Genomic DNA, 281,709 nt, shown 5'->3' with positions numbered 1-281,709 from the left:
AGCAGTGGGGCATTTTCCCATTCACAAAATGCTCATAGGATGACAAGGGCATTGTTCCACAATACACAAGGGCAACTTGTTAAACAGCAACAATGCAGGTTATGTGAAATGAAAAAGTTGTGTGAATGAATGAATGAATGAATGAATGAATGAATATATCATGATCCATAATCAATCAAATTATTCAATTATGCTAAAGATGCTTCATGATGTTTCAAGTCCCTTAAACTGCATTAGATGGCTCTCACCCCCAGATCCATTCACTCCATGCAATGCTATTTGAGTCCATATTAGTCTGACATTAAGCTCTGAACGCAGGTCAGCATGGCAAAAGCTCAGTTTGCCTTCCCACCACTTATCCACACCCTTTGTCTAGCCCCAAATCCACGGATTACATCCTTCAAAGAGATGCTTCCACAGCCACCTCCAGAAGAACCAGGTCATTGCTGACATCATTACCGCTGTTGTCTTCATGTGTGCAAAGAAGGTGCCAAGAATGAGAAATGAAACTCCCCACTGAGCTACTTCTTACTGCTTTAAGGACAAGGGCGTTACGATGGCCAGCCAATGTGCTAATGGTACATTACCAAATTCAGTGACATTCCACAAACATCATTAGCTCCTCAACCCCCTGATGATGGAACACTATTAAAGGATTTTAAACCAGAAATGCTAAGCAAATAGAGGCTAGTAACGATTATGCAAGTGTAGTAATGTAAATTGGCTAGTTGTCATTGTCTTTACTGGCTAAAGGAACCTGTTCCTTCAAAGAGATGCTTTTAAAAGAGGTAATGCATAAAAGATCTAATGTATTTTCATGTAATCTGAAAGCAGCCATTGTAGAACAGCAAGATAATAACAGTAGAATAAGTGCTTATAGCCTCTAGTTTGTATAGGTCAAGAACACATAACTATTAACTGTAGGCTCTTGTCTTGTCCAGGCAATGCTGTCATTTGTGAAGAAGGCTTTGTGCTGACTAACTAACCACAACCAAAATGAAGGGAATCACTAGAGAATGATGCTGACACTCCCACTCCCTTGTCTAACTTCCTTGTTAATGATGGGAAGTGCTTAAGCCTGGGAATTTCTAAACCAGCCTGATCCTGACAGCTCTTCCCCTCTGCATAAACCCCCACAATCCCCACCGTGTGCCTGCTCCATAATTAAAAGCAGTGCATGGAGCAGAGTGCCATTCTGTCTCTCTAACTCCTGTTCCTGAGTGTCTAGGCTGGCTGAGAGCCCCCCCCGTGACACCCATGCGTTCGTCCCAAACACGAGCACAGTTAGCTGCCACTCGGCACCCGGCTGGTGCCTGATTTAGCCTGGCACAAAAAGACACATTGTCAAACACATTTACAAGATGGCACATGGGTATGATTATTGGAGGCCTGCCAAGATAAGAGTCTGAAGTGGTGTGCCGGTTTGAGGGGCACTTTAGATGCAGGTTTAAGAAAGGAGTAATAAGAAGCAATGACCACCCTCAGGTTTAACTGAGCAATCGGCGAGTTTGTGATTGACCCAGGCAATGCCAGTCTCCTGGTGCAAGGGCTGAGCTCATTCTGCGCAAATTGTGAATTGGGAGTTGTGGTTAGCTATAATTTTGTAAAGTTACAGCTTCAGGCATTCCAGACACAGGTGGCAGTTCAAGGAGGAGGTGCAGTGTGTCAGCCCACTCAGGAAGCCCATTCCTCACAGCTTTCAGGCTAGTCATTTGAAGTGCTTTTGGAAAGCTCTGGTTTCATTCTATAAAATTTCTTCACATGCATTCAGCAACAAACAAAAGCTCCTCTTTTCTTCTTGTTCCCCTCAGAAAGCCCTGCTGATAGCCCTGATACATACTTACAACAACAATAGAAGAAGAAGAATGTGCATCCCAGAAGATGCTAGATAGACCTAGAGCTCTTTAATGTTCAGTCATAATGATATATTTCTTCAAAATCCCACCCATTATTAGTCTGCTAAACCTGACAGATAAGGACAAATACTAATGTTTAAAATAAACAACAGGCCCCTCTTTCAATTTTTATTTCATTGTTTTATTGTTTCTGCTGGAAAATAACTGACAATCAAACTAAGCATGTAAATAAATATATATTAGGAATTCAGCTCCATGCTGTAGGATCTCTATGAGATGGAGTGCATACCATATATGTGAAGGATTCTGTAAATTGATCTGATCCCACTATGAAGATGAACAATAATGCATGGGAAGCTATTTCTAATATGTAATTCTATTGAAAATATCAACAACAACAACAACAACAACAAAATCATCATTATCATTGTGATCATCATCATCTTCTTTTTCTTCCTCTGTCATTATCATCAGCAACAACAGCAAAAACATCTTTATTGCCAAGGTCATGTCATTTAACAACAGGACCACCCAGGACAGTACTCAAGGGGCGGGGTGGTTGCAAAGGGTAGGTTTAATTGGGTTTTGGAGGGAGTGCTAGGTAAGAGATGAGAGAGAGGTGGAAAACCAGCACATGCGGTGTTTGTCTTAGAAGACTAATCCAGTAAACACAATGCAACCAACATGTAAACACGTGCATAATCATGCACCATTGATTTAAAACCTCCCCAAAATGGTCTAATTCCTGTATGTTTGACCTGCTTCGTGTTTACACCCATCAGTGCCACGACTCATCCTCGATGGGTCGGACCTAGAAGTGGATAAACGCAATCAGAAGTAATGAGTCTCATATCGCACATCTATCCAGTGCTGTGGAGTGGATCAGTAGAGGCTGTAAACACCAGCCCTGGCTTCTGCAGCAGCAAATAAACAGGTCTGCCAAAACTACATCACCCCCCCACCCCCACACTCTTATTTCTACTCATATCAACACCCATCAATCTGAGAGCGCTCGATGGAGAAAAAGGAGAGGTCTGCTATTACTGCCAGGCAGACACTAGAAGAACGGGGGGGGGGAAGGAGCATACATTTATCCTAGCACTGCTCAAGGATTCTGTTGTTGTAGATGTTGATTTAGACACTCTTAAAGCCCCATGTCCCGTATCATGAAAAATATATGTGACAGGGAACAAATGGATAAATACACACACACACACACACACACACACACACTCAAGAACACACAGCGATATGTTCGCTCTAACCTTGTGGCATGTTAACCAGTAGCCCTACTGTCAGTGTCCTCTTTCCTCCAGAAGCCTTAAGCTTTGTTTGGTAAACTCTCATTACAAGGTCATTCCCGCAAAACAAAAGGGAATTCTAATTGCTTTCTTTTTGTCTTGGAATTAATTAGTCCTCCAAACCGACCTGTCTAGGCTGAATTGTCAAGCAGCTGGGGTGGCGATATTCCTAAAGTCTCACAGTTGCTCTTCAGGGCGTTTCATACGTCTCTCGTTCGTTTGCCCACTACATATTTGTCATGTCTCCTAAACAGATTGTTGCATATGCATTAATAGTTCAGATTTCAGAAGCCTCTTTATTTATTTTAAGCTAGGACTTCAACGAGGTTTAACACTGCCAAATTACTTTACTCCTTAGCAATGTGCATTTAGCAAAGCAATTATTTGTTAAGGAATTCCTTGGAGTGGCAGAGAAACCTCAGTAGCCTCTGTTATCCCTGATCCACTTTCTGTTTCTTCATAGTTGGTGAACACTTAACTCCCCTTGTTTACTGAAGCTTGTGTAAAAGCACCGATTTCAACCACCAAAGCGAAGCATGTATCTGACTGCTCTCATGGGGGCTTGGTTTAAAGAAAACTTTTAGAATAAAAAAATAATAATCTCAGGATTAGCAATCAAGGTTCAATTTCATGGTCAGTAAAGCAGAGGGAAGTGGAGAGGGAGTGTCACACATGGATAACAAGCCCCTCTAATCGCTGAATACTATAAGCAGTGTAAAGGTTAATGCAATTAAAGTGAGAAAGCGTCCTTCAACAATGAAGGTGCCTTTTCAAAAACAGCTAAATCCTTAATGGAGATTCCTTGGGAGTTAAACAACAGCAGCTGTTTATCTTGCACTTTTACTCATGCGCTACTCTCACTTTCTTTCTTTCCCTCCCAGCTGTGCATCCCTCTCTCCCCTTGACTGGAATCCCACAGCCATTCCGTGAAGCAGCCGAAAGTTAGGTCAGACACGGGCCCTTGTTCCGGCAAAGCCCGCTTTCTGGAATCGTCCACCCCGCCCACTTCACTCGCTAACCTTGCAGAGAGTGAGTAGCTCGGAATGGCACATGTGTACAGTATGCATCTGCCAGCCGTCTGCAGTGTCTTTGGACTCAGAACAATAGGCAGGGAAAGGGGGCGGAGGGGTGGGGGCTACGCAGGTCAGACAGGGTCGGCGGGAGAGGCCACAGGGGCGAAAGAGGGGATGCAAAATTACTGACATGTGGACTGCGTCCTACTGGCAAAGCTCCAGGGGGTATCAGAACATGTCAGAGAGATTAATGTCCTATGCAATGCACACCAAAATGATGAACACACACACACACACACACACACACACACACTAACATGCATTCACGCACACATGTAAACAATGTCTTCTTATGCAAAAGCTGTAGTAGAACTATCATGGCGAATGTTTGGGTCCATACGCTTAAGAAATACGTTTGTAATTGATCTGTTTAAAAGTTAAATACATGTCTAGATTTTGCACATTTTTTTCCAGAATGGCTGAATTTCTTTTTTTTTTTTTTTTTTCAAATGAAAAATGTGTCAAAGTGTCATTAGTGACAGTGCATGATTTATTATGCAAAAAATCAGGCTGCTTTCAACCAACTATTTCAGTATCAAAGTTTGATAGATGCAGGACTGATGCAGGGTTGATTAATATTTTCCAGCCAGATTTAGAATACAACTAATGTCACGTGTGAAGTTAATAAAGGAGTATTTAGCTGGCCACATTAATAACTTGACCAGTACTTGTCCATCCTACTGCAGAATATACATTCTCAGTTTGGAAACACATCATTAGCAGGGCTTTTCAACAAGCAATGTTAAAAATTCTGGCTAGTGGTTTTAGCAGATTACAACAATATCTGTTTTTGTTAACTGAAGTACTCCATGGCATTGAATGCATTAAGGTGGCTGACAAGAACCACAAATTGTTTGTGATTTGCTCTAGTCAAGGATTTGTGATATATTGGTGGTGATATTTTCTGCCTTCAATTTTACAGTTAGAACTCTAGATGAAAAAAAAAACAGTGAAAAACTATTTTTCCCCCCTTATTATAGCATCATCAGCATAAACAAGATGAAAACCATTAAACTTTGAAAGAGATGGTTTAAACATAAATGCATGCCTACCACTAATGTTGGAGAGGAGCATTCTTGGCTCCTGAATACTTTGATTCATTTTTTATTTGTGCTGGAGTATGACTGGAACTGCACTCGACACTGATGTAAATAAATTAACTTCATGAGCCAGAACATTGATTTGATTCCTGATGCTTTAGTTGAGAAACCAGATCAATGGCATGCTTTACAACTATAAGAGCAAGGCTATCACCCAGTTTCATGGCTGCAGAGGTGACTGCACCAGCGTACAGTTTCATACATCCATTGAGATCTGAAATGGTCTTGATAAGGCTTTTTTCTCCACTGCTCTCATATGTGCACTGATCCTGTGCACCTTGGCTGATAAACAAATAAACTTAATGCAATCAGCATATGAAAAAAAAAACACCTATCATCCCAAGACCAGGAGCAGCCAACTAAACGCTGTCTCACTCTGGAGCTTGTGCATGTCCCAGTTTTGGAAGGTATTTACTGTAGATATGATTGTAATTTCAGTAACTTCATATAAACTGGGTAACTATAAAAATAGTATCTATTAAACTTAGAAGTTTTCTACAATGTGTTTTAAACCACATGTTAATGTGCTAATTTGTGATTTGTTGATCTGCGAATCCATTATTTATTTATTTTGAACTATTTATAACCCTTAGTACCTATAACTCTGTGTTCCAGTTTCACACCTAATGTCAGATTTGTTTGGCCTAGTATAAAGTTGGATGTCACTAGTAATGCCCAGAGGATAGCTCAGTGTTGTAAGCCGGGCATGTTGCTGCTGTTCTTTTCATTGGTATCTGCAAATTTTCACCATTAATCCATGCGTTATCTGTGTTTACTGAAAGGTTGCTATGGTAACCTATGTGGACAAAGTATGTGGTTAAACAATATAATGGGTAGCAAATGACTCTGATTGTTTCATTCTGATGTGTATCGGATGTGTATCAGAATGTGCGCAGTAGATATTCTTCTAGCCAGCACACAACTCAGTTTTCATTCATAGTCAAACATGTTCATTGCTTCATAGGGGTGTGTCACATGCATTGATAGCCCTCCCTGCATGTGATCACTACTCCCATCCTTTTCATTTGCTGGTATTGATTGATGGGGCCATACATTTTAAAAGGCACCCCATTGATCCGTGCAGGAGAGTGTGCATACCTACAATTAATTTGTGGAAGAGAGTGGCTTTGTTCCTGGTGGATTTTACACTGATCACTATACATTCTAAAGGCCCATCAGTATTGGATTAGCTCGTTTTTTTGTTTTGTTGATTTGTGACAGGAGGTGATATGGGGTTATATAATCATTATTAGAAACATTTAGAATGGTTTATGCTTTGTTTTAATAGATAGACATTAATGGACTAACAGAATGGCAAAATCGAGTTAAACTTATATACAAATTGTGTTAGAAATTGTGTTGTGTATTTACCCAAAATACAAATGCACTTTCTCTGTAGCAGGAGCATAAAATGCTATGTCTTCCTATATGTCTCTATATGCAGTTACCCAGATCAAAATTACTCTGTCACTTTGGTGAGGAAATAGTTCAAGAGCATTCAGTTATCAACAAATATCCTGAAACAGAGATGGAGTTCACTGCTTGAAAGCTATTGATTTTTTTTTATGTCTTTTTTTCTTTTTTCTTTTTTCTTTGTTTCTGTGTGTTCAAGTTTCAAGTTCAAGTTTGGTTTATTTGTCACATACATAGTCATACACAGTACAACACGCAGTGAAATGTGTGTGTGTGTGTGTGTGTGTGTGTGTGTGTGTGTGTGTTTTGATAGAATATACTGAGTTGAGAACCAAAACATTTACTACAGGTTACAAGTAGTTTATGTTTCTGATTGTATGATACATAACGTGATAGGGAAATGGGGAAATGATGCTGTAGTATAGAGTGGCAGTAAATGTCTGAAGGTAATATCTAATAATACTTTTCATAATGCTACTTCGCACTGCCCATCAAACATGGGGACACATTTTTACAATTTGTTTTCACTGTTGCTTTTCAGTCAGACAAGAAAAAAAAAAAAAAAAAACTTGCCAAGGGTTGGCTAACACCAAAATAACTAAATGCTAATGCTTTTGGTAAATTTAGAACCCTTAGTGTGATGTTCATTACAGTGTTTAGGGTTTGTTTGTTGTTGTTTTTGTTTTTTTTTAGGTAAGAAAGATTTGCCTAAATAATGATTTGAGAGCATCATTTTCCTAAAGTATAGGTAAAAGTGTCATTATGGAAATGGTTTGCTCCGGCGGTGGCTGAAATACCTGAAGGTTGTGAGTGCTGATTAGTGCTGGCATTATAAGAATTATATAAAGTGACTGGGCTATGTCACTGTGCTCAAAGTAGACCCTTTGAGTTTTTCTTGACTTTCCCTGAATGATTTTACAAACATCTTACCAGTGTAACAGCCATATCAACTTATTGCAAACCCACAAACAAAACATGCACGTGTCAAAGCTATATTTAGTAGCAACATGACAAAGCATTTGACACGAAGTGCATTAGTGTACATGTAACTACCTTTTTTTTTTTAAGTGTCAAGCCAGAGTCATTACACACCAAATATAAAATTTTTGCGACATCTCCAACTGGCACTGATGTATGCTGCCAGTGTTGTTATGGCCTTTTAAACACAGCTGGGGCTGGCTGACTGGTTGCTGAAGGCTAGAGGTCCCTGGCCATCGAAAGCAGGGAAGGGGAGACTGGCTCTTGCTTTATGAGGACAGATAGGGTAATGAACAGGGCATGATGCGAAGAGGGCGTTTGATAAACTGGTCCGTCCAAATTATTGCATTGCTTGCAGAGTCTGGCCGAGAACTCTGGTCTCCCCCCGCTCCACCCTTTCCACTCCGTCTCCCTCCCTCTCCCCCACGAATCGATACTCACCTTTGCTGGGAAATATGACCATGGGAACAGACTACTAGAACAGTGTTCCCCAGCCCAGTCTTTGGGGACCCGTGTAAAGCCTGCATTTTTGTGAGATCTCAGTTCCCAGGATGGCTGTCCCAGATTGCTGGTGCTCCCGATTGCTTGGTCCAGGTGTGTTGGGAGCTGGGATAGAGTAAAAACCTGGACCCTTATGGGGCTCTCAAGGTCTGGGTTGGGAAACATTATGCAGGAATATCCATTCTGCAAGAGGCACCTCGGATAGCATATTATGCACAGCTTTAAAAGGAGACGGTGGTGTTCATTAAGTTTATGAACTGAACACTTTTGCTTTAGTTGAGATATGACATCTCTGATGGTGTGGAAGATAGTGTGCTTGTTAGAGGGTTGCACCCACCATTAACATACCTTAAGTCCTTAAAAATTCAATACCAAAAATACAATTTCCTAAGGAAATGAACCTATTCAATAATAGATGTCGGCCCAACAAAGTTAGAGCTGTTAGTGGGAAGAGGGAGTCAATAATCATCTCATTAGACATATGCAATAGTTTTAATGTGCTTGTCACTCAACATGTCTCTGGAATAATGAACCACTCAGCTCTTAAACTAAACAGAAAAACTGACTCGTGGATTTACACAGGGGAAAAAAGCCCTGAATTCACTCATTAGCTTATTATTTCACCAGTACTTTGACTGGCCCAGGTCATGACATCTCACACTTGAATTGTCGAGGAGAGATGGAACGCATGTTTCCTTTCTAATTGGGACTCACAAGCAAGATGTTCCTAAGCTGCTTGCAACAGCTGCTCCAGCGAGATAGCCAAAAAAAAAAAAAAAAAAAAAAAAAAGCCTGCGCAAGTTTCTACAAATGTGAATGTCTAAAGTTTCAAAGGAGGAGATATACGAGACCTTGAATAGGGTACATGCATCTCCAGTGAACGCTGATGCATTTTGGTAACTTTTTTTTCCCTCAACAATGGGGTTTGAAAGTGTGCCACACCACAATAAGGTAAAGCGTGGCAATATTTAGTCTCTCAGAGAAGATGTCAATTTCTCGCTGCTTCAAACAAGTTTTCATGAACAAACAGATGCTGAAGAGGGAGAGCTCACACAGTGAGCCAATGTGAGCCTGGGAGAGTTGAGAGCTTCAAACTAGGTCAGGGTGCATGCTGGGATAAAGAAGAGCGCCAAAGTCTGGAAGACAGAAGGGGGGGTTTAAAAAAAGGCACAGAGCACAGTGATGGCGTTAAAGTCTATCCCACGGGGGAGCTGGTGAACCATCGTCAGTGGGGACACCGGGGTGGGGGACACAGGGGCGGGGGACACTGGGGCGGGGGACACTGGGGCGTGGAACACAGGGGCGGGGGACACAGGGATGGGGGACACAGGGGCGGGGGACACAGGGGTGGGGGACACTGTGACAGGTGTATCTGGTAATGGAGCAAAGCCGCAAAAGCTCTCGTCCCGCTCCACTCTTCTTCCCTGGCTTTACCCTGCGCACCAGCGTCCACACAAAGGTGGGGGCACAAAGAAGACGGCCCTTCATCCTTCAGCTACTTAGTCCCCAACTCCCTGCCCCCAAGAAAAGCCTACTGCCCGTAGGGAGACACTCTCCTGGGACTCTGGGCCCCTATACGCAAAAGCCCAAAGCAGCCACCTGGCTCTCAGGCATCCTATAATACTGTACAAGGCAAGCATGTTTCAGCATTAGATGCAAATCAACACCAGCCACATCTCTACACTCCACAAATGCAAATTACATTTTAAGTTAAAACTTTTGTGCCAGCTGCAAAGTGTCTTTGGACTTGCAGCAGCCTGTAATCAACCGAAAACAGTGGCAGACTCTCACATAATAAAGAAAGAAGTTCGCCAGTTGAAATTGCTGTTTGCAGTCAGCCAAGAGAATCTGTTTTACATGCAAATGTTCTGTGTGCCTAAGCGTGGTTGGATGTGAGAAGTAATTATTAATAATGACCGAGATGAATATTCCGGGGCAGCAAGTGGGAAGTGACAAGTGAGATTGCAAAGAAGTGGAGGAGAACATTTTTCTACAAGCTTAAATACTTCATCACTTCGCTCACGTACCTCATTGAAGAGTCTGCACCATTCTGTGGAAATGCAGTCTTGACTCAGAATAAAAATTGACTCAGAGGATTACAGGGTTTACAAAATACATTTGTTGTACATTTGCCACGTATTTCTCAAGTCCTGACAAATCTCTAAAAGAAACAATTTTATTTATTAAACACAATTATCAAACCACTCAGTTTTGGTCAGATAGTCCGCCTTACTCAGTATCCAAATCTTGTTTTGAGGATTATCGAGAATTTTCATCCTCAGACTTCAGAAATAAAAATCAAAGTACCCTCTTCTGCTGGCCCATCACGTAAGTACAATGAGTTGCAGTGGCGTGACATCACCAAACTTCTTGCAAGTCCCTTACACACGATCCCTTCATTTTAATCCAGGCTCTCATAAACCTCGGCACATGCATACAAGAAGGTCCCCTTCCTAAGCGGTCACATCGAGAGATTTAAAAGGCACCCTCACGACTATGGATCCCTTAAACACTGTAAATTTGTGCTCTGCCTTCGAGAGAGAGCAGACCCTGTGCTGGAATGTATAATGGCTTATCGGTCGCCCCCAGCCCACTTTCAATCTGCAAATCTCCACTCCCTCACCCACGTCCCCCAAGGCTTCACATAAGCAGGCTTTGTGCTGCATTGCAACCTGCTCGGAGTAGATGTAGGAGGTTAGCGACCAGGTACACAGAGAGAGAGAGAGAGAGAGAGAGAAAGCGAGTGCGAGAATGACAGGAGGGGGAGGGGGTGGGGGTTGTGGAGAGACAGCAAGAGAGAGAGAATGTGGGAAAATGAAAGAGAGTGAGAGAAAGAGAGAGAGAGTGCGAGACAGAGAGAATAGAAATAAAGTGGCAAAGAGTCGCGAGATGGAGACGACAGGGAGATGGAGAAGTGCTTTCTTTTTCTGCGACAAATCAAATCAGTGTCTCTGGGGAGGCGAGGCGAGAAGTCAGGGCTTTGATCAGTGGCCAGAGTTTTGTTTCTATGTTTTGACATGACTGTCCCCCCCCAAGCCAGCAGTGTTTTGACAGGGGTAATTCTGTCAGGACTAAAGGGCTGCACTGATTTGAACAGAGAAGCACTCTGAAAGTATCTGATTGATTGGTTTCACTGAAGGACTGACTTTTCAATTTAGAGCTGAATATCTTTTGGTATATGTTTAAAAAGCAGCTGTTATCTTTACATGTTCAGCTGTTAACTACACAAATGGCCAATGGGGAAAATCATTGCTAAATTAAACCAGCACGACTTAACCTTCTACAAGCTGTTTTTCTAGATCAAATTAAATGTATCAGGTAGTGTGAATTTGCAAGTAAATGGAATACCAAAGGTTTGACTCATAACCCATTATGCATAACTTTCCAGTCAACTTGAAATGTTTTCGTGCAAAGTTTCCATTTACATTTTCCACTTTAACTGAAGAATGATCAAAAGATGGAATGTCAGAGAAACTACATATCCTAAAGGTACAGGAACATTTTTTCATTTCGCCAGGAAGACATCTACTACTGAGCCATGGCTAATCACATCCCTGACGCTGTGGCAAGCAGCAATACAAGGTAACCTGTGTGCTTTTGTTTTCCTCAATATCGTGAAAAACACTTTCTTCCCAACTTATGAAGTCCCATTACTCTCAACACAATGTAACTATAATGTCATACCTACCACCACAAGGTAAAGCTAATTTTTCTTAAGATTTCATATCTCAGTAAGGTTAGGTGTAATTTCATTGAAGGCAAAAAACATAAACATTTTTTAAAATCCCATGAACTGTATTACTGTATATAAGACAAAATACTTTATATTTCTCACATCTCCTACAGCATTAATTATACATATAATAATTGGTGAATAATTGGGTTTAAAAAAACAAAACAAACAAAGTTGTGATATAGTATACCAGTTTAATTTCATGACAGGGCTATTTTTATGACCCCAAATGCTAACATCAGCACAGGCATATTTCAAGTTTATCAGCAGAGTAAGTCATCAGAGCTCACACCACTGAAAGGGGGTAGAGAATGGCCAGCACTAAGTGCTCTCCTAGCTGGTGTAAAACCAAGGAGAAATTTGATTTGCCATTTATTACAGATATTAACCAAGTTCTCTGTAAATAATGTTTACGGCATGGTGGCTTTTAATGCTGGGGATCTGAAAGGATGTCCTCGATCACGTGCATGCTCGGAAAAAGGAAAGCTCACTTGCGCCTTTCCAAACTCCAAGGTCATTTTTGCCACCCAAACATCATCTCTGTCTGGGTCCACCAGGAGGCTGAGGCTTTGATTGGTAGCTGTTCAAGCCAATCATCTCTGTCTAATTTCCCCTTGTCATCCATATCCGAGCAGCAAAGGAAAGTGCGGTCGTTGACAGCGGCACCTGGGATGTGCTGACGTCTTCATTTCTCCCCATAGTGGAGTTATGTAAATGACACTGCTGCCAATATCAAAACGTGATTAAATTTATATACATGTATTTTGTAACAAAGAGGAAAAAAAGAGAACCTAGTGATTCTCATTTTCTCATTTCAAGTGAGCAGTGCAAGGCATTGAGGGGAGTGGCAGATCAGATAAAAGATAATCAAGGACAATTTTGAACGAAAACAGAAAGATGGGGGGTTGGGGCATGGTGGATAATATAATCCAATTAAGAGTCTCCCAAGAGGAGAGGCGGCCAAGGATGTTAAGGCTACAGAGCTGGTCATTAAGCATTAATGACGTTTCTGAAATCTGATTAGTTGTCCGAGAGGGCTGCTGCTTCCGGTGCTTTTCAATCTCCCAACTTCGAGGAGTCATCGGTCTCGCCGGAGCAGATCTATCAGGGGCTTTATGACAGAGACTCTATCATGTTCTTGAGCTGTGGAGAGGACACCTGCAGAATGTTATCAGAGCCCAGTAATCTGCTCCACTGCCTTTCAACCCTATAGAGGTCACAGTGATCATGCACAGATGGCGCAGAGCTTTTGCTGTTGTTATGGGGCTTTCTTTGTTGCTGAGGAACTTTTGCCGGCAGCTGCTGTCACAGTAGGGACCGAATGCTGTTCTCATGTAAGTGAGTGCATGTATTTGGTCATAGTTTCAGAACCTTCTTTGTTGATTTATAGCAGAGGTGGCAAGATGTCATTTTCTCTGAGGACCTCACAGAAAGCGCCGAGAGTTATTGCCGTGCGTGTCGAAGACAGTCGACTGATCACAAAGACAACTGGGGCCTGTAACAGATAAGGAGGAGACTGTTCATGTTTAATTCAGCTTCAGTAGTTTCACTCTTAAATTCAGGCAGAAGAGCAATCCATATTACGCCTTTCCACCATTTCCAGATGCTTTCGCTTCTCAAAGCTCAAAATAGTCATCTCGACTGCTAATGTTTTACCCATTTAATGTGTGGTAGGGGACATGAAGGGGTGTGGGTTCTATTAGCCAAGTTATGTATGAGTTCAGTATAGGACCCCTTGGTCATATTTACATTTTAATTGCATGCAAAAGGCTCATGTGCAAAAGTTTAATGAGATGGTAATAAGATGAGTAGGAGATGTGAGCAGAGAAATTCCACATAACCTTGGGTGGTATATCAAGAAAACACTGTTACCGCAAGGACTTCTTTGATTTTAATCTAAATTTCAAATAATGTCAATGACCATGTCTAGGGGGCTGACATTGATATTTCTGTTGAAAGTCATTCATACACAATAAAACACAATAAAATCTCTTTATGAAAGATATAGAAATCTGAAAGTGTCTGTAATTCTTTTTGAATTGTAAAGTAGAAATTCGAAACTGTCCTTTCGTGACAACTACACAACAGGACCACAAAGCACTTAAGCCAAAATGTATTAAAACAGAAGCCAGAGGTGAGACTGCAAAAATCAAACGCTGCAAATCATGGCAATATGGCGCTCTCCCAAACAGCTGGCGCGTTTACACCCTTAAGCTCAGCGGGCCTCAAGAGTTGACACTGCGCACAATTTGATCCAATTAAAGAAAAAACATTAATGGCATTAAGAGCCTTCAAGACTCTAAAAAGGAAGGCTGGTCAAGCCGGGCTAATTTGCTCCCGATTCTACATCGATGGCGTTTAGTAAGCTGCACCCTGACTGAAGGCGCCCTGACTGAAGGCTTTCGTTGGGAGGCGAGAGCGTGCGATGAAGCCTCCGCTGAAGGCAAGCTATTCTTGGACAGTGGAGTTAGCGCGGGCGAGAACGGGAGGCGAGGTGCAGATAACTGAGTGGCACACAGCTCAGATGGCCTGGACTATATATTTGATTAACTTGTAAGCATGATAACAGGGGCAAGTTTGTTGCCTGAAAACGATCATTAGTGAGCACTCGTGAATTGAAAGAGCACAGGCAGGTAACGTGTGCATTAAGTTAAGTGCTTTTTCTTCTTTTTCTTCTTTTTCTTCTTCTTCTTCTTCTTCTTCTTCTTCTTCTTCTTCTTCTTTTAAAAAACTAAACCTCTATTGATATATACCCTATTGGCAATGAGTAGATGTTCTCTCACTGCCACTGTATGCAAGGTCTCCAGAATATTTTTTAATTCCTAACTTTTTTGTACATTTATTCTTTACTGTGAAAGACTCTGTCCAAGTCTCCATTTGCAATTGGTTTTGGCACTGCTTCTCAAACTATAATTATAACTATAATTCTTCCGATTCATGCCCACATCAGTGTCTGCTTGTTGTCAAGTGACCCATGTAGTCCTGCATTTTTTTAAATACATGTAAGCAGGATAATTACATTGCAGTCATGGCAGTGATGTTCCCTCAGTACTTTGAATAACTGTATACTTTACAGTCTTTCACTGTGTTCAAATTGTTCAGCTTTGTGCATCACTTTAAAAGCTTATTTGGAAATATAAACAGTTGGGCTCAAAGTCAAAAGTTCATAAAAATTGACACAAGCCAAGTCATGGAAAAACTGCAAACAGTCCAGGTTAGTGTTTGTGACAGTTTTTTTTTTTTTATATACAAGGCAAGGCAGAACCAAATTGTGAAGATGAACAAAGATTTGTGTCCTAAGTCACTGTCTAGCCATAAAAGAGTCACTGGTTGAAGAACTGGGAGACAATGAAACATAACCAGAATACATATCAAAAACAGAATGGGAAAGAGCATGAAACACTGAGAGAATAGCATGAAACAAATCACTCGAAACCTACAACCCGAAACCAGAAATGACAATTATACATGAAAATCAAGAAAGCTGACATAGGGTGTACAACAACAAAACTCCAACAATGACAACAACAACGGGAGCACACTGTATAAATAAACATGTAAATCAAGAGAAATGACAAATCTGAGACCAGTACTGGGGAGAGACAAGAGACAAGGGTGGATAAAGAAACCAAAACAAAACCATGTGGTGACATCGCCATGGGATCCAGACAGAAAATGGAAAGAACATGGGAACCTTGTCACCCAAGAGGGAAACAGTGAAAGTACAACCTTCCACATAACATTTCTGCATAAAAATTCAGCAAATTGTATTGCAACATGTTATTAATATTTTCTGTATTTAGTGTACATTTTATATGGGTCTTCAAGATATAATAAGATGTTCCTTGAATGGCTCTTATTTCTAGTACTAATAGTGTAACAAAGCAATGGCTGCTTTTAGAGACAGTCTATGTTTTTACCCACTGAACCATTAATACTTTAGCTATTGATTTACCCCCCCCAAAAAAAGCACACACACACACACACACACACACACACACACACACACACACACACACACACTTTTCTGAGTCACAGAGGCATCTGTAGGAAGTTCCCTCACGCTAAGGGAACTTGCTGTAGCAAAGCAAAAGCACAGATCTGCAACCCAGTCAGGCCTCGAAGGTCCTGAAGTGTAGTTTCTGTTTGTGTGTGTGTGTGAGTAAACAACCTAAGTAAAGATTGAAATGTCTACTGAAAAGTAAAAGGTTCCTGAGGTCTCAAGTATGAGTATAAGGTTGCCAAGGAGTGGGAGAAAAGGCTCCCTTACCTTCCTATTATGAATCTTTTTTTTTTTTAAAGGTGATTTTAAAAGAAAAACAGTTTGATGTGTTGTGACATTCATATTGCAAGACTTAGCCCAAAACAAGGATCAGTCCATAGGTTGTGCCAATGAGAAGATCCAGAAAAAAATGGTTATTATCGCTGCCTTAACAAAATATTCCACCACACACTGGCAGTGTGAGTATAAAGCCTAAAAATAGCGTTCAGCATAGATGGGCTCTGTGGCGTTATAACTCTTGAAGATCCTGTTGCAGGACCCATGGTGAATATTTTTGCAACCATGGACATGGCAGCCGCCTCCCCCTGTGTACCGTACGCAGAGCCGGCTGATGTTAATTAAGGATAATCAGGGGTGAGGGTGGATATCTTGGTGGATGTGCTAGCAAAGACAGCAGAAAGTTTTCCCCACACCTCACTCCTCTCGGCCACCCGCTCCTGGCTTCACTCACTCCTGTCAAGTCGCTGTTGCGCCCGGAGCCTCCGTAAGCCACCAGCCGTTCCGCATGGCTGCGGGGCAAAGCAGCTGTCAACCTCTCCCTCTCTCCCCCTTTCTCTCTCCACTTCTCTCTCTGCCTCTCCCTCTCTCTTGACCTCACTCTACCCGGTCACATGCTTCCCTTCTTTAATCCTCAGCCTCCCTTTCCCCCTGGATCAAACGCAGTCCTTGGAAGTTTGATTGCGAGAGCAGGGGCTTACCCTGCTCCTTTATCAGTGTGCACATGCACGCAGCCTGTTTTTAGCTGCACGCGTAGTGACCTGAAGGGTACAAACCACCTCATCCTACCTGTCGCAAATACTCACTCCACATGCTGGCAGACAACCACATAGCTCCTGGCCCAAATGTTGTCCCAGTGCAAACTTTTGTTTGCCTCTTGCCGGATTAAATCCAGATTAGTGATCTAATAGCACTGATCTCTTCTAATTCTCATCAATCCTCTCATTTACAGCACTGAGAACAAAGTGCCCCCCCCCCCAAAAAAAACCTTCGATGAGCAATCGTCCATAATTCAAGTGTGGCCATTTAGCAGTTTAGCTCAGTCTCATCTCACTCTCGCCTTAAACCATTAGGTACTCCACTGCTGCTGCTCCTGACATGTTCTGCAATCAGCAAGGCATTCATTTGGAGTCCAAGAGCAAAGTTTCTCCTTTGCACACTCCTGCTAATTAATGTTTGCCTCAGGATGACAGAACCATGTTGCGTTGAAGAGCGAGACAGAGCATGAAGAGCGAGACAGAGAAATATAAGGTGAGAGACAGAGAGATCGCGGGAGAGAAAGAGAGAGTAAAAGTGTGAGCAAGAGAGGGAGACAGAGAGAGAGGGAGAGAAAGACGGAGACGGAGGAATAGAGGAAAGGATCCTGACAGTGAATGTGGAGTTCTTTTCTTCTTGTGGCAATCGGTGAGTCAGCAAGTGAACGGAGGTACTGGGGCGAGGGCAATTAGCAAGGAGGCTCTGGTGCCAGGGCCACCCTTTGAGAGGAGCAGAGGTCAGCAAAGCAGCCCTCCGGACCAGAGCCTGGTCCACAAGTGTCTCCTCTCCACGACAAATACGAAACTGTGCGCGGCCCTCCCGGACTGCAATTTGGAGCGTTCCATGGCTTGAGCTCACTCGTGTTCACTAACGGACATATGTGAGAGTGTGAGCTAAAGAAGGAACTCAGCTGACGGGAGCTAGGAGTGAGGGGGTGGCTCTGATGCGCTTAGCAGTGAGGCATGCTGGAGTTGCACAGGCAGGCAAATGCTCTGAATAGCTCAGGTGAAACTAATGTTGAACACCTTGCCTACACATTCCTCGAGGAATCCCTGCAATGGCCAGCTACAGCAAGCAAAGGAGAAAATGGCACGTAAGATGCCAATATAGCGCAGCCCTATTTTGTACTGCTGTTACAGTGCTGCAGTGTTGCTGACTCTTTTACAAATACGGCGATGCCAGACATGTTTACAGATTTATCAATTACTTGCCTGGCCCCTGCCACTTCGGCAGTTGCATGGGGCAACAGAATCCCGTTACTGTTCCTCCAATCCTGTTTTTTCTAAATGGAGTGAATGAACACTATCATTCAAACGCTTCTCAGTTCCCTTACAGGTTCACACCCCAGCTCCCCACTTCTCCGCAACCTCACCACCCTTTTGTGGATCCTGCCAACAAGCCTTGACCCAGCATTGTTTTCATTTTCTTGATTTCCAGCACTAGATGGCACCTCTAGGCTGTGTGAGCTATTGCTAGATTAATAAGGTTGAACCCTGAGATGACAAGGGCATTGATTAATATGGCAGGTCTTGCTATCACTGTGTTCCTTTGAGAAGATAATTTCTCTCTGCCAGGGAACAGGCAGATGCATTGGCAGAGGGGCAAATACATCAGTCTGCCTGTCTGATATCCGCTGCTGAACCACTACGTGGATGATGCGAGTTGGCAAAGGGAATGATTCGCAAATGTATCAGTTCTGTAGTGTATTTGTGTTTTTGTTTCTCAGCAGCCATGTCTGAAATTCCTGTCCCGTGCTCTTCGGGAAGCAGCAAGCTTTCAGCCTGTGCATGGAAGTCTCCAGGCCTTCAGGCTCTGGCCCACAGCGCGTCTTGAGTAATGACTCACATTCTGATTAATGGCAGGGCTAGCAATCTTCCATTGCAGGCCACTCAAACCTGCTCCTCCCCATCGCCCCCACCAAAGGACACATTCTCCATATCCACCCCCTTCCCTTTCCACATATTTTAGTACAAGCGCGGCATTACACGCGTGAAGGGACGGACATTCCGTTGGGACGGGGGAACTCACGTAATGACTCTGCCGACAGATTGCTGGGCAGCCTGCTCTGGGATTACAAGTGTTCCACAGACCCGGAGGGTGGCCCGCTCACTGCCGCAGCCTAGGGAAAATTGAAGAGAACGCCGAAGACATTGCTCTTCCCATCAGTGAACCTACATTACAGTGTAGGAATGAAGTGTCAGTGTCAGTCCTCGGTGCTGCACCTTTTTTGTGTGTTCCCCTGTTCTTACACCTTTGATTCATCTCACACAGGGCATGTTAATTAGCCGATTAGCTGAATCAGGGGTTTTACAACAAGAATAAATGCACAGAGCAGTGGAGTCCCCAGGACTGGAACTGAGTATTACTGCTTTATAATATCACACACTGCAGCTTTTTATCACATCAATTTGCTCATATTTTCTTGCTAAGGTTATATATTTCTTTAGAGATTGTATGTGTGTGTGTGTGTGTGTGTGTGTGTGTGTGTGTGTGTGTGTGTGTGTGTGTGTGTGTGTGTGCGCGCACATGTGTGCGTGTGTGTTTTGTGTCATCAGTAACTGGCATATCAAAGGGATGTGACCTTAAGACATTTTACACTGTTTTTCCTGGTGAAGGGAAGAATAATGAATTTGCAGGCCCAGAGAGAATAGCTTGGACAACTCAGAAAATTGGGTTATACAGTATATTCAAGTGCTAACAAACAAACAAACAAAAAGCATTTTTTGAGTTGCTGCAATAAGCCTGTCATGACAGAGAGTTTTTGTAAGCTTTATTTTACCAAGGTAGATTTACTGAGGTAGCCTGGGGTATAATGGAAGTACTCAGTAGGAAGAGAATTTAGAACTGAAGCCCTATTTAGTAGTTAAAACTGCTGCAGTACCTATCACCAAGTACAAATGTTAATATATGCTTGTGCATGTGCATGTGTGGGTGCGTGTTTGTGTGTGTAAGAGAGAGAATATGAAATTCTGTTATTTTTGCATTAAAAAGCCTTTTAAAGGCTTGCCAGTGAAATGTTCTACAGAGTAAATTGTGTAATTTTAATAAAAATCCTAATAGGCAACATTTTATTGAATGTTGAGGTTCCATTAGAGCTGTCTCCTCTCAGATCAGAGACTTACTGATTAGTGTTTTCGCAAGCATTCTTTCGAATCTTGACTATAGTCCTAAGACTATATTCTCTCATTTAAAGTTTACATTTTATATTTATATATATATATATATATATATATATATATATATATATATATATATATATATATATATATATATATATATATATATATATATATATATATATATATATATAAATATAAAATTTTAAATAAATGTAAAATTATATTTGATTGATTTCTTTATTTTTTGACAGGCTATGCTTTTATCAACTTTTAATTGCCCTGGTTGGTGTTGTTTCCAATCCAGACTCAGAGGTCTGAAAGCCAGTGCACTATGCTGAATGCTTCTGCTACTGTCAGGGTCACTGCCACCTTGGCCCACACTGAGCCAGGCTTCCATTAGTACCTGGTGAATATGAGATTAGCAACTTGGTGCGACACATATTGCATTATGGGCCTGCGTGGCATCATTCAGAGCACTGAGACGTGTGTTGGTCAGGTGACGTACTAATCGAGATTGCGCTAAACATCAATGCCCAAAATTCCCTACGGGGCCAGCTTGGCGCCAGTCGTCTTCTGACACTTTTAAATGATTTTCTGACACGTTTAACTGGACCAGTAGAGGTGATATATCCAACAGCAGTGGTTTTGGGAAACTGAAATGGCTTGTGAAAGAAATAACTTTCAGTAATTCGTATCGCTTGTCTTAAGCTCTGCTGCTACTATTTCAATTTCACTATATACCATCACTAACTTCATTTGTGTTTTTCTATCATTCACTCAATTCTATCATTCACTCAATTTTCTCATGAAGGGCCAGATTTCAGGTCACAGCAGGTACCCTGAAAATTAGACCAAAGTACAAGCCAGCAGCCAATTTGTTTTTCGGCCACATAACAAGCCCATTAGATGTTAGATGATGATCATCACGATGGACTGAGACCAGCAATAGTAGCAACATGTTCCTCACGTTCCCCTGCTTAAGTAGTCAAGCTCCCACACCTCTCCCCTAAGTAATGTTCCGCCGCTTAATGTAAAGCACCTTCATGGGTCATTTCTTTGTATAATAGCTTTTCATGAACATTATCGATTTGAGAAGAAAGAAAATGCTCTCAACTGTGCAATAGCTGTTTTAGGTTTGCACAGAAAAAGCAAGCAGAGACAACTATAGAACCAAGACTGGAAAATAAACATGCTCTTTTAAAGTTCTCTGGACCCTTTGTTATTGGTTATTTGCAGTTTGCAGGCTAAGCCAATACAGCACTGAGAACAGCATTTAGGGATTTTTATAAGATGTGGTGCTTCCTGAATTCAGAGTCACCAAAAAAGTTACATCAAAGAAGTACCCTTTTATTACATCCAGACAGTGCATTTTTAGGGGTGTAAACCCTCTTTGATTTGGATGATCAATCATTCGCAATCTGGAGCCTTGTTTGAACACTAGTTCAAAAACAAACTAGCCAGACCTTTCCAGTTTTGACTCTAAACAATCTCCCTCCCTCTCCACCTTTCCCCCATTTCTTCCCAGTCTTGCTTAACGTGATCCTTTCAAAAAATGAACTCAAACGTGATACACGTGTCAATTAAGGAAGAAGAAAGGCACAAACCGACCCCAGACAAAATACGGCCATGCTCAGCAGCAGGAGCGCAGTCGTCCCTTACGCACAATGTCATATCGCCCACAAATCTTTGTCTATGTCTGCCCCATTGTGGAAGCCTATCTCACTAACAGTCTCCTTTGCGCGGTAGTCTGTTACGCGCACTCTCATAAGGCCACATGGCTTATCGGTCTAGCTCCTCTATGTACGCCTCTGAATATCCCACCTCTCCTGCTGCCCATTGATACTGCAATCAATGTGATCAGTCAGCTACCACTGCTTCCATTACCCCTACATTGTCGAATATTAGATGTTCCACTGTTTATCAGTCCAATAATTAAATTATTTGGTTTAGTCTAATATTTTTCTGAGATAATTCATTTCGTATCATTGAATAATAGTCGCAGAGCATCAGCTAGTATCATAATCACAACACCACAGTAACAAGTAGGGTAAAATACAAAAATAAATTAAAAAATTGCCAATTGAATGTGTAAACAAAATCATACAAGCGGTTCAGATCTATTACAGTTATAACGTCAACTTTCTTGCGCTGAATGGAGGAGAAACACTCTTTATGTCGCTTGACTTTTAGAGACCTGGTGTGTAGCATGAGTCTGACATACAATAATTTACTCGGTGTAAAAATGCAATTTCACTTTCTCAAGATCGCAAGAATTGTCCAATGGAAAGATATGATCTTGTACAGAATTACATACATTTGGGAGATTTTTCATTTGTAAATCATTTTAGCCTTTAAGTAATGCGAAAAGGCTCAGTGATATGTTTCGACTACCACTGCAATGTTTTAAGACGAAACTTAAACTACACATTCTCTCTGGTATTTTAAACGCGCACAACAGTCCTTCGAAAGTGACAAGTAACCCGAGTCCCTGTCATTTACGCCGAACACCAAAACTGAAAAAAAAAATAAATAAAAAAAAATATATATATATATATTGGTTATGGACTGTAAGTAGTATTCGACACGAGAAAAAAAGCAGTGTTGCAGCTCATCCATCATTCACGTTGCAAGGCGGACGTCGCGATACAACAGTGCGGTTATTGTCTTTCTCAGGCATCTCACTTAATCTCTATGTCCATATGGTCTACAAAAGCTCTGCGTCTCGGAATAAAGCAAATGAGGCGCAGATGATTACCACAGCGCTTCCCCTGAGTTAAACCTTACATAGTCTATCAGAGAGAAACTAAAAATGTTTGGAATTTTCTTACAGGCACTAGTCTACCACGTAATAAAACCAATCTGGGGGCATTTTCGTATATAAAATAGTCAACAGAAGCAATGGAAACTTACAAGGACAGGCTTTCAAAATCACACAAGCCTCAAAAGCTAAAGGTTGCGCCAGACAATCAAAAGAAGACGTGCATATGTATGTTAATCTTGTTGCTACTGTTAATGTTTTTCATGTTATCCATTTCATGCTTACTTTTCTACCCCTTTCCCAGTGTATTTGTACATCTTAGTACATTTTAATAAAAGTACAACTGGGGGGACATAAAGGTAGAGCTACTAGTCGTTATTTCCTAGCTTACTTGGTGTAGCACATCTAACAAGAGAATAGCCGAAGAGAATTCGGCATATTGCATGCATTTTTCACGTTGTTCTTTGGACAACATCTAAAGCTCAATAAAGGAAAACGGAGGAGACAAGCATTCCGTATGCTACGTGGCATGCGATTAGGCATAGCACTACTGTTACATGATATCGGCTATTGCTAAGCGATTCCCCGAAGTGTTTCAGCACCGCCACAAAGGACAGCTCCACTGCATCCAAATAAGAATCTCACTTCAAGCTTCACTTAACGACTTACCTCCGATAGAGCAGAGATAGCTGTAAACAAGCAACAGGAGCTGCACGCGGCCCATCTCCGACCACAGACCTACAAGCCGCCACATCGTGATAAACTGAGTGTTTACCTCCTAAGAGCACGTCCGTGATTTTATATCACTATGCCTGTCCACATTTTCAGGTCTTGCAACGGACCAGCTGTTCGCGCATGACGTAATTTAGAGGGCTATTCCGAGAATGCTCCTCCTTTGCTTTGCTGTGATTTGAAGGCTTCCACTTTCCGCGTTCACTCATTGGAGGACAAGGCTATCAGTTACACGGGAGACGTGGAGGAGGCATTTCCCAGTGTTGTTAAATTAGTGTAGGTTTGTTGTAGCGGATAAATGAGCAGCGTGTCATCGCTAAAACTGCACTTTGTAGAACCTCTTGAAAGGTTTTTGTTTGTTTAGTACTTTGTTGCTTCGACATTTTAAACAAATATAAAGTTACTCTCTTAAATGATAGACTAATGTAGTGGACACATTAAAACATACACCTGCCTAACAAGCTGAACCTTTTCAGTATGAAAGTGATATTCTTAAAGTGGTGTCTATGTCCCAAAACTACATTTTAATGGCAATCACAGCAACGATTGTGACTGGAAAGTTTATTTAGCTACGGGAGATAAATGGTGCCACCCAGTGGCTGTGAGTAAAACAACCAATATTCCTACAGGTTTATCTCTTAATCGTCAGAAACTTGTTGACATATCCATATGCATTCTCCAGACACTTAGAAATAACTGTGGGTTTGAGGTGGCAAAAGTTTAGTTTACTTTTACCAACATCAGTGTCACTGCTGGTCCACCACCAAAAATCTTCAGGTAACCAAATAAAGGATAAAGGATGTTTAACATAAATTATGCAAAGAGTTATCAGTAGACTCTAACTGTATATCTACAAGGTGTTTCTAATAGCGTGGTGTTTTTAATAAAGAGTTTGGCATGTGCTCATTCTCAAGTGTATGCTGTTAATATACTTTTTTTTTTTCATTTGCCTTTACTGTAATATAGCCATATTAGCCATAGCCATAGTACTCCTCAGTATTTTGCACTGTGGAAGTATAAAATGTTTAAAACTCAAGCTATTCCCATTTATGCAAAGCCCAGTTTCCACTATGCAATCAACACAGCATCTGATATCTTGTAATGAATCTTATATTATAAGTTTATATCTTATATGGTAATTTATTAAAAGGAGAAAGCGTGAAAATAAATAAAGATGAAAACTACTGGAATAAAATGAACAATTTACAGGACTGTCAAATTATATTATTCCAGGATTTATTTTTATTAATAATAAAATGGTTCTTCCTGTAGGCCATAACACAGAGTTGCATCAAGTTTTGATCAGATTCCTATGTGAAATATCAGAGAGCATTTTATCATCTTCCAATACAACTTTAGCATAAATTCATTATTTATCTATAAGCTTATTAGCATTCTGTCTGTACCACCTTCAGGTAGCTGAGTTCAGGGAAGAGGAAAGATTTAGGAGTCATTTACAGTAAATAAATATAAAGGTGCACTGCACAGAAAAATGCATCTGCACTCAGATAAGTGCAGAACAGAAAAATAGTCCCATATGAGATATAAGGGATGAATATTTCCAGTTACAATATCAGCGACAAAAACTATCACAGTATCATTAAATGTACAAAAAAAGTAAAAAAATCACGGGTATTACATTCCTATATATGGGGCAGTAGTAGCTCAGTGGTTAAGGTAATTGGAAAGTTGCTGGTTCAAGCCCTACCACTGTTGGGCCCCTGAGCAAGGCCCTTAACCCTCAAGTTGTACTCAGTCATAATTGTCATAAAATTTGCTTTGGATAAATGTGTCAGCTATATGTTATACAACCTCTTGTTAAAAAGCACCTGCAATTTAAGTAAATCTGAAATTACTGTTTACATAAAAATATAATGCTAATATGGAAACATGAAATGCATAACAGCATACACAACAAACACACACTGCATATTGTGACTGCTTAGTCCTGGTGTGCACTTTACTGAGCCACTGTAGCTGTAATGTAAAAAAATCTGTAGCATGTGCTAATTACAGCAGTTACGCTCACAAGAGTGCTGAGTCTGAGCATGTGCAGATATACCAAAACATGCAGGTTCAGTTCATCACACACACTATATTCACACTCCTTTTTTACTTCATGTTCATTAATGTGTGTGGTCTTATAAAGCAAGTAAAGTACCATGCCTTCTGTTTCATGGATAAATGACATATCTGAACTTAGATTATTTGCCTACCGATAGCATTTACAGCACAGGTAAACAGGAAATCTTGCGCAATATCACATGTTGAGGAGAGTCAGCTACTGTATGAAAAATTAACCAAAGACACTTTGTGAGGCCAACAGACTTACTTAGTGACAATACTTTGCTTTACTACAGGCTTAATTTACAACAGGCTTACTCTATGATGATGCGCTAATCATGATGCTGACTCTAAAGATACAATAGCCTAGTACTTTACCAGTGACTGTGATAAAATATAAAACATGAATACTAAACAGTATGTATGTACGGCAACTTCAAATATTTTTGTTGGGTACCTAGTGCATTTTGTGGGGGTGCACAGGCTATTGTACAAAGATCCTCTAGGAGGAATAAGGGATGCACACCCAAAGGAGAGAGGCAGAGGGAAGGGTACTACATGTAGAACTTGGCATTTACCCTGAAGACCTGTAGAGTCTGTAAACTTTGCCAGTAGGTCTTCAAGAGTGTTTCAGCACTGTTCCAGACTGTGGAGCCCCATGCCATCTACTTCAAAAGTGTAGTCAGGAAAAAGCTGGGTGTGTTTTTTGCTGAGCTGCACACTCTGGGGAGGTGAGTGTAGGCCCAGCTATCCAGAAGAGGTGCAGCACACACTGGATCTGTAGGTATTCCTGAACACTACATCACCAGAGAGCCCACAATGCCACAAGCAAGCTGAGGTGATGCTATGACAACCACTCTGCTACGTCATCCACTGCAGTCAGAGGGGGATATGGCAGAGAGAAGCTCTGACAGAAAACCTTGTGGAAAAAGAAGAAAACGATATGACCACCCACCACAAGGATGAGGCAGGGGGTTATATAATAGTTGCCTCAGGACATGGCTCTCAGAAATGGTGCTTTGTAACCATTTCCAGTGCATCGCCAGCATGTTAGCACCATTGTGGGTGCCTCCCAACTACTGGATGTCTTAGTGCCTATTCTTCTTGTCACTCTCAATACATGCCATTCAGAATAGGTGCTATTCCATCATGGGCTTTGCTGTTGATTTTTACACAAAACAAAGCTGAAGTGTCATCTTCTGCACTATGAGTTGTCTGTGCGATTTGGGGCATATATCGAGAGTCACTCATTCTTTACCGTTTAGCACAAAAACTCAGCTGAATCGCAGCTGGCCCATCCGATAGGGCATTCCACTATGCCACTAATTGTTCGAGCATCTCCCATTAGCCTCAGACATCTCCCATGAGCCCCTGCTATTATATTTGCTTAGGCAGGCCGGTGTTATCACGTGTCTCTGCTGGGATGGTGGCACAGCTTGAAAGGGCCTTGGAGTGGCAGGTTCAGTCAGGTTTGCGGGCCTGGCCTCAGGGCAGTAGCTTATCTATCGGGCACCTTCACAGTGGTTGGCTGGGCTGTCTTATAAGCCTCACTGTCTAGCTGTCATGGTGTGTGTGGCTCTTCAGTTCTATGACAGGCTGGCTGTGAAATCTCAGTGCTGGCATTTCCCTGCTGTCATCAGCTCTTTTGTGGTGGTGTCCAAGGCTTTGCGCTGCCACTTTTGCAGCTTGTTGTTCTTGCTGGTGATCCTCTGCCTGGTGTGCCTGATTTTGCTGCGTTGTGGCAGAGATTAGTTATTCAACTTCTGACAACAGTGGTGTGAGCAGAGCTCACAAAGCAAAAGCAAAACGTGCTGAGTGATCTTAAACAACCCTGTCATGTGGACTACTGGGAAATATGAAAATGATCTATTAGACATACGCCAATGTCAGGGTCAGCTGCTATAATATATTTTTCACAAAAAAAAGATGCATAAAATGACAAACTGATAGTATTCTAGGCTGAACATAAAGGTCAAGTTGTAACAATTTTTATGACTCAAAGACTAGGACAAATGAATTCATATTTAGTCATATTTATGACTTTGGTTAAATGTTCAGTGTGAAATTAAAAGAAATACTATAACAATTATCACAGTCCACAAAACATCCAGCCCGAAGACGCTCACTACCACACACACACACACACACACACACGTGTGCCTCGTTTGCCTTTTGTTGCCCACAGAAATGGCCATCCAGTGCTATGCATGGTTTCTTCACTGCTGCACTAGATACCCCAAGAGTTACCATTGCTCTACTGCATCCCAGCACGTGAAGTTGTACTACAAGCACTTGTACCTTTTTTTGTTGTATTTCAGCCAGATTGCCGCTGTGCTTTGTGTTTGCTTTTTTCCATGGAGAATAAAGAATAAAGAAACTCCAAATCTGCATTTGTGTCTCGCTCCCTCCCTCCACCCATCACAACAATCATATCAATCATGTCATGTATAAAAGAGAAAGGACTCCAGGGATTGCAAGTGTGTTGTAGTTAAAAATGTGGGTGTAGTAAAAATTGTTGTGCAGCACCGAAGGTTTCCAGAGAAACGGGACTGTAGAAACTGTGATGTGGAAATTACATGCAACTGCAGATTATATGAAAACTGCATTTTTTTTATTACACAAAATAGTTTAAAGTCAACATGTGGATAAACAGAGAAACATAGGGCACGTAGGATCCACACACCAGCAAACAGGCAAAATGAAATTCAAAAACCAGATATCAATCAGGAACTGGCTCACACATCAGTGAAGTTTAAATATATAAAGCCCAAGTTAATTACTTCAAAATACTTCAAAACCCAGGTTAATTAAGAACAGGTGAAGGAGGAGGTGGGGCCAATGATCAGTAGCCCTCTGAAGAATGGAGGGAGGCACAAATAAAAACTTGAAAACTTGGGCATATAAAAAGAACAACTGGTAATTGCAGTTTAAAAGTGTACTACTTATTATCTTAAAAGGTGCTACATAACCTAAGCTTGATTTTTTACATGAAAGCTCTAATTAATATCCCTCGGGAACAACTGCATTTGGTCAACGGGCTGATAGCCTGGCGTCTTGCTGTAGCATCTGTCAGCCTGGTCACTCTGGGGGTGAACTGAGGACTTCTTTTTGAAACAATGTCCTCTGGAATTCTCAAGTAGATAAAGACATGGTAAAACAATGCTTCCACTACTTCAAAACACTGAATAGTTTGGCAAAAGGAAGTAGACTAAAAGCCTTTGAGAAAATGTTGTCCACAACCCCTAGAATGATGGTACTTTGTTCACAGATAGTTAAATCTGTAACAAATTCTGTAGATAGGTGTGACCATGGTCTCTGTAGAGTGGGAAGTGGCATCCTCCCTATTGGACTGCCCACTGAGTTTCTTCTATAGCCAGGCACCATATGTAAATCCTTCTGGCACTCTTTTTCTTTCTTCTGAATGGTCTTTAACTTTCTAGTCTTTCTAGAAAAACAGTTCTGGTCTTTCTGTCCAAGGGATGACATCAGGGGTGCCCATGGCATGTTTCTTGTAGCCTAGGGTGTCAACCTTGTCTACTGCAGCAGTATATTTATTACACAGCTGCTGTTTCTTATAGCTACACTCATATCTGCTAGAATATTGTCTGACGTTAACTTGCCACTAAATCAGGAGATCTTACAGCAATGGCTGACATTTACATGGCCACAGAGTGGCCACTATAAACTTTGTTATTCTTACTGTCTTTGTACATTACATTTTTTGTTGTTGTTTGTACCCCCTTTTTCTCCTGGAAACGTGTGGCTAGGGAGACAGGGAAGGAAGTTTTATGTCTTTTCTTTTCCTTTGTTTGCTAGGTAAGATATTCTTCTTCTGTTTTTTGAACTGCATTTTGGTTGTTTGTTTTGTTCTTTTCAGCTCCTGAAGCTCATTCCCTATACACTGTAAATAAACAGATGGTTAGTTCACAAACAGAATCACTCTATTGCTATGGGCCATCAGGAATGCAAGTTCTATAGATGTTTTAAAATCCAGAATAAAAACATTGTTTGGTCTGGCTGTTTTTTATTACTTGTATTAGTAATTAGTTTATTTGATCTTATGTTTCATGATTTATTTCATTTTATTATGTAAACTCTGCCTAATCTTTTTGATGTAAAGTAGGAGACCAAAAAGAGACCAAACTTTGTATATTTACAACAAGACAAGGAAACACAAAGAACACTGAGCAGGGCAAACACATGCATACACTCTTGCTTTTATCAACAAGTAAAATCCATTCGGGCTATACTAGCTTTTGAAATTAAATTTTTCTCTTTCTGTTATATGGACAAAAGTAATAATTAACCATATGTAATAATTAACATAGTGCTCTATGGACTCTTCACTCCATGCTCTGAGTAAAAATAAGATTAGGAATGACATATTTTACTCATATTGTGCATAACTGTATTATTTAAATGTCCACTGGGTGTCTCATTAAACCTATGTCAAATGAAAAACATCAGTAATGATTATGAGAACTGGAAAATATTTGAGAAATGTGTCCTTGTATTTTCTCAGTTGCTGAGTGTGTGTAAGAATCTGTGTGTGTGTGTGTGTGTGTGTGTGTGTGTGTGCTGAAGTGATTGGGATTTTTTTCTTTTTTTGCATAAAGGTTTTGCTCTGTGATTACATTTTGTCATACACATTCAAACATCAGTAAGTGCTTCTTGCATATTAAAAACTTAAAATTCATAAATGTATTAAAAGTTTAATCGTATCCATGGCACAAGCTGTCAGTAACCAACTGATAGTGCTATTAGTCAAACTGATACAATAGTCTCCAACAATGACACTTCTGAAAACAGAAAGAAAGAGTTCAAAGAAATATTACTTGAAACTTGTAACAATAACAATATGTCAATAACAATATTAATTCTCATAAGGAACATCTGTTTTTTTAATCTTGATGGTAAAGAAAAGGTGGGGCCTGAAGATGTGACCATCTTAAATCCTTTGCACTTCCTGTCTACCAGCCTCATATGTGAAACGTGATGAAGCCAAACATCTGAAAATGGAGTCGATGTGTTTGTTCTCCTTTTTCTTTTTTTGTCCAGGTATGGTGTGGTATTAATTTTCTCATGAGTTTTTTAATGTGTACAAATAAGAATGCCTTTTTGTCCTGTTTGTTTGCTGATAGTACTACATGGAGCTGTTGACTTGTGTAATGTTGTGCGGTAAGGAGGCGGACACGTGCTGAGAGGAGCGAGATTAAACGGGCAAACCCAAAATCAGAGTCGTTTATACAGTCCAGGGTCACAGAGCCAACATGGAGAGTACGAGGAAACATTACAAAACAAAAACACACGAAGGCAAACTAGGGAAGCCAGCTATAACTAAGCCAAAGGAACACTCAGGACTAGGAAACACAAAGGTTAAGATAAACACACAGACACGGAATACAGAGAAACAACCATCAAACAGTCAAACATTAATTCAAACAACGAAACAACGAACAGCCACGATCAAGGCACACAACAGGGTTTAAATACATGAACTCGAAACGAGGGACAGGTGTACGCAATCAATGTGAGAACAAAACGAAACTATGGAACGGAACTAAACACATGACAGGGAAAACACGGAACATGGAAGGGACTGATAGTGACAAGTTGCACATTATGTCTGTGTTATATTAGGTCTCATCGCTGCTGGTAAATGGTCAATAACCATACCCGTACACATTTTAATAGTAACAATTAGGTGTACTTGTCATGGTGAGGGACACACCAGCCAGAGGGACACAACCACTGACACACACACCTCATGCCCCTCCCATTCCCAATCCCCTGAATTCTGATCACCTGTGCCTGGTTCTGTTGTGCCTCCAGTACCACGCAGTGCTCTCACAGCTCCTGACCTGGGCCGAGCCTAACCCACCAATTCCGCGTCTTGAGTCACTCCGGCCAGCAATCGTCACTCTTTTTGTTTTCTTTTTCTAAGCTGTTTGGTCACCTTGATGTTGTTCTTATTTTTATTTATTTATTTTTTTTAGTTGTAATGATTAGTAAAGAAACTTCACAACCGCCATCATGTCTAGCTCCCCGCCTGCCACCGTCATAGTACCGCACATAAGTGAGCGCTTTCTTCCAACAGTACCCCAAGTATTGTAAAGAAACTACATACGAACACTTGCATCAGGGGAACAGTTGCAGTGCATCATCCTCTGTTGCATATAAGCCCAACACCAATTACACCTGCCAGATACATGGAGACAATGGGCTGCAGCATCAGGCAGTTAACTACCAGGCAGCCACGGAGCAAAAGGGTCAGGTCTCCTGGCCACTTTTCTTAACCTTTGTGACCATTTCTCTTTGTCATTATTCAAAGTTTCTGTGAGGCTTTCAGGAGGTTTCTTCATCATTTTGGTCATTTGGCAGTATGTCACATGAAAGGTAAGGAGCAGACATGCTGTTTTTTGTCAATCCACAAAACAAGAAATGACCGATTTCCTGCTTCCACTAATCTCCTTCTGTCAATTTTTTTTAAGTCTTTACAGCAAATCCTTTATGTTGCAGTTGTATAAACAGCAATTTATAATACATTTCTATTATGCAATGATTCAGGCTTAAAGAGATTGACCTTGGGTCAGATTTGTATTATATAACTGCCTACAAAAAGAATAAATAATTGAATAAGTGTATAAATTGCATCAAGATGTTTTAACAAGTGTTCATCTGTGTTCTGGGATATCTCAGACCTTGGAATCTGTGCAACACAGAATCTACAGTGCAAATGGCTGATGATAAAAAATAAAAATGATCTTCATTTTAAAATGTTTGTACATTTAAGCAAACCATCTCTGGGAGAAAAGTTCATGGATATCTTGTACAGGCTTATAAAATATTCAGAAGCAAATATAAAAGAAAAGCAAATTTTTCATTTTTTTCTAAAATGCATGTCTCAGTGTTCAGTGATATCTATTTAAAAAGACTAATATGTATATGATAGGGAGGAAGTACTAATTTTTTGAATTGGTATTGTATTCACATACAATATATGTATATGCAGTATCATGTCATTTTTATGTTTTTTGCATCCGTTTTATGCATTTTATTTTTTCCCCACAGAGATGATGTAAATGAACACTTCATATAATATAGATCAGCAATAATTTGGACCATAATAAGCCTTTTTTGTCTACATTTATTTTTAACATTGTACCAGTTAGGAGTTGAAAAAAATTACTAAGGTAAAAGTAATTGACTTTGTAAATATTTTTATGAAAATGCAGTAATCCACAAAAAAATGTGCCAATTTAAGAGTATAATATCTTTTATGGACATGTTTCTTGGATAATATGAGTATGTATGTGTGTGTGTATATATATATATACTGTAAGCCCAGAAAGGTTGTTGAAGGCCATGTTGACAAGGACTATGGCACAGAGGTGATGGCTTCCTTCTGAGGGTGGTCTCAGTTGCCACACTACTTCGAATGGGCCCTTTATTGTCAGAGGTGATCCAGAAGGATTCTAGCTATGAATGAAGCAATGATAATACCTTGCCAACCCCAAGGAAAGGACATACCCATTGGTAGGGTATATAAAGCTCATGATGGTCACAGTTTTTAGAGCAATTATCACACAGGCCTAGGAACAATTAGGAACAAGTTATTCCCAAATATATTTCCAATCTCTATATATTTTCCATAGGCTAGCTTGCTCATTATTTTCAAGCAGGTCTCTAAAGCTCAAAATAGATTATAAAGTCAGACAGTGTACTGAGATATTAGCTAGCATTAATATCTGTGATCATATATATGAAGCTTGTGTTGATGCCCTTTTCTGACTTTAACATTGCTTTATTTTTAATGTCAGGTAAATTTTTTCCGAGGTAAATCCACTTCCAAGACGTATATATTCATCAACTAAAGACCTTTCTGTAATGAAGGTACAGTGCATCCGGAAAGTATTCACAGCGCTTCACTTTTTCCACATTTTGTTATGTTACAGCCTTATTCCAAAATGGATTAAATTCATTTTTTTCCCCTCAAAATTCTACACACAATACCCCATAATAACAAAGTGAAAAATGTTTGTTTGGAATTGTTGCAAATTTTATTAAAAATACAAAAACAAAAAAATCAGTGTCTCTCATGAGACACTGGTTTCTATATGAATGCTTTCCATTATCCACTAAATCACTTTGCCCCATAAGGACTGCAGTGCTTCCTGGGCTCTAACGGGCCCTCCCACTCAGTGTCTCTCTTCCCAGTTGCTACCCCTCTTAAAGTTAGAACAGTCCTTATAGCAAGACCTCTCACACAAATAGCAATGTAAGGCTACATGAATAACTTCTACATAGTTATAGCATTGCCACCCGAATTGTTCCTGAATGAAGTTGTAACACTTTGCAAATGCAGGCAAGTCGATTCAACTGCCAGTAAATTGTTTACACAAAATAAATTTGGTGTTACCTGTGTTTCTAATACATATGTATCTAATAATGTTGGCTGTATTTGATTTGCAGATCTTTCCGCAGAGGTTGTTTAGTACTGAATCACTTTTCTCATTCAATTTGCAGCACCCCACAAGCTACAGATTGCCATCTGCTGAATTGTCCTTTTTGTTCTTGGCACAAAAGTGGCAATTCATCATAAAGATATACATATTTTTGATGTTTGTGTAATGTATTGTTATTTATAGGTACAATAACTAGGGATGCAATGACCTAGTGCTCCTTTGCAACACACTGTTATATAGTGATGATGTTAACACATGCCATTGTCTTGTCACGGAATGCTCCTCCCCCCACGAGTCAAGTCGTATGGCCCGCCACATGCAGGAGGATTCACATGTGTATTGTCGAGAAAGTCTGTGCGTCCTGCTCTGCGCCCTGCGGCACTCAGGCCGACAACATTACAGAATGACCAACCACCACAGGACACCCACTCCCTCAACACAAAATGGACTTCCTAGTGGAAGGTGCTCATGCATGTGCCAAACTGCTGCCGTGATCCCAGGAGATTGAGGAAAGAACCATTACTGACGTTCGTGGAAACTCAGGAGGTGGAGAGGAACACCCCCTGGAAATTTTTTGGGGGGGGCCTAGGGCTATCGAGCTGAGGTGATCCACGAGGACTGCGGTGAGGGCGGTAAGGTGGAGTCGACGAGGCCAAGGAGGGAAATGCCTGAGTTCTTCCGATTCTGCGGACTCACCAGGAGAACTGAAAGGGTCCGCCCAAAGTCCCGGAGGGGGAGTTCCTCTGGGGCGCTCCTAGAGCGGCAAGTGTAAGGAGGACCGTTAGGTGGAGTGGCATGCTTGGAACCGGGGCGGACATGCACCCCCAAGTGTCCATTGGGGTCAAGGACACGTTTCCAGAGCATGCGCAGTTAGCAGGCGCTGCAGCACAGCACTTTATGTGTTGGTTTAATGGCGCAATTGTTTGTGTGTACTCGCGCCTTTTGTGTGTTTATAGGTGCATCACGTCACGCGGAGCGTACCGGACTGACCCGAGAGAGGCAGGGACTCTGCCTTTCTCCCTCGTGCAGAGAGGTCTCCCTGGTAGGCGCATCCTAGCCTGCATTGTTTTGGGTGGGCACCAGGCATTGCCGTGAGGTGTCTGTGTGTGTGCACGGTGGTCTGGAGTTCGCTGTCCCAGAATGGGACCTCTCTTCGGTCAGAGAGGTCTCCCTGGCTGGCGGATCCTGGCCCGCCTTGGGTTAGGTGGGCACTGGGCATGGCCGTGCGGTGTCTGTATGTGTGCACGGCGGCCTGGGATTCGCTGTCCTAGAATAGGACGCTTCGGGAGTCACGCCCCTTGGGAGGGGGTACTGTTAAGGAATGCTCCTCCCCCCATAAGTCACGTGGTACGGCCTGCCACGTGCAGGGGGATTCACGTGTGTACTGTTTTGTAACCATGCCCCCTGGGATTGCACACACATGCACAGGGTTTAATGTTACGTGTTAGTTTGTCTATTTAAACCCCTGTCCGCGTGTGCACCCTTGTTGGTCATTTTCGCTATGTAGCATAAGTAGCTGTGTCGCTACTTATGTGTTAGTCAATCTATGTAAACATTGCTGTAGCCATAAAGTTAGTCTGTGTACTCACCATTAATATATGTGTTCTTTGTTCAATGTTAATGTGTAATCATGTTCACCGTAGATGTCTTGTGAGTGCCACCTATATTGTCTGCATTTATTGTTAATAAACGTGCCTCACCGTCAAGGAAGTCCAACACCCTGTGGGAAACGTCTATGTGTGAATGTCATGCACGCACAAAGCACAGTTTCATATCACAGTTGCCCCCTCTGTGCTCTGTTCTTCCTGTGGTTGCCACTCTGGTGTATTGCATTTGCATGTGTAGATATTTGTTTCATAGTCTATGCTCTGCCCTGTGTTTTCATGGGTTTGTGTTTTGTGTTCCTAATTCCGTGTTGATTTGTGTTTCTCTGTACTCTGTTTCCTGTGTGATTTCCAGTAAACCCACCTCATACTTACAGCCTGCTTCATCGTCATCTCTCCACAAATAATTGCCTAGTCTTTCTTAATCATATTTTCAGATACTGTTTTTGTCTACTGCCATTCTGTCCTTGGACTGTACTGACAATCAGGAATTACATTTAATGAACAACATTAAAAAGTGACATATTTTAGGTACATTGGTCCCACACCAATTGGTCATGTGATTTCTGTGTGTATATATATATATATATATATATACACACACACACACACACATATATATATACACACCATGTTACTGGATTATACTGTAAGTTTATATTTATGATTATTAAATGTGTCAAACTTTTCATGAAATATAAAAATATAAGGCATGTTAGCTCTCCTTAAAAAAGCATTATGGGAGTAGACAAATCAGAAACAATGCTTTAGATCATAAGAATCAAGCCATCTTAAAAAGGCATAGGCATCTATCTAGTTAAAGCAATGTATATGCATATTACAAGCAGATGATCTTGATCTTTTTTTGTTGTCCAGAGACCAAAAAATAGATAATGTTGTAGCATTGTGGGGAGGGGTTTTCAGAGGAAATAGATGTATACATTGTGGTAAACAGATGTGCTAAAACTCAGCAAATCACACCATGATTCTGCACTGGGGTGGACTACATCTCAACTGAGATGGCTAAAGACTATGTCAGGTGCTGATATCAGTTAAGAAAAAAAAAAACATCTCCAGTGAGCACAGGAACATGAAACTGGATGGAAAAAAAATGAGCTGGTCACACTCTTAAAGCCTCTATTTTAGTATTAGGTTTAGTGTGCTTCTAGACTTACCAGTCACACTACAGGCTGGGTCTGCCTAGTCAGCTCCTCCGCCATATGACTCAAGGATTCCAATTTTTGATGATGCTGGCTTAGAAACAGGAGAAACAGGCAGGGTAAAAGGACTGATGTAAATCCGATAAAAAAGCAAATCCAAAAATGGGCAGGCAAAAGACCATAGAAACAATATAACTTTACAATATCGCTCAGAAACACAAGGCAAGCAAACAAGACTATGCAAAGATTGAACGAAGTCCTAGGCATATATATACATGAAGACACAGCAGGTTAACAAGCCACAGGTGCCATCAATATTCAGGGGACTGGGAATGAACAGGGGTTTTCTGGGTAGCATAGTCTTTGTCAGATGGTGTCACTTTGTCAGGTGTGATAACATTAATATAAAAAAACATTCCACACAAAATGCACTACTAACAGAAACAGAACAACAGCATATTATTATTTCATATATAGCCTATATGAATCATTTGTCACACATACTCACATAATTACCACAGTGATTTTAAATTACAATACTAAACAACAGTAAGGAGTAAGAATAAGACATTCAGTATAACATTTAATACATAGCCAAAAATAAATAAATAAATTATATATATATATATATATATATATATATATATATATATATATATATATATATATATATATATATATATATATATATATATATGATATGTGTTATGACCCCAGGCGGGTCATTTCTGTTTGTATGTCTTCTGTATTTGAAGTTATGCGTCTCCTCGTTCCCGGATCATCTGTCTCTAGTCGTGCTCCGCGCCAGGTACTGACGGTCATCTCTGATTGTGGTGCCCTTTGCTGCGATGAACTGTCCCACTTCACAACATTATCCCAGCCAAGTAAGAGGACAGAGGGACGGAACTGCTTCGATTACGCTCGCTGATACTTTATGACATTGTGAATTCATGTGTTCATGGTTGTGAGTGTGCGAGAGTGTGGGTTTGTTACGAGTAAGATAGTTTGTTTGTTCTCATATGATTGTATACATCTTGGTGGTGTGTATTTCGTTTAAAAATCATATTTGGATTGGATCTTTGGTATTCTGATCCTGGCTTTGTCACACCGTTTATGACTGTGTCTTATGCCCCGATTTGGCTCTTGTTGAAAATAATTGTGTAGTACTTGTTTAACTATTCTGTTATTATATATTTGGCGTAGTTTGAGAAGTAGAGAGGTGATGCCGTTTTTCTGCTTTCTGTGATTTTGTTTTCTGTTTTGGCTCAGGGGTTTACAGCAGGTTCTTTTTGTTTATTTATATATTATATTTTTCTATTTCTCTTTTACCTTCGTTCCATGGCTTTATGTTTGTTGTTGATTGTTATCTTGGCAATGTCATCTACTGACGTACACATTTACATTTACGGCATTTAGTAGACGCTCTTATCCAGAGCAACTTAGAAAAGTGCTTTGTCATTTACTCATAGAATATATCCTAGTACAATACAGTAGGTTAAAGTCCAACATACCAATGAACTAGAATAATGTAGAATACAGGGATGAATGCTGATACTTAGAAGTACAAAATGCATAAGGTCTATCTTAAACAATGATAAGTGCAATAAACAATAAGTGCTAGTTTGTTAAACAACATAAACAACAGCCTACAATAAGTATTAATTTAGTCAGTCAATATGCGAGCAGTGTCAGTTGTCCTTTAAATATTCTGCAAATAGATCGGTCTGCGTTTGAAGCCTACAAGGGCCTCTGCTGTCCGGACAGCAAGTGGGAGTTCGTTCTACCATCTTGGAGCCAGGACAGAAAATAGCCTCGATGCTTGTCGTCCATGAGACCCGAAGCACGACCTCTACGAAATGAAGATCAAAATTTTCTTCATTGCTTCCTTTACCCCGTTTCTCCTTTCTCTGTTACGGTCTGGAGTCTAGATCGGGGCGTCATAAATGCAATGTAAACTGTCATGTCGTAGAGTGGACAAATAAAAAAATCGCGGGGAAAAAGATACAAAGTAAACCTCTCTTAGTAAAGCTGCAAGAGTATTAAGCTTATGTGCAACCTCTCGTGTGGAAGGAATATATTCAACATTGTAAAAATCAGACTTCCCAGTTTAAATGTGCGGAGGTGTCTGTATGTTTTTCTGTTAACTTCAAAGGTAAGTGTACATTTTCTCCATCATTTTTCTTAAATTATTTTAGTATAGAGTAAATGTATGTAATAAGGACCTAAGGTTTGTGCGTCAACAAAGGTAAAACTATCGGAAATTCGTTCAGATATGTACGCCCAGATGTTTCTGTGACATATTTGGGATATTTACATAACTCCATTCAACTCATTATCTTGGCTTGTTTCTTGAAATCTGGCCCAAATATTGGGAAAAATATATTTTTAATAACATCGTGTTAGGATAAAAAAGGCTAATATTCGCAATGTTTGATACTAAAGACATAACAAAAATTATGTCATATATGTCAGTAAAAAGTTAAACCAATGTTGCTGTGCTCAACAGCTGCTTTAAACAGAAATGACGATGTTGCTAAGTTTTGACTGAAGTATTAATGAACCCTGATTGTGTGACCTTAAGTGTTCGTTGTCTACAGTCTGCTAACCTCAGGTGTGAACTCATATAAAGCCACACAGCTGAAGATGGAGCTTGTTTATGTCCTTTTTTTCTTTTTTATATGCTCTGCAGGTATAGTGAGTGTTTTGCACAGACATATTATTTTCCCATTCTTTTATATGTTCTGATATGGTGATTTTACCTTATCTGCTTGCAGTACAGTTTGCAATACAAACAGATTCTGATGTGTATGTTATTGTGAATATTTTTTGTCAGGTTGCTTACCTGCCAGTAATTGGTATATGACTGTACCTGACATGGTTACAGGGAAATTGGGTAAAGATGTACTCCTGCCCTGCAACTTTACACCTCCAGCTCAAAAAGAACAGGAAAGTTTAACAGTTATTTGGCGAACCAAATTCCATTACACTGGACCAGTCATATTTAGCTGTCTAAGCAAGACAGACATGTCTGAAACTGGACAGAACTGCTCCAAATCACACGGACGTTACTCATTACTTGGCAACCCAAGAAGTAACAACATTTCTCTGAGGATCAAAGACGTCACATTCATGGATGAAAAAACGTATTTCTGTCGTATTCAGTTGAGTAAATCAGGCAGCTTTGAAACTCTAACAGGAACCAGACTAAACATACACGGTGAATATTATTCATATTTTGTACATTGCAAACATTATGCCAACTATGGTTATAAATATGATTAATCATGGATTGCTTCTTCCCCGCACAACAGTGGCTCCAGAGCTACTGTCCATTTATATACAAACGCGTGCATCAGGGGAACAGCTTGTGACATGTGATGTTAAGGGGTCACCTCCTCCAACCGTGATGTGGATCATGCCTGAGAACATAAGTGCACCCTCCGTATCGGTGCAGAGCACCTGTTGTAGTGCATCATCCTCTATTGCATATAAGCCCAACACCAACTACACCTGCCAGATACATGGAGAGAATGGGCTGCAACATCAGACAATTTACTTCCAGGCAGCCACGGAGCCAAAGGGTCAGGTCTCCTGGCCACTTTTCTTTACCTTTGTGACTCTTTCAGGGGTTTTCTGCATCGTTTCAGTCATTTTGGCAGTATTGTATATAAAAGGTAAGGAACAGGCCCATTCTCTGTTTAAAAAGTAACATGTAATCATGGAACTACAGTACTGCTGACTTCACTTTCTTTTTTTTGTCCATGCACTCTAATGTGCTGTAAACAGCTGGTGTTAGATGTTTTACTCTCTGTGTATACACTTACTTAACATTACTGTTTTTTGCAAGCAAATTCTTGAGATTGCACAATTTTAATTATAATTCATATTGTGTATCATATAATAATTTATGTTCAAAGGAGAATTATATGCATGAGATTCATATTTCATAAATTGTTATATGATTGTCCAACAAATGTGTGAAGTCTACTAAGTGGATGAATAAAACACCTTAACTTGTGTCAGGGCTTTTGGGGATTATGGAGACTACACAACACAGTAGGGCAAGAGACCTGTTTCAAAAGTAAGTGCCTTTTACAGGTCTTTGTTTTATTAAATCATTTACACCAGGATAACATTTACATGCATGAGAAAGGGATAGCCAATTTAGTCTCCTCTGCTCAACCTCTTTACATTGTAACATTACTTATTAGTCTAAATATTGTATATTGTAACATTACACATTGTGAAGTTGCTTGATTTGTAATACTCATTGTAAACAAAACTAAATACGTTTAACCAAAATATTTCATTTATATGATGAAAATTTTAGTTTCAAGCTCATGTACTTTAATTTTTCTTCACAGAAATGAAGTCATTTATGAGAATACGAACATTATTAGGAACTGCATCTGAACAGATATACATCACTCATCATCTGAAAGAGATCTCATTTCTCTGAGCTATTGTATCAATTCACTTTAAGATGATAGTAAATGTATCTTTCTTTGTAATACAGGGTGGATGGAACAATTTTTTTAAAGTATTTGAAGATTACAAATAAAAATAATGAGGTTATGCTTAAAATGTTGTTATACAGATTTTCTTTTTCAAATTAGATTTACATGTAATTTTGATATGCTTTTAAATTATTTGCTTTCATTTACATTTACGGCATTTAGCAGACGCACTTTTCCAGAGTGACTTACAAAAGTGCGTTGTCATTTACTCATAGAATATATCCTAGCACAATACAGTAGGTTAGAGTCCAACATACCAATGAACTAGAATACTGTAGAATACAGGGATCAATGCTGATACCTAGAAGTACAAAATACATAAGGTCTATCTTAAACAATGATAAGTGCTTTCAGTACATGCATGTTTTGATACCACTCACTGATACCAGTCAGTGTCAGATTTAAAGGAGTAAAGAACAATCTCCAGTCTCCAGTCTCATGCCCCCAACGTGGTCCCATTACTTCTCTCACCTCAGCCACTTCTGCATCTCAGATGTCAACAGGCTCTTCACAGTGACTTCATGCTAAAGTACTGCAACAGTCAAGGCACTATATTGTACTAAGAAACATATTAAGTGGTTAACATTTTAGCTGATAAAACATGATAGCACAAGTAAGAAATGTCTATATACATAAATGACTATGCACATTATATCAACAAGAGCTGCAAAGTGATTATTGCACAAATGGAGTAAATAGGAAATGGAATTGTCAGTAAAAATATTATTAACAATAGGAGTCACAATGACAATATTGGTCAGGCTAAAGAGTAGAAATAAAATGAACTTAGTAGCATGTCAAATAAAATAACAGTGAAGATGAGTGTATCATAATAGTATAAATGATAGTATGAACTGGACATGTAAGAGTATGGTGAATATTGGATAGTATGAACTGGACATGTAAAGATTATGGTGTAGCTCAGAACAGATCAGACTGCAGGAGATCAGCAGTGAGGAGTCTCTTTGTTGAGTCTTATTGCAGTGGGGAGAACTGCAATAACTGTGTAAAGGAGTGCTGACTTTTAGTAGTATCCATTTTTGGCCAGGGGAGGATGAGTGCCCCCTTTGAGTCTGGGTCCCTCTCAAGGTTTCTTCCGCATGCTCTAGGGAGTTTTTCCTTGCCACTGTCACCCTTGGCTTGCTCACTCGGAGCAGGAAGGAAACAATGTGAGATAAATAGATAAAATTGCTGAGAAACAGGACATTTGGACAGAGGTCTGTCATCTGTGCAAGCAGGTAGCAAAAGAGACCACTGCTATTGGGAAAACATAAACTTGTAAAATGAGAAATATAACCAGTAAACTGTTCATTTTGCAAGCTTGTGTTATCCAGGTTGCATGAACTGAGGATGCCAAAACAAAATCACATTATTCACATGTAGATTTATATTTCAAAGGAATTTTTTCACATGTCTGTGTGAGAATATTATTAAAATGAAATGTACATAATTACACACAAAACAGCTTTTCTCATAAGAGAAGTGAGAGGATAATCAGAAAATGAGAAGGGAACTGGAGTGAAACAAGAAGAACCAAAAGAAAGCATGAAAACAGATGCAGAACAGATAGAAGCAGCAAAAGAGAGAAAGAGTAAACTAGAGATGAAAGGAGTGACAGAACAGGAAGAAGGAGTGAGCCTTTTGAAACAGCATAATTCTTCCGATTCATGCCCACATCAGTGTCTGCTTGTTGTCAAGTGACCCATGTAGTTCTGCATTTTTTTAAATGCATGTATGCAGGATAATTACATTGCAGTCATGGCAGTGATGACCAGTACTGGGGAGAGACAAGAGACAAGGGTGGATAAAGAAACCAAAACAAAACCATGTGGTGACATCGCCATGGGATCCAGACAGAAAATGGAAAGAACATGGGAACCTTGTCACCCAAGAGGGAAACAGTGAAAGTACAACCTTCCGCATAACATTTCTGCATAAAAATTCAGCAAATTGTATTGCAACATGTTATTAATATTTTCTATATTTAGTGTACATTTTATATGGGTCTGCAAGATATAATAAGATGAAAGCATTGTTCCTTGAATGGCTCTTATTTCTAGTACTAATAGTGTAACAAAGCAATGGCTGCTTTTAGAGACAGTCTATGTTTTTACCCACTGAACCATTAATACTTTAGCTATTGATTTACCCCCCCAAAAAAAAGCACACACACACACACACACACACACACACACACACACACACACACACACACACACACACACACACTTTTCTGAGTCACAGAGGCATCTGTAGGAAGTTCCCTCACGCTAAGGGAACTTGCTGCAGCAAAGCAAAAACACAGATCTGCAACCCAGTCAGGCCTCGAAGGTCCTGAAGTGTAGTTTCTGTTTGTGTGTGTGTGTGTGTGAGTAAACAACTGTAAGTAAAGATTGAAAAGTAAAAGGTTCCTGAGGTCTCAAGTATGAGTATAAGGTTGCCAAGGAGTGGGAGGAAAGGCTCCCTTACCTTCCTATTATGAATTGGTTTTTTTTAAAAGGTGATTTTAAAAGAAAAACAGTTTGATGTGTTGTGACATTCATATTGCAAGACTTAGCCCAAAACAAGGATCAGTCCATAGGTTGTGCCAATGATAAGATCCAGAAAAAAATGGTTATTATCACTGCCTTAACAAAATATTCCACCACACACTGGCAGTGTGAGTATAAAGCCTAAAAATAGCGTTCAGCATAGATGGGCTCTGTGGTGTTATAACTCTTGAAGATCCTGTTGCAGGACCCATGGTGAATATTTTTGCAAGCATGGACATGGCAGCCGCACCCCCTGTGTACCGTACGCAGAGCCGGCTGATGTTAATTAAGGATAATCAGGGGTGAGGGTGGATATCTTGGTGGATGTGCTAGCAAAGACAGCAGAAAGTTTTCCCCACACCTCACTCCTCTCGGCCACCCGCTTCTGGCTTCACTCACTCCTGTCAAGTCGCTGTTGCGCCCGGAGCCTCCGTAAGCCACCAGCCGTTCCACATGGCTGCGGGGCAAAGCAGTTGTCAACCTCTCCCTCTCTCCCCCTTTCTCTCTCCACTTCTCTCTCTGCCTCTCCCTCTCTCTTGACCTTGCTCTACCCGGTCACATGCTTCCCTTCTTTAATGCTCAGCCTCCCTTTCCCCCTGGATCAAACGCAGTCCTTGGAAGTTTGATTGCGAGAGCAGGGGCTTACCCTGCTCCTTTATCAGTGTGCGCATGCACACAGCCTGTTTTTAGCTGCACGTGTAGTGACCTGAAGGGTACAAACCACCTCATCCTCCCTGTCGCAAATACTCACTCCACATGCTGGCAGACAACCACATAGCTCCTGGCCCAAATGTTGTCCCAGTGCAAACTGGGCTCTGGTGCCAGGGCCACCCTTCAAGAGGAGCAGAGGTCAGCAAAGCAGCCCTCCGGACCAGAGCCTGGTCCACAAGTGTCTCCTCTCCACAACAAATACGAAACTGTGCGCGCCCCTCCCGGACTGCAATTTGGAGCGTTCCATGGCTTGAGCTCACTCGTGTTCACTAACAGACGTATGTGAGAGTGTGAGCTAAAGAAGGAACTCAGCTGACGGGAGCTAGGAGTGAGGGGGTGGCTCTGATGCGCTTAGCAGTGAGGCATGCTGGAGTTGCACAGGCAGGCAAACGCTCTGAATAGCTCAGGTGGAACTAATGTTGAACACCTTGCCTACACGTTCCTTGAGGAATCCCTGCAATGGCCAGCTACAGCAAGCAAAGGAGAAAATGGCACGCAAGTTGCTGATATAGCGCAGCCCTATTTTGTACTGCTGTTACAGTGCTGCAGTGTTGCTGACTCTTTTACAAATACGGCGACGCCAGACATGTTTACAGATTTATCAATTACTTGCCTGGCCCCTGCCACTTCGGCAGTTGCATGGGGCAACAGAATCCTGTTACTGTTCCTCCAATCCTGTTTTTTCCTAAACGGAGTGAACGAACACTATCATTCAAACGCTTCTCAGTTCCCTTACAGGTTCACACCCCAGCTCCCCACTTCTCCGCAACCTCACCACCTTTTTGTGGATCCTGCCAACAAGCCTTGACCCAGCATTGTTTTTATTTTCTTGATTTCCAGCACTAGATGGCACCTCTAGGCTGTGTGAGCTATTGCTAGATTAATAAGGTTGAACCCTGAGATGACAAGGGCATTGATTAATATGGCAGGTCTTGCTATCACTGTGTTCCTTTGAGAAGATAATTTCTCTCTGCCAGGGAACAGGCAGATGCATTGGCAGAGGGGCAAATACATCAGTCTGCCTGTCTGATATCCGCTGCTGAACCACTACGTGGATGATGCGAGTTGGCAAAGGGAATGATTCGCAAATGTATCAGTTCTGTAGTGTACGTGTGTTTTTGTTTCTCAGCAGCCATGTCTTAAATTCCTGTCCCGTGCTCTTCGGGAAGCAGCAAGCTTTCAGCCTGTGCATGGAAGTCTCCAGGCCTTCAGGCTCTGGCCCACAGCGCGTCTTGAGTAATGACTCACATTCTGATTAATGGCAGGGCTAGCAATTTTCCATTGCAGGCCCCTCAAACCTGCTCCTTCCCATCGCCCCCACCAAAGGACACATTCTCCATATCCACCCCTTCCCTTTCCACATATTTTAGTACAAGCGCGGCATTACACGCGTGAAGGGACGGACATTCCGTTGGGACGGGGGAACTCACGTAATGACTTTGCCGACAGACTGCTGGGCAGCCTGCTCTGGGATTACGAGTGTTCCACAGACCCGGAGGGTGGCCCGCTCACTGCCGCAGCCTAGGGAAAATTGAAGAGAACGCCGAAGACATTGCTCTTCCCATCAGTGAACCTACATTACAGTGTAGGAATGAAGTGTCAGTGTCAGTCCTCGGTGCTGCACCTTTGTTATGTGTTCCCCTGTTCTTACACCTTTGATTCATCTCACACAGGGCATGTTAATTAGCCGATTAGCTGAATCAGGGGTTTTACAACAAGAATAAATGCACAGAGCAGTGGAGTCCCCAGGACTGGGACTGAGTATTACTGCTTTATAATATCACACACTGCAGCTTTTTATCACATCAATTTGCTCATATTTTCTTGCTAAGGTTATATATTTCCTTAGAGATTGTATGTGTGTGCGTGTGTGTGTGTGTGTGTGTGTGTGCGCGCACATGTGTGCGTGTGTGTTTTGTGTCATCAGTAACTGGCATATCAAAGGGATGTGACCTTAAGACATTTTACACTGTTTTTCCTGGTGAAGGGAAGAATAATGAATTTGCAGGCCCAGAGAGAATAGCTTGGACAACTCAGAAAATTGGGTTATACAGTATATTCAAGTGCTAACTTGCTAACTAACAAACAAACAAACAAAAAGCATTTTTTGAGTTGCTGCAATAAGCCTGTCATGACAGAGAGCTTTTGTAAGCTTTATTTTACCAAGGTAGATTTACTGAGGTAGCCTGGGGTATAATGGAAGTACTCAGTAGGAAGAGAATTTAGAACTGAAGCCCTATTCAGTAGTTAAAACTGCTGCAGTACCTATCACCAAGTACAAATGTTAATATATGCTTGTGCATGTGCATGTGTGGGTGCGTGTTTGTGTGTGTAAGAGAGAGAATATGAAATTCTGTTATTTTTACATTAAAAAGCCTTTTAAAGCCTTGCCAGTGAAATGTTCTACAGTGTAATTTTAATAAAAATCCTAATAGGCAACATTTTATTGAATGTTGAGGTTCCATCAGAGCTGTCTCCCCTCAGATCAGAGACTTACTGATTAGTGTTTTCACGAGCATTCTTTGGAATCTTGACTATAGTCTTAGTATATTCTCTCATTTAAAGTTTACATTTTATATATATATATATATAATTTTAAATAAATGTAAAATTATATTTGATTGATTTCTTTATTTTTTGACAGGCTATGCTTTTATCAACTTTTAATTGCCCTGGTTGGTGTTGTTTCCAATCCAGACTCAGAGGTCTGAAAGCCAGTGCACTATGCTGAATGCTTCTGCTACTGTCAGGGTCACTGCCACCTTGGCCCACACTGAGCCAGGCTTCCATTAGTACCTGCTGAATACAAGATTAGCAACTTGGTGCGACACATATTGCATTATAAGCCTGCGTGGCATCATTCAGAGCACTGAGACTCAGGTGACATACTAATCGAGATTGCGCTAAACATCAATGCCCAAAATTCCCTACGGGGCCAGCTTGGCGCCAGTCGTCTTCTGACACTTTTAAATGATTTTCTGACACGTTTAACTGGACCAGTAGAGGTGATATATCCAACAGCAGTGGTTTTGGGAAACTGAAATGGCTTGTGAAAGAAATAACTTTCTGTAATTCGTATCGCTTGTCTTAAGCTCTGCTGCCACTGTTTCAATTTCACTATATACCATCACTAACTTCATTTGTGTTTTTCTATCATTCACTCAATTCTATCATTCACTCAATTTTCTCATGAAGGGCCAGATTTCAGGTCACAGCAGGTACCCTGAAAATTAAACCAAAGTACAAGCCAGCAGCCAATTTGTTTTTTGGCCACATAACAAGCCAATTAGATGTTAGATGATGATCATCACGATGGACTGAGACCAGCAATAGTAGCAACATGTTCCTCATGTCCCCCTGCTTAAGTAGTCAAGCTCCCACACCTCTCCCCTAAGTAATGTTCCGCTGCTTAATGTAAAGCACCTTCATGGGTCATTTCTTTGTATAATAGCTTTTCATGAACATTATCGATTTGAGAAGAAAGAAAATGCTCTCAACTGTGCAATAGCTGTTTTAGGTTTGCACAGAAAAAGCAAGCAAAGACAACTATAGAACCAAGACTGGAAAATAAACATGCTCTTTTAAAGTTCTCTGGACCCTTTGTTATTGGTTATTTGCAGTTTGCAGGCTAAGCCAATATAGCACTGAGAACAGCATTTAGGGATTTTTAGAAGATGTGGTGCTTCCTGAATTCAGAGTCACCAAAAAAGTTACATCAAACAAGTACCCTTTTATTATATCCAGACAGTGCATTTTTAGGGGTGTAAACCCTCTTTGATTTGGATGATCAATCATTCGCAATCTGGAGCCTTGTTTGAACACTAGTTCAAAAACAAACTGGCCAGACCTTTCCAGTTTTGACTCTAAACAATCTCCCTCCCTCTCCACCTTTCCCCCATTTCTTCCCAGTCTTGCTTAACGTGATCCTTTCAAAAAATGAACTCAAACGTGATACACGTGTCAATTAAGGAAGAAGAAAGGCACAAACCAACCCCAGACAAAACACGGCCATGCTCAGCAGCAGGAGCGCAGTCGTCCCTTACGCACAATGTCATATCGCCCACAAATCTTTGTCTATGTCTGCCCCATTGTGGAAGCCTATCTCACTAACAGTCTCCTTTGCGCGGTAGTCTGTTACGCGCACTCTTATAAGGCCACATGGCTTATCGGTCTAGCTCCTCTATGTACGCCTCTGAATATCCCACCTCTCCTGCTGCCCATTGATACTGCAATCAATGTGATCAGTCAGCTACCACTGCTTCCATTACCCCTACATTGTCAAATATTAGATGTTCCACTGTTTATCAGTCCAATAATTAAATTATTTGGTTTAGTCTAATATTTGTTCTGAGATAATTCATTTCGTATCATTGAATAATAGTCGCAGAGCATCAGCTAGTATCATAATCACAACACCACAGTAACAAGTAGGGTAAAATACAAAAATAAATTAAAAAATTGCCAATTGAATGTGTAAACAAAATAATACAAGCGGTTCAGATCTATTACAGTTATAACGTCAACTTTCTTGCGCTGAATGGAGGAGAAACAGTCTTAATGTTGCTTGAATTTTAGAGACCTGGTGTGTAGCATAAGTCTGACATACAATAATCTCACTTAATCTCTATGTCCATATGGTCTACAAAAGCTCTGCGTCTCGGGATAAAGCAAATGAGGCGCAGATGATTAGCACAGCGCTTCCCCTGAGTTAAACCTTACATAGTCTATCAGAGAGAAACTAAAAATGTTTGGAATTTTCTTACAGGCACTAGTCTACCACGTAATAAAACCAATCTGGGTGCATTTTCGTATATAAAATAGTCATCAGAAGCAATGGAAACTTACAAGGACAGGCTTTCAAAATCACACAAGCCTCAAAAGCTAAAGGTTGCGCCAGACAATCAAAAGAAGACGTGCATATATATGTTAATCTTGTTGCTACTGTTAATGTTTTTCATGTTATCCATTTCATGCTTACTTGTCTACCCCTTTCCCAGTATATTTGTACATCTTAGTACATTTTAATAAAAGTACAACTGGGCGGACATAAAGGTAGCGCTACTAGTCGTTATTTCCTAGCTTACTTGGTGTAGCACATCTAACAAGAGAATAGCCGATAAGAATTCGGCATATTGCATGCATTTTTCACGTTGTTCTTTGGACAACATCTAAAGCTCAATAAAGGAAAACGGAGGAGACAAGCATTCCGTATGCTACGTGGCATGCGATTAGGCATAGCACTACTGTTACATGATATCGGCTATTGCTAAGCGATTCCCCGAAGTGTTTCATGATATCGGCTATTGCTAAGCGATTCCCCGAAGTGTTTCATGATATCGGCTATTGCTAAGCGATTCCCCGAAGTGTCCTTTGTGGCACCGCCACAAAGGACAGCTCCACTGCATCCAAATAAGAATCTCACTTCAAGCTTCACTTAACGACTTACCTCCGATAGAGCAGAGATAGCTGTAAACAAGCAACAGGAGCTGCACGCGGCCCATCTCCGACCACAGACCTACAAGCCGCCACATCGTGATAAACTGATTGTTTACCTCCTAAGAGCACGGCCGTGATTTTATATCACTATGCCTGTCCACATTTTCAGGTCTTGCAACGGACCAGCTGTTCGCGCATGACGTAATTTAGAGGGCTATTCCGAGAATGCTCCTCCTTTGCTTTGCTGTGATTTGAAGGCTTCCACTTTCCGCGTTCACTCATTGGAGGACAAGGCTATCAGTTACACGGGAGACGTGGTGGAAGCATTTTCCAGTGTTGTTAAATTAGTATAATATATAAATGGTGCTTTGTAACCATTTCCATTGCATCGCCAGCATGTTAGCACCATTGTGGGTGCCTCCCAACTACTGGATGTCTTAGTGCCTATTCTTCTTGTCACTCTCAATACATGCCATTCAGAATAGGTGCTATTCCATCATGGGCTTTGCTGTTGATTTTTACACAAAACAAAGCTGAAGTGTCATCTTCTGCACTATGAGTTGTCTGTGTGATTTGGGGCATATATCGAGAGTCACTCATTCTTTACCGTTTAGCACGAAAACTCAGCTGAATCGCAGCTGGCCCATCCGATAGGGCATTCCACTATGCCACTAATTGTTCGAGCATCTCCCATTAGCCTCAGACATCTCCCATGAGCCCCTGCTATTATACTTGCTTAGGCAGGCCGGTGTTATCACGTGTCTCTGCTGGGATGGTGGCACAGCTTGAAAGGGCCTTGGAGTGGCAGGTTCAGTCAGGTTTGCGGGCCTGGCCTCAGGGCAGTAGCTTATCTATCGGGCACCTTCACAGTGGTTGGCTGGGCTGTCTTATAAGCTTCACTGTCTAGCTGTCATGGTGTGTGTGGCTCTTCAGTTCTATGACAGGCTGGCTGTGAAATCTCAGTGCTGGCATTTCCCTGCTGTCATCAGCTCTTTCGTGGTGGTGTCCAGGGCTTTGCGCTGCCACTTTTGCAGCTTGTTGTTCTTGCTGGTGATCCTCTGCCTGGTGTGCCTGATTTTGCTGCGTTGTGGCAGAGATTAGTTATTCAACTTCTGACAACAGTGGTGTGAGCAGAGCTCACAAAGCAAAAGCAAAACGTGCTGAGTGATCTTAAACAACCCTGTCATGTGGACTACTGGGAAATATGAAAATGATCTATTAGACATACGCCAATGTCAGGGTCAGCTGCTATAATATATTTTTCACAAAAAAAAGATGCATAAAATGACAAACTGATAGTATTCTAGGCTGAACATAAAGGTCAAGTTGTAACAATTTTTATGACTCTTAAAGACTAGGACAAATTAATTCATATTTAGTCATATTTATGACTTTGGTTAAATGTTCAGTGTGAAATTAAAAGAAATACTATAACAATTATCACAGTCCACAAAACATCCAGCCCGAAGACACTCACTACCACACACACACACACACACACACACACACACACACACACACGTGTGCCTCGTTTTCCTTTTGTTGCCCACAGAAATGGCCATCCAGTGCTATGCATGGTTTCTTCACTGCTGCACTAGATACCCCAAGAGTTACCATTGCTCTACTGCATCCCAGCACGTGAAGTTGTACTACAAGCACTTGTACCTTTTTTTGTTGTATTTCAGCCAGATTGCCGCTGTGCTTTGTGTTTGCTTTTTTCCATGGAGAATAAAGAATAAAGAAACTCCAAATCTGCATTTGTGTCTCGCTCCCTCCCTCCACCCATCACAACAATCATATCAATCATGTCATGTATAAAAGAGAAAGGACTCCAGGGATTGCAAGTGTGTTGTAGTTAAAAATGTGGGTGTAGTAAAAATTGTTGTGCAGCACCGAAGGTTTCCAGAGAAACGGGACTGTAGAAACTGTGATGTGGAAATTACATGCAACTGCAGATTATATGAAAACTGCATTTTTTTTATTACACAAAATAGTTTAAAGTCAACATGTGGATAAACAGAGAAACATAGGGCACGTAGGATCCACACACCAGCAAACAGGCAAAATGAAATTCAAAAACCAGATATCAATCAGGAACTGGCTCACACATCAGTGAAGTTTAAATATATAAAGCCCAAGTTAATTACTTCAAAATACTTCAAAACCCAGGTTAATTAAGAACAGGTGAAGGAGGAGGTGGGGCCAATGATCAGTAGCCCTCTGAAGAATGGAGGGAGGCACAAATAAAAACTTGAAAACTTGGGCATATAAAAAGAAGAACTGGTAATTGCAGTTTAAAAGTGTACTACTTATTATCTTAAAAGGTGCTACATAACCTAAGCTTGATTTTTTACATGAAAGCTCTAATTAATATCCCTCGGGAACAACTGCATTTGGTCAACGGGCTGATAGCCTGGCGTCTTGCTGTAGCATCTGTCAGCCTGGTCACTCTGGGGATGAACTGAGGACTTCTTTTTGAAACAATGTCCTCTGGAATTCTCAAGTAGATAAAGACATGGTAAAACAATGCTTCCACTACTTCAAAACACTGAATAGTTTGGCAAAAGGAAGTAGACTAAAAGCCTTTGAGAAAATGTTGTCCACAACCCCTAGAATGATGGTACTTTGTTCACAGATAGTTAAATCTGTAACAAATTCTGTAGATAGGTGTGACCATGGTCTCTGTAGAGTGGGAAGTGGCATCCTCCCTATTGGACTGCCCACTGAGTTTCTTCTATAGCCAGGCACCATATGTAAATCCTTCTGGCACTCTTTTTCTTTCTTCTGAATGGTCTTTAACTTTCTAGTCTTTCTAGAAAAACAGTTCTGGTCTTTCTGTCCAAGGGATGACATCAGGGGTGCCCATGGCATGTTTCTTGTAGCCTAGGGTGTCAACCTTGTCTACTGCAGCAGTATATTTATTACACAGCTGCTGTTTCTTATAGCTACACTCATATCTGCTAGAATATTGTCTGACGTTAACTTGCCACTAAATCAGGAGATCTTACAGCAATGGCTGACATTTACATGGCCACAGAGTGGCCACTATAAACTTTGTTATTCTTACTGTCTTTGTACATTACATTTTTTGTTGTCAAGTTTTATGTCTTTTCTTTTCCTTTGTTTGCTAGGTAAGATATTCTTCTTCTGTTTTTTGAACTGCATTTTGGTTGTTTGTTTTGTTCTTTTCAGCTCCTGAAGCTCATTCCCTATACACTGTAAATAAACAGATGGTTAGTTCACAAACAGAATCACTCTATTGCTATGGGCCATCAGGAATGCAAGTTCTATAGATGTTTTAAAATCCAGAATAAAAACATTGTTTGGTCTGGCTGTTTTTATTACTTGTATTAGTAATTAGTTTATTTGATCTTATGTTTCATGATTTATTTCATTTTATTATGTAAACTCTGCCTAATCTTTTTGATGTAAAGTAGGAGACCAAAAAGAGACCAAACTTTGTATATTTACAACAAGACAAGGAAACACAAAGAACACTGAGCAGGGCAAACACATGCATACACTCTTGCTTTTATCAACAAGTAAAATCCATTCGGGCTATACTAGCTTTTGAAATTAAATTTTTCTCTTTCTGTTATATGGACAAAAGTAATAATTAACCATATGTAATAATTAACATAGTGCTCTATGGACTCTTCACTCCATGCTCTGAGTAAAAATAAGATTAGGAATGACATTTTACTCATATTGTGCATAACTGTATTATTTAAATGTCCACTGGGTGTCTCATTAAACCTATGTCAAATGAAAAACATCAGTAATGATTATGAGAACTGGAAAATATTTGAGAAATGTGTCCTTGTATTTTCTCAGTTGCTGAGTGTGTGTAAGAATCTGTGTGTGTGTGTGTGTGTGTGTGTGTGTGTGTGTGTGTGTGTGTGTGTGCTGAAGTGATTGGGATTTTTTTCTTTTTTTGCATAAAGGTTTTGCTCTGTGATTACATTTTGTCATACACATTCAAACATCAGTAAGTGCTTCTTGCATATTAAAAACTTAAAATTCATAAATGTATTAAAAGTTTAATCGTATCCATGGCACAAGCTGTCAGTAACCAACTGATAGTGCTATTAGTCAAACTGATACAATAGTCTCCAACAATGACACTTCTGAAAACAGAAAGAAAGAGTTCAAAGAAATATTACTTGAAACTTGTAACAATAACAATATGTCAATAACAATATTAATTCTCATAAGGAACATCTGTTTTTTTAATCTTGATGGTAAAGAAAAGGTGGGGCCTGAAGATGTGACCATCTTAAATCCTTTGCACTTCCTGTCTACCAACCTCATATGTGAAACGTGATGAAGCCACACATCTGAAAATGGAGTCGATGTGTTTGTTCTCCTTTTTCTTTTTTTGTCCAGGTATGGTGTGGTATTAACTTTCTCATGAGTTTTTTTAATGTGTACAAATAAGAATGCCTTTTTGTCCAGTTTGTTTGCTGATAGTACTACGTGGAGCTGTTGAGTTGTGTAATGTTGTGCGGTAAGGAGGCGGACACGTGCTGAGAGGAGCGAGATTAAACAGGGGCAAATCCAAAATCAGAGTCGTTTATACAGTCCAGGGTCACAGAGCCAACATGGAGAGTACGAGGAAACATTAGAAAACAAAAACACACGAAGGCAAACTAGGGAAGCCGGCTATAACTAAGCCAAAGGAACACTCAGGACTAGGAAACACAAAGGTTAAGATAAACACACAGACATGGAATACAGAGAAACAACCATCAAACAGTCAAACATTAATTCAAACAACGAAACAATGAACAGCCACGATCAAGGCACACAACAGGGTTTAAATACATGAACTCGAAACGAGGGACAGGTGTACGCAATCAATGTGAGAACAAAATGAAATTATGTAACGGAACTAAACACATGACAGGGAAAACACGGAACATGGAAGGGACTGATAGTGACAAGTTGCACATTATGTCTGTGTTATATTAGGTCTCATCGCTGCTGGTAAATGGTCAATAACCATACCCGTACACATTTTAATAGTAACAATTAGGTGTACTTGTCATGGTGAGGGACACACCAGCCAGAGGGACACAACCACTGACACACACACCTCATGCCCCTCCGATTCCCAATCCCCCGAATTCTGATCACCTGTGCACCTAATCGCCATCACCTGTGCCTGCTTCTGTTGTGCCTCCAGTACCACGCAGTGCTCTCACAGCTCCTGACCTGGGCCGAGCCTAACCCACCAATTCCGCGTCTTGAGTTACTCCGGCCAGCAATCGTCACTCTTTTTGTTTTCTTTTTCTAAGCTGTTTGGTCACCTTGATGTTGTGCTTTTTTTTTTTTTTTTTTGAGTTGTAATGATTAGTAAAGAAACTTCACAACCGCCATCATGTCTAGCTCCCCGCCTGCCACCGTCATAGTACCGCACATAAGTGAGCGCTTTCTTCCAACAGTACCCCAAGTATTGTAAAGAAACTACATACGAACACTTGCATCAGGGGAACAGTTGCAGTGCATCATCCTCTGTTGCATATAAGCCCAACACCAATTACACCTGCCAGATACATGGAGACAATGGGCTGCAGCATCAGGCAGTTAACTACCAGGCAGCCACGGAGCAAAAGGGTCAGGTCTCCTGGCCACTTTTCTTAACCTTTGTGACCATTTCTCTTTGACATTATTCAAAGTTTCTGTGAGGCTTTCAGGAGTTTTCTTCATCATTTTGGTCATTTGGCAGTATGTCACATGAAAGGTAAGGAGCAGACATGCTGTTTTTTGTCAATCCACAAAACAAGAAATGACCGATTTCCTGCTTCCACTAATCTCCTTCTGTCAATTTTTTTTAAGTCTTTACAGCAAATCCTTTATGTTGCAGTTGTATAAACGGCAATTTATAATACATTTCTATTATGCAATGATTCAGGCTTAAAGAGATTGACCTTGGGTCAGATTTGTATTATATAACTGCCTACAAAAAGAATAAATAATTGAATAAGTGTGTAAATTGCATCAAGATGTTTTAACAAGTGTTCATCTGTGTTCCGGGATATCTCAGACCTTGGAATCTATGCAACACAGAATCTACAATGGCTGATGATAAAAAATAAAAATGATCTTCATTTTAAAATGTTTGTACATTTAAGCAAACCATTTCTGGGAGAAAAGTTCATGGATATCTTGTACAGGCTTATAAAATATTCAGAGGCAAATATAAAAGAAAAGCAAATTTTTCATTTTTTTCTAAAATGCATGTCTCAGTGTTTGATGATATCTATTTAAAAGGACTAATATGTATATGATAGGGAAGAAGTACTAATTTTTTGAATTGGTATTGTATTCACATACAATATATGTATATGCAGTATCATGTCATTTTTATGTTTTTTGCATCTGTCTTATGCACTTTATTTTTTCCCCACAGAGATGATGTAAATGAACACTTCATACAATATAGATCAGCAATAATTTGGACCATAATAAGCCTTTTTGTCTACATTTATTTTTAACATTGTACCAGTTAGGAGTTGAAAAAAATTACTAAGGTAAAAGTAATTGACTTTGTTTAAAATATTTTATGAAAATGCGGTAATCCACAAAAAATGTGCCAATTTAAGAGTATAATATCTTTTATGGACATGTTTCTTGGATAATATGAGTATGTATGTGTGTGTGTATATATACATATATTTCTACTTCATGATACAGCAATTGCATATTTTATATATGAAAGCTCTCCCATGTGTTGTGTCTGGAACCCTTCTGGGAATCCTCATTTTGGCAGTATTTTATAAGACAGCTGATGAGCACACACTCACATGGATTGTGAGTTCAAGCCCCTTGTATGCATTTTATATACAATGGTGTGGAAGTGAGAAGAGCAAAGGAATGCTGTACAGGTGTGTTCTGAGCAGAGATCCTTCAGGTGTGTCCTGGGCTGGGGCGTGTCCGATCATGCCGCAGTCAAACGATTGGTGGCAGCGCTTTTTGCTCCCCTCCCACCTCTGGTCCTTTTGGCTTTTGTTGTGATTACTTGCTGATGCTCTGACTGTAGTGGTGCACAGCTGCAGTGGATTCCCTGGGGGATGCCTGGCACAGTTCCTTTGCTCAGAGTTCTTTCACTCCACTGTAAGCCCAGAAAGGTTGTTGAAGGCCATGTTGACAAGGACTATGGCACAGAGGTGATGGCTTCCTTCTGAGGGTGGTCTCAGTTGCCACATTACTTCGAATGGGCCCTTTATTGTCAGAGGTGATCCAGAAGGATGCTAGCTATGAATGAAGCAATGATAATACCTTGCCAACCCCAAGGAAAGGACATACCCATTGGTAGGGTATATAAAGCTCATGATGGTCACAGTTTTTAGAGCAATTATCACACAGGCCTAGGAACAATTAGGAACAAGTTATTCCCAAATATATTTCCAATCTCTATATATTTTCCATAGGCTAGCTTGCTCATTATTTTCAAGCAGGTCTCTAAAGCTCAAAATAGATTATAAAGTCAGACAGTGTACTGAGATATTAGCTAGCATTAATATCTGTGATCATATATATGAAGCTTGTGTTGATGCCCTTTTCTGACTTTAACATTGCTTTATTTTTAATGTCAGGTAAATTTTTTCCGAGGTAAATCCACTTCCAAGACGTATATATTCATCAACTAAAGACCTTTCTGTAATGAAGGTACAGTGCATCCGGAAAGTATTCACAGCGCTTCACTTTTTCCACATTTTGTTATGTTACAGCCTTATTCCAAAATGGATTAAATTCATTTTTTCCCCCTCGAAATTCTACACACAATACCCCATAATAACAAAGTGAAAAATGTTTGTTTGGAATTGTTGCAAATTTTATTAAAAATACAAAAACAAAAAAATCAGTGTTTCTCATGAGACACTGGTTTCTATATGAATGCTTTCCATTATCCACTAAATCACTTTGCCCCATAAGGACTGCAGTGCTTCCTGGGCTCTAACGGGCCCTCCCACTCAGTGTCTCTCTTCCCAGTTGCTACCCCTCTTAAAGTTAGAACAGTCCTTATAGCAAGACCTCTCACACAAATAGCAATGTAAGGCTACATGAATAACTTCTACATAGTTACAGCATTGCCACCCGAATTGTTCCTGAATGAAGTTGTAACACTTTGCAAATGCAGGCAAGTCGATTCAACTGCCAGTAAATTGTTTACACAAAATAAATTTGGTGTTACCTGTGTTTCTAATACATATGTATCTAATAATGTTGGCTGTATTTGATTTGCAGATCTTTCCGCAGAGGTTGTTTAGTACTGAATCACTTTTCTCATTCAATTTGCAGCACCCCACAAGCTACAGATTGCCATCTGCTGAATTGTCCTTTTTGTTCTTGGCACAAAGGTGGCAATTCATCATAAAGATATACATATTTTTGATGTTTGTGTAATGTATTGTTATTTATAGATAACAATAACTAGGGATGCAATGACCTAGTGCTCCTTTGCAACACACTGTTATATAGTGATGATGTTAACACATGCCATTGTCTTGTCACGGAATGCTCCTCCCCCCACGAGTCAAGTCGTATGGCCCGCCACATGCAGGAGGATTCACATGTGTATTGTCGAGAAAGTCTGTGCGTCCTGCTCTGCGCCCTGCGGCACTCAGGCCGACAACATTACAGAATGACCAACCACCACAGGACACCCACTCCCTCAACACAAAATGGACTTCCTAGTGGAAGGTGCTCATGCATGTGCCAAACTGCTGCCGTGATCCCAGGAGATTGAGGAAAGAACCATTACTGACGTTCGTGGAAACTCAGGAGGTGGAGAGGAACACCCCCTGGAAATTTTTGGGGGGGGCTTAGGGCTATCGAGCTGAGGTGATCCACGAGGACTGCGGTGAGGGCGGTAAGGTGGAGTCGACGAGGCCAAGGAGGGAAATGCCTGAGTTCTTCCGATTCTGCGGACTCACCAGGAGAACTGAAAGGGTCCGCCCAAAGTCCCGGAGGGGGAGTTCCTCTGGGGCGCTCCTAGAGCGGCAAGTGTAAGGAGGACCGTTAGGTGGAGTGGCATGCTTGGAACCGGGGCGGACATGCACCCCCAAGTGTCCATTGGGGTCAAGGACACGTTTCCAGAGCATGCGCAGTTAGCAGGCGCTGCAGCACAGCACTTTATGTGTTGGTTTAATGGCGCAATTGTTTGTGTGTACTCGCGCCTTTTGTGTGTTTATAGGTGCATCACGTCACGCGGAGCGTACCGGACTGACCCGAGAGAGACAGGGACTCTGCCTTTCTCCCTCGTGCAGAGAGGTCTCCCTGGTAGGCGCATCCTAGCCTGCATTGTTTTGGGTGGGCACCAGGCATTGCCGTGAGGTGTCTGTGTGTTTGCACGGCGGCCTGGGATTCGCTGTCCTAGAATAGGACGCTTCGGGAGTCACGCCCCTTGGGAGGGGGTACTGTTAAGGAATGCTCCTCCCCCATAAGTCACGTGGTACGGCCTGCCGCGTGCAGGGGGATTCACATGTGTACTGTTTTGTAACCATGCCCCCTGGGATTGCACACACGTGCACAGGGTTTAATGTTACGTGTTAGTTTGTCTATTTAAACCCCTGTCCGCGTGTGTACCCTTGTTGGTCATTTTTGCTATGTAGCATAAGTAGCTGTGTCGCTACTTATGTGTTAAAGTCAATCTATGTAAACATTGCTGTAGCCATAAAGTTAGTCTGTGTACTCACCATTAATATATGTGTTCTTTGTTCAATGTTAATGTGTAATCATGTTCACCGTAGATGTCTTGTGAGTGCCACCTATATTGTCTGCATTTATTGTTAATAAACGTGCCTCACCGTCGAGGAAGTCCAACACCCTGTGGGAAACGTCTATGTGTGAATGTCATGCACGCACAAAGCACAGTTTCATATCACAGTTGCCCCCTCTGTGCCCTGTTCTTCCTGTGGTTGCCAGTCTGGTGTATTGCATTTGCATGTGTAGATATTTGTTTCATAGTCTATGCTCTGCCCTGTGTTTTCATGGGTTTGTGTTTTGTGTTCCTAATTCCGTGTTGATTTGTGTTTCTCTGTACTCTGTTTCCTGTGTGATTTCCAGTAAACCCACCTCATACTTACAGCCTGCTTCATCGTCATCTCTCCACAAATAATTGCCTAGTCTTTCTTAATCATATTTTCAGATACTGTTTTTGTCTACTGCCATTCTGTCCTTGGACTGTACTGACAATCAGGAATTACATTTAATGAACAACATTAAAAAGTGACATATTTTAGGTACATTGGTCCCACACCAATTGGTCATGTGATTTCTGTGTGTGTGTGTGTGTGTGTGTGTGTGTGTGTGTGTACATACATACATATATATATATATATACACACCATGTTACTGGATTATACTGTAAGTTTATATTTATGAGTATTAAATGTTTTCATGAAATATAAAAATATAAGGCATGTTAGCTCTCCTTAAAAAAGCATTATGGGAGTAGACAAATCAGAAACAATGCTTTAGATCATAAGAATCAAGCCATCTTAAAAAGGCATAGGCATCTATCTAGTTAAAGCAATGTATATGCATATTACAAGCAGATGATCTTGATCTTTTTTTGTTGTCCAGAGACCAAAAAATAGATAATGTTGTAGCATTGTGGGGAGGGGTTTTCAGAGGAAATAGGTGTATACATTGTGGTAAACAGATGTGCTAAAACTCAGCAAATCACACCATGATTCTGCACTGGGGTGGACTACATCTCAACTGAGATGGCTAAAGACTATGTCAGGTGCTGATATCAGTTAAGAAAAAAAAAAAACATCTCCAGTGAGCACAGGAACATGAAACTGGATGGAAAAAAAATGAGCTGGTCACACTCTTAAAGCCTCTATTTTAGTATTAGGTTTAGTGTGCTTCTAGACTTACCAGTCACACTACAGGCTGGGTCTGCCTAGTCAGCTCCTCCGCCATATGACTCAAGGATTCCAATTTTTGATGATGCTGGCTTAGAAACAGGAGAAACAGGCAGGGTAAAAGGACTGATGTAAATCCGATAAAAAAGCAAATCCAAAAATGGGCAGGCAAAAGACCATAGAAACAATATAACTTTACAATATCGCTCAGAAACACAAGGCAAGCAAACAAGACTATGCAAAGATTGAACGAAGTCCTAGGCATATATATACATGAAGACACAGCAGGTTAACAAGCCACAGGTGCCATCAATATTCAGGGGACTGGGAATGAACAGGGGACTGGGAATGAATCGCGGGGAAAAAGATACAAAGTAAACCTCTCTTAGTAAAGCTGCAAGAGTATTAAGCTTATGTGCAACCTCTCGTGTGGAAGGAATATATTCAACATTGTAAAAATCAGACTTCCCAGTTTAAATGTGCGGAGGTGTCTGTATGTTTTTCTGTTAACTTCAAAGGTAAGTGTACATTTTCTCCATCATTTTTCTTAAATTATTTTAGTATAGAGTAAATGTATGTAATAAGGACCTAAGGTTTGTGCGTCAACAAAGGTAAAACTATCGGAAATTCGTTCAGATATGTACGCCCAGATGTTTCTGTGACATATTTGGGATATTTACATAACTCCATTCAACTCATTATCTTGGCTTGTTTCTTGAAATCTGGCCCAAATATTGGGAAAAATATATTTTTAATAACATCGTGTTAGGATAAAAAAGGCTAATATTTGCAATGTTTGATACTAAAGACATAACAAAAATTATGTCATATATGTCAGTAAAAAGTTAAACCAATGTTGCTGTGCTCAACAGCTGCTTTAAACAGAAATGACGATGTTGCTAAGTTTTGACTGAAGTATTAATGAACCCTGATTGTGTGACCTTAAGTGTTCGTTGTCTACAGTCTGCTAACCTCAGGTGTGAACTCATATAAAGCCACACAGCTGAAGATGGAGCTTGTTTATGTCCTTTTTTTCTTTTTTATATGCTCTGCAGGTATAGTGAGTGTTTTGCACAGACATATTATTTTCCCATTCTTTTATATGTTCTGATATGGTGATTTTACCTTATCTGCTTGCAGTACAGTTTGCAATACAAACAGATTCTGATGTGTATGTTATTGTGAATATTTTTTGTCAGGTTGCTTACCTGCCAGTAATTGGTACATGACTGTACCTGACATGGTTACAGGGAAATTGGGTAAAGATGTACTCCTGCCCTGCAACTTTACACCTCCAGCTCAAAAAGAACAGGAAAGTTTAACAGTTATTTGGCGAACCAAATTCCATTACACTGGACCAGTCATATTTAGCTGTCTAAGCAAGACAGACATGTCTGAAACTGGACAGAACTGCTCCAAATCACACGGACGTTACTCATTACTTGGCAACCCAAGAAGTAACAACATTTCTCTGAGGATCAAAGACGTCACATTCATGGATGAAAAAACGTATTTCTGTCGTATTCAGTTGAGTAAATCAGGCAGCTTTGAAACTCTAACAGGAACCAGACTAAACATACACGGTGAATATTATTCATATTTTGTACATTGCAAACATTATGCCAACTATGGTTATAAATATGATTAATCATGGATTGCTTCTTCCCCGCACAACAGTGGCTCCAGAGCTACTGTCCATTTATATACAAACGCGTGCATCAGGGGAACAGCTTGTGACATGTGATGTTAAGGGGTCACCTCCTCCAACCGTGATGTGGATCATGCCTGAGAACATAAGTGCACCCTCCGTATCGGTGCAGAGCACCTGTTGTAGTGCATCATCCTCTATTGCATATAAGCCCAACACCAACTACACCTGCCAGATACATGGAGAGAATGGGCTGCAACATCAGACAATTTACTTCCAGGCAGCCACGGAGCCAAAGGGTCAGGTCTCCTGGCCACTTTTCTTTACCTTTGTGACTCTTTCAGGGGTTTTCTGCATCGTTTCAGTCATTTTGGCAGTATTGTATATAAAAGGTAAGGAACAGGCCCATTCTCTGTTTAAAAAGTAACAACATGTAATCATGGAACTACAGTACTGCTGACTTCACTTTCTTTTTTTTGTCCATGCACTCTAATGTGCTGTAAACAGCTGGTGTTAGATGTTTTACTGTCTGTGTATACACTTACTTAACATTACTGTTTTTTGCAAGCAAATTCTTGAGATTGCACAAACAATTTTAATTATAATTCATATTGTGTATCATATAATAATTTATGTTCAAAGGAGAATTATATGCATGAGATTCATATTTCATAAATTGTTATATGATTGTCCAACAAATGTGTGAAGTCTACTAAGTGGATGAATAAAACACCTTAACTTGTGTCAGGGCTTTTGGGGATTATGGAGACTACACAACACAGTAGGGCAAGAGACCTGTTTCAAAAGTAAGTGCCTTTTACAGGTCTTTGTTTTATTAAATCATTTACACCAGGATAACATTTACATGCATGAGAAAGGGATAGCCAATTTAGTCTCCTCTGCTCAACCTCTTTACATTGTAACATTACTTATTAGTCTAAATATTGTATATTGTAACATTACACATTGTGAAGTTGCTTGATTTGTAATACTCATTGTAAACAAAACTAAATACGTTTAACCAAAATATTTCATTTATATGATGAAAATTTTAGTTTCAAGCTCATGTACTTTAATTTTTCTTCACAGAAATGAAGTCACTTATGAGAATACGAACATTATTAGGAACTGCATCTGAACAGATATACATCACTCATCATCTGAAAGAGATCTCATTTCTCTGAGCTATTGTATCAATTCACTTTAAGATGATAGTAAATGTATCTTTCTTTGTAATACAGGGTGGATGGAACAATTTTTTTAAAGTATTTGAAGATTACAAATAAAAATAATGAGGTTATGCTTAAAATGTTGTTATACAGATTTTCTTTTTCAAATTAGATTTACATGTAATTTTGATATGCTTTTAAATTATTTGCTTTCATTTACATTTACGGCATTTAGCAGACGCACTTTTCCAGAGTGACTTACAAAAGTGCGTTGTCATTTACTCATAGAATATATCCTAGCACAATACAGTAGGTTAGAGTCCAACATACCAATGAACTAGAATACTGTAGAATACAGGGATCAATGCTGATACCTAGAAGTACAAAATACATAAGGTCTATCTTAAACAATGATAAGTGCTTTCAGTACATGCATGTTTTGATACCACTCACTGATACCAGTCAGTGTCAGATTTAAAGGAGTAAAGAACAATCTCCAGTCTCCAGTCTCATGCCCCCAACGTGGTCCCATTACTTCTCTCACCTCAGCCACTTCTGCATCTCAGATGTCAACAGGCTCTTCACAGTGACTTCATGCTAAAGTACTGCAACAGTCAAGGCACTATATTGTACTAAGAAACATATTAAGTGGTTAACATTTTAGCTGATAAAACATGATAGCACAAGTAAGAAATGTCTATATACATAAATGACTATGCACATTATATCAACAAGAGCTGCAAAGTGATTATTGCACAAATGGAGTAAATAGGAAATGGAATTGTCAGTAAAAATATTATTAACAATAGGAGTCACAATGACAATATTGGTCAGGCTAAAGAGTAGAAATAAAATGAACTTAGTAGCATGTCAAATAAAATAACAGTGAAGATGAGTGTATCATAATAGTATAAATGATAGTATGAACTGGACATGTAAGAGTATGGTGAATATTGGATAGTATGAACTGGACATGTAAAGATTATGGTGTAGCTCAGAACAGATCAGACTGCAGGAGATCAGCAGTGAGGAGTCTCTTTGTTGAGTCTTATTGCAGTGGGGAGAACTGCAATAACTGTGTAAAGGAGTGCTGACATTTAGTAGTATCCATTTTTGGCCAGGGGAGGATGAGTGCCCCCTTTGAGTCTGGGTCCCTCTCAAGGTTTCTTCTGCATGCTCTAGGGAGTTTTTCCTTGCCACTGTCACCCTTGGCTTGCTCACTCGGAGCAGGAAGGAAACAATGTGAGATAAATAGATAAAATTGCTGAGAAACAGGACATTTGGACAGAGGTCTGTCATCTGTGCAAGCAGGTAGCAAAAGAGACCACTGCTATTGGGAAAACATAAACTTGTAAAATGAGAAATATAACCAGTAAACTGTTCATTTTGCAAGCTTGTGTTATCCAGGTTGCATGAACTGAGGATGCCAAAACAAAATCACATTATTCACATGTAGATTTATATTTCAAAGGAATTTTTTCACATGTCTGTGTGAGAATATTATTAAAATGAAATGTACATAATTACACACAAAACAGCTTTTCTCATAAGAGAAGTGAGAGGATAATCAGAAAATGAGAAGGGAACTGGAGTGAAACAAGAAGAACCAAAAGAAAGCATGAAAACAGATGCAGAACAGATAGAAGCAGCAAAAGAGAGAAAGAGTAAACTAGAGATGAAAGGAGTGACAGAACAGGAAGAAGGAGTGAGCCTTTTGAAACAGCATATGCACAGTTCAGCACCTCGTACTGAAGGGCAAACAAAGGTGTTGGGCTGTGACCCCTTCATATTGTGTGTGCCCTAGTACACAAGTAAGTCTAGAAATGCCCCTGGTGTAACATGTAATGGAATCTAAATGACTGCTTATTTGAAACTATTCACTTCTCCAGAGGATGTGCTGATGTTGCCATATCAGAACCAGCCCACCCACCCTAGACCCACTGGAGTAACTGATGCTCCACAACTACACCAAAGTGTCTACTTAGACCAACATAATGCAATAAAGCGTGGACTGGTTACTAGCTGGGCCACCCACTGGAGGATGGGTTCCCTCTTGAGTCTTGGTTCTGCCAAAGTTTCTTCCTAATTCCTGCCCCTGAAGTTTTTTATTTGCACTTTTGCCTTCAGCTTCCTCACTGGCTATCTGGACCCTAACATTTGTAAAGCTGCGTGTTGTATAAAAGCGCTACATAAATACATTTTGATTTGATTTCAAAATAAAGTATTTATGAATGTTATTAATTAAAATGGAGACAAAAGTCAAGCTTTGTACACAGAGGGATTTATGTTTTCCTAATAATGATAAGTAAAGATAATATGAAGCTGGCAGGGAGGGAGTGAGATGTGAGTGCAAGAAAGGAGGCTCTTCAATCTCCATAGCAGAATAAAATAACAATAAAAAAGACACAAATGAAAAGAACACACGCTGGCAGTAAGACATGAGGTGCAGAGACACTGAAGAGTGGTAGCACATTCGGAGCTCCATCTAGGCAAGCAATACTTGGCACTGGAGGAGAGTACCTGTGGGCTTAAACAGTGGAGAAAACAAAGGAGGCAAACAAGGCCCAGGTTCACTTGTTCTAATAATCAGATGATTGGGGTAGGTGCAGTGTGTGTGTGTGTGTGTGTGGCAGTGAGTGTGTCCCTTAGGCAGGGCGCCTGGTGAACCATTTCAGATAAATAGTTCTATCTTTGTGATTCCCTTTTTGCTGTCTTTAAAACAACGTTGCATAGCCTTTTTGCATAGCTTTCTTAATTTATACCATTTATTAAATAAATGCACAAAATAGAACAAAAAGCACTAACTTTGCAGTTTGTTCCTTGTCCACTAGGTAGCAACAAAGACTTAAAAAAACAATGTAAATACCAGCTTCTCAGTACAGCATAGTAATTGGAAAGGAACATTCAGGCTATAAAACAATGAAAATATATTTTAATCTGCTGGATAGTCAGTCACATTTTTGTAAGTGAAAATCACAAGAAGATATTGCAGATTTCATGGCTTGCATAGTTATACACACTTCAGGCCATGTTAAAGTAGCTTGTCAACAATAATAGCTTACACAGTGGGATCTTCTGATTTGGCATGACAGTAAGTGAGCAGTGCATTATGGCGGTAATAAGTAATTTGTGCCTGCACTGCGGTTTACTAGCCAAGATTAAGAGATCCAATATGATTATAGACCTTTTAAGTTTTTAAACATCAAAAACATCAGAATCCCACTTGTTTGGTATAAAAATCTATATTTTAAGTATAATTTAATATGAGATTATATTATACTTTTTGTTTTAATAAAATGATGGTTTGCAGTTGTGTAAATTGTCATGAAAAAGAAATATACTAGCACATTTGTGAATGTAATGTTCTGTAAGGGTACACTGAAATGTTTGTACTGAATAATATTATGACTACCGAGACACACTTGAACACCAGATAATCCCCACCAGCATGACACTACTGTATTTCACCTGCCTCAAAATCACTGGTAGATATCAACAGAGCTCATAGCCATTCTCAGAGGCTGAATTTGTTAGTAGATAAAAATTAGATTTGCATACTCAGGCCAGTAGGCTGCACCAAGGCATGACTGAAAATCTCCCATGCTCAGACCAGACTGTGTTCAGTCCCATGGATGTGCCATGTGACCGAGGTCAGTGCTAAGTGTGGGGTGCCTGAGTCTGCGTTTGAGGACCACCCACGCTAGCCACATGCTTTTTCAGCAATCACACAATCTCTCTCCCTTCCGCCCTCTCTGTCTCTCTCACTCTCAAATGTATGCACTCTCACTTACTCTCAACCTAGTTTCTGGTCATATTTTATTGTTTTGTCTAAAAATATTTTTGACTCTTGATTATCAACAATCAGTTTGATCAGCAAAAAAACAACAAAATAAACTAATAAAGCCAATAAACTTACAAGTCTGATGTGCTCATGCATTTTCATCCCTCACTGAAATGAATTATATTATATATATATGTGTGTGTGTGTGTGTGTGTGTGTGTGTGTGTGTGTGTGTGTGTGTATATACATGGAGTGATTGTTTATATATAATATAAATTAATACATTATATAAATATATAAATATTCTTACCAATGACACATAGATATGTCATTGTTGCAGTGTCCATTACCATTAAAATGATTTTCCACTGAAAATCCTTAATTCTGATGATCCAAAGGTATTCAGTAAAATAATCAGGTTTATAATCGATTGTAGTATTTAAAGTACAATTTTCACACTTAACTGAAAACATCTTTAAAAAGTTACCCACATGCCAGGATTTGTTGTATTCTGTGTATATTCCAGAGATGGGTGGAACTCGAAGAAGGAATAAAAACATTTGTACTTCTTTAATTTACATGTAGCAGTACCAAAACTGTAATCAGTGTTTCTCAGAAATGCTAAGGGTACAGGTCCAGTATATTGTTCAAAAAATGTTTCGCAACAAAGAGCAAAGAGGTTTGCATAGGCTCGTCCAGTTTTACTACCTAAACTGAATCCTCTAATTTGTGAGTAGTACTTAGAGTCATAGATGGCACAGTTTAGAGATAAAATAAGTTCCAATAGTCTTCAGAGAATATCTCTGGGATAGTTCTTCTCAGGTCTTGCATTAAGAAAATGTTTTAAAGCCCCTAAACCATCCATGAGGGATGACCATGTATAAACCTTTAATGTCCACTGACAAAAATGGGGAATTGGCAGATAATTTTTTTTTCTTTCAGGGATTCAAAGATTTGTTGTGAATAGTCTTTAACATATGTAGATAAGGACTGAAGAGACTTTTACATATGTATGTAAGGACTGAACAATTGTTGAACAATGTCTTCCAGAAACTTGGAAATAATTTTTGGGGGAAAGAACAAATAAATACAAGTGGATGGCCAGCATTGTTTTCCTTATTAACTTTAAACCTTTAATTTCAACTAGTGATATTTTGGTGTTTATCTTTTATACAACTCTTAATTTGTGATGTTTAGCCAATCATTTGCTTTTGAGTGACCACATATTCAGCTTTACACCTGTGTGCACTTGGGAATGCTTTCACTGAAAAGGATAAACATGTGCTCTTTGGAAACATGTGCTTGCAACCTTTACAGAATGCTTTGCAGAAATGTGGCCGATCTTTGCTAAACAGAGAAAAAGGTGCCAAAACTAATAAAACAGTTAAACTAACATTATTTGTGATGAATGAAGGTGATGATGTTTACATTTCTCAATATGTACCATAATTCTGTTTCCTTATATTCAGCAATGATGATGACGAAACCGCAGGACTAGTCAGAGGAAGAAGTTCATGCCCTAAAGTGACTCATGTGCTATGACCTAAGAATGAATTTCCTTTCAGCTTTGCAATAAGTGGCCGAGTTTGACATTTTGCAATCCCTCACACTGTTTACTAAAGTTGACAATGTAGATGTCCAAATACTCAGATGTTTTTACTGTGTATCTGAGCCGCCCCATTTTTGGTGTGGACAGAGGTCCTAGATGAAAAAAGACATGGAATTTTTTGTATTTATTTTCTATTGCATTTTTGTGGTTGTTCTGTGAACAGGTTGCATCATCTTGAAAAATGTAGATGCTAGTCTATATATTAAATTACTGTAATGATAAAACTGTAATACTCTAATAAAGTGGGAATGTGTTTTACTTACACCACACTCACCTTAATCCACACATATTGCTTACAGTTAATTAGATATTGGGAATTTATGGATATTTTCAAAGGATTCACAGTGGAGTTGCACATTTTGAATGACAGTGCTTATCATTTGGAAATAATCCATGTTTATTAAAGACAGCAGCAAATAAACTTGCAAGAAAATAGTCCAGGCATATTGTTCAGTAAATTCACTTCAGTGTCTATATGCAAAATTGCAGTTTTCTTATATAAGCAAATAAAACCAATAAGTCCCACTGATTCTATACTACATTCCATGCACTTTGAAAGCAAACACTATTCCATCACATTTTACTACAGCTGAAAATCCAGGTGGATCATATCTGAAGGGAGGGCCATTTTGTGGTGATATACCGAGAGAAGCCTTTAAACGTATAATTATGCTGGCCACCAGAAACAAGGACTGATAGACCCACTACCTTAGACTATAAATCAGGGCTATTATTACCAACTTGTCCCAAAAATAAAGCTCTGTCTGTAATCCTTACCCAAACAGCTCAATCCCCTAAAATAAGTGGGTGGCAGACGACGTTTCCTCTATCAAAAGCACCATGATTAGGTGTTTGGTTAGTCGGACATTGCTTATCATGAGCATGTTGTATAATATTCGTGCTAAAGGAGAACAGTGCTGGCAGCATTTTAATGGCTCATAAACATTTTGGGGTAGAAGGGACATTTTACACCTTGCAGTGAAATCTGAGGTTTAGTCTTCATTTTATGTGAACTGGATATGAATTGGGAATTATACACACACACACACACACACACACACACACACACACACACGGTGGAAAAAAGGGAGTAGGGGAGGGAAGCAGGAAGGGAGAGAGATTGTTTGTAATTTTTAGTTTTAGCTTTGTAAGTGCACAATGGGTGACCATGAGTAAGTATCTATGATCTGAATTATAAAAATAGTATAAAACCCTCAATTACAGTCTCATGTATGTACACTTTAAATGCATGGTATCATGTTTTAGTCTCCTTTCTTCTACTACCCACACCCTCACAAATGCTAACATTTGGGGGTCCCAAGTGCTAACATTTCAGAGGGTCTTTTTATATCTCTGCATGGGTCTGTGCCTTCACCCACTGCAGCATTAGTCTTGGCCTTGGTTGCGTCGTCTCCAAGTGCACTAACAAGTTCCATATGTGAGTCTTTAAGCTGCTGCTTTTGCTCCCCCAAAGTACAGAAATGTTTTGCTGGACTCGCAGAAAGGGACCGAACCCCATGCTACACTTCATTTAGCATTCAACAAGGCCATCTCTGTTATGTCCTGGGAAACAGGCCAAGCTTTCCCGCCTAATACACTATAACAGCTGCTGGCCGGTGTGAAAAAGGTACTTTGGTCACGTTCGGGTGGCATTGTTTCCGCAAGGCTCGCGCGCACCTCGACGCAAGCGCTTAGCATGCTTTGTGCTCGTTCTGAAAGAGCGGCTGCTCGCGCCAGGTCTCAGGCGTTTGCACTTCAAAGGAGAAATTCTGCTGTGGCTTCCCCCTATAACAGGAAGTAAAGTACAAAAAGGATGCCCAAGAATCCTCCCCTCAGAGAGGTGGAGAAGACCTCAGCTAACCCAGGGGCGAAATAAAAACAGTGAGGTGTTGGCATCTTCGTTGAGTCTTGATGGAAGGGGTTACCACATGAAGCCTGCCTTCGTGAACGAGGGAGAAGGGAGAGTGAACGTTGTCAGATTTTATCTGAAGATTCTGGTATGGGGAGCTGCAGTTGGGTTCTTTGGCACAGAGTGTATCATTAAATCCTTCCAGTTAAATGGGTTTAGTAATACAAGGTGAAACCTTATTACCTTGCTTGCACAACTGATTAAGAAACTCACCTTAAGAGACTGTCTGTATATATATGCAAAGGTGTAGCTCAGCAGCTAAGCTCATACCTGGATCAGAACCAGATACATGAAGTCTTTAGGCCTCAGTACATAGACAGGACTGATTAATGAGCAATTAATGAGCTGTTGTTGGCTTCTGACCAGGGCTATGTCTCTGCTTATATTGCTTGATCTGAGTGCAGCATTTGACACTATAGATCACAGCATTTTATTAGATAGACTCAAAAATTTTCTTGGGATTAGGCAAATGGCCCTTTCCTGGTTTAAATCTTATCTAGCTGGTCACTACTAGTTTGTTAGCATAAATGGAGATTTCTCAGCATACAACAAGGTTAGCTATGGTGTCCCACATGGATCTATTCTAGGGCCTATGCTTTTTTATTTATATATATACTACCTCTAGGTGACATTATATGTAAACACTGTGCTAGTTTCCACTGCTACGCTGATGATACTCAGCTATTTGTCTCAGCCAAACCAGAGAACATATATCAGCTTAGTATTATTGAGGAATGCATAAAGGACATCAGACACAGAATGTTAAGGAACTTTCTCTGACTTAATCCTGACAAAACAGAGGTGCTTCTATTAGGTCCAGAGACACCTAGATCCTCACTCTTTAATTACTCAATGAACCCCAATGGTCTCCCAATCACACCTTCTCTAACAGTTAAAGATCTTTGAGTAAAACATTCTTCTCTCTGTTCTCTCCAGGCTTGGTGTGACTGGCTCTGATTGGAGATGGTTTCAGTCCTATCTAGTGGGACAGTCCTGTCAGGTGACATGGAGAGGATCCACATCCAAACTATGTAGACTCTCCACTGGTGTTCCACAAGGCTCAGTATTAGGCCCCCTTCTCTTCTCTTTGTATACACGTCCTCTTGGTGATGTAATATCTTCTCATGGTTTCTCCTACCACTGCTATGCTAATGACAATTATTTATTTATTTTCCACCCTCTGATGCGCAGGTCTTGAGATGTATATCAGCATGCTTGACTGACATCACATCATGGATGACAGCCCACCACTTGAAGCTCAACCCCAGTAAAACCTAGCTTCTGTTGATCCCAGGTACTCCCAACCTTTACCATGACATCACCGTTTCCATTGAGAACTCCCTGGTATCACCATCCGAAGCTGCCCATAGCCTGGGCATAACTTTGGACAACCAGTTGTCATTCTCAACTCATGTTTCTAAACTAACCCGGTCTTGCAGATTCCTCCTTTATAACATATGAAGGATTCGGCCCTTTCTCTCGCAGCAAGCTACCCAGGTGGTTGTGCAGTCTCTTGTGATCTCAAAACTAGACTACTGCAAGTCGCTACTTGCTGGTTTTTCTCTAAGAGCCATCAAACCTCTACAACTTGCCCAGAATGCAGCAGCAAAACTGGTCTTCAATCTTCCAAAGTTCACACGTTACTCCACTGCTGCGCTCCCTTCATTGGCTCCCAGTAGCTGCATGCATAAGATTTAAAAACTTGATGCTTGCCTACAAAGCCAAAAATGGACCAGCCCCTTCATACATGAGGTCAATGGTCAAAGCCCGATCCAACCTCGAGTACTTTGAACGTCAAGTACGGTTTGGCTTGAAATACCTTGCTTCAGGTCTCATGGACGACAAGCATTGAGATTATTTTCTGTCCTGGCTCCAAGATGGTGGAATGAACTCCCACTTGCTGTCCAGACAGCAGAGTCCCTTGCAGTCTTCAAACGCAGACTGAAGACCCATCTATTTGCAGAATATTTAAAGGACAACTGACCATGCTCCCATATTGACTGACTAAATGAATACTTATTCTAGGGTATTGTTTATGTTGTTTAACAAATTCTAGCACTTATTGTTTATTGCACTTATCATTGTTTAAGATAGACCTTATGTATTTTGTACTTCTAGGTATCAGCATTGATTCTTGTATTCTACAGTATTCTAGTTCATTGGTATGTTGGACTCTAACCTACTGTACTAGGATATATTCTATGAGTAAATGACAAAGCACTTTTGTAAGTCACTCTGGATAAGAGCGTCTGCTGTCTAAATGAAAATGTCTAAATGAAAATGCAGATCCCAGTCTCTGATGTAAATAATATTTCTAGGAGAGCCTTTCTCCACCACAGGATCATTACAAAGATTAGGATTAGAAGATTAGGATAAGATTAGTCTATGCATTTTTCACATCAAGACTGAACTACTGTAATGCCTTATTATCTGGCTGTACCATTAAATGCCTAAATAAGCTCCAGCTGGTTCAAAATGCAGCAGAGTTCTTACTAGAACTAGAAAATTCGATCACATCACTCCTATCCTAGCTACTTTACATTGGCTCCCAGTAAAATTTTGAATCGATTATAAAATACTTCTAATGGCCCACAAAGCAATGAATGCTCTTGCCCCACAGTACCTTAGAAAACTCCTAGTGCATTATAACCCACCACGTCTGCTTAGATGAAGAGGTGCAGGCTCTTTACTTGTACCAAAAATAAGAAAATCTACCACAGGGGGCAGAGCCTTTTCCTATAAAGCTCCTACACGATGGAATAACCTTCCTGTAAATGTTTGAGACTCAGATACAGTCTCAATATTTAAGGCTAGACTGAAAACCTGTGCAGTCAGGCATTTTATTAAACACTTCCCATCTTAGGTAAAGGTGTAGAGATGGGGGTCCATGGGCATTGATTTATGGTAAACTGAGATGTTATGATGCTGTAACTGCACCTCTTTTTTGTCACTCAAGTTTGTTGACTGAGAGCAGTGAAGTGCTAATGTTCCAGGGTATTCTCATGCCTGTGGTTCCTTCTGGATCTCTTCTTTTAGCTATGTTGCCATAGCTACATCTGCCATAGAGTCCATCTTTGCACATTATAGTTCCCTAATTTAAACACCTTCATACCTGGACATGCCTAATAATCTATTCTCTCTTTTTGCCGAGGTACCTGCTACCCCGGATGTCATGATGTTACTGAGCTTCAACCCGTCTCAACTGCCATGGCTACTCCCACCACCCCCTGATGTTCCCCGCTATAGCCCATCACACCTCCACCCCAGCCAATTACTTCTCCATTGCTCTTGATGGACATTCTTGGGCGGCATTGATTTCAGACACGCGCACACCATCGAGACCAGACTAGGACTTCTAGAAAACTGGATTAGACATTAACTTCTTATTTTTTCATTTTATTATTAATATTATTATTATTTTTCTCTTACATTGTTACTATTGTGGTGACCATTGTCAGCCAGAGGAGGATGGGCCCCCCCTTTTGAGTCTTGGTTCTTCTCAAGGTTTCTTCCTCATGCTCTAGGGAGATGTCCTTGCCAACATTACCCTTGGCTTGCTCACCAGGGGCTTGGACTCTGGCATTTGTAAAGCTGCTGCTTTGTGACAACAGCTGTTGTAAACATTGCTATATATATATATATATATTCTCCCAGTTTGGGGGGGGGGGGGTGTCACAGTCCATAGACCTCTGATTACCATGGTGCCACCATTGTCTTTACCCTCCACATCTTTTCTAGCTCTTATTTCAGCCTTTGGTATTTCTCAAGCTTTTTGTGTTTCTTGTGCCTGATGGTGTTATCGATTCAGATTGCCACAACTGTCACTATGGCCCTCTTCTGCTGCTTATCCAACAATACTATTAGCCATTACCATCTTGCCTGTCTGTATCTGAAAGTGCCACAGCATAGTCATTTCCCACCTTTGCCCAACCTGCATCTGGGGTACTGCCTCTAGATCCCAGCCTCTATTGATCTCGTACTTAGAGCTTGTTCCTGTGTTCCCATGATTAGCGCCTCTTTGCTGTCTTTCAACCCAGCCTTTTCCAGCCATTGGCAGGATTTCTCCATATCAGCCACTTCACTAATTGTTGGTGGTACAAACCATACAGGGGTTTATCCTCCCATGATTTCCATCCTCCTTGGGTTTCTGCTGTCTAAGGTATTCACTAAGCACTTCATCACTTGGGGGCAGCACTTCAATCACTTGGGGCCATCATTCTGGTGTAGTCCTGGATTTTGGTTGTTTCATCCTGGTTAGTGGCTCTGCCACTCACTAGTCCTCGGCCCACTTCCTTCCTCTTAGTGTACACTCTCAGAGTGCTGGACTAAGGATGAAACCCTCCATGCATTGTGGGGAGTTTTCTTGTCTTGATGTGCTTGTCTTCTGTGTCCTCCTTAGGCCATCTTATTATGCCAATGCCAAGTGAGTTCTTCAGTGTGTAAACTCTAACTGTTAATAAGTACAAATAACTTTATGCTAATTACTATTTCTCACTGTAAGAAACACTTTGAAAAGTGTAAACAATAGGCTAATAGGCTAACCTAAGAAATGTTAGAGCACAAACAACATGAATGAAAGCTGAAGCACAAACATTACCAAGTAATTAACATTAACATTTAGTTTAAATACTGAACAACTCACTAAAGTATCCTTTACTTTGGTTTTTAAGTTTTTAATAAACTATTTATAATGATTTTAGGGGAGAAAAGTGGTTTTCTTTTACCAACACTACAGTGAATGAATGTCTGAGGCTGCTGAAATTGAAAACCACTACCAGGAATTAGCCACATCTCTACAAAAAGACTAATCAGTGAGCAAATTTCCAGGAGAGGAAGTAACTGTGAGAGCAACTCCCATTGAGAAATATTTTAATGTGTGCACATATGTGTGGTGTTCTGTGGACTCTTGTGCAATTCTTAGTATGAATGTTGAGTGTAGCTGTTTTTAAACATAGAGAAAGGAACATGATGTAAGCAACTAGTGATCATTTTTCTTGCTAATATCATTCACAGCAAAGGACTGCTGTGAATGTTCTACTCCAGTTCTACTCCAGCCCCCAAAACATCTGAGCCAAATAAAATGGAATGCAACAGAATAATTGAGAACTGGACTGGGATCTTCTGATATAAAGTCAGAATTTTTACTCAGAAAGTTTATTTTTATTATTTGCATTCTGTGAGAATTAGAATAAGCACTAATTTCATTCGCCAAAAACAACTAGTAATAGAAAATTACTATATTACAGGCTTGCAGAGCATCACCATGGACGATGTCCATGTCTGTTGATGTCGTTGAATCCCAGACAGCAGATTTGTGACCATAACTGTTGTATTTAAGATAACATTCATTTGTCCAGTTTTGATACCCTGAACTATGAAGGCTATGTATGGAAAAAAAAAGTGATTGCTGTATGTTTCACCCAATATGGATGTAAATGCATTCAAATAAACTCATAGTCACTGTGTATGTAGTGGTGGTTGCAAAATTGAATCCCTCTTATGAATTCCAGGAAAGGATAAAAGCTCACCACCACCCCCTTCAGCAAAAGCTGACATGGCCCTTTTCTCCAGCCTTTCCCAAAATGCCTTTGCATTCCTACCTTCCAAGAGGTTATATTGAGCAAGGCCACCCTTATTTTGTGCCTGTTCAGTGTAATTTGAGCTAAGGCATAGTAAATGAATAGAAATTCCTCTTTGCCACCTATACTGTAAATCAATTAAATGCCCCTAACTGATTCATTGAATATGAGAAACACAATGGCAGTACATACCTATCAATATGAAGACTGGAACATTTTCAGTCAATGATCTGATTTCAACAAAGCATTCCAATCTTATCTGATATTGTGATTCGTTTGCCAAATACACATTCCCTCATCCGAATGATCTTTTTAATTCAATTCAAATCAACTTTCTGGTCATTTTACCAATACAGGGCTGTACAGTATATCAAAACCCTATCTTGTTTTTATAACATATACCTGTAAAGTGATAGACTCTGTAGGTGGCCACAGGCTGCCATACATTTTACACTTAATTGTAGAGTGTAATCTGCCTTTTCAGGCAGCAATACTGTGCTCTGAATTCAGCTGAATAACTGTACTGGAGTTTTGCACCCTATGTACTTTGTCAACACTTACTGGCCTTTTCATGATTGACCTGATTTCAACTAAAGGCAGTTGCCAGCTGGCTGTTTTTCATAGTCATTAATAACATAAAGGCATACACAAATACTGCATATTTAAAGAAGTGTGAATAAATTCTAAAATGAACTATATGCATGCACAAAATAAACAGATATGACCTGCCCTTTTTAGAGATAGGTCATTCAAAGAGGCCATGGGAAACATTTTACAATTGGGCAGAGAACGAGACCATAGCAGTTTACATGTCCAGCTGCATTGTGCTTCATTAATAAACCTGCAAGTGGCTCAGTTTGGAAGAACACAAACACCCATGTGTCTTTGCCATCTTTTCAGTTGACTGTCAGTGACAGCTACTGCAACAGTTCTCATGATTGCTGTCTCCAATAACTGACCTTAAGGAAACAGCAGGAGGGAGGTAGGAGAAGATATACCCACTGCACAATGCCCCTCCACACACTCTGGCCCTCTGATGTTATCTTTTTCAACAAAAGACCACATCACTGACTGCCACACTCATTGCACCTTGAGAGAAAAATGATGACTCATGCTCTGCTAACACATTAGTAGGTCTGTTGTGATAAAACAGTACTAAGGCCCACTGTGAAGCAAAAGCCTCTGATGTCCTGTTCTATTCAACCCTAAACATTTGGTGTAATACCATTCAGCAACAAAGGCATATCAGTACTGAACCACTGGAGGCACAAAGAGCTGACTGAAGGTCTCAATCTCATAAATTAACCAGATTAAGACCCCATTGAATGTGGGCTTTATCGATGAATCCCTTCCCATTAAAGAGGTCCTTGTGAGTGGAGGTCGGGGGCAAAAGATGAGGTGACATCATCTGTCCACCGACCTCGGGGTGACTCAGAAGAACGGTTGGCCTTCCAAGAAGCTTGGGGTGACTTTGACAGAAGAAGACCTACAAAACACTAATGAATTGTCCACTGCTCTGACATTTTCTCTTTTTCTCTTAAGATCTTTTATAGAAATGCACTCAAATGAAAAATACCTTCAGATGTCTGGTGCAATGCTCCAGTCTGTGACTCAGTGCTGCTGTTTGAACAGTTGAAGAGTGAAACAAGTGCTAAGCAGTCAACTCTGTTACAAGTGCATCACCATGGCAACAAAGTTCCACATTAGTACAAATAAAGGGAGGGCTAAAGCTAGGGTTAGTAGTAGGTGGCTCTTATGTATGCAAAAATGTCTAATGGACCCAACCTCTGCCAAATCTCTCTCTCTTTTTTAAAGAAGATAATGAACTAAATATAACTTTTACTAGAACAGTGAGAAAATTAAAACAAAGAAAAGAAAACTTTTTGGAAAGGTTTTGGACATCCAAAACTCCATGCTGGATATTAATGATTCTGTACTCAGAAATAGGAGGACTACACTCCTTAACATCTAATCCCTATCTGAGGTTTCCTTCCATTTTTAAATGAGGGACTTTTTACTGACTAGATGTAATGTTTATAAAATAGGTCATGCCATTAACTGAGGGCCATACTGATGATGATGACCTGACATACCTATACCCATAAAACGCATTTAGATAAACAATTATCTTGCTATGGCTAATAGCAGATGTTCAAGGATATGTTCGCAAAAGAAAGAACTGCTTCTAGGTTTTGATTTATTTTTTGTAAGTTCTTTAAATGTCTGTGCATTTGTTGGAAATTTGATGCTTGTTAGTTGATGGCACTAATTTTAAGTGTCAGCAGAATGCACATACATGAGAACAGGAAGGAAAGCTATGTGTCATTCCATGGTTAGTGTGAAAGAAATGCACATCCTCTTTACCCCTTTTCTTTAAATTCATATGACACAGATCATTATGTGGCTGTCAACACAAATCACTGGAGAGAGAAAAATGTACAGAGGAAAAGCGAGAAAAAGTTCCTCAATTCTTTTGAGGTTTACCTAAGAATGCAGGCGTCATTTCTCCTCAGTCTTATACCACAGCCAAATTCTTTTTATATTCCAGCCTTCTTGCCTCCTCTTAAGATCAAGAGTCAAACATACTGCAGAATGCACAAAGGCTACCTTTCTTAAAAAACTCCATATTCCAAATCTATTACATAGCCTAGATGGCATCCATAACCACTCAGCAAAGTCTTACTTTTTGACCAAAATACATTTTGGTCTATAGCCAACCCCTACCCCCAACTCCCCACCAAAACAGGCACAGTAACCAAAAACAAGCATTTATATTCAGTGACATGCATGTTGTTCTACCATTCACTGTCAACAATGATGTCAGAGACTGGAAAACATTCCCAGCAGCTGCATATAAACTCAGGGAGCAAATCCCAGTGGCTGCCTTGCCACTGGCTTCTCTGACAAATCACACCTTAAAAATAAAGCCCATAAAACCACAGCTAAAGGTATTATCTTTATTTCAGTTCTTCAACTAAGAGCCTTAAAATGAAGTCTAATTAAAACAATGGTAAAGGGAATGGGTAGGAGAAATGTCCTCTCGGATTCCTACCCAAAAAGTCTTATCTGTACTGTCTGCTCTGAGTGTTCAGTCAACTGGAACAGCAAGATAGCAGAGTCCTTTTTACATGACACATCCCACTTATACAGAATAAGGGAGCAGACATTCTCACATTCCCATTCTCAGAAATATAAATGAACAACTCAATTTCAAATTCAAAGTGGGTAACATCTGTTACAAAACCTCTTTTTTTTTTGTTTGTTTGTTTTTTTTGGTTGGTTGGTTGATTTCTTTTCCTTTACTATTCACACCCTTAAAACTCTCTTTACCATATTTATAAGGACCTCTTGCATTTTTCTTTTTTTCTACCATATGCAGAAATCCTTTGCAATGTCCTCCTCCAGTTGGTCATCTATATAAACCCTTTGCAATGTCCATCTGTTTCAGAGCTGAAGATTGTCCTAGGACAATATCATTACATTTAATGGGCCCTTAATAATTATGTCACTAAATTTACCTTTGAAGGTTTTGTCCAGGTCAAATACTGAATGGTGAATTATAAAATTATTATTTTATTTAAAAAGTTTTTTATGATAATCAAGTTCATCAAAACATTAATAGGTTTCATAACATCTGACTGGAAACATTGTCATAATGTTGTGGCATGCCAGTATGAGGCCAAGATGTTACCGTAATTTGATATCCGGAGGTTAAAAAGTGCACAGATCATCAAAAAGTATGTGTCGTCTTTTAACGTCAAAGGCCACTAAATATCGAACAATGTTGTCAGATACCTTACATTTTGGAGGGTTTAAGCTATACAAGCCATTATTAAAACAACCTACTGTAGAAGATGGCCTTGGTTAAAAATCTTAAAAAAAAAAAAAAAAAAAAAAAACGGCTGGGGGAATTATAGTCTGCTGAGAGAGACAGTTCAGTTCTCTTGCGCAGCTCACAGCTCGGCGCGTCAGAGGGTTTTAACCATAGCGACCAATGAGGAGTGAGTACATATTTACAGTCTGGTCTGCAGAGGGTTAAAATCCTTGCTCAAGGCAGCACTTTGTGGGGGAGTTACCAAGTCTCAAGCTGCAGTAACATCACAGCACATTCCAAGGCAGTCCGAGGCTGCCAACATCTTATTAGAACCACATCTCGGGCCCGGGAGTAAGGCTGGGGCTATACGGGGGAAAGACTCGACTGTAGGTTATCCAAAATCGTCATCCGCTTTACCGGTTCTGACAAAGTACTAAGGAGTAGGTTATGCAAGGTTCAAGTCCAGCTGGTTAACTTGTCGGTAAGTGCGTTGCCTATAGCCGGTTTTTCGTACCTAAATACAGGTTACTTATTTTTTATATATTAAAAAAGAGACCTGAACGATTTTCATTTGGGTAAGTTTGATAAGACGGGAACATTACCTGGCACATTATTTCTTCAAAGTATTTCTATGCTATTCCCATTACATAAAATCTGCTATTATCCTAAATCCGTTATTTTTAATTATTTGAACACTGTGTATTGGTCTTCTTCTATAGCTGTTCTTTGTGTGGTCTTCATCATAACAGTAGCCCTTTAGATGCAACCTGTTGTTATTTTTATGCTATTAGCGATCCAACCTGAATGTGACATTAACCTACAGATAACCGATCGACCCCCGCCCCCTTGGGTTGGCTGTTTATCCTATATTGTCAAATGCGAAATGTCAGATATTTAGCCAGAACGCATGTGTGCGCTTTTCTGACACCTATGCCTCTGTGCGTTTGGGTTAAACGTAGCCTACGCAGTCTCACGACAAAACGAGCCGTTGTGGTTTACCTAATGACCGCAAATAGTCTTGGTTCCTTCGTATTTTAAGACGGGTGAGCTGTAATTTATATGGCTTGTTACGCGCCTGCAAAATTGAAGGTAGGCTTTGAACAAATGTACGCTCGCCTATGTTGGGTTTCGGCATTATTGCCATTTTGTCTCTTTCCCTTTACAACTGACTAATTCAAAGTGTCATGTTCTAATTTTGGTCAAGGATATTTTCAATTGTAGTGGGTTGCTCAGTACTTTGTATAGCCTGCTGATGTTTCGCTCACTTATTCTGTTCATAATTAAATGAACTACATTTTTAGCGAAATGAGTAGGGTTATTTGACAGCTTTCGTCAAAAGCCGGCTGGTTTCTGACCTAAATATACAAATGTTCTCATTTTTTCGAGCACATGCATAACAGACATGTATAACAGACATGCATAACTAACTAGGCATTAACAGAATAGTCAAAAATGTTAGTAAAGATAATAGATTGGGTTATTTACAGAAAAACTATCATTTCATTTATTAAATATAGACTTATTGGTAAAGTCAACACCAAGAACTGTTGGGGTTGTTAATTTTAGGAGAACATGTGTACAAACACTTTTCTTATGAAAGCAGGTATGATCTCAGTGTGAAGGAATGTATGTCTTTATAGACCTGGATCATTATGGCAGTCCAGGATGTAGAGAAGGCGAAAGAGAAATAGTAAAGAGAGATGACAGGGAGAGGGAATAGATGGAATGAAAATATGTTTTGGAGCTTAAATGCATGGCCAGCATACAACTATAACTGAACCATTTTCTTCTTTCCACGTTACCTCACCACCCCTCATGTTGCATCTAATAGAGGAAATGCCACTGTAAACTCTTTCCACTTCCTTTCATAAGGAAAGGGGCAGATACAGTTGATGGAACATGTAAGTGTTTTAAACAGAGCTGACTTTCAAACAGTTTGAAGTCATGTAAACATTACCAGAAATGTCATGAGAAAGTGTCGGTTTTGCTTCTGTGACTTCAGAATTGAACATGCACCTAGCGAGGTTAAACAGGAAAAGGCTGTGCCCATGGTCAAAACACCCATAAATACCCCAGCTGGGAACAGTAAATCATTATGTATTTAACTGTGTATTAAAAAGTGAATTATCATTTTAAAAAGTTCTTGAGTATGACTCAGAGCAAGACACTTGCTTTTCCCCCCTCTCTGTTGGTACAATGTGTGCAGTTTTATTGGAAGCAGATGTTGGCACTCGACTTCATTTCCCTCCTTGAGTCATTCCTTCACTCCTGGCTACTCTCAACCATTTCTTCTCTCCAGCTACCCACCAGCTATGTTGCTTTCTCCCTTCATTAAAGGAAAAGAGAGTTCAGCAAACAAGAGCCAGTACAGAGAAAGAGAAAGTCTCCGTTAAGAATATGGATTTTTCCAAGCTTCTTCTTGTTTGGCCTCTCTTTGTTGTCTTTCTGTCTGTGTGACTTTTTGCTGAAAGAAATTGACTACTATTTCATTGGCGACATATACAGGTCACCAGAGAGGCATGGAAGCTCTTTACGTGAAGTATGGTATTTCACTGTGGTGGCCACATGCAGGGCTAAATGACCTTTGCACTGGGTGTTTGTTTGGAGTCCCACTTTCCCCCTTGTGAAACAAGTATGAAATCTGGACAGTTGCTTAAAGCTCTGCATTGCTCTTTAGTAATAAAAAGCAAAGGAAGTTGATGCCAGATGTAGAACCACTTCTTTATCTTGACCTCCATTACAAAACAAACTGAAAGTTGGGATTTTCAACTACCAGGACAATCATAATGTAGACAAGGTGTCATTACACCAGAGACCTTGAACCTTGGGCTCATGTGATGGTGATTTGGATATGTTGATGTGGATTTGAAACCTGCATCAGTGGATGCCATGGTAATTTGACCTGTATTGTCTCAGCTCTCCATGATAACAGTGGTCAGTATGAGTGAATGTTTGACCTGAAATTTAAACTATAAGGCCAGTACTTCATGTACCTTATTTGTGAAGAAATCCTTAACTTACCTCTTGCTTTTGGGATTTGGTAAGAGTTTTTTTTTTCCTGCAAAGAGTGTATTTACATAACAGTGTATTCTTAATTATACCCAAAAACCAACAATGTAAATGAATTTGCAAAGCTAATTAGTGGGTCTGGGAGACTTGGGAAGACATCCCTGTTGGTGGGACTGTGTCAGCGCCAAGGTTCACAAACCATTATAACCCAAAGATCACTGTAACACTCCAGTTGAGCTACAGTACATTTGGGTGTTCTGTAAAATGCCTAAGTCAGCTTTTAATTTAAGTTCACTTGGATATTAAAGGCAAGAAGTCATTTTCATAAAAGGCCTTAAGACAGATCTTGGCATTGTTTAATATTTTAACCAGATGTTTTAACACCACCATAATACTTATGAGACATGTAAGACCACACAAGATGATGACTTAAGATTGTTTGGTTGAACTAAACAATACTTTTCTTCCACAATTTAAAGCCTCTTCTTACTGTGGGGAATTATGGGAATATTTGTGGATCCTAATCATTTCCCATGAGAGGGCACTGTTTGAATGAAAACAATGTAAATTCATGGTAATTATGTTAAACACCTGCTTTGGAAATATGTTAAAAGCCTATTATGCTTATTTTCAATTTTCTGGACAATAGCTTAAATCTCTTTAGACTTCATTGTAATATAAAGGTATATTTCTTGTTGCTTTACTGTTAGAGTATGAACTGAAGTGAATTCATAAATATCACAAGTCTATAGGCAATAAATACCTGGCATTTATAGAAGTGTTATATTTAGCTTAAATAGTTCTGGTATTTGTGTGTGTATATATATCTTGGCTTTTGAAAAATCGATTTTATATTACATCATTTATCAGTATTGTAACAGCATCGTACATTTTGCAGCTTCACAAAAGACATATATTCAAGGGCTCATGATCATTTCTTTGCATTGCAGTTCTTATTTATGCGCTTGTCTTGTTCTGGATCCTGAAAGGATAAACTCATTTTTCTGCAAACTCAGGGGTGATGACTGAACAGCAAACCCTCTGTCAAGGCTCTGTGTGTACCTTTGTTAATTTTATTTGATTATGTGTCTCTGACGATGGATTGTGTGTTTGCTGTGCAAATGAGAACAAGGCTGCCAAAACCTTCCCCAGTAGCATGAGGGTGTCATGGAAACCATTAGGAAGATGCACTGCATCTGTGACAGTGCTGCATCAGTTTTATGACTTAAGCTCTCATGCCTGTAGATTTGGCTCGGTTTTGGATAAAATGACTAATCTTTGATTGGAAATGAACCGGGAGTCCTGGCTCTCCATCAACATCACATATGTATACTTACTAACAAGAACTATTTCAACGCAGTGATTGATGACCTGGGGGAACATTAGTGGTTCACTCGGGAAGACGTGTCACTCAGAGTGCAGTAAAGGGGCTCAAAGGGGGCTCTATGCATTAGGTTTTGTAGCTCAATTAAAAAATAAAATAATTCAGTATGTGGAATAATATTGAATACAATATTTTACCAACATAATATGGTCTCTGTGAAGCTAGTCCAATATGAGATTGAAAATAAAATGGTGCAATTTGAAAAAGTTTTATTTATCCATTTTAAGTTATAGTGTATGCTAATGCAGCCAAAATGACTTTCTGTACTGAAATGCATATAGTTGTAGATACTGAGTATTATCTGTTCAATTTGTATTACAGAAAGGTTTAGATTTTAACTTTAACAGTGTTCGGAGGATCAAAGAAATGACTTCAAACATTTTGCAGCCTTTGCAGCGTTGCCCTGTTTCTTACTAAATCAACACCCTGGGAGATACTTTTTGTCCAGAGAGCCCAGAAATTCTTAGCATAGGAAGAGGTGGAGGTACCTTGGCTTGCAGCCATTTTTTGATATGCATATTTAAAGAGCGCCATGGTCTGTGTGAAGAAACAGCCATGAAGCCAGGCAGCCAGGGAAGAGGGGCGAATGTGTTTACTGTACACTCATTGTTCTTCCTCGCCGGAGGTACTCTCAGAGTTGCACCTCCTGTCCTGGCCCCCTTCTGCTCTGGAACAGCGTCCTGGCCGGCGAGTCAGCAGGGGGGAGAGAGAGAACACCGACGAGCTGGAGGTCTTGGCAGGGCAGAAACGGAGTGTAAATATTGATGTTGGTTTTAGGGTTTAGCTTTGGCCAGGAAGTTCTGTAGTCATCTGCGTTAGTGTATGTTGGGGGTGGGGATGGGGGGGAGTTTTAAAGGTACAGGATGCCTTGTAATGACTTCTAAAGAATTGCTTTAGGCACGGTTTCATAAAGTTGGGAAATGAGTTATGAGAGCCTGTCAACTATCTATTTAAACTAAGGCTGTCCACAGAAGAAGACAAGCTTTTAATTCATTAGAGTTCTCTAGACTAGAGATTGAATGGTTGGTTGTGTTTAGTATTTTAATAGTAGGAGTGCTGGCTCAGACGTTTTTGGGTTTTTTTTTAAACTAAATATCAAACTACACTTTGCTTTTAACATATTATAGTTAAAAATCTAATTAGAAATCAATTAGAACATTAGGACAGTCAGGGTATATTACATCTAAATGTAATGTCCAGGTTTGGTTCGTCAAATCTTTTCATTTATATATATCATTATGTGTTGAAGCAAAGCACTTTAAACAAACATCAAAAGTCCATGATGACCATTATAATGGGCTTAGCAGTTGTACTGTAGCCTCATACCTTAACCTTTTACCTAGCCTATTGCGGTGGCTGTTTAACGGACTGTGGGACAGTTTAGCAATAAAAACATTTTAAAAACGCAAATAGTTTTAGGTGCAAATGAAAAAGGAAAGTAAACCTTTATATGGATATTTAGATATTTATTTATTCCATGTTCCACATTCTCCCAGTCTCTGCGTGGGTTTCCTCACACAGTGCTGAAATATGTAGGTTATGTAAAAATTGTTCTGATATGAGTGTGTGTGTGAATGACTGTATGTCTGCATACCCAGTGATGGAATGGCACTCTGTCCTGGGTGTTGTCCTCTCTCAACTTCCTGTGCCTGATGCCGTCCCCCAGGAGGCTGTGGTTTCCGATTGAGAGTATGCTGTGTGCAATTGGCTGCCACTTCTCACTGGTATGTTAACTGGATGTAAAAGCTGTGTGTTAATTGTAAAAAATCCTTGAGTCCTGAGAAAGGTGCTATATAAGTTACTTCATTCATTCATTCATTCGTTCATTTGTTCATTTGTTCATTTAACCTTTGATATTATGACCTCTTACAATGGGGATTATAAAGTGCAGCATTGCTTGTGTGTTTTAGAACAGTTATGAATATCTGTAAAAACAACCAATTTCAAGCAAAGACTTCTGCAACCTGTAACCTTTATTCATTCTTAAGTAGCACAAGTTGTGTGTGTGTGTGTGTGTGTGTGTGTGTGTGTGTGTGTGTGTGTGTGTGTGTGTGTGTGTGTGCGTGTGTGTGTGTGGGTGGGTGGGTGGGTGTGTGTGCGCACGTGCATGCAATGTGTATGCGTGTGCATGCACATATGTAAGTGCTCACTCATGTTAGTGCTTTTCAGTTTGTGTCACAGCCTGTTACCAGCTGTCAGGTATGTTTTACTGTCTGACCAGGCATACATCGCTTTCTCCTCTTCCCTTCTGACAGCTTGAGAGGCTCAGTGGTATCAGATATATTGATTTCCCTCAGGACTGCTGCCTAGATTATGAGGAGGAATAAATCAGGCATAGACTATAAATATTCTGTGACTGTCTTCCTTGCCTGTCAGCATACCAGATTCCTCTCATCTCCTTCATCCTCTCTTATAGCTTTTTCTTAGCTTAGGAAAGGTCATTAATTAGTGATCAAGGATGGCCACTTTAGAGCATTTTATTTTGTCTGCCTACCATCAGATGATCACACTGGGTGAGCTCAAGGCAGCTGGCTTTTATATTTACTTTTAATAGAACCTTTTCTGTCCTCATGGGCTTGCAGCTCTGTTTACATCCTTTGCTATCTGAAAGGTGGGGTCATGAATCAGTCACAGGTCTCTGGGGTGAATCAGATTAGAGTAAACGAGGAAGTATTAATGTCAGGTGACAGGGAATGTGTTTCCAGTTGTTGGCCTAAAACTGTGGGATACCCTTGCTGACTGGGGAAAGGGAGAGAGTGTTTTGAGCTAAGAACATGCAACCTTTCCTGTCTTGGGGAATCCTGCTGAAAGTATGGATGTAAATTGACCTTACTAAGAGGTCTACTGGCCTTCCTCAAACACAATACAATGCCAAAGTGCCTTTGTGGTGTATTATGTGTTGATAAATAATTTGTGTGATTTAGAGGATTTGAATATCTTGTTTCCAAAGCACCATAAACAATTCATGCTCATTATGCATAATATGAAGTAATTTGTCACAGTGAAGAACTCTCTTGCTTTCAGTTTTTCTCTCACGCTCCATGATCAGTGAGTTTGAATTGTCAGATAGCTTTGCTGCACTGCATTTTGTTTTGACCAAGAGGAGCAGAGAGTGAAAGAGTGAAAGGTGAACATAGGTGTGGCATGCTGTGCTCTTGAGTAAATAGACAGGAGGTAAGGGTAAAGATGTCCCAGATATTTGTGTCTTATTCCTAGTTGACCTGTTATAGCGAAAACAAACTTGGAAAAATAGCCAGACTATGGTAAGAGATTAGCAGAGATGGAGACTGTATGGATCCCAAATGTAAGGCAAACTCTTACTTCCTGTAGCCACTTTTACACTGTGTAAGGAAGGAGAAGGATATCAAAACCCTACATATCTATTAAGCACACCCATGAAACGTGCTTTCATCAGAAATGTCACGTGATCATATAGCTATTTTGTGGATCCATAGTAAGAGGGGAAGAGAGAACACAAAGTTAGCTGTAATTGGTCATCGTTTTGAGAATTCAGAATCACTGCAGTGTGCACTCATTAAACAACTGTTAGGAAATGTGGGTCAGTGTTGCAGAAGATAAGATGACTGGGTTAAGGCCAGACTGGTGGGTGGGGTGTAATAAGCAAGGGAAGAGGTGTATTTATAGCTCAATGGTGAAGTCATATTACCTGAAGGCTTCAAAGTACAGCAAGTTTATTCACCCTCTGTTTCTCTTGATTAGGCAATGGGCCACGCAATACAGCTTGTATTAGAAATATGTTTAAAGCAGAAAAGATACCACTGCACTTCTAGAAAGTAAAGCCGAGTAGCAGTGAGAGCTAATTTGAAACCCATTAATGGTCAACAAAAGGACACTCATTATAATTTATATGTTACTATGTTTCAAGCAGTATGCCTGCTCCTAATTGGCAAAAATAGAAAAGATAAAAATGCAGTAATTGTAATTTTTTTTAATTGTACTTGCCAGATTCTTAGGTCCCTGCACTCTCCTAACCAAACTTCTCTCTCCTCTCCGCAGAACATGTCCTGCTGACCATGGTCCACTGCTGAGTGAAGCTGTGCTGAGCGCCCTGAAGAGTGGAAGCAGAGAGAGAGAGAGAGAGAGAGAGAGAGAGAGTTGCTTTTGATTGCCCCATCACGTGAGGCTGGCCTCCTGACATGTCTGCAGAGGTGGAGAGCGGTGTGCCTCCGGTCGAGCAGGCACCCACCAAGACGCCCTCCAGGAGAGAGAAGAAGAAGGGTACACCCCCACATTTCCCCTTCCCAGCATGCTGTACGGTTTAGCTAGCAAGCACGTGGGCTGAAGTGCAGGCTATCACAGATGGTTATGGTATTTTCAGCCTGGTTGTTTTCCTAACGCACCGTCAGTCACGGTAGGAAGGCTCATAGCCATGTACTGACATCTGGTTTATCTCAGCCCCTTTTTGTTTGTCTTTTTTATTATTTTTAATTTTTTGGGGGGTGGGGATGGTGATGTGGGCTTTCTCATAGGAGAGCAACTTGCTTGCAGAAAAGGTGGTCAATGGACAAGGTTCTTGGGCTGAAATTAGGTTTTATGATGTAACAAGAAAAGTTAGTATCTTAGATTGTCATTAGAGGGATTAGTAACAGTGTCTGTCAGGTCTATGCGCTGCATCTTGTTCCCGGAGGATGAATTGTACTGGGCACCGAGCCCAGTGTCCACGTCTCTGCACGGCTCAGCAAAAACAGGCTTATGCCACGGCAGACCTCCATATAATATAGCCACTGAAGTGCAGCTTAGGCTTCCGTTTGGGAGCGTGCTGTGTTTTGCCTCTTTTGTCCTCACCACTTCTTCAGATGAAGCACTGAATGGTTTGGTTTCTATCAGAAGCTCACAAAGCATTACCATTACTTCCATTACTCTGTCATTTATGCTATCATTTAATACCTGAAGCCTTAAGGTTATTGTTTTTCTAAATCCAGAATGAGACCCTTAAAAATTATATAGGTGTCAAGTTACATGATGTAGAAATCTGGTGTGCATGAGCTTTTGTCATTACTTCTGGGAAAATGGCTTTCATGTTAATAGCAGTTGCCATTTGTCTTTTATATAATTTCCAAGAGAAGTCTTTATTAGTAGCTCAATCCATAGGATATTACATATGTGTTAATATATTTTGATTTTAAATTTATATGTTCTTCATTTGGGGGGGGGGGTACACATGAAAGGGCACATTTGTAATGTTTAACAGATACCCCATTCAGATCTCTTTTTTTCCTTTGAGTGGAAAAAACAGAAATTCAAAGGATTGTGCTTTGACTGGGTTTAATTCTGTCCAAGTCACAGAATATGAATGCTCTAAGTATCCATGGTATTTTGAGGCAAGTGTGTTGCTTCAGGCTCATTATATGCTTAGGTTAGATTTCGCACAACATAACATCCAGAACTAGAATTCTTAGAGGCATTCAAACATTGCCAAGTTATTACATGAGTATTACACACTTGCCATTCAAATAAGTCCACCAGCTGGTCATGAAAGGCAGCTAATGAAGTAGATCTGGCTGGTGAAGATACTTGGTCCTGTGTACATTTGGGTCCTTGAGTGAATTTCCCCATCTAGTTCCATGACATTGCTCAGCGTCTTCTGAAGTAGGTCATAGTGGCTAACTGAACTAAAAGCCCCTGTGCAGCAGTCCACGGGCTTCCTTGACCCAATCGTTTTTTTGGATATATTTTGTTAAGCTAAGCCCAGTGCACAGTGGTATTGTTTGCCTTGCCTGGCTTGCTCATACCAGAAGAGTGCGCCAGTGATGGATTCCATTAGGGCTCTGTTTCTGTTTCCACAAGGCCTTCCAGCTGCGACTGCGAAAGGCTCTCCGCCGTGCCTGTTTATGATCCTTTTCCACAGGCATGAGCACAGCGGGACTGATTCTCCCAGTCCCACGCTGAGGAGCCTGGACTCTGATGTGCATCTGGGGCAGAGGGATGAATCGCACCATGATACATGCCCCAATGAAACACCAGCTGCAATGTTAATCACGTGAACTGCTGAAAAGAACTTTCAGCTAGATGACTGAAGTTAATGAAGTTCCGTTTTCGGGTTACCCCAGTTTGTTTCCACAGATGACAGTTTGAGATATGAAAACTGAGATATTGTGGTTTCAATGGTATCTGAGGATGTCTATGTTTTCCTTAGGCATTTCCTTAGGCATTTAGCTTTCCAAAATGTCTGCCTAATGGGTCAGTTTACCTCAGTGCCAGTATCACTTGCTTGTACTTTTAAGGATCTGTCACTTGCTAATATCAAAGCACACATTGTATGAGGAGCCTGAGAGGAAACTTCTAGCCTCAAAATAACGCTGTCTTGTACAAAAGTAGCTAAGTGGTCATAGATCCTGATGTAAATGATTTCCTAGAGACTAGGAAATCATCAATGCCTTTTATAACAAACATATTAAGCTTTTTAACAACATTTACCATTTTTTTCTACACAGAGTAGTAGCTATATATGGGAGTCTGTGGAAAGGGAGTCATTGTTCTGAGCTTGTTTTACACTGTTCAAGATCTTAAAAGAATTCTGACCTTAGACCATCATCCACAAACTGTCTTTGCATTAGATCAAGAGTAAGATTACATGTGTTGTTTATTATAATTGCCCCTTAACAAGGACTGAAGCCTTCCATCTTATTCCGCTGGCCAAGAACAAAGTCAACAAACCCTGTTGTGTCTGACTTATACAAATGGAGAGGAAGTGACTGAAAGAGGCCTGCACATTCACTGCCGTGATGTGTTAGTGGGGGTTGTCTTGCGCCCTGGCGCTAACAGGGGGAACCTCCAGCCCGTCAAGACCCCGCATGCCATGAATGCCAATATCGTCCCTAGCAGGCAGGACGGCGGTCTGGGCTCCTGCCCGGCCGTACCCGCTCTTTCTCTCCCGCGCCCCGCCCCTGACATCTAAGTGGGGCCAGCGGCCAAGCAGGGGGTGGGCCCTGCTGCCTGAGCTTCAGAGTAAGAGAGAGCGTGAGGTGCAACAGACCAGAAGAGGACAGAGGGCAGGGAAGTCAAAAACCTGAAAAATGCTAAAAGATAGTAGGGTCACCAAGAAGCAAAAACCAGTAAAAATGCTCTTGGTCTTAATATCTGTGTTTTGCTGGGCCTGGCAACATGGATTTTGTGTGTCCAAGCAAAACTGGAGCTGTGGGCCAGGGTGTTTTTAGTGACACTTGACATCATAGTGCAACATATGCTGTGATCTCTTAGATGTTCTCTGAACACTATCCTGTTAGTTTCTGGTCATCATCATAACATAGGTGCCTTTGTGATGCATACTCTGAATAACTGCCTTACTTGAGTACTTTCGACCACTTAAAGCAGTCAAATCTAAGGCAGCGAAATGAGGAGACCTTTTAGTGAATTACACACAATCACCTTAATGTTCTTAGTGTACTTGATGATGGGTTGTGATGATGTGGAAGAACCAGTACTGGCTTTGCAGTTGTTAAGTGTGTAGACTTGGCTAAAAGCTGCCTTTTCCCAGCAGTTTGTCCCTATGAAGTCACACATGGAAAAAAAAAAAATCTTTTTGCTTTACAAGTTCCAAAGTGATTCAAAATATTTTATAAAAATGTTTTTGTCCTTTGTAAAAGAATTATGGTTTATGTATATCAAGGAGCCATGTAAATATCAGTTCACAATATCTGTGAATCTTTCACCTGCTTTATGACAGTATTTTCCTCCCTTAATAAATGTATTATAAATGAAAAGAATCACATAGCTTTGATTTTTGCGCTTGTACTTCAGTTACTACAATTCAAGTACTACAATTCGCAATGTAGCACTACATTCTGAATGCTAGCCGAAGGCTACGGCTCATTATCGCATTGTTACACTGTAAGTAGAACTATCATTTGTGATACTCCAGTCAGTCCAGTCCTGTGGTGTGACCATGTTTTCCCAACATCACTATTCTTGTCACTGGTATAACTGGCAGTTCATTCAAGTCATCAATTTTCTCTGTTTCTAATGTACTTTAAAATTGTGTTAGATGTTTTCATCTTGTTCTTTTTAGATAAATGTGTACTCTTGTGTGTCTTTCTAACTTAGCTGCAGCCAGCCCGGAGAAAACGGATGAGTTACTGTTAGCCAGGTTCAGAGGTGATGGTGTTCGGTACAAAGCTAAGTTAATTGGTGTGGATGATGTGCCTGAGGCCAGAGGGGACAAAATGAGCCAAGATTCCATGATGAAACTGAAGGTAGGTTAAAGGGCAAACATATAAAGAGGTATTTCATTCACTTTCAGCTGAGTTTGACCCTGCAAAACAACAAAAAGCCCTTCTGATCAAAACCTATACATCCTCGCAAATTGGTACTTGTAGTTGAGTTGAAGGTTGTCACAGCAAACCTTACACATTTCAATTGGAATGTCTTTATAAGAAGACATGTCACCTTTATTGTTCCCTTAAAGCAAGGTTGGTTTTATTGACATAGCAAGGTTAGTTCTAAAGCTTCATACATCCTGCTTTTTGTGTGTCTGTTTTCAGGGGAAGGCGGCTGCCGCACGCTCTCAGGGCAAACACAAGCAGAGAGTGTGGGTGAACATCTCTCTCTCAGGAATCACCATTACGGACGAGAAGACAGGAGTGAGTCCCATCTTCCATCTACGGCCAATGCTCGTTGTCCCCAGTCATCCCATTTTTCTGAAGAGACATCTCTTATTTTAACTCCCTTTGTTGTGCATGATGTCTCCTCTCCAGGCAGTAGTGCTGGAACATGCAGTGAATAAAATCTCCTTTATCGCTCGTGACGTGACTGACAATCGAGCATTTGGCTATGTTTGTGGTGCAGAGGGCCAGCACCAGTTCTTCGCCATTAAAACTGCACAGCAGGTCTGTTGGATTCCTATTGGGTTTGTGCTGGATTGCTTTCTCTCTCTCTCTCTCTCTCTCTCTTTCTCTCTCTCTCTCTCTCTCTCTGTCTCTCTGTCTCTCCTTATCTTTCTCTGTTTATCTCTATTATACACATACCACACCCAAAATAGAATCACACATTTACACACTTTCACTCCCTTTTCTTTCCTAACACCCCCAAATGCACAAGTACCAATTCATTCACACCCCCTCCCACACACACACATGATTTCAGGAAGTCCACTGTTTAACAGCATGTGTTTCCTTTCAGGCAGAGCCTCTTGTCATTGACCTGAAAGATCTCTTCCAGCTCATCTTCAACATGAAGAAAAAAGAAGGAGAAGGCTCAAAGAAGGTATGGGATATCTCTGAAGGTAGAGATATAATGGAGTATTATTTTGTTCTATTTGGAAAATTTCTGTTATGACATTTAATACTGTTAGAATAAAATCAGTACTCTTGCTTTAGAAAGTTACTTAATTAAGAATGCCATCAAAATACATGAAGATTGTATTGAGGTATTCATATAAAGTCACACTACAGTCACACTATAAGTTTTTTTTTTTAATCCCAAATTTTGTATCCAGAGCATTTAGTGTTTGTTTTTTTTCCGTCCACTAAAAAGTATCATTCTAAATTAATTCTATACTTTTTCTGGCATAAGATTACACAAATAAATGGTCCTTTTTGGAGTCATTTACTAGATACAGTCATAGGTTAACATAATAAGATTGACTAGATCCATATTTCCAAATATTCCAAATAGCTCCAAAATTTAATTTTTTTTCAGTTTTCCTTAGTTTTAGCACCCACTCAATTTGTCATATGCTTTGTCTGGGTTCATCCTGGCCCTGATTGGTACACACATGAAAAGTCATTTACCTTGTTCCCATATACATTCAGCAGAGAAATCGTAGCCTGCTTTCAAGCTGGCTTTTCTGTAATTAACCTCTACTTTTATCTCTATTATCACAATCCAACATCTGTTCCATTCTGTCTGCTTTAGCTTTTTTGTAGTCTGTTATCTTTGCTGTCTTGCTGATCAGATTCTGTATCCTCTCCAGGAAGAATTAAGTAAAGCGGTAGAGGTAAGCATAGACATCTACCTTGTAGTCAAAAGTATTCATTATAAAAATATTTTAATGCATGATATCAGAATATCTGAAAGATGTCCCTCCCCCATCAGAATGGCAGTGAAGCCTCACACACTGGTGAAAGAAAAGTAAGTATTCTCTGTTTTGTCATCTCTTGGTTTAGACTCCATTAATGTTCTGTTCAATACCAAAACAGTGGTTTAATGTATGTATGATGAGCGTGACAGTGAGCAATCTCAGGTCTACTACAATTGCTCAACCAGCAGACTTACCCACACCAATTCTAACACCAAGATCTCTTACTAGGCCATCAGTCTCCATGTTATGTCCTAGCCATTAATTCCCCGGGGGTAAAGAAGTCACTAAGACATGCCAAGTATAACCATTCAGACTCCTGTCTCGTCCTCCTCTTATTCTGTCTTCATGAATTACCTCCACTCCAAGACCAATCCATCTGTTCTCAGTCTTGTGGCTGGCTTTGGCTACTTTGTATTAATTGTAGTCATTGGTTTCCTTTAGTGTTTTTGGCATGTAATGTCTCATTTTTCCCCTATTAAGCTATTTTTATTCCTTGTCTGTTTTCTCACAGGGTGTTGACCAGTTAGACTTGTTTGGAGACATGTCAACTCCACCAGACTTACACTCTACCACGGTGAGGGCAAATCTAAACAGCTTAATCCAACTCAACACATTTATTATACTTCAGTTTGACGTGAAAACAATAGTGGATTTTATGTGTATGTGTAATTATTTATCAATGATCCAATAATACAATTCTTCAATAGTTAGAAGAAAAGGCCCCCCATGAGTATTATTGAGATCAAGATCTCAACGTTTCATTTCTGGATGGAAAGCTTTTGCTATGTCCATTTGCTATGCCCTAACTCAAAATGTTCAAACACAAAACAATCTTTACTGGAGCAATGGCACATTAAATAAATGATGAACATGGTGCCTGTCAAGCATAACTGAGGCTTTTCAGACATAGGCTCAGCTCTCTTGTCCAGCTGTGGAGCTGGTCCTTGATGCTGAGTGCCTGGTCTACTCACAGAGTGTCTAATTGACCCAGCTTTACGGAAATGAGATCTTTGGGAATGGAAGAGCATGGCTGAAGCCAAGAAAAATTCCAGACGCGGTACCTCACACACGGCGCGGTTGTTGGGGGAGAGAGGACCTACACGGCAGTGGTGCATACAGCTGCATGAAACAGATTTTTGTCATTGTGACTTTAAGCACAAAAACTTCTAGAGTTGATTAGTCAAAATGTCTGGAGCTTTTTCATGTTTCAACAGGGAACAAAATGGATTGTGCTGTTGATATAGCTGAATAAGTCCCTTGACTATGAAAGCACTGAGCTGGAAATAAAATATAAAATAATAAAAAAAACATCAACTTGATATTTGTTATAATATTTTATGGCTTTTGTGAGTTTTCCTTACACATTTTATTGGGTTTTGATGTATTATCTGTTGTTTTCCATTAAATTGCAATAACTATGAGAGCTTAAATCCAGGTAATGCCATCATTAAAATGTCTGTTGTAACATGTATTCCACCATCAGAAGCATGCACTGTAAAAACATTTTGGGCAAAATGATTTTCTAGTCATGACCTTTCTTAAGGTTTGACAAAGGCATTCTCTCTAGTCAGTCATCGCATGTACACATGAGTGATTTTGAACCATGGCATTAATGTTATTCATCTCATTGCATGTTTTCATTGCATTGTTATGCCATCCTAGGAAAACAAAACAAATAACATAGTATGTCCATGTAACTAATGACTTCATTCTCTTCTCTCAGGAACCAGAAGACATCCTCCTGCTGGATCTGTCTACTGAGATAGACAGCAATCAGAACTGTGTGAAAGGCAACCCCTTCACCAGCCCATCTGTCTCCTCTGCCCTCAGAGCCCAGTCCAGCCTCTCGCCTGAGAACCCTTTCTCCTCACAGCTCAGTTTCTTCCCCACCCCAAGTCATGACCCCTTCAGCGATGACCCCTTCTCCAAAAGCAATAACCAAATAGCGTGCGACGGTGGCCCCACCTCAGCCAGCCACGGCTCCACCCACGTTCCCAATGGCGGTCCCAAGAATGGTGACTCTGACTATCTGGGCCAGCAGTTTGACCAGCTTTCCAACAGGACGGTGATACAGGCACTCAGTAATGGCCAGTGGCCACTAGATGGCAGGGCAGCAGAGGCAGCTGCCTGGACTCAAAACGGCATGCCAGCAAGGGAGCAGAATGGCCAAGATGGGAAATCGACACCAAACCCGTTCCTGGAGGCCCTGGAGAGGACCCAACCTATTCAGAATGGAGCGAGGCACGAGAACGAAGGCAAACCTGAGCCGGCCCCCAGTCAAGCCAAGGACTCGGTCCTTATAAGCCCACCTCCACTCAACACAAAAGCTGGCCGAGGAAGAAGGATTGTGAAGGTGAGGGTGGGACATGATACATTCTTTGTTGACAATAGTCTTCTTTTTACTTTTGGGATTATACACGGAATATGTATGCTGAAGAAGACTGTACAACAGAGAGGCTTTATTACATGTATAGAAGTGTTTGTGTGTCGGAGCATTAGTAAGCAGGCACTTTAGAAACCTAACAAACTTTAATGAAGTTCTGAACTTTTGAATGTCTTAACAGCTACAATTAAGGTCCATAACAGTTACAGTGGCCTCATGCAGTTCAAGAATATATTTAAATTGATAGGTTGTACATAATTGATAGGGTATACAGGGTAAACAGAATATGGTATACAGGGTAAACAGAATAGCTCATCATGCTGAACCTTCCATACTTCTCTTACATGGTGTTCTGATTTGACTTTTTTTTTTTTACTGCTTCGGTGAATGACAGACAACAGGTAAGAACTGATTCAGTGGTGCACTGAAAAGCTTCATGTTGTCTTACTAACTGCTACTTCAGTGGTTGGTGCTTTATACTAAACCCTTCCTGCAGAATCATAACAGTTGTCTCTCCACTTCTCAGTCTCCGACAAATGAAAAGCAACCTGCAGATCCATTCACTTCATCCAAACTGTCTGAGTCGCCCTCTCCTCCCCTGCCAGACAGCACCCCAGTCAACCCAGTCTATTTTTTCAGCAAGAACCCCACCAGCTCTTCAGACACCTTCACAAGCCTTGGTAACATTCTTGAAACCAGATATTAATCATTTGACCTTTATGTGAATTGTTTGACCTTTATGACGGTTTAGCACTTCAGAAATGACTTTAAAATGTCACAGTTTGCCATTCAGATGCAGCAGAGCATTACGTCTGAATACAAAATATGTATCCAGCACAAATGGCTATCATGTCTTGTGTCTGTAACATTTCAGGACATTCTAGCATGTCCACATCTACAGTCCGCTTTAGTTTTCAGGTTATTGTGTCGTCTACCATCAATAAATGGCATGTGTTGTCTCATCTTAACCTTTTGATCTTTTATCAAGGGGGGATGTCTCTTGGACCCTCATCTTCTTCCTCCGCTCTCGCTACAACTCCATGGAGCCAGCCCCTTTCCTCCATCTTCCCTGCTTCTAGCAGTGGCTCCCAGGCTTTCACGCCACCCCCAGCCTTCTCCACCTCACCAGTGTCCACCTGGGGAGGCACCCCTGGAGGTTTTGGGACCCCCACCACCCAACAGCTTCCATCTTGGGGGCAAACCAACACCCCTGTCTCTAATGGATCCTGGACGCAGCAGTCCACGGTGGGGAACCCCTTCCACACAAGTGTCTTTCCTCCAACTTCAAGTATGTTACCCGGGGAACAGCAGAGCTCCAGCCCTCCTCCACAGATCCCACCTCGTACAGCAGCTGTCAAAGAGCCCCCCAAAGTGGACACAAATGTCTTTGTGGACCTGGATCCCTTAGGGGAGAGAGAGATGAGAGATATCAAAGACATGTTCAAAGATTTCCAAATGGCTAAACCACCTAATGCTCTAGCTAAGCATGGTGAGAAGACAGATTTCGAGTGCAAAGTGGTTTTGGCGTATTCACGTGCATTGTGATTTGGCTTCTTCAGTCAGCCACTTTTGACTATTTGAGTAAATATGGCCACCTTGTTTATTGTGTTTCATGCCTTATGTTTACAGAGCCACTAAAAGTAGGTGGACAAAACTTATTTGATAACCCTTTTGGAGCTGGTCTTTTTGGAGCGCCAACACCTGCAACAGTAATTATTCTTTCCTTCATATATACTATGGTGTTATTAAAAGAATTAATAGATCCTTGCACAGGAAGTTGGTAAAATGCAATAATGAATTGTGATACAAGCATAAGTCAAAGAAGAGCAAGAGGCTTAGTTTTTCATAGTCTGTGTGCCTGCGTTGAATCTTACAGAGTATTCCTGCCATCAAGGCAGTGGGATCAGATCCCTTCAGAGACCCATTTGGAAACCCCTTTGCATGACAGCCATTCACAATGATGGATCCATAAAGTTCAGGTAAACTTAGGAAATGCAAGTATGAATTCAGAGAACCTTAAAAGAATGTTTCCCCCAAAAGTGTTCATATGGCCTGCGGATAGTTGGGGTGGTTTTATTTCCATAATGCTACCCATTCCTTACTTTTTCCATTTATTAGCGATATATAATTGGTAATTTTATGTGCTTGATATTCACAGAGGTTTGCATCGAGCCATATGAGTTCCCCGCAATGTGCAACCCATTCCGGTGCAGATCTTCATGCCCCACTGCCACTGCCATCTAGTAGGTAGAGTTCCTGAGGTCCTGAACTCCATTGAGCACTCCTCTTTCAATGAGTCCCAGCTACTCCGAAACACCGTAAAGGAGCACATGCCCAGAGCCTAAAGTCTGTGCCATTCTTGACTCCAATACTATAATATGCCTAAATAGTGTAAATGTACATTTAAGCTGTTGTGACTGACCATGGAAGTTGCTTAATATTATATGGCACTATAATAGTGGTTTTAGCGGCCACTGGCAAAAAAGCACAAGTCAATCAGAGGAAACAACTACGTTTTCATTGCACAGGTTAAAATAATCGAAGAAGACCTTGTCTATAAGTGACTGGGAATACAATAGCTTTGTATAGGTCACTGTTCTGTTCTTTATTGCAGTATTATTCTTTGTGTCTTTGGAGTTTTTTGTTTGTTTGTTTTTCTTTGCAAATGCTATGTCAGTTGCATTTATTATACATTGTACCTGATTGGTCACATGACATTTAATGACACTAATTAGTGATAGTGGAATGAAATGTTCTTGTACCTGTTGAACTAAATTGGAGGATTGTTTTCTTTTGTCTGTTTATTTGTTTATTTTCTTTTTTCTTTTCATTAAACCACATGAAATAAGTCAGAAGTCAGTCATAGACTTCTTTGTAGCCCAGTGGAGTAAATCAAAATTCCAAATTCAAATTGATATAATACTTGCTTATATGTTTTGATGATGGGCAGAGGATAAACAAACTATGTCACTCCTATGGAGATGATCGGATAAATGGGCAGGCTGTGTTTGGCACTCTGCTCCATACTGGTAAAACATAGGCATGTAAGCACACACACATACATACGCATGTACGCATGCGCGTACACACACATGCACACACACAATTCATCTCAGCAAGCCTGTCTTTGCTGTTCTTTTCTTTGAGCTTCATTGCTCTGTTCCGGTTGGGCAGGGCATACTATACTTAATACTTACATATTATACATACTTAGTACATACCACTAAGTACTAAGTTACTAGCTATATATATAAGTATTATCTAGCCTCTCTTTAAATTTTTTGTTTGTTTGTTTTGATGTATTTTTGTTCTAATATGTTCCTTTGTCTTGCATGGACACTGACAAGCCCAAATCATTCAGGTAGTACTTGACATAAGAACTGTGATGACATCTTGGTGCCATTTGGCTGCCCTTGTATTTAGAGATAAAGGTTGGACTCAAAGTCAAACTAACCCTTTTTTCATCATGTTACACTGTCTGAGAGACATATCAAGCAGATAAAATGCAGGAGAAATGTTCTCAGCACTGTGAGGTATAATAATTGAAACTTTAATAAACTGACTTGCTTTCACCTCAACAACTTTAAGGCTCGAAGGAAGAATGAAAGAATATCTCTGTGTACTGTACAGGAAGTTCAAGCAAATCATGTGATAATGAGCTATGTGTGTTTGGAATGTGTGTACTGTATTTCTGTGTACATATATAAATATATCTACTCTATTGTCCACTACGCCATTTATCTTGGATGTTGTATAACTGAAGTCCATTGAAATTGTAGTGAAATTGCAATAAACTGGAATTGTAGTTAGTGGCATGGGCTTTTAAAAGTGTCCTATTTATCTATAACATTTCATATTTGAGTATCTGTCATCTAGGTATGCATCAGACATGATTTGGCTCTTTGATGAAAGGGTCAGTGGCACATTTTGATATTTTGCATAGACACTCCTATTTTTTGCTGTTATTCACACTTTATCGAGAAGCCTATGGTATGGGAATGAATGCTCGTTTTATTATGTCCTGAAAACCAGGAGGAGATGCACCACTATCCTATCGAATAAAATGTCAGATACGTTTACTGAACTGACAGTTGCATTGATGTTGTTTGATTACAGTCTTTTTAATGTTATTAATTCAGAAGATCAGCTCTGTTGATGCTCATCATGCAATGAAAGTCAGTATTCAGGGTAGCAGAGAAAACAGAAGACATTTACTGAACACCATTAAAAGTATATGACAAAGCGGTTGTCTCAAGAACAACTGAAAACCTTAAGTCAGGGGTTTCCTCTTATCCCTAAACTTATCTATGAATGCGGCCTGTTCTAGACTGTGTGGGGAAAACACCACTGTCTCTTTAATTTTTTTTAACTAACGCAGCATCTCTGCACACCATTCTTTTCAACCCAAGGTCTGGGTGTGTTTTTTTAAAGACCAGACTTTAGTTTACGAGGTTAAAAGTCTTAACATAAACGAATATTGGCTACCAGCATTTAATTATTATTTTTACCTTATAATTTTTCAGCCGAATAAGTGGGCTACATGAAACAAGATACGTTCATGCAGAATTTAAAATGAATGTTGTTAAGAGTTACGACTTTATACCAAATAAAATAAAACTAGAACAAAGCCGTTAACTGACCTAATTATGTTTGCACTAGTTTATTCCCGTACCTTTAATGACATGACAGCATAATTTTTTAAGTAACGGGGCACATGTCTCATGTTGGCAGCCAATACACGTGCGTCAAATCAATTATTGCTGACTAGTTGCAAAGAGCTAATTATGGGAATTTTTTTTTTTTTTTTTTTTTTTTTGCCTGGACGAAAATGGCGCATCCTTGTACTACAATACCCAGAATTCCCGTCTGGGGTGCTTCACAGATGATTCTTTACACCAGCGTGGTTGTTAAAAGCGCAAACCGGCCGGTATGGTGATAGTGATAGCTAGCTAGCTAGCTTTACAGAAAAATGTGACTGCGCAAATATTATCCTTTGCTGTCTTCAATATTTCTGCATTTATATCAACAGTGCTGACAAGCGGTTTAACGCAAGTGAGTCTAGATGTCTATTAATTTACATTCTTCTTTACCTTCTTTATTACAATTTTATCAGTTATACAATTTCAGAAGAATGGTAATCACTGTGTAGTCTCCGCAGCAGCCAGTAACCCTGGCCGTATAACTGGCAAAATCAGTTCGTCATATTAACGCATGCAATTGGATTAGTTGTCTGATTAGTTCTGTTACTGGATGCAGCTTAGCGCAGCTTTTAATCTATTTTCGTTGTAGCTACCATCTCTCCTTTTTTGATTATTTTTCATTATAGCTATATTCTACCCTTCTCATGTTGCTAGTAAATTTGACAGGTTAGTACCACAGTCGGTCGTAGAGGTCACTGTGTTCCTACTCACGTGGGTAAAAAACTGCTACGGTTTGTTTGTTTTTTTTAAATATCACAGTGACTTGGTCCTCCCAGTATTATATTGGTATTGCATGTAATTGACTTGATGTCATCATCCTGTGTATCAACTAGCAATAGTTAACTCACTAGCACAAAAAGTGACATGACTGTGTTTTAGAGGTAAAAAACTTTATCTTTGCTGAGACTGTTTTATTTATTTCTGCAGAATTATGCGGCGAGCAAGAATCAACGTTAAGCCTAATTTCAGGCCTGGAAGTCGAAGTGGTTTGGCAGGAGAGCTGACCTCACAGGGTGCAGCAGATACTGACAGCACCCTGCCAACAGTCAAAGCTGAAAAACCAGCCATGCCTTCACCCTCTCCCCAGGTAAACCCACCTGTGGAAGAGACTCCCCAAGCTTTAGGTGTTAAAAATGATCCACAGTCACCTTTGGCCAAGTCCTCACCTAATCAGTAAGTATTTCCTCTCTGGCATTGACAGTTTTGCCTGTACTGTTGTTTTCAGTAATAGAGTTTATGGGGTTACTGTGATCCCACATTCTCCACTGGTGTTCCAGTTGTTGTTTAATAAAATGGGGAAACATTGAGCACTTGATTTAAAGTGTTTTCTTTGCGCTGAATGTAGGCATGGTGGAGCACCCTCTAGTGGCAGGAGCACTCCTGATGCAGTTCCTCAGAGAAGAATGAGGCTCTCAGCCACTCCAAAACTTTCCAGACCACGAGTCACTTCTGTACCTCGCCCGGCTGCCAGAACACCTAGCTTGGCAGTGCCAACATTGCCCAGTGATGGACCTGGGCTTGATTCTACTCATGAGACTACAGCTTTGGACTCAAGGAACTCTGACAATCTGTCCGACTCTGGGATACCTTACTCCACGTTGCCCACAAAAGTAGCCATGACGTTGTCCACATCATATCCACCGTTGTCCCCATGTGTGCCTTCCACATCTGGCCTCCAGAAGCCTTTCGTTCATGATGAGAAGTCAGTGGAGGACTCCCCACCGTCTCCTCCGCCGGGCCACCTGCCTCAGCAACCTCCACAGGAGCAAGGAGCCCATCAGTGCTCCACACAGGTGTCAGGTGTGCCCTCGGTGTATGCAAAGTCCACCTGTTTTGATATGCCAGGTTCTCCTAAGGAGACAGACAAGGAAAGGATCCTGAAGGCCCTCAAGCTGAAGGAACTCATGAAGATCGAAAAGAGGAGAGATATTGAGGTGAAAGTCAGTGTGATGTTTTGTCCTGTTTGTCATCAAAGACACTGGGCTTATTTCTTCATTTGGAAAGTTTCTAACAAAAAACTTTATACAAAACATATTTTGTTAACGCATTGATGAATTTTTCATTCACTTTGGAGACTGCTTTTTGTAGAAAAAAAGAAATGGTGCATTAATATAAGCAATTAGAGTATCTGTGCTCTAGTAGTCTGTGCTTTTGTTTATAGATTATTTTTTTCATGTGTAGAGGGCCAAGAAATCAGTTAGACAAAAGAGAGAATATGCAGCCCTGGACCACAGTAAGATGACCATGAGGGATCTAATCTACTACCTGCCCAATACAAGCCCAATGAAGTAGGTGTCATTTTAGTCTTCCTTTGACAACCAGGCCCAAAAAAAAAAGTATCTCAAAATGTGCTCCTTTTAAAGCATTCTATTTTTTTTTTTTTTCATTTTACAAGGACTGTTTATAAAAGAAATCTTTGTTTTGCATGATTTTGTGCATGAATAAATGCATGTGGTACATAAATCTACACTCTGGTCTGTCTGGACTCCTTAACAGGTCTTCCATGGTGCGTGAGGAGGACCAAGCCGAAGTTACTGTTCCACCGTTGCCAAAGTAATCTTAGCTCCGATTCTTCTTTTTCCAGTATTTATCCCCTTCTTTTGTAGTTTCTTTGATCTCCTCCCTTGTGCAGCAGCTATGTATTGCAGTGTAAAGGCCTTTAGATATGTTGCCCCACTCAAATTGAGTACTGGAGTGTAATGGTAATCACAGAATGTGCTATATGCAAGATGTGCTACTGTTTCAATCAAGACTTCTAGTCTCTGACAGTGTTCTCATACTGTCAGGAATGATCAGGTGAAAAAAAAAAAATCAGGTGAAGCATAAAGCCTAGTGGTTACCTTTCATTTTACAAGTGGGAAGCTTTAAAAATGTGCCCCCTTTAGAGTGGTTTAAAATGTAAAGTGGTTGAGAAGCGACAGCTTTTCTTGGAACTGATGATGCCACATTCCTGTTCATTGTGTAAGAATGTATTCATAAGCCAGTTCCTGGGCAAATGACCAATTTCTTGTCAGGGTGCCAGAGAAAACCCAGGAGACAGATGAGGAAGAGGCAGAGTCTGAAAATGAGGGAATGTTGATGCCAAAGGTCAGAGTGGCAGAGGATGGCTCAATCATTCTGGATGAAGACAGGTGGCGTTACTCCCACCTACAAGTGCATTTGTGGTGTTCCTGGATCAGGAATGGGTTGTTCTCAAGAGAAGCACACTCACCTATTTTGTGTTTGTTTTAGCTTGACAGTGCGAGTTCAGAGGACCTCTGATACCGTAGTGGTGGAGAGCTCAAATCCCCTCTTCGAACGAGGATCAACTACGTCTTACACAAGCTTCAGAAATTGGAACTACGTGAAAAGCTGGTCAGTTAGAGGTAACTGAGCTCCGATGCCCTTTGCCTTTTCATGGCATTTCTGTACTGTTTAAATTGTCACTGTTTTCTGATATTAAATATCATAAATTGCCTATGAATTCAATTCTGGTTCTGCTTATAGTTAAAAGAAATGTCTACATTTAATATGCGCATAGTTATTGGTCATGGAGAAATTTTTGGGTGTGTCTAGCTCAGTGGTTCAGGTACTTGACTAGTCATCAGAAGGTTGCCAGTTCAAGCCCCATCAATGCCAAGTTGCCACTGTTGGGCCCCTGAACAAGGCCCTGAACCCTCAGCTTCTCAAGTTGTGTTAAATCAGAATTGTAAGTTGCTTTGAATAAAAGCATTAACTAAATAATGTAAATGTTTCTTCCAGAGACAGACATGTTTTTTCTGGCCATCAGCATGGTGGGCACAGATTTCTCTCTGATTGCTCAGCTGTTACCACACCGTAGCCGTTCTGAGATTAAGGTGGTCCCTTTTTGTTTCTAATTCTATAATTTATATTGGTAACTAATCATGGTACAGTTAATGAATGATTGATATTTTGTCTTTTTTTTTTTTTTATCTTTATAATTAAGCCATCCAGAATAAAACAATGGTGTAATACCTTCATGATATATGGCATGATTTAATTTGTGCGCATTTAACTTGATTATAGAACAAATTTAAAAGAGAGGAGAGGGCAAGTGCATGGAGAATTGACAAAGCTTTCAGTGAGTTGTACTTTTTTCCATAAATGGAAGTAAAATTAAACTGGTTTTGATCATTTTCGTGGAATACAGTGTAATGCAGCAAAACAAGATTTTGAAATATTCAAAATTCTTCAATATGTAATTTTCACATAATGTGATCATTTTACATGAACATTTTACAGTGCTAACACTACACCTCTTGTTGCTGTCCTTCAAGGAAATAAGCGACCATATGACAAGGAGTTCTTTAGCTTTCTGCTGGAGAGGGTTTTGGCCAAAGATAAAGAAAAAGGAAAATCTATCAAATTAGTAATGACCCAATCCAGAAAAGCAGGGAAAACCAGAGGTAACAGTGCAAAGTTTTGGCATAAGTAATAATAAATATGCCATGTAAAAGCCCATTGGGCCAGAGACTCTAAAAGCTTTTAATGTTTTAGTTCTCAAAGTAACATGGGCTCCTTTTTTAACACCTTTCCAAATGATCCAGCAGGTAAAAAAGGAAAAAAATCTGTTTGTGAAGAAGAATGCCATGGTGATGAGGAAGATCAACACTTTGAGATGGAGGATGGTGGACAGGTCTATGCAGAAAAGGAGAATGAAAACCTCTCTAATGTTAATGAAACGGATACTGCCCCAGCTAAAAGGAAGCGAAAACGTCCAAGGCAAGTTAACGAAGCTAAGGATGCCGAGGACTTATCTGAGGAGCAAGTCCAAAGGAAAAAAAGGAAACGTAGCAAAACGACCCCAAAAGGTAACTTTTTAAATTACTATTTATCCGTGCATTTAAAATAGCAATATCAAAAGTCTGCCATGAAAGAATACAAAGTGAAAAATGTATATGAAATGCAGAAATCTATAAATTAATTATTTGTCGTTTCAGGGATTAGTTCACCACACGATGGTGAAGATGAGAGTGGCATTTTCAACATGGCGGATGACGCTGTGAATGCCAATAAGGAAGATGAGCTTGGGTCAAATGCTCCCACACGGAAAAAGAAGCACAAAACCTCAAGAAAAGGTGGCAAGGAGGGAGAGGTTGAAAAGCCAGCTGAAGGAAGAAAGGGCAGTTGGAGCAGAAAGTCACTCAAAGGTTCCAGTTAACATTTGATTTGAGTTGACATTTACTGATATTTAACACTTACTACCTCATTAACATTTGATGACATTTAGCATTTACTAACTAATATAACTCATGTTTGTTCTCCTGAGGAAGCTCAGGTGCCTGCCATAGCAGATGTTTTTAATGATTGCTCAACATAGTGTTCACTTTTGGGTCAGCTCGGAAAAAAAAGAAAGAGAGTAATGTGTATTAAAAGTGTTTTCCTTATGTATCATGAAATTCAGTTAGCGATGACCATGAGTCCGTTAACACTAATGAAAGTGGCATCACTGATGATCACTCTGTGGCCACTATGAAGACATGTAAACGTTCCAAAAAAGGTGACCTTAAAACAGGTGGATCTACCAAAGGGAAAAAGAGCACAAAGCGAGAGGTGCCGAAAGGTAATAACTTTTTGTTTCATCAGATATCATTAATTACCCTTTTGTTTTGAGCTCATTCAATTAATTATTTTCTCTTCAGGCACAATGAATGAGGAAACTGAAGAAAATGGAGAGGCTTCAACAATGGGGCCTTCAGAGGCTGATAAGTAATGGTTTTTAGCTTCCAAAAGGGTTTATCTGCACATCTAAGTGTTCTTTCTTATGCAATGAATCACTGCTTCTTATGCTGCAACTGGACAGGAATGGCGCGCTGGTCCCTGCTCATGCTGTGGATGTACCCCAACAAAAGTCTGTCAGGGTCGCTCAGAAGCCCAAGCCCTACCTGGGCAGAAGAGGACGCAAGAGAAGCATTGAACCTGAAACTACTAATGAGCCTGATGACATTCAAGTGAGTCAAATTGAGAACATTGATAACCACTGTAAAAGTAAATATTGATGAGATCTAGAGCAAGATCAAGTGCTGTTGTCGTGGCTTGATTTTCAATTTATGTAGTGCTGTGGAGGAGAATACCCCCATCATTAGCACTAGTTTTTTGGTCTTTATTAAGTTTTTTTTATTTATTTAGGTAGCGATTAGTCCTATGGAGAAGGGACAGCTCCAGAAAGAAGCAGAGAATGTGATGGAAAGGACTCCCCCAAGGTAAGTAATTTTAATTATATCCCTTTTTGTTTGTTTGCTTGCTGTTGTTTTCAACATTTTGACTGCTCTGTATGTTCTTCCTGTGCAAATATTACAGGGAAAAAAACCTACATAGCCCTTCTAAGCTCCATTCCATAAGTAAAGAATCAGAGCCTCCTGGGAATTCACCTGCTTCTCCATCTATTAGTGAGAGCTCCTCTAGCAAGCAGATGAAGATGCAAAGGTCAGATAGAGCAAAGCGCAATCTGACTTTTGGTGGGCAAAAGGGGAGGAGAAAAGGAATGATGGACCACGAGGAATCTGAGCATGATCCAGCCTCTGAGGATAAGGAGAGCCCCAAAAAGCAGATAGTCACTCAGGAATCAGAAGACTCCGACATGGATAACACCTTGGATGAGGTAAAATAAATCAGAGCACGATCAGCGTTGTCTGGTCCTGGAATTCATCTCAGCCGGCCTTGACTGACTGGATCTGATGTGTTGGATTATGGTTGAAAGTAAGCTCTGCAGGCAGCAGATTAGTAGATATAAGTACTGAAAGCTGTTTTAGTGTAGTAGCTGACTATCCTCTGTTCTCTTTCAGAAGCTTGGGGACTTCTCATACCTACATGCTTTAAACAGTAAGTTCAGCTCAGTATAAACGACTGTTCGTGTGGTCATTCTTGTACTGCTCCTAAAAATATTATTCTCACCTAAAGGTCCAATGTTCCAAAGAAGACCATTGGTGATGTTATCTCGTGAAGAAGTAGACATGTTCCTCAGTGATCAGGAGCAAACAGCTGCTAAACAACCATCGCCATTACCATCACCATCATCATCGCCACAGATGAGTCCTCTAGATTTATCACTCAACACAGAGCTCTCATTTCAACTCAGCAACCTTATGGAAGAGAATGTGGAAGTTGGTCAAGATGAGTGTGTGGTTGGAGGACCTCCAGACATTGATTCACAAAGTGCTGTTCTTGAGAGTCACTGGGAAGATCTGGAGATGATGGAGTCTGCATCGGTAAGCAGAGATGTTTGGGCTTCATTTGTACTGACCTAAAGGAATAACCATGAAAAACAGTGTTTTACTTATTTTCCATATTACACATTCTTTTGTTAGGGTCAGTCTGATCCATCAAGCACAAGACACTTTTCTACCACCTTAAATTCAGACAGTAAGATATGAAGCAATATTTTTATAGTTTGTTTTACATGTTGATGATTTGATCTTGGTATGCAAGTTCTTATATCTTTTCACAGTGAACGATAAGCCAGAGGTGAACAAGGTAGAAACTTTGTGCCCCTTGGAGAAGCCTGAACCACTGTTCCAGTCCAAGACAGATAAAGGTAAGACCATAAAATAATTAAAACTCCAAGCATCCAAATTTGTATTCTTGACCCAGAAGGGGGGAAAAAAAAGATTTGATTCTTACAGATGTCTCAACAGAAAATGATCTTCAGGCTTCTGCATCTTTGGCTTCCTTAGAGGATGTGGCTTCTGAGGATCTTGCCTGCACAAAACCTAATGCACATGGGTCCCATAAAAGAACTGCCATTATGTTGCTTGAGTCTTATGGCACTTCCTTGGCAACCCAAGATGCTACAGAGGTAAACAAGACATCTGTGCTTGCACTGGTGCAATCGTCGGTGCTGCCACAGGAGTCTTGCTCTGGAGTCTTGGAGGGATCTCGGGCGTCTGTAGTGGCAGCACCACAAACTTGGGACAGACCACAGGGGTCTGTATCGATAACCACAGAAATCAAAGAGAACATGCAAGAGTCTCTTTCAGAACCTGCTGAAGTCGTGGAAAGATCACAGGAGTCTGTAGTGACGGCACTAGAAGTTAAAGAGGGAACCCAGGGGTCTGTCATGACGACCCCAGAAATAAAGCTGAGATCAGAGGGGTCATTGGTGTCCACACCAGTGGTCAAAGAGGACTCTCAGGAAGATGTTGAAGTGGCAACACCAGACATTAATGAGAGATCACAAGTGTTGATACCAGAAATCAATAAGTACTCGCAAGGGTCACTGCGAGAACCTGCTGAAGTCTCCGAGAGATCACAGGAGACTGTTGTGCCAACACCAGAAATTATGGAAGGATTTCAGAGGTCTCAATTGATGAGCACTGAAATCAAAGAGGATTCAGAAAGGTCATTGCTAGAAACCTGTGAAGTCCTTGAAAGGTCACAGGAGTCTGTAGTAACAACACTAGAAATTAAGGAGGGCTCAGAGGATGCCTTTTTGGCAACCCCAGAAATTAAAGCATCTCAAGAGTCTCGTGGGTCTCTGCTGGAACCCTCTGAAGTCTCACCGATGTCTCAGGAGTTTGCATTGTTAAACCCAAAAATAAAGCAGATGCCAGAGGGGTTAGTCATGACTACAGCAATAATCAAGGCACACTCTCTAGAAGAAGAGGAACATGCTATTCAACCCAGGTATGTAATGAAAAATAAAAATGTGACTAGGAAATGTGTAAGCTATTTTTTGTCCTGACTATCTATTTCTCATCTTATTAGCAGCACAAAATTATCCTCTGGTACCTCCATTTCTTGTGAACATGGTGGCATCCTAAAGAGGAGAAGCAGGTTCCTGAAGCCTAAACCTAACTTGAATTTGGCATCCAGAGTCATGAACTGTTCTCCAAAACAAAAAAGCATAGAGCCTAACACAAGTAAGCTCCATGCAATAACATGTGCTGACCCATAAACTAACATTGCACTGCCTTGTATTAATGATCAGTGGTTGTGTTCTGTCTTGTTTATTCCAGCTGTCTCTTCTGAGAAGCTTTTACTTCAGAGTTCTGCTGTTGACCAGCTCTGTGACTTAGATTTTGCCAAGGAGAACATCTCCAAAAAGAAGGGGATATATCTGAGTTCTGTGCATCATGCAGAATCTAAACCATCAAAAGGTTCCCACGCATCAACTTATTACTCCATTCCAGCCTTAACTTCAAAGATTCCAGTCTGTCTGTTCTTCCCTGGAATATAAACTGTTGATTGGTATCTGGAGAATATATTTTGTTTGTTTGTTTTCTTTACCATATATTAAAATCAAGGCAAGGTTTGTTTGTTTTTTTTTCTTTTTCTCATCTTGCTTATACTGCCAGTTCCTAGTGGTGCATCTGTAACAGTACTGGAGCAGGAGCAGAAGATCACTACAGTAACTTTGAATGAAGTCAGTGCTCCAGTGCTACAGATGGCTTCTGACCAAACTAAAAGCAGTTGTGATGTGGTCATGTATGTATCCAGTTCTCATTAGTTGGTTTTTTTTAAAAAAAAGAAAGGAAGAAACTGCTAACATATTAGAAGTGAGTATTAATTTCAATCAACAATTTAAAAGCCAGAGACTTTCTATAAGATCTTTTAATTCCTCTATAGGACACCAAATTGCCAGTCTGTAGCAGATCTCCAGAAGACTGATACTTCACGTGTTTCGCCTCTTCCCTCACAAACGGGACAGATGACAGAAACATGTCACGTAAGTAAGATGCTAGAGAAGTACAGTGTTTCAATTTAGATCCAGTGAACATCACAAAATGCCATGAGGGATAGTTTCTGTTTAAATTTTTTAATTATTAATTATATTAATAATTATATTAATTAATTATTTTAAGGTTGCATGTGCCCCTGCAAAGGTCATCCATTCAGCTGGAGGTGAGCCTGTTTAACAAGACTAACGTTGCATTACGTTAGAGGCAAATTTAAAATGGTGACATCATAATTACTTCTTCTCTCCTGTCCAATTGCCACCATCTTCACACAGATGGCCAAAGTAATGAGGAACCCACCTTCATCTTGACACTCTATGAGATTCCTGTCACCCAAGCAGATTTGACCTTCGCTAGTAATGACTCTGCAATGACCTCTGACTTATACCCTGTTGAAGTCCCATCTCCACCAGTGTCTTCCGCTTTACCATCTACACCATACTGTCCTAGGTAACACTTGCTTCTATAGTAGTTTCAGATAGGATTAAGCATGTAAATTGTTACTTGTGTTATGTTAAACCAAAGCATATTTTATGGAATAATTTTATACAGGTTTCTTTGGCTTTTCTAGTATATTTCTGCCTATGAAAATCGAAGAGACTGAAAAAGAGTGTGTGGGCATATCACAAAATGAGTTATCTGACTCCTTGGGAATGCTCACTGAAGATATTGGAGAAAATGTCACATTGGGCCTGACAACCACATTGAAGAGAGGTGCTGAGTTCAGTGAAGAGACTCCAGAAACAGAAGGGAGCCTTTCCCCAGAGGTCATCAAAGTATGTCAGGTTGTTGTTGTTGTTGTTGTTGTTGTTGTTGTTGTTGTTTGTCATGTCCGTGCATAGGTTGTGCCTAATAAACATGTCTGAGTCTGATTAAATGCTTTGAAAGGAAAAGGAGTCAGCAGATACTCCCAGGCCACTGAATACTCACTCACAAGAAAAATCAAATATATCATCAATGTTGGAAGAAAAACCAGCACCCAGTAAGTAGAAAGCCTGAAGAAATTTCTTTAAATTTCCTTCAATGTACAGTTGTGTGCATATTGAAATACTGGTGATCTCAATTGGCATGTTGTAATGCTTAATTATCTCCATCCTCAACAATAGACATTTGTATTTTTAAATACATGATAAAAGTACACAATATTCAAACAAAACATGTGAGTTCATTGTAATAGACAAGTGACCAACAGTGCTTGACCCTCCTTGCCATCGTTCTGGTTTTTTATATTTAAACTGCTGGATCATGCTGTCATATTAAAGGATAAGGCACTTTCTCCCAAGCTCTTGGAAACCATCTCTAAAATATTTTGCCTGAACCCAGTTTTTTTTTCCTCAATTAAAACAGGCTTTGGATTTTAATGGGAATCCGGAAACATTGTTTCTATTAGAAGTTCTTTAAAATCGGGATTTGAGTTTTTAAGTACTTGACTTGACTTACAGTTACTAACACACAATTTGACTCCTGAATTTTAGAGCAGGTCATGAAGGTTGACTATCAAGGCATGCCACAAGCAACTCATCAAACCATAACACACCAAGCAAAAGACAAGTATAAAGAGGGTTCTGCAAAGCAAGAAGCAGAAGATATCAGGTCTGTTCCCGATTTAAAGCCCCAAAGTCCCTGTGCTGACAGTGTCCAGAACTTAAAGATCTTAAATCCAAGTATAAGTATCATATCACACTCATTACATCAATATGAGCTGTTACAATAACCCTTTGTCTTTTAGTGTTAAGTCTTCGCCCCAGGACACTGAAAAATGTGAAGGTATATCTCACGTTGTGTTGGCTGATGTCTTGATGCCGGTCTCGGAAGATTATGTAAGCAAGGAGAGTGCAATGCCTGAAGAAATTAACATTCACAGAGAAGGCTGCTCTTCAGCTGTTCATGCAAAGACACAAGAGATTCCTTCTGAAGAGCTAAAAAAGGTACATGTTCATAGATAAAAAAATGTTTGGTCACATTTGCATACTGTGTGTGTTTTGCAATTTACAGAAAGTTATTTTACAATGAACTACTGACTGCTATATACTGTTTGCTACAGGTAAAACATCCTACAGCTGTATCCAGTCCATTGTTTAGTATAATGGAGGATTCGAAGTACAAGCAGTCATTGTCAGAGGAGAAAAAGGCACCTGCCAAAAGGAAAGGTAGACAATCTAATTTTATGCTTTTGTACTGATTGAGAAATTATAAATTTTTATATATATATAAATTCAAAAAGTAAAAAATAAATGTATATAATTTATTTATTTTTTACTTTTTGAATTAATTTATTTACTTTTTTTTGTCTTCTGTTATGTTCCTCTTATGTTGTTATTATTCATTTTATGTTGGCATAATTTTCTCTGATTTCTGTCAGAAGGAAAGCTGGAACCTAAACTAATAAAAAGATCATGGGTTACAAATGACTCCATGAAAACTGATCAGCCTGTTACGGAGAAGAATCAGTCAAACATTTCACAGGCTGTTTTGCCATCACAGCAAACCATGGTACCTCAGGCAAAGGAAGATTGCAGTCTTATTTCAACAAGGCTTGAAACTGAAGGTGTCCCACGTATGCCCAAATTGGAGGATAAAACAAAAGGCAAAGAAAATTTAGTATCTGATCCCCCTCAAGGAGACGTCTTGCAGCAAAAACGCCAGATTACACAATGCTCTGTTAGCCTCTTGAAGAGGTAAAAGACCACTTGCAAGTAAATAACAAATTATTTGTTTTACATGTCTTCCGATTGTTACCAGGGTAATTTTGTATCTTTTAGTCCCAACCCGCAACACAAGGACTCTGAAGAGGATAAAGATTATGCAGGTGTTTCTCATGTGGTAAAACGCACTTCTGATGTGATGCAATATATCACTACTGAGGGGACAGCACCTGTAAGTTCACCTAAGAACAAAGGACTCCTCTAGAAAACCGAGAAAAGCTCTCTGCTGAATAAACCAAGCACCAATGTTTCATATGTATACAGGACAAAAAGATGACAGGCACGCCAAGCCCAGATGATGATTCTCATAAGAAGGCAATTGACACAATATTGGCTTCCCAAGAAATTAAAATGCTTGTTGGGAAAGGTGGGAAAATGGTGCTTTTGTCACTTGAAAAAAAGCATTTAAAATTTGACTGTGTAATTGTTAATTACATTTTTTTTTTTACTTTTTCAATATTTTGTATATGTTGCAAGCTGAAAGTGAAGCCCAAATGTCTTCTAAAAACATTTGCTTTAAGATGAATCCTCAGAAATGTCTCAGAGTGACATGGAGCCCATTCATTCAGAACTGGCCCCAATGATCTTGCCATCACCTTGGCAATCAAAAATACATGAAGTTGATAATGTGCCAAATGAGACTGCAACCAAGCTCCTATCAGAAGATTTTGCAATAAAAGAGGATATGAATTCAAGGTCAAAGGACAAAGAAAGGTAAGTAACAGTAGCTCATAAAGGAGATGATTTCCATCAGTGTAATGATGACCTCAAGGTAAAAGATAATCAAAAACCTAAAACTGTTTTAAGACCAATTACACAATTACTAAGGTTTGCTTAATTATTTTTGTCCTGAAGTTCTGGCTCTGTGGACTTAAATGAGGCTGAGGAAGAACGTGAGGGTGTTTCTCACATGGTTTTGGCTGATGTTTTTGTTCCTGTCTCGGAGGAGATGGGAGAAGATTTAAGTGAGGACTGGCAACTACCATTTGTGAGCAGTCCTACTAGAGAGGAGGTCAGTCATTCAAAGATGCAGGAGAATCATTTTAGAATTGAAGGCAAGGTATGGTTTTGTGTGACTTATTGTTCCCTTGGGAGTTAGTCCATAGTGTTTGTGTCTTAGTTTCTATTTCAGTTGCATGATCAAGACTAAACAAAATGTTTCCTACAGGTGGAAAAGGCTAAAGATTTATCCACAGCATTTGCTGAAACCATGAAGCAGAATTATTCATCCTCAAAGGAGAGTAAAGCACTTGCCAGAAGAACGGGTAGTCAAATATTTGGTTTCAGAGTTCCTTTTTTGTTTTTTTGTTTTTTTTGTAAATTAATTAATTAATTTTTTTATTTTCAGTCAGTGATGCTAGTTCTCTCTTGTTTCCACCACAAGGCAAGCAGCGGGTGAAGAGGGCAAGTGCTAAAAATTACCCCTCAAAAACAGCTGAGAATATCACGGAGCAGAGCCAGCCAATGTCACAAGCTGTCTCAGCAACATCCCATCCAACTGTGGTACCTCACAGCAATAAAGATTCTCATGATCCTTCCACAAAGCTGAAAAAAACAGATATTTTATATGTCCCTAAAGTAGAACCGGGTTCAATAGCCAAACAGAGGTCAAATTTGGCAGACGGAGAAGAGGAGTTGAGGAGAAAGCATGCTATCATGCCATGTACAGTTAGGCTATCAAAATGGTAAGAAAAAGAATTTTACATTTTACCAAGCCATTTTGTTTATTGTTAAACATCCCATGCAGATCATCATTTCTTTGTTGGTTGTCTGGTAGTCTTGATGCCCAGCTCCAGGAGCAAAGACCCCAGAAAGCAAAGGATGATCTTGAGAAAGGGTCAAATGAGTCTTTAAACAAAGTTCAAACAGCAACCACCTCATATAGTCCTAAAGTGGAATTAAGCTTGGAGGGCAAGGGTGATTCAGTGGTGACATCTCATAAAGGAGTGTGCTCACAAGGATACCCAGAAGCCAAGCTAAGCGCAAAGACTATATGGTAGGCTGTTTGCCATTCTGATTTCATTGTTATGTCTTGTTTTTTTTCTCTCTCAAGAACTACTTTGCAACTTGGTGGCTCTTCTTTGTTTCATTGCATAGTACTGACTCTCTGTTTGTGGACTTCGAAGAGACTGGGCCAGAGAAGAACTGTGTTGCTCATATGGTCTCTGAGGAGTTAAGAGAAAATGTAAGCAATGACTTACAGATATACATACAGATGAAAGCCACTTAGCTAGTGTTCCAAAGAGACTGGACAAGACACAGAAAAATAAGATATACATTTTGTCTTGTGTGATTTTTGTGCTAAATTAACTTTTCTTGTATTTTTTATGTAAACAATTATAGAATTTATGAATTAATTTTCTAAAGAAAATTAATTAACTTTTTTTTTAAAATAACTTTTCCTCATTGCTGCAGAAGTTAAAAAAGGCAGCAATTTCTAGCCCAGTCCAAACTGCATCAGAGGATTCAAGGGAGAGATCAATAATTGAAGAGGGAATATTAAAGGAGCCGCCAGTATTGGTAGGGAAAAACAGTCCTGCAAAAGTGAAAGGTAAAAAAAATATACAGTGGAATAAAACACTGTATGGCTTTGTTGGCATATGGCTTTATGTTGGTGCAATGCCTGGTTAAATTGTGATGTGGTATTTTCTTTGATTTCACTCTCAAGCAAATCTAAAGCTTCCATTTGCAAAACGACTGGACAAAAAAAATGAATCCTCCAACACCAATCCACCATTTTTAGAAAACAGGGATTTAAACCCAACCAGAACTGTTTCAAGAATGCGTCAGCTACCCATAACTGTTTGGGCAAAGAAAATGTCCATACAGCCAGCAGCAGAGCTGAAAGCAGAAGATCTCTCCAAGATGTCCAAAATGAAATCAAACTTTAAAGTCAAGGAAAGTTTGCCTTTGTTCTCAAATAAAAGTGAAGGTGTTGAAGTTGGGCACCAGAGCACCAACCTTACTTCATGGTAAGAAACCTTTTATTTTAACCACTATGTGAAAGGTAAAGGTTAATGGTAAACGATGTGACCATTTGTCATGACTTTACTGTTGTCAAGTTCCAAAGTGCAGCCCCGAGACTTGAAGGAGACTGAGCAGGCTCATGAAAGAGTTTCTCTCATTACTGAAGTGAGTAGAGTCTGTAATGAAACACATGAAGCCGGTTTAACAGCTCACTTATTTTGAAAAGTCTTCCAGTTTCCAAACAGTATTTTTATAGAGTTTTTCAGCATTAAAGAGATGGGTGATTGAGTACATCTCTTATAGATGGAAACAACAGGAGATATTCCCACAATGTCAGAAATTAACAAGGAGTCCAGTGAGGGACCATCAGGATCACATGTAAAGACATTACCTGCTAGACGTAGAGGTGAGGCAGAGGCAACTTTCTGATTATTATTATTATTATTTTATATATATATATATATATATATATATATATATATATATATATATATATATATATATATATATATATATATATATATATATATATATATATATATATATATATTATATATATAATTATTATTATTATTTTTTTTTAATCCTATTTAATATCCTTTAATAAAGGATTATAGGGAGTTAAGACACAACTAAGAAGCCTAAAATTGTCTAAAACTGCCTCACCAACAAAGTTGTGTAATCCCAGTTTGTCTTATTCGGTATAGGATAATGTTCTCTTTCAATCAATCTAGCAACCCAGTTTACATAATGCTTCCTCTGATTTCTCAAAAGCTAAGATACGAGTGAAGCCTACACTGTTCAAAAGGACCTGCACTAAAGATGAAGATACCTCCTCAAAAACTGGTCAAACACTCTCAACTCAGTTCACATCAAGACCCCAGCATGATCAGGCAGCCAAAATAAAGGAAGAGTCTGAACAAACAACTAACCAGCACACTCGACATTTGTCTGATATATCCCAAATTGAGAAAATAAACTCAGAGCCTATGGAAAGCTCTTCCCTGCTGAGTGATTCATGGTTGCCCAAGTCCCCAGCACTCTCACCAAGGGTCGTTCTCTCCCGTGTAGCAGTACAGATTGGGGAAACTGGTTCCTCCTCCTGCACCCCTGCTTCTTCTCCAGTCAAAGTCTCAACCAGCACATACCAACCCATGACTCCTCCACAGGTAGATATTAGGGTTGGTGCTGGTCATAGACACTTGTTCTATGCCAAAACATGAACTGCCTTGTACTGTAAAACACTGAAACTTTCAAATGTTCATCCATATTTTCTTTCTCCAAATCGTAGTGGATGCCGTCTTGTGTTGGTCCACCTCTACAAAGTAACTCTCCCACCTCTCCCGTTCCCAGTGAAAATACTGAAGATGAACCAGCCAGAGTTTCTCAGTTCTTCATCCATGACATCTTCACTGAAATTGTAGATGCAGATTGACTTCCTTTCATAACCAAAGTCTCTAGGCTGTGTTGTCATGGCTGCTGTATTAATTAGCTGCCCGTGATGGAGAGTAACCAGTACAAGCATGTTTATTCTAAGGGTCAGGTGTTCTATTCTTACTTAGAATTTGCAATGGTGCAATACAACTTTGGTGCTTGATTTATCTGTAATTTAGCTCTTAAGTTGCATGTAACTGATCAATTCTACCCGAGTATTACTGTTGCCTTATAGTATTAAAGCTATAGAGACCAAATTTTACCCAGAGCTGCACTAAGAAACTGTCTGTCTTCTATGGATTCAAATGCTTTAAAGTATAATGGCTATTTTGGGAATGATTGTTACTGAGCCGATTTTCCTTTTTTGTGTGTGTGTTTGTGTGTGCGCGCAATTTTCTGAACTTGGTGTTGATTTGACAAGTAATATATATTTTTATTTAAGGTGCATTCCTTGTTGCCTTTGTTTAATCATAAGTAATAAATAATCACTTACTCCTGTTTATTAAATTAAATAACTAGATGTTAGTCCTGATGCCTTATTCTTCTCTTATGAAGGTTTGTCGATGACCAACGCATTTTTGCTGCTGATTAGGCTTATTAGTAAGATGCTGATTACTAAGATTTATCATGTTTTTTTTTTTTATTTAAACAATTACATTTGCGTGCACTTTTAAAGAAACTTGTGTGCTAATTGTGTCTTTTAAACAAATCGGAATAATTTGACCTTGCTTGTTAAACACTAGATTTCCATGCTGTTATTAGAATAGAACCTTTAACTATAACTCATACCAATAACTATTTTTATTATAGATGTGCTCCTGTGGTGCAGTAGAGCGTGGATATGATACTCAACACTGAATAAGAGCGGTTTATATAGCTGTCAGTGTTCTGCTAAATGCTGTATTGATCAGTGGCCTTCTACAGTATTGAAGAGGGTTGTTCCTTTTTGCAGTTTTCATTCGCTGGAATCTGTGGAGGAGGGGCATCAATACGATTACCACGTCAAATGAGTAGCAACATTTTTTTTCTTTCTAAGCTGCTATTCTGATGCAATATTTATAGTAAAACCATGATTCTGCAAACTCTGCGACCGGCTGTGTTATTTATTCGTAGCAGGAGCGCATTAACGAGACTTTACCACGCGGATAAAGTTGCAACGCTAGGCTCCCAACCCGACGTACAGTCGCCGGTTTATCGGGTAGGCCAAGAACGAAAGCCGCAGGTTGTAGTTGAAACATTTGCCTGAAAACAGCAAGCCCGCAGTGAATGACATACACACTCTGATGCTAATGTGAATGATTTTGGAAATGTCGCTAACCAGCTAGCTAACTACCATTGTGAGGTTCTGAAAACAAGGCATAACCAAGTTGTAACTCATTATAGTTATAGCTAGCGTTAGCTAAGATAGTTAATTGCCTAGCATGTAGGTTAATATTCTCATTTTCATGCAAGTACTTTAGTGGTTAATATACGAGGGTGTGTTGTGTATGTGAACGCATACAGGTAGCTAGCTATCAAGGACCGCTCGCTAGCTGACTAACTTCAATTGTCACAACAGGAAAACTATGAACGTATGCAAGCACTAGTCAAGGAGCTGAAAAACAGAGCGGATAGGATAAAGCTCGGTAAGCAAATTACTACTTTTATTTTAACTTTTTCGATATAGCTGATGAACAATCACTGAATCCTTAGTATCTGAATAACCAGACCAATACGTTTAATTTGGCTCGCGTTTGTCGGTGACCTTAGCTATTAGCTACAATGTTAACATGTTTATACAATAATTGTATTTAAACAGGCGGAGGAGAGAAGGCGAGGACACTACACACATCCAGAGGGAAGCTTTTGCCTCGGGAACGTATTGATCGGCTATTAGATCCAGGGTAAACACTGGAAAATATCAGATCAACTTGCACACAAATATCTAAGCTTATTTGTTAATCTGTATTGCAATAAATAAATAAAATGCATTATGTCTCTGGTTGCAGCTCTCCCTTTTTGGAGTTCTCCCAGTTTGCTGCTTATGAACTGTATGGTAATGAAGAGGTTCCTGCTGGAGGCATCATAACTGGCATTGGCAGGGTGTCTGGGTGAGGATGAGTGACAGTATGTGTACATGTAGAACTCCTGTAATGCACATAATTTAATAGTTAAATAAGTCCAGCTCACCCTTTTGACTTTTATTTAACAATTTTTCCTGTATGTCCACCTATTACAGGGTGGAATGTGTCATCGTTGCAAACGATGCCACTGTCAAAGGGGGCACTTATTATCCTGCTACTGTAAAGAAGCACCTGCGTGCTCAAGAGATTGCACAGCAGAACCATTTGCCATGCATATACCTGGGTGAGTCAGATATGTATGTATATATAACCTTTTCATCAGTATGAAAGAAGTGTTTAGATCCTCACACCCTAATCATGTATTATGTTTTATCTCCAGTGGACTCTGGAGGGGCCAACCTGCCCAGGCAGGCTAATGTGTTCCCTGATAGAGATCACTTTGGTCGTATCTTCTTCAACCAGGCACGTCTGTCATCAGAGGGCATTGCACAGGTACTCCAAGCAAAAAATGCTAAAGCATTTGCTGTACTGTATCACACCTGAGCTGTTCTTGAAAAAGGTCTTCCTGTCACAGTTTACTTTAAAATCGTTTGGCTGATTGACACTTTCTGCATATATGATTTGTCTTCATAAAAAGATGCCAAACCGATTGGTCTCATGTGTTTCAGATCGCTGTAGTGATGGGCTCTTGTACAGCAGGGGGCGCCTATGTGCCTGCTATGGCTGATGAGAGTATAATTGTGCGCAAACAAGGGACCATTTTTCTTGGTGGACCCCCACTGGTATGTTGACGTATGGAGAGAAGAGTTTAAGAACCTTAGTCCTTTGTTTTTAGCTCCTCTGAAAAGGGTTAACCAAAATGCTTATCACTTTGAGGAACAGTATTATATGCTTATGGAATTGTAGAATGATTTAAATGCAGGTAAAGTCTCTGTTTGACTGAACTTTGCTGTGTGTGTGTGTGTGTGTGTGTGTGTGTGTGTGTAGGTAAAAGCTGCCACAGGTGAGGAGGTGTCTGCTGAAGACCTTGGTGGTGCTGACCTTCACTGCAGGTTGACATTATAAATATTTTTACCTCCATTCTTGTTAAATTATAATAGTAGTGTATATTTATTTCAAATTTATATTTGCCTTTTTAAATGTTAATTCCAGATAAACACACTTTCCCTACAGAAAGTCTGGGGTAACTGATCACTATGCTTTAGATGACGATCATGCTCTTCACCTGGCAAGAAAAGCTGTGCGGAATCTGAACTACACTAAGAAATTAAATGTAAGTGTGTTACCAGTGTGTGCTGTCGTGTTGTAGAATTTTCTGGCAATGGTCACCATTCTTTTATTTTCCATGTTTCCAGGTTACTGTGGAACCTCCAGAGGCCCCTTTGTTTCCAGGAGATGAGCTGTATGGCATTGTGGGAGACAACTTGAAAAGAACTTTTGACATAAAAGAGGTTTTGTATTTGGTTGTTTTAATTATTCAGTACATTCAAGTCTTATTTACCAATTGATCTTAAGGCAATGATTTAGTACATATAATTAATTGCAGGTAATTGCCCGTATTGTTGATGGTAGTAAGTTTGATGAATTCAAGGCTTTCTACGGGGACACACTGGTAACAGGTACATGACCTTGCATAACATGAAGGTCCACTATAAATTAGCCATTACATTTCAGTGGTGTTGCTCATACCAGTTTAGTTTTTTTACTCATTGTCTGTCTTTGCTTGTTTACAGGTTTCTCACGGATATTTGGCTACCCAGTCGGAATCATTGGCAATAATGGAGTCCTCTTTTCAGAATCAGCAAAGAAAGTGAGTGTTGTATTGCTTATTTGACAGGGGTTTCAATTTCTTTCTCAGCAAGCTATACAAGATTAGTATATTCACTTTAGCAACATGACTTGAGTATTAGAATTTTGACTCTTTAAAATGGTGTGTGGGTTTATCCCTCTCATTTTTCAGGGAACTCATTTTATTGAGCTGTGTTGTCAAAGAAACATCCCATTGATCTTCCTTCAAAACATCACAGGTAAGCAGACGCAAGCCTGCGGTTACTAGTCATGCTTCTGTTATACATCTGGTGTGTTTTAAAACAGATTTATATATGCTTAGCTGCCATGTGCTCTGACTCTCAGGGTTCATGGTGGGGAGAGAGTACGAGGCCGGGGGTATCGCTAAAGACGGGGCGAAGATGGTGACAGCTGTGGCCTGTGCCAATGTGCCCAAGATCACTGTAATCCTCGGAGGATCCTATGGGGCTGGGAACTATGGCATGTGTGGCAGGGCATACAGGTGCTTCATACTCACTCAAGAATTGTTGACTTGCTTATAGTCATCTTGTACAACAAAGCATAAAGCTCCTAACTCTTAGATTTGGAGAAAGAATTGTTGGATGAAATCTCCCAGTAACCTTGAAGTCTTTCTTCTTTTGTACATGGACAGTCCAGATTACCATATATTTAGTCATCTTTTTTTTGTTTTTTTTGCCTCTTTGGTAGTCCCCGATTCCTTTACATGTGGCCTAACTCGCGTATCTCTGTGATGGGAGGAGAACAAGCAGCAAATGTGCTGGCCACTATTACAAAAGACCAGAAGGCCAGGGAAGGGAAAGAGGTAAGGATCACCTCTGTCCATTTCCAACTGCAAGAAAGCGTTTGTTTTATACGAAGATGGTGCCCCAAGAGGCAGCCACAGTGTTTTGGTGTCTTGCGTGTTTGTTTACTTGTTATTCTTGCACTTGGCATCATAATTCAGCTTGCTCTCAGCCAGAACAAGCTCCTATACATCATTGGCTTGATATTGCACGTATACCCTCGTATACCCACAACAAAGTGAAGTGGGAGATGAGGCCGCGCACGCCAACTTCAGGGACGCGGCTTTGAGCCAGTACTACCCAGAATACTCCTCTCCTCTCAGCAAAAACATTGACAAACTAAGACTGCTGGTAAGAACAGAAATTCCACGACATCTGCTTTCTGCTCCATCGAGACGTGGTTAAGCAATACTACTCCCAACGCTGCGGTCAAGCTTCCCGGCTTTCCTCTGTACGGAACAGACCGCGACCCCGCTCTCATTCACAAAACCAAAGGCAGAAGAGTTTGTTTCTATATTAATCACAGATGGTGCAGTTCTAGCCTGAATGTGCTCTCTGGAACTGGAAACACATCAAATGCAAGCCACTCTATTCAACCTGCAAATTTAATTCTATAAAACTCATTGGGGTCTGTGTTCCTCCACTGGCACAAGCCAGCTCAGCTCAACAGCAACTGACTGACCAGATTATACAAATTGAACAAGGTCACTCTGACTCTCCTGTCATCATCGTGGGAGGCTTCATCCACACCAACCCGAGTGCCGAATTACCGAAATACAAACAAAAGGGCATGCACAAGTATGCACTGAACAAAACCATAAAGTCTGCCAAATACAAGGAAACAGCTGGAGCAGCAGTTCTCCTCAAATAACTGTTCCTCCACCTGGAAAGGACTTCACAGTTAACTACAAGCATAAAGCAGATGCCTTGCTCCCAAACCAGCTCAACTTTTTTTACTCAAGATTTAAATGACAAAGCACATCTCTTTCCTCCCCCAGTCTAACTTCAGTCTGCCTGCTATTCACTGTTTGCAGTCTCTTCACACTTCTCCCCCAACAGATCAATATGCTACAATACCTACAGCCCCTGCCCTATCACTGAACAGCAAGTCAGCTGTGTTCTCAAGAAGCAGTAGATCGGGAAAGCAGCTGGACCTTATGTGTCTCACCTACAACTCTCTGAACAACTTTCCCCCATCTTCACTGACGTCTCTAACCAAGTCACAAAAAACTGGAGATAATCACAAACTTCAAGAAGAAACCCACCTCTCTGCTGCCACTGGAAATCCACAGTTCCACAGTTAGCAGAGATGAGTCCTACAAATTCATGAGCACCATTCAGCAAGATCTCAAATAGGACAAACACAGCACTGCAGTGATGAAGCAGGGCTTGTACTTCCTGCATTAACTCAAGAGCTTTGGGCTGCCTGGTTCTGTTTTATACTGCCATAATCGAATCCGTCCTCACATCCTCCATCTCTGTCTGGTTCAGCTCTCAGACCCAGTGCAAACCGCAAGGAATGGTGCAAGGTGCAGAGAAAATCATTGGATGTCGGCTCCCTGCCCTCGAAGACCTACGCAGCTAGAACAAGGAAGAGGGCAGGGAAGATCATGGTGGACCCCTCACACCCTGGTCACTCGTTCTTCCAGTGGTTTCCATCACAGGGGTGACCAAGAGTAAGAGGCCTAAAGACTTGGACCAACTGCCACCTCCAAGGCGTTTTTCCCCAGGCCATCTACCTCCTAGACAAAGACTCCCCTCATGTCCCTCTGGTTTAAATGACTGATATGCCCTTTACTACATGCATCGTAGTGTACTCAATGATTCAATACACCATAACTCAATCCTTTTGATTAAGATCCACTTTTTCCTACTGGAGTCAGCAGACATATGCACTTTAATTCATTGCAGTATACACACACTACAAATATATTTTCATTCACATTTGTATTACTGCTGAATTCTCTTATCTGTACATACTGTATATATGTAACTGAGTACTTGGACTCCTCTGTATTCATCTTACACTGCACACACTTTGCTTGCTGCTGTTTGCACACGTTTATTTATTTTTTATCTTTTACATATAGTGTATATAACTTTTATGTATAGTCATGTGCATATAGGGTGAATATAGATTATTTTTACAAATAGTTTATGTAAACTTACTCTTTATCCTATTGTACTTAATATCCTACTGAATTGTCTCAACACCTGCACCAAGAGAAATTCCTTGTACATTTTGTACTTTAAAGATTAAACGTTAAAGATTCTGATTTAGATTTTTTTTAAGCTTTCTTTTTTTGCAACATTTCCTAATGCCATTGTTACTCTAGTTCACAGCAGAACAGGAAGCAGCTATGAAGGAGCCCATTATTAGACGGTTTGAGGAGGAGGGAAGCCCGTATTACTCCAGTGCCAGGTAACCGCTGAAATATAGAAGGCATCAGATACTGGAGCAGATGAAACTTATTTCTGTACCTAGTTATTTTCCTTTTTGTCACATCACTTGCTAAACGTCTTTTGAAGTCTTTCACAGTCTTCTGTTTTGAAATATGCTGTGCTAGTAGAAAATGCATTGCAAAATTGACCATAGTATATTGCTGTGCACCAAGAGAATCTGCTCAGAACTGATGGCTGATGCCATCTTTGTATGAAAGTTTTAATCATGCAGTGCTCTGTCACTTAATATTAAGCTTACATTCCCATTATTTGGAAATGTTTTCTATGTTGTTGGATCACACGTTCTCCTTAAACAGGTTATGGGATGATGGAATTATCGATCCTGCTGACACACGCCTTGTCCTGGGTCTCAGCCTGAGCGCTGCTCTCAACGCCCCTACCCAGAAGACTCAATTTGGGGTCTTCAGAATGTGATCCTACATAGTACCATTCTGCCAGTTCTTGGGAATTACATTTTTGGGGGGGGACAAGGGAGATGGATGGAATAGCAATCTCTTACCTTATAAAAAGTTACAAGTTTTGTCTTTGTACCTGTTTTGTCAAGCTGTGAAATGATTTAAAGTATTAGTTTCATAAGTGTTAGGTTTTTGAGCATTATGGAAATCAGTTTAAATGGTGAATCTGTTTTGATTAACCAACTGCACCATTTACACCATTAAAGAATGTCGACATGTTCTGTAGACAACATTCGCGTCCTTCAGTATAATTACATCAGAACACATTTCTTGATTTTATCTAAATAATTCAGGCTTTGACTTGGTAAAATGGGCTGTTCAGTAATTACATTTTTCTTTCCTGACACAGTAAGACTTTAATTTTGTCATACCTGGTATTTAAAATAGCTGCACTAATATAAGGAAAACCCTCTTTTTAATGTTTCTTGGATTAATTTAGTCTAGTATTGGACTAAAGTCATAGGTCTGCTAAGTGAGCTACTTTATCAGATTCTCTGTTTTAAGAATGGATCCTTGGATTTAGTTTAACTACCAAACTCAATGTTCCCAGACCTAAAAATAAAAGCAAGTAACACCTTGTGTTCTAAAACATTCTTTATTTAGTACAAAACATCGTGATTGATATTTATGGAAATTAGTGTGCTTTTCAGTATTTACACATCTGTTCAGATGGGGAAACTTTTATGCCTGTATTCCTATTTTGTGCACCGACACAAAATGATCATATCCAGAAAGGATGAGAAACCGCAAGTGTGTCGCATGAGAGCCATCAAGCTGCAGAAAACAAACAATTTAAATGTTTGCGTTTCACATTCAGTTTAGCTTTAGTGTAAAGGAAAGCAAAGAAAAAAAACTCACAGATACATCATTCGTTTGTAGACTGCTCTCTGTATGCTCAAACTCTGAAATAGAAAAAAAAACAACGTAACGCTAGCCAAGCAGTTTAGACTAAATGATTATGGTGCTCATGTATATGCGCATACCTTTTTCAGCTATGACTTCAAATTTATCAGCTTCTTCTACTGTGCTTTTCTCTATTCTTAGCTGTTTTACTGTAAGAACATTTAGGCTGTTAGTGATGACGTTAGCCATGTATATACATACAACGCGCTATTCTAAAGTATAGTAGCGCACTATAAAAGCTATAACAGACTTCCATTGCAAGAAGAAAAATGCGGTAAACGTCGTCAGAAAGTAGCGTTTTACTTACTATTAAAACTGTGCATGGAGATAAGCGATACTTTCATATTATCTGGAAATCGAATCATGAATTCCTGAGGAAACATGCCCGTGGACAGCCAGAACGTCTCCGTTTTTCTGTGGAGAAAGCACATAGGTTAGGATACTGCTGTTTGACACAAACAGACCAAATAACCATTATCTATCGCTAGCTAGCCAACAAGTTTCTGACGTCGTACACAAGCATACACATATTCCTAGCAGCTCTCACCCGTCAATGATGTTTTCTGGTGGGTGGTTTTCATCGCTAGACGTAGCCAACACAACCTGGGCGCCAAATGAGTTTAGTGCAGTATTTATCATTATGAATTAGCTAACCTAGTTAACTGTTACAAAATGAACTTAAACTGAATTTAAACTGATTACCTGACAAAACAAGTGCGTGCGTTGCCAAGCTCCCAGGCAATTTTGTCTCATATTTTGGACGTCATCGTTTTGAGACGTCATTGGCGCACACTGCGTTTGGGAAATATTTTTGTTCAAGTAGCGTGTTCGTGTGTTCAAATTTCATGGCAAATGGAACAGGTGATGTTATATTCTGTCGCGGAACTGGTCAGGTATGAAACTTAAAGTCTGGTTAGTGAATTAACAAGCTATATTAAGATAGCTGTCATACTTTAATAACAGCATTTTTAATTTCGTTTGAGTGGCTAAGATAGCTAAATATGCTAAATATCTTCTACAAACAGAAGGTTTTCTCACTACATTTAAATTAACGACTTTAGCATGAAGAAAAACAAGAAATATACGTATAAAATCTAAGTTATATCCCAAACTTATATGTCCGTATAGCTGGTTATGTTCTTGTATTGTCCAAGAGTATCTTAAGAAAGCAGTGAATGATCTAGCTAGCTTGCTAGCTAACCTAGTTAGCTAGGATTTAGTAGGAGTGTTGAGTCTTGATAGTACTATTATTGTATATTTTCTTTAGAGTGACGATTCAGACATATGGGATGATACTGCCTTGATAAAAGCATACGATAAAGCGGTTGCGTCGTTCAAGGTAACATTTTGCCTCTTCTGTCAGATACACCATGAATAAGATCGAGTACCTTTCCTCCTAGGGTTTTCTGCCATAATCTTTGCAATCCTCTGGAGTGTCTCTTCTTTCTTTTACAGAACGCTTTGAAAGGAGATGATGACATGGCCCCAGACAATAAAAAAGAGAAGCCTGGAAATAAACGAAAAAATAACAAAAAGAACAAAAGCAGAAAGAGGTGTAATGCGCCCCCTGACAGAGAGGTAGCTCTGACACCTGATGCATTCTAGTGCTGTGTCTTTGTCGTCTTAATCTTGCAGAGAGATGAACCCTTTAATCATGTCTCTTATAGTGGAATGTTGGAGATTCCTGTTATGCAGTTTGGTCAGAGGATGGAAACTTGTATGCTGCTACTATTTCCTCAATCAACCAGGAGAAGGGCACATGTGTTGTGTATTACACTGGCTATGGTAATGAAGAGGAACAGAATCTGAATGACCTTATAGATATTGAAGAATTGGATGAGGAATCTAAAAAAACAGCAGATGTATGTGATCCATTCGTTACATTTCATAGGTCTGTTTTTTAAAGCATTCACACCTGCATATGTTAAGTGTTGTCTGGACAAACTGTAGGTGAAAGAGGCTGAGTCTTCAACAGAAGAGAGTGATAAATCTTCTACTCCACACCAGTCTACTCAACAGAAACACAATCCTAAAGGCAAAGCTCCAGTGGGACCTCCCATGTGGGGGGCGGGATTGCCCCCTGCCCCCCCTCCTGGGCATCACTTTAGAATGGTGAGCAAATCCTGTTCTTACATCTTAACCTTTGTACACTCTTTTTGCACTTTTGTTGCAACACCCTAATGATTTTTATAGTCACCTTTGGGAATATTAGCGGTATTGAGATTGCACTTAATTTGGCAATAGTTTGGCAAAATATAAAATTCACACAATTTTCTGTTTACCCCAGATGTATAACCAAGATATGTTTGAATGTTTAATCTTATAGCTCCAGTACAAAAGTAATGTAGTTATCAAATAAGGAAAGGCAATTAACATATTTATATTTAAAGCATTTAGCTGACACTCTTATCCAAAGTGGCAATTTTGACTGAATACAGTTCAAGCAGTTGAGATGCTCAGGCATCCAAATTGGTGATGGTGGGGCTTGAACTGCTATTTCTGACTCTGTCCTTATAAGAATAGACAAAAGTACATCAGTTACATGTAGCACTAGGATTTTGTTGCAATATTTGCAACCTTCCATGTTGGACAAAAAAAATGTGTGTGTTCTGTTTTAACATGTTTTCTATAGTCTGACAGCAGAAGAGGAGACCCTGGACTTGCCTTCCCTGGCTGGCCCCCAATGATTCCCCCTGGCCCACCGGTGAGACATACTTTGTTCTACTATTCTCAGTGATTCCCCAAACATAATGTCAGACATGGTATGTGTTGCAACGTTGCTGCCACAAATAGTTAAGGGAGCTTGATCAGGTAAAGCATTAGGTTAACTAATCAAAGCTATTTACATCTGGCTCAGATGATCCCACCACCACCACCAATGAGTCCAGATATGCTGGGGGATGATGAGGCCTTAGGCAGTATGCTCATCTCTTGGTATATGAGTGGCTACCACACAGGATACTACCTAGTAAGCATTTCCTGTCATAGCACCCACTGCACTAACCAATGTCATGTAATTTCAGTATAAAAAAAAGAAAAAAAGTAGGGTCAATTGTGTCCCTCTGTAATTTTCCAACGCACTATATTACAGGGTTTGAAACAAGGGCGCAAAGAGACCGCAGCAAAAAGGTCTCATCACAAATGAAACAGTTTGTACGTTAGTCTGGTAAATATTTATTTATTTTTTAAATACTTAAAAAATAATATTTTGCAAGAAAGATATTAATAGTAAGCGTTGTGTTTTGTTTGTTTTTCACAGGTTAGAATCAGTTACAGCCAAAGTGTGGGAGAGACTGTATTTCTGCTTCAGAATGTATGGTCCATTTCATGTTTTGTATTCTTTGTACATAAATGAATTAAACACCAATATGTTTTTTTTCACCTGTTGTCTAATTGATCCTGTGAAAGTACTATGAATGTATCTGCAACACGTTTTGATTATGGCTGGTTTGGTGAAACATTTCCACATCAAAATTGGTGCCATCTTATTGATAATGGTTCTGTGCACCAAAGCAGACATAAATACAACTCTAATTATAATGTAATTTTTATCTTTTTAATATGTTTAATATGTTAGAAGGCAAGTAAATCTATCAGCAAAGTTATTCCAGTTGCTTAATTTGTATTTTGAGGGCAGTTGTTCTCAGAGGTGTGCAGGGTGCTCAGTTTCATGGCACAAGCATGCTAGTGATTGCAATGGAAAATAAGCACACACTGTACACCGCTATTACTCAAAATGTTTGTTTAAGTTATGTAAATGACTGATTTATATATGAATGCAAAAATGCAAGACAAGGTGATCATATTTTCCATGCAGTTATCAAAAATGCAAAAAGATAAACCAACAAGAAAATCATAAATCATGGCATTAGAAGCAACTAGAGACAAACACTGTAAACAGCCCAAAAAATGTTTTGCAAAACCTGATCATCTGTCTTTCTTTGAGTTGTGGGCCTTTGTATCTTCAAGTGCCAAATAATTTTTTATGTAATGGTTGTATGCCAATGTCTGCAACATAAGTGATGCTATTCTGTAAACCACTGTACTGTATCATCTTTACTGCACTAGATCAACTGAGACATAGCTACTTTTCTTATCTTGTACAGTATGCTAGATACAAATTGGAATCTCTCCTATCATTGTGTGGTGCAGTTACTGCCACTGTCAGTGTAGGCAATGCAGACAGAGCCACCAGGACTGATGGACGACAGGTTTTCCACCTTTTGGGCTCCACTGAAACCTGACGGAGAATTGGGCCTCTGCCTCCTTCACTAGCCAGTTAGTATGATCCACACGGTATTTTCTGTTATCAGCTTCTAACAACTGGCACTTTACCATAACAATAATAGACCCTTATCAAGAAACATTCTGACTCCAAGAACCAAAAGGAGGTAGTTGTATTATGCTGAACCAAAGTATGTCAAACATTTGTATATACAGATCATCAGAACTGTAGCTATACAATATTACTGTAAATTAAAGGAATATAATAAAGAAATAATCTTGAAGATAGTTCAAGAAATATATTAGAAAAAGTAATAAAAGGATGAAGGCAAAGAAAAACTTGTATGCATGCAAAACTTGCATCCCTAAACCTTTATCTGCTTCCAGACAAGAGATGATCTGCTTGATTTCAATTGTTGGAACTAAAACGAGATTGACAAAACAACATAGATAAAAGGGAAAGACTCTTAGAACAGAGTGGGAATTTGGTTCTGAGCCTAAATAGACCCTGAGAAGTACTGTTGATTTGCAGCCTTAGATTCTAACAATAGCGCTGAGGCGAACGCGCGCACTTCCGACAGGGGGCGTACATCTTAGCCCCTTGAAATGAAAAGGCTTCCATTGCCTCTTATCCCGCCTGTCTAATAGGGAATCTCATCACGCTTTACTGTAGATGCGAGCAGGAAGAGCAGAACACAACGTGGAGTCTGTTTGATGCTTAGACTGTCAGTAGCACATTAACTGTTTTCATTCTACAAGGAAAACAACTGGAACGAAACTGGGAAAGCTATTTTCTGTGATCTTCACAAACGCGACCAGAAGTTTACTTCTAGCATGTTTTGCCGAAATCAGACAGCGAGAGCCACAGTCGCTCGAGGTTCAGCGCTGGAAATGGAGATAAAACGTGGGAAGTTTAGACAAAGTATTTTCTTGGACACGCTACAGGTACGTTATAGCTCTATTAATGTCTGTATGTAGATTACGGAGGACCGTAATTTTGTTGCTCCTTTATTATTTAATGGACCTAAATAGTATCTTAACTCTATAAACGTCTGGTTTTGTATCATAGTCATTTAACCTCTCTTGTTGTCCGGTATATACATATACGTATATACAGGATCATTTTATTTCACTATATGTAAAAAGGTCATAAGAGAACAGCTTTAGCAAAACACTTCCTTACTACCTGGATAGACTGACTCCAGATATCCAAATTCAGCGTGGGCGTGGCCTAACTGTTATCTTGGAACATGTCCTATGTAAGTGTTTATTTCCATGACCACAAATTCTTGCAAAAACAGCATTAATGCGATACATAATTATGTCCAGCACCGTTTTACTGTGTTTACAATGTTGTTACAAGGTTGTTGTAAAAGGCTCGATTATATCCTATACAACAGCAACATATGCTTTTGAATTAAGGAAATAGGCTGAAAGGGAACTTTGTTTAACCCCTAATTATTTTTATATAGCCTGCTCTAGAAAGAGATGGAAAGTAGGCTGTTTCTCGATGGGTAGTATGAATCTGTTTCAAGTTTGCTGCTGTGTGAAGTTCAGAAGGGTAATAAAATATAATGCGTGTAAAGTTGTTTTTTGTTTTATGTCCAACTGTGACAAAGATAGAGTAATGTTTTGCTCCACCTTAATGAATGAGTTTAAATATCTCAAAAGATGTAGCAGAGCCTAATTTCCTGTGATTTTACAAACTGCCATGCCTGTAAAAAAAAAAAAAAGTCAGCGTGGAGTATAACTTTATTCATTAGCACACAATGAAATGTGAATTCACCTTCTTGCAGTCTCACACCTCATTCATTTCCTCATTTAACGTTTGTGTGTGTTCAGTCAAGCCATGGTTTACCTTGCTAACAGTATCCCACAGCTCTCCACAACACCTAATGGGCATTATACTCATTCTTTATTCTCTCCTACATCTTTACCTTTCAGTATACCAGCTGGGACTAAGTTTGCTGGGCCTTTGAAAAGGATCCTTTTACTCTGTGCTGGCAAAGCATGGCCTCGCAGTTCACAGTCCGGCTGACCTAATTGAACTTCACAATGCTGGTTTGTGTGCACCAAGCTCAGATTGCCATGGAAAAGTGATTAGGAAGCTGAGTGAAACAGTTCTATAGTCTTCGTAGTTAAAAGACGTGTAGCTTGTTGTGTATAAGACAGAGTGTTTATTTGCAGAATGTCAGGTAAGCTTGGAGTGCAATAGAGGAGTGCATAATGACAAAAACTTTAGTCTTGTCATAGTGTAGTACACTAGGGATTTCTATACTGATAAAATGTCATACTGTGGAAGTAACTAAGACAGTTTTGTTTCAGAAAACAAACTTCAAAAGCACACTGTAAGATTATAAAAAGGTTTGCTAGGTTCTACATTTCTATTTGTCTTAAATCTCAATCATCATATGCTAAGATTTCTATACTGTGAGTTACATTGCTTGTAAGCCTTGTTAGGTTGTGTGTGTGTGTCTTGTGCACAGTGGTGTGAAACAGTGAGAATAGATATTGCACTAGAACAGCCCTCATAACCCTGTGAATTTTGAGCAGTGTCTGTCAAACCTTATTAACGGCAGTCTCTTTCAAATCAGCATGCCATAGCCTACCCTTATGTATCTATGTGTGTGTGTTTCTGCATTCTGCATGCCTCTGTCTCCCCATGATCTTACTCCTTGGTCACCTCTATTATGCTGTCATGCCACCCAGCAAGGCTTCGGCATGTCGAGCAGTATCTACATTTCACTTCTTCACTTCTTTTCCTTTCCAATGCCACAATTTTTCAACCATATTACATAGGTATTTACTGTACAGTGAGCTTGAGCAATTCCCAGTTGGCTTTTGGTTTTACTAAGCAAAACCGCTGTGTCTGATGTGGAAGATATTTTTGTAGTCTGCCATATTTAGTATGCCTGTGCTGTGATAGTGGACTACATGATGGTAATACAGAGTACCATACCAACTCAAGCTATTTTGTCTGGGTAGATTTTTGGAGGCATTATTTTTCTTCCTCCGTTTAGTATGAGGTCAGTGAAACCATGCTGGCTGAAGACTTGTTCTGGACTACTGTGAAGGAAGTGGTTGGACCTAGGCAGCTGAGCAACAGACACACCCATTCATTCACACTCCCACAGCCTGCAGTTTTCAAACCAGTCCGCAGAATATAGGCATATGTATGGATGTAGACTGCACAGCTTTGTATATTTGCTTAAAACCCCATTAGCTACTGACAACGTTGCCAGTAAACCTTCCGTTAAAGTTTTATGTATTCTGACAACCCAACAGTTTAATGTTGGTGTTCTATAGACTTGTTTTGTTTGCACGGATAAGCACAGTAGCCGTGTTCTTTCCCATTTGTGTATGGCGTCCTTCTTTTCACTGATAGCTTCTCCAGTTTTGTGCATTAAGCTCTTTCCCACATTTCCTGATGCTTCTGCAGGGATGTTTGTTGCTGCTCTAGTGCTGAGACACGTGTTGTCTACAGTGGTCTCCACCACAGGAATGTGCCATATGGAAGTGCTTCATGTGGTCTGGCTGAAACTGTTGGAAGTTTTTTGTAAACTGTTGTTTTTGAGTACACTGGCTTTCTGGCTTAATATGAACAACTTGCTCTGTATGTTTTTTGAGTCCTGAATCTCAACACTTACAACACTGATCTGTAAACATAGTTGTCCCTGTGTATTGTGAAGTTATAGATTTGCTTAGATGGTAATAGTGACAGCATCACCAGCTTGAGGGAGTCGGCAGCAGCTAGGAATGCAAAAACTTTCCTTTTGGCCTGAGGGAGACCCTCCAGGCCCTGGAAAACAATGGGCAATCACTCAGTGCTGGGGCCCACACCATATTGGACGCTCTGGGATTTCAGCTGAAGGAACCCTGAGTCCCGGCAGAACATCTCAGAATACCAAAGACCTAAAGCGACTTATCTACACATGGTGTCTAAGACAGACTTGCTTTTTTTAAAGGTGCTCTTCGTATGCAAGGCACTGCTCAATGCCAGAGCAGTTGATCAGGAAAGAGGTGGACTGGCATTTGGTTTAGGAGGAAGCAAAAGTGTGAAGGTCTCAGCAAAAGCCATGGACCCAAGCTTTATGGAAATGAGGACAACATCCTGTGATTGTATAGCATATGAAACATTCCATTAAAGAGGTGCAGAAGATTTGTTAGCGCATCAAATATTTGGGTCCAATACCAAGGAAGATGCTGTGTCAGTGGGACTGTCTCTGTCAAAATATGCCTTCCGTTAAGCCAATGGAACTACACATCAAAGAATGACTTTGGCTTGTTGTTTGCCTCAGTGCTCAGTTATGGGAGACTATTAGAACCAGGCATGTGTACTGTTGTGACCTTGCCCCATTGATTTGCTGACAACAGTTTTAGCAGTGTCTTCCCTTTAGACATGAATACAGCCTCAGTTCTCCATATTTGCTGTTAGCTATTCATAATTGCAATGCAATGGCTATTAGACTCAACTCCTCTACAGCGCACCAAAGACATGGTGATGTGGAGCGCCACTGTCTTTTATCTGGCCAGTGCAAAATGGACATGCTGGTCACACAGTCATTGCTGTTACTCTTAATGTCAGTTTCTGTTCATAAGCTTTTTTAATGTCATTCATCACATTAAGATTAGCAGTTTGTGAGAATACTGTACTGAGACTACTATACTGTACTGATCTAGCCAGCTTTCTGAAGTAACAGACTTTTGGGATGATATGAAAAGTGTGATTTAATGTCTTTCTTTGCCAGAGTACAATCACTAATGTGTTCAGTTTCATATAGACTAATGCAAGGTCTGTTTAAGTGGTGTATTGTATCAAATTGATAAAGATACGGTTCTGCTAAGAAGTTAGCTCTAGATAATGACAAACTTACAGAAAAACTTGATTTAGTTCACTATAATGTTTCAAAGTAAGGTCTGAATAACTTTTCAAGATCAAATGCATTGTATCATCCTCTTGGCTACTACATTAATAAATCCCTCCTAAGACATAAAGGACTAAGACAGTGTCCTCTCATGCCAACACACACACACACACACACACACACACACACACACACACACACACACACACAATATTTAAGGGAGTGCCTCAATTCTAAATGCTAGTGTGGGTAACACAAGCCAGCAGGGGGTCGATGAGAATGGTTCTTCTAGTAACTCTCCCAGCGTTTTCTTTCATTGTTAGCCAGATTACCCTCTCTAGATGAAGCGCACCTTTAACAGTTAAGAGCCTCTGGAAACAAAACTGTCTTGACTGAAGAAGATTAATTTGCACTCACAAGCCACTGCCTGAAGCAGGAAATGACTCATTCAATACATAATGGCATGCTCTCATTTAATCTGCCCTATTTAGTATGACTCTTTTCACAATTAACTTAAAAATGGCTGAATTTGTTGTGAGTTTACCGAAGCCATGGTGTTAGTAGTGTGTTTAGTGATGCATACCTAGGGGTTACATTAACAACATTATTGCTAAAGGGTTTTTATTGCTAGCTAACCAATAGCTAATAGTACCAAGATTTCTGATTAAATATGAGTTAATATAAGTTAAACAATCCATGAGTGGTGAAAGCTGAGGGTTCAAATATAATGAAACCTTCATTCCTGACTTCACTCAGCCGCCGTATCCCTTTACAATACATTTTTTCACTTCATCTGCCTTTTAGTCATCTGTGTGTCATGCCACCAGACTTGGGACCTAGTGTCTGCCAAAGTATGCTATTATTCCCTCTATAACAACGGGATGCTTCTTTGACAGGAACTACGGCCACAACCGCCGTGCCCTGTTACGCCACGTCACTGCTGGACCCTGTCCAAACTATTACACATCTTGAATTCATAACGGTGGCGCAATTGCTATTATTCAGCCACATTTCTGTAAGCAAACCCTGCTTCGCTCTTGCGTGTTGCAATCTCTTTCGCAGATGCCGTGTACCTGACCAAGGACAAGTCAGGAAAAATCACTAGCGCTTACAGCCTGAACATTGTCTACTTCTGTTTTGTAACATTTAGACCATTCCGATACCCCACACAACATGGACTCTGGGTGCTAAAAACAGCTCTGACGTAAATCTCCCTATCTCCCCCTTCACTTGTCACACTTTAACGTATGCCCCAAACCACCGTGTAGTTAGCCTATTTTCCCTAATAAGACACTGCTTTTATTGGTACCGTTTCAGGGATTTTTTTTCTCTCACCTGTTGACCTGCTTGGTTAGTCAGCCGCTTGTGGTCTGCTGCGTTTGACCTAGCTGGGCCAACATTCTATTGACCTTGCACAGTGAGTGAGTGGCAACCTGTAATTATTCCATGTCATTTACTTCAGCGTAGTTACTAGAGTCGTGGCCACAGGGTACAGATTTGTGTGTTCACAGTTTAAAAGAATGCATGGCATTTGTTAACATTTCCCTTGAATGGTGGTCTTTTGTTTGTAGCCGCCTGCCCTGTCTATGTTTGAGGATCCCACTAAAAGAATTTTGCAGGATTTCTGACAGGTTGTTAATAACAGTGTGTCAGTTTCATTGTCTCAAGCATTTCATACACTTAGTCTCTCCATTTATTTAAAGGGCTGGATCAGCTTAGTTAGCCTAATTGGTTTTTGTTAAATAACAGCCACAGTTTTGAGGAAACAAGTGAAGAATTCCCCGTAATAAAACTAACTGACCAGTGTGTCTGTTTCTTGTAATATTTAATCTGGGGAGTATCTCCCCAGAGTTAGGTGTCTCTTATACACTCCAACGTGCCCTGGGCCTAGGTTATGTTTGCCATATTGACTTATGTGCTGACTACTGAGAGAACAGGCTAATAAATAAACACAAGTCAACACCGCAGACTGTCCTTATGTGATGCCTTTTCCTCACCTGTTTAGTTAAATATTTCCATCTCATGGTTGTTTTGGAGCCAGTTCTCAAAGAAAAAAAGTCCCCTATTTTAAAATGGTATCAGTAACAATGTAATGTCTCTGGGGCCATGCTTGATTTGAGTACACTAATCAAACCAATTCAAAACATTCATTATTGTTCTACGTTTTGGACACCTTTATGGGTGGAAAATATATTAATGGAATAGGTTGCACTATTAATATTTTACCACTCCATGCTATGTATGTGTATTATTAGAATCTCCCACTGTGGCTTTGCACTGTTCTTTAATCTGGCAGGGTAAGGCTTCTGGGCTTTCAGCCAGGATGATTACATCGCATGATGAAATTCACACCTCTCCCCTTCTCTTCTTCACACAAGGAGTTGGTTCTTCGCGTTCTTCGAGCCTAAAACACGGTCCTGATACAGTGCTGCTCATTTAAGTCACATAATTTGTCAGTCGATTATAAAGCAAATGCACATATGAAGTGTGAAGTGGGGAAATTGTGAATTGACCTAAATAATGTAGAGGAAGAACACAGCAAGTCTTGACTCAATGCCTGATTAAGGTATGCAGTGCATGTCCTCCTCTGGTTGGGTGAGAGAGGACTGTGAAAATGATGTCATTGCTTACTCTGTTGATGCGGTTGCCTAACAGTTTATTAATTTTGAGGTGAAACAACTGTGCTGTTTGTCTGTGTAACAGTATTAATAAAAACTCTAAAAAACATTAATATAGCTTATTGGTGTCATAAACCTGCTTTTTAATGTATTTTTTGCTGTCTTCTTCATTCTTTCTTTATATTTTTTATATCGCTAATTTCAGGATTTTTTTCCTACCCCCCAGACATATTCCTGACCCTGCGGTTACAGATGTTATTTTTGTCAGTGAACAAACGTCATTTTGTCATTGAACAACGTCAGTCAGTGAACAAAGCTGGTTGACATCATGCTGGTTTTACCCTTCAGCACTCCCCTCAGTGGAGTGCAGCGTTTCCATACGCGCCCGTCGTGAGTGCGGCTTCGCTCCTGGAGCAACTGCTGGAAAGAAAACATCACAGAAACGAGTCGTTAAAACACTGGCGCCATCACTGCTGTAGTTCTGGCGCTGCGTTCAGGGGCTTTATATGACTCGTTACTTTAAGTTATCGCGGTTTGTAGCTGATTTTATTATCTTACGCACTTAAAGCTTTATTCATGGTCTGTGCGCGTGTCCTCAACTCGCGCTTAAACTCAAGAGCGGATGCCACCATACCAGGCGATGTGTCCACAAGAGGGACCTGTTGCACTGTAAAGGGCTCTCAAACGTATGCCTAACCTGTAAGTAAGTATCGCGTGAAAAGTTGCTTGTTGACATTGTAAACTAAAGCTCTTTACTTATCACTCATTTACTGAAGTAGAGTATTTCCACTGGATCGTACTGGCTTGTGCAATCATAACCCTTTAGAGAACAAAAGAGCATTAATTCTGTGAAAGGATAAGGCTGTCGTTCAAATCAGTTAGACTTGTACAATATGGCGGCCACTTTAATAATCCCTAAAAGGGGGAGATATATGGGACGGAGATATGACACTACAACACACATAATTAAAACCATAACCTAACCAGCTAGTTAACAGAGCTGACCAAACTGATCTAGAAATCATTCATATAAATGAAGGTTTTACTCATCAAACATGGCTGCCTATTTGTAGTATTTAGGTTTGGCATAGTGTACAGAAGGCATGAAAATCATCTTTTCTCCCCTTTGAAAGGAAAATTTGCTGGACACTCAGAACTCTTGTCATTTTTCTTTTTGGTATTTTCACACCATTGCAAATGTCCTAATTGAATATCATTTAGAATGGAGACTTTCTGCGGTTAGCCGGAAGGTGAGGTACGAGGTGATCTGTTAAACTAGTGAAATACAAGTGTTCTCTTTGGCCTGTATGTGACCCAATGACATACCATACTAAAATCCTGCTGATCAATAGAAAGCAACCACCAGTTCACTCCAGAAGGATGACAAAAAAGGTGTCATTTCAGGCGTTTCACCGGACGAAGGACAGAAAAACTGGACTGCCTAACCTAATAACGGACATCTGGCTACCCTATTGTGAAACGAAACAGCCCATCTGTGTCTGTGCGAGAGCGCGAGAGGGGACGGGGAAGGTTTTAGCATACAGAGAAACGGATTCGTGGCGGTTGAGAGCTCGTGGGAGCGGCACCATCTCACACGTGCTGCAGCTGGCTGGGAGATGGATGGTCTCTGGAGGAGAGAGAGCCCAGCCATGTGGAGCCTGTTACCATGTCGCAGACACCAGGCCCAGCTACAGATGCTTAGAGGTCCCACATGGCAAAAAAATGATATGCTCACGGACCTTCAAATGTGTGGGAAATGTTTCCACCCCTAGATTTTTCACCAGGTTAGAGGAGATCAGCCTAAAATAGCATTCACTACGATGAGAGATATTGTCCAGCATCAGCTAATGGGTTAAAGTGAGGTTTGAGGAAGCGGCTGCTTGAGGAGTAGAGTACAGTGTGTTTGGTACATTGTTATAGAGTATACACCGCTTACGTTTTCTGCGTCATCCGTTTCTTGTATGTGTGTGTGTGTGTGTGTTTTGGGTCAGACATCTGCTGGCCATATATCACAGTGCACTCCTTTAAATCTTTCAACACAGATGAATTTTGAGTCATCAGCGGCAGAGTTTCGACACTTTTTTGATCCCTGTGCCCACAGGAGTGAACGCTGATGTCATAAGATGAAACAGGTGTCTGTGGTGCTCCAGCTATGCCTCTCTCTTTTTTACTCTGTCTCTCATACTCACTCTTTCACTTTTCCTGCACTTACCTAGCTTAGCTAGAGCCAGTCCTGAAAAAAATAATTCATTTTCTTTTCATGTGTGTGTGTGTGTGTGTGTGTGTGTGTGTGTGTGTGTGTGTGTGTGTGTGTGTGTGTGTGTGTGTGTGTGTGTGTGTGTGTGCGCGTGCTTTCTCTCCTCTGGCTGCATGTGGCTCAGGTTACAGATGGGGCTGGCCATGGTAGCAGTAGTGGCCCTTTGTAGTGGCTTGGGGGCGTGCCGAGCCAGGGTCTTGCCCCATCTGTTTTGTTGCACAGATGTGCCTTAGCGCAGCTGCAGTCCCAGGAGCACCAAGCCCAAACACTATGGCTAATGGCTACCTAAACACAAGGGTGGGCTAAACAATTTACCTTCCAGATTATCAGTGACGCGTTGGCTGTATATGTTTTGCGCGGGCGTGCAATTTAGGAGAACGTCTAAATCTCAGTCTCGAAGTTATTCATCCAGAAAATAAGCCCATGCAAGTAGAACATAGTGTGTTCTCCACCAGTCCCCCACAGTACTTCCAAGTGTACCCGGAGCTCGAAGTGTTATGGTCACATTATTCCTCCAGCGTGGCATTTCCTTACCCCACCCTTCAACATTCCTTTATTGTGCCACCTAAACTGCCCTGACTCCTCTCTGTTCCCTTCCTCCTGTTTGGGAAAAAGGAAGCCTTCCCCTATATGCTACCCCATATCCGTTCAGGAAAAAAGACCTGCCAAGTATTGTGAATTTTCCTCGCTCCTCCTTCTGCAGTGGTGGCTTTATGCACCCCTTAAGAGGTTTCCCTCAAGAATGTTGGTTCTCCTCTGCTTTTCGTACAGGTTGTTGCCCGTGCAAGTGTTTTTAGCTGCTTTACGGCTGCACCCTCCCCGTGTGACACAAACAGGCTGCCGTCTCGTTCTGCAGCATGAATCAGCATGGTAGAGAAGGAGATGATTAGCTCATGGGTGGGCAAATGGTATAGCAAAGGTGAGCTGAAATCGCAACAGCTCTGAATCACACCGAGGATATTTCTCACTTGTGTGTCATGTTCGGTTACATGCCTTGTCTGGTAGGACTCATAACCTGGCAGCTGGATGAGACAACACTGACTGTAGGGTTCACTTGGTCTGTCAGTGACGGGTGCAGATGTGATGCTGCAGAGCGTTGCACTGCAAAGGGGCGGCCTTCTTGCGTACCCTGCAATTTGGATAATAGCTGTTTTGCACCAATGTTCATCTGCTATGGTTATTTCCGAGACTGCATGGTGCTCCGTGCTTTTCTTGTTTGGATATAGCTTTGTAGTTAGGCCAGACAGCGTGCTGTAGGCTAAGTGGCACAATAGGTCACATGTTATTTAATCCTTTTAATCCTCACTGATGATATGCTTAAAGGATTAAATTATGCAGATGTTCTTTAGGTATATCATTTTCAGTTGTTTGTCTTTGATCATATATTAGATTTTGTTTTGATGCAGTCCTGTCTACATACATAGCCTATTACTAAAGGTTATGAAGTATGCTCAAACAAGGCTTTTATCCAGACTTTTCCCTAACAAATAGAAAGTGGGAGCAATTTTTTCATAGTGCTCACCATATACGTAAACTATTGTTTCGGGAACAGGATAACAGTCCACACAAGACCATGTATTTGTTGTGAACAACAATGGCTCTTGTAACTCTTGAGAACTGCCTCGTGTTTTTTTTTTTAAGAATGTCGACCCTGATTCACGGCCCCAGTGGTCTACTGGGTTCCACTCGCAAATACAGGACTCAGTCCCCAAATGTCTACTATATTTACACAAACAGTGAATACCGCTTGCACTGGGTCCTCCTTTTCTAACTTATTTTTCTTGCCATCTCCTGGAGGATCCTGGAGGATCCAGGAGGCTCATCAATCTCCTCTTAGTGCTCCCGGCTTGGCGTCCACATACCGCGTTAGCCATTTGAACGTCTGGTGCGGGGACAGGGAGAGGAAAGCAGAAATGATAGGTCTGGGTTAGGTCTTCTTTACTTCCAAAATTTGTAATTTATAGCCATTGTCTCTAATTTGGCTCACACTTTGCCTAACATATGAAAATTGGTCGGAGGTTGATGTCAGAGATGGACAGTTTGTCAGGAATACTGGAGTGCACGTGATTAGTGGCTGTTTGTGCAGACTATGTGAGGTATTTTTGAGGGAGCCAACTCGTATTTTAATGGTGTTTGAGCTGGCAGTCCTGTAGTCAGTACGCAAGATGACAGAGGTATCCTCTAGAGATCCCAGCACTATATCCAGCAGGTAATTGGACACATTGGGTCAGACTTTCATATTTGATAGAAATCCAACACAACACGTTTGGCTTTTTAATAAGTTAAGGCTGTGTGTTTTGAGGCATATGGCCTTTGGAAGGGGTTTTATGTTTTGATTCACAGTCTGCACGTTGCCATAGGAAGGCAGTCTGAAGGGCCGTAGGAAGGCGTTTTACGTTTTATTTTCGACCAGTGTTCAGTCCTACTATGCATGAAAGAGCGTCCCATTGCTGCAAAATTTCAGTTTATTTTCCTCGTGCACCCAGGTTGCTGTAGCCAACTTGTCTGAATTCTTACGTTTTAATGATTAAAGATTGATACATACTATATGGTGGTGCGTATTACTCCTCACCAAAGATGGGTATTGACGTTATCAAAAGAAAATTAATCGTTTACTGTCACAGATCAATACGTACGTATTAGCCTACTGTTTGTTTGTTTGTTTTTTTTAACATTCTGTTATTAAATGTCCCGACAAGTTGATCATTAGTCGACAGTCTGCTTGCATTGTGTGCACTGTGTCTGGAACAGATGGCTTCGTGTTCTCTAGTTAATGTTCATTTTAGAGTTGAGGCTTCGCACGTTCTTCCAACTGTAAGCACATAAAGGAGCCACCGATTCGCCCTCCCATTTGCTTCTTTTATCAATATATTTGCAAATAGATTTTTCTTTTGATGTAGGTTAAATGCCCATCTGATTCTAACTGTGTGGTATATGTTTGATATCTGTTTTTTACAACGGTGTGTAGGTTTTTCATATTTTTGATCTCTCTCTCTCTGTGTGTGTGTGTGTGTGTGTGTATGTCGCGCTGAATGAGCGCGAGTTCCGAGGCGTGTTAAAAACAGTTCACTTGCTTTGCGCTCCTGCAGAGACTAGGCATGCCCTTTTGTGACGAGGTCCTGCCACAACACAGACGACTCTCACATCAGGGCTGAAAGACACCAAGAAAAGAGTAACTTAAACCCATTCTTCTGGCTAAAATGTGTGGGTGTTGGGAAACTCTGTAACTTCCATATTAAATAGAACGTCAAGTATTTTTCAATCGAGGTTTTCTACTGTAAAACATCCTCGAGAGCGTACACGAGCGCTTGTCTCTGGCAGAGTGCGAGAAAGTTCGTGCTGTTTGGGAAATCGTTGGAGATTGCTGTATTTTCACGGAGAAATTGTTTTTAATCGAGGGGATCTTAGACATGGCTATTAATTCAGGATTACAACGCCCCTTACATACGTACTGAAGAGGAGGAGAAAGTAAAATTGGACAGAGTTCAGAATCATAAAGTTCATTCTTTCGCGGATAATGCCGATGGACAGACTCATAGACATGGAGGAGAAACTACGTATCTTGGAGGACCTGAACATGATATACATTCGTCAGATTGCCCTAAGCTTACAGGTAACGATAATCATTTCGAATTATGAATGTCGACACTTGTCACTGTCTATGTCATTTTGGCTATGACTTCAGGCTATAGTTTACAGTCAAAATCTGTGATATAAATACATTTACAACAACCGAACGATATTTATAATCCATATAATACGTAGTCGCTCCAATTATTGGGTGTGAGCTCAGTGGTCTGCCCTGGCAGATGTCTGATGCGGTGAATTTGGTGCTGCACGCTAGCACTTTAGCTCCACTACCCTAAGTTATGGGACTGTGAGAATTCACTTTGATAAGATGGTAAGGTTTGTACTGCTAAGACGTAAATAAAAGGGAGATCTTAGTGTTCTTGTTTTGTTTTTTTTTGTTTTTTTTAAAGCACTGTCGTCTGCAGCTGCATCCTAAAATATAGAAGTGACCTGGGTGTATGTGTATATACTGGTGTTTTAGGAATTGTGGGCATTGTTTTTTGGGTTTGAAGGGGGGTGGGGGGGGGGGGTTAAAGTGGATTTTTGGTTTGTTTTGACTGGGAATTTTGTTCTTTTGTAATACCATTCAAAATATATTTGATCAGCCTCACTTCACTATTAAGAAACATTTAGGAGCTTCTCAGTGTGTGGTGTGTAGTGTTGCAACCTTTGCAATGAACAGTATCTGTACAAATCTTCTGCCCATGTTCTCAAATGTAATAATATGCTAATAAAAGTTTGCTGGCAAGCAATGACTATAGCAATGGCCTGAATATTGGATTTACTGATTTAGAGTGGATGGATTTTAAATAAAAGTCCTTTGCTATTTTTTGGCATCTTCATCTACTTATAAAACATCATTGGCTTTCTGTTCTGCTGCTCTGGAGCTGCTGAGTTTTAACAGTATCGACTGTCTCCCTGAAAGCATGCATGATGGCCAGCTTTGGCTTTTCCTGCTCTGCTCCATTGGGTTTTTGCATGTGAGAATACCATTGGCCTCTCACCTTTTTTCACAGCCCACACAGAGCTCACACTTCACTGCATGCTGGTGTTGCCCCAGCCTGGACACCGCACCAAGCAGCCAGCTGGTCAGTCTGTTCATCTTGCTGTCTGCAAGCACCCACTATGTGACCCTACATCTGTCTAACACTGAAGTCATCTTTTCCCAATTAGAGAAAGGACTTTAGGATGACACCCTTTGGATCAGGCAGCATTCATACTGGTGCTGGGCCCGTATTAGGTGTTTATGACAGGCTTTCAGTTTTCCTTTTTGGGTCAGAGAAGATTACAGCTTGGAAATTCGCAGCTGGCCAGTCAACTTCAATCCAGTCTTATGTGGACATATGTAGGCTTTGTATGAAAAAAATAACCTATTTAATGTCGAGTCTGGAGGAAAAGAGAAGCGTTGACATGATGGTGACCATTGCTAATGACTGGTGCTTTCTTTAAACTGACAACCAATTCCGTTGTTTACCGCTCTGTTAGCAGGGTCTGAATAAATAAAGCCAGTTAACATTTCTCCAGATATTGTGCCAGAGACTCGAGGGTTGGACATAATCATCCCTGTCATCCACATGCTCTGCCTCCACACACTGGTGGTATGAAAAGGGACTCTTTGTGCAACCTTGAGACATGTAACCCACTGCAGCCTCAGAAGAATTTTTTGCTCATACTTTGGCAGCACTATGGCCAAATGGCTATGGCCAAACAAGAAGTTTACTATCATTGACTCAGTAACTCCTTTCAAAATTCAGTCAGATGGTTTTTATTGTAGTTGGAATCCATAATTAATGCATTTAATTTGAAATTTGTCTTGTTCCTGGGAGTCTGTCTCTTTGCCTTTGTCTTTCGAAAAGGCCGGCTCTTTTGGGTATTCTGACAAAGCAAAATGAAGGATGAAATTGCACAGCCACATATTGGGCAACAAGGTAATTTACTTCTCTGTGCTGTAGAGACAAGGAGGTATGTGTGATGTAGGAAAAGTTTATCTTACCGTCCCAGCTGATCCATTCAGGGTTGAACAAGTCTCCTTCAGAATGGAGACAATGCCTTCTTGGCTCTGCCACTCTTACTGTTCTCATTTTGCCTTTGCGATACCTTTGCCTTTCCAAGAGGACGTACCATGGTGTCAGTGGCCTTTTGTTGTTGGAACGCCATAATTCCCAGACTACCAAGATGGATAATGGCAACAGGAAATGGTTGATAAGAGCGACTGTCTCCTAGTTCTCGACTCATCTGATATCTTTTCTGGTTTCCTTTGCTATATATGACCAGTCTGCGCTGTCAGAGCTCAGTGATTGCTTTTCCAAGGAATGGCGGATTTCTCTGAGCGCCTTTCCTGTCTGAAGGAATGATGCAGTGTTAAAACTGCCTTCCAGGCTATGACTGACATTATATGTAAAGGCATCGTCATCTTCATTTATTTTTGTACCTAAAAGTTCAGTGAAGGATCTAAAGGGGTAGGTTTTTCTTTCACTGGTAGATATTACATTATGTAAATATGATGCCTATACACCATTTTGGGCTTTACCTTGTGACTGGTGCACTTCCTTGTTGGTTAAAGATAGTTTGTAGTCAGTGTTTTTGTTTTTGTGATAATTTTTAATAAATTGTAATCTTTTGAGGTAGAAATATGTTGTAATATTATTATTAATGGTTTGAGTGTGTATCTGAAGGTTTATTTTGTGTGGTTAAGGGTTCATACCCATGTCCACTGCTTTTCCTTATATTGTTACAGTAGATGGCCCCAGCAGGAACCCCACCAGCTGTTTTCATTCTGTCACCATTCAGTTTGGCACCTCTTAACCCCTTAATTTAGGCAAGACACCATGCATATATGTTGAATTTCACATTTATACCATAGTATGGCTTTCTATATAGATATAAAAATCTATTTGCAGTGTTAGTTGTAAAAGCTTGGAACTGTTAGATGACCACCATCTGCTTGTGCTTCAGGCTAATGTTTTTCACAGATTTGTCATATTTCATTTGCTATGCACTGGACTTGTTTACATGGACCAGTGGACACAGGAGTCTTTCTGTAACTTCAGGGAGTGTTTACCAAATCCACTTCCCCACCCACTCATGCACACACCCACACACACACACACCCCCACATATACACCATAGGTGGATGAGATAGTTGGTCCTGTGTGTGTGCAGCTCTGCAGTCTCCCAAAGCTCTGGCTCTCTTGGTCCAGGTGGTGCAGCTGCTGCTGCTGGTGAAGCCATACTGATGAAAGACCAGATGCTGCAAAGCTCGGCCATTCCTGGTGTGGCTTGGGGAGATTAAATGTGACCTGAACCCTTTGATGCAGAAGAACGAGCATGTAAAGAAAGACAGAAACAGATAAAACTACTGGTTCATGACTGGTTCATGTCTGTCCTTAAACTACATTGAGAACACAGTCTGAAATACCTGTAGGAAGAGGCATTTTATCTCCTCTGGGCTAGTTGACCCAGTTTATGATTGGTAAAGAAATCTAATAGGCTAAATGATGTCATATTGTTAGCAGTCATTGGTGCACAATTCTCTACACATCATGTAACAGTTTTTACAGCTAGAAAGGTTGGAATGTTGTCATTGGCCTGTGACACTGGCCTGAATTGTGATCTTTAGTGGGGTCGGATTCTGTCCATGAGAGACTGAAAGACCAGATATCTCATATACCATTACAGCCTTGACCCAAACTTGCATTATATACCGCCTTTATTTTCAGATGTTCTACTAATGTTGTCTAACATACTCTGTGGTAGGGGACTGGAAATTATGCAACTTTCTTTGGATTAATCATTACTTTGATCAAATTTATAATGCGAGGTCACATAAACAATCCACCCCAGAACCTTTAGCTAATGGTTGATGTGTTTTGTAGTGATTCATTCTACGCAAAGGCTACAAAAGAACCCCTGTATCTGTGTAAACAGTATTCAGTAAGATGTGTAAATACATCACTTAGGTATGACTTTACTTGTGTAACCCCTTGATATCATAAGGAATGCCATGTTATAGTTGAACAAACTCTTTACAATGTTCATTAGGCAATTTATTTAATCATTCGGTTTTAGCAGGAGGCTTTTTCCTACTTTGTTGGTTCTGCTGGGAGATTGTTTAAGTAGCTTTACTGTGGCTTTTATGTTCACCCCAGTATGCTAAGAGAACTCTGTGGTTATCATCCGGCACGTCGTCAGGGGAGCACCTTTGGTGGCAAATGCAGCACCTGTGCAGATAGTGAGTCAAACGCTTGTTTAATTGGGCTTTTCTCCTTCCTGCTTGACTGCCTGTTTACTGGGCTGCAGCGTGAACGTGACTGCGTCTCTGTGAATGGGTTTACTCTCCCTGAGCTTCTCACTTCTGCCTGGCACTTCTTGTTCCCTGCCGGCAGGGTGGGACACTGGGAGGAGTTTTAGGGACAGGCCATTTGTAAAAGGGGAGCATTGTGCTCGTTCACCCCCCCCCCCCACCCCCCACCAGTCTTCCCTGATACCCCCTCCTCCGCCGAGCCCCTGGCCTGGGCTCTGGCGTGGTCACAACTGAGCTGAAAGGACAGTCTGTGTGCAAGAACCAGCCAAATGCTTCTATTCGAGCCAGTTTCCTTTGAAAAACACCACCCAAGAGCCTGGGCAGCGGAGGAGAGTGCTAAGCTCCCAGGAGCAGCTGGGCCCGAGCTCCCTAACCCAGGCCAGGTATGACTCCAGTTCGTCTACCTTGGGCCTTTTCAGGCTTCATACATTTACATTTATGGCATTTAGCTGATGCTTTTATCTAAAACAACTTACAATTATGACTGAGTACAATTTGAGCAGCTGAGGGTGAAGGGCCTTGCTCAGGGCCCAACAGTGGCAGCAGTGTGGCTTGAACTGTCAACCTTCACTGAGATTCCACTACCACTGGTCTTCAGTGATCTTCAAGATCTTGCTATAAGATACAGCTACAAAATTTAATCTGCATTTAAAAATTTTGGTCCACCTCAAGTTCAAGTGTGCTTGTTGCTAAGTGGCAAGCAAATGGCACCCATTTTCATACTTAATGTATTACTGCACTTTTTGTGTCAACCTGTAAATATTGTAATTTGTGACACTGCTATATGGTTAACATGTTGTTACTGTACATCAGAGTGTCAATCCGCCACAGTGTTCATGGAAAACAAACGTGCTATGCTATATTAGTGTAAGGACAGTTGACTTGTGCATACTCATAGTTAGTTGCTGTAGTAGTCACATACTGTTTATGTAAGGTGTGAGTATATGACTTGACTGTAAATCTGGAGGAACTGTTTGGCTTTCATTCGATGCGAGGCCTAATGTATTCTGACAGCGGCAAGTCAGCCGCTATTTCTGCAGAGAAAAAGCCAAAGAAAAACAAATGCAGAAGGAACAATCGACTGCCTTCCCTTCACAGGGTCTTCCTGTCAGATAAAATTAGATTTTTTGGTCCTGCCGGCTCTGCAGCAAGCCGTAGCGGGGAGGGTCCATGCACTGACCCCGGCCTTCCCCGGCATCGCAGCTTGCTTGCTTGGCTGTGTAATTGAATCTCACCTTGCGGTGCTTGTCGCTGGGCGGAGGGGGCTGGGCGAGACAGCGGGAGGGGCATCCCTGGAGCAACCTGAGAGGTGACGGCGATGGCACTGCTAGTCCCTGGAACGTCCAGGAGATGCTTGCAAACACCTCAGAGGGAACAATTGTCCATCATTGATCAGCGCCTCCTGGCTTCTCCCCAGGGCGAGGGAGATCACTGAGGCGTGCCGTCCCTGACACAACTTCGTACTCCTCATTCGAAGAGTCATGAGCTTTTCTGAGTGAACTAATGCATTCATTTCATTTATCTGACTGTGTATTTCAGCTTTGTTGTCAACAATAAAGCACAAATAAGCCAGACATTTCATGACCTGCATCTGCTGGAACGTGCACCAGTAAAAGTAATGGTGCAATGGTCTTGTCATCTCTTTTTATCTCAACGAACCTAATCGCATTATGTCATGTTATTTTTAGCCTCTGTAGATAGATTACCCATCTGTTCATCAGGCTGCAATTTATGCGCCTATTGCAAAACCCGAAACCCCTCTGTTACCCAATACCTCACCTCCCTCCGGTGGCATAGCTGTTCGGTGTACTCTGGTGCTGGAACATCTGTCAGTACCTGCGAGATGGATATGCTGCAGCCCACGCCCCGTGTCTAGCGTTATCGCTAAATGGCTCTGTTAGGTTTATCGTCACCAAAAACCCCCCACCCCCGAGTGCAAACACATTTCCACTGTGCATGCTTAAGCTGTGTCAGCCTCCATCCCCATCGACCCTGCCATTGCTGCGCAGCCCCCCTCAACCCCCCACAGACCCCAGGACCAGCTCCCAAGAGGCGGCAAGACGCGCAGCCTGTTCCTGCTTCTACCTGGTGACATCACCAGGAACGGAACGGAACATCTCGGATGGGATGATGTCAGCCACCTCTTCTGCGGTCCATTTCAGTTTTATCATCAGGGTCAAAGGGCATTTGGGCAGGGGGTTTCCAGTTAAAGCTGGCTGGGTCCTGCTTTGGGACCGACATGCGGGCGGCGTACCAGATTGCAATGTTTGGAATCCTGTGTGCAGTCCCCCTGTTGAGGATGAGGTAGTGGAATTTTAAGAACGCACTTTGGACGGGCAAACGAACCCACTGTGGAACGACCGGACAGTTCAACAGATTATGTGGTGGCTATTAAACAGAAGAAACAGGAGCTTTCATATACACTTGAGGACAGCCACTCACTGTCCAGCACGGGGAGACTCTAAAAGGTTACAGCATCCTGCGTGTCAATAAAAGTCCAGCAGGGGCACCTGGAGTCCAGGCCAGGTTGTACTGTGAAATCCATTTTTCCCTGCCGACACCTTGAACCCAGACCTTTCAGGTTTATCGCCACATGGTAAATGTGATCCAGTCACAAATCACCGCTTTGATCAAAATCAGATCTAGCAATTCGACCAAGGTTTACTGCCAAGGCAAATGACAGGGCTCAGTAATCTCGTCATTGCAAGGAAATCTTTGGCTAATCCATCTTAATGTGCTGCTGGATAATGGAGCAGGGCAGCTCTCATTGGCTAAGGATGAGTAGGCAGAGAGCTGAGCTGTCGTTGACTTCAAAGATCCTCACTCTTCCTTTGACTAAAATATTTCGCAGATTGTCATTGCCAAATGTTCACTACTGTCATGGCATGTTATGCAAGGGAGATGTAGATGGCTCGTGTAGTCATATTTAATGTTGGTATACTACTATGAGTGTAGTGTTATCGTCTGTACTTGTTCATGAGTAATTGATATTAATCAGTACACAGGTTGTCAATAATTCCCAGTATAGATTTGGGTGGATTGTTTGTTCCTATAATGCAAAAATCCATTTTCACTAAAAGCTCTTACAGAGCCCAGTGATTGAACCACTGCATTATCAGCTGCTGGGATCTGTTATGTTTGCACTATTAGCTCAGAGACTTGGCTGGCCTATATTAATTTGCCTGTGTGTGTCTGTGTGTGCGTGTGTGTGTGCGTGTGTGTGTGCAAGCTTTGATTTATTACTGCAAACATGCTTTCTCTCAAGAAATTATTAGAAATTATTAGCTACCTTCTCATGCTGCAGTTTACCTCATGAATGACGTTCACTTGTTTGGAATCATGTAAATTTTAAATCCAATTCCAAATCAGTCCAGCTTAAATTAAATTCCAAAAGCTTGGTTTACATTCTTCTTCTGAAAGATGCTTTGTATTGTAAACCTTCTTTAATAATGTTTAATGCCTTAATGTTCAACAGCTAGTTTGTAAGTAATTTGTTTTAAAGGCTTAAATGCAATCATGGCTCATGACTCAGACCATACCCAGCTGATTAGTGGCAACCCTCCCCCCTTCATTTCCTGTCTGTCTCTCACAAGGAAAGAAAAATATGGCAGTTAAGTAATTGACCGAGATACTCACAGTTATACACATCAAACAATGCAGTGGTGAAGATTGTTCTGTGACACAAATACCCGACTCCCAAAGCTGACCTGGGGAGGCAGGGCTTCTGAGAGTGATGTATATGTTAAGGTAGGAACTGAGTTCCTGAGACTTACTTCGTTAAGACAGGAAATGGGATGTTGTTTGTGTGGAGAACGGCTTGTTTTGCATGCAGCGAAGATGTAAACAGCAAAAATAATAAGTACTGATGGAGATGGGAGGAGAAGTGACATAGACTAAATGCAAATGTACATCACTGGAAGAAATTGGACATATTAGTTCTTGGTTCAATCTGTGTGCCATAAATCTAAAAAAAGACAGGGCTGCTGAACCAAACCCTGTTTCAGTGTGCAAGTCTTGATTGCACTTGGCAATTCACTGAGGTTCTGATTGCTGCAGTACTTTGCAGCTCTTGGATTCAATGGAGCCTGGAGTTTTTGCCTGACTGCCCACGGGATATGTGTTCACAATATGAGATACACAATATGAGATAACCCTATTGCTCACACACACACACACACACACACACGTAGGGCCCACATGCCTACTCAAACCACTCCTCTGCATTGTCTCTTTTTCTCTTCCTTATGCTCTGACTCCTTGCTTTTTGCTTTTATTCTTGACACTCATTTAGTCTCTGTTTCAGTCTCTTTCTCCGTGCTTCTCTCTCTCTCACCTCAGTGCACTCCCTGTCCCTCTGTCCTCACGGTCCACAGGTATGTGCAACAGTTCAAGCAGCTGTTTGCTAACAGATAATGTCACTGGAGAATGGATTCTTAGAAACCCTATACTGTACCTTGGAGGGAATGGGCTGTTTGTAGTTAGCGGTGTATGTGTGTATGTGTGTATGTGTGAGAGATTCCCAGAAACCTCACTGTTGGATTTGCTCCTCTCCACTGTTTCATCTTCTGATGTCATCTCACCACTCATGTCCATTCATTTGTCGACCCTGTGTCAGCCTCTGCTGGAAATACCTCTGTTTATCATTCATGAGCTTTCACTTCTTCCCTTTCTCTTTACTGCTCTTCTCATCCTCTCCTACACACACTCTCTCACCACGCTCACTGCTTTTTCACCTCTGTTCCCTTTCTCTCATGCTTGCCTCCACCATGGTGATGTTTCCCAGCACACGCCCAACTCTGACACACCGGTGTCCGGAGCGAGGTGCGATCGTTCTGGCGATGGGTGCCACCCAGCTCACCCTCCTTCTTATAGAATAGCACCTTCTGTTGTCGCCACCTCTCTGGCCCGTTGTCCCACGTATGCTGACCTGCCGCCGCAGTTTTTCCTGCCGGCCCGAATGGCGCCCGGCCGTTCCTCCTGTGCGGCTCGCCAGGAGCGCCTTAATCCACAAGGCTGTTGGGTTCCTGGCAGTCTCCAGACTCCAGATGCTCCCTGATCAGGGGCCGGACAGGTGTCCCTGTGATTAACCCAGATCAGAGGCGACCCACGGGGCGCGCATGAGAAAGGGGGCTGACATCGGTGATATCAAAGATCTCCAGTAATCACCGGACATCTGTCAGACGTTATGAAGCGGCGTTTTCATGAGAACCCATCCCCTAAAGTAACGGGATAATAGTTAGTCTTTGATTATCTGTCCTTTTATTTGTTTTTTTAATCTGTTTTTAAGCATTGACTGCTTTTTTTCATTTTTATTTACTTGGACTAAAAAGGAAAATAATACCAACGCCTGCATTTATGTCACTTCTCTTAAGTTCCCATTAAACTATCGCTGAGTACATTCATACAAACGTAGTAGCAGGTTGTTTTACGCGGAAGGACATTAACTGAATCTAAAGTAATATGTAGAAAATCCTGTACAGATTCGGTGAAATGTCAGTTGCATTGTTTATTCTATGATCAGTAACATTAAATGAATGTTTCATGTTCGTTAATGGCAGGCGAGGAATGGCACTGACCGGCACACCAAATAAGAGATCGTTCACTCAGCAGCAGCACGTGTGTCCCGAGCACTCTCCTCTATTGTCAGCCCGGCGATGTGATATCGTAGCGGTACCGTGAGCAAAGGAGAGCGAGGAGCACCTCCGCTCGGGACAGCATTACAGCGAAACGGGTTGGAGCGCAAGCTCCGCAAACCTCGGCTCTGACGTTGTTCGAAAGATGACAGCGTGTCCGTTTGTCATTGCATATGGTTACACGTCAAATGACATTAAAACAACTTAGTGTTTACTTGTGGCACGGTACTACTCGGGACCCGAAATAGACCAGATCCCATGCATCCCAACACACGCCTCCTCGCCCGCTACGCTGGTTGGTTCGCCGCTTGATCTCGCCCCCCCCCCGGCGGTGGAGAGCGACTCGGAACGGCTAGCGATGACAGCTGCGATCTGCGGCTTGACTAAGTGACCCTTTCCCAATCCAGTCCTGACCGAGCCAGCATTGCGACACTGCCACCCCACTCGTGTATCCCCGACCGTTTCTCCGGCGTTTACCGTCGTTCGCACGTACCTTTCGGTGACTCAGGCTCGGAGTGAAGGAATTTCGGAGTTGTTTCAATGGAGACCGGGGGGGTGTGGAGCTGTGGGTAGTGTTGCGCAAGCCGAGGGATTTCGGAGTTTGTGTTTCCTCGGAGCGAGACCTCTACCAGCATGAATAACTCGGAGAATGAGCGAGTAAGTTGGACATCATTTAAACGCGTTTCATAATTCATTCACCTTAACGACGAAGTTAAAATAATTTGTTACTGTAATACTTATGTAGTTATGCTCTAGTCGTTTGACTGCATGTTAGGAAGCTGTGCAAAATGAATGCTGAATTTGTTTAGATTAAAACAGCGAGATTACGCTGGGTTGTTAGCGATGGGCTGTGGGCAGCGCAATGTTTAAGATCGGGTCATTGAGCATTCCGTCGCGCGCGTGCTGCATGGTTGCGTGCAGGTGCTTCTATACAGCAAGGACGGGCATCCACACGCACACGATGAGAGATGTGATGTGATTTGTATGCAGCCGATGAGAAGCAAAGGCCACCGTGTTGTGGCGCTTGTGTTATTAGGCTGTGTGGCGTTATTAGGCTGTGTAACTTGTCTGGAAAACAACACTTTAGCTTGAGGAACGGAATAAACACGTGCTCCTGTGTGTGTTGATTTTTGAAATTCCATTTGGTACCTGAGGTTCAAAATATTCCACAAACGTCTCACCTTGTTCATGTGTGTATAACAGAAGGCACTGCAGACAACGAGGTGGCCGTACATCCTGTCTAATCAATCCATTACTACTTTTTATCTAAGCTCCACTCTGTCCATTTCCAGAACAAATCATCATAGGCTGACTAATGTTGCTTAAAAGCATGTTTACTAATCAAATTATGCTGTAAGCAAATCATATTGATTATGAAATATTTCTCTGCCCTGTCTTGTATGCCATTGCAACATAGGACGGGAACATCCTTCCCATTTGCTTAACTGTCAATACAGACACTGTCAATATGCAGTGAAAAAATGTCATAGCGACACTGTTCATGCCGTTTTGACAGTGCTGGCATGAAAAAAAAATATTCTTACAGAAACACGTGTGCCCTTTCTTCTTTCTTTCTTTTGTAAAGGATTACCTTTTTTTTGTCAGGGGCATCACTAAAAAAGGCTGATGCATATAGCATACAAGTGACTGGGTAAATGCATCAGAACTCATGACTCGGAGAGATTTACAGTCTGTATCATACACTGCTTAGGTTTCACCCTTTAATAAATAAATGTACAGAAGCACTCACAACAGCCACAATACTGGGAACAGGAAGTTAGAACTAATACTTATATACCTATATAACTATATATAATAACTATATACTCTTAAGTCTTTTCTAAACCATAGTTAGTTTTTTTTTTCTCTTTTGGTTTGTTTGCAAACAGACAGTAGGTCCACATGCATGAGGCTGTTGGAGTCAGATTTGCAAAAACAAAAAGAAAAGACCAGAAGCCACCAGTACGGCCAGAGGGAGACTGCTCTTCAGCCTTTCAGTGTTTTCAAACTGTCTTCCAATCGATTTGACTGCCGCAGTTCGCCTTTCATCCTGGACGCAAGATAAATTAGTTCGATGGGCCGCTTATCCCAGACTGTTTGGCAGCTTCCGTGACGTGTGGCCTTGGTCCCAGGCCCGACGGCCGCCCTGCACTTGCAGAAGCGTTATCCGCTTCTGTTCCAGCTTCCTTCAGCGGAATCGATACCCACGTGGAGAGATCTGCATGAGGAGTGGAGGAAATGCAGCCTCTCTGCTCCTGAACACCTTTGCTGACTGCGGGTAATGCACAGTGTCTGCTTGCAAATGGCTGCACAGTGTTAATGCCCCATCTGACTTTGTGTTTAAGATTTTCAAAATAGAAAACTATTGGCCATGCACAAGAGGACAGCTTGTGCCTTGGTGTCTCATTGTCTAGACAGTGTGAATTGAGATGGCAGATGAAATGGCAGGCATTATCAGGACTGGAATTGTGCAGTGTGTCGTAGCGGGATTCTGCACAGCCCGGGAGTCAGGTCCCACCGGGCCGGTCCTGATTCGACTGGCCACATGGCTGCAGTCAGCAGGGGTGTCCCAGAACAGGCCTACAGCAGCACAGCAGCGCCATGTTCAAAAGAAACACACAAAACAAGATCTCACACTGCCCCCTCCCCACCAGCTGTGTGTCCCAATCACATGATTCGGCCTGCCCTGACTGCATGTCCGGAGACCTCTGCCTGGCCGGTCGAGCCTGTTTGCCAAGGAGCTTCCTTGTGTATTTCTAACCCAGATGGTACACTTTATCTCTGTGCAGTACGGATATGGCGAGCTGTAATGTGGAGCTAGCTCAGCAAGGGTGTGTGTGTGCGAAAGAGAGTTAGAGAGAGGTAGAGAGAGTCAGAGAGGTGGAGAGAGAGTCAGAGAGAGACAGAGTCAGAGAGGCAGAGAGTCTGAGAGAGGCAGAGAGCGGTTCTTTGTCGGAGACTCCAGGCCTGTCATTCTGTATCCTGAGACCGTCAAGATGGAGAACTGCCTTCATCAAGTGCCGCAAGATAATCAGCTCCTGCCTCACAGCAGCTGGCCATATGGAAGGGTGTGTGTGTGTGTTTGTGTATGTGGGGGGTGAGAGAGAGTGTTTGTGCGTGTCAGAGACAGTGAGTCAGATTGAGAAGTGTCACAGTTTCACAGGCCTGCAGAGCGATGTACTAGATTAGATGGCTAAAATTGGTAAAGGGCTTATACTTCAGTTTGTTTGAAATATGTATTTGTGGGTGTGTGTGTATGCGTATGTGTTTACACCCTCGAGCTAAGGAGGGCAGTGGAGGGGGGAGGTAAGCCACCTACTCCTCCCTGATTGGTGAACTCTCGCATAAGCCATTTATACATGGCAAGCAACCCCCATCTCTTATGATGCCTTCAACTGTACATGCATCCTACATTCTGAGTGACTCATTATGGTCTATAGTCCCATGTGCTCATCTCTCTCACTATCTGTCTCTCTCTCAGCCCCTATTCCTCTTAGTCTCTCAAACCAGTCCAGTGGCATGAGTGCAGTAGTGGGTTCATTAAGAGGTCTAAAGCCTTCGTATATCCAAGAATGCAGCTGTGTATGAGAGAGGTCAGCCCTCCATTCTCTCACACACACACACACACACTCACACACACACACACACACACACACACACACACACTTTCTTACACAGTCCCCAAGTCATTGAGCAATGTCCTAGTGTGTGTCCAAAGATATTTGCCCTTCCACAGCTCATGCTGGAACATCGTTTAGTGCACCAGAAATAACGGACTTGTGCTCCAGCTTACGAATCCAAGATGAAAACCTTCAGGCCGTTAGCAATCGATATTAATATCATCAGCAGCTGCAGTTTCTACTCCCTGGGTGCACAGGCCCTGTGTGTGTGTGTGTGTGTGTGTGTGTGTGTGTGTGTGTGTGTGTGTGTGTGTGTGTGTGTGTGTGTGTGTGTGTGTGTGTGTGTGTGTGTGTGTTTGTGTGTGTGTGCATGTGTGTTCCATGCAATTCTGATAGGAGGAGGCAACGTGTGCACTTTCAGAGCTGCATGTTGGCTGCGTGTTTAGGTGTGTGTGGGTAGTGCTTTAGTGCTTTGTTTAGTCAGACATTTCTTTGAGTTTGTATAAACGATAGATTGTGACAGGGGGATGGGGGGTGCTTCAGGATTTAAGCCTCATGGATCCAAACACGCCACGCAGTTTCAAACCTTCGTTCACACTCTGACGCTCCACTGGTCCTCTCCTGCCTCTGTCCCGTGAGGCTGATGTGCTGGGTGTAATGTCCCTGCAGCACATGGCGCTGGTTACCCCGTCTGGACAGTTGAATGGACTGCTGTGGCAGCTCCGTGGCTCTGCCTATCTGGAGAGACTGACAGGAGTGTCTCCACATCACTACTTGTTTGGTTTACCTTGCCCGTTTGACTGGGGAGGAAGTGTTTTTAGAAGGAGGGCCATTATTGCGCACCTCTCACCTGAATATAGGATATGAATGACTAAGGCAAGTTTCCAGTGAAATAAATAAACGTGCATGCTGACTTTAACAGTGCATCCTTATCTCCGTTTATGGGCAGGATAAAAAGGGAAGCTGTTGTGGTTTGACTTTGGGGTCTGATTCAGTTACTTAAATAGATACACACACACACACACACACACACACACACACACATTCACACAGACGAAGGCCAGTAGACCAATCCTCTTCTTTTGTGGGCCGTGTTTTCCCCAGTGCCATCTCTGAATGTGGTTGGCTTACCAAAATAATGTGTTAATAGAACACTTCTCCACAGTAGTAACTTTCCTGAATGGCTTGTATCTCTCTGAAAATCCCTCTCTCTATTCTTCTTCCTCTGACTCTTCTTCATATTTATCCCCCCCCCCCCCCCACACACACACACACACACACACTTTTTTCCCCCCTGCCTAGCTTTTTCATTCTCCATTTGACAGCAAATACACTTTGCGGATTATAGATGTGTTCTCACTGTCCTGGTGTGTAGTCGTTCCTCCCTTTCCTCTGTTTTCTCAGAGGTGTCCTTTAAGCTTTTTGACTTTTTTTTTTGCTCCTCCACTCCTATGTCGCACCTTTTTTCCACTGCTGGCCTCTTTTTTCCCTTGACTCTCTACAGCCCCCCCACCCCCCACCCCCACCCCCGCCCCACCCACTTTGTGTCGTTCTGAGCATGCATGAGTGAAATAAAGGCTGCAGCTGCACAAGTCAGTTTGTGTGAGTGTGTGTGTGTGTGTGTAATCTGTTGAGCCCGCCTGTTTGTCTGTCCCAGGGTGTGAGTGCATAACCGCATGAGGCTGTGAGAAGTCTGTTTTGGCTTGGGTCACGTGCAGGGATTGTGTTTGTGTGTGTTCATGTGTGTGCGTGTGCATGCGTATCTGCACTCTTATGGCATCGTGAGTATTTTCCTGTAAACGAGTTCAGTGCTGGGCATAGAAGTGCCCTCCCTGACCTCTCTGTAGCTGCCACAAGCGCACTCACTCTGCTGCCACTATCACTATCACTCCGCTAACGCTATCACTCTCACACCACTGCCACTATCAATCTCACTCTGCTGCCTTTATCACTCTCATACTGCTGCCTCTATCACTCTCATATTGCTGCTGCTATCACTCTCACACCACTGCGACTATCAATCTCACTCTGCTGCCTTTATCACTCTCATACTGCTGCCTCTATCACTCTCATATTGCTGCTGCTATCACTCTCACACCACTGCCACTATCAATCTCACTCTGCTGCCTTTATCACTCTCATACTGCTGCCTCTATCACTCTCATATTGCTGCTGCTATCACTCTCACACCACTGCCACTATCAATCTCACTCTGCTGCCTTTATCACTCTCATACTGCTGCCTCTATCACTCTCATATTGCTGCTGCTATCACTCTCACACCGCTGCCACTATCACTGTCATATTGCTGCCCTAAACCATGGTCTACAAAGCACACCGAGAAAATGCAAGAGAATGAAGCGATGAGAGAGAGAGAGGGAGGAAAGCGGAAACACTGCAGCCTCGATGGCTTTTTTTCCCCTCGCACATCAGAAGCGGTTATACGCACAGCCGAACCTCCTCCCCTGGCTCTGTGCCGCCTACTTCCACTTAATGCTAACCCTTTTAGTTTTGCCTCGTGGTAAATGGCTGTGGAAGTTGCAGCTAATTTACGTTTGGCCGGGAATCGTGGCAGCGTGGAGTGTTTGATGGGGAGAGGCAAAGCACTTCATTAACGGCTCGCGGGGTCCATTGTCGGCAGCAGGTCGAGTGGGAGCAATGAGGCGGCTAATCCAAAACTGCAGACCCGCGCTTTAATACACACACAAAAGCTCACAAACAGTAACAAACACCTGCTTGTCATGCATCTACCTCTTTCTCTGAACTATTTGTGACTCTCATGGTGGTTCATGTTAGTATCCTGTGAACATGTAAGATGCATATGCTTAGTGGGTGCACGGGCAAAAACTGAAGGTCTCATTTTAAAAATCTTATGCCTTTTCCTGAAAGAATCACAGTTTGATTACACCTTTTGTTTACCTCTCAAGGTGTGACTATAAGCATAAGCCACCCAGCCGTCCTGGCCTGTGTCCCAGGTGTGTAACGGAGTGACGGAAGCAGCCGCAGTGCGGCGCAGTTCTCCTCGGCAGCACATTGAGTAGGCATGTGGAGATAAAGCAGGCGTGACTGGCCTCTCCCCCACCCTCGGTCAGCCACCCTTATCTCCACACAGTCAATAAAGCTTAATCGGACTAAAGCACCAGAGCATCGCACTGCTGCGGGTGTGCGCGCGCGCGTGTGTGTGTGTGTGTGTGTGTGTGTGTGTGTGTGTGGAAGGCAGCCAGAAGGGTTGATGTTCGAAATTCTTACAAAATCACAAGCTTTCTAGAATCGCCACTGCAGTGAGTCTGTGGCCCTGTGCTTATTCGCTGAGTCATGTCTTAGATTAATCAGAACCTTATAGGCCATTTAACACAGAGAATGAAATGACCTAGCAGGGGAAGGCTACACAGTGTTAACACTGACTACACAGTATTAATGTTGGCTACACAGTATTAACGTTAGCTACACAGTATTAACGTTAGCTACACAGTGTTAACGTTAGCTACACAGTAGTAGCGTTGGCTACACAGATGCATGGCACAGGATTCGCCGCCGAGGCTGAACATCAAATGACCTTTAGAACACTGAAAGTACTTTCTTCAACCTCAGCCTCGAGCTCGTCACCGTTATCTCACACGCGGTCCTACAGGATGCCGATTCGTCTCCTTTTCTTTCCGCTCGGACATCACCCGGGCCGAGACGGTTTAATGAAATGTCATTTTAAACCAAGCTTGACCTGAGCCACACAAAAGAATGTTGATGAAGTGGCACTCAGTGGTACACGTCGGGATGGTTTGATTTATGATCTGATACAGGATAGGACTAGGTTTCTGCGCTGGCTGTGGCTTTATTGAAATTCCTACTGTGTAGGGTCCCACAGTGTGACTTTTACAGTTGTGGAGGAAAGTAAACGTAATCTATAAGACACCAGCATAACCCTTCCATATAATGCCGATTTAATTCCGTCTGCAATGGGGTTGCTTACATGGGAGCGCACTGAGAATCGGGATAGGGGGTGTGTTACAGATGCACGCATTGGCATTGGAGTGCAGAGCCCTCCCCTCACCCCGAGGGATGAACCCTGGTGTGTGTGTGTGTTTCGGGATGAGGGTGATTTATGTGACACTTCTTTATACCCCACATCGTATTGCAAAGACAAAAGTTGGGCAGGACTTGCTATATGCAGCGTAGCAGAAACTCCAAATAAACACCATTTTAGGCAATAACTGAAAGAACAATGGATCTGGTCTCCCCCAAATAAATCCCTTTTGATCCATGTTTTAGCGTGTTTGACTCTTCTCCAAGTTGAGCAACGCTGGATCCTGATTTAATCTAGCTTTGTTTTGCAACATTGCTTTATAACATTGCTGGATATTTGCCAGTCTTTGGACGATTAGAACGCTTGCATATAGTCCATTATAACCCTGGATTACTTGTACACACCCCGTGTAAAGGACTGTGGACTTTGGCTTTGTTGTTTTCTGTTTTTCAGCTGAATTAGGGAGGGTATGCCAGCTTCGTCACAATCATGTGTTTGTCCTTACAACAGTGCTACACAATGTAATAGTGCTGTGTGAGTACAATAGCCATTCTGTAAGGCCCCACCGTCACACGCATTTCCTTAGTCAGACTCCCGGAGTCTGGTCGTTAATGGCCTTCAGGAAATGGCTCGCTCGTCGACGTCTCTTTTACAACGACACTGGAACCGTGAATCCCTGGTGCCGGCCGCCCCGTGCGGCCCTGTCACTCAACCCATCCCGTATGAGAACCCCTCAAGCCTGGGTGCCACGAGAGACTTGTGGGAGGGGTGCCCGCGCCCCATCAGGGAGGGCACCCAGCTGTACTCTGAAGCCCTTGCGCCTTCGCGGGAGAGCAGCTGGCGGGGTGGGGGGGCAGGCATATAGCACACGTCCGCATTCCTCAAATGGCCCTTTATGCTCGGAGAGCGAGAGCTATGTGGCGCTGGGGTTCTGAGTGGAGCCTTGGCTCGTAATGCCGGCTGAACAGAGGAGCACAGGCTGGCAGTCTGGCTCTCGGTCCAGCACCCATGAACCGCCTGCCCAGACCTTGCTGGATCTAGCCAACTGTGGTTGGCCGTGGTGTTGGTGGAATACAAGATCCCCGGCCAACACAGCTTGGCCGTATAATAAACCCTGTGTAAGAATCATAAAAAAAGTTTTTAAAAAGACCCAGTGTTGTTACCTACAAACAATGGCTGTTTTTGTGGTGGTAGTCATAGAAACTGGGTCCTCATGAGTATTTGAAGAGTTTGTTGCAGCTTAGTGCAAATAGGGAAAGGCTGATAGTAAAGGATGAGGTGGTTTCATTGAATAATAAATTGGGACCTTCAGAGTAAGTTATGTTTTCTGGCCTATTTTGTACTTAAAAGTGAGTTTAGCTTTGTGTTAACATGTGGCGTAAACACGTAGGCAGCGTGTAATTTGAGAAAATTAGGTGGAATGCTTGCTTTCTGAGAGACTTGATCATAAACAGAACCGCCATCGATCTTTTCAGCGCCACCGCCAATGTGCCATCTCCAAGCTAGTGACTCCACTGGCATGTTTCCCTCCTCACTCTTTGTTGTGGGAACATTCATCCAACATCCCTCGCCGCAAGCGCCGAGGAGAACAAGTGTGGGGATTGGGCGGGAGGAGCGCGGGGGTGGGCGCATAACTGCAGCCGGCTGATTGAAGGCCGGGCCATCCCCAGTCAGTGGAAGCCGGCGTGTTTGGGTGTGGTCAGGAATTTTCTCTTCCTCCTCCAGGCATCCTTCGCTGTCACTTGGGGCAACTGTGCGTCTGTGCTGGTCGATAAAACCGCACAAATCAGGCGCGCCAGGTCTCTTCCCACTCTTGTGGCTGGAGTTGAGGCTGAAAGAGGCTTCCCGTGGCCTCTTCTACTTCCTCTCTCCTTTCACCCCCTCCCATCCCTAGATCCCTCTCTCCTTCATCTTTCTCCTTCCCCTCCCTCTTTCCCCTCTTATCTTTCCCCTCGCTCACTTCTTCTATCCTCCACCCCCCAATCTTCTCTCCATCTCCCCTCCTCTGCTTTCCATCCTCCCCTTGGCCTCTGCTGTCCCAGTGACACTTGCCTCCTGTCAGTCAAAGCAAGCACCGCGACGCAAGCCGATGCGCCTGGGCTTTTAAGAGCAGGACGTGACCTCACAAGGCTCGCCGGGCTGACATGAGCTATCTGGACTCGAGCGAAGCTGGCTGTACTCTTGGAAGACTCATTTGTCTCACATCACAGACTCTCGGTGCAGTTTTTTTTACTGCTTTTGTTTTGTCTTTTGTGATGATATAAATATTTCACTCATAATTCACTCTGTTTGATTTCATAGAGACCGGTGGAAACAAGACAGATCACCTGAGTTCTGTGTGTCTACGAGAAGTATTCATTAAAATCTTTGCAAAATGTGAAGGCGGTGCAGATTTAATGAGATTTATGTTACAAATGAACCTCTAATATCATTGATATACATATAAAGAAAGTTTAAAACCTTTCCTTAGACTTTTTCATGCGTGGTTAAAATTTTATCTCTCTGGAAAGCTTTAAGACCAGCAAGACCTTCCCAGACAGTCTGTCTTACAATGAGACAAAAGCAACGAATGCTGGCAAGTACTCATTTAAGACAAATGGCACATTATTGCTTTTAGTCCCGTACATACATCAGCCAAGAGCATTTGTTGCCAGTCTGTCAGAAAGACCTGCCTCTCTTACATCAGATTGGCCCCGCTCTGTGAGGTCGTGGCCAAATCTGCCATATGGCATGAAAGAAGGGTCAAAGTTGAAGTTCTATCCTCAGCAGGAGACCCTGGGCCAATGAAGCATTACAACACAAATAAACGTTTTAAGGGTTTCTGTCCCAGGAGACATCACTCTCCACGGTGATACCGAGCCCATAGGGGCCATCAAATTGGTTCAATACCGAAGGTGTCAGCAGGTTTAATATGAGCGTCGGCTTCTGTAGTGACCAGAGTCATACTTTCTTTTCTCCTTTCCCCCGTTCCTCGCTTCATATGAAGACAATCTCTCGCTAAGCATCTGAGGCATTTTCAAGGCCGGGCGGGGGGGAGAGACTTCAGAACCAAACCGAATTCGCCGAAGACCAGAGTCACTTCCCATGAGTGTGTTTCCTGTCAGAAAAAAAACAAAAATTTCCGATATGATCTGGTAGCGGTCAGATTACCACATTCTCACTCCAAATTCTACAGCAATTACCCTGTGATTAAACGGCAAGGGTAAACTACTTAGCCCAATTTGAGCATACTAAAGTTAGTCAGTACTTAAGCAGGAAAGCGGTGGTACGGGTAATGATCAGCCATTAGCGAGCTAGCAGTTGGATTTCAGGTCATACACCGAACAAGACCAACTGGGGTGTCTGCCTTGACCCAGAGCCATAAGGTCAGACAGGCTTTGGAATTTTAGACTCGGCCCTTTCCGTCATCCTTTGGAATAGGCTATGATCATTTCAGAAAATGGGGAAAGATTTTTTAAAATAACATTTTTATTCCACAGATGCCCTGAAAAGTGGCTAACAGCCAATACATGTTCTCTCTCTCTCTCTCTCTCTCTCTCTTCCCCCCCCCAATGCAAGGTGAAGATTTCATCTCCCTCAGTTAATTCCCATCTGGGTTCACTTTCAGTGCTTACGCTTCATTACCTGGGAACAAAAGAGTGGTTGTGTCCTTCTCCTCCTCTTCTTGTCATCCATCCATTCCTGAAACACTCCCTCCCTCTTTCACACCTTCCACGCATTCGCTCCCTCTCTGCCTCTCCTGCCTGATGCACACGCGCATGCACACACACATACACACACACACACACACAGCCCAGCCTGGCACTCTACTATGCTCTGGCACCTGGTTCAAAGGAGGTGGTGCATCTGGCAACAGTGTGTGTGTGTGTGTGTGTGCGTGCGCGCACCTGTGTTTGAAGGGCCTTTGCAGTGCCTTTTGCAAACACGCTCTCACATCCATCCAAAAAACACGTCCATACCAGCAAATGTTTGCCCGTAGACACACTCCAGTGCCTAATTTAAACGGAGGTGCCGTATTTCCTCCGTGCTCACTTAGGGCATGTTTGCCTTTGTCATTTACACTCTGCTTATACGGCTCACATACGTACACATGCAGGACCCAGGGGGTCTAAGAGTGCCACGCCTTTCTTTTCCATCCGGATAGATGGATTTTACATTTTCGTGACTTTTATGTAAAAAAGGCTTGGCCACGTTCACCAACAGCAAAGATCCGCTCTCGTCTCGTGCCTTGGGTAAGAGCTGAAACCAAGACCCCCCCCCCCACCCCTGCGCCCCCTTGTTGTGATTTTGTTTCGGTTCAAACAATGTCTGCTCTGTGTGTGGGGGGGGAGGGGTCACTTTCATACAGGAACATTTATAGCTTGATGTCTCAGGGTTGGTCTGCCGCACAAAGCGAACCAAACGTGATGGGTCGGGCAGAGCTGCGGTGGGGCGGAGCTGTTTTTGGGGCGAGCCCCGCCCCCTCCCAGGCTGAAGCCTGGTCATGTCACTGCTCGGTGCATTTCGGGGGGTGGCCTTCTGCTCGCTCAGAGTGGAGCGGCCGTGAGGCTCAGCGGGTCGAAGGCCCATGCCGGCACGCTGATGCTTTGTACTGTCCTGCTGGCTTTGTTTGAGTTCTTCCTACACCCTGCCGACTTTCATTTCATGTGCCCTCTCTCTGTCTCTGAATCTTTCTCTCTATCTCTGACTCTCTCAAACTGCTTCTCTGACTCATTCTTTGCCTCATTCTCTGCCTCTGACTCTTTCTGTTCCCCTGACATTCTCTCTGATTCATTCTCAGCCTCTGATTCTATCTGTGAATCTCTATTTTTCTGACTCTCTGTTTCTCGCATACTGCCTCTCTGACTGTGTCTCTGACTCTCTTTCTGTTTCCCTGTCATTCTTGCTGACTCTTTCTCTGACTCTGATTCTCTTTGTCTCTCTGCTTCTCACTTTAGCTCCCTGTCTGTCTCTCTCTGTCTGGATCCCTTTACTCCTCTCAGACACCAGTAATTCTTCTCATTTTTAACGCACAGACACACACACACACACACACATGCACACAATTTTTACTGTGACTTGATGTGTCTTTTGTTATCACAAGTCAAATTTGAACTGCCGTGTCCATGTCTCCCTGTAGCTGGGTGGGGACTGTGGTTATAATATCTTTGCCTCTCCCTTTGATCACATCCAAGAGTAATTATCATCTTTTGAACTTAAGGGGCGACTCATTCCATTGTTTTTATCCCGTTTCGTTTGCCATGTTCCAAACGGCCATCAGACACGCTCTCTCGTCTCTACAAACGCAAGGCAATATGCAATGAAGAGAGCTGAGTGCAAACTTACTCTTGGAAAGAGTACTCTTGGTGTCTGTGTGTGTGTGTGTGTGTGTGTGTGTGTGTGTGTGTGTGCACGCGGGTTGAGCAGTTCGACCAATTAAGATCGTTAAGTAGACAGACTTGGGGTGGGGGGGTGGGGGGGTGGGGGGCAGAAGGTGCTCGGAGGCCCTCAGAGGAGAAGCATCTTTTCTGTCCCTTTCCCCAGCTGTTTTCGCTCATTCCGGTCAGCTCCTGCTTCCCTTCCCACCCCTGCCGTTCCCACGGATGCTAAAGCTCTCTGTGCACCGCAGGAATTTCAGTGACTGTTCGCTCAGGTTGACCTCTCCCAACGGAAAGCCACCACTAAACCTCTCTCTCTCTCTCTTTCTCTCTCCCTCTCTCTCTGTCTCCCTCTCTGTCTCCTCTGTCTCTGCCCACAGCTGTGGTCTCTGAGCGCCATCCTCCCCGGCCCCAGCAGCCAGTGGCGTGCGGTTTCATGTTTTCACAGCTCCTCTGCGGGAAGGAGGCATGAATAATTCATCCCTCACTCCAGAGGCCCTCTCTCCGGTGCCGGGCCGACTCCCGCGCTTCACGCGTGACCGAGCTGACACACTCCCCGCCAGAGCTGCCCCCTTGCTGGGGCAGACAGCCATGTCACTGGCGGCGAGGCGTCTGGGGAATGTGCAGTCCAGCCAGGGGGGCGGTAGAAGCGCCCTGATTGGCTCGGGCTTCATGGCGTCATTCAGATTTTCTTCCGTTTGAGTTTTTACCTGGTTTGGCTATAAGGGCTAGTGAGGGCACGCTCGTAACGGGAAACACGTGCTGCTGTTAACGGCGTCCCACACACGGGATTATTTCCCGGCGATGACACGCCATATCCAGGCCAATCCCCCTTCCTCGCGCTCCTGCGTGCCCCCAGCTGACCCGGCGCGCCTCTTCTTGTTTCAGGATGGCGACCTCCAGAAGAAGATCGACCGGGAGATTCGGGTCCGGGAGGGCGCCTGCAAGCTGCTGGCAGCGTGCACACAGCGGGATCAGGCGCTGGAGGCCTCAAAGAGTCTGCAGACCTGCAGCGCCCGCGTGTTGGCCTACATGTCCGAGCTGCAGCGCATGAAGGAGGCGCAGGTGCTGCAGAGGGTGGAGCGCAGGTACGCCCCCACCCACCCACACCCACGCTCCGACGAGCTGTCTAATGCCACCACAGACTTGTTCGGAGGCCAGTCGAAGGTTGGGGCATGTTAAAACAGGAGGGGGTTTGGGGGGGGGGGATTTGCACTAGCAGTATCGTTTGCGCTCACATGTGTGCTTCCAGGTCATCGGACACCGGCCCGTCGGATGAGCGATCGCCGTGTAAGGGCAAAGTCGCCATCTCAGGTACGTGCACCGCCGTCGCTACTTTGAGTGACTAGAACGTGGCCGACATGCTGAAATGAGACAAGTGATGCACACTGGGGAGCCATGATCCTGGACGTGAGCTCTGTGTGTAACTAACAGAACCTTTGTTTGGCTGTGTGGTAGCTGCTTTGTGTGTGTGTGTGTGTGTATGTGTGGATGTCTGTATGTGTTTGTGTGTGTGCGCATGTTTGGGTGTGCGAGTATGGGTGTAAATGCAAGCATGTGTGTGTGTGTGTGTGTGTGTGTGTGTGTGTGTGTGTGTGTGTGTGTGTGTGTGTGTGTGTGTGTGTGTGTGTGTGTGTGTGTGTGTGTGTGTGTGGCACATTCCTGACCCCCTCGTCAGGCCTCTCTGTGCTAAGACCCTGCCCAGCTGGCTTTTATATCAGCAGTCTGCAGTCTGTTGGTCTAGTGCTTTATTAGTGCCCCTCCCACTCCCTATAACACATACACACACACACACACACAACAATCCTTCATATTAACTCTCTTCTCCCATATATTGGATGATGCCATGATGACCTGTAGCTGCTGGATGCCAGCATTGTCTGTCTGATAAGAACTGGAGTGTGTGTGTGTTTGTCAGCATGTGTCCACACACTCGCGCCACTGAAAGCTTGCCCCAGGCCAAGTTCTGCACTGTAAGGGGTAATTATGAAGTTATTATGAAGTTCTATTAAGTGGGGGCTGTAGCAGGCTTTAAGCTATAGCCAGTCTGGCTAAAACCCCCCTCCCACACACACATCCATTGTCTCTGTCTGACTCTCTCATTCTCTTTTTATAACTCCCTCATACCTATGAAATACCACACCGGCAATTTCATTTACACTGGTAGCACTGAAAGTGCGCACACACACACACACACACACACACACACACACAAACACACACACACACACACAGAGACACTCACCCAGACCACACACGGAGCTCATAATTGCTCATATGCTGCAGTCATGATCTCCCTAATAGTCCTCTAATGGCCCCTTATCTATTAATTTTGATTAACTAGCTAAGCAGTTCTTGCTTAATTAGCTGACGTTTGACATAGTGGGTCTGGGGTGGTCTAGCTGGATGGGCTGTGATGATGATGATGATGATGATGATGATGAATGCAGTCTTAATGCAGTAGGTTGGGCGGGGGGTGGGTGAGAACATCGTGGATGGCCGTCACATGTTTGCCTACACCAGTGGCATGGCAGCAACTACATGCGTATGCGTGTGTATGCGTGTGTGTGTGTGTGTGTGTGTGTGTAAGAAAAAGAAAGAGAGTGTGTGTGTATGTTTACGTGCGCGTGTATGCATATCCTACAGGCAAATTGCATCACCTTTTGTGTTCCGCATCAGGATTGTAATTATTAATTTATAGAAAAGAGAGAAGGGGAACAGAAACCCAATGGAAACAGCACATTCCACAGAGCTATAATCACAGGATGTATGTGAGAGAGAGAGCGAGAGAGAGAGAGATACAGAGAGAGAGAGAGAGGGAGAAAGCGAAGGAGAACATTACTGGAGACACACACACACTCAGATGCCAGTCATGATTGACAGTGGGTGATAACACCCATCACTTGCTTCTGCCTAAGAGACACTGCGTGTGTGTGTGTGTGTGTGTGTGTGCGTGCGTCTGCCCGTGTGCCCATGTGCAACACGGCTCACGTGAGTGCCTTGACCTTGTCTGATCTCTCTCTCTTGCTGTGATTGTATCACAGACCTCCGAATCCCCCTGATGTGGAAGGACACAGAATACTTCAAAAACAAAGGAGGTAAGGGTCACCACGCAGAGACCCCCACCAGACATGAGCTGTTCCCGAACACACGCCAGCGAGGATGGGACCCTCTGCTCCGCCCAATGTCTCCATTCACTTTCGTCTGTGTTAAAAGTGCAGTGTTAATTCCTTAGCATAATCACTCAGTAGAAACTGTGAGAAAAACACATTTCTAAGCTGTTCGTCATCTTGCGGGTGCCAGCACATACATTCTTAATACCACATTATGACCCGTTATCATGCATTCCATGTGGCACATGATTCATATTTAATGCCTGTTTTAGCTGAAGAGTGAATCAGAAGTACTGAAACAACTCAGACAGCATCACTGGTGCCACAGAGCAGCAGAAAGTGCCAGTGATCTCAACTGTATAAAGCTGGAATGTTTAGAGATGTATGGGGGAAACGTGCAGCCCTCCCTCACCTAGACTCCTCTGTGCTGAAGGCATTACTGCCTGCAGGTGCACCGGGGGGAAACGCGCGCAATGTCTGTACAGCTGCTTCTCACCCATGGATGTCTGTTCGCCTCATTTCCTCTGTTCTCTCCCACCCTCTCTCTCTCTCTCCCTCTCTTTCCTTCTCTCTCTCTCTCTCTCTCTCTCCATCTCTCTCTTCTTCAGAACTACACCGCTGTGCAGTCTTCTGTCTGTTGCAGTTGGGAGGGGAGATCTTTGACACAGATATGGTAATGGTGGACAGAACCCTCACGGACATCTGCTTTGACAACACTATAGTCTTGTAAGTGTGTGTGTGTGTGTCTGTGTGTGTGAGTGTGTGAGTATAATATGGTATTTTAGCGATGTACACACTGTATATTCCCACTCACAGAAATATATTTCTCATATGAATTTTGTGATGAGGCTCCCTTCCACTGTTGACTTAAACTGTATGTGTGTTTATATTAAAGAATTATTAATCATCTAAAGTTTAACAGTATGTGGGTAGATTAAAGGCAGAATTTAAAACTCTTTTTGTAGCTGCATTTACAGTGTAGGGTGTGTGTGCATGTGAGCGAGCGAGAGAGACCAAGTGTATGTTTACGGCATGACCTACTTTTCAAGCACGTCCAGTCCCAATGCTGGTGCACCTCTGACTGCAGATCGTTAAATTTAGATTTGATCTTGCTTGAAGAATGGAGTCCATGTACACTAGGCTAAGCCTGCCGCCCTCCGTGTAGCAAATGGACAAGTGGCTATATTTAATTCTAGCGGATCGAGCACAATGTTACTGCACACACCAGCGTGTAGGTGAAGGTCATGTAGATGAGAAGGTTTTTCCTGCCCGTGTATCTGTAAGCCCCCTGTAAATAAATAACTGCCTAATAATGGTGTAGAGCAGGGATCTGACTGGGGTGTGTGTATGTGTGTGTGTGTGTGTGTGTGTGTGTGTGTGTGTGTGTGTGTGTGTGTGTGTGGTACCATAGCAGCGAGGCGATCCCCGGCTTCGAGCTGCGTGTGCAGCTCTACAGTTGCTGCTCGGAGGAGGACGCCATGGGGGGCAGCACGCCGCGCCGGCTGGCCAGCAAGTTGAGCTCCTCGCTGGGCCGAACCTCGGGCCGGAGGACCCGCGCCGCCCTGGAGCCCGGTAGCCCGTCGGGCGACAGTGCCGGCGCCGCCCCGCTTCTGCTGCCCGCCCCGCCCGTGCCGTGAGTACGCGCTTGCATGCGCCGTGATGCGGGTGCAATGAGCGCAAAGCCTGTTGAGTACATCTGTAGAGTACACGTGACAAATAAGCAAGTATATGTGTGTGTGCATGTCTTTGTCTACCCACAGTGGACCCAAGTACCATCTTCTGGCTCACACCACACTCACACTCGCTCACGTCCAGGACAGCTTCCGCACGCATGACCTCAACATTACCGGCAACGGTAAGTCGTCGTCCCCCTCCCTCATCTCATCTCCTCTTCTCTTCTCTCCTCTCCTCTCCTCTCCTCCTTTCTAACAGCCTTCGTGGTCAGACACTTACTCCTCACTCCTCCTCCGTGGCTTCGGGAAGGTTAGATTTGTCTGGTCAGGAGATCGTAACGCTTCAGTTTTCTCATTACGTGATTCCGTGAAGCCATTTAGAATAGATTAGTTTTATAGCGTGCTTGTTATGTGCTCGTTAGCAGCAATCCTGCATTGATAGCATACTTTTGATTTGATAGTGTGCACGCGTGAGCATCTGCATGTGCGCGCGTGTGTTTACGTGTGTGTATGCACATGCATGTGTGCCCATGCGCCAGTGGGTATCTGTCAGCTTTATTATGTCAGGGGTCACACTCATAAAACACAGTGTAAATTACTAATAAGCTCTGCTTAATGGGAGTGTGTGTGTGTGTGTGTGTGTGTGTGTGTGTGTGTGTGTGTGTTTGACAAGTGACTCCAGGCATGTTAACAGCAGACACCACAGCAGGTAGCTCACAGCTGTCCTGTAATGGCTCCACAGTGTAAAGGTAGCCCAGGTTTAGACAGGCTTCATTGTTATGTATGTACTCCTTATCTCCAAATACACAATTGTGCACCTGCCAGAGATATCTTGCCTTAATCTCTCTCTCTCTCTCTCTCTCTCTCTCTCTCTCTCTCTCTCCATCTCTCTCTCTCACACTCTGTCTCGCTTTCTCACTCTCTCACTCTCTGTCTCCCTCCCTCCATCCCTCTCTCTCCCTCCATCCCTCTCTCTCTCTTTCTCTGTATAGAGGAGTGTTCATACTGGTTGCCACTATATGGCAGTGTGTGTTGTCGTGTGGCAGCTCAGCCCTACTGCATGACCCAGCAGATGATGAGTGGCTGTCTACGGGTTAAGGTACACACACACCACACACACACACACACACACACACACACACACACACACACACACACACACACACACATGCACTCGTGTGCTGTTTTGCATTCCTCACCTTTCTCACATTAGTGTTATCATTCTGTCTAGCTTGGCGGGGACCCTCAAGGATGGACAGATGTCTACGGTGTCCTAAAAGGAACGAAACTCTTCTGTTACCGGCAGCAAGAAGACATGGAGGCTAATGTGGAACCGCTATTAACTATTGCCATTAACAAAGTGAGCAGTTGTTCAGTGCAAACCAGAACAGGTTCTTATTGCATGTTAGAGCCAACAACTCTTACCAAGTGGATTATAAGTCATTGTCTCCCTCGACTAGACAGTGTGTTCATCATGACAGATCCTGAGTTGTCAACCATTACGTCACAGTTTCTTACCAAGAGCTGTTTGTCACGATGTCTTTTTCCTCACGTGTCATACGTAGATGCACAAAAAGATGGTCTCAGTGGCTTTTCCGTGACAACACATTAGTTTGAGTGCTGGGCTGGTGGTAAAGGGAGCTGTTAGTATCACTGACGACCCTCTGCTCCCACCTAGTGGTCGAAAAAAGGAACTGCCACATGTCGATTAGGCGATAGCGCTGGGCGAAAACTTCACATGCTTCTCAATAAATTAAAGACACAACAGCATGCTTTTGTGGCAGTGTTTTCACAGTTAATATGTGCAGCTTTAAAGTTCCTTGAAAGCCTAGATGCGGAACCTAATTAGACCTGAGTCTTATTTTCCAATAGTGCATAATATAGATCCTCTCCCAACTTTTTTCTTTTTTTTTACCAGTCTGTAAATCCTTTAATCTTAAAGTATACTTACTATTTAAGGTAAAATGATTTACATGGCAGGAAGTCCCAGATGTAAGCTAATTTGCCTCTGCATACGTGCACACGCGTCTCAGGAAACGCGCATACGCGCCGCTGAGAGAGAGCCGCCCAGCAAAGCGCAGAGCATCTGCATCAGTAACCGGTACGGCGGTGAGGAGGTCACTCACACGCTAGCGGCCGACAGGCGCGAAGACACGCAGCGCTGGATGGAGGCCTTCTGGCAGCACTTCTTCGACATGAGTAAGTAGACGACGGCCGAGCTGATGCGCCTCACACTCCCCGTTTCTTTCTATCCCGTTTCAGTAACGCATAAATTATTATTATTATTATTATTTTACTTTTACAACGCTTTGTTTGTTGTATTCCTAAAAGCCGTGCGGAGCAAAGACGGCTCTCGCTCCAGCCGTGTTCCGCGACTGAGTTGCTGTCTCCCCCTACAGGCCAGTGGAAGCAGTGCTGCGACGACCTGATGAAGATCGAGCTGCCGTCTCCGCGCAAGCCCGCCCTTGTTCCAGCCAAGCAGGGATCTCTCTACCACGAGATGGGTACGCTCGCACGCACCTCCGCGCCGTCGCGGGGGTGGGGGGGTGGGGTCGGGGTCACAGAGTGGCAGCCACATACGGAAAAAAAAAAAGTCTCATGTCTCGGAGCAGGGGGCACCATCGTGATTGGGGGCAGACCTGCCCCCTGCTATTTAGCAGAGGTCAAGATCTGGTACAAGCGCTTGTGTTCTGACGTGACTGTCTCTGACACACTGACTTTCTCTGTCTGTTCCCCCTCCCCCTGTCTCTTCCCTCTTTTCCTCCTTTGTTGCTTTGGCTCTGTCACTTCTCTCCATTCTCTTTTCTTCCTCCCATCGGCCTCCCGTATCCCCCCTTCTTTTTCTTTCCTGCTGTCTTTGCTCATTTGTTTTCCTTCGTTTTCATTCTTAATGCGTCGCATCTTTGCGCTTGTGTAACCCGCCATCAACACGAAAACACCCTGTTTTGTTTTCGCCATGCAATACACACACAACCCCGCCAAACCCACTCCATCACCCCACCCACCCCACCGCCCTTGTGGTGACGTTGCCCCCCCCCCCTCCACCCCTGCCAGCGGCCTCCCTGGCCACCCCTCCATCCTGCGAGGGTCTCCTGCTGCAGGACAACGCCGTCTCTGCTGAGATCCGCGCTCTGCTCACCTCCTATTACAGCGACAGGTGAAGTAACCGGGACGCTCGGTGTCTGGGACGGGTCAACTGCCCCGCCCCCACAGCTGCTGATCCATTCTGTCCTGTTTCCTGTCCCTGGCTGCCGTGTCAACATCCCGGCCACCCTCCCGAAAACCTCTGGCGGGCCTACCGCCGTACTTAACCGCGAGATCCGGAGGAAAGCTTAACTTGCACACGAGCTTGAACACCTTTTGAGGACATCTTGTACCTTGCTTATTTGCCGCTGTCACCGGGGGCTCTTGGCTTTGAACAAAGTTCCAAGGAAGCTCGTGTGTTCATTTGGAGCTTTCTGTGTCCCAGGATGCACCTGGTAAAGGCCTTGGCAGGACTGGAGGAGTATGGACTTGATTGGAGGTACCAGCTGTGTTGTTGCCTGGTGTCAGGCCAGCTGGTCGTGTTCTCTTTGGGAGAGGCACTCTCTCTCTCTCTCTCTCTCTCTCTCTCTCTCTCTCTCTCTCTCTCTCTCTCTCATATGGGTCAGTGCCATGTCTGCCAGCACAGCATCCTGCATGCTGATGTGGTAGAATGGCGCAGTTGGCATTCCCTCCCACGTGCATTGTTGCGACGCTTTTCCTATTTCATGAGAATTGTTTTAAAAAGATTCGGTTGCAGAGTGCACTAATGTGATGTTGCACATGCTGAGAATTGTGCGGTTGGGTCATCACGCTGAGAACGGGACATGATAAAAGTGTTAAAAGTGCCGGTAGTGACGTGTTCCTGTATCTCCCCCAGTTATTGACACTTCGGACGACATCAGCACCGTCACAGACATCCTGACGAGGCGCCTCGAGGAGTTTGACCTGCGGGCTCGGATCGAGGCCCCACCCCACTGGATGTCCCTGTTCGAGAAGCAGCCTCCCAGCAGCCCGTCCCTCTCCCCTCGCTGCCCCCCACGCACCTCCGCCCACTCGCCCAGCCCCCACCTGCATGGGCGGCAGGCCCGCAGCCCCTGCCGCGCGCCGGGCCTGCTCTCCTCCGACGCCAGCCTGACATCTGACGGCGACAGCCCCCGCAGCGCCAGTCCCCATTCAGGCCACGCCTGGCCCTGCGACCTCTCCCCTGCCTCCCCCGGCCGCCTACGCCCACGCACCCTCTCCCTGGATGCCAAGCTGTCCACGCTGCGCACCCGCGCCTATGCCAGCTCGGCCTGTTCCTGCCAGGGGCCAGTGGCGGAGGGCGCCTCTGCCCGGCCCTCTCAGGTGCCCCTCTCCTGCTCCACCTCCACCTCCACCTCCAGCAACAGCTCCAGCGAGGGGAGCAACAGCCCGGAGTCAGACCTCGCTTTCTCCCGGCAGTCCGGCGCACGCCGGAGCCTGAGGAGCCTGAGAGCCAAACTGGACCCCAGGAACTGGCTCCAGAGTCAGGTGTAGCTCCCCCTCACAAACCTGAGCATGGGAAACCACAAAAATAGCAACGGCTCAGAAGCTGTCAAACTCTGGAACGAACTACAGTGCCAGTGGCTGAGGGCATGCAAGCACCCCCGCTGCTGGGTTTGACTTAGACAGTCTGTTTGAGGACATCGATGGAGAAAGGTTTGTGGGAGATTTCATTTCACTTGGGTCACCACCATGAGGCAGTGGCCGATCATTTAGACCTAGCTGAGTTGCATCATCTGTACAAAAATAATCCTGTGATCCTGGACTTTAAACTGGAGAGCACCATGCTAATAGTACAGCCAGTTCCTTCGTCTTCCAAACTCGGCAAAATCTCTGAAGCATCAGTTTTCCCTGAACTTATGTTCCCATTTTCACACCCTCCGCATGTGTCGCATAGCCAGACTGCCATCTCATCTATTTTTCCACATTGATGTGACTCATATGCCTTCACACATGTATAAGTAAACTAACAAATCCTAAAACAACTAGGATCGAGAGATCTGTTACTAAAGACTGAAGTTCATTTATCGGCTGGTTCAAAGCTGGTTCCCGGTTAATCTCCAGTAACCCTTTAGCGACCAGTGTTCCAACATTGAATACCAGTGTTCCAACATTTAAGGAGCTATTTGTTACTGGCTGGCTGATGGGGATAAAAGGTTTTTGAGTCTCAATGCAACAGGTATTAAAATAAAAAAAGCATGCTACTATGCAAAAGTGTCTCAAATCAAAAAAGTTTGCTGGTCCGTATTTAGTTTAAAAAATCGGTACATATTTCCTTTACTGTTTTCCTTCTGCATTGTAGGTGTTTCAGTTTTGCACTTTTTATAATATGTTCTAAACTGTTACATAATGGGAAAATTCAAACTTCATTGGTTATTTCTGACATTTCTGACCTTTCCAGAAGAGGTCAATCTCTAAAATGTTCAACATAGATCTTTCAGGAGTTGCCGTGCTTGCTGTAAAGAAGTATTGCCATATAACAGCTGCCGTTCATGAAAATGAGCTGCCCAGTGTGTTATGTATTTTAACCAGGTCTGCTCCCTGGGGACCATTTGGTGTTGTGGTTCTGTGTTCAGTTTAAACAAATATGTGTTTACTGTAAGAAAACAGTGCTGTTTGGAAGTGGGAACATATAGACGGTCCTTTCAGAATATGGAAGATAACACTGTATTACTATGTTGAGGCGAAACAAATAATACTGCTTTTCTTCACTAATTATGAGCCACCAACTTGTATTTTAAAAAGTAAATTTGTATATTCATTCAGGCCATGTTTCCTGTTGTAAAGTTTTGTAAATTAACGGTTTTCTTTGCTGCTTTGGTTAAAACTGTATTTTATCCTATTTGTTTTGTTATAAATAGAGCTCTATTGAGATGTTTTATTGGATAAGCACAGCTCTTATGACCCTGGTAGGTAATGTTGAGGTAACCTTGATGAGTCCTGTCAGCAGGCTGCCTGCATGCACACTGTCCTTGGAAAGATAACTAATTAAACATAGAAAAATGATAGAAGCGGAAAGATTAAACAGCATTAAACAAACCAAAAAGAAAGTCTGTTTTGTTTGCTTTTAACTAAAAATAACAAGTAAACTTTTTTGCTTCCCAAATGATTTCTAAGGTGATTAAGAAGCTCATATTTGGACTTCTCAGAGCCATCTGAACAAATCTTTTAATTTTAACTCATGCAACAACATACATGATTTGGATATGGATTCATGATTTTCCAAGATAAACAAACAATATGAAAAGAATGTGCTTCATAAAAGGGGATCCAAGGTAATGCACATACATCAAAAGGATTCCTGGTGCATTAATACAATTGCTCATTTTTAATCATTTCACTCACCTAATACTTTTTACATGACAGTAAGTTGAACTGAAAGGATGAAATACAAATTTCTGATCTTTAATTGATCGAGGGAAAACATGGAATAAACTCTGGAGAACGCAGAAGGCAAAACAAGCCACAATAATCTGACAGAGAGTCAGCAGCTACGTTTGTGACAGTTAATTTGCTGATGAACCTCTACGTAAGCATATTACAAAAGAAAGAAGAAACGTGTCATACTAAATGGATTGCAATTAAAATTAGTCAAACAAAAGTTAGTAGATAGATTACAGTTGTACTGGAAGAAGTTGTAGTTCAGTGATCATTTGCATATTCCGAGTGATATTTGGTGTTACACAAATGTACAAGCCAGTGATTTATGGCTGCTGAAATATTTGACTATCGAAGGTGTTGATCGCAAGTCCATTTCCGCAAGAATACAATAAAAGGACTAATAGTGTCTTGTCCTAAAAAGATGGTTAGAAAACGAATATCCTCCCTCTTACAAGGAACACAGGGCGAAGCAAAAGCAATATAGTGCACTCTGAAAATATATATATATATATATATATATATATATATATATATATATATATATATATATATATATAGATATAGATATATATATAGATATATATATAAAGATCAGAATCTGCTCAGCAGCACCATAGAACCATTTACGATAACATAGGGTACAGCCCTAGCACAAACATGAAATAATGTCATTTATAATGCTCAAAACACAGTTGTAATGAAGGCCTGTAGTTACCATAACTAACATTATCACAAAGTCATATATCAGTCAGTATCAAAAATATGAAAGGAGACACGACGCCTGACTTCTATTTAGATGTTAGAAACATAACAGTCATTCTGCCAAGCAAAAAACTGTAGGGTAATAAAAGTAAACAAGAATAATCTGTAGACTGTTCAGGTTAACATCAAGCAACCTGCCTCTCCATTCCTCCTCGTACAACAAACTTTGGCCAAGGTCTGGTCTTGGACATCTATCCTTTTGATGCGTGTTGTTCCCTTGGTCTCTCTGTACCTCTGCTGTAGTACATCCAATAGACCGGGAGCGGATTTTGGGCCCCCTCTACTGGGTAGTCGGAAGTTCTCGGTCCCTGAGGGTTGGTGCTGAATGCGAGGGCACAAGGCAGCGTCTCCGAGGCAAAGTGAAAGGGCATTAGATGGTCTCCACGTAGTTGGCAGGGAAGAGTCCCTGGCGGCCATCTTTGCTGTAGCCCCGCCACCAGGATTTGTCCACCATTTCCACGTGGCTGATGACGTCACCAGGCTCAAAGGAAAGCTCGCTGTCGTCCTCTGCGGGGAGCAGAAAGCAACACGCGTCAATGCAGGGAGGCGATACCCGCGTAAGGGTCCACACGAGGGCAACGAGAGAAAGGTAATGACCTGACCTGCTTGGTAGTCAAAGAGTGCACGCACGCACAGGAGAGGCATGCCTTCCGGCGACTACAGGAGAAAAACGCACTGGTCACTTTATAGAAATAATTATGGATCTTCGACGTACTGGTTTTGTAAATTTAAAAAAAGCTATAAATTGGATGGTTAAAATTAATATACTTCTCCGTTCTCTGATGCCACCTCTGTCTCCCGGCTGTCATCTTCATCTTCAACATTCTCACAGTTGAGTGTATAGAAACACCTTTCTGGTGTGCTTTGCTCCAAGCAGTCCACATATCCCTTGTCTTAATAAAGGACACAGTGTGGTCTGAACTGAACAGTGACACAATTTTTGATGTATAATATAGACGTAAAGCTGACAAGCTGACATAAGCGACTCACTTTCAGTCCAATGTGCTAAAACACAGAGCCAAAAAAACCAAGGTTGTATGACTCCATACAGTGTGATCACAGAGGGACTGCACTTTATCAACATGCATCACTCCAGTACATCGGATAACAAAACAGGTTAAATACGGCATAAGACAGTTTCATTACCTGTGCCGTTTTGAAGATAAAGACCATTTTGGTCTGGCTTATCTTTATCAATCAGCCCATTTCCAGATGGCTTCCCACACACTTCTGAAAAGAGGTCAAAAGAGATGTTAAAGACATCATAGTCACACACCGTCCAGGTCCTCCTCATATTCCAGGTACCGTGTTTCTCCTTGCCTGTTCCATTTGTATCCTCTTCCTCGATCTCCTCTTCTGGATTTTCCACCAGGGTTGGTTCATCACTGTCCAATAGCCCAGGTTCCAGTTCGTCCTGATTTGCATGGAACCTTTCAGTCTCCTCAACTCCAACCTGTCCATTATCAGGTTCTTCATCTGTATCTTCCTCCACCTCCACAAGATAGCCGACCGCAGTCTCAGCTTTGGCTTCCGAATGCGGCCTGGGGGGCTGATCTGGTGCACCTCTGTCCAGACTGCTCAGTGTTGTTTTGGTTTCTGAGGGTGGAGGGGAAATGGCGTATGACTCCTCTAACTCCACCACCTCTTCGTCTTCTTCAACCAGGGTTTCCTCAGCTTTAAAGTTGACCTCTGGCGTTAGTTCGCTTAACATGGTGTTGGTGAGGAGATCTGAAAAAAAAAAAAAAAGTAAAGTAACTTTTTAGTTTTCCATCGTAGACCAGACTATTCACGCCTCACTGAAAGAAGTTGCTGAAGCTAAGGTACCTTTGAATTGGACTGGATTCTCAGGCAGGGCTGTGGAAGGGGCGTCTGGGTTAAGGGACGGTTCCTTCTCAGCTGGTCCAGGAGACGTGGGGGGTGCCGAGGCCTGACTTGAGGCCTGGGAAGAAGGAAGGCCTGGCGGGGAGGACCGGGGCGGAGGAGGCCTGGAGATCGGTAGGTTTGGCAGAGAAGAGAGAGGTGGGGCGGACCGCTGGGCAGGTGACACGGGGGGTGACCTCACGGGCATGCGAGGGCACAGCGGAGACGTGACTGGACGGAAGCCAGGACTGGGCGGAGACGTGGGACGATTGAAGGGGCTGGCTGGTGTGCGCGAGAAAGGGGAAGTGAGAGAGGGACTTAGAGGAGAAGTGGGACCACCACTGGCAGTGCTGGCCCTCTCAAAGATGAAAGCGGTGTCCGTCAAACTGCGCTGATATCGGCGGAACGGAGGCTTGCCTGGATATTTTCGGGAAATAATATCACTATTAATGCGTTTTAGGGCACTGTGATTTAAACGTTTTTGTCCACAGCTTATACAGAGTGGCTGTTCTTACCAGTGCGTGGGGACACAGGGCTGGAGGAGCTTAGCGACGATGAGGACAGCTGTCGGAAGAACTCCCTTGGGTTCATGGAGCGCTGTGAAATGAGCGCTGCTGCCTCCTAGTGGTAAAACAAAAACAAAAACAAAAAAACAGTAAACAGTTAGCAACTGAGTTGAATGCTTTGAACTGTGCCCAAGTCTTTCTCTGAGAGTGGCTAAGCCTGCAATGGACACTCACGGCAGCTTTCTCTATGGATTCACTGCGTCTGAGGCAAGCCCTCATTTCCTCTTCATGCTCTCTCTGCTGCAACTCCTGTCATAACATACATACAACTCATTGAATAATATGTATTTATACACCCAGCAGTCAATCACCCTACTTGTGTTGAAAGTTATCTTATCTTTCCCGCCTGCACATAAAACGGTGCACTTTAACACCTACCCATTTTGTTTTCTCCTGTTTTTTAGCTTCTTCTTCAAGCTTGGCTTCTGCTCTCCTGAAATGGCAAGAAAAAAAAAGTAAAATGATATGTGTACTCCCTTGACACAAAACTCATCCAGTGCTTAGTGAACTTGCTTGGCTAATGTATTTATATTTGCTTGGTGTTTTTGTCTTCATTCGGTGAGCGTGCGTGTGTGTGTGTGTGTGTGTGTGTGTGTGTGTGTGTGTGTGTATGCACAGCCCTCTTACTTTTGTTCCTCGATCATCTGCAGTTTCTCCTCCATCTTTCGGTCTCTTTCCTCTGCTTCCTTCCTCTCCTGCAGTACCCGCTCTCTTTCCAGGCGCCTCCGCTCCTCTGTGGCCTTCTTCCTCTCTTCCTCCTTCCGCTCCTCTTCCTCGCGCTGAAGCAAGGGTTTGCAGTTGGATTCGTAGTATAATTAACAATTGGTAACATGGTACAGCTGATTTGGAAGTTGTACTTAAAATATAAGTTTACTTTCACAAAGTATGCCATTATTGTATTTTTATCAAGTTTGAATAACTGCTCTAATATGGTTGGGGGGGGGGGGGGGGGCATGGGTTGTACTTGCATAATGATTATTATTATTATCAGGTGTCTCTGTGTATTTCATATTGACGCACTCCTGCAGAGCTGGAATGCGGTCCTGTCCTAGAGATCTTCTACACTCCGAATACAGTTTCAGCCCTAATCTCACACCGGATCCAGTTAATCAGGTGCTTTGGAACTCTGCAGGGCAGTAGATCTCCGGGACTGGACCTGCGCCCCCATGCTGTGAAGAGTTGTGCGGAGGTGAGTCTAGCTGTACCTCTGCCCGTGCCCAGAAGGAGTCTCTGTTAATACGCCTCATCTCCATAGCCGCATTGGTCTTCCTGTAATTCGTGCCCTGCGAACGAGACGCACAGCAAACCGCGGGCTCAGACCATCCCCGTGTTGCACGATGTCATCGCTGCGGTGAACGCTGCGACATTTATAGCGGCAGGAGTGCTTCCGGTATACTTTGGAAAGATGAAAACGGTGAGACGTGCAGTTACCACTGTCTCCTCTTTCTCCGTCGGTCTTGAGTTGCGTCTCAGCCTCTCCTTCGTTGGTCGGACCTTTGCCAGGACAGCACCGAGCTTTTCCTCTGTTACCTCATCTTTACCAGAGGCACTGATAAACACTTGAGCTTCCTATGAATGACGGAGAAAATGTCACTCAAATATGTGCTTAAATTGCAGTTAAATGGTTTGTTGTTGTTGTTGTTGTTGTCGTCATTAACATAGGCCTACAGGGCAACGCATTTCCTTAGATTTCATACTTATGTCTGTCTTATATTTAATATTTTTTCAGTCACTTTGTCGTGTTTCTATGATGTGTAGTTCACATTTCTGCCCCTTAGTGACCAAAAACAGTGTAACTTCAAACCTCAGTACTGAATACCAAGACAATGAAAACAAGCGCTGGACGTTTTCTAACTCGCACCTGGCTGTGCTTGCTCTCACGAAGTTATGCGCTCGCAAATTTACAGCAGACAATAACCGAATAATGAAGCATGCTGTGAGCGAGCGCCGGAGATTTAAGGCGCTTCTGCTTTGGTTGTGTGGGTCGGCGAGTCTAGTCCGGCATAGTATGAAGACGGGGGGGCGGGGGGGGGGGGGCGGGGGCGTGCTTTTCATTTGCTGTTTGCATTAGTTATGCACGCTGGTGGAGACTGGAAAAGGTGTCTGAGTCTCACTGCCGTGATAGCGGCGCGTGGCGAGCCACCGAAATCCAGCGTTTATCTTCCCACCGTTTTCGCCCTTTATTCATTCCTGCGTTTCACTTTGTTCACAGCAGTGCAAACTGATCCTGCAGCTGGAGATGTCTGACGCATACAACCCTTGAGCATTATATTTGAAAACAAAGCTGAGAGGGTCGAAATGGTGGTAGCCTGACTTGCTCTTGCTCTCTCTCTCTCTCTCTCTCTCTCTCTCTCTCTCTCTCTCTCTCTCTCTCTCTCTCTCTCTCTCTCTCTCTCTCTCTCTCCCTCCCTCCACCCTTCATGCCTTCTGTCATTCTTAGAACTCCCTACTGCAGGAGCTTCCAAACATTTTTGGAGGAGTCCCTCTGTGTGTGTGCAACAGATTTGATCATTTGAAGAATACTTAGAAAAAAAGGCCCAAATTGTGGCAGTTTGAATCATAGATGACTGATTTAAGTAAAAGGGAGTGAGAGGAGGGGGAGGCAAACCTTGAAGTACACAACTCATCAAGAAAAAATACTTGTGTGCTTGTTGTGTGTGTGTGTGTGTGTGTGTGTGTGTGTATGTGTGCGTGCGTGCGTGCGTGTGTGCGTGCGTGCGTGCGTGCGTGCATGCACTGTACATTTAAACGATTAAGAAGAAATTTATGGAGTATAGAGAAGTATAGTTTTTAGCTAGTGATCACAGTAGTGGGACACAGTTTCTGTCTCTCTCTATCTCTCCACACACACACACACACACACACACACATACACACACACACACTTCAGATCTTCTACTGGCAGTCACACTAAATGCATAAGTACTTTAGATGTTCACAGTGTGGAAAGAGGAGGAGGAGAATCCCAGTGTTCTGTGTAAATTCTCAGCTGTTTGTGAACAGTGACGAATGATGGTAGATATGAGCAGGCAGGGGATCTGGCTCAAGTTCACATGTGATCCTCTGCCAACAGGGACACCTCTGTCTGTCATACGTGTGGACTTACTCATGTGTGTGAACAGGAACAGCAACCCAAATACAAAACAGTCAATTCACATTGTTAATTCCTTAATAACCACCCTAGCATATTTAGGGAGACGTATTTCTTTAAGGCATCCTCCCAGGCAATGTCTTATAAATCAGCATGTAAGTGTAATGCATGGCCAGGCCAGCGAGGAAAAGAGGAGGGTGTGGAGCTGAAGGGTGCAGTGGGAGGTGGGTGTGCTTTAGGGCTTTACGTCACCACAAGTGCTGGCTTGAATAACTGCAGCTTCGGAATGGATTACTGGGCTGGGAGTGCACGAGGGTCCTGCCTGTTACGGCCACACCCACTTCTTTCACTGTGCGTGTCCCAAAGCCTCTTACGCGTTTCCCATGGCGATGATGCCTGCCAGGCTACGGGCAAATCGAGGCTGTGGTGCTGGCCCGCCGAACTAGAACCCTTGTCTGGAACACAGGAAGTGAAGCTGAGATCCCTTCTTTCCCTTTCTTCACTTCTTCTTTTGTTCCTCTCCCGCTGTAGGTTTGGAGTGGAGAGGAACTCAGGACTGTCGTTACTTGCATGGATGGTGACGTTTAGCTCTTTGCCGAGGCGCATGCTTAGTGGTATTCCCTGCGCCACGTTCACACCACCCTCCCCCTTTAAGACCTTTTCGCTTTAGTTCATAGCTGCGTGACTTGGCTCTGCACTAATACAAGCTGGTCCCAGATCAGATTTACAGTATTTCAGTTCAGCTCTGAGGAGGCGACCCAAACCCCAGTCAGCTGCACATGCGGCACCTCGATCCAAACAGGCCGCATGCTGCCCACTGTGCGACTTCTTTGCAAGCCATGCTGGTGACCGCTGGGTCATTCTGGTCATTACCAGATTAACAGAGCAAACCCCAAATTCAGATGCTTCTTTATAAGTCACCACACACCTGCTGCACAAACCTGGCGCTGGTGGCAGCCTCCTCTGCTAGGAAAGCAACGTGAGGGGCGACAGAGGAAAAGACACGAGACAAAAGACAGAAGCGTTTGCAAGGTGTTGCGAAGCCACTGAAGCACATCTCGCTAATCCTGTTGTTGGTGCTCCATGGCAGAAGTATGGATGCAGACAGAGTGTGGGCAGGATGGCATTAGCGTTTATCAACTCTGCACCCACACGTGTAGAGGAGGTGGACATGGGTATTGGTTTTGGCAAATGCCTCGCTTGTCACTGGAGGTGTCTTGGCATGTTTTAGCTGGGCCTTAAAAAGTTTGAAGAGAGCAAAACTAAAAAACTAAGCACATGGCAAGGAACTGGCCAAACATGTGAAGACGGAAAGTATATATATTGTGGCTGTATCTGATACGGAGTTTTTTCACTTTGTTCGACTTAGTGTTCTTTATTAAAATCACATATGGAAATTTCATTAGGAATTCATGAATGGTACGATATGGCAAAGCACTCGTGATGTTGTAAGAGACTAGATTAGATTGTATCTCTCATTCTCGCTCCTGGTTAGCTGCCATGCCTGTACGTGTATGAATCCCTGGCATGCCCTGAGCTACTTGGCTCTACCAGACCCTGTCCAGCACAGCCAAGAACAATAAGAATCCCTTGAGTAATCATATATTAATTCCTCTCCAAACAGCGCAGATGTCTATGAGCTCATGCTCAAACCCTCTGCTAAAAAGGCGTTCTTTCTGCCAGGGCTGGTGAGAGGCGACGCCCCTAGACCAGCCAGATGGAAGCACGGGGTAGGTGGACTTGTCAAGAGTCCTGTGGAAGAAGAAAGGCACGGCTCGGCTTGAACGACTGGGAAGCATCACCAGTCCATGAGTGCATGGCTTTAACCACATCTGGTGGGTTGGTGAGCGCGCGTCCAATCAGCCAGTGCTCACAAACGTGGTCAGTGGGTAAGAGCAACGTTCCCACCCCACCCCCGCCACGTTACAGCGCTCTTCCCTCATGTATAGTGTGGGAGCAGGCAGGATGCTGAGCTGTGCATCTGACATGCTCTGAGCAACCATTTGTCAGCGTGGGAGTCAAACAACATTCCCAGGGGCCAATGACAGAAGTTCAAGCAGAATTTTTAAAGTAACTACTGAATGTGCTCCATCCCCAATGCACAAACGCGCACACACACACACACACACACACACACACACACACACACACACACACACACACACACACAAATGTGGATGGGACTTAGGGGGGAGATGTTTTAGGGAGGCAAATATTTAATTGCATGTCAGGGCAACAGGAGTGAGAAAAGGGAACAGGCAACATTCTTCACATGCCTCCCAGGCTGACCGGGTGATGTCTTTATAAGGCAATAAGAATACCAGGGACCCTTGTGTGCGTTCGATAAACTCATAGAACAACTCCCAGTGATTATGAAAATGCTAAGCAAACATCGTTGGTGCGGTGACACCGAGGGAGACCGTGGGGATTGTCAACACTTTCACCACGTTGGACGCCACTCGTCTAACTTGCTGCTGAAAAGAGGACTTTACTCCAGACCCTCCACGAGCGTAGTCCGTCCACCACGTCACCTTCATCACCTCTATCACCTCCTCCATATTCCTTTCCTCCCATCCTCAATAAGGGAGCAGATTTGTTTGTGCAGTGCCTGGTTTGTGCCTGTCCACGGTGCTGCTCAGCACCGCTGTTGAACAATAAGGCAGAGAAAGAGCAAGGAGATGACTAGACTCGCACCTGGTACCAACGGGCTCTTCACAGACCCAAGCAGAGGAAGGAAACCTTGACTGATAGGACGAAGTGTTTGGCAGGAGCTAATGGCAACGCACCTCTCTGAGATATGTGTGGCTTATGAAATTGCTGTAGAAGGATGGAGGTATTTCTGGAGTGAGGCCATGCACAAGGTCGAGAGCACACTTTGGTTTGGTTTGCATTTTGTTTCACTTAAGGAGATTTCTCTTTTGTTAAAGACCATTTAAATACAGCCCAAGCATTTGTTTACCAAAAGAATTACTTCGCTCAAACTAAGTCAACACAAAAATTCATAGGCTTTCTCAAGTGGTATTAGGAGAGAAGGGTTAGACAAGTCCATGCCAGATGACTGTGCAAGATCATGTCTACAGCCAACAGCAAACAAGTATAACCTATACACACACACAAACACACACAGACTTGTGCGCTCACACTAAAAGCAAACATGCCACTACGAACATGCCAAGATGCGATGAATATAGCGATTGTCACAGACCTATCATTATTCACATCTGCTGATCCACACCCTCTGTGCTAGAGGAACTACACATTTCGCTCTAGTGAAAGATGAAAGGCTGGTGCACAATGACCCTGCTCTCATTGGAGCCTCCGTCCCGCCCTCTCTCCGTGCAGTGTTGGTGGTACTATTGTTATGCCCCCATGGGCTCGTGCCTTCTGAATTATGCACAACACAATGCAAGTTTCCATCCCAGTTGCTAACCTCCAAGCATGGGCTGGACTCATATAAGAGTGTGTGTGTGTGTGTGTGTGTGTGTGTGGGTGAGTGGGAGAAAAGAGAGTGTGTGCGTGCGAGTGTGTGTGAAGAAAGAGAGAGAGAGAGAGAAAGAGAGAGTGCATGTGTATGTTTACGTGCACGTGTGTGCATATCCTCCAGGCCAACTGCATCATGTCTGCCTTTTGTATTCAGCATCAGGACTGTAATTATTCATTTATAGAGAAGAGAGAAGGGGAACAGAAACCCAATGGAAATTCCACAGAGCTATAAACACAGGATGTATGTGAGAGAAATAGAGAGAGAGAGAGGGAGAGAGAAAGAGGGGGGGGGAGCGAAGGAGAACATTACTGCCTCCTTATTCATGCTTGTCCTGAATACTTCCAAATGTTATAGTGAAATGAGCTCAAGCTGGCTCTGCGTGTGGACTGATGGCAGCACCAAAGTGGTACATGATCTAAAACCAACCCCAAACAGCAGTTACACAAGGATACTGCAGACCAGAATGTCATTTACGAACTCCTATGCGACATTCAGCATGTCTACGAAAATGTGTAACATGTTCAGTGACTGGGTGACAGCAGCATGATATTTTACACACTGTGTGTGTGTGTGAGAGAGAGGAGTGTGTGTGCATTTACAGCTTAATTAACAACTTACTGCTTTAGCTTAGAGAGAAAATGTGTTGATTTATATACAAAAGTAACTTCCAAAAGTGAGCTTCATCCAGAGATCCACAGAGCGAATCACGAGTTGATTACCTTGAAGAAGTTTTTGATTGCAGGCACGTGGCTCATGCACTCTGTCCGCCGATACTCATCCACATCCTCTCCGACCTGTGTAGAGCACAAACTGCATAAACAAGCTCAGCCTATTTGCACCTTTGCATGTAAATGCCAGAATATCTGCTCCCTCAAGCAAGGCATTTACATGTCAGTAGTGCAACATGGTCATTTTGGTACATAGGATGGAATAAGCAGCGTGCTTTGCATTTTCTTAAGCATTCCAGACATGCTGCAGTATTTTAAATGGTCTTGAAATAAAAGCATTCCGATTCCGATTAAACTTCCTAACCCAATCGACTTGAATTTTACCTTTGGAAGAGGAAGTGTAGCTTAGTAATGAACTTTCTTGGAAACTGATACTGCCATGGAATAAGGCCTCTAGTTAATGAGAAAAACCAATGAGCTGAAAAGGTGACGGAGCCAGTTATGCGATGAGTGTGAAAAGATGAGTGTGGAAATTCAGTGAAGCTAACACACACCACAGAGTCACAGAGACCACGGCCACCATGAAGCAAAACAGAGAAGAAAGGACACGCGTCATTTGCCCTTTTCACGTCCTTTATTACAGTATCACGCAAGAATATATCAGGAGAGTTCGTATCAGAAACTAAATCTGACATACTCTCGTTGCTGTTGCTTAACAAGATATGCGTCAATGGTATTCTTTTATCTTTGTGTGTGTGTGTGTGTGTGTGTTTGTATATGTGTGTTGATCAAGTACATGAGAAGTTTCTAATTGCACTGTTAACAGGTCACTGTGACCACTCCCTTTTCTTCGCTGCATCGCCTGACTGGCTACAAACGCCACCTCTGACCTCAAGGACAACATTCCAGCTTTGTCGTCTTGGCAACTGGTACTGGAGAGGTTTCTGGGAAGGTTCCCAGTATGCTTTGCTCTGCATGTATTTGAGCTCCTTCAGTTACGAGCTGTCTATGGGTCAAAGCCCTTTTGTGGGTAGAAGCCATTGACACATCTCATCAACAGGAGCCTCACATACATCCTCCCTTGTCTTTTCAAAGACAAAAGTACTCAGCAGCAGCACCAGCCAATGTGAAGCCATCTTAACCTCACACCCCATGGAAGCAGCCAATGGTAGCAGAACATCATTTTCTCACATCCAATGAGAATAATCTAAAGTGACCTCATTCAAAGGGAGCATGCAGAAAGGAGGGCCATAATGCTGAAGCATAGTAACAACACAACTTGCAAAGCTTTAATGGAGTTTAGCTTGCTCTAAAGCTAGCTTTAAGCAACAGCTGTGTTCTTGTGGATTTCTACTGAACTGTACATTTGGCTGTTGTACTTGACAGATTTGGGATAACATTTAAATAAAGTGAACCATCAGAAATCAGACAAACAGCTTACCCAGGAGAAATCAGACAAACAGCCTGAACAGCTTACCCAGGAGATCATGACTATTCGTGGCTGGCCCGTTTCAGTTAGTCCGACCCTGCAAAGTCCATACATGGGTTTGGCAATGTGAAACTTCTCGGCCAGCTCTGTCAGCCCTCCAGCTACACAGAGAGCGCGGGAAAGAGAGAGAGAAAGAGTGAATTGAAAGAAAGGAGAAAGGCTTGGAATAAAAAATTTTAAAGTTTACAAATGCTTCCTATAAAACAGTGACCACATGACCACAGTTTTTTTTTATATATATCTTAACACCAGTCTTGCATCAACAGGATTTGCTTGTATGCATTCTTGTATGCATCCAAATAACTACATAAATATGCTGCAGTAAGGCTGCAGCAAAAGTGATCATTCAGTGCTCCTTCACTCCAAACAAATCATTAATCTGATACAACAAAGAAAGCAAGCTGGCAATCAGACCCTCGACTGGTGATACACTCACCTTCTGACTATCATGTGGTCATCCTGTTAAGTGTCCTTCATCTTTCAACAAATCACAGGGCTAAAGAAGGGCATCGAGAATTTTGTATGCCCCTCAACAGTCCTGTGTTTTTGTATGGATTTTTATGGCAATAGGTATATGCTCAATATGCTCATAATGGTTAGGAACATATCGGACATGCAATGAATGTATTGTGCATATTTTTTTGTTGTTGCTATGTTACTGTCACGGAACGCTCCCCCCCACAAGTTGCGTGTTATGGCCTGCCGCGTGCAGGGAGGTTCACCATAGTTCGTAGCCACACCCTCCGTGATGGCACACGCCTGTGCCAGGGTTGATGTTAAGTATTTGTCTATTTAAACCTTCGCCTGTGTGTGCCTCATCGTTGGTCATTGTTACTGTTACTGTCATTGTTAGCGTTAGTGTCACCGTTAGTGTTAGTATTATTGTTTATATATCCACTGTTTGTGTGATCCAGCGTTTAAGTGTCATTGTTATTGTCTACACTGCCTGTTATGTGTGAGTGCCTTGAGTGTCATATATATATGTTATGCTATTAAATGTATCACCAAATCAAGGGATTGGAGCATCCTGCTCCGCGCCCTGAGGCACTTGGGCCAATGTTACAGTTACCTCCAGAATCGGAGAGCTTCAGGTTGTTGGTGACTCCCTCATATGTGAACAATGCCCTGGGGACAGAGAATATGGGTTATTTTATAGACACTCATGCTTATATGTAGGTTTTGCTCTGTATTGATGAAGACTTGCCTGGGTATGCACGTCTGGCATGTTCAAGTCAGAACTGGCACATTGGAATAAAACAGCATTTGAACCAGGTCACAGCTGGTTACAAGTCAGTCATGGCTACCGTGGGACTGTCATTCGAAGATGAGAATTTTCATTATTCAAAGGACCTCAGCTTGAAAAGACCAGCTCATATAATGTCCGAGACTGCTGTGTCCTGAGCACCAAGATAACTCAGTCCCTCACTCAGTGATTCCAAGCCCAACTCTAGTCATACAAAAGGCTTCAGTGTAATGGGAGCTATACATAACTGAGCACATTGCACTGTACAGTGTTTTTATTCCATTTATATACTTCTGCTAAAAAAAAAGCCCAAGCAAAACTGAAATAGCAGGATGTGACATGACCAGGATGAAGAGTGCAGTGCAGCTCTAGGCCAAACTGCTTCAGTTTACTCCCCTTGGTTTGTGTTTCTTTGGGCAGTTGGTGGTAGTTAACGGGACTGAGCTTATAAATCTCTAATCAGTTGCCTTTTTACTCTGGCACTCTCACCACTGCTGCCTGGTACTGCAGGAGAGAGAAGGCCCAGAACCTTAAACAAGAGTTTCCTCTTTATGCTTGCAGTATTCACCAAACGTCTTGAAACTCCTTCAACTCCTTTGTTTAACTAAAGGATCCCTACATGGTAGAGGATATACATTTCCAACTTCTCCAATTGTAAAAATGCTTGTTTCTCTAGTTCTGCTTTCAGGGAAACAACCACAACAGATACATCTTTTACAGAGGGGAATATGCCATATTTAATTTAAAATTTAATTTAGAACATGAAACAAGCATGTCGTCATTGTTTTCCTATTGTCTACCAAGGCCTGTGATCACTGGAATCCATCCAGACAAATACCCCTGTATCCGAAACAATGTCCAGACACGAACAAGACCAACAACACCACACACACTCACTCACACACACGCTCACACTCACCCCCCCCACACACACATACACACACACACACACACACACACACACACACACACACACACACACACACACACACACACACACACACACACACACACACACACACACACACACACCCTGCAAGCCAACCCATTCAACAGGCTGTGCAAATAGGCTGTGACCCTATTGTTCTGGATCTTTCTGCCAGAACAGAAAAAACGGGGGTAGTGAATGAGGGTAATGAGTATACATTAGATGTCTGTTAGTTCTCTCTGAGACAGGTGGCAAGTGGGAGAATCGAACTAACCAACACATGTTTGATCATTAATGTAATGAATAAGGAACTTTACTAAGTGTATGCCACTTTTACCTGTCTACAAGAACAAAGGTGAGCATTGTGGCTGCACAGGCTACAAAGCTTAGCTCAGCTCAGACCACAGTTGCACTGGAGCTGATGTCTGAAGTTCTGAACCAATATCATCTGCACTGCAACTCTGAAATGCTGTTTAAAGCTTTGAAGCTTTGAAATGCAATTTAATTTAATAACCCTTTACAGCACTTTACAGTGTTATGATTAGTCATCCTTCCTGAGCCTTGTATGGTGGCTGAGTGTATTCCAATCATGTGAGATAATACATAAAGCTAAGGTAGTATATTGACTTTAACACATGACCTGCCAACGTCAAGCTAACCGGCTCTTAAACCACTGGTAAATCTGGGTCTCATTCAAAACATGTTGTTCTGACTAAGAGCCTGCCTGGAGTCTTCATACATGGATGAGGCCAAACAAGTCATGTTGTGATAACTGTAAAGTAACTGGGACTACAGGGACTATAGTAAACTTTTCAAAGACTGCTCTTCATGTCATGCTATGTTACTGTATTCATCAGTGCCTACCGTGTGGACCACACACATCCACAAACAGTGATGCTGCAAATTCAAACAAACAGTGCACTCTCCATAGCAAAGTTTTCCTTCAGTGTGGTGTGTCCTTGGTGATAGCATCCGCCAAGATAACGAACAACTGCAGCTCATTTGAATGGGCATGAAGAAGTGCATTTGTTTACTCGCATTCTTTTCAGGAGTGCAGCTACAGAGCTCTCGGGATGCATGTGGTAGAGCCAAGGCCTTTAAGTTAGGTTGAACATGGCTGTTCGATCTGGAATAAAAGCTTGAATTCAGTTTCAGGGCTTGACCCCAAAAATCTGCTGATGAATCTTTCTTCATGCTCCCCAGGGAAGAAAACTGTATCCAGATCAGATATAGCTGTTTAGGTCTGTTACAGCTGGGTGTTTCACAACACAGCAAGATGTCATTACCTCATCAGAGTTCAGGCTGAAACGCATTGTATTGGAGCGCATGCGCACACACACACACACACAAACAAACAAACACACACACACATGCACACAAAGGCTTTAGGGCTAGGTTTGGATTTTTAAAGAGTTCATATGACCATATAAGGTGTAAAAGAATCCTGAGAGAAGTAGACATACACAAGAAAAGGCATCAGCTGCAAGAGCTGGTATATATTGCACGTATACCCATGTTTGCATATGTTTTTAATATATACCTTATGAAGATCTGCATTTGTCTTTATAGGATAACCATCCAACTTTCCTATATCCTGCCGTGAAGGGGTTGACACACGTATGTTTTTCAGGTTTTGCAGCTGTTTGTGTGAAGGAGAGCCAGACAAATGCGGTGGAATGTTGTTAGGCAGGACCTGGGCCCTGCAGGGGATGTGGGACAGGAGATGGAGGTCACCTGGCCAGACAGTAGCTCAGACCTCCTCTCTTCACTTACGTAGCCTTCCTGGATGGAAGGCCTGATGAGAAAAACACGGGCCCTCCTATATATATATATATATATATATATATATATATATATATATATATATATATATATATATATATATATATATATATATATAAAAACAATTTTTTAGTTCCAAAAGAAATCAGTCTTGTGGATTATGCCATTAAACAGCTGACAAGCGTGCATGTTTGTTTTTTTTTTAAAGAGCTTTGCAATGTTAGTTTTATATCATTTTTGTAAAGCCTTTTTAAGTTTTTCCTTCATTAAGAGCAAAGAATATTAATGCCCTTTGATATATAATGGGAGCCACAGCTCACAGTCCCTCTGTTTAGCAATCACATCTTCCTACCTCCCCCAAGGCCACATTGACACGAACCATTTCTGAAGGTATTTCTGAAGACATAAATGTATGAATGATTCCTGTGGTACACTTTGAGCTGACATCAACTGAACACCCTGTGGACCACAAAGAAGATTTCAGCCAGCAGATGTGAGTCATAACTTTCTTAGGAGATACTGCTCTGCTTAAGTTCTCCACGTGAGCTCAAGAGTGCCTGCACTCTAGATATGACAAGAATCACTCAAGACTTATGAGACCCTATGCCTTTTTATGGAGGTAGCTATAAAGAGCCCTTGTGGTGCAGTCCTCCTCCACCAGTTCCCTCCTCCGGCCTCCATCTCTCTATATCAGACTCTGGGTCACATCTCGGAGCAGCTGTGAATCAGTGAGTGCTGTCTTGGTGCTGACCTGCAGCCCCAGATGCTATTTATACGAGTCAGTTCCAGCACAGAACTCAGAGACATAGCATTCAGCCCTGCTCATTTCCTCTCTTCCTGCCAACTCCGCCAAAAATGTCCAATGACCCCACCAATACCATCCTGCACTGTGATTTTCACACAGGCTCTCTGTGTCGCCGGTATTTTAATGGATACCCAAAACACGGAGGAGACATGCACAATTCACTAACTCGCTTTGAAAACCTGTCCATCTGTGATGGAGCCTGAACTCTTGAGGTATGTTCACAAAAGCACCCAGAATATTTCGCAGCTCAAGGAAGCCAATTGGACATGTCCGCTCAGCCCTGACAATGATGTCCCACCTTTGCATTTACAGCTCAAACTCATGACTCGGGCAGATGGCCTTTGGGTCTATAATGTTCTTTCTTCTTGAACAAACCTGTCTAAACATGAGCACTGAACATGGCCTCAGGCAGCATCAGCAGCTTGTCAGGTTAGGGAGTAGCTGAGCTGAGATCATTAGGAGATGAAAGGAGGTAGACAGCTGGTAATGTTTATATGAAAGCTGTTTCTGGTCCTTTAAGGCTAAATCTATGGGCCTAGTTGTGACATGGAGATGGAGTGTGGGAGTTAGCCTTAATTTGCCAGCACCAGTCTGGTACCCTGTAGACCAAGCCGGATAAATCTGCACAGACAAAACAATAACTCTTATGTTCACATCGACTGTTGGAAATTGGTTGCTAAATCTGACAAGGGTGTCTAGAACACCAGAGTAGTAATATCAATGTCTACTAATGATAATGCTAATGTATGATAAACCTCATATTATGATGCAGTAATTCTGGGGTGATTGAGACTGACATTTTTGTTGCCTAATATGACATCTAGCATGACAATCCCTGAACTGACAAATAAGAGCTTTGCAAAAGAAAAGCTTTATTCAAGCATCATCTCTTCCAAGAAATGGAACCTCCAGAAGGGGATCAGAAAAGTCCCTGCGCAGTAGGGCAGGACCTGTGTGTAGGGCTTTGCTTCTGGCAGAGTCCCCAAGAGGGCAAAAGTCCCCACTCTCACCTTTGTTCCTGGAGCTCAGCTCCACACCAAAGGCAGCGCTTTTTATAACAGCCTTACCAGAGACAGCTGAACAATTATGAGCACGTTGCCATCTGGCATGCTAACCCTGTCCTACCCAATACAGCATGCCAAGTTCTATTCATCTGGGCCTGGGCAGGCCTGGAGCGGAGAAAGCCGAACCACTAAAATTCACTAAATGACTTCTACAGCCAAATGAAATGAAATACCCTCCAAACCCTGTGACCTATGACTAAGGACACATAAAACACTTCATAGTAGTTGTCGTGTCTGGGCAGTTGCTATCAGTTTTGTTGTGTAGAATATGTGCTGGACATGGACAACTTGGTGGTCTAAACTTTATGACTCGTCAGTGTGGCTGAACAGGGCTAGCACTGGCTGTACTTGTAAGGGGACAACTCCCCTGGGTGGCAATTCTGGTAAAATAGCAGCCATTTGAGGAGAGGAAGAGGAATGAACAGAACCCAAGGTTTCCTGGGGGGGGTGGGGTGGGGGTTGTCAGCAGCCAAAAGAACAGAGTATGCTGACAGAGGAGACATAATGGGCGAGAGCCAGATTAATGGCAAAACAAAACAGCGAGATGAGTCTGGGAGGCAGTTTGTGGGAGACCAGTACAAACAGCAGCAAAATGAGGTTGCCATGCAAATTGTGTGACAGTTACAAAACAAGTCAGGAAATGAGAGAAAAGAATGAAAGAGGTTGGGGAGAGACCTAAAAGGAAAGATCCAGCCATCGACAATAAAAATGAGACCAGTGTAAGATGGGAAGTTCAAGGGTCAGAGTTGAATGGTGGACAGAGATGGAATGTGGTCTAAAGGCATGGAACTTTTGACTGAGATACAGTTTTAATATGCAATGCACAAATAAATATGAAAGCCTGTCAAGGGGATGAGTGGAGTGGAAGGTGAAATGATCTCAGAGAAGAGGAGAGAGAAGCTCAAAAGCCTGGGGGTATTTACATTAGCGAGTTAATATGTTCAGAGCTGTAGGTATTCATCTTAAGCATTTGGGCACCTTCATTAAACAACGCAATTTATGTGCTAGACATAGGGTATGTGGTAGGACTCGGATATCAAGAGTCCATTACAGCTGCCTCCAATGATGTAATAAAAGCAATGCAGCCAAAAGACCTGAACTAAAAACAAATGAATAAAGCTAAGAATTCCAGTCCTTCAATATGAGAATGAAAAAGACACACACACATATATATATATATCTATATATATATATATATATATATATATATATATATATATATATATATATATATATATATATATATATATATATATATATTCTTATGCTGATATGGTGGGGTAGAGTTATTTAAACTTGTTATACATTGGTGAAAGTGTGCGGTTACAGCAAGCAGAACGAGAACAGAGCTATGTGATGAAAGGGGAGTAAGGAGTCTACAGTTACAGGTATTGATTAAAGTCTGCACATGGCCACAGCACAGAATGTAACCTAAAGCTCAAATGCATAACCTGTCTTTTGTATGTAACCATATATGTTTGCAGCCATATGTGATTGGTGTGCAGGAAGGAGTTGAGTCATTCTGACTCTCATTTGAAGTAAAAGAAAAGACCTTTGTGTCTGTGTATATATAAAGTACACTTGATGGATCTCTTTTACGAGGTTCCATGGCCAAAAGGCCAATACACTGTACTGTAATTTTTGCAATCATGGAGAACTTGCCCAAACCAACGAAGCCAAACTCTATAGTACAAGATACGTGAAAAAAGAAGTTACCTCTCGCTAATTTTACTCCTTTACCAAATGCTTTTAACTCTGAGTCACAGCTCGCTGTTGAAAGAGTGGGATGTTTATTTACCCAATTAAAAAGCCACAAAGAACTAGCATAATTACCTTTCTTTTCAAGTGGCTGTCTCCTTGCAAAGGCCAGACAATTACACAGGAACCATTTACTCAGGATTACTCAGGACCACCTGCAGCTCATTCTCCTTAAACAGGAGGTGATGAGAGCCTGGGACCCTAGCCAAGCCCACTCCTGATCACTAAATGTCCCTCATCATTACGTAGTAGAATTGTGTGTCTTGACCATGACACTTCACTGTAGCTATTGCAGTTCGTCTGCGTTACTTCTTCCTAATTGCCATTTCTGCTGCTTAAACAAGAGCATCCCAGACTTCATAAGCTTTATAAAATCGAATGCATTGAGAACCACACTCCATAGTCTGGCATGAGTACATGAGAACATACTCAATGGGGCACAGTTCCTGGCTGAAAGTAAGCAGAGCATGTTTTGGATGCACAGCAAATGCAAGCCAAAATAAACCATGTACTCTGATTCTACAATTATCTGATAAATCTGGGGCTTTCAGAGGGTTATGTACTGTACACCAGGCTCCTTTTCTGGATTATCTGGCCCGAGGTGACTACTGGGCCTCTCCAAGGAGTGACTCCTCTGGGACCATTCTGGCATTTCCTGTAAAAAAAAAAAAAAAGAAAAGAAAAAAAAAGCTGTGTCCCTCACAGCTACTGGAAGGCAGGTCAGCATTCATCAGCACACATTCTCATCCTGCTTCACTTGCAGACACATGAACATTCTTTAGTTCTGAGGGCTCAGTTTTCCTCTGCCCTAAAGCCTTTTACAACATTCTACAGTGAGCATTCTCCTAACGCTGTTCATTTGCTTCTCAAGCTCTTTCATACTTCTCTGGATGTCTTGGTATATTTAAACCACATTTTATTTGTTTGTGTCCAGCATTTCCTAACATAGTATCAGCATCATAACTGTGGCGAGATGAAGGTTTAATCTTAATTACACCCCATCTTTGCCCTACAGTCATGCAGTCAGTGTGTTGCTCAAGCACACAATATTCTTCGCTTTCCTTTGCTTTCTCAAATGTTCCCAGCCACCCAAAACTGAACGCACTTGATCTCACACCCAAGTGCTGGGGCTCTTTTCTGTACTCTGAGAGTACACAAACTCAGAGTATACTCAGTTTTTGCTCAAGGTTTTCTCTGTGCTTCTTGTCTTTACCTGCCCTCCAACCTATCTGTCAGGTGCATCCAGATATGCCTCCCTCCCCTCTTTATAGTTTCATCTCTAAGCCCAAATTTCCTTATTGGATTTTCCTTTTGTGCTTCTTTTTAACCCAACAAGCAGTCACTTGTTTTTGTTGCCTCACACTCTTCCCATGTAAATTATTGTTACACAACCATTTCATGGTCATGGAGCTCAACACAGCAGCCACACCCAAGGAATCAAGGAACGGAATGGGACAGAGGCATACATGCATTACTAAACACAATACCTCAAATCAATTAACCTGATGGATTGTACATCACGTTTACATTCTCAGATGTTTTCAAAGGATTCTGAAGACACAAGAAGCAGATGATCCCATAAACGCACATAATAAAGATCTCAGGTAATTATTATCCCCCTGGAATCAATGAACAATAAATTGCAGGCGGTTTACAGTTCTCTTGGCACGCATACAAGGAACATTTAAATGGAGCAAAAGCAATGCGAAATAGGGCAAGTGCTTCCATGTTTTAGTAAGCCTGAGAAGTTTCACTTTAGTCATCATTTCTGCAGTGTAACAACACTAATGTTAAGAGACAGCCACTTAGCATAAGTGTTGCTTAATTCAACAACTTAGTTCAACAGGACCTTGGAGCTGTGGTCATTTAAGTTAGCTCTTTGCTCTCTTGAATTATTGCCATTTTCATGCTAGAATGAACAAAATAAATCACTTATAAACAATACTTCAAACACCTCATATTTTTACAACTAGTTGAGAATCAGTAGTGAAACTTATGGTTTTCTTTTATAATCCTTGAGGTTGTCAAGAACTGAACTGAGGTCTAAAAACACAACAGGTATCACTACCGAAGACAACGAGCTGCTCTGACATCAGGCTGTGCGAGGTCAGGGGATGCTCCAAGAGCCTCCTTCACTCCTTCTCTGTGCTCCACAGTCTGTTTGTCGTTATATTCTTCATCCAGCATCTACAGTGATTAAAGGCTTCAAGTCTCACCAGAGCCAGAGTCTGTTGGCTAAACACAAAACTTGAGACTTTCCCACCATAACCTCAGCTGCCCCTGGGCCACACCAGAAGCAATATGCACTGATCACTTCAAGAAGACCTAGACATATAAAAAGCAATCACCAGACCCCAAATATTTTGAATAGAAAAAGAATTTATGTAAATTGTTTTCGTATCATAAAGCTCATTTCAAGGCTGTCCCGAGTCTCCACAAGAAACTGAACACTGGATACTATGACCACTTCAGAGCAGTAAGGAAGAAACAAACAGCATGGTGCCCATACATTTTGGGCCAACAATTGTTAACAAGATCACAAACACACTTTGCTGTGTTTGAGGTGGGTGGGCTTGAGTTATTAGTTGGAGAACAACCTGACTACACCTGTATGTTGTCATTCAATACCAGGTACTAGCTCTAAAACCTGTGGAGTTATATATATATATATATATATATATATATATATATATATATATATATATATATATATATATATATATATATATATATATATATGACAGAGGGTTAAAATGAAGAAGTAGGAAGCAACAGCTGAAATGCTCATTTTCAAACACAAAAACTGAATCATATGTACTATATATTTTTGTATAATAACAATGTCAAATATGTTTTTAAGGGCCAAATTTTGGATAAAGGACCACTGAAAAACATTACCAGGTAACGGTTCAGCTAGAAATCATGCAGCATAAGCCAGCAGTATTCAGAAGGACTGGGACGTGTTGTTCAGTTTTCAGAATGCACTACGCATCGCTCTGACTGGACCACAAGCACAACCTCAGTGTTCGGCTAGCTGGAGCCATCTGTGGAGAACATTATGGCCCTGCATACAACACACTGCATTGTCCTGGGGCTCACGCCTCTGTACATGAAGCCTAGCGGAACTGCACAAATATTTTCCCATTGCTCTGAGCGGCGTTTTCCAACTCCGCGGAGCAGCACGTAGGAGCCATAGCAGGGCTCTCTCCACCCACCAAGAAGTGAGGCCATTCCCAAGAAACCCTCTGACACTTTTTCACTTGATCACGTAAATGAGTGGTGACAGCACCCGTGGGAGCTCAATGAGTCGCTGACATGGCTGCAATAACACCTACACATGCCCATGACATTTCACACAGCCTTTCCTCTTTATTTCCCAAAGTCAGAGGTGATATGGAAGGGCCATGTGGTGTCCTTGGAGGCTCTGAGGGGGAGGACTTGCAGCAGAGTGAAAACTCACACCCTGTAGGAAACATGGTATCCTAAGTCACTGTGTATAAACTGGCCTGCGTTCAGCTCCTTTGTTCAAACTGGCATGGCAAACCTACTGACACCCACGACAGCTATGTCCAGCTGGCGGACACACCTTCTCGTCCAGATGATGTCACTAACAGTGGAGAACAACAATATAGCCCACCATATGTTGATTTGATCCCTCCCAATAATTTTGCAAATCCATTCAGCATGCCTCAGTGCGGGTGTTCGAGAACAAGAGGCTACTCCGTCTTCCAAGTGTGTAATTACGGGCACACCATCCTCCACACATCCTCTCCACCACACAGGTAGAAGATCAAACTGCTTTCCTCACTAAAGGAGGTCTTGGTTTAGTGGGCTCTCAACAGTCATGCACTGGATCTACCCCTTTTTCACTCCATTTTACGAGCATCTTATTTTTTTTACTTACCTTGAACCAATGACCTCATTGTTTAATTAATTGCTCCATCACCTCGACCTTGTACCTGAGAAACCAATTTTGCAAGGAAACTGCTAAAGTCAACAACCCACAGATTTCCTTTGTCAGTCTTTATTTGCTAAACCCTAGACAAACTCTAGGTTAAAAGGCACCACTGCACTTAATAAGCAGGGCAACACTTTCAATGACTAGTTCCATTAATCAGTCCTTATTATCAGTAAACTGGCGTTACCCTAAAATAAGAGCAATACCTTAGCATTGTTGGTGTAGGTTTCATTAGGAGTAATGCAAGAAGAGCTCCTTAATCATGCATTAGCCTGTGCTCAAACAGCATACCTGGCAGCCAGGGAGACGCAAACATTTGAGCCAACACTGAAACTAAATCGTACTATTTTCAGGGGTTCCAGTGAGTCATCAAGAAAGGATGTTAAGGACCTTGACTACTGTGGCAAGAAAGAACCAGGATCTACAAGGCCAAATATTAGGAGGCATAGGAGAAGTTCCCAAAAGGTTGAAGTGACAATGACAAGAGGTGTAGGGGTAGCATGACAAAGAGCTTTTGTCTGATCCAGTGTTTGGGGAAATTCTGAATCAAAAGTGCAACCTTTGAATCATGGGTTTGCCTCATGACAATTTTGTCTTCACCCGATGCCAGAGCAGTCATATTACTCGGGTTTTCCAGCTTGACTTACAAAATTCACACCTAAAGGAAACAGATGTATGCAATGACAAGAACCAGACTGGCTGGAATTTCAACAAAGAAAACATATAAGATCATATTACGTGAACTGATAATGGCACCATCTTTAACTGCAATCTACTCGAGCTACAAGCACTGATCACATACACAAATGCTTTCCCTCCTGGCTTTAACACTGATTGTATTCATATTGATTAGATTGGAAAAAAGGTGCCATGGAAGATCCTGAAAGCTACACCTATGCATAGGTTAGCAAACCAGTGCTGCTGCTCTCAGTGGTGAGGATAAAGCACAGTGCTTGCCAACGTTCCCAACTGAAAACAAAAGATAATTGGACGCATTCATTTCTTCACCACATGCACCGGAATCATCGCTGTATCTAGCAGCATGTTTAAAAAAAGACTGAAGACTAAGAAAATTACCAGCTATAAATCCTAACAAAACTGTTGCAAACTACAGATGAGCAGAAAATTAGAAACCAAACAAGAACACTGCACTTTTTTAGTGCCAGTCTTTGGCTGATAGATGAGGGAACAAGTGTGGAGTGAGAAATTTTACTGTGCAGTGCAATAATCAAATGTGACCTTTCAGACCAAAGAAAATATTAGCCTTGGAGGCATTTTGAGTGGACAAAAATGCAGAGAAGGGTAAATTAGAAGAAGGGGCTTCATGTAACTGCTGGGGTAAAGCAGTTGTACTGACAGTTACAGCTTTTGCTGACAACGGGTCCCGCATCAGCATTGCTGTGCCCCCATCAAATGCTGCCTTTAGACATACTCTAGATGACGTGATATGTGATAGGGGCTCAGGAGTCTTGTTACCTAGGAACTACAGAGCTTGAAAATCAATTGGATTAGTAGCCTCAGACAGAATAGTCTGACCCTAAATGTGTCATACCTCTTTATGCATGAACTCTCTGGCTGTTTTTATGAAGGGGAAAACCAAAGACTTAGCGCACAGTCAAGGAACGTTCCAGTTTTGAGGCTCCATCATTATGTAATACACAAAACTCAAATCGTGACATTAATCTTTAATGGTTGTAGCGCAGTTGCTAATAATAATAATAATAATAATAATAATAATAATAATAATAATAATAATAATGTTCGATAATAATAATAGTGTTAGATTTATATAGCGGCAATGTTCCTTTAAAGGCCTGAGGAACTTTATCGCAACAGTATTAAACATTGTGCTGACGGTGTGTTTAGTCTAGTTTCAAGGTAACTGTCATGTGCTCGATGTTGGCAAACAAAAAAACAACAACAACAACACACACACACACACACACACGCGGCTGTTCTGGTTTCCAGTGGTCAGGACAGCAAAAGCACATGAATGGGCTTGACAGTCTTGAGCAGCCCTAGCGTGTTTCCACGGACGTTTCCACGGAGATTAAGCGCGTGGAAAAACAGAGCGGGAGCTGCCCGAATTGCTCGGGCTGCGGCCCACGGGACATGTGTAGGAGCGCCGCCCGCTAAAACGATAAGAGAATACCGCTGTCGGGGCAGCATAATGACACTATTGATTGTGTGTTTTCAGGCCACAACATGCAAGCAGAGTAGTGTACACTAGCGCTGTCAGTTCCAGACCCATGCGCATGAACTGTACTAACATGCTGTTTGTGTGTGTTTAGTGGTGGTGACGGGGTGGAATGGGTAATTACGTATAGATTTGAGTTGCAACTAAATCAGTTTATATTCACTAGGGATCGATATAGCTACTATATAGATTATGTGTCAGAATCACACGACGAAGTAATAGTGCATAACGTTGAAGAAATTTCCTTAGCGCTAAATTAGGGTTTACAGAAGACTGAAGGCTGAGCAGTTTACATATTTTAAAAGGACCCCTTCAAGCACTTCTGATCTACTGTAGCTCTAATAATGAGCATTTTATTTGATATTGATATCAATTACTTACATATAATTTGAATTTGATTACACAAAATAGCCTAAATCTATGGAAGAACGCCAGATTTACACTCAAATTTCGGTGGCGCTTTAGGATTACACATAATGAGGTTTGATAACAGTCTACGCAAGTTAATAGCAGGGCTAAAAACGGTGAGAGACATGATAAAGATGAGAGGGTATTTAGCCCAATTACTGTGGTGGATGGGTTTTGAGTTGGATGCAGAACCATGCACATAGACCACATAAGACGATGTCATAGCTGTTATATTTAACATATACAGATATGCACAAATGCAAAGACGAGTAGTGAGGCAAGACACTCCTTTGGACTCACACATTAGAGTTGAGGGAACAGAGAATCACATTCGTATGTTACACCTCTATAACAATAAAGCGAACTCGTATGCACACTGTAAACCCCATTCCTACAACAAGATCTGCAAAAATGGGTCTGTTCCAGTAAGCGAGCCCCTAACCAAACAGGGACACAGCATCCAAGGGAACGGGTGTCAAACATTACGCATATTGCGAAACCACTTAGGGACAACAAGTATTTAAAACAGCTCCTTGATTTAACTACCGTTGTTTCCATCCTGGTGGCTTTCCGTTCAAAATGTATGCAAAATATTGTGCCACCCAAGACTTTTTAACCAACAAGTATTTTTCTAACTAGTTTCCCATTTTTGGACATTTGCCCTGTTTCATGCAACGGACATGAAGAAAAAGAGGAACTACGCAATACCATCCACACCTTCCCAGATCTGAACTCGAATAAGGCTACAAATGATCCCCGTAGTGCATTTATCATTACCGTACCAGTTGGTTGATGATCGTGAGTTCAGAATGTCCTCTTTGGCAGTTAGCAGTGATAGGTTATAGGTGTCCAAGTTTATAGCTTGCATTGTGATGCTGTAGAAAGTCTCTTACTTTCAGCAAATAGTAAAGGCTACGTATCCGAATTAGCTTACGTCCACACGCATTCACAGGCAGACGACAGATTTACAGAAAATATCTGAGCAAGTAGCGAAGAGCTGTGTTCGGACGAATGCACGGAGAACACGTCGTTGCCTGGACTGCATCAACTCTAATATGTGAAGAGGTGGAAAAGTTTTGAAAGGCAGCCATACGCCAAGAGCCCCACCTCCCTTAAGAAGAAAAAAAAAGTCGCTGTTTGACAAATTAAGCAACTCTCTTAGTACGCAATGCGCATTACAGCTGGAGCTCTTAACCGCGCGTCGTCCACATTCAAACTAGAATTAGAAGTCATGTGTAAAAGGGCCATTTATCAAATTTCGCTAATGTGCAAATTATAAATGTGCAGCGGAATAGCCTATATCCAAATGTCTTAATTAGCACATTTAAATTTCTAGTTAGCTGAATACTGTTGTTGATAAGGAAATACATCACCTATATTACCCTACATGAAATATATTTGTTTGCACATGCAAAGAACAGTGTCCAAACTTCTCAGAACTGACGGAGTAAGAAAATTACATTGAGCTGTGACTGACAGGCATGTAGAAAGGAATGACCTTTCATGATTAATTCATCTATCAAATGTCCTTATGTAAATAAAATGATATCATAATCAGATTGGGGCTTTATGAAAATCAGAGTGCAACCTTTAATGTTGCAAATAGAGTCATGCTCAGTAAAGAGTTGCAGGTTTTCCAGGCAATGAGAAATGGCATTGATCTGCCAGTCTCTCTTTGTGCAGGCATCCTATGGGTAGCCTCTAAGAATAGCTGGCAGCCAGCAGAGAAGCCATTCAAACTGGGCCAATCTCTTGAGAGACCCATGCCCTATCTACATGGCCAATTTCATAGGAAGTGAACTTGAAGCAGCCTGAGTATAAAAGGAGCAATGGATTTGTTTGTCCATTTCAAAGTAGGTGGAGGGTCTGCTTTCCAAAACATCCCTACTGTCATACAAGTACACACACACACACACACACACACACACACACACACACACACACACACACACACACACACACATTTTGCATTAGTGCTAGAGTATGGAGACCAGCAAAATGTCAATCAAATGTCATATAACATCATTGGGAGGCTCCCTATATGGGTTAAAACAAGCAAGCACCAATATACAGAGTGGGTTAGTATAATTAAGATGCATAGATCTAACATTTTTTCCTCTTGTTGTTTATGATTTCAAATGATTCTGGAGCTCATGTTGTGCTCTGGTTCTGTCTCTTTTTTTTTTTTTTTTTTTACCTCTGAAGCTTTTCCCTTATCTGTACATCTCAAAGTGCATTTACCAGTAGTGTGATTCATGCAGAGCACAAGGCTCCACCATGGGTTTGCAAGTAAACATGGTCATTACAGGCAACCCCAGAAAGACTGTACCAAAAATACAGTCCTTTACTGCTGACAAAGCACATCTTTACTTTCCATAATCAGCAATAATTCATATGGATTTGCAGACAGCAGAATTGCAATTTTGTCACAGAACACCTCAGTACCATCCTCAGCATTGAAGAGGAGTGGAACCAACATGACGTCATTCTGCAGTATTGTGGCCAAGTTCCTGTAGTTGTGCTCTGCTGGCCAAAGGCCAGCCTAAGACTCCCAGCTGCCCACCTAGAGCTCTGCACCTCCAGAGAGGGATACGAAATGTGTGGGTGTTTACCAGAGCTTTGTTCTCAGGTCGCAAACAGCAATTGCTGAAGTGCACACACAAACACACACACACACACACACACACACACACACACACACACACACACACACACACACACACACATATACACACACATATACACATACACATACACACACACTTTAGGGCACATCATGTAACTGGGATACAAGCAGAATTGCAAGAAGTCCCTCAACATCCCTGTAATGTCCTGTCATTAACTTTCGCTATAAAAATTTGCTCACTTGTGCTATTAAGCATGACTTCAGAGAATTCTTGGAATTTCCCCATTGAATGGGTGAAAGTTTTGGTTGAGATGATTACTGAGGTATGTATTCTTTGACAGCAATATTGACTGCATTGCTACAATTTTTTAACCATGATGAAATTTCAGTGTGACCCTGTTTCTCAGTGAAATATTACTTCTGTCTAATAACATTCAAGCATCATTCTCTTTTCACAGGCAACCTATGCCAGTTGGATCCACACTGTGTTGTGACCAAATATTTCTTAATTGGTTTAGCTTTAAGACCAGTAACATTTACTGACACAAGCATGTTCCTGTGGGTTCATACCTGACAGGTGGGTCAAAGTTCAACGACACAGAGATATGCAGACCAGGTCAGGGTCAGTCTTCGAATGTCCCCCTCTCTTGGGAAATAATGTTTCTTGTTACCTTGCCTGATCCTCCTTATCGATTCAAAATGCCATGCTTCCCAAAAAACGCATAGGCTTGTGCAGAAATTATGTTGTCAGACAAGGAAGGAATACATTATTGCTTCTCCACAGAACCCAGGGCACAGCCTTGCCTTAATCAGGCACAAATGTCTATAAATGTATTTCCTTTCCTCCCCAAGGGCATGCAACCTTGTCAAGTAGTTCACTACCTCTTATTATCAGTTCTCCTTACCTAATGTGTTTTCATCAGATGCAGTATGACCTCGCTGCTTCTGGAGCAATGTGTTTGTTGTCTCCCTCCCCCGCCCCTTTCTGTCCTTCTCATGAACAACAGCGTACCGTTCCCACCACACTGACAGTTTATTTCATGATGTTCAGTCATCCCATTAGGTTTGGTACAATTTGTTTACAAACATTTGAGGCTGATGATTACCTAAAGGGTTTAGGTTACTATGGTCTGAATAGGCCATAGAAAGTAAAAGAGAGCATGGAAATGTTTAGAGTCTGGCACAACCCAGATATCACCGCAGAGCAATTTTCACAATGAAATTATGGTAACTGTGCAGGATTGTAGCAATGATCCCTCTTTTCCACGCCAAGCAGTACACCGACATGCATGGACAGCACGCTGGCTTCACTGTCCTGACAAGATCATCCTCCAGCACGGTTCAGTAGCATTTACCACATTTAGCCTCACGCCTCACTGGTGCACCCAGGACGTGCTCACTCACGTACAGCCACTTTCTCCTAGAGAAGGGGGGTGGTGAACTTTGGGAAAGGGTTGTGATGGCAGTATGTATGCAGGTGTCTTTTTTCTCGGATATCCAGCACGACAATCATAATTTCAAAGGCCACTGATATTAACCCTGTAAATAAGACAGGGTTCCCTGAGTATAAACGGATCTATATAATTGTAACTGGCTCTGACGTAATAGAAAGCTTACAACCCAAATTTCCAGTTGAGTTTTTACATGTTAGGACATGTGCTAAATAAACATTAAGTAATGAAAATGAAAAGAGACTTGGTCATAGCATTTGAAGTAATTAAACCATGCAGAACAACACTGTACAACATATAGGATAGTATATACATGTCTGTAATCTGTTAATTTATGCTTGGTACTCTCTGGGACATGTTGATACACTCATCTTGGGACTTTGGTACACTTATATACAAAAGTCAAAATGACTTCTTGACAAAGGTTCTGCTTAAGATCACAAAGGGAGATCAAGTAAACACTAGTTGAAATCAAGATGACCCTAATACTGATTAGATCAACTCGCAGTGCATTTGAATGAGTGCTGTCAAACTGAGGTCAGCAATGTTTGCATATTATTAGAAACCAAAACAGCACAAAATAATTACATGTACATAGACACATTGCTTGTCATCCATGAGACCTGAAGCAAGGTATTTCAAACCGAGCCGTACTTGAGGTTCGAAGTACTCGAAGTACGGATCGGGCTTTGACCATTGACCTCATGTATGAAGGGGCTGGTCCATTTTTGGCTTTGTAGGCAAGGTTTTAAATCTGATGCATGCAGCTACAGGAAGCCAATGAAGGGAGCGTAGCAGTGGAGTAACGTGTGAACTTTTGAAGATTGAAGACCAGTCATGCTGCTGCATTCTGGACAAGTTGTAGAGGTTTGATGGCTCTTAGATGAAGACCAGCAAGTAGCGAGTTGCAGTAGTCTACCTTTGAGATCATAAGAGACTGCACAAGCACCTGAGTAGCTTCCTGTGAAAGAAAGGGTTGAAGACTTCGTATGTTACAAAGGAGGAATCTGCAAGACTGGGTTAGATTAGAAACATGAGTTGAGAACGACAACTGGTTGTCCAAAGTTACGCCCAGGCTACAGGCATCTTAGGATGGTGATACCAGGGAGTTCTCAAAGGAAACAGTGAGGTCATGGTAAAGGTTGGGAGTACCTGGGATGAACAGAAGCTCGGTTTTACTGGGGTTGAGCTTCAAGTGGTGGGCTTTCATCCATGACGCCATGTCAGTAAGGCATGCCGAGATACGTCTGGAGACCTGTGTGTCAGAGGGTGGAAAAGAAAGAAATAATTGAGTGTCATTGGCATAGCAGTGGTAGGAGAAACCATGAGAAGATATTACATCAACAAGAGAACGAGTATACAAATAGACGAGAAGGGGGCCCAATACTGAGCCTTGTGGAATACCAGTGGAGAGTCTACATGGTTTGGATGTAGATCCTCTCCATGTCACCTGATAGGACTGTCCATCCAGATAGGACTGAAACAATCTCCAAGCAGAGCCAGTCACACCAAGCCTGGAAAGAACAGAGAGAAGAATGTTGTGGTTCACTGTGTCAAAGGCTGCTGAAAGGTCTAGAAGAATCAAAACAGATGACTGTTTGGCAACTTTAGCAGCATGACGTTTCTCAGTCATTGCTATGAGGGCCGTTTCTGTAGAATGTGCTAGTTTGTAGCCAGACTGATTGGGATCATGCAGCTGGTTCTGGGTGAGAAAAATAGACAATTGATTATAAACTGCTTGTTCAAGGGCTTTTGAGAGGAAAGAGAGAAATAATGCTGGTCTGTAGTTGGTAATGCTGGAGCTGTCAAGTGTGACCTTCTTGAGGATTGGTACCACCCTGGCGGTTTTGAATGCAGTAAGCACGTATCCAGAAGATAAGGAGTTGTTGATGATGACAGAGATGAATGGAAGCAGATCTCTTGCGATTGTCTGGAACAGAGCAGAAGGAATTGGATCCAGTGGACAAGTAGTCGGATTGCTGGAAGTCAGGAGTTGAAGAATTTCATCTGTGGAGAGAGGAGGAAAATAAAATCAGAAAGTTGGATGGTGGGGAATGCACATTGGTTCGAAGGGTGGGAACAGAGGAGAAGGACTGAAGGATTACTGCAACCTTCTCCTCAAAGAAGGTGATAAAATCCTCTGGAGTAAGAGATTAGGAAGGAGGGGGAGGGGGAGGATTAAGGAGAGAAGAAAAAATAGTGAAGAGCTTGCGTGGATCAGATGATGATGATTCGAATTTCTCTCTCTAGTAGGATGACTTTGCAGATGTTACTTCCAGTGAGAACTTGGAAAGGAGAGACTGGTATGAGCTGAGGTCTGAATCTATGCGAGATTTCCTCCACTGCTTGTCTGCAGTCCTTAGTTCTCTCCTGTGGCAGCAAAGTGATTCTGTTAGCCAGGGGGCAGGTGGGGAGGACTTAGCAGGTCTAGAGGAGAGAGGGCACAGAAGATTCATTGATGAGGAGAGTGTAGAAATGAAACTATTTGTAACTGTATCCAAAGAGAGAAGGATAGAGAGTCAGGAAGGGTGGACAAAATAGTATAAGTAAGGGAAGAGGGAGTTATGGAGTGCCGATTGCGATGGAGGGAGGAGGAACATGTTGGAGAGGACTGGATGGAAAGAGAAGGAAGGGAGAGAGAGAGAGAGAAGGATAGAAAGTGATGGTCCGAGAGGTGGAGGGGGGTGACTGCGATGTCCGATGTTGTGGTGGTATGGGTGAAGATCAGGTCCAGAACATTGCCCACTTTGTGAGTCGGAAGGATGCAGGAGGAATGCAGCTTGTCTGATGGAAGGTTGAAGTCACCAAGGAGAATGAGTAGATATCCTTCAATGGGGAATTGACTCAGAAGGATGTCAAGCTCATCAATGAAGTGATCTAGGGAACCTGGAGGGCGGTAGATGACAATGATAAGAAGTTTGGTGGGGAAAGACACTGTAATGGCATGAAATTCAAAAGAGGAGATGGAAAGTGTAGAGAAGGAAAGTGGAGTGAAACGCCACTCTTGAGACATTAGTAAACTTATGCCACCACCCCTGCCAAGATGCCTCAGAGAATGGGTAAATGAAAAGGCAGAGGACAGAGTAGCTGGAGTTGCCGAGTTCTCAGGGGTGATCCATGTTTCTGTTAGAGCCAGGAAGTGTAGGAAGTGGAGGGATGCTAATGCTAAGATGAAGTCAGCCTTCTGGACTTCAGATTGGCAGTTCCAGAGCCCTCCTGCCACCATGACATGTGATGGTGTGAAGCATTGTGAGTCAGTGAGGTTGCTGAGATTGCGACATCTATGATTGCGTCGAGGAGATCAATGGGATATGTGGACAGGAATTGTGAAGCACATTTCATATGCTTGATTTGTGGATGTATGAGATAAAGGATTGAGATAATATGAGAAGATACTTAGCTGAGTTTGTGAAGTCCTGTAGCTGAGCTGTAGATGAACTGATTGAGAACACCACAAAACCTTATGTTAATTACCGCTACAGTGTCTGTAGTGGAGTCGTCCTAATTTAACTCAGTTCAATAAGTGCTGAGCCAGCCCCTCAATTCACACCTAAGGTCAGGGTGAAATTACACCTGTAGTAATTACCGCTACCAAGCAACTAATAACTAGGTTTAGACAACAAGCCTTGAATTTCACAGAATCTAAGACAAAAGTAAATGAACTCAGAGCCTACCTTAACCAACCAGATGATAATCCAATGAGACAAACCAAAGCACACATATTTTACATATTCCTATATTCATATTTTATTGGTGACTAACAAATGTACAAAAATTTACTAGTCAGTTTTCAGGGCCAGAATATCTGCTTGTACATTTACTAAAACATTTGTTGACAAATAAACAAACAAACAAACAAAACCAAAACAAATAACAACTGAAGCTAGAGTATGACGTAACAACTGTCTTGTGCTCTGTACACAAGACTGATTAAATCTATTGAAAACTACTGTGAGATATTCTTTTCAACTTGCTTGTTCAATGGGTTCACTGACATAACCTCAAAGGATATTTAAAGAAGACATATTGTAAGGCAATAAAATAAAAACCGGGAAAGAAGAGGATGACTAACAAATTACAAGAAGCAATAAGAACAATATAAATAAAAAATAATATATTGCAACAGACAGCATGAATTGTCAGAAAAACTGCTCACACCCTTCTCTGCATATTCACTCTGTGTCATCCAACTCCTGAAATTAGAAGTGCCCCCCCCACCCCAACCAGATACCAGTGTGTGACAGTCACATGTATGGGAAAGCCATGACTATGGCTGGACAAAGAAATGAGAAGCACTTCAACAACAACCTAGTGACTAAAGCCAAGCCTGCACCACAAGCATTAGAGCTTCACTCCTAATGGGAGTTCATCCTCCAGTTCATAGAGTTACAACCAACTAACCTGTCTAAAGGCCCGTGTATATCACACATGTCTGTGGCTTTGGGTTTCTGATTATCTCCACCCCCTGTGTTCAATCTGTCAACACTTTTTAAAAGAAAAACAGAGACCGTCTATTATGAGCACTTGTGTAATAATGCAAGGTGATCGAGGTAAAATCATCACTTTCTAAATAGGGAGGAGCATCACTCTCTCCTCACGGTGACGGTATGCATCACTTGACAGGAATTTGTGAGACTCGCGCTTGGGCTGCTTCACTAATGGGTTTGGACTTGGGGCGACATATTTATGGGACGATGATTTTGGAAGAAGAATTATAACTTTAGTTGGGAGAGAGAACTGCATTCTTGTGTTGAGCCTTGAAAACATGAAATGTAAGATCATCTGAAGGTAATCAAGGCTATCTATCCTATCTGTTGGCCCCCGAATAATCCCCTCGGCAGGTTTTGAGGCTGTGATTGACGTGATTGTCGTTTACAGCCCAGCGTGAAAGAATGACAGGTTTAATAGGGAACCTTTAATGATTAGCCAGGATGCGAGCTTCACAAGATGTTTTAAAAAAGAAATCGCTGCCCTTGTGATCTCACCCCCAAGTATCACCCCCTGGACAATATCAGACACAAGTTCGCAGATGTTTGCTGACACATTTACGGTGGTTTAATGCAGCAAAACCTCAGGCTTACCCAGACTTGAACCAAAAGAACAGTTGCTTTAAGAAGACCAGGACCATGAGCTCATACTGAAGGAATGCAATGGCAAGGTCAAGCTGATTTAACGCTTTTTAAAAATACTTTGTAGAGTATGAATTGAAGACAACTATGAGGAAATTCTTGGGTTTTAGACAAATCTACTATAATGATTTTGTCTGACGGTAAAGATCAGGGGTGTATCTATGATTTGAAAACATCTGGTGTTTAGGACAAAACATCTGGGGATAGTCAGGAGGTCCAAACATATCTGCCCCAGGAGATGTTTTTAAAATATATATATTTTAATACTTAGCAAAGATTTTATGCCATTTTGAGATCACAATTTAAGTGTTTTATCATGCTAAATGAAGTCCTTTGTGTTAAAAAATATATACTTCATAATCCAGAAAGTCTAATTGTATCTTAACAGTCATACTGCCCTGTCCAGTCAGACTGGCTGTGGTTTGGTTCTGCTGGTAATCTTATGGAGTAAACTTTGCATTCTACTCCTGCATACATAAATACATATTTAATGGTGTCCTACACATATCTCAGGATACAGCGTAGTGCCTACCTCAGGAAAATGCATATTTTTTGGCATTGCTTTGATTATATTTATGTAATATTTAATAATATATTAGTTTATAATTGTTAATTTACTGCCACCACACCACAGCAATGGCAAAATAGCAGTCTTACATTCCATCAGTAAACTATTTTAATCATGCTTTAGATAACCTTAATTCTAGTACAGAAGAAGCCCTCTCTGTACAGACAGGTTCTAGATATAGCTTCAAAAATGGCCAATTTAGTTACCTGTTTTGATTTTCCTTGAATAATTAAGCAGATTTGTTTGTTGGTCAGCCACTTTGTGACTGTCCCCTGCTTTCTGATCCCCTCATTTTTGAAACAAGTGATGCAATTAATTACTGCTGGTATTTTAATCCCCAACTAACATTCCAGAAAAAAGAGAAAGTTTTAAATCACTAGGGCTCAATGGGGATGGAGCCCCAAATAAAAAGGTCAAGCCCCACCCACCCTTGCTAAAGATGATGGTGACTGTTGTGTGTTGCAATTTTCAATGTTTAAAATATTTTTAAAGATACCGGACTTTATCCACAAAGCCAGTCTGTCCTCTCAGAAGGCTGTGGTGTATGCTACAGCTCCACTGAACACATCCGTCACTGAGCTGACGACACAAGCTTTATGGCTATCATTAATGCAGGCGCACGTAAACACATGGCCCTGATGTGGTCACAAGGACACCCATCCACATGGACACATCAATGCGACCTCATGCTTTACAGTGTGGTGTTCTCCATGCTATAGGGGTCAGTTATAAAACATGGCAACCTTCCTCATAAAGTGTTACTGGAAATTGCACTCTCTCAGACAGAGAGAGAGAGAGAGAGAGAGAGAGAGAGAGAGAGAGAGAGAGAGAGTCTACGAAGAGATGGGCAGAACCTGGGCGCTTGGATGCGAATTTCTCCCCACATCACACACTTTTGCCATGGCAACCACGGTCAAACTTCTCCTGTTTACGTGACTTTGATGAAAAGCCGGCGGACGGCCAGCTCCATAAAAATGGCAGAACCGCCACGCGAGGACTGGAAAGTATGCATCTGATTCATTTGTGCCACGGTAGTGAGCGAAGTAAAAACGACGTCCAGTAAAGGGCCTCTGAGAGCCAGCCGCCTCATACGTCACGATGACTCAGCGCTGCAACTGTCCTGTGCTGCAATGAAGAGGACGACTAAGGACGTAGACAGCAAGGCGAGCCCGCCAAACACCTCAGGAGAGTCTAACCTAAGAATTGGCCGATGTAGTATAGTGTCGTATACTTGCATGAATAGTGCGGTAATGTACAGCAGTAATGTATTTTTAAAATACATTAAATTAACATTGCATTTAAACGTTGTATATACAAGTCATGTTGCAGTATTTCAGAGATGCCGTGTTGGTTGTGCAGCAGATAGAAGCGGGGGACAGTTGTAAAAACTGAAAACACGCCCCATTTCAGCTTCATTAATGTACAAGGAGGAGAAGGCTTTCTTCGCCCTTGGCTTAATTCCTCAAACTGTGTCCCCCCGCCCCTCGTGTTGAGGACCAGGTTGTTTGCAGCCGGAAATTCCAGATTCTAATGAAACTGAGGAAGTAGGTTTATCTTGAGAGCGGGGGATGACATCATTTGGCATAGTGCTACCTTTCATTATCTTCTGGTAAAAAGATGAATGCAGCAATGAAGACTGTTACGAATTCCCTCGGCGGGTGGAAAGGTAATGGTGTATTATGTCCATCTCTGTAAAGCTCTGTTCAATATATGACACACCACAGAGTTTCTCTTTAGACTGAACAATCGTAAAGTGCATTGACTTGGACTGGCGCAGTCTGTAAAGATGACATATTCTGCACTCATTTCATGTGTAGGCAACAAACTCCATATGCTTTTCCTTCATGTTCCGTAGGCTATAAGTGAAAATGTACCAGAAATCAGACAGGCATGCTGTTAATTGTTGCACAAATGACAAAGATGGTTGGCACACTGAAAGTAAGTTTGAAACGATTTCCCCCCCATGTAGATTCTTATGCTGTGGTTTCACAAATTGAAATAGGCATGTATATCAATCAAAATCTTCATGTTGACAACCCACAGCCATAACTTGGTCTGTTACTCCCTCTAGTGGTCATTCTTTGGATGCGGCCCACTAAAATTATTTTAGGCTCCCTTTAGACTTGATTATGTCCAGAGTTTTTGTTTTGTTTTGCTTCAAAAAAAAACAAAAAAACCAAAAACAAGTCATATATGTAAAAATACACAAAAACGAAGGATGGTCAAATTCACTGGAATTTTATTAAAAACCAAGTCAACATTAGAATACTTAAATGGCAAGAAATGTTTTTTTCCTACTTTTTTGTTCCATTTTGTACAAATCACAGTGGTTCAAAAAGTATAAAGGATTCATTAAAACACTTTTTTGCAACAGCAGCAAAAACATTGATTGTTGGTTTCCTTTTATTTGTTTATTTTTAAAAAAAAAGCCCTTAATTTTGTATGTGCTCTTTTTTTGTCTCAGTAATTAATAGTAATAGTCAAAAATTAACAAAAACAAAAGGTTACAATCTTCACACAAAGTGTGTAAGGGTATAATAGTCACATATTAACAAAAAAGAAGGAAAGGTATTATCTGAGCCTTTAAGGAAGTTGACTGAAACACTGAAAATGGTCTTTAGACATTGGACCAGTACCTCACTATATGCGAAGACAGATATGTGAAGAAAAAAAAAACATGTTGTCATGTATTATAAACTGTCAGATTGGTTTGGAAGAGAGAAAGAAGACAAAAAAAAAAGAGCTCAAACAAAGCACTATATAATACAATATAGTAAGCTATATTGATATTCACCCCTTTGCATATTAGTTAATTCCATTGTAGTTCCTATAAGAAATCACCATCTCAAGAGTCCATTGGATGGAACACACGGGAGGGGAAACTAAAGTAATTTTTGACTACACCTCAATTTGACAACTTTTCAAGAGGTACATCTCAAAAGGCCAAGCTGTTTAAAAATAGTTGGCAAGAACATACAACTGGGTTTTTTGAAAAAAAAAAAAAAAAAAGTTTTGCTAAAAAATAAATAAATAAATAAAATTTTAATTAACAGCAACAGACCACCCAAATGGTCAAATTCAAGCACTGTTTTATGCTATGACAAGTGGCAGGGTGGAAGGGTCTTTCATGCTAAATTCTACAGCCTGTGGAAGTAGTAGAGGATGTACATGCAGCACTTACTCTCCCAGCTTGCACTGCCACACGATGGAGAAATATTACCATGCTTAGAAACTCTAAACCAAACACCAAAACACTACACCGAGATACAAAACCATTATGCTGCATAACGCATTCAAATATTTCTCATTTGACAATGCTTGAGTAACTACGCTGGGAAAAACTGCTAGATTTATACTCTGGTTGGCCTGAAGAGGGCGGTATTGCACACAGCAACTAACGTCTAGGGCTTGGGGGATTGTGCATATGCACATGCCCCAGACATCCAACCCTCTCACAGCCACACCAGCATGGTCCAGTTCACCCCAAACATGGTTTCCACCCAGCTCAGCAAAACAGTTAAAAAAAAAATTAAAAAGTAGTATCCCATGCAGAAGAGGTGCTAAGAAGATAATGCAGCATAATATGCAGAGGACAGCAGGGTTTGCTACATGTTGTCCACAGGCACTGACTGTACAAGTAGGAATGTGGTGGTCAGCTGCCTGTGTTAAGTGTGTGTGTGTGTGTGTGTGTGTGTGTGTGTGTGTGTGTGTGTGTGTGCGCAAGTCCACTATACAATTACCCCAAACAAAGGCAGTAGTAAGAGGCCCCTCTTGAGAAAGGCAACAAGAGATTTTTCTCTTTTAAAAATCAAAGGCACAGGCAATGCCAGGATAGAACAATAGCTCTTGAGTTTTCTAGCTGACAAAATACTGAACTTTGTGGAACACTACTATTGCAACCTCTTGGTAAATGTGTAGCAAGGGAAAAACCCTACTTTGTTAACCCAATACTGGCTAAAACTGGACATAAACTTTACATAAACTGATCATTAGTATTTTCCCCTAAATGTAACACTTATTTGATCTATTCTTTTTGTATACAGGCTCATAATAGAATAATAACCTAAAGACAAAGTGCATACCTTATTCTTAATACCAATTTATGACTGCATGCAAGCATTTTGCTGATGATTCCTCATGCACATTACCCTTGTAAACGTGCATGCCTTAAAATGTTAGCAACTCTCTGGAAGTTTACATTCTATCAAATCAGAATAATCTTAAGCAAACATATTTTTGTTTCACAATTTGGCCCAAAGTGCATAGACATTTTTAGTGGTTATCTAGTTATACTGTTAAGAGGTGTCCAGAAATACATTCCAAATCTTCAACCTTTTCCTAAACAGTAATGACAATGAACCTGCACCACAGAAAAACATAAACAAACCCCTCTCCCTGTCCTTAAAAAGACACAACATTAAAGCACATGGTCATAATACATAATACATTTGGGTACCCATGAATACCGAGCACAAACTTTATGGACTAAAAAAAAAAAGAAGATCATCTATTAATGGAATAAAAGTCATATAATGCTACAAAATGTAACTGCTTTTAAAAAAGCTGAAGTTTAGAAACAGTCAATGCCATGCACATGAAAGGCAGACCCAATCTGAGAAAAAAAAATGTGCAAGGGTATACTAAATAAACCACCATAGTAACACATCATCCTATCCTAAATACTACAATATCCCTGGGCAAACACCAGCAAACAGCATTGATTTGTCAGTGAGAGCCTCTTTGTTGTCAATATAAGTTTGTAGTTTGAGTTTGAAGTGCTTCATGTTGAACACTGAGGGATAAATAACTAAGTGTAAGATGGTATATTGCTCTTTTCTGAACAAGCCTGAAAATCAGTTTTATAACTCCAAAAGCTATATTTTCATTCTGTACAAACTGCCATCACATGCATTTAAGTTATCCACCTCCACCTGTAAAACAGAAAGTGCATCTTTAACACTTCAGATAATGACATTTAATTAGTAATTCCACATAATTGGCATAATCCTTAATAAAAAGAAACTCAAGACAAACCACGCAGGGGCACTTTTTGGATTAAAGCCTGTTGATATAAGACAACTTCCTTTGCGATGTCTAAAGTAATTTAGTTAACATCAGCACCGTAACCTCCTTTTTGAGTTGAAATCAGAACCCTCCTGTCTTGGCACCAGTGCTATGCAGGCTGTAGAGCTGGATTTCTCTCTATTTTTTCCCCTCTTTCTTTCCTTCCAAAGATCAGCCTCATTCACACATGAGGGCCCAGTGAGATTCTCTCACCCATCTATTTCAGTAGCTAGTGATGATTCCAACATGTCTCCAGCGAGAAAAAGCCTCTTCATATAATGCGTCTCCAGTTAGCTACCACAGACACCTGCTTGCTGTCTTGAGGGAGTGAAGGAAAGAAGAAGAAAAAAAAAAGCCCAGAAAACCAGACACAGAGGAAGGTGCCATGAAAAGAAAAAAATGAATCACCCAACCTTTGCCAATTTTCACATTCCCTTCTAAAATTCACAGAAATGGCAAACTTGCAAAACACTACCTTCAGAATCATGCAGCATTAGAAATGTCGCAGCTTTTTCAGCACGTCCCATGCAAAAGAATAGCCTGGAAGTACAAGGAAGTCTATGCTATATCCATATATTTGAGGGGAAGGATGAAATCATTCTGTCACAGGCACTCACTCTTGATTTGAAAGACAATCCAGTCTGTTATGAGGATGAGATTGGCTAATCCATATGCAAACGCCAGTGGAACAAGTTTGGCAAAATGCTCGCCGAACAATAGCGCCCTCCTGACGAGGGGGCTGAGCACATCCACGGCGAGCTATGTTACATTACACTGCAATACCACATACGCAGGAGACATAAGCACTACACATGATGCCCCATTTTGCTACAAGCCTTTAAATTGAAATTAAAGCTTTCTGAAAGAGGAAGCATTGGGGTGGGTGGGTGGGTGGGATTAAACAAGCGATGAGAGAAAGTGTGTGAATACTGTTGCTGTCACCGTTAGTCATCCTGAGCATTGTTTTTTCACTGCGTGGAGGGGGAAATGAAACCTCAGCTGCGTGGCCTCATATCGCAGCTTTAAACAACATGGCACATAGACCGAATTCTGCACTCGTCTGTCCTTCTATACACTCTCCTTTTCTCTCTGTCCGTGGAGGTAGAAGACAGGAGGCTCAACTGAGGGTATTGTTCTTAGGAAGGGGTGTGAGAAATGGAGCTCAGTTTTTGGTCGTCAGGCAGATATAGTAACTTAGCCGTTTTTAAAACCAAATTATGTCTCTGAAAATGATAGAGAAAGGATCACATATTTTAACTGCTCTTACTAGAGTTGTTAATGTGTACTAAAGTGTGGTAAACTCCATGTGCCCCATGTGGCTTGGAAAGGCAAGTAAACTGAAAAATGTAACCAGTGGTCAAAATGCAACAGTAACCTAATCATGATTATTAACTAACCAAAGTCTAATATTCCCATGGAAGTGGTACAGCCCTACATTCATACCTCACTTGCTGTGAGGTTTTGTTGTTGTTGGTGGTGGTGGTTACCCTCAGTTTCAGTGTGTTTTGGAGAGGTGTTATTGTCTGAGCAAGCCACAGCTGTCTCTCTTTGGTGCCTTGTCAGAGCCTTCTTGGGTGAATGACCTGCGCTATGCACCTCTTGTTTATTTAGTGTTCTCTTTCAGCCCCTGGCCTAGCAACAGGGATTCTTGTGTGGAGCTTCCCCACATAGTGCCTCAGTAGACAACAAAAGAGCCAAAATGGGGATCCAGAACTTCCAAAATGGAGAACTTTTTTTTTTTTTTTTTCTCCATAGAGGCAAAGGTGTTTTGGTACTGAGGCAAAAAGTATGAACCATAGATGGATTCATAGCGGAATTGACCTTATGTGGTTTTAAGAATTACAAATCCCTGCCACTATTTTAGGTGCTAGGTGCATTCAAAGCAAAAAGGTATTTTGCAGCACAAGTGTATGCATTGGGCAGTGGTGTTTTTTTCTTCTTCTTAGAAATAGGTTTCAATGAAGGAGCTCATCATAACAGCACCATGCACAGATGCATGCTCGAGCACCAGTGCGCAGGTCCGGTGCAGGGGGTGGTGTGAGGGGCAGTGTGTGAAAGCGTGGGAGGATGTGTGTATTTGTAGTTATTTTATAACAATAACAGTCTTGAAAGATGAATGCTGATCATTGCCATGAAGACATTCCCTTCGTGGTGGTGTGGCGAGGCCTCCGACTTCACTGGATAAGCACAGTGAAACAAGCGACATACGATAAGGAAGATCAATCCAACACTTTCTCTCAAACTTCTTCGATTGGGCAGCCACTCTGCTGAGCTCCCGCACTCAGCCTGGCTTGAAGAGAGAAGGCAGAAGAATCTCAGAAGTGAAGGCGGCACCGGACTAACTTCCAGTTGCCAGAGCACATTGAACATGGACAGGAGTCTCCTTGGGGTTCAGTCGCAAGTCCTGGGGGGGCAGGGGTCTTCGGACAGAAATGGGTGCGGCGCCACCATCAGGAGATGTGGCGCGCGGAGGAGGCTGGGTGCCTCCAGAAGAACCAGCTGCGCTTAGTGTGCTGCTTGCGCAGGATCTCCTCTTCACGCTCACGCTCCTTCTTCGAGCGGATATAGCGGTCCTCCTCCTTGAGGAACCAAACGGGGGGCCAGCGGTGCTTCTCAAAGTGCTTCTGGTTCTCTGGAGGAGACACAGGAAGGAGAAAGTCAGAGGAGCCCCCAGGAACAAGTGTACAAGAGGTGAAGAGGGTTTGAAAGAAAAACAAAAGTCAAGATGGGTTCAGCAGTGAAATAAGATCTTATTGTGAATGCAACCTTGAACAGGGAGGACCTTGGGCCTGTACCTGGAGACATGGTTTTCATATCTTTGGGGAAGTTGCGACACACGCTGTTGTAGTTGGTGCAAATATGGTGCAAGCACCAGGTGAAAAGTTGTTTGGCATTGTGAAACTATAGAAGACACACAGAAGAAGGAGGGGTGAAGTTGAGCTGGTAATTTCTAACAATGGGGCTCATTTGAAAGGCAATCACAGATCACCCTTTGAACTGAAAATAGAACGACCAATGGATGAATGTTAATTCCGGGCATTAGTGTGCTTAAAATAACTAGCTACCTCTGTTTTCAAAACAGTGCGTTTAAGAGAATAAGAGGCCTGTGAATAATGTCCATTTTGCTACAGTTAATTAGATTACCTGAGCCATCTCTAGGTAATTCAGCACCTGTCCATCAATGTCTGCTCCTTTAACCGCCCATTGAAGTAGCTCCTCGACAGCATGCTGCTCTGTGGACCACAGTGATACAGATGTTAGCATACAAGCCTACTGAACATCATCTGATGTAACACAACATTGCAGTTAGCATCGACAGCCATGACTAAGGCTTGGGGCATTTCTAATGTACACGAGCAACAGTTTCTACTGCAGTTGGACGAAAAATTTCCTCCTTTACAAGGTTGTTTTGTTGGTCCGTAATTCATGAAATGATAATTATTTCAATCATGTATGAAGCACCAGGTAAGTTTGTCAGTTAGCAATGTAGCTTTATTGTGCTAGTTGAGTGAAGTATGGTGCAATAGATGACATCTGTATAACTAGTTTGCACCATGATAACTGACTAGCATTTACTATGAAAACTAATGAGGATTTACCATAATAACTGCATAATATTTAACATGTTAGTAATGAATGCTTGCTCATTTTCCAGGCGTACCCGTCAGAGCCACTAGACGAGGCAAGCAGAGGCGGTTGGCTAGGATTATGAGGTCCATAGGCTCCAGCTCACGGCAGGGCGTCAGCAAGCCACAGTACAGGTACTCCAGCACAGCTCTCATACAGGCAGTACTGGTGTTAGGTATGGACACCTGATGAAAGGTTAAAACAGGGAAAGAAAGAACACAACGAACACATTATACACGGCTGCCCGAAGAGATCTTAAAGGTGCAGCAGAGCAACAGCCAAAACTAAATAAAAAAAACAAAAATATTCATCATTCTGAAGACATAAAAGGAAACAGTGGGAGGGGGAGTTGGTTGGATGTTATTCATAGCTCAGCTACAGGATATGGAAAGATGGAGAGGCAGAATGGTCCAGTGATGCAGCAATCTGCTTCCTACCTCTTCCCTATGGGGACCTGCAAGCTCTTGGCAGCTGCCCATGACAAAGGGCACTCATGCCCACTTGATGCGGGTGGTCAGGTGGTCAAGGGAGCAAAGGGGCAGGCAAGGTTGTATGTGATGGAGAGGAAGGAGCCCGGGGGGGGGGGGGGGGGGTCTGAGGACCAGTGGCCTCCGCAAGGGGCCTTTATCCATCAGGAGATTAAAGCCCTGTGTGAAACTGTTGGCACTCTCCACTCAAAGCTCTGGACAAATAACCACGTGGGCGCGTCGCTATGGGAGACCTGGCCCATGCGTACACGCGAGCCGATGAGCCGGCCCACGGGATGGACAGCTCTGTCAGATAGTGGCCTGGGACACAGCACGCTTTATAGAGCACGCCCACACCGTAGCAACACCTTCACAAGGGGAGAACGATGGAATCTGGATCGAACCAGCGAGATCTGCTCCGCCGCAAAACAAATGACATCATCTGCTTCTATTCTCACCTCGTTCCTTCCCCAAAAAAAGATCACAAAGCCCAAAGGTCAAAGGGAGGAGGACTTTTTTTTTTTTGGTCTGTGCTTTTGCTTTGGGCTTGGAAAGGAGTGCAAACAAAGACATGCTTATTCCACCAATTCCAAGAAACTAAGTGGGTCTTTTAGCAGGGACAAAGAGTGCCATGCATGCGGATCCAGCCATGGCACCCTTCTCTTCATGCAGTCGCTTTGCCAGAGCCAAACAGCGGCTCCTCCATGAATTAGGGCAGGACGCAGAGGGTTTAATTGCCTCTGGCTGTGCCTCTGCCTGAGCAACCAAAAGCTTTGGGGAGCAGAGACACTTCAATAGGCTTTATGTCTGCTGGCACTTTAGTGAAAACCACAGCCTTCCCAAGCAGAGCTTTAGAGGAGGCTCTGGCACTAGAACTGGCATGGATCAAAGACGTTACCATTTTGTTATGTCTCTCCTGGTTGTTTGGCCTGAAAGTAATCATACAGACAACATCTTGATAAATTTTTTGACACAGCTATAGAAATCCAAAAAAATCTATAGCCTCCGAAATTGAAATTTGCATACAGGCGTCACTGTCAGGCCTAAGGAGAAAGAAGACCCATGCAAGATGGTATGAGAGGGCAAATTGGAGGGGGGAATGAGATCACAAGTCAGAGACCCTTCTGAAGCCTCAGGGGTGCCCCACACCTTCCAGACTCTGGACCAATTAGCAGAATGTCAGCTTGACTGTGGCCTCTAATTAAGTCTAAAGGGCAGAGTTAAGATGTACAGTAGGAACACAGGAGGTAGTTTCCTGTCAAAGATCCAACATCGTAAAATGAAAGTACTTTAGAAGAATAATATATTTAACCTCTTGGGATTTTGACCTATAAACAGTGATAGCCATTAATAGAATATTAAACACAGGGTCCAATATATTCATTACTGAATGTATGATGTGCAAACCTAATTGAGGTTCATTGACTTGGGATGTATAACAAGTCTGGTTGTGCAAAAGAAGGAACAAAAACAAAATCAACGAAGAAAGAATTCCTGATTAGCATCTTTCCTTTCACTTCATCTGACAGGTTCTTGCAGTGAATCTTCCGAGGTTCCTCTCACCCTCACGCTAATCAGATTTGCTGTCACATGCGCGTTGTTGCTGAGAAGCGTTTCAACGCCCGAGCATCTGCCGTATGTTCACAGAGCAAGCAGTCGCGCAACGTGCCACCAGCCTGACAAGACACACGAGCTCTGTGTTTCAAGCTGATCACTTCCTGCCTTGAGGTTTAGCGTGGCTGTAAAATCTGAAATGGTCCCCGACATCATTTAACATAACTTCAAAGCCTACGCCTAATTAATTCAATTGAAAAATATTACTTTTTTTTTTTTTCTCCTGCTTGTTGCCTCAAAAGTGACTCCACTAGCTGTTGCATTCCAGGCTCTGTTTTCAAGGTTGTCAAAAAGAAATAAGAGAATTCTAAATAACTCAGAAGTGAGAAGGAACACAGATGTGCGAGGGCATTGTGGGGTTATTAAATATAACTCAGTCCAGTTTGAAAGGCTCTTGTTGCCTGTCAGAGTTGCAGATATCCACACTGGACTAGAACTGCAAGGCGGCATAGCAGCGAGCTGAAATTATTTTCAGTACTGTTTAGGAACTACTTGAGTGCACCCTTTGTGCGGCACTGCATGCAGTTATACAACACCCTCCACGCTGCTCGCCAAAGGAAGCGCCAAGGCCTACAACTATTCAAACCTGTTCTAAAAATAACACCGCGATCGCTATGGCCAGTTGCTCCACCAGCGCGTGCCAGCCAGATTGAGGCAGGCTCAAAAATGGGGACCTGCTGGCTGTCTGCATCTGGTTTGCGCACTGCTGCTTGTTCGCGCATTGCTTGCATGCAGTTTGCCCCAGACGTTTGGAAATGGGTGGGTTTTTTTCCTGAGAGTTCCTAGCTAAAGGGGTAAAAGGACTGATTATTAGGTGTGTAGCAGCGAGATTGCCCAAAGGCGGCTTTGCTGACCAGTGCTCACTGTTTGTGAGACTAACCAATTAAAAAGGATTGCATTCGTTCAAGCGATACACAAGTTAAACAGCCTATGAGAACATGAGCCTGCAGAGAACATGAGCCTGCAGAGAACATGAGCCTGCAGAGAAGACTAAATGCTACTTCAGAAAGCTTTGCTTCAGACTAATGGACCACTAATAACTACAAGCTAAAACCATTCCAAATTGAGCCTAATTTGTGCTTCAATAGTTTAGGTAGGTTTAATATTCTGTGCAAATATTATTCAAAAATTCAACATTTGTCAGAGCCATGCGATGGCACGTGGTCTTTTTGTTTGCTGGCACCTTGCTCTACTCTTCAGGTGACCTCCCGTCCAGAGCTGTCAGAATGGAAAAGGTGTCCAGTGTCTCATTTCCTGCATGAGCTCCTGCTCTCACTGTAAGTTTAGCTTACTGCATTGCCTGTAAGGCTACACTGGCCGATCCTGTTCTCTTGCCGTTCCACAGGCCTTGTTTTCATTCTCCATCTCACTTGGGCTGGTCAGGCCCTGGAACCCTGCACTCAGGGGGTTCATCTTTCTAGAACTTGAGCAGGCAGCTGGGTGTCTGGGGAAACTGTAGAGCATGTTGCAGGGAATACTGACCTGGGTACAGTAGCACACGTGACACGCTTTGGAGCGAAATCCGGCGAAACCTTAGCCTTGCTACATGACTAATAGGCTTGAATTAAAAAGTCATGATGCTAAATTCATTGGAGATCCTTTTCATCTATTGCTTTGCACAGAGTAATGCATATTAAGCCCACCATTGCATTCTATAGGGGGATATGAAAAGCTGTGCAGGTTATTAGAGAAGTTTCCAATACATGATAAATAATGACCGATGATGGACCAAATATACCGATGCAGCTTCATAGGAAGCTTTACACATTACACAATTCTATTTTTTTCTTAGCTTGTGCTTCATATAATAAAAGAACATTTGTGAAGCAACAGTGGTATCAGCTCAGGAAACACCCAAGAACACACTTCCTGTCACTGCAAGCCATGCAGAGAACGAAAGTGTAACTCTGAGACACCAAGGTCTCCTCATACAATTTGAGGTTCCTAACAATTTATGCTTTGCCTTCTGCAACACAATATTCATAACAAATCAAAAATATTTATTGCAAAGAATGGATTCATTTGAACATATTTGAAACGGTCAATTATTTTTAACATACAAAAGGCTGAAACTGCTTCAAATGCAACACCTCCAGCTATAGAAAATGCTCAGCAGCAAATCTACAGATTTTTTCCCTACCAATATGCAGCTAGAGAGTCTAGTTTTTGTCCCTTTTAAAAAAAAAAACAACAAAAGTATTTTTTGTTATTTGAGTATTTTAACAATATTGAACTCTACAAGCTCTCATGCAACAATGCATTTTAAATGCTGAAACTAGTGGCAATGTGAGCCATCAGGGAATTTTACACTCCCTCTGGTCACCCTACTTCTTCAGTCAAATTGCAAATTCTTAATGCTCTCTTAAGGATTACTTCTGGACCTCTAAACTAGGCAAGTGCAGACAAGAGCCAGACACTTCTGCTCTCAGTGGCTTTGTGTTTTGGAGCAGCAGACACAAAGCAGGCGTCTCCCGGGCAGAGGCTTGTGTGCCCATATGGGCATCGGCGAGCGCACTACCAGTGGTCCATGACCTCCTTTAAAGTCTCCTGGTCTCGCCGGACCCGCGTCCTCTCCTCAGGGGGACAGTGAAGCCAGTGGGCTGCATCACTCATCCAAGCGGACACGATGGTCTCCTGCCACCAGCACTGCAATGTGGGTCATCTGTCATGCCGGTGGCCTAGTTTCAACTACCTGTGCCAGTTTTCTGTTAAGGCGCCCCTGGGAATGGTTAGGCAGGAACAGGGTGACCTTGTCCAATCAGTGGCGTTAAAGGAATGTTCAACCAAACTTATGACGTTACATTTTTTAATGTGTAATGGTCCTATAATGCTTCTGATTGTATTACTTTGAAATATCCATGTGATATCTGGGTCAATACAGAAGAGAATTTATAGTTTTTGGTAAGTTTGTTGGTACGTTTTTGATTCATATTGCTCACATACATTTTGATTCATATTGTACACACACCAGATTTATATACAAATCTGAAAATCTCTGCTTACCTCCTCGATGTAGCTCTCCATGAAAGACCCACGAAACATGGCTGCCATCCAATCACAGCTGGAGATGAGCAGGGGCTTGTGGGCCGGCAGGTACCCATCGTCCAATTGGAACACCACATCTAAAACCAGTCGGAAAAGAGTACACATCTTGGCGTGTGTCACAGAGTCGGGGCTACAGAGGAGGAAGACCAACAGACGAACACGGAGAGACAGACGGAGAGACAAATAGACAGACAAACAAGTAATAAATAGACAGACGAGGCTTATGTAAGACAGAAAACACTGAGGAAGGGCCCAGCAGTTGGGGCATAAGAAAATAAAATGAATATCCCAGTGTTAGTTTCAACCTTCCCATGACATGGGAAATCCGCATCATCCATTGCCGTTCCCAAAATAAACTGACAATTTGCAAGGAAGGATAGGCACACATTCCTCCTGATGTTAAAGTTAATAGACTTATCCAACAAGACTAGAACTGCAAACATTAACTGTCAAATGGCTATTTACTTGGCTTGAACTGCATTGTATTCCAACTGTGCGAAGCAAATTATCTGAAGAATTAACGCTAGCTAAAATGAGTGCGTCAAGGCTAAAGGCTTGAGCTGCAAGTTTTAGTCTCAAATCATTATTAGCTGCATGTTTTTCATGGCATATAGGTCAATCCAAATTATATTCATTTTAGGGAATACCCCACTTTTCTAAACTTTGCTTTTATCTCTGTCACTCCTAACATGGTTTCAAATACTGAAACATTCCTTTAGGATACAAAGGAATTCAAGAAATATAATTAGAATATCATAATATATTAATGTGTTATCATTAATAGTGGTGTGCGGTGTATAAAGCCCCCCCAAATAAATAATATATATATATATATTTTTTTTAAAGTTACATGCAGCCACGGCTTCTTGTTTAGATTCCAAAATGTGGCTCAGCAGTTCTCAAACTACAACTACAGATGACAAAACAAAAGTGGCTTGTATGCTGCAGGCTAGCTGTTAGTCAGGTATACCTTTCATAGTTTATCTTACAGACACTCTGAAAATAACTATATGTATATAACTTTTTCCCAGAAAGTTAGCGGACCTCGCTGAATTTCTGTGAGAGTTTCATTGACGGGCAGGCGCCTTGAGAAAGACTTTTCAATTATGTACGTGGCAACTTCTCCCTCACTTGTAGCCATCTGAAGTTAGCTGGCTAAGGTAGCATGTGCATAGACAGTGATGTTTTACTAATAATGCTCTAGCTTCAGAATGCTCAGACAGATGCCAGCCGCCATGATGAGAATCAAATTTCATTGGTCAGATTTCCTGTCATTTTGCTAATGGACTTCCATTACAGAACCCTACAAAATATCACCAGAAGAGGTACGGAGGCACATACACAGGAACGAGTGCCGGTAGACATACTTCTCAGCTGTTTTGATTAGTACCACTCTTGGATAGAAACACATCCAAGAATATGTAAAGCAGCACCTATGAATAGGTTCATTTTCTTTCATTTCACTTATGAATACATTTATATTATATTGTTCCAGCCACCTTTTTGTTGCACCTTCTCTGAAGGATTGAAAGGCTCTGACTTCACAACACTGATCATTAAGCTCAGTAACTAGATCGTGGTAGCTAGCTGGGTAACTGCTGAAGTAATGGATGATTAACCTCTTTGTCTGCTCGAAGTTCACTAAAAGATGCCTAGACAACTGTGCTTTGACTTTCAGCATGGCATCCTTCCAGCACTGTGAAACAATGCCTAAAATTAGGTCCTCAACACAGAAAAAGGCAGTCTGCAAGAAAGAAGAGAAAAAAATTTCCCTTGAATTTATGTCCTCAGTTAGATATCTTTCTAGGACAGGCCGGGCTGTACACTCGAGGTAGATAAAAACGGTGTCAGTCTAGTTCTGCTGCTTCCAAATGGCCAATTTACCCTGCATGTACTTACACTTCAACAACAAAAACATTTTTCAGGTTGCAGTTTGCACAAATCGGGTCAGAGGGCAGATCAAGCTATGTGACTAAAAGGTGACTGAAGTTCCCTCTACAGACTACAGACAGTTACACTTGTCCATTCCACCAAACCTGCCAAACAAAGTTTGCAACAGCAGCCATTGTATAATTTCCAAAGTGAAAATGAAAAATGGGAAACCCATATCAAAATGATGGTTATGAAAGGTTAATAGTGTAGGCTGACTGGACCACAGCAATGGCCTGACAGAGGAAAATGGACACAGCAGCAGATAGAAGCACTAGATGTTAAACAGAAAAACGCACAAAAGACATGAGACATGACTGCCACAAACAAGCAATTTGGTACAACAAACACATCACCAAGGCACATATAAATACATCACAAAAAGATCAGACACTGGATAAGATGTTGTTCATATGTATTACAACCAAAAAAAAATAAATTATGGCAAAGATTAATAGAATTAAAAGGCAACATCAACGCTGCAGTTTGAGCAGTTCTATTCAAATTCCACTTAATGTTGGAATTGAAAAAAGAACAGCAAGCTGGACATGTGAATTTATTTGGCATATAATAATCTATTAACGCAATATTAAAGCAACTACACAGCTGTGCTTCATGACCACAGACAACAAGAAGCTGGTATGACAAACTCAGTTACATTACATAACTGATGTTTATGCATCGTCATAACACACTTACCATCACCGACAGCAACACCCATAATGAGAGCAGGCAGGCCCAGCGTTAACAAGGCAGTTTTCATAAGACAATACAGTGCTGGAGATGAGAGGCAATGGTAAGGAGCCTACCGGCAAAGGTGCCCTTGCTCAGACACTCTTTGATGCGGTTGGCGCGACGCACGTGGAAGGCTTTTGTGATCTCCTGGTTCATGAAGCTCTCGCGGTTTAGCACATTGGCCACCATCATGCGCAGATCAAAGACCTCCAGCAGCTCGGCGATGGTGGCCACCTGCATGAGGTCGCCCCGGGCCTCGTCCAAGTGTCCCGTGTACAGGTACTGCAGCACCGCCTGGGCAAGCAAGGGTGGGAGGGGGTGGAGGCAGCACACAATATGTGTCGGAACTTAACTACTATTTTGAAATAGGTACGCAGGTCCATTTGACAACTTCAAGCTGCAATTGCACAAACCCAAATATTTAATTGGTTTAATCCCATTTTGTCTAGATAACAGTCAATAAGGCTTTAAATTAATTGCCAAATCAAATCTACCTTAGTTAAAAAGAAATCGGGTTCAAATGAACATACAAAATAGTGGGGTTTCCCATTTACCATTCAGGCCTTTGGTCTCAAACAAAATCTCCCCTTATTTTTCTATGTCATGGTGGGAATTCTGCCTGCCAATTAAAAGTGTACATAAAAGCTTTCCCAGAGCCATCACTTCTGTTCTCTGTTCAAAAAGACCACATGGATTCAACTCTCCCACAGCAGGGCAAACGAGCACCCCTTCCCTACTTTACCAAACAGCCTATTCATTATAATCTGCCCTCTGATCACTTTTAAAAATATCTCCCCTTGACAAAGTCTCTAATTTAGATTTTGCAGACCATTTATTTTGGGGTTTACTTGTACTTATTTTATCTATTTATTTATTTATTTATTTATTTAGGGTTTGAGCTGTTCTTGCCAGCACTAACCACAATCTTCTCTCCTACTTATTCTGAAATTTCATCATGTAGTACAGTGTTTAACATGTTTTTAATGTTAGATATACCTAATTACATGTCACACAATCTATTAAATATATATAAAATTTTCTTTGCAGCATCTAAAGTATTGATTCAAGGCATCAATCCTGAAGGGCCACAGTGGAGTTTTGTAATTTCCCTAAATTACCATAACGGATTCCCCTCATCAGCTAATTTTATGAGTCAACTTAGGCTTGGTAAAGAGAGAAAAAGCTAAACTCCATTATTCCGTGGCACGCCAGGACTTCAGGGGTTTTACATGCCTGGCGGAAAGTGTACTGAGCTGCCTGTGTGCTTACCCGGAAAGGGGCTTCCTGGATGAGCTCGTCCATGGAAACCACCGTCATGGGCCTTGACCGACCAGTTACTGGGTCGTCCACTCTCTCAAGGCAGACGCTGAGGAACCCCCGTCCCCATCCCAGAAGGGCACGGCCAGCTCCCAGGGGCCCCACTGGGCACAGGGTCTTGGCCGGTAAGAAGTTATCGCTTTGGGAAGTCCTCAGTGAGCCCTGCTCAAGCATTAGTGGCCTCTGGAGGCTGCCCCCCTTACCCTCTTTATCAATGTCCAGACTTTTGGTGCGTCCTGCCTGCTCTTTGGCTCCTCTTCGACTCTGTTCCTCTTCCTCATCTCCCTGCAGGGGCACGTCCCCGTCACTGTCCTCCTCTGTGGCCCCAAGGTTCATGGTGAACAGGTCGTAAAACTTGGAGCAGGAGGTTGCCAAATAAACCTTATGGGCAAAGACACGCGTGTAGCCGCCCTGGAGGAGGAACAGGACATCAGCACACAGGGACTTACAGAAGAGGGATTCGTGGCCTTCTCCATCCATGGGAGGGGGGTCGGGGATGCCCACCACAGGCCTCGGAGGCCTGGGGGGCAGGAATGGGGACTGGAGGAGAGGCCGCTGGACCTTCCTCAAGTGAGACTTCCAAAACTGGAGGTGCCGGCGAGAGATGAGAGCGGCGCGGATGGCGTTGTCGAAGACATCCTTGACGCCGAACTGAGCAACGATGCTGGTTTCGTAGTATGGCACACCCAACTCCTTCGCCACCTCATGGCCTCGCTCAGGTGGAAGGATGTCTGTAGGTTTGATGGGTCTGACGGAGAGAGGAAAATAACCACTTAAGGAAAAAAACAACTCTAATGCATTAAAGTTTATTTTATTTACATCTGAAATTCCTAGCATTAGTGGACTTCCAATGCTTTACTATGACTGTTCCTGCTACTCCAACACACCTGTTTTGACCCATTAGCTAATTATTATTACCATTTTTTTTAAAACTACATTTCCTCCCAATTTTAGCCATTATGCCAGTTACCACCAGTCAGCTACCAAAACAATTATACAATAGCTACCAACCCTGGAGGGTGTGTACAGCATGTGCTTCCTCCAGCACACATGAAGCCAAATGCCAGACCTTTTCTAACTGCTCGGCATGCCAGCTGCTTTGGTCAGCCTGCATGAGCACACGGACATGATTGGCTAATGTTGCTGTGATTGACAAGGGACAGAATAATTGCATCCCTTCCATCATAGAGCAACACCAACTTGGGTCTTCCTGTGGCATCATTGGGGTTTGAACCAGCAAACCCTCACTGATGGGGTGAGCTCTTTTCTGTTGCACCACTCAGGAGCCCTGTCAGCTACTTATGAGAGAAGTGCATGTAGCTCCCAGGACCGCAAATGAGGTTGTTAATTTAATAATGGTGATAAACAGCATATTTTGGTAACTGACTGTACTCAGGTAGTGGCAATATACATTCTGAATGCCAGTACTAAAGAACGTTGAATGGGGACTGTTTGTGCACTTGTAACAGACTGCCTGCGTGAAATATTTACATGGACATATGTTACATATATGCTTAAATAACTGCCATCAGTGTTCTGCATTGTGTTGTAGTACAACGGTGATTTCGGGAGGGCAGGGCGTAGGCCCACAAGCCGTACTTGGCCAGGGGCCGACGGGCGCGGTTGACGGCGTCCAAGTCGGCGTAGCGTAGGTCCAGCTGGCAGCCCACCAGGATGATGGGGGTGCGGGGGCAGAAGTGCTTGATCTCGGGGTACCACATGGTGCGGACGTGGCGCAGGGAGTTGGGGTTGGCCAAGGAGAAACAGAGCACCACCACGTCGGATCTGAAACGTGCACGGGGAAGGAAGAGGAAAAGCGCCTGAGGAAGTGAGAAAGCATCAGTGTGACTGAGACCACCACTTGAGCACTCGTAACTTACTTCCTGTGCGAAATATTTACATGGACATATGTTACATATATACTTAAACAATGGATACTGGCTTGCTGTATTGTGTTGTAGCACAGAACAGAACATGACCAAGGAGTCAAAATGTGAGGTGCTAATAAAGAGTATCTGACAGTAAGTCAGGTGAACACACACATCGACTATATTTAGCTTTGATGGTTTGGCTTCAACGCTCTCGCATGTTAAAAATGTAACTGTGGCACAGATATTGCATTCCCAAGTGCGAGAGGTCATTGCACACAGGCTGCGCATTGCACAATGAGAATGACACCACACCAGTTTAGCCGAGACATAAATAAATGAGGTGAAGACGTGTGCTACAGGCAGCCACTAACAAGAGCAAGAGCACTGGTGTGTGTGCCATGGATGCATCTGTGTCAATGTAGCATCTCTGCACGCCTGTGTGTTTTGGTCTTGAATTTCGTATTAGGGAAGGGTGTGAAGTTGCTCCGTTACTCAAGTATCCTTCGAGTCATACTGTGTAGCTGCATTTATGTTTTCAGCACATGAGGCTGCCGTATGCTTAAAGGGTATAGTGATGTGGAGCATTGCGTTGTCTGTGTTTAAAACAAGGAACAATGTGGTTACATTGCTTAGTTCATTTACACACACGCGTGCGTGCGCACATGCACACGCACACAAACTTGCAGGCATAAATTCATATTAGCACTCAGTCAAAGCCTCATTAGGTGGCTCAGGCAGCATTTTAATCCACATCAAAGTGCACAGATTAATAGAGTCACACGCTTACTGACTATAGGAGGCCAAATGTTTGTGTGCACGTGTCTGTGTGTGTGTGTGTGTGTTGTTCAAACACTGAACACACGCACGCATTGCAGTGGTTTACCATTAGTGAATGAACAAAGAATACTGACATACCTTGTGAGGTAAAAGCAAGTCACAAAGTTCAGGGTGGCATGTTTATGTAATGGGTGTCTGGCATTTCAGGGAGTGAAGCCAAGTTCAAACTCCTGCCTCTCAGTTTGTCTGACTGCAGCAAACACACACACACGCACGCGCACCCCCGACACACATGGACTCACACGGATTGGACTCAAAGATAAACATCTGAGTCAATGAGTAAATTGGAGCTATCCAAGATCACAATCAGTCTACTTGGAGACCTACAAGTGACCTAAACAGTGATTAAGCAACTTAATTAAATGGACTGTATAATAGACTGTACAAGGGTGGTTGCGTTTGAGGATGGATAGTGCTCTATTCTGTCTCACAGAAAGACATTTGTACTAACGCAAGAGTTGTTGTGGTGTCAAAACTCAAGCCATCATTTCCATGCCTCTGGCTACAAACCATGGAAGTAATACAGGGGCATTATTAACCCTTTCATATATTTGACAGTTAAACTAAATTGTTTACCCAATATAATACCCAATAGCTGGGTCAACCATAAATTCACAGAAGTCTGTTTGGAGATCAACCATTGATTATATTATAATACACTGAGCAATGAGGAACATTGACTAAAGCAACATGTGTGTGTGTGTGTGTGTGTGTTTGTACCGCTGAGCAGCGGTTGATGAGAGAGGAAGGATATTCAGTGCAGTGTTTCCACAACAAGAGAGAGACATTAGCAGCATCTCCTCCCCACTGAATCCTGTCCAGCCCAACCGTGTGAGTGTGAAACAGCTGAGCTGGCAACGGCTCACACACACACGCACACTCACATTCTCTCTTGGGAAAATCTATGCCAAACACTTAAGCAAAACAACACTCGGGATACTGCACGCATGGTTTTCCGTTACACAAACATCCTGCCCTGTGACACTAATGCTTTGATGTGAGTGCAGTAATTAAAGGGAGAACTGCCCTCGTATGCACGTTGGCTGACGCTGTGACCGCGTCGGGGGCGTGCTCCCTTCCCCAAACCTGCCGCCCTGCTTCCTGCCCCGCAGCTGAGCCAAGTCAGCAATGTCATTCGACAGAGCCCGCACATTCTATTGTCCCACTGACCGGCCGTAAGCAAAGCGTCGGTCTTTGTGATGATCTCCGAAGGTGTCCCACAGCCTGAGGGAGACACTGACCTCGTCCACCACGTCCCTAGATCTTTCCAACACCTGAGGGGAAGAGATCACATGCTTAACTCCATTTTAGCTTTAGCACTTTATTTTAGTGTATTAATGTATAAAATAGACAGACTGTCAGTTGGTCCAGAAATGGATGATCCAGTAAGCAGCATTAGCAAATGCGAACACAATAATTTAGTAGCTAACACAATAGCATAGTAATGTAGATGGTATATAAATAGTTTTACAAGCATATTTTTGGAATCAGACTTTGTCTGAATTGTCCCTCTGTGTTTATACTGGTTTGGGGTCAAGCAGATGGTACTTTAGGTGAAGCCATGTTTCTCTAGCATGACCTCAAGGGTAGTCAACAGTGACTTCATAGGCCACTTTATGGAATTCCAGCAAATTATCCAATTACACCAGTGGCCAAAATGCTTATACTCAATTTGATCTGCAATCTCTGATTTAGTTATTTTTTCAAGTAAAAAAGAAGCAAGAACACACACAAAAAGCCCATGCCTTAGGAGCCACCTGTATATCTTTAGGAAGAAAAATCATTTATATTTCAAGAATGAAATAAAAGAATTCCAGATCCCTTCAGGGATCATAAAGGACATTCTCTCAGAGTTCCACATGTCAGTCACTTCTGTTAGCCATCTGTTATCTGAAGGAGCTACCTTTATTTCCAAAAAAGGAGGAGACCTTTTTTTTTTTTATCATCATCAGCGCAAGATCTACACAATGGATCTGGGCTATGCATAGGCTCATTACCTTGTCCGAACAGCCTGTAGGGGGAACATTTAAAAAAAAAAAAAAATAAAAAATCAGAATTAGGTCAGGGTCTGGTTTTAGTTTCAGGTCCTCTGAAAAAAAATTAAATATTTATCTTAAATATTTATCTCTGTCCAATAATATGCTGACCTGGTACCACAGAACACAACTATGAATCAAGGAAGCCTCTGAGGTGCCACATTTATCATGAGTTTAGGTTATGCTGGGGCACTTTCAGTTTTGAATAATAATAAATGAGGAAAACTATCGACATTAAAGAAATAAATGTGCTTTGTCTGAGGACACTGAAGGAGTAGAGCTCCTTCAGTTTAACTTTATTTCTCCAGTTAGGTATGGAAGACTGGTGCATTCCAATGTTTACTTATTCTGGGGTTAGTTAATACCCTTCTGAGGTTTCTTTTAAATTAAGTGCAACTTCTTGCTTTAGGTTGTGGCCAGTATGAAAGGCCTGTGTCACTCTGATTTCTAGTTTGTGGTTATAAAAGGAAAGACAACTGAAAATAAAAATTTTTTAAAAAAGAAAAAAAGTACTGTACATTTGTGTTAGGAATGTTCTAACTGTATGAATAGGAAAAGTAACTACTATTACTATCCATCTTTCAGTTAATCTTAGTGTTACGACTAAAATACCTTTCAGTTTTAGTCAGTCAATCTATTTAATTTTATAACATTAAATAACTTTAGCCAAAACAAAGCAAAACAAACTTTTAGGTCTAGCAGATGAGCCTCACCCTAAGCAGACACATATTTTCCAGAGAAAATTTGCAGTGCGTCATATTACTAGCCTCTATACATAAAGTGCTGCCAAGCTTTAGTGTGAGTCGTCTGGTTTCCTGGAACGGCACCAATTAGCACACACAGCCCTCACGTGACCTTCACATGGCCCTCAGCAGTTGAGGATTTTTTAGGCCCATTTCTCCAGAACATAAATCTTAATACTGTAAAATAAAAATGACTGATTTAATCCTCTGTGAACTACTGATAATGCACTTCTCTGCATCAGCTTTTGTACCCGTAGCAATTTACACTCTGCATTTTTCCATCAGACACAATTGCCAGATGAGTCGTTTTGGGGATTTTTTTTAGCTTAGATTTTCCGTCATGTTTTCATCCTTGCCATGATAAAGCAGGTCGTCAGTGAACACTGTCGTTGCTATTTCGGTTGACAACAACGGGTCGGGACCACCCCACTTTATATAGCATCCTCCATTGTGGTTTAGAACAATGAAGCCATAATATATTTGTGTATATTCCAATATGTTACAGACGCGGCAGGGCTACCCACCTCTTGGCACACGCGGTATTGGTCGATGGCCCAAACGGTTGGCACGTGGGTGGCGAGCAGCTGATACTGGGTGAGGGTGGCATTGCAGGCACGGGCACAGATAAGGCGGGTCTTACCCACCGCATTATCACCCACCACCACACACTTTATGGTTTCCACATTAGGCCTTTCATAGTCTGTGTCTATATCCATGGAGAGAGCCCTGAGAGAGAGAGAGAGAGAGAAATTAAAAAAAGAGGTGAAATGTCATCAGGGATCTTAGGACAATGCCGCAGACATTAACATCATAAGAGGTGACAAATATTAGTTCACTTATGTTGTGTGAAAACTGCTCTGGAAAAACTCATATGCGGTCAATTTGTCCTTAAAATAATGCAGTACTGTCTTATATTGGTCTATATGGATCAATGGGCAGGTACTCTAAAGCCTCACTGTCCTTCCACAAAATGTTTACAACCTGAACACAAAACAAAATTCAATTCAGATGCTGATTCAGTCTCCATAAGAAAACAACAAAGTGCTTGAGAGAAGCGCACACTTGGCTGCATGCCCCTCCCGAGCAGAGTTCAGAAGCTGCGCACACAAGTGAACCACTCACTCCATTCTTCTCTTACAGCCTACCTGCGACGTGACTGCTTACAGAGAGTGAAGCCCAGTGGCGGAGTTTATTTTGGAACAGCGTGCAAAGCTCCCATCTGTTATGACGGACAGATAAGCACGCACGCAAACACACGCACACATTCACAGAGTCTCCATCTCTACACAATGAAGGAGGCAAAAATATTTCCATTTTAAAGGATGTGGTCAGAACGGATTACTGAGCAGTGTGCATTCTGTAACTCAATTACCATGACAACACCACCACCAAAAAAGCCCACTGCAAGCCCTGACATTACTACAAGAGATGGCCAGCATTCTTTCTTATGCCAAAGAGAAGAATGAAGGAGGTTACAGAGCTGGGATTTTTGGTTTGCTTTTGCTACCAAGGTGTTGCTTGAAGAACTGAGCATGCTGTGCACAAAACCATTGGAAGCATGGAAACATGTTGAAGAAAGCATGGTACTGTAAAAGCATGCTAGCTGTCATGGAAATACAAGGGGGAAGACTCACAAATCCGCTCAAAAGCCGTTTTGGCACATTGCAAAATCCACCTGCAATTGCCTTTGGACCAGCGAGAGCCCCTGATAAGTCATCTGTTCATAGTTGTCCCTCTGCACTAAATACCTTGACTGCACACACCCTGGAGGTGTCCACGCACAGCCGGCGCCAGCGCCAGGCACCACTTTGCATTCAGCGGCGGACGCGGCTGACCACATCCTGGGTGGGCAGGTCATCGGGCCTCCTGCCTCGCCAAGATTTCCAGAAAAAGCCGCTAGGGGAGACCGACGGCGGGGGAGGGGGTGAGGGGTGGTGTCGCTCTGCAGAGGGCAGATGCTACCTTTACTTCAGCCCTGCTTTGGAATCTTTACTCTAGTCTTGCCCACTGTGTCGCAACGACACGCAAGCATTCTGAGCTGTTGTAAAACCATAAAAACGCTGGAGATTATGAGTTTAGGGTCGGTAAAAGAATGTGCAGGTTACAGAGTGAAACACCTGGCATTGGAATATTGGCCTAGTTTTCCACTGATGTTGCATTCCACATTTTGTCAATGACAAAACCTTGGGAGAGTGTTTTAATTTCTCACTCTTGGCCTGGTATAGAACTGCAAAGACAGCTGTGTCATGCTGTGCTATCCAATGTTTCTTCATCACCATTATCACTTAATGCAGATCTGTTCTGTCAGGATGCATGTATCTTTTCTTTCTGACTTATTGCTTGGCATTTAAGTGCATGTACTTGCCTGTGGTGGGTGGGTTTGCATCCTGACTGTCTTCAGGGGGGAAAACAAACAAACAAACAAACAAACAAACAAAAAAAAACCAATCAATTAATTAATTAATTAATTTTAAAAGGGAAGAGCATTGTATACATGCACACTGTGCATGCACACACACACACACACACACAGTCTCTGTGCAGGCCAGTAATCAGCATAGAGCTGAAGCAACATGTGATGTAATTTCAGTGGACTATATCTTAGGGATATAGAAAAACAGAGCAAGAGAGAGAGACAGAGGATAGCAACCCACTCGTCTCCTTGTCCTATCCTGTCCCCACCCACAGGGGTGAGGAGCGGAGCAGTCCAGAGGTCCGACAGCAGACACTGCCATCCCCCTCCTCCTGCTGTGTCCGCTCCGAGCTCGGCCTCCATGCCGAGCGCGCTGGCCTTCGGGACGGAAGACCTGGGAGGGCAGGTGTGTGCGTGCCGTCCCGCACACACACCACCTGAGAGCCTGGTAGAGAGTTCCAGAAACCAGACACCTCGAGGGCAGCGTCGGGTTTCACTTCTGTCGGCTGACCGGACTTGTGTAGTCTCACGCGGCATTGCACGCATGCTCCCGCAGCATGTGCTGTGCAAAGCTGTGTCACCAGAGGTATCGGTGTGTCCCGCGAGGCCTTTAACTGCATCAGTCGAGTGAGTCAAAGGGCTCTGCCACACAGGATCAGAAGTGCGCTACACCCTGCTGCCAACGCGGTTAATGGTGTGCGGAGGGCCGAGAGAAGTCGCGTAAGGTCACTACTGGAGAGGCCACATGAACAGAGAGAGGGAAAGAAAGAGAAAGAAAGGCAGAATGCATCTAGCAACAACGGGTTTGTGTGGGGGAGAGAGAGAGATAGAGAGCGAGAGACCATGGCAAACGCCTACTCCATTCACAAACATTCCACTGCCCACAGTATAGCTTCTGCTCATTTCAGCTGAGCCAAGCCCAGTTTCTCTAGGCTACGTGTGTGTGTGTGTGTGTGTCACTTCGGCTGAGTGCAAAAGTATCGCTGTATTTGTACTGGATCAAAAAGCCCCCCCCCCCCATCTCTCAGTCACTAAGCCTCATGAGACAACTCGATTAAAATTAAATGGGTCTTAAATCTGTCTAAAGGGATAAAAAAAAAAAGATAAACAAACAAACAAACAAAAAACTGAACACCACCCTGTACGGCTGGTTCCACTTCTGGAGAATTCCTTCAACAGTGCTTTATTGTGTCCAATTTTCTTGTATGTATCTGTATCTCTTAACTACATCTCCCTCTCCAAAGACTCTCCCCCTCCTTGATGCAGCATGCGTGTGTGTGTATGCGCGCATTATATAATAGCTCCAGTTGCACCAACTGAACCAAATGACCCTGCTGTGACATAACCAGAACCCATGAGTTATGCCCTCTCTTAGAGCACAACCATCTACATGTGGCCCTCGGTGGTTGATTGCATACACGCACGCACGCACACACACACACGCACACACACACACACACACTTTTAAGTGCCACACGCAGACACCACATACGGGGACACAATTCTCACCACATTTGCAAAAAAATTAATTAATTAATTAAAAAAAAACACCCCAAAGCCTGCCAACAAAAGTACAATACAACTGCATATCACTGGTATATGTGTAAACTCATCCACGCACCAGTTTCAGGCCAGGCAGCAGTGTATCGGGCCCCCTATGGAGGCCGAGCTCTGTGCCGTTTCGTGTGGCGATATGCAAAGACAGGCATGCTCGAAGCAGATACGTAAACCAGCTGCCCGCCAGCGGCCTGCCTGAGGGGCGAGGTGTTTGCGCCAGGGCTCCGGGACCTCCATGCACGTCGCTGGCACAAGAACCAATGGGCAACGTCGGAAGAAGTCGACCGTCATTGTGACTGGAGGACCTTCTAGGGAACTGCTCATGTGCCAAGGCAACAAACAGCCTATGCCCTGATCAGCTCTGGCACTGGGTAGGAGAAAAGGTGGGAGGACCAGAGTAAGCAAAGTTCCAGAGGCAAGCGCACAGAGGGAAAACGAGACACGCTACCTACTCCAAGACACTCTCTCCTATGTCCCACCCTTGTCATACGCCCATTAGGCTTACAGTGGAACGGGTCACTGTCTTCTTGCTCCTTGCCATCATGCTTCTGTACAAGTGCAGAATGTGAATGACTCAAAAACAGCCCTCAGAGGACAATGTCAGTCAAAGATGTCTCAGCTGTGCACGCAAATGTAGGCTTGAAACCCACTTGCAAAAAAAAAAACAAAGAAAAACCCAACAATTTTTAAAGAAAGAAAAAATCAAGATAGCAACCTGCCAAGATGCTGCTCTGCAATGTTTAACCAGCCAGCGCAGTTCTTAAGAAGGAGACCATGTGGACCTCAGCTGTCGGATGCGCTCTGAACATGGCTGCACCTTTGCTCCTGGTGGGAGACGCAGGCAAGGCCAGGAAGAAGCTAGTTAAGGCTGGCTGTTGGTCGAGTCTTCTGCCTGCGGTTCCGACGCTGTTGCCCAATTAAACGTATCCATGACGGTAAGCCCCCGTGTTGAGCCAAGCCCGGCGAATGGCTTCCAATACCAGGATATGGAAAACTGCCCTGGAGTTTACTTGTTTACAGACTACAAGGGACAAGGTACGACAGCAACACACTAGCCGAAGTAGCTTTGAAACTTCAATCTTCTAGCCCATTTTTGCTTCTTTTTCATCTGTAGAGCTCATCTATGAAGCACACACCACTTGGGACCAGCTGTGACCAAATTCAATTGAAGCTGTATTAAAAGTAATACACACTGCACAGAGTTAATATCTCTCACACATTTTTCACCCGCTTTCTTTGTACTTGTTCACTAAATGTGTGGGTACTTCCCTACCTATTTTTCCAACATTGCCATTACATTCACAGGCAATTGACCAATTCAAAACTTTTTACTTTACATTCAGCATCCTTAAAGTAAATATAAACATAATTAGAAGTTTATTTAGGCAAAATCGCTCATTTCTTGATTTAGAAACACTTTCATCATTCAAGATGTTTCTGTCATTGCAGAAGCTTCTATAGGATAGCAACTATAAATACTTTGCCAGTAAAATATTTTTCAAGCGTCTTGATCCTCAAGCCTTGGTTGTGGACATGGTAGAGACATACTCATGAAACATGAGTGCATCAGTCACCAAACAACATGAAAATGCTTTTTTCAGCATTTGCTGATAGTTAAGAGAATGCCTTAAATAAAGCCTGACTGATAATAAATAAATAAATAAAATGTTAAACAATCATATTGCGTATTAGCACAAGTATTAAAAGATGCAAAAATGTTTTACAAAAACATCTGTTATGAAACATGGAACAAGACTGGAGTCAGAGTGTGTGAAGAAGAAAACTAAATGTGATTTTAGTTAAAGACTAACAAAAAAACAAAAACAAACAACAAGCCCGATAACATTATCAGGGCACATATAATAGATTATGACACAGCAGGACATTTGCTGACGTTTGTATTATAACTTAAGACTTCAACTCTTATCAAGAATCACCAATGTTCTCTGATTACCATGGTCACGGAAACAGCAAAATATGAGTCTTGGAATGTGCCATTATCGCTTAGAATAAGCACCCCGCCCAAAAAAGAAAAAACAAAATAAAACAAAACAAAAACAATTCGGAAAGATAAGATTCGTTCTAAGAGTATTTCCAGAGATTACATCAGGTGAATAGGTATAGTGTGAAACATCTATGGGCAGCCATTGATAAGCCCCCATTCACATTTCCAAGTACCAACGATTCTGTATTCATTGAGAGTGCGTTTCATTGAGAAATATTAATAAGTAGCAAGCTCTCTGGATATCAGGATTTCTCGATTTAGGCACAGAAAATGTTACCTAGGCTCGAGCGTGCCGTATTAAAATTAGGTTGTGAAGTAACCAGTGCACCCCTTCCATACCAAAGGGATGCAGCAAAGCGGAGCCAAGCCCATGCGCGCTACCGCGTCGGAAAAAATACAGGTACTATACTGAGGAAGCATAGCAACAAACTGTAAGTAGACGACCATAGCAACTGCAATGCAATAAAAATAAACTAGCGAATTACTGAACATCAAGTTTTAATACTCCGTGTAACGTTTTGGATCGATCTGAATGTCTGTACTACGAGCTCTAAATCGTGAGGTAAAACATGTGACTCACTTGCCTACAAAACTGGTTTTACCCTACCTTCCGACGGTTCCAGAATTGACCCACATGCCAGTCCACTCTTGGTCCACTCCTTGCTCCCGTTAAACCGGGCGCAGGAGGTCAAAAAGCTTGAAATTAAGTATTTTGAAGACACTACACTTTTCACGGAGGGCTTGCTTGCTCGAGCACTGTTGTTATCTCGCGCCTGTCACAAAGGAAGCATCTTCACTCGTGCATTGCTGAACTGAAAGAAGTTTTCCAATACTAGGAAGCAGCTTATAACTCCGTCAACTATGCTTATTTTTCTTTGAATTCTTTACATTTGTATATAAACCTTTCGTTTTTTTGGGTGGGGGGGGGGGGTCCTGCATAAATGTTTTTGTTTCCACAGCTGATTTCGTTTACAACACGCCCCTCTAAATTTTGCGTCATGCCAAACGAACTGACCCCGAATCAATGACGTAAGGGAAAGGGTGACCAATCACGTCCGCATCCCCGCCCCGTCTAGAGAATCTCTGCGTTTGTTAACCCGCGCCGTTCCAAAATCATCCACAGAGGCGCGCGCACGTAGCAGCCTAAAACGCGCCGAATACAAAACGCCACCATTCGGGACATTACAATCACGTGATCCTTATTACAGTATCGATACGTTACTCCCGGAGTAGCTTTACTGCATTACACTTGCTTTCTTTTAAGTAAAAACACTGCGGGAAGCGTAAACATTTCTCGCCTTGAAACCTTGGTGTTGCTTAACTGTCCAATCAAAGACTTGAGCCGAATTCCTGTCATAGGTGCATACCCCAGGGTCAATTTGCTTATTTCATTTTGTTTGGACTTGGAATTTGTAGTCCTCCCCTAGACTCTGGGCATGAATGATAATACAAAACGCCTTTAGGTAATGTAAGATATATACACCCAGTCCCAGGAGACATCTAGATATTCACTTCTACATTTGAATAAGGCGTCCCATTAGAGATTGCTCGTCTTGTCCGGATGTCTTCTTTGCACTCACCAAGAACCGAAACTTAAGTAACTGATTTCTGTTGGCAGGTAGAATAAAATTCTAATAAAATTCATTTGACGTAAAATATGGTCAGCAAAACAAACACACAACCAAATAAAAGCAACTCCTATAAGTATACATTTAAAAAAAATAAAATATGTGCTGTGAAGTATTGTGAAATAGTAAATTAGATCTGTTGGGAGGATAAAAACACTTAAAATAGTCTATTGTCCATCTGTAACATCTCCCAGCACAAGATAATAACACTGACCTCTACTGGTCCATCAGGGTAGAATATTTTGAAATTGATTTGCTTAAATCACAGCACATATCAGACTGGAGTGGGGATATTCGACTCCAGGACACACCAAATACATTTCATTTGTAAATAACAGGCACCACTTCACATGAAAAAGCAACCTTGAAGAAATCGCCACTGTGATCCTGCATGGGGTCAGAGCCCAGAGAGCAGCGGTCTGGGTCAGCCACAGGGGAGGCATATGCCTATTGTTCCCACATTTCACTCAACGTGGGCCTGTCTGCCAATTGTCAGAAGCTCTGCGGGCACAGCTGTGCCGGTACCACAACAGCCCTGAGAAACCGATCCACACCTCCATCCCCTGGCCCCGCTAGAGAGCCCAGGAAGGAAGGGGAGATACAAGGACGGGAAGCAACAGCCAAGGGTCAGGAGACGGAGGCCAACAGCCATGTGCAGGAATTTATGGCCTTCTATTTAAAAAAAAAACAAAAACACAAAAAACAAAACAACCCACATGACCAAACACTTTTTTTTTTTTTGCCGTTTTAAAACTGGGCCATGCAAACGCAGCAGGGAACGGGGACAAATTAGCCTGAGAGCCTGCAAACTCCGTCTGGACAGATAAATGCTAAGTCCGGGAACCAATATCAGACGTCTCCTCCCAGCTGGGCTGGGTTTGTCACTGTGCCATAATGTGCACAGCAGGTCTCATACACACACCTACACCAATTTGCAACATCTGAAAAAAATCTCCCTCTAAAGCATGCGCTCACGTGCTCTCAAACACAGATTCACACGCACACACACACACACAAAGTCCTGGTATCCATTACATCCACAAATCCCCCCCCCCCCACTTCTCCTCCTGACACATACTCAACCAGTGCCAAGCTCCAGGCTCCCCAGGCTCAGAAGGAGCCAGCAGGCTGAAGGCAGGACTTGCCGTCTAAATCGGGTACTGGAGATGGCCTGTGTCCACGGTGCCTTGGGCCGCCTCACTCCACGTGGCTGCACAGATCCACTCAGCTGGGCAAACCACCACAATTCCCTGACCCCAGACCATCCCCAGCCTGCGCTGACCACACCACTGCAGTCCAAAGCGGACACTCCCCGAGCACTCGGCTGCTCTTGTGCCGCAGGCGCTCAGTTACATCACCGTGGTCAGGCGGGCCAACGGAAGGTTTGACTCCACGGCACAGAGTCAGAATGCCGAGACACGGGGGAGGGGAAGTGGTGTGCTGAAGGCCTGAGTCAATGGCTCAACCCACGTGAGTGGCCCGCCTGTGTGCATGCGCGCGCGCGTGTGTGTACGGAACATTCAAATGAGATAAGGCCAAGCAAAACATCAGCGATAAACTAAATAAAATAGGAAGAGTGCGCGTATGCAGGAAATCACTGTAGGAGAGAGACAGTGCAGAGGAATGACATGGCGGGCGGCAGGGAAGATGGTTGGATGAAGGGTCCCGAAGAGACGGAAAGACAAGGGGGTGGGCAGAAGGGGTGGAGGGACATTTTAAGGATATTGAAGCTGCGGCGAGTCCAACGGACAGAGGGGGTGTGGAATCCCAGACAAGATGGGGGGAATAGGGAGAGCAAGAGACCATGAGAGGAACAGCAGGGGTGATGCAACAGAACAGAAGCAAATCTGCAAAACCAGTAGAGAGGGGAGACTCCTGGGTAGGAGCAAAGGAGATGGAGAGGAAGAGCGGAGCAAATGCATGAGAGGATGGAGTGGGGGAGCAAGGGAGGGAGAGGGGAGGGGAAAGGAGGACCCTACAGGAGCAGCACACTGCTTGTTTACTCTTGCCGTTGTTTTAACAGCAGTGGCGCAGCCCGTCTTATCAGCGCTCCTCTCCAAGTATGCTGGGACTGCATGTCCGGCCAGCTGTCACTGTGCATGATGTACCCAGTGCACTGGTTCATGGAAGGCAATCAGAGAGCGATACTTCTCGAAAGAACACTTTCACAACTCCAGTCTATATTCCCATGCGCTGTTGTTCGTGCTATCTGTGCAACATCAATGCAGCTTGCTTATGTTTGATTATGTTAACTTCTATCAGCTGACATTGCAAATAAAGAAAAAAAAATTCTAAATAAGTGCTTTTAATATATATATATATATATATATATATAAATAATAAATAATATAAAAAAAAACAAACACAAACACTTCTCTCAAAGCTTCATAACTGTTATGTCATATAGGCAATGTGGGAAGCATACTTTGGATCATTATTTCTCCTGTGCACTTGACAGGACTGAAGAGCAGTGTGCTGCTGAAATGGGTGTCAGTGCATGCGGTGAAGGACTGGGGCACATGGCTGTGGAAAAGTGCCTTTGGGCTCAGTGACATGAAGCAGGTGCCCAAGAGCACTGTCAGCACACACATGCATGCACGCACACACATGCATGCATGCACACAGTAGATAACAGCAGCATCTGAAAAATTTAGCTGGCTCTCTAGCTGCATACACTCAAACTCACCCTCGCTCCCTCTCTCTCTCACACACACACACTCGCTGTCTTGATTCCCCATTTCCTGATGGCACTTCCACTGCTATGGCCCCCTTCCAAAACCCCACTCTTCGGGCCCAGCCTGTATTGCACACACCCCTGCTGCTGTTTATGCTGTCAGGTGCTAACTAACTCCAGGTGACGAGGTGGCGACAGGACACAGGAGGCTGGAGGTGCAGTAGGGTCAGCAGACGCTCTGCATTCTTCAGCGGTGTGAAGATGGAGACGAAGGGAGCTCAGAGGAGAGCCACATGCAGCTGGGGACTTGGGCTCCTTGGCGCTCCATGGATGCCCGAATATTAAGGACCCACTGGCAGGTCCATCAGTACATGGCAGTTGTCGTCTTTGCCAGCATTGCCAGGCCAAGCAAGAGGATGAGTTACAGCACATGAGGAGATCCACTCTGATTGTCTCATACTAATGATTCTTATTTTAAGCATCATGTATGAGACACTAAGCTCTTAGGGCTTTAGTATTCTATTGGTTTAGTATTCTGTTGCTTTCTCACCACCTCTACCCAGTAACTGACCTGAGGCCAGCTTTTACACCTATACTTCGTACCTTCACCACTGTGAGGCAGACATTAACATCTGATTAACAGCAGAAAAGGTATATTAGTCTATGTTCACATGAGATTAAACATTAGATTCTTTAGGCTAGTAACGTGAACAGGCTAATCGCATTAAGACCTCATCGAGCGGCTCCAGTACCACGGCTTAATCATAGGACTGCACCCCAGGACCTCCACATCAGATCATGGTGCCAGCCTTTTGCAAGACAGCAACAGGTTTGTCTGGACAAGAGCTGCAGGGTTTTGCAGATGGCAGAGATCAGATTAGGGATAATGCAATACCATATCACACTGGTAATATACATCACAATGAAGAGTCCAGTTTTAGGATGTCACTGAGGTCAGGTACTAAAAGCAACTCTTCCAGCGAGGTCACAATTATGTGGTACAACAAGGACAAACATCGTCATTGATACGAAGCACCAAAGCTACTTCAGTGCTAACATTTATGTTCTATGTGAGTGAGTAAATTACAAGCCAGGTCCATGAGATGCTTTTCAGATAAAATCTTAAAAAAAAAAAAAAAAAAGCATGCCCTGGAACTATGTGAAGTTATTTTCTTCCCATTTTGAAGGCCATACATCATAATGCTTGTCCATTCACTCACCCTGGATACTTTCAGAATTGACCAAGCTCCAAACATGCATTTGAAAGTGCCCAGATTAAGCTGATTTGAGGTCAGTCAAAAGAATATGGCATCGAGAAGCAAATCGGGGGGAAAACTCAACCTGAATCAGCTGGGAAAAGCAGCATTTTTTAGGGGCCTAAACTCATTCATCACTGTCCCGAAGTGAAGGGCAGGCAGCCACAGTGGGCTGCTGCAGGGCATTAGCACTTGTGCGCTAGTTGTAGGAATGTTGGAATGTTCCTAACCTGTCAGAGTGGTGGATAAATTTTCACTAGCCCTCACATTTTGATGTAAACACTTCAGACTAGAAAAGCAAAGGAAGCTTGGTGTGAAATCTAAAGGAGCTCCAGCAAGAAAGTGAAACAGAGAGGCATATCATTTATACTTGCCTGAAATCACATATTTGATCATTAAGATGAACATAAAGATATAGATTACTAAATCTGTATCTTGGCTGAAATCAGGAAGAGTTTATGACTAATAAACAATACTTAAGTCCTTTAAGTATAAATACTAAAATACCCTGAGTACAGATCAAACAGATGGTCCTCTGAGTGGGATGTATCCTCCTAATGAAGTCATTTTGCAACACAACTAATCACAAAGCATCTTGTATTTTAAGTAAAGAAGAAAAAGTACACAGAGACAGAGAGGGTCTGGAGAGGCTGAGAAGAGGGCACTGAATGAGGGGTGGATTGGGCAAACAGGCTGATCAAATACAGGACGCTGCCAAGCCAAACAGCCCTGGAGCTCAGGCCATGGGCGCAGCAGGCTGGATCAGGCCGTCCACCTCTGGGGGAGCAACAGAGTGCAGCAGGGCTTCATGTACAGTCCAGCTTTTCTTCTGCAAGAGAGAGAGAGCAAGAGAGAGAGAGAGAGAGAGAGAGAGAGCCCTCACAGTGCTCTCACAAAGACATACTGTATGTCTGAATGCTCTGTCACTGGTGATGATCTGACAGGCCAGTGAGCTTTGCTCTTAAGCCCAGAGAGATCATGGAGCGATGGACTATGGAGGAGAAGAAGGAGGCCACTGTTCAGATCAGGGTCTCAAGTTTTGACTCACATTCTTTTCTGTGTTGATAGCTTTCGGTCTGTCATTGTCACCATTGTTCTATCTGTCCGCCTGTTTCAGTTTCTCACTGTGTGTGTGTGTGTGTGTGTGTGTGTGTGTGTGCGCGTGTGCATGCATGCTTTGGTGTGTGTCCATGCACTCCCTCTTGGGATAACGGCTTTCAATGCAAACAGGAAGGGGCTTTGTTGGAATGACTGGAGTGTTGACTGGGTGATACCGTAACTACTTTGGTATGCCTGTCCATACTCTGTTTAAAAATGTGGAGGCTAAACATGTGAGACCAACTACAGAGATAGGAACAGAGTCTCAAACAGGGAGACTGATATGCATGCATATGTGTGACATGTGTACCAAAAAAACCTCAGTGGTAGTGGGTCATAGGTTAAGTGCACACACAGTCTGGGACAACTCCAAAAAGCAATGGAAAAATCCATACTTGTCTTCGCTCTGTGACTGCCACACTGAGGATCAAAAGAGGATCATCATTCTCACTCTGCTGATATCCATTTATCAGTCCGTTACAAGAACATGGACAAAACAGATTAACTGTGAACAAATTGTTTTCACAGGTTATGGGCAGTTCCCCCAAAACTCTGAAAGTGCCAAGTGACTCCAAAGCTCCGGTTACTCCATATTCATTTTCAGCCCAGCCTCAAACCTATTTGTGATATAGTCACATAAATAGGAAAGTGCCTTTTGTGACATACTCACATATTTTTGTTATATTATGCAACAGTAACATGATTTTTCGCTATTCGGACATGAAATAAATGCTTTCCCAATGTTATGCGACAGTATGCGATGTAAATTACACTGCCTTTGCAGATAATACTTGTGATCCCTGCTTAATGTTGCAATTTATCTCTATTTTGTGACCCCACTTCCCCTCTCACACCCCCAGACTGTTCTTGTTTAGGTACCATTTTACTAAGTAATTTTTAAATTTTGATGAATGAGGACTATCATCCATCATATGCAATATGATTCCCCACAAGAGCCTATAAATAGAATTGTCTAGAGAATCATATATATATATATATATATATATAAAAAATATAAAGGTGCTCATCCAAACACCAGAAATTGTCAAGAAGGCACCTGCAGTACTGGAGTGTAGTAGTAATGTACAGATAATACATTAGGCACCACCATGGCACTGTCATATAAAATTAGGAAAATAAAATTATATAAAATTTTTGCATCACTCACATAATAGAGAAAGGCATGATACAATTTACATATCGCAGGTCATTCCAAAACAAAGATGTATTACGTTCACTAAGCAAATCCCATTGTAGGTGTCCTACTTCAGCTAACCCCAACAAGAAACATTTACAGGGACTGTTAATAAACGTCATGATACCATCACATAATATAACCAAATGTGAATGTGTTACAAAATACACTTTCCAATTTACACAAAGATATCATTAAGAAAAGTGAGATGGGATTGTAATTTTGAGTGTGAACTTCTAGAAAACTGGGGAGAAAAAGCTCAGATTCTAGTTTTGCTATAATCACGTGACTCAACGCGCCGGCACATAGCTCTTAACATTTGACACTGAATGCTTAATGTGGGCCAACAGAAACAGTTCCACATTAAGGAGCTAAAGTAATTGTGAAATACCAGAATAACCACAATACATGAGGCCTTGTAACACAACAACTAACACCCAAAACAAACGCAAACCAAACAAAACCATCCTATTGTACACGTGGAAACTTGTATTTAATCACAGCAGCAGTTTGAGCTGCTGGGACGGTACACAGGCAACTCCCAGTATGATGCATGCAGCCAGGCAGGGAACGTCTGAGGCAGCACGTAGGGCCTGTGGTTCAGGGCTCTCCCAGTGACTCACATGACTCACAGCACAGCTGCAACTGTGTATTATGTTCTTCAGTCAAGTATTATCATACTCTAACGCCTCTATTATCCATTTCCAACAAAGATTATTCTGGTCAACTCCATTCAGATTTCATTTTGTTGAGATTTTTGTTCTGGTGTTGGGAGAATGGCCATTCTGCAGGTAGTCTGTACTGCAAAAACCGACTTATTCTGAAAGCATGAAAAATTATTTACACCATTCGAGTGTGAACCTTCATAAACTCTGCTTTCCTTTCTGTATTTAAAGCATGAGTGATTATTTTTCCTTACTTGAACTGCTGTCTCTGCTTGTTCCTCCACCATACTCATGTACACACACATGCACATATGTATTTGCACACCCTCTCTCTCTCACCACTTTAATGTTCAAAAGACCATGAGTATGGTCTTTTGCACATTAAATTTGCTAATGGGGCTTCTTAATTCTGATTTAATGAAACCCACACCTTCCTGAGAGGTCCTTGTGAAAATGTGTTAAAAAAAATCAGCTTGAACAGTTGAGCATACTCACTCAGCTCCAAAACTTATGAAGTAACAAAAGATTTAGTATCAACCAATCAAGCTCAGCTGGACTCCATTTCACCCTCATCATGATATCCCATCTCTAAACATAAACATAAAATTGACCTAAACACCCTTGGGCTGATGACAATTTTGAGGTGCTACAGTGGAGATGTTGTCTTCACTCAAAGTGTTGATCTTGGATCTGGTTGCTTTCTCTCCCACTGACCTTATGTAAGCTCTCTAAGGCCAAGATGGGATACTTGATCTCAAGCTCCGTCTATTCCCTGAAAGTGTCATGCAAGCTGCCCTTCCATGCTGTGTTTCTGGGTCAGTATCAGCTATCAGAATGTAGGGAGAAGTGGTAAGGATCTCAAACAAATGACTCACTACAGATTAACAGGCTTCTTCCAAGAGTAAAAAGCCTTGAAATCAGACAGCCAGAAGATCTCTTGCAGATGATGCAAAAATACCAAAAGCAGCACATACTTTTATACTTGTTCCATAACCAAAGCGCGATGATTTTTGGAGTAAAGATGTAAAGCCTATTTTCGTACATGGATCACAGTCAAGGAACTATTTGATGTTTTCTAAACACTGAGAAAACAATTCATATTTATATAAAATATCTTCATCACAGCAAGGGATCATCTCTTAAGTGGTACAATGACAGAATTCAGCACAAGGGCCTTAGAACGGGTTTCAGTCATTCCTTTGCTGAGGTTTGGAGCAATTTACACTTTCAAACTCATAATGGAGTGACTATAGCGTTATGGCATTTTACACACCAAAGAACAACTTAAACATCAGCACGCAAGGATGTTTAAACTGTGACATTCAAAGCTCCGTAATGGCATCGAAACACCTCCCCCCTTCTCTGGAGCCCATTCTGTCCCATGTGGTCCATGGTTGGAGGCAGTGATACACTAGAACAAACTCTTTGCAAACAAGCTTAAATACGTTAATTATGATGGATTGAGTATGGATCAATACCAGTTGCTTGGAAGAATGCTGTCAAAATGTCTTCCTTAACAGACCTCTCCTCAGCACTAAGAGCCACAGAAGCCAGCCTCAGGGTGACTGCAAGGAGCAAAAACTTTTAGACTCTACACATTTGTTCATTAAATTCCAATTCCCAACATTCATAGAATATATGCTTTTAGTTCCATGTATTTTGCATCTCTATTCTTAAGAAAAGGCAGGTGTTCATAGAATATGTGCTTATGGGTTCATACAATTCACGTCTCTATTCAGGAGAAAAGGCAGGTGCTTAGAAAAACCAAACTCTTGATTAAAATCTATTGGAACTATTTTTTCTTCTCACTTTATTAGAAAATGTAAAAAATGAAAAGCTTTATTCACACATTGTGCAAAAACTCTGCAAGAACTTTGTACAAAAAGTGAGACATTTTGAATGCTCTCATTCACTCCTGTGTTAAATTGTTTACTGCAGTAGGTTGGCTCAGATCATACCATGCTTTGTGGCAACCCAGATCCCTCTCATTACTGCAACCTACTTTATCTCTGCTCATATTAGCTCTTCGTTGTTTGAGGTCCAAACAGGGCCAGGTCTTAGCTGGGTCCAGACTTGGCTCCCCTACCCAGTTAGGACACATGCAAGTGAACAGAGATTTTAACTGAAACTTTGTTGAATTAAGGGTGAAATCGGCATAAGCATAACCCAAATCAAGATTTTTCATGAATCGTAAGGAAAGCATTTTGATCAACAAAGGAGTCACAGTGGTTCATCACACCGTGTTCTTCATTCAACTTATTTCCCTTTTCATAAAACCAGCTATCACATCATTCATATAAACTCTGGCTACTGAAGGAATCACATGATCGCACATTAACCACTGCATTGAGCATGTGAAGCAGAGCTTGACTAAGGAAAATACTTAGAAAAAGAAAAAGGAGGAAAGGTCCAGTTGCACACCAGCCACTGTTCCTGAAGGCCTCAGGTTAACGTCCCTAATAGTAAGTAAACAGTGAGTTGTGCAATGAACTCCTCTATCTGCACAGTGCCCATGAACCTGAGAACAGGCAGACTCAGAAACATGCACACACACAAACACAGGCTAGCTGAATGAGAAAAGTGAGGCGCAGACAGTAGGAGTGTGGGTAACGCAGGAGACCTTATCACCAGTCAGGCCTCTACTCAGTTCCAGCATAACACCTTCCTACCCTCACATCTCAACAAGCAGACACAGGCACACCTTCTCCCCAACCCCAACACACCCCGCAAACTGTTACACGATGTGTGTGTGGGGGGGTGCGCACAGGAAGCACATGCATATTATTATATGCTCCTCCATACCATGCTAGATTTTGACCACAACGCAAAACATAATATATTAAAGTGATTTAACTTTGCTTACACTTTAGTCCTCATCGATATTAGGAAGATTCACAGAATGGCAATGGTTAAATCATGAGACGCATAGAAAGAGTAAGAATTTTCCTAGATTTCTACCACATGATCTGTGGCAGGTAATACCCAACCCCATTCTTGTAGATCGACCATCCTGTAGAGTTCAACTTATACCTGCATTTCTAACACCCTATCCAGCTCATCAGGTTCTTCACGGACATATAAATACTAAGGCAAGATTTGTTGACTTTCCCGGCACAGGGCTGAGTCGCAGATTCTACAAGTAGAAAAAAAACAAGAACAAGACCGGTCCTTGTACCTGCCGTCTTAAGAGTAATTAGGTCACCTTCTTTGATAAAGAGGTCAACGGAGTAGTGAAATCCAGCAAAGCTGAAAAAACATTCATCAAACAGGTGTTACCCACAATGGATTCCATCATTGACCTGCCATCTGCAACCGGTCCTAATTTAGACTGGGATTTCAGTAGGGTTGATCTTCAGCGGCAGGATTTGGCAGACTTGTCCTGGAGCATGTGGACATAGCTCATAATATCCTCTGTGTCCACACATATCATCTCATTTGGCTAATTGTGTTCCATCCTTTGTCAGTGCTTTAACCCGGTTGCTTAATTTAGTTGCAACCCTAAACACAGCCGGTTCAATATTCAGAAGCTCCTGACACTGATTAGCTGGACCAGAGGGCAAAAACAGATGCTGGCTTTTCAGGGTAAAACAATACCGAGAATGGCAGGCTGAAAGCTGCCCGACTCCATCATAAAGTAGCAATGCCTCAAGGCCTCTATCTGGCTTTCATTTCCCACATGCCCTCCTTGCGTTCTTGCCCTCTTTCCTGTATCTGCATCGCATCCTGGTTCCCTCTTCTCTTTCGTCTACATGCAGCTGTGACTGATTCAGCCGAGAACCCCGACCCACAAACCCTTCACACCTCCTCGCTGGGACTTGCACTCCCCTCCCCACCTCCCCCTGCCCTCACCTACCACCCCACCTGGCGTTTTCTTTCTCCATCTCAGTATCACTCTCTCTTTTTTTTTTTTCCTGACTTGTCACCAATCCTGGCCTGCCCCAGTTCTTTTCGAACCGACTCTCCTTTTCCAAAATAACTGTGGGTGTAGCCAAGAAAGAAGAGAAGAGACAGAACAATGGACCATGGCTGTCTCTCTCACCTGCTCTTGTGCAGACTAACAACATGGGCTTCATGGGGGAACACCACATGTTTGTCCACCCCCATCCCACCCCTGTGTCTATACATAAACTGTGTGTGTGTGTATACACTTGTAGGACAGTTGCCAGGATAGAAGGGCAGTGTTTGTTTTTGCATTTCACACTTGTGTGTGTACAGTGTGCATTCTTCACTACATGGTCTTATGTGCATTTCTATTTATCCAATGCACAGAATGTGTCTGTATATATAGTTGCATGTTTGTGGGTGCATGTGGTTCCTCTGGGACCTGCGTTGACTGACATGCTGGCATACCAGTTCCTGTTAAGGGACACGGAATGCAGAGATCATTCACCGCCTCCTACCCCTCTGCCTCCCCAGTGCATTAGGGAATAGAGTTAGGAGTGAGGGAATGATATTGCTCAATCTAGACAGAGCCAGAGTCTTATAAAGGTTCCCAGCTGCGCTGAGCTGTTCTGCTTCTCTGTGCTCCAGAAGTCTGGAATGTTTGGAGTGCGAGCTCTCTGGAAAGCACAAGTCTCCAACAACAATCTCTCAGTGAAAGGGTGCCTGAAGGAGGCAATGGGAAGTGAAACGCAGCCCATCAGGAAGCCAGTGCCTCGCCCAAGCAAGGAAGCTTTCACATCCATAGGAGATAGTTTTCCTCAGAGGTTATCTTGCTAAAGAGACATCTGTGAACACTGGTCTGCCTCTCTAATTAGTGCTACTAATCACTGTATATAATTTTATACACTGTTATAGTGATATTTTGTCCCTTTAATGTTTTACTTTATAATCTAGTTCAGAATAATATGTGTCTATGAATGATGACATTATACTATGATTCTGCAAAACTGCTATAGTGAGGCAAAGCAAAGTGGACTCTGGCCAGATCCAGAAGAGTGTTTACGCAGCTGTGTTAAGTCACCCGAAAAGAATAATAGCCTATAGCCTAACTTTGCAGAGTATGACAAAGTCCATCACTGGTTATTTCGCGTGATATACACAACATACAACATTTGCTTTTCAAGTGCCCCACAAATAAAGCATAGGCAAAGCACTATCCCAAAATATCGTAAACTAGGGGGATGCGTTGGAGTTCCACATCAGAACTCTCCACTGAGGAGCCTGCGAAGCTTCCGACTAACATGACACACCCACTCTTGTTGACGGAGCAAGCAGACCAAGTTTATAATCACGGAATGATAAGTTTTCTATGATGCAAACCGTACAAATTAACAGAACACATCTAACCATACTCCACTATCAGTAGCCTACATTTTAATCCGAAGGTTATGATTCACGCAGATAACGACCAAAAATGAGAGAACATGGATAATCTGAAAAGACAACATTCACACTAGTTTTAGAACAGAAGAATACTCTTTTCAAAGAGTGCTTGCACCATCGGTTTAAACGGTGAAATCATAAAAAATATATAATTATCCGTATTTTTCATTATATATTTTTGGAAATGCTAGTTTTAGTTTAGCGACAATCCCTGAATTTCTTGCTCTACTTCAAGGCGCCCCATCCGTTATGCAATCAGACACACGTGTAAACCAGATCACAAAAAGTAACTCCACTCTGGCAGACAACCACCAAAACGTAATGAGTAAAACTGCGTAACGACATCTGAAACTTAGTCAAAAGTTACGTTCAGACTGTTGCTTAACTGAGAGCAAAACTTACCTTCAGTGTTATCCTTTCGGGAATAACTGTTCTTCGCGACACGCTTGCGCTTCTTACTCTGTACAGAACAAACTAAACGGTTTTGGTTTTCCTCTTCTATGAAGATGAAGCAATAGATAACTTTCCTCTGGAGATCCCGTTCGCAGTGAACAGCTCGTCGGAGAAACCGTAGATTCAGAGCACTAGCCTATCATTTTACCAGCATTCTGAAGATCCCAAGACTGCTGGCGCCGGTTCGGAGAGGTTAGCGCAAATGTCTCAGGAAAGTGAAGACGCCTGGAAGAATGCAATACTAGAGTATTGCAAAAGGGAGTAGAAGGAATCACAAAGGGGTGGTTTATTGTGCGTCTGTGTTCACTGCTGCTGATGCGAGTTGCTTCGTCCCCTTTGCTGCTGCCGTTAAAATAAATTTGAGGAGTTAGCACGTCAACTTTTAAACAAGTATTGCATATGCAGATATTTAACATATGTGCATCTCTTAAAGGTAGCTAAATCAAAATAAAGACAGCTGATTTACTTATTTATTTGTTTATTTGAGCATTTATTTGAAATTAAGTGCTAATGATAAAAGTAGTCCGCTGTTTATCACAGTCTTAATGACAGGAATTTTCTTTTTGAGAAACAGCCGAAACGATCTATTGTTTTCTCACTAGACGAAAAAACTTGAACGTGTCTGCATTTCCTTTGTTTCCCCATGCTCCCACCCCTTGTGCGCGATAAAGGCGTGCGTTGCCCCTTTCGTTCTGCGATGTGAGCTCACCTTATTGACCGGAGTTTGGTGTCGTTGACGCTCCAGTCGGTCTCGCTAAAGCTGTTGTCACTGTTGTGGCGGACTCCACTTGTGCTCTTGTCATACCAACTGAAAACCGTCAGTGAATATCAACAAGCGCTGTGACGACACCCATACTCGCAAACCGCCGCCACACCCATCCATTCATAAAGTAGAGAACCAGCATTTTTTCGTCTTAACATAGTGTGTGGACGTGCGCAACTCACCAGTGCTGAACTCGTAACCTTAGGCTAATAGTACATGTATTGACTTGTGCTAATACAAGAGAATCCAGACCCGTTTGAAGACAAATGAACCACAACAGCATGTTTGCATCTTAACATTAATAGTATAATAATGATAGTGATTGTAAACCAGGTTGGTGTCACACCGTCCAAATCAAAATATCATTATCAAATTATTATTGGCTAAACGTTACACATTGTTAAAGAAAAACTACAGACCATTACAACTGCTGAAACAAAACAAAGGCAGGGTGAATATTATTTAAGATATACTATAGTTCTTGTGGTGCATTGATATGCCTATTCTGAAACAGTTTTATGTTTAAAGTTATAATTAATTGAGATATTATTGTATATTCTTTATATGGTAACACTTCATTAGTTCTACAAATCACTGGATGCTCCTTTTTTTCCCTCAGTTTGGACAGAGCACTCTCAAACCATTTCACTGCGAGTTATACTGTGTATGACTATGTATGTCACAAATAAACCAAACTTGAAACTTGAATCAACAACAGCTTCCACCATTTTGACCAAGCCCCCACACTGCTTGAAACCGACTAGGAAGTGTACCCAAATACACCATGATTTCTTGATTTATCTGCATAGCTTAAACTTACATTTCTGAAACAAGGGATACACCCACAGGCACCTGACGCATCAAGGGATGATATAGCTGGCATTATACATCAGCTGTGCGATAGGTGTGTCTCTGTATAGATGGCCTTGCTGGACCTGTTCGAGGAGTTCCACTAGACAGCATGGGTGCACCTATGTACCATCACAAAATATGGTCCCTAGTCAATTGCCATGATGCATGCACCATATAGAGATCTCCTTCACCTTCAGAAGAATATTTTTCTGAGTTGTTCGCTTGAACAATGTTGGACTACCAATATTTCAACACATTTCTAATATTTTCATTCATCGGTAAATGGTATTCCTTGAGCTATTTGTTAATAGGGAGATCTCCTATTTATTATACACAGTGCTGTTTCTTCAACGAAGCCACTGCCTACTTGTCATCCTTATAAGCAATATCTATTTGTGGTACTCATGGTGGTGCAGGATATTTTTACCTTCAATTATATAAAATTTTTGCATCACTCACATAATAGAGAAAGGCATGATACAATTTACATATCGCAGGTCATTCCAAAACAAAGATGTATTACGTTCACTAAGCAAATCCCATTGTAGGTGTCCTACTTCAGCTAACCCCAACAAGAAACATTTACAGGGACTGTTAATAAACGTCATGATACCATCACATAATATAACCAAATGTGAATGTGTTACAAAATACACTTTCCAATTTACACAAAGATATCATTAAGAAAAGTGAGATGGGATTGTAATTTTGAGTGTGAACTTCTAGAAAACTGGGGAGAAAAAGCTCAGATTCTAGTTTTGCTATAATCACGTGACTCAACGCGCCGGCACATAGCTCTTAACATTTGACACTGAATGCTTAATGTGGGCCAACAGAAACAGTTCCACATTAAGGAGCTAAAGTAATTGTGAAATACCAGAATAACCACAATACATGAGGCCTTGTAACACAACAACTAACACCCAAAACAAACGCAAACCAAACAAAACCATCCTATTGTACACGTGGAAACTTGTATTTAATCACAGCAGCAGTTTGAGCTGCTGGGACGGTACACAGGCTTGAACAATGTTGGACTACCAATATTTCAACACATTTCTAATATTTTCATTCATCGGTAAATGGTATTCCTTGAGCTATTTGTTAATAGGGAGATCTCCTATTTATTATACACAGTGCTGTTTCTTCAACGAAGCCACTGCCTACTTGTCATCCTTATAAGCAATATCTATTTGTGGTACTCATGGTGGTGCAGGATATTTTTACCTTCATTGTGCCATAAAGCTGCTCCTCATTTGTATGTCCCTGGTAAGGAATTTTCGTGGATTTTCATAGAATCATGGATCATGCATCAGAGAGCCAGTTTAATCAATATGTGTTTTGCATAACAGCTCATTGACATCATATTGTCTTGTGGAGACCATGAGAGATTTGTAAAGATAAACATTATTACAAATTAGCATACACAACTCATCAATACAATATTTCATAAACTATCAAATGCATGACTTTCAATGAAATTTGCAGCATTGCTATAAAAGCAGAAACTCTCATTGGTTAGTAATGCCAAGCAGTGTGCATGGATAACTAGGTAATTGCTAATGGCTCAGTAGCACTGTTTTTCAGATATCATTGGGTGTGGTTTAAGAGCAAAGTGACCACTCATTGGTTCCTCTCTTTAATGAAGTCCTACCTATATTCAGCCATTGGGATATGTCTAGAATTGCCCTTCTGAAATTTATAAGACATGTGATGGAAACATTTGAAATATCTATCTGCTTCCACCCACCCAGATATGGCTTAAAACCACAAAAATAGACTAAAAATATATATTGTATCCCCTGCCCACCTAATACACTCCTGTCTGCTTGTAGTTTGGTGCTAGTCTTGTTAAGGCTGTTACATTTGAATAAAAGTGCATTTTCCTTGAGGAGAAATGGTATTTTCTAGTGCTTTGTCTGCACTTACGTTATATTAGTGACAGAAGTGAGATGTACCTGCTCAAGTAGAAGAAATCAAGCAGTGCATCAACGAACTTGAAGGCAGACGGATCCAGCCAGTCAAGAGCAAGGATGAGGGAGATGGTTAGGAGAGCAGCATGACAAGGCTCAGCAATGGATCCCAGTCAGCACCTGGCAAGTGAGAAAAGTTGGCAGAGACAGCGCGCTGGAACAGCATGATGACTTAGCAGCGGGACCACAGCTCTTTAGCGATGCTTAGGACAAGTTTTATGTTATGTTATGCAGCCAATTGTGTAGGAAAAGTGAACACTGTGCCTGTGTCATGACCCTGAGTCAGTGGGAAATGGCAGCATGGGCTCCTCAGTGTGGGGTGAGTCTGAGCCATAGGGAACAACCCGCATTGTTGACGCAACAGCTAAGAAGATTGGCTGCCACTGTGGACTCTGAGTTGAGGAAAAAACCTCACTGCTCTCATTGACACTGGCTTGTCTGTGTTACTGCTACAGTCAGGCATGCTCCCTCACACTACAACTGGTACCCCCGGCACCTGGGAAGAGAAGACCATCCGATTCAAGTACATCACCAGTAGCCAGATTGAGGTGAAAGGGCGAAAGCAGCTTCTGGTTATGGTGGGGGGGCTTCTGAACCAGGTGCACAAATTCTGGCTTGTGCCTATACAGGATGTGTGCATATTTGGCTTGGATTTCCTTGCAACGGCTGGGGCCATGCTCAAGCTCAAGAAAGGAATGTCGGGTTTAGAAAGGAAGCAAGTAAAGCTGTCCATTGCAGTGAACAGTGGACCAGAGGCAGAGAGACAGCACTGTGTAGCCCTAATATTCCATGGGGAAATCTACTGTTTCTGGAAAAGCATCTGAGCCAGCTGTTGGATCTCCAGGGGTGAGGCAAAAACTGTCAAGCTGAAGGCAAAGTCAAATTTATTTATATAGCACTTTTTACAACACAAGTTGTCACAAAGCAGCTTTACAGATGTATGGATCCAGATCCCTAATGAGCAAGCCAAAGCCGACAGTGGCAAGGAAAATCTCCTTGGGTGGGATTAAGGAAGAAACCTTGGGAGGACCAAGACTCAAGAGGGAACCCATCCTTCATTGGGTGTCCGAGCTAGCAACCAATCCATGCTTTATTATGTTATTTTTAGTCCAAGTAGCCACTTGGACTAAAAACAGTGTAGATGTGGTGCATCAGTTACTTCAGTGGGTCTAAAAGTGGGTGGGTTGTTTCTCACATGGCAGCAACAGATCATCTGGCAGCATTGGTTCATGTACTAGCAGGATAGGATTGACTACAGCCAGGACATTTACTTAGATGCTTTGTCACCTATGAGCAGGTCTAGTTCAATGTTGGCATCAACTCTGCTGTAGCATGCAATTAGCACAGAAAGGTGTGGGTTAGATCTGTTAAGATCAATACCACATGAACAGTCCATATATAGTAGAGGTGCTGGTGAATAACATGTAGCTGTGGCAGGTTTATCTGTGGCCTCATAACTTAAAGGGAGAGCCAGAGGGTAGCTGCAGTCCTGAGGGCTCTCTGAGACATTGCATTCCACTCAAATCATTGTTACAAATTGAGTGAACACCTGAAGTGGCTGGATGAAAGCATCAACATCTCAGATTACCAGAAAACTACATCTATTTAAACAGAAGAATAACTAAAAGTTTGAGTAAGTGAGCAAGTCTTTAGCCTAGATTTTAAAATTGGGAGTGTGTCTGAGTCTCATTTTAAAGATGGAAGGCTGTTCCATAACTGAGGAGCTTTATAGGAGAAGGCTCTATCCCCTGCTGTAATCTTACTAATTCTAGGGATTTAGAAAAATCCTGCATTTTGAGACTACAGTAGGTGTGTTGAGTTATAGTATGCAATGAGTTCAGTCAGATACTGTAGGGCCAGCTCACTTAACACTTTATATGTCACCAAAAGAATTTTATAATTGAAGTGAAATTTAACTTTGAGTTCATTTAGTGACTTTTTAGAACATCCAATTAGAATTAAATTGTGGAACAGTTTCTCTGAATCTGATGAGGAAGGTATATATCTCAGTTTAGCAATTATGTACATTGAAAAGGCAGTTTTAGTAACATTATATATGTGTGATCAAATGATGACACCTAATCAGAATCAATGGTGACATTGATTTTTACAACAGATTTTTACAACAGAAAAGATTTTTACAACAGATTTGGGTGTTACTGAAACACCATCAAGATTTAGCAGAATATTAGATAAATTGCTGTCAGATAAGATTTGAATCAGGAAAGTGCTTGTCCTCTAATGCCAATGAGTGTTTCCATCCTCTCCAGTAAAATGTTGCAGGCGATGGTGTCAAACACATTACTAAGATCTAAAAGTATAAGAAAAGATATGGATTCTTTATCAGAGGATATTAAGAGATCATTGTTTACCTTAGTTAACGCAGTTTTGGTGCTGTGATGTGGTCCAAACTGAAATAGTTCATGGACATGGTTTGTCTGCAAAAAGGTGCAGTACTGCTTTTTCTAGTATGTTGTAAATAATGAACATGTTTAAAATTGGCCTGTAATTGGAAAGTTCACTAGAATTAAGACTAGTTTTTTTTTTTTAATTAGTGGTTTAATCACTGCATGTTTAAATGATTTGTGTACAGAACCCAGATCCATAGAAGAGTTATTTACCATACGTATTGGTTCTAAACCGATAGGCAGTAATTCTTTGAATAAACAAGGTCGAACCTTTTTTTTTTGTTCAAGATGGCACAACCTTGTCTAAAGTTAAATAAAATGAATTCTCAATGTTCTTGTTTATATGCTCAAGTCCTTCTGAATCTACAGGTAAATCAATGTTTGTTCAAGCTGGTAAATTAACAACAAACACACTTCATAAGGAAATGGTTAGGTGAAACCTAGGTCTCATTGCAGCTCTCAGGCAGTCAGTTTAGCCTGTTTGTTTGCTGCCTGGCCTTGGCTCTTGTTAATCACTTCCCATTAACTGCCATTAATGCTGCACTATTGCTATAAAGCCTAGCAGCTATGCTATCAGAAATGAGAGCAGCACCCTCCCATGAGAGTTGGATGCCAAGCCTGTTCTCAAAAAAATGGGTCCAGTTGTCTGTAAAACCTGTATTGTTTTCAAAGCACCATTTAGACATCCAGCAGTTAGGTGTTCATAACCTGCTGTAGGTTTCAGTGCCACACTGAATTGAAATGGGGCCAGAGGATATAATAGCATCTGACATCGTCCCTACTAACTCATACCTCTTTTTAACGTTATTCTGGGTAATCTCTGACTGACTGAACAACACATCATTGGTGCCATCACTTGGAAAATGTACAATTATCCAGCACCATCAGAGATTTGCCCTGATGTCAGCTGATCTAGCGCCCCAGAATGCCTTTGACTATGGCTACTGGTGTCTCTAGATGGGTCACTAAATTCACATGCCAAAGGTGCGAGTCTCTTATAAGATGTGAGCTCTTCCTTCAGGCTGCTCCACCAGTTTCGCTGAGTGGGACAATCCTGTTGAGCATGTGAACCTGAAACGAACGGTGCTCAGCCCTACAGTTATGTCACTGTGATGTCATCCGTTCGCCCCACTGTCAGAGCTCTAGTGGCAGAGATTGGGGCTCACTCTCTATGCCTGCGGCATCAGGGGCTGCTAGACTAGATGTTACACACTACTCTAAAGGCCCTTCTAGTACCCAGACGCAGTCTTCTGAACATGAAATCTTCTGTCAGGTTCATGATTAACCTACACTTCTCACAGATAAATTCATCACTAATGATGGAGAAAAGTAGTTAACCATGCTGAATACAAGGGAGAAAGAGTAGTTAAACATGCTGCATACAACACAAGCATCAAACGAGTAGGACGTCATGGTGAAATGAATATACAAGTTAGTAGGATACTTAGCTTCAGTGAGTTGCCAGAAGATCACGCTTAAGCAAGTTTTTAATGATAGAGTAGTCTCCGATGTCCAGTAGAAGTTGCCGATTTCAGAGTTGTGGGTAGTTGTGTCTAAGCAAAATGAATAAACAGTTAGAGGACAGTAAAAAATGGAACGCCTATATAATGGCATGCACATGAAACAATTTTGAAACCAGGAAGCAGCAGCACCATTGTTTCTTGCTGGTGAGGCCAGTGTTGGGGAACCTGAACATAGCAGCGCTATTTGGTGGATCCCTGAGGGCTGTGGGCAGTGCACATGAACAGCACCTTCGTCAGCAGGGACGACGTAAACAGCGGAGAACATGGTGAGCATAGAGGGCAGCAGTAGCAAGCAAAGAGGTGGTAGGCATGACACAGGAGGTGTTGCGCAACCTGTGGCATCAGAGCAGGTCTGGCTTAAAAGAGGACCAGAAATAGAGCCATGGAGTGTTGGTGAGTGCAGAGCTTCTTGTATTAGGCTTCATACCCCCAGCATTTTGCACGCAGGTTTGCCGCCGTAGCTGCACTGCAACATTGGCTGTGATGTTTGTGTTCCAGAGGAAGGCTGAGTGTATGTTTGCAGCTCTCCATGTTTAGCTATGTTAGACACTGGTGCTCGCATTTCCCAGGGCAAACAGCAAACTCATAGTGGACACAGATGCCATCAATAAGGGAGCTGATGCCATCCTTTTACAGATATAAAATGGGACTAATAGGGTCATTATATACTACAGGTCACACTTCAGTAAGCCAGAACAACTATAGAAAAACTACTGCATGGCAAGGAGAGAGCTGTTGGCTATAGTTGTGGGGCTACACCATTTCCTCCCTTACCTCTACCTCTTTTATCCTGCATACTGATCACGCCTCACTGACTTGGCTCATGCATTTCAGAGGGCCAGATTGCGAAGTGGATCATGGTGCTGCAGGAGTACCACTTCACCATTTGACACCACTCCTACACATTAATGCTGATGTCCCATGTCACCACCCGCAAGCCACTGAAGAACGCCGGTACTGTGCACACCTCGATGAGAGAGCAGAGGTGGATGAGAGGTGTTCCGCTGCTGCTATCATTGTCCCCAATAACACCAGACACAACACTGTTAGCTTTGGGGAGGAAGATACAGAGCTCTCCTGGGCATGAGGATGGCTCACAGCAGGAAGAAAACCGGACCGGGGAGACATGACACTGCATGGGCCCACAGCTAAGGCACTTCATGATGGATGGGACAGCCTCTGGATGCAGAATGAGCTGCTGTATCTTGTATGAGAAATACTCTGCCTGTACAAGACAAAGGGAGGCTTGCAGAAGGGATCCTACTGGCCATGCTGCCACCTGGATGTAGAGCTGTACGTGCAATACTGTGACTGGTACACAGCATAGAAGGGACTGTGGCAGCAGTTGCAAGCCCCACTTCAGTCTCACCACACGGGGCCACTGATTAAGAGGATTGTTGTGGAAGGCCCCTGTGTCGTGAAGGGGTGTCTAGGCACGGTGGGGTGTCAGGTAAAGGGGTGGAACATCAGACTGTTGCGGTCCACGGGGACCAGCTCACACCATACTGGCTTTATGAACTACAGGCTGAACAGACCGCTTAGACGCTGTTACATTGAGGTTATAGCCCTGAGATTAGACTGGAGGTGACTGCTGCGCAGAAGTGGGCAACCCATGGCACTTGTGCTGGCCAGGATGGTAGGCAGTCCAGAACTTTGACTGAGGAGCAGTCTCTTTTTAGTTTATGAGTATGTAAAAATATCCTCACCATTTTCATGGTGTGTCGGTTGTCTCCTCCTTTCTATCTGTGTGTCTGCTTGTTTGGTGTTGTTCTTGCTAAAGCTGCCCTATTTGAATAAAAGTGCATTTTTCTTGAACAAAAATGACATATTTTGATTCTTCTTCAATGCAGACACTAAAATATTTTAGTACATTTAAAAGTTTTGCAATTAACACTGCAAGGCTGAAAATATCTAACCCCTTCTTTATTTTATAGATGTCAGCTTCCAGTAGTATTGTCCAATGCTTTATCCAGTTATGTTACTTTGACTCTTAGCACTAGCTTAATGCATGAGTCTGCAGCTTAATGTATCAAATTAAATCAAATCAAGCCAAGAGTGACAAGAAAAAACTCCCTATGTATTGCTGGTTCTCTCTGTTACCATGGGTCTATGACCATTCTCTTTATGCCAAAGTGTCTTAGCTAGCACTTTTTATGCGATGGAGTCTACCCAATACTATTGATGTGCCTGGGGCACAGTGGAGAATAATGGCATTTCATTGCAGGCCACTGCTTCTCGCTCTCCCTTTGGAGGGGAGTAAAGTGCTGAACAGTAGGTCAGAAAGGCCTTGCGTAGGCTAATTTGAACAATATCCAGGCATGCCCCATGACACAGACACACAAAAGGCTTGGGGGTTAAGCATGGCCAGATCAATTTCACTCAGCAACTCTCAACATCCAAAGCATGTGCCTGACCGAGCCCACAATGCACGGCTCTTCATGGTATAGAGCCACTCCAGTCTGAACTGATCAGCTTCACAAAGGCCCATTTCAGAAGTGTCAACTGAGCTAGAACAATTGTTCACAATAGCAGTCATCGGAACCTGGTCACACCTGATTGCACCGCACACCCCCCTGCCCAAACAACAAAAAAGTTGACACTACAGACGTTTTGTAGGCTTTCCTAGCCAAACCGCCTTCTAGCATTTTGAGAGATTAGCATAATAAATTGTAGATATATCAGACAGCACAATCTATCAGACTAACACCACCAGTCAGAACATCATTGCTAGTTTGTTGCAATGGCAAAGAGCTTAGTTAGCCACACAGTGGGCTATAACAAAAAGAACTTCAAGAATATATATTTTTTTGGCATAGACTTTTCTTCAGAAGACTGAAAGGGTTACATTTATGCTGTTACTTAGTCCATGTTTTGAAAGCTTGTATTTCATCAAGCTTTCATTATGTTGCTTGAGCTATCTACTTTACTTGCACTAGTACATGAGTAACGTTGGCTGCAAATGCAATGTGAATATTAAGAATTCAATCCTATAACTGGTAATGCAGTGGTCCTGAGATAAACTGGGAGCTCGGGAAACTGCACCAGAGCTACTCAAATTGGGACCATAAATCCAAATCCATTCCTGTATTTTGTAATTCCTTGTAGTTAATTAAATTATTAATGTAACTGGCTGGCCTATTTGTCATCACACCTGACTCGTAGATAAAGGAGTTATTTGAATACTTGTACCATAAAATGACCTTGGGGTCATTTTCCCCTTGGACACCCCAGCACCCAGTTTCTACAACTTGGCCTGCAGTGTCTTGGCTCACTTTGGTAACATTTTAGCTTTGAAATTAAAATATAGTACATTTCTGGTACCTTGAACTAACCTTTAATCAACCCAATATAGTGTATGACAACAGGAATAGATTAGCCTGTCACTTATCACATTACCTGCTTACATAGCAGATTGTGTGGTTGCAACTCTTCCTTGGTTAGATTTACTCTCCAATGAAAGTTTAAAAATTTGAAAAGTTTGAAAGTGTATGGCATAGTTCAATATTTCTGACATGGTGTTTCCAAATAAATTTTAGGTGTCTATGATCATGTTCTTTTGGACAAACTCAAGTATATTTTAAATGAACAAAGCAGCAAAGAATAAACATGCCATTTTAATAATCTCATACTAAGTCCTGAAGTAGAAAAAGAAAATTAATAATAGTTTGACTAGCATTGGCACCATTCCAAAAGATGAAATAAACAGAAAAGTCTCTATAATGAAACAATTTAGTCATATGACGACATAATAACCTAAACACACAGGATGATAATTATGTTGCCTTAGTATGATGCCTGAATGAAATTGAGTAAGAGTGAACATATAAAAACAAAATATACTGAGCCCAGGGAATACCATTTAATTTAAAAGCATTACAATAAAACGTACTGGATTGGAACACCTGCCATTGGCTGGCCCTCGTTACTGTCAGACCTGCCTGTGATTCTTCAGCATGGGGAGCTTCGGGCTGGGCTGGACAGTGTGGTCCATCTGTACCCACCCAGCATTTATCCTGAGTGTGGTCTGCCACAGAGAGCTATCTATGAATAGAAGCACAGCAAGAGGGAGAAATAAAGGCTAGAAAGAGAGAGAGAGCAAGAGAAGGAGAGGCTGAGAAAGATATGGAAGAGTAAATTGGGAGCATGGGGAAAGAATGAAAGTAGAGATGTCTAGACTGAGAAAAAATAACAACACTATGGACAAAGAGAGAAAAAATAGACTGGTATAGAAAGAAAAAGGTGTAGAGAGAGAGAGAGTAAGTGAGAAAGAGGCACAGACAGAAAGGAGAGAAGGATAGATAAGAGGAAGAGAGAGGGAGACAGAGAGAGAGAGAGAAAGAGAAGAGCGAGGCAGTGGGCTTTGGCATGCGCCATGCTCCCAACAGCGTCACTTGTCCCAGCAGCACTTTGAGGTCGCCATGGAAACAGGGATGAGTACAGCTGCCACTGCCCCTGGCATGCTCATATTGTGCGCACTCGAGATTATTCCCATCACACACGTGTTTCCTAACCCTCAATAGTGACATTATTCCCATTGCACATTCCTTTCTTAATGCCCAATAGTGAGATTATTCCTATCATTTGAGCATTCCTTAACTCTTGATGGTGAGATTATTCCCATCACATGCTTGTTCCATAACCCTCGATTGTGACAGGGGAGCTTGATTCTCAGAGACCCAGGAGTAACTCCATGCGACACTGTCGGTTATTGAATTAGTAATCCAGTCATCGCAATTTCTTTAGGCTAATGTATTCAAACATTGCCCTCAATGAAAACTGAAGCACTGTGCAAGCAAAGCTGTTACAGAGAGGTTAGTACTACAAGGGAGCACTGCTCTATCAGTTAAATACTGCCCATTTATCAAAAATTAAAGAGGAATTGAGAATGAACATACAGTATAATGACATAGGAATTATTGCATGCAAAATGTTTTGTTTTTTCATTCATGTATTTCTGAGCATGCATTAAGGATTTCTGTAGGCCCTTAAAAATATTTCATTATCATGGATTGCATAACATTTTGATTTTATAAAATTTTTCTTTTAATTATCCTCATCAGTTTGTTCCCACTTACAGTGCAGGCACTATGACCCATGTGATTTATATCATGTTGAGCCTGTCTCTGGTGCCAATGCTCTTTTACAAAATGCTTAAGACATCATCTGTAAGACTGTATGCCTGTGCAAACAGATGCATATGTTACATGTACATTTTAATAAACAAAGCCTACATTATATGTGTATTTTATTAAACAAAAAAAAAAATGTTTTATGTGTTTATGGGAGAATAGCCTTGTTTCCAAATTGTTTTATTCCAAATATTGCAGAAAATGTGCAATTTTTCTTTGACTTAGGGGGAAAATATTTTGTTGGTGAAAAATAATTATAATATCCTGCTATAAGAATGCATTTGCTGAATAAATAATGTAATTGCACACAGAGTCAAAGTCTGTTTAGATTAAAGAACATTTCAAAATTATCTTAGGACATTGTTAAATGTGACAGGCAGAATCTTTCCTTCTAGAATTTGTCTATTCACCATTACTCTTGTATGTAAAGCAACCAACCATCTTCCAACATAGAGCTAAACTGAAATGGTGAACATTTTGCCCTTGATCTCTTCACTGTTTAGGTTCAGGTGGAGATTATGGACAGGACTGGGCCTACACCATAGAAAAAGCCCACCACATTTCCATTGAGAGTCTCCTCTTCTCATATTAGGTCATTATCACGTTTGTCCTCCTAATGGACCTCTTTACACTACATTTAAAGGCTTTAGTCAGAGGCAGCTCACAGAAGCCCACAGAGAATCCCACCAAAACAGCCAGACTGAGGGGTTTGTCTTTCCGCTCCATTTAAAGCCCACTGTTTGATCTCCTGTGCATATAACAAAGGGCCATGCATGGCACATGTGGACACCACACTCGCTGCAGGCTCACACAGGCGGCAAGATGCCCGGTGACCCCACATGGGGCTATTTACAGGACATGCCAAAGTCATAGGCATGGGAATCATGTGACCCTGTTAAGGCTGGGGGAGTGTGTTATGGGGAATTGTGGTAGAGGGAGGGAACCAGATAAGGTTCGGTGGTCAGTATACATCACGATGTATTGATTTGGTGTGTTAGTCTCGTTCTATATTTGATTTGTCCCATGGTTGTTTGGAGAGGGTGCAAAACACTGGGGTCATGGGCCGACTGGCTGAACAAGAGAGGGAGAAGTTCATGTTTCTGTGCAGCTCAGCATATTTAGATCCACATGGAGCACAAGGCTAGTCTGTGTTACAGGCAGAAATGGCCAAAGCATGAACAACAAGGTGACTGAGACATGTACCCACCTGCAAACACACACACACACACACACACAGGTGCAAGCAAAGCAAAGAGTTACACAAAGTACACCAGCTATGCTCATTGTAGCACACAATGTGGTTGTCCAGAAGTTAACTGGTACATATATAAAACCTTTAAGACAGATGTAACATGGTTCAAGTCTGCAGATCTGAAGGAAGTTCAGTATGAGAGCAAACAATATAATCAGCCACTTGCTGTGGGTTAACCTGTAACAAACTTTCTAATTTTCTCTGTTTTCTTCTCAAAAACACTCATAACTCAAAAATATCACTCATAACATCCAGCAGCTGATTTGGAAAATATTTAGATGCTGAGTCAGTGTTAAAGGCTCAGTCAGTGTTAAGACTCAAGAACCCTGATCTCAATCTTCAGCATGTTTGACTTGAAGAAATAAATCATGTCATGTGATGTGAACCAAAATGTTCAGACATGAAACATGACTCTTAATAGGTATGATGCAATGCACAAACTTGCTAAATGAGTGCACTGAAACCTAATGCTTCAAATCATTCAAAACAAGAGACACATAACCAGGCAAGTGGGCTTCTGGGTTTCAAGTAAATTAAAAGCAGTTGCAATACTGGGTGGATCCAGGCATCCAAATCCAAGGACTAGACAGCTGTGTTTGAAAGGATTAATACAGAACGAAATTTGTCCCTTGTGTAACTGTGATTACTGCAATTAGCTAAGCAAACATGCATGGACATATACAGGTACTTTTTTTTCCAGTCTCTTGTTTTCTCCCTATCTCCCTGATGTATGCAACACTAAAAAGTGCCATTTTTGGTAAAGACAGAGAGCTGGGTCAAGTCACAGCAGTCTTTACCTCATGCTCCTGATAACACGGGGCCATGCCTCCCAATGCGCTAATCCTTCCACCTTAGTGTTAGAACGCTCTCGCCAGCCTCGGAGGTGTCTGTTCCGTAACTTCCCATGCCACATTTCTTGCCCTCATACCTGACCTTGTTAAGCCCCCTACTCTGTCACGCTTGGCAGGCTGCATCGCAAGCTGGATAAAGCAAGGTGTGAATGCTTGCAGAATTCCAAGCTCATGAGGAAGCCAGACTTTAATTATGCTTCTCCTCCGTAATAAAGCATTTAGACAAAGGTGGCCATTACAGGATGTTATTTCTGCGAGAATGTCTATGTCAAGTTGTACCGAGATGACCCAGCAGGATCCCAGGATAAAGGTATTCAGTGCTAGGGAGCCAATAGGCCAATTTCTCCCAAGCACGGCCAATTGGGGCTTGGCAGGTCCAGTGCCGACTTAAATGTCAGCTGTGCAACTGTGACAGCATGGCAACATCATCCCAATAATGAAAGTGTAACGCGAGTGAGGCAGAGGAGAAGTTCTGCAGCAGCAAAAGGGCAAATGTCCATCAAAAGTCCATCAAATGGCCACTAATAATGTACATAATATAAGGTTGATAAGCATACATAACTAGGCTTTTGAGAAATTCTGGCAATAGGTTTCATTTAAATTTAGTAAGAGGATAAATGTCTTGTACAGTACTGACCTCTATTTTACATGTGACATCATAAGAACCTTGCCATTGAATCTCAGAGGGCATACTGTTTACCGACTTATCTCGAGCCAGTTTCCTTTGTTCAGTGTGACTTCTCAATTGCCACTTGGCACAACAAATCAGGTGTCTTTCATCTGATTCAAAATTTATGAACACAACAATTTGCAATATGAATATTTAATGAGACAGCTGTGATCAATTAGCATTAGAATAGTAGAGCACACTACAGCAGTACACTTAGCCCACATGAAATTTTCACAGAACAAATGAACTCAACAGTCAGTTATCAAGCCCAGCATCAGCTGAACCAGGCATGCTAGAGGTATAAAAACAGTAAACTGTGCAATATAATTTATTTCCTAGTTACTCTGTTAAACAAAGGCTGAAGGAATGGAGTTGAATGGACTATTTCTCCTTTGGGAAACCATGCCATTGATTTTGGCGGCCCATGAGGATAACTTGAGAAATCTACTGCAATATAATTAAGACCATCTTTACCCACAGATTTTTTTTTTTCAATGAGCACCAACAGTGTCCATGAATAAATATTACTTTTGTGCTGGTGTACTACTTTGTTTCTTATGATCAAGCACCCAAAAAATGTCCCATATAATGGTCTGGTTTTCACTAATCACATGTCATGCCATATTCACTCTCAAATGGAATCAAATGGCTCTCTCACTTCTTTAGATGTAGACACCAAGGTTTAAACATACATGTTCTCCAAACCTTCCTTAACTTGCTCCTTCTCACCACCTGGCCCAGGCAGACTCACTGAACCAGATCCTTATTTATAACCACAAAGATGGTGATGGAGCTAGTGACTAATTAAAGAAAAACAAATCAATCATCAGCATGCTGTCCTCTTCCATTTCAAAGCCCATTATCTCTGTCCCGCCAGTGACAGACTGCTCAAACAAGGACACAGTGCCTGGCAACCCTACCATTTCCCAACAGGTGGCAGACGTCCAAACCAGTTTATTTAACACAAAGGCGGTTAAACCGAGATAGTCTCCTAACGAATTGACATTAGTTAATCTAGAGTGGGGGAGGGCTGGAAGGGGTGGTATTTATGCACATATGCTGTGCTGAACGATGCTCAACGCAACGGCGAACGTCCTTACCTGCACACGCCCTGCTAAACTCCGCTCAGAGCATCATCTAATCTGGAGCTAGGAGAGACTAAGCCCCAAATCGACGCAAAAAAACCACAAACGCGCACAGGCATGACTTCATCTGACGCTGCGCTGATAGGCTTAATTGGTGTATGGGAGTTTTAACGTACGTTTTTCTTTCTTCAAAGCTAAATTTAACTTTGCGTGTAGATTGCTATTAAAGGTATTGTTAGCAGGTATTGTTTTTCAACCGCTGTGTATCTTAAGAGATACATGCACCCGATTTAATTTTAATTAGGCTACATTTTTTTTAAAAAAAAAATACGTAAATGCGTAGTTCCTCAGAGACATGTATTCTTCACACTTTAATGTATTATTATTTTTATTGAATGACGGATTGGTTGGTCGGTTGATTGTTTGATGCTCGTTCATATCCTACTGCCTCATTAAGTTGTGTAAAAAGACTTGAATTTTCCCGTCAAGATTCTGGTCCCTCTGTGTTGTCAGTGTTAAAGCATACACATTAGATGAAACATTATATGCAATGATAAGTATAAAATACACCTCCTACTTCAGTGTATTGCTTTAAATATTCCTAAACTGTAATATACACGGGTAATGTGCACGTTTTAGGGCTCAAGTTTAAATCTGTTCCGCATCTTTTCATCTTTTCAAATATTCCTGAATTGTAATTTACAGGGGAACCACTTTTCTCAGTGCTCCCCTTGTGTTCAGAGTGTAATAGACTATTCTATAAATAGAAGTGTTGGTTAAATCCTTTCTCCACTGTCTTCTTATTATAAATGCATATGGATGAAATTGTAAGATATAATATATGGGGTGGTCCTATTTTCTGTTAGTAGCAGGTATTCCTATTCCGTCTATGTTCTACTATGGTAGGACATTGTATGAGGAAGTTTGTTGATTGAAACAGCAAAGAGAGATACATTATTAGCATAACTGTAGTGTAGGCATGGCAGCTTCAATATTTTATAGGAAAGCTACTTTTCAAAGCACACAGAGTAAAGCCAAGTGGGATAAGGGACAATAGCCTAAAACAGTGACGCAAACACATTACTGTGCCATGTAATAGGCCAATTTGGAGTGGATATCATGGTTACATCACTGGCAGTTAGGCGTGCTTTGCGGTGACAGGAAAACAATAGAAACTAGCAGAGCGAAACCGGCAAGATACATAGAATGTCTTGTTGTGCTGTTGGATATGTAGAGGAAATCATGCCAAATTGAAATGCAATCATGACAGTGAAAAATAATGTAAAACACAGTACACACATGATATTACATTTCAATAACAAAATGTGGAATAAGTGCCAGAATGAAAAGCAAAGGCGCTATTATATTGTTTTGATGTTTGACTTCTTTACTGAAAAAAAGACAATGAAAAACAAACTACAATGACATCATAATTTGAGTCAGACAGGATCCATAAACCTATACATAAGACTATCCAGCATGCTAAATTTATTCACCTCTCCACAGACAATGAAGCTACTAGCATCAGCTGGGTTGTCCAAAGACTGACCCTCCAGTAAATCTCAAACCGCAAGGAAACTCACATCCAATATTAAGTTCATGTGTATAACTTTGTACTGGCCTGAAGCATTATTGATCTTATAGATATGCATTTTTGGGATCTTTTCAACAATGATATATACCAAGGGGTCCTGCTTATTCGCCAGGTTCTTCTTGCCCTGCTCTGTTAGCGAGCAGTACTTTATCCCCTACTTGCAAAGATACACCCTTGACCTGCTTATTGCACTGATGGGTATGGAGGTCTTGCTCCTTGCTGGTGTACTGCTGAGCAATTCTGGCAGCCTCAGATAGGAGTCTTGGAATAACTGCTGAAATCTGCCAGTACATGTTTGAACTGGAAGCCTCACTGTAAGCCTCAACACATGGCCAAACATCAGGCGTTGTCTCATGGACAGTCACATTGTAGGCAAAGGTCAGCATCTGGATTTGTCATGACCATTCTTGCTTGGCTAAAGAGGGAGGACTTGCAACATATTGCCAGTGTGCGGTTGAACCACTCTTTGCCACCCTTACCCATGGGGTGGTAGGCGATTGTATGAAACAGTAATGCCAGACAGCTGAAGCAGCACCTCAGACACTAGTTCACTCTCAATGCACCCTTGTCTGAATTGATATGCTTAGGGAAATCATAGACACAGAAAACACAACTTCCTAGTGACGTGCTTGGTAGTCTGGTTCCTGCATGAGCCATCTTCATGACATGGTGGGTTGCCACTAGCACACTGACAAGCTCCATAGGATCTGAGGTCTTTATGCTTTCCAGTGGAGGTCACTCTGCAGGTTCTGGAGTCTTCCTGAGAATAGACCTCCCACAATATCGAAAATAGTCCTTCACATCTTTCCCCATGTTAGGCCAGAAAAAAATGTTGCCTTGCTCAGTGGAGAGTTCTAATTTGGTTTGGTGTCCAATAATTTGTCCCTTAAGTTCACTGGCAACACCAACTGAAGCCTCTTTATTCTACTTACATGGTCTTGTCTCCCTATACAGGATTCTCTCCTGGACCTTGAGCTTTTCCAAATGCTTTAGCAAGGCCAGCAGTCTGCCATGCCATGTCTCTCTCATCTGGAAGGATGAAAGGCAGGATAAGGGAGATGGTAGGTGTAACGCGTGGTGCAACGTCTGGGACGTACATTTATTAACATTTAACATATAACACTAACGGCACTCACAAGAATCACACACGATAAATACAAACGAGAAACAATCAACATTAAATACGAACGATAAACATGTATACATGTAACAAGAACGAACCTAACTTTTAACATCACCATTGAACATTTACACACCACATTGACACGTTAGGGTAACAATGACCAACGACGTTGCATTCCCTGATATGGGTTTACATACACACAGACAAACGAGGTGCAGGTGTGTGCGGGCGTGGCCACAAACAAAGGTCCTCCTACTGCACGTGGCTGGCCAAATCACGTGCCTTGCAGGATGCGAGTGTTCCGTGACAGTAGGATCCCAAATTGGTGGTTAACTGGGGGTTAGGTATCTTGACCTGCAGGTTGCAACTACTGGACATGATGGACAAGTAGCCCTATTCTTTGCTGTATTTTCCCAGTCATTGTGATATAGAAAGGTGGCCTTCAGATAAACTACAGGAATAATCTGTGTCTGCGACAAATTTAGGTTGCTGGACTGCCTGAAGATGCTGGATTCCAAGTCTGAAGGCATCTTGAACTTTGTTAACTTCCACACACTCTGGTTCCTAAACTAGGCTACTGCAGGGCTCCTGAATAAGTTGGCTAGTGTTTGCTGATTGATGAGGTGAAGGGGTCATAACTGAGTGCATATGCCACAATATTGTTGTAGGATAATACCACTCCTAGTCCATATGGTGTTGAGCCTAAAAAGTCGTCCATGATGGGCCTTGAAAAATCAGGGTGGGCCAGTATAGCAGTTGAGGAGCTTGCTTGAAAGGCTTCCTCACATGCAGGGCTTCAATCTGCAGAAGTCAACTTCTTAAATATGCTATCAACCTTTTAGCCTAAAAAGTCATCCATGATGGGCCTTGAAAAATCAGGGTGGGCCAGTATAGCAGTTGAGGAGCTTGCTTGAAAGGCTTCCTCACATGCAGGGCTTCAATCTGCAGCAGTCAACTTCTTAAATATGCTATCAATCCTTTTAGCCTGACCAGTCAAACTTTTCCTCTTCTGAACTACTGTTAAAGCGAATAGTGGTTTGGCAATAGCTGAGCAGGCAAGAATTAACCTTTGATAGAAGAAGACCATGCATAATAAATACTAGAGCTTCACACTTCACAGAGGAAGCGTGACCATCTTTCTCCATTAGGGCTTCTCTTGGCATGTTAGAAATTATATTCACCTTGGCAGGGTCCACAGCAACACCAGTCTGGTCAATAACATAACCAAGGAATTTGACTGACTTCCACATGAGATGACATTTTTTTAGGCTTAGATTTAGGTTACTTTCACTGAGCTTCTGGAAACTACATGAAGCCGGCTAAGGGCTTCCTCTTCAGTGAAGGCAAAAACAAGGAGGCCATCCAAATAGCAGGGCAGACTGGTGAAGTTTAGGTCAGTAAAGATGTTCAATATCATTTGCATGAAGGCAGATGGACTGTTGTTGAGCCCTTGAGGCATTTTATTGTACTCCTACAGGCCAACAGGTGTTGCAAAGGCAGTGTATTCTTTGCCTTCTTTGCACAAGGGGATTTTACAAAACCTAGAGGTGGTCCATTGTACTGAAGAATGCATTGCCTCCAAGCATTGTGAGACTGCTTGGTGAGGGAGTGAATGGGCATCCTTCAGAGTCTACATTCAGCAACCTAAGGCTATACAAATCCTCAGCCCACCTCCTTTCTTTCACACCATGATAAGAGAAGATGCATACTCGCTGATGGATGTATGGATGATCTCCATCTCCTCATTGTATGTGAGTACTTGCTAGAGCTGTTGGATATGAGCAGGCTATATAATAGGTTCATCTTTTAGGTGAATTTGTTATGTAAACCCTTTTGCTTTGCCACAGTCAAGTGGGTGTCTGGAGAAAATGTCCTCATATTCTTGAACAAGCTTCTCCTTAGAGCAGAGACTAGCATGGCATGCTTCAATGTCAAGTTGACTCAAGCCCAGGTTAGAGAGCTTGTTGTTGAGGTAAGAATCTGGGGCTATTGGCCTGATGACCTATTCCACCTTCACATTCTCCATCTTAAAGGAACTCTGCTGTATGTCAAGATCTTCCAAGACAAGGTGATATCAGTGACTTTGGAATTGTGCTTCAGAGTAAATAGATTCAGTAAGAGGTTATTTACATTCACAGGCACCCAGTGATCTCCCACATCAGTGTGATAACGTGTCCAATAAGGATATTTCTTACCCTGGCCTTAAAGGTGCAAAGCTCCACAAGTGTTCTTGGCCAAGGAGCATGGGGCAGCCTGTCCCCAGCAGCTTTGCACTGCTGATTTTGTTTGTATCACATGCACTGCCCCTCTTTGGGTGTGGGTGTTTGTCTCTTTTCATGTCTGTACAGTCCCGCTTCCAGTGACCAGGAGCAAAGCTTGAAACCATACATTCTTTTTCCTGCAGTGTGTATCACAGTGGCATCACAGCAAACCCAACACTTCCTCCTTTGAAAAGGTCCTGGAGTAAATTATCATGATGGGGCTGTTGTCAGCCCTGCACCCTGCACATGTTGATGGGTTATCAGAATGTGGAGGAGATTACTTAGTGTATTCATGGCATTCACATCAGTGGCTACAGTGGATCCTGGAATTGACTAAAGACCATGCAGAGCAGCTGGAAGAGATGAGAACGACCGTGTCAACTGCTATACCAGTGTGTACTGGTATCGGGTGGGGGTATCTCCAGGAGTGAGAGCAGTGATCAGGGCTGACCAGTCAAATTGGGCTGCTGTGGTTGAAAAGCTGTGGTGAGAGGGCTGAGGCCAGTGCTGTGCAGACCTGGAACAAAACAAGGCTGTGAAATAGGACGGATCTGATCTGCACTGGCTATGCTGTCTCCATTTCTTGTGACATGCCTGTCTGGATCATCCAATATGTTGATAGCACTGGTTAGCCTAATCTAATATTCCATTACTCCTTCACATTGCCATGACTTGATGTTATAGAAGTCAATCTTCACCATGGATGAGTTAGTCAATTTATGAAGTGCTGTTTCAGGAGTCCAGATCTGGTCAAGTGAAGGGATATGGCATAGTGTAACCTTCACTATGGATCCATTATATCTTTCCATTATATCCATTATATCTTCACTACATTTGGTGACTGGCTTGTCATCGTGTTTCCTTTCACAAAATACATTGCCTCTATTTTCACAATAATTCTTATAATTCCATGATAGACTGACCAATCTGACTGACTGCATTCTGAGATAAGAGTACTCAATCTAATGTTTCCTCTGGTATAACTTACACACCAAGTCATTAGAATACATTTGATTTGAATCAAATCTTGCAGTTCAGAGACTGGAGTATCATTTTGGCAAGCATTTTAGTGTCCACTTCTTCTAACAATAACTGGAGGATATAATAGCCTACTTCCATGGAAATCAAACAAAACACATTAAAACAAACGAAAGAAAATAGGATCTTGGTTGTTGTACCATGATTATAATCTTGAATCTTGTTGAACTTTATACACCCCTGTTTGTTTTTACAGTCCAAAGGCATAGCCAAATTGGACATAGGTGTGTGTAAGGGAATATAAATAAAGACTTAAAAAAATTGTGTACACATTAAAATTCATGATACATTTTTGCTTATCTAGTGTCTGTGACCCAGACAAAAAAAAAGCACCTTTAAACAAATTTACATAAATCAGGCTAACCAGGTGGTACTGAGTGTAGACTAGCCCTTTTGACATGACAACATGTTTCCACTCTATTAATCTGCAAAAAATCCAAATGGCCTCTTTTACTCCTATTCTTGAATGGAATGAACAACTGACAGTGACATAGGATATGTATTTTTGCCAGAATATAGTAGAATTCAGCTTTGTAGGCTTGACTCTCTGTATGTTTACATATAATTGCAACTACCAGCTGCAGATGAGGGTCAGAAAAAAGTTATGGACTGTGTGGAATTATACCGTTTGTATTATGTGGTCCCATCAGTACAGCTGCAGGAGTGTGTAGTGTGCTCCTTCTTTCACCCACTCCACCATGCTATGAGCAGCGCTTGAGACTCATGCAAGTGCCCCACTTCTTCCATCGAGGCCAGGAGGCGCTGAAATAAACCAAATTCATTGCCAGCTGGGCAGCATGAGTCCACCTCTCAATCCAGCCCCTGGTGCTTTCCTGCTCTCTCTCCTCTGGTTTTTTTGCTTAAAGCTGACTTC

The 281,709-nt window shown here is 42.1% G+C and overlaps 11 protein-coding genes and 2 long non-coding RNA genes across 30 annotated transcripts in view; 7 read left to right on the top strand and 6 right to left on the bottom strand.

The window, feature by feature from the left end:
• Positions 1 to 23,703, bottom strand: part of tmem8b (transmembrane protein 8B) — a 97,839-nt gene extending 74,136 nt beyond the window's left edge. The window contains exon 1 of the mRNA XM_035530385.2: positions 23,537 to 23,703. Within this exon, the coding sequence (XP_035386278.1) occupies positions 23,537 to 23,621 (85 nt within the window). The 5' untranslated portion in view covers positions 23,622 to 23,703. The remainder of the gene's footprint in view (positions 1 to 23,536) is intronic.
• Positions 23,704 to 37,726: 14,023 nt separating this feature from the next.
• LOC113568151 (sialic acid-binding Ig-like lectin 15) lies at positions 37,727 to 41,449 on the top strand. 3 transcript variants are annotated; one of them, XM_035529903.2, is made up of 6 exons: positions 37,727 to 39,044; positions 39,474 to 39,581; positions 39,726 to 40,109; positions 40,204 to 40,566; positions 40,916 to 40,973; positions 41,257 to 41,449. In XM_035529903.2, the coding sequence occupies exons 2-6, from the start codon at positions 39,536 to 39,538 to the stop codon at positions 41,303 to 41,305; spliced, it is 900 nt and encodes a 299-aa protein (XP_035385796.1). In that variant the 5' UTR covers positions 37,727 to 39,044; positions 39,474 to 39,535; the 3' UTR covers positions 41,306 to 41,449. The 3 variants fall into 3 exon arrangements, with proteins under 3 accessions (XP_035385796.1, XP_035385795.1, XP_035385797.1); XM_035529902.2 differs by having other exon boundaries at positions 37,728 to 39,044; positions 39,490 to 39,581; positions 41,257 to 41,448; XM_035529904.2 differs by lacking the exon at positions 39,474 to 39,581 and having other exon boundaries at positions 37,728 to 39,044.
• Positions 40,966 to 50,302, bottom strand: LOC145657852 (uncharacterized). The gene is made up of 2 exons (XR_014123738.1): positions 50,098 to 50,302; positions 40,966 to 46,172 (listed from the first exon to the last, which is right to left on the bottom strand). It is a non-coding gene; the product is annotated as an uncharacterized LOC145657852 (long non-coding RNA).
• Positions 50,303 to 60,810: 10,508 nt separating this feature from the next.
• On the top strand, positions 60,811 to 63,838 carry LOC113569359 (sialic acid-binding Ig-like lectin 15). Of its 2 annotated transcripts, XM_035529905.2 has the most exons (6): positions 60,811 to 61,482; positions 61,928 to 62,019; positions 62,164 to 62,547; positions 62,642 to 63,004; positions 63,361 to 63,418; positions 63,702 to 63,838. In XM_035529905.2, the coding sequence occupies exons 2-6, from the start codon at positions 61,974 to 61,976 to the stop codon at positions 63,748 to 63,750; spliced, it is 900 nt and encodes a 299-aa protein (XP_035385798.1). In that variant the 5' UTR covers positions 60,811 to 61,482; positions 61,928 to 61,973; the 3' UTR covers positions 63,751 to 63,838. The 2 variants fall into 2 exon arrangements, with proteins under 2 accessions (XP_035385798.1, XP_035385801.1); XM_035529908.2 differs by lacking the exon at positions 61,928 to 62,019.
• Positions 63,839 to 80,727: 16,889 nt separating this feature from the next.
• On the top strand, positions 80,728 to 101,103 carry si:ch211-204c21.1 (disabled homolog 2). 3 transcript variants are annotated; one of them, XM_081714108.1, is made up of 16 exons: positions 80,728 to 80,954; positions 86,533 to 86,590; positions 88,884 to 89,105; positions 92,931 to 93,079; positions 93,368 to 93,466; positions 93,581 to 93,712; positions 94,005 to 94,088; positions 94,798 to 94,821; positions 94,920 to 94,955; positions 95,417 to 95,479; positions 96,629 to 97,258; positions 97,815 to 97,968; positions 98,277 to 98,777; positions 98,918 to 98,997; positions 99,165 to 99,267; positions 99,447 to 101,103. In XM_081714108.1, exons 3-15 carry the CDS (start codon positions 89,024 to 89,026, stop codon positions 99,231 to 99,233), a joined length of 2,103 nt encoding a protein of 700 aa, XP_081570234.1. In that variant the 5' UTR covers positions 80,728 to 80,954; positions 86,533 to 86,590; positions 88,884 to 89,023; the 3' UTR covers positions 99,234 to 99,267; positions 99,447 to 101,103. The 3 variants fall into 3 exon arrangements, with proteins under 3 accessions (XP_081570234.1, XP_026880045.3, XP_026880044.3); XM_027024244.3 differs by having other exon boundaries at positions 86,465 to 86,590; XM_027024243.3 differs by lacking the exon at positions 86,533 to 86,590.
• A 1,138-nt stretch (positions 101,104 to 102,241) lies between these two features.
• Positions 102,242 to 119,522, top strand: bdp1 (BDP1 general transcription factor IIIB subunit). The gene is made up of 48 exons (XM_081714106.1): positions 102,242 to 102,340; positions 102,916 to 103,161; positions 103,334 to 103,922; positions 104,170 to 104,276; positions 104,485 to 104,541; positions 105,003 to 105,119; positions 105,220 to 105,353; positions 105,730 to 105,824; positions 106,015 to 106,069; positions 106,266 to 106,394; positions 106,539 to 106,799; positions 106,929 to 107,138; positions 107,393 to 107,551; positions 107,631 to 107,697; positions 107,792 to 107,939; positions 108,118 to 108,191; positions 108,289 to 108,589; positions 108,777 to 108,810; positions 108,889 to 109,196; positions 109,296 to 109,350; positions 109,436 to 109,522; positions 109,611 to 110,610; positions 110,692 to 110,846; positions 110,943 to 111,083; positions 111,282 to 111,411; positions 111,553 to 111,652; positions 111,789 to 111,828; positions 111,938 to 112,112; positions 112,234 to 112,438; positions 112,551 to 112,644; positions 113,138 to 113,255; positions 113,392 to 113,590; positions 113,707 to 113,812; positions 114,025 to 114,340; positions 114,425 to 114,539; positions 114,632 to 114,734; positions 114,889 to 115,081; positions 115,223 to 115,427; positions 115,536 to 115,632; positions 115,752 to 116,052; positions 116,145 to 116,363; positions 116,465 to 116,552; positions 116,783 to 116,918; positions 117,036 to 117,339; positions 117,430 to 117,499; positions 117,638 to 117,740; positions 118,109 to 118,503; positions 118,626 to 119,522. Exons 2-48 carry the CDS (start codon positions 102,920 to 102,922, stop codon positions 118,767 to 118,769), a joined length of 8,481 nt encoding a protein of 2,826 aa, XP_081570232.1. The 5' UTR covers positions 102,242 to 102,340; positions 102,916 to 102,919; the 3' UTR covers positions 118,770 to 119,522.
• Positions 119,523 to 119,833: 311 nt separating this feature from the next.
• On the top strand, positions 119,834 to 126,919 carry mccc2 (methylcrotonyl-CoA carboxylase subunit 2). The gene is made up of 17 exons (XM_027024245.3): positions 119,834 to 119,966; positions 120,327 to 120,393; positions 120,567 to 120,651; positions 120,757 to 120,858; positions 120,987 to 121,114; positions 121,211 to 121,323; positions 121,500 to 121,613; positions 121,819 to 121,883; positions 122,005 to 122,104; positions 122,187 to 122,282; positions 122,378 to 122,450; positions 122,565 to 122,641; positions 122,792 to 122,858; positions 122,965 to 123,121; positions 123,328 to 123,442; positions 125,759 to 125,844; positions 126,182 to 126,919. Exons 1-17 carry the CDS (start codon positions 119,838 to 119,840, stop codon positions 126,297 to 126,299), a joined length of 1,692 nt encoding a protein of 563 aa, XP_026880046.2. The 5' UTR covers positions 119,834 to 119,837; the 3' UTR covers positions 126,300 to 126,919.
• Positions 126,917 to 127,931, bottom strand: hspb11 (heat shock protein, alpha-crystallin-related, b11). The gene is made up of 5 exons (XM_027024249.3): positions 127,791 to 127,931; positions 127,551 to 127,657; positions 127,324 to 127,392; positions 127,199 to 127,242; positions 126,917 to 127,114 (listed from the first exon to the last, which is right to left on the bottom strand). The coding sequence occupies exons 1-5, from the start codon at positions 127,880 to 127,882 to the stop codon at positions 127,022 to 127,024; spliced, it is 405 nt and encodes a 134-aa protein (XP_026880050.2). The 5' UTR covers positions 127,883 to 127,931; the 3' UTR covers positions 126,917 to 127,021.
• A 71-nt stretch (positions 127,932 to 128,002) lies between these two features.
• smn1 (survival of motor neuron 1, telomeric) lies at positions 128,003 to 130,624 on the top strand. Of its 3 annotated transcripts, none has more exons than XM_027024246.3 (9): positions 128,003 to 128,136; positions 128,511 to 128,582; positions 128,699 to 128,821; positions 128,911 to 129,105; positions 129,194 to 129,355; positions 129,876 to 129,947; positions 130,101 to 130,211; positions 130,335 to 130,396; positions 130,503 to 130,624. In XM_027024246.3, exons 1-8 carry the CDS (start codon positions 128,089 to 128,091, stop codon positions 130,386 to 130,388), a joined length of 837 nt encoding a protein of 278 aa, XP_026880047.2. In that variant the 5' UTR covers positions 128,003 to 128,088; the 3' UTR covers positions 130,389 to 130,396; positions 130,503 to 130,624. The 3 variants fall into 3 exon arrangements, with proteins under 3 accessions (XP_026880047.2, XP_026880048.2, XP_081570233.1); XM_027024247.3 differs by having other exon boundaries at positions 130,335 to 130,409; XM_081714107.1 differs by having other exon boundaries at positions 128,030 to 128,155; positions 130,335 to 130,409.
• Positions 130,625 to 132,132: 1,508 nt separating this feature from the next.
• On the top strand, positions 132,133 to 177,961 carry rtkna (rhotekin a). 6 transcript variants are annotated; one of them, XM_081714104.1, is made up of 13 exons: positions 149,335 to 149,463; positions 168,599 to 168,798; positions 168,963 to 169,024; positions 170,755 to 170,808; positions 171,432 to 171,549; positions 172,235 to 172,456; positions 172,584 to 172,678; positions 173,489 to 173,595; positions 173,728 to 173,856; positions 174,530 to 174,695; positions 174,896 to 175,000; positions 175,551 to 175,653; positions 176,398 to 176,540. In XM_081714104.1, the coding sequence occupies exons 1-13, from the start codon at positions 149,350 to 149,352 to the stop codon at positions 176,402 to 176,404; spliced, it is 1,482 nt and encodes a 493-aa protein (XP_081570230.1). In that variant the 5' UTR covers positions 149,335 to 149,349; the 3' UTR covers positions 176,405 to 176,540. The 6 variants fall into 6 exon arrangements, with proteins under 6 accessions (XP_035385667.1, XP_081570231.1, XP_035385668.1 ...); XM_035529774.2 differs by lacking the exons at positions 149,335 to 149,463; positions 175,551 to 175,653 and adding an exon at positions 132,133 to 132,412 and having other exon boundaries at positions 176,398 to 177,961; XM_081714105.1 differs by lacking the exons at positions 149,335 to 149,463; positions 176,398 to 176,540 and adding an exon at positions 132,140 to 132,412 and having other exon boundaries at positions 175,551 to 175,657.
• On the bottom strand, positions 144,830 to 154,916 carry LOC145657851 (uncharacterized). Its single transcript, XR_014123737.1, has 3 exons — positions 154,657 to 154,916; positions 146,771 to 154,296; positions 144,830 to 146,652 (listed from the first exon to the last, which is right to left on the bottom strand). It is a non-coding gene; the product is annotated as an uncharacterized LOC145657851 (long non-coding RNA).
• Positions 177,962 to 178,691: 730 nt separating the features above from the next.
• si:dkey-40c11.2 (uncharacterized) lies at positions 178,692 to 206,088 on the bottom strand. 6 transcript variants are annotated; one of them, XM_081714100.1, is made up of 17 exons: positions 205,768 to 206,088; positions 191,912 to 191,967; positions 190,795 to 190,943; positions 189,405 to 189,479; positions 183,542 to 183,679; positions 183,316 to 183,393; positions 182,738 to 182,889; positions 182,489 to 182,543; positions 182,285 to 182,359; positions 182,060 to 182,165; positions 181,509 to 181,961; positions 181,005 to 181,412; positions 180,831 to 180,914; positions 180,675 to 180,689; positions 180,453 to 180,577; positions 180,287 to 180,341; positions 178,692 to 180,191 (listed from the first exon to the last, which is right to left on the bottom strand). In XM_081714100.1, the coding sequence occupies exons 1-17, from the start codon at positions 205,851 to 205,853 to the stop codon at positions 180,055 to 180,057; spliced, it is 2,247 nt and encodes a 748-aa protein (XP_081570226.1). In that variant the 5' UTR covers positions 205,854 to 206,088; the 3' UTR covers positions 178,692 to 180,054. The 6 variants fall into 6 exon arrangements, with proteins under 6 accessions (XP_081570226.1, XP_026870864.2, XP_081570227.1 ...); XM_027015063.3 differs by having other exon boundaries at positions 190,831 to 190,943; positions 205,768 to 206,087; XM_081714101.1 differs by lacking the exon at positions 180,675 to 180,689 and having other exon boundaries at positions 205,768 to 206,087.
• A 10,893-nt stretch (positions 206,089 to 216,981) lies between these two features.
• rhobtb4 (Rho related BTB domain containing 4) lies at positions 216,982 to 265,144 on the bottom strand. The gene is given in 18 exon segments (XM_081714099.1): positions 216,982 to 222,293; positions 222,295 to 222,455; positions 222,619 to 222,724; positions 222,968 to 223,056; positions 223,485 to 223,635; positions 228,535 to 228,653; positions 231,315 to 231,534; positions 232,510 to 233,305; positions 234,157 to 234,342; positions 236,436 to 236,539; positions 238,569 to 238,770; positions 240,410 to 240,439; positions 240,699 to 241,189; positions 258,263 to 258,655; positions 259,023 to 259,121; positions 259,897 to 260,047; positions 261,156 to 261,194; positions 261,887 to 265,144. Coding segments are annotated over 13 exon segments (2,601 nt in total). The 5' UTR covers positions 241,004 to 241,189; positions 258,263 to 258,655; positions 259,023 to 259,121; positions 259,897 to 260,047; positions 261,156 to 261,194; positions 261,887 to 265,144; the 3' UTR covers positions 216,982 to 222,161.
• Positions 265,145 to 281,709: the final 16,565 nt, after the last annotated feature.

This window comes from Electrophorus electricus, chromosome 5, assembly GCF_041902795.1.
Source record: "Electrophorus electricus isolate QZ-2024a chromosome 5, ASM4190279v1, whole genome shotgun sequence".
Classification (NCBI taxonomy): domain Eukaryota; kingdom Metazoa; phylum Chordata; class Actinopteri; order Gymnotiformes; family Gymnotidae; genus Electrophorus; species Electrophorus electricus.
The sequence above is the reverse complement of the archived record's forward strand: the minus strand, read 5'-3'. Positions and strand labels throughout refer to the sequence as shown.

What these genes read in the sequence shown, in the direction of transcription:
- LOC113568151 (XM_035529903.2), top strand. Translation starts at nt 39,536, where the DNA reads ATGGAGCTTGTTTATGTCCTTTTTTTCTTTTTTATATGCTCTGCAG. An exon ending in GGCAGTATTGTATATAAAAG is followed by an intron (nt 40,567 to 40,915) that starts GTAAGGAACAGG and finishes AACTTGTGTCAG; the next exon opens with GGCTTTTGGGGATTATGGAG. An exon ending in GCAAGAGACCTGTTTCAAAA is followed by an intron (nt 40,974 to 41,256) that starts GTAAGTGCCTTT and finishes TTTTCTTCACAG; the next exon opens with AAATGAAGTCATTTATGAGA.
- LOC113569359 (XM_035529905.2), top strand. Translation starts at nt 61,974, where the DNA reads ATGGAGCTTGTTTATGTCCTTTTTTTCTTTTTTATATGCTCTGCAG. An exon ending in CTTTTTTATATGCTCTGCAG is followed by an intron (nt 62,020 to 62,163) that starts GTATAGTGAGTG and finishes ATTTTTTGTCAG; the next exon opens with GTTGCTTACCTGCCAGTAAT. An exon ending in GGCAGTATTGTATATAAAAG is followed by an intron (nt 63,005 to 63,360) that starts GTAAGGAACAGG and finishes AACTTGTGTCAG; the next exon opens with GGCTTTTGGGGATTATGGAG.
- si:ch211-204c21.1 (XM_027024243.3), top strand. Translation starts at nt 89,024, where the DNA reads ATGTCTGCAGAGGTGGAGAGCGGTGTGCCTCCGGTCGAGCAGGCACCC. An exon ending in CACACACTGGTGAAAGAAAA is followed by an intron (nt 94,956 to 95,416) that starts GTAAGTATTCTC and finishes GTTTTCTCACAG; the next exon opens with GGTGTTGACCAGTTAGACTT. An exon ending in GAGGAAGAAGGATTGTGAAG is followed by an intron (nt 97,259 to 97,814) that starts GTGAGGGTGGGA and finishes TCCACTTCTCAG; the next exon opens with TCTCCGACAAATGAAAAGCA.
- bdp1 (XM_081714106.1), top strand. Translation starts at nt 102,920, where the DNA reads ATGCGGCGAGCAAGAATCAACGTTAAGCCTAATTTCAGGCCTGGAAGT. An exon ending in AGCAGTTGTGATGTGGTCAT is followed by an intron (nt 111,412 to 111,552) that starts GTATGTATCCAG and finishes ATTCCTCTATAG; the next exon opens with GACACCAAATTGCCAGTCTG. An exon ending in CTTCTGAAGAGCTAAAAAAG is followed by an intron (nt 113,591 to 113,706) that starts GTACATGTTCAT and finishes TGTTTGCTACAG; the next exon opens with GTAAAACATCCTACAGCTGT.
- mccc2 (XM_027024245.3), top strand. Translation starts at nt 119,838, where the DNA reads ATGATTCTGCAAACTCTGCGACCGGCTGTGTTATTTATTCGTAGCAGG. An exon ending in TACAGTCGCCGGTTTATCGG is followed by an intron (nt 119,967 to 120,326) that starts GTAGGCCAAGAA and finishes TTGTCACAACAG; the next exon opens with GAAAACTATGAACGTATGCA. An exon ending in CTTCCTTCAAAACATCACAG is followed by an intron (nt 122,859 to 122,964) that starts GTAAGCAGACGC and finishes TCTGACTCTCAG; the next exon opens with GGTTCATGGTGGGGAGAGAG.
- hspb11 (XM_027024249.3), bottom strand. Translation starts at nt 127,882, where the DNA reads ATGATAAATACTGCACTAAACTCATTTGGCGCCCAGGTTGTGTTGGCT. An exon ending in CTCCATGCACAGTTTTAATA is followed by an intron (nt 127,393 to 127,550) that starts GTAAGTAAAACG and finishes ATGTTCTTACAG; the next exon opens with TAAAACAGCTAAGAATAGAG. An exon ending in TGAAGTCATAGCTGAAAAAG is followed by an intron (nt 127,243 to 127,323) that starts GTATGCGCATAT and finishes TTTCTATTTCAG; the next exon opens with AGTTTGAGCATACAGAGAGC.
- smn1 (XM_027024246.3), top strand. Translation starts at nt 128,089, where the DNA reads ATGGCAAATGGAACAGGTGATGTTATATTCTGTCGCGGAACTGGTCAG. An exon ending in TCTGTCGCGGAACTGGTCAG is followed by an intron (nt 128,137 to 128,510) that starts GTATGAAACTTA and finishes TATTTTCTTTAG; the next exon opens with AGTGACGATTCAGACATATG. An exon ending in TGATTCCCCCTGGCCCACCG is followed by an intron (nt 129,948 to 130,100) that starts GTGAGACATACT and finishes CATCTGGCTCAG; the next exon opens with ATGATCCCACCACCACCACC.
- rtkna (XM_035529773.1), top strand. Translation starts at nt 149,350, where the DNA reads ATGCTTCTATTCGAGCCAGTTTCCTTTGAAAAACACCACCCAAGAGCC. An exon ending in ATACTTCAAAAACAAAGGAG is followed by an intron (nt 170,809 to 171,431) that starts GTAAGGGTCACC and finishes TCTCTTCTTCAG; the next exon opens with AACTACACCGCTGTGCAGTC. An exon ending in CCTCAACATTACCGGCAACG is followed by an intron (nt 172,679 to 173,488) that starts GTAAGTCGTCGT and finishes TTCTCTGTATAG; the next exon opens with AGGAGTGTTCATACTGGTTG.
- si:dkey-40c11.2 (XM_081714100.1), bottom strand. Translation starts at nt 205,853, where the DNA reads ATGCAAGCTATAAACTTGGACACCTATAACCTATCACTGCTAACTGCC. An exon ending in TGGCATCAGAGAACGGAGAA is followed by an intron (nt 180,342 to 180,452) that starts GTATATTAATTT and finishes TTTCTCCTGTAG; the next exon opens with TCGCCGGAAGGCATGCCTCT. An exon ending in ACTCTTTGACTACCAAGCAG is followed by an intron (nt 180,192 to 180,286) that starts GTCAGGTCATTA and finishes TGCTCCCCGCAG; the next exon opens with AGGACGACAGCGAGCTTTCC.